Raw genomic sequence first — 288358 nt, 5'->3', positions numbered from 1 at the left:
GGTATTTGTTAGATGTGCTTGCCATTCAAATTAGCAGACTTTGAACAAAGTCGATGACCCTCTGTAATGTGGGTGGGCTTCATCCAATCAGTTGAAGACAGAGAAAAGACTGAGGTTCCTGGAAGAAGAGAAAATTCTGCCTCCAGATGCTTTTGCACTCAAGCCACAGTATCGACTCTTTCTTGGGTCTCCAGCCTGCCTGCTTTGCTTTGGTCTTGTCAGCCTCCACAATCACATGAGCCAATTCATTAAAATAACTCTCTGCCTCCAGAGAGATAGACAGGTAGGCAGGTAGGGAAGTAGATAGATAAAGCCAGAAAAATAAATAGGCAGAAAACTAGAGTGAATAGATAGACAGCTAGATAGAAATAGATAGATGAATGGATGAATATATACACACACAGACACACACACAAAGCTTATTAGTTGTTCCTCTAGAGAACCATGACTAAGATAGGAACTCAGGAACTCATACTCTAGTGGCAAGTATACTATATTACTTCCTTTCATTATACTAAATTCACACTTGAGGTGAAGGCACAAGGAAATGAGGGAAAGGGCAATTTTTCCCCCAGACTTGTAAGCAAGAATTTGTGTATCTGTGCTATGTGCATTAAAATAGAGAAAATGATAAATAAATCATAAATCAGAGAAAAATGTCAAAGAATTTTGGAACCCCTCCCCAGAACTCAAGGATCACTAAGTTTCCAGTCTGATCTTCTGAAATTCAGTGGGATATAAAGCATCTCTGTGGTCTGTTTTTGTTCTATTAACCAGGGACCTAGAAGGTTTCCAATGCTGATTCCAAAGAAACCACTGAGGAATAATAGAAAGTGTCTTAAATCCAGCATCTGACGTTTGTGAATCCAACCCCCATCTCTGTTGTTTATTATCTCCATGATCTAGGACATGTCACTTAAACTCCCTGAGCCTCAGTTTCCTCATCTGTTAAGTGGAAATAACACCATCCCACAGAGTCACTGTGAGTCTTAAAGGAGGAGGCAAACGTGACTGAGCAGTGCAGGGCCTCACTCACCGAGACTGCTCAGAAAACGTCCATTTATTAATAATTCACACAGTTAAACTCAGAGCCTGAGAAACCACCGTCCTCAGCTTGCAGGCCTTCAGTGTAAGTCGGCCAAGGTCAAGTTGCTTTCCTTTCAGTCACAGACACACTTGCCCGCTGACTGGGTTTGAACCCAAACCATAAGGAACAGCGTACATGATGCGCCTGCTCCTTTGAATCCAAACTCCCAAGATGGGACACATACTTTTGTCGTGTGGAGGCAGCTTCGCTTTTCTCAGCTGCCAATCAGGGATAATTATACCTCCCTCAAAAAACTGTCACAATGCCAGGACGTGAGCACTTTACAAATGCCTGTCTCTCATTCCTCAAACCCAGCAGAAGAGTGGAAGCCTGGAGCCTTGGGTTTGAGAATCCAGCCTTGCAGTTCTATTTGATGACATCCTGGTCATAAGGCTTTGGTTGACTCCAGTATCAAGTAGGATTGATAAAATGTGGTATCTCATAGTTTACCAGGATTTAATGAGATAAGTTATACAAGGCTTGAGCTTCCTGTCTAGTAGGAACCAGAAGAAAATCCTATTATTATTATTATCCTAATTTTTTTTTGGCCATGCCAGGCAGCATGGGATCTTGGTTCCCTGATCAGGGATAGAACCCACATCCCCAGCATTGGAAATGCAAAGTCCTAACCACTAGCCGGCCAGGGAAGTCCCAATTATTACCCTAACTTTTGCAGGGAAAGGTTCTCACTGCTGATACCAAGTTCTTGCTGTAAATTTTCCCTGTACCTAACCTCTTTTGTTTTGGGGTTTTCTTGTTCTGTTTTCATTTGTTTGCTTTTAAGTATCTATTTTCTTTGGCTGCTTTGGGTCTCTGTCGCGGCACGTGGGATCTCTGACCTCAGTTGTAGTATGCGGGATCTTTTATTTGCGGCATCTGAACTCTTAGTTGCCAAATGTGGGATCTAGTCCCCTGACCAGGAATCAAACCTGGGCCCCCTGCACTGGGAAAGCAGAATCCCAGCCACTGGACCACCAGGGAAGTCCCTGCCTAGACCTTTTCAAATGGGCATTCTATCACCTGCCAGCCGAGGAGCCCAGGCAAAACGCGTTTTGGGAAGGTACTCTCACTTTACATGTTGGATCACTGAGCTGGGCGGGCAATGACTTCTTATCCCCCTTTCCAGATGGGCCATCTGAGGTCTGAAAGATGAAGCCACTTGCCCAGTGGGCCGTGGTCAGGGAGCAGTGGAAGAGTTTTATTCACCCCCGATGTTTCTGCCTCATCCTGCTGACTGCATGGGGGTCAGAAGGTTGATAGAGCAGCCAAGAAATTTGGCAAGAACTTCTCAGTCAGGGGGTCACAGAGCAGGAGAAAGCATGGAATTTTGCCCCTAATTACGTCCTGTTTAACTTGGCTTTCCCGGTAGCCGACAAAGCCAGACTGTCAGCTGAGGTCTTGTCCTTGGGTAGCCATCAGGAACTCTGGCTTCTAATTTGGGCTGATCACTCTGGACAAGTTGTCCAGCCTTCCTATTCTCATCTTCCCATTTATAAGTCTGGGATAATAATAGCTTCTTCTCTTTGGGGAACGTTTCAATGGCTTTTTTTTTTTTTTTCCTGAACAGGGTTACATCATTTGTTCTCCTTAATTTGCTTTGTTTGGGTAGGCAGGAAATTATTTTCAGCCAGCAGCCAGTAATTACTAATCACACTGACAATTTGTTAAAAAAAAAAAAAATGAGCCACCAAATATATTTCAAGACTAGATCTCTATTTGCTAATGAAATAGTCCCCTGGGGGTGGATTTTAGATGATGTTCAGCCACTACTTGGCTGTGATTCCAGGCTGGACCGGACTAGAAAGAGCACTGGACTGAGTGTTAGGGAGCCCCAGCTGAGGCTGGGAGACCCTGGTGAAGTTACTCTTCCTGTCTGAATCTCTGATTGATTCTTCAACCATAAAAGGAGGGCATAGGACTAAAAGATCCTTAGGGTCCTCTTCCACAAAACTGCTCTGATTCCATCAACAATAATCATGTAATAAAAGTAGCTCTCAGTCACCCTGGTCCCTCCCAACCTGCTACCACTCTCTTGACAGCTACCAGCATTAATCTAATCATGCCATTTCCTGTTCAAAATTGCTCTGATAGCAGAGGCACGGACATGAAGATCATGGCATGTCCATGCAAATGTATCATAAGCAGTCACTGAAACTAAAACATAAAGAGGAGCTTGTGGGACTTCCCTGGTGGTCCAGTGGTTAAGAATGACTTCTCTTTCCAGTGCAGTGTGTGCAGGTTTGATCCCTGGTCAGGGAACTAAGATCCCACGTGCCTCTGGGCAAAAAAAAAAAAAAAAACCAGAACATAAAAAAGAAGCAATATTGTAACAAATTCAATAAAGATTTAAAAAATGGTCCACATCAAAAAAAAAAATCTTAAAAAAAAAAAGAGCTTTCAGTAAAATGGAGACACGAAGAGCTTAATTTAGGTGAGAAAGGCAGGATGCAAAATTATGCAATAATATCTCAGTAATGAAAAATGCATAAGACAAAGATTAGAAGGAAGTATCACAAGACGTGAACAGCGGCTAACTGACTCAGCCTACTAAGTGCCAGAGCTGGGACTTGAACCCACATCTCTGAGTGGGGATCACGTGCAAAGTTGTTAGAGAAATGGCATAAACAGTAAATATCCAGTACTTCGAAGACTTCAAAGACAAGAGTACTGGAACTGTGTCATGGACCGAGAGACCTTATTTAGAGAAGTCATCACTGTTTTCTACCATGGACATTACCATGGATTATAATCAAAGCTAGTTAATGCATTTCCCCACCAGATCATTCACTTTATTCCTTTCCTTCAGCAAAATTTCTGCACACATTAAGAAGCCATATTTTGTTCACTCTTGAGACCATCCTCTAAATATCTGTGGAAGCTGAGCAACAATTCTTTTGGCAACTTAAGCAGTGGATCTTTATTAGTTTCATTAGATCATTATGGTGTGTGTTAGTCGCCCAGTCGTGTCTGACTCTTTCTGAAACCGTGGACTGTAACTCGACAGGCTTCTCCATCCATGGGATTCTCCAGGCAAGAATTCTGGACTGGTTTGCCACTAGTACTGAACACAAAAATGTCTGATGTCTTGTCTTACATATTTTTGCTGTTTGAGAGATTTGCCCCATCAAAACAAACGAAAACTACCCTGTCTCTAAGATGAGGTACAAGATAGAAGGCCACTGTCACTAGAAAAACAATTTCACCTAAATGATCAAGAAGGGAATAGTCATTCAAGTTAAGCAGTATTCGATGGGGCAAATCTCTCGAAACAGCGAAAACATGTGAGACGAGACATCAGGCATTTTTGTGTTCAGTCCTTGTGGCAACGCACTGCCATTTCCTCGCCTGCAGAATCCAACGGACAGAGGAGTCCATGGGGTCTCAAAGGCTTAGCGACTAAATGACAACAAAACTATACGATCCATGGTTGGCTGAATCCATGGATGCAGGACCATGGACATGGAGGGCTGGCATGGGACTTGAGCATCCTAAGATTTGGTACATATGGGGGCTCCTGGAACCACATCCCTGTGGATACCGATGGGGATGACCGGAGATACAGACATAGGCAGAGATAGAGATAAATGGAATATGATTCAGCCACAGGAAAGAAGGAAGTCCTACCTTTACAACATAGATGAAGTAGAGGGCATTATGCTAAGTCAGGCAGAGAAAGACAAAGTTGTACGATATCACTTTTCTGTGGATTCTATAAAAACTGTACTCACAGAAACAGAAAGTGGAGTGGTGGTTACCAGGCACTAGAGATTCGGGGCGGGGGTGGATGTTGGTCAGAGCAGTCCAAACTTGTAGTTATAAGATGAATAAGTTCTGGGGAACTAATGTACAGTAATGTACAGTATGGTGCGTACAGTTAATAATACTATAGTATACACCTGAAAGTTGCTCAGAGAGCGATCTTAAATGTTCTCATCACAAAAAGGAAACAGTAATTACTTGCTGTGATGGAGGTGCTAACTAACGCTAGGGGAATAATCATTTTCAACATATAAGAGTGTCAAATCAACACACCGAGGACTTTAAACTTATACAATCTTATATGTCAATTACATTTCAATAAAGGTAAAAAATTTTTAAGAATTTAAAAATTCTCTTTAAAGAATATAATAAATGGATAAGTTTACCCCCTGTGCTTTTCTAGACACCTACTAACTTTGACTAGGCTCATTTTTCCATCACCCTTTGGAAATGGTCCCACCCTGCCTCCACTCCATTCTTCTCCCGTTACAGGGACTGTGGTGTGTTATGACTTCAACTCAAGAAGCATGTATGAATCCACTCTGTCTTAGGCAGCAAAAGCTTCCATAATAAAATATCGTAGACTGAGTGGTAACAACAACAGCCATTCGTCTTCTCCCAGTTCTGAAGACTCAGGAGTCCGGGTTTCTGGTGAGAGCTGTTTTCCTGGCTTTTAGAGTCACTTTCCTGGCAATGGCACCCCACTCCAGTACTCTTGCCTGGAAAACCCCATGGACGGAGGGCCTGGTGGGCTGTAGTCCATGGGGTCGCTAAGAGTCGGACACGACTGAGCGACTTCACTTTTCACAGAGTCACTTTCCTGCAGTGACTTCACATGAAGACAAAAAGAGAGAAGGGGTGGAGTAGGGGCTGGGAAGGTGGAGTCAGTGTCCTGGGGACTCTTCTTAAAAGGATATTAATCCTATTGGGTCAGGGACCCATCCTTATGACCTCAAGTAACCTTTTCTACTTCCTTACAGTCCCCATGTTCAAATACAGCCACACTGGATGTTAGGGCTTCTATGAATTTAAGAAGAGACACAAACATTCAGTGTACAACAAGCTCCACATGAATGTCTGAAGATGGAAACGATGAAAAACAATATCAAAAAGAAAAAAACAAAACAATTGAAAAATGGGAGACTTCCCTGGTGGTCCAGTGGCTAAGACTCTGAGCTGCCAACGCAGGGGGCCTGGGTTCAATCACGGATTAAGGAGCTAGATCTCACATGCCGCAACGAAAGACTCTACATGCCACTGCTTAAAAAAAAAAAAAAAAAAAAAAAACCCATATACCACAGGGCTGCCCAGGTGGTGCTGATGGTAAAGAACCCACCTGACAATGCAGGAGACATAAGAGATGCAGGTTCAATCCCTGGAGGAGGGCACAGCAACCCACTTCGGTCTCTTGCCTGGAGAATCTCATGGATAGAGGAGCATGGTGGGCTGCAGTCGATAGGGTTGCAGAGTCAGACATGACTGGACCAACTTAGCATGCACCCATGTATGCCACAACTGAGACCCAGAAAAACCTAATAAATAAATAAATTTAAAAAAGAAAGAAAGAAAGGAAAACAAGCCAACAAGTAAATAAGATAATCTCAGGAAGTGAGAACGCTATGTGAAAATACAGCAATATAACATGCTAAAGGGAGCCTGGGAGAAGGATTCCATATGTACGCGTTAATATACGATATTTGACACCTCTGATGGGTGTCTATGGACATCCTCTGAGCAAGCTATGTCTGAGTTGAGACTTGAGGGGCAAGGGGCCAACCTTGAAGAACGTGAAGATCTGGGGAAAGAACATTCTAGGGAGAGGAAACAGCAAGGGCAAAGGCCCTGAGCGGGAATGAGCTTGGCTTATTTAAGGGAAGGAGCATATGCCAGCATCACTGAGCAGAGAGAGCGCAGAGAATAGTGCGCAGCACGAGGTTGGAGGCCCATGTTTCCTCTGTTCCCTCTCTTACATTTTGGTGCCCAGTTTCTCCATCTGTACAATGGAGTTGGTGACCATCGACAGCTTTTACCTCCTAGGATCTCTGCAAGAAGTCTGTGCCAAAGTCAGGTATTAACATTCTCCACTTGATGGGTGAGGGAACTGAGATTTGAAAAATGACTTTTTCCGAAATCACACACTTTGATTCAACAGAATCAGGACTCAAATTCAGCTCTCCTGATTGCTATCGCAAGGCCCTCCCCACTCTGTTATAACCTCCTCCATCTCACATGCGCATCTCAATAACAGTCACCACAAATCCTGAGGTGGGGCTTCATAACCTCCAGTTCTTTTCAGAGACGTTTAGCCCCAGTGTTGTAAGAATAGATAAATCGAATTCTTCAGCCTGGAGCACGGAGCCACCCGTGGGTTCATGAGTTTTATTTTCAATGTACTTTTGCTATTTACATGTTTATATCTCCCACTAAAGTATGACAGGTCAACATGCTGGAATGATCCATGTGGTAGAACTTGGGCAGGCAGAAAAGTTGGGGATGGAAGATATGGTGAGGGGCACAGCGTCCGGGATACACAATCAAAGTCACTCAGCTTTTAAATTGTGAGACCAGGGCTTGAGCTGATATCTATCCAAATGGAAGCTCTTCTATTTACAATAGCTAGGACATGGAAGCAAACTAGATGTCCATTGGCAGATAAATGGATAAGAAAGTTGTGGTACATATACGCAATGGAATATTACTCAGCTATAAAAAGGAACAAATTTGAGTCAGTTTTAATGAGGTAGATGAACCTAGAGCCTATTAAACAGAGTGAAGTCAGAAAGAGAAAGACAAATATTATATATTAATGCATAAGGTCTGATGTTGTAAAGAGCAATATTTCATAGGAACCTGGAATATCAGGTCCATGAATCAAGGCAAATTGGAAGTGGTCAACAGGAGATGACAAGAGTGAACGTTGACATTCTAGGAATCAGCAAACTAAAATGCACTGGAATGGGTGAATTTAACTCAGATGACCATTATATCTACTACTCTGGGCAGGAATCGCTTAGAAGAAATGGAGTGGCCATCATGGTCAACAAAAGAGTCCCAAATGCAGTACTTGGATGCAATCTCAAAAACGACAGAATGATCTCTGTTCGTTTCCAAGGCAAACCATTCAATATTATGCTAATCCAAGCCTATGCCCCTACCAGTAATACTGAAGAAGCTGAAGTTGAACAGTTCTATGAAGACCTACAAGACTTTTTAGAACTAACACCCCAAAAAGATGTCCTTTTCATTATAGGGGACTGGAATGCAAAAGTAGGAAGTCAAGAAACACCTGGAGTAACAGGCAAATTTGGCCTTGGAATATGGAATGAAGCAGGGCAAAGGCTAATAGAGTTTTGCCAAGAGAATGCACTGGTCATAGCAAACACCCTCTTCCAACAACACAAGAGAAGACTCTACACATGGACATCACCAGATGGTCAACACCAAAATCAGACTGATTATATTCTTTGCAGCCAAAGATGGAGAAGCTCTATACAGTCAGCAAAAACAAGACTGGGAGCTGACTGTGGCTCAAGACCATGAACTCCTTATTGCCAAATTCACACTTAAATTGAAGAAAGTAGGGAAAACCACTAGACCATTCGGGTATGACCTAAATCAAATCCCTTACAATTATACAGTGGAAGTGAGAAATAGATTTAAGGGACTAGATCTTATAGACAGAGTGCCTGATGAACTATGGAATGAGGTTCGTGACATTATACAGGAGACAGGGATCAAGACCATCTCCATGGAAAAGAAATGAAAAAAAGCAAAATGGCTGTCTGAGGAGGCCTTACAAATAGCTGTGAAAAGAAGAGAAGCAAAAAGCAAAGGAGAAAAGGAAAGATATACTCATCTGAATGCAGAGTTCCAAAAAATAGAAAGGAGAGATAAGAAAGCCTCTCTCAGCGATCAATGCAAAGAAATAGAGGAAGACAATAGAATGGGAAAGACTAGAGATCTCTTCAAGAAAATTAGAGATACTAAGGGAACATTTCATGCAAAGATGGGCTCAATAAAGGACAGAAATGGTATGGACCTAACAGAAGCAGAAGATATTAAGAAGAGGTGGCAGGAATACACAGAAGAACTGTACAAAAAAGAGCTTCACGACCCAGGTAATCACGATGGTGTGATCACTGACCTAGAGCCAGACATCCTGGAATGTGAAGTCAAGGGGGCCTTAGAAAGCATCACTACAAACAAAGCTAGTGGAGGCGATGGAATTCCAGTTGAGCTATTCCAAATCCTAAAAGGTGATGCTGTGAAAGTGCTACACTCAATATGCCAGCAAATTTGGAAAACTCAGTAGTGGCCACAGGACTGGAAAAGGTCAGTTTTCATTCCAATCCCAAAGAAAGGCAATGCCAAAGAATGTTCAAACTACCACACAATTGCACTCATCTCACACACTAGTAAAGTAATGCTCAAAATTCTCCAAGCCAGGCTTCAGCAGTTCATGAACCATGAACTTCCAGATGTTCAAGCTGGATTTAGAAAAGGCAGAGGAACCAGAGATCAAATTGCCAACATCAGCAGGATCATGGAAAAAGCAAGAGAGTTCCAGAAAAACATCTATTTCTGCTTTATTGACTATGCCAAAGCCTTTGACTGTGTGGATCACAATAAACTGTAGAACATTCTGAAAGAGATGGGAATACCAGACCACCTGACCTGCCTCTTGAGAAACCCGTATGCAGGTCAGGAAGCAACAGTTAGAATTGGACATGGAAAAACAGACTGGTTCCAAATAGGAAAAGGAGTACGTCAAGGCTGTATATTGTCACCCTGCTTATTTAACTTATATGCAGAGTGCATCATGAGAAACACCGGGCTGAAAGAAGCACAAGCTGGAATCAAGATTGCCGGGAGATATACCAATAACCTCAGATATGCAGATGATACCACCCTTATGGCAGAAAGTGAAAAACTAAAGAGCCTCTTGATGAAAGTGAAAGAGGAGAGTGAACAAGTTAGCTTAAAGCTCAACATTCAGAAAACTAAGATCATGGCATCTGGTCCCATCATTTCATGGCAGATAGATGGGTAAATAGTGGAAACAGTATCAGACTTTACTTTGTTGGGCTCCAAAATCACTGCAGATGGTGATTGCAGCCATAAAATTAAAAGACGCTTACTCCTTGGAAGGAAATTTTTGACCAACCTAGATAGCATATTGAAAAGCAGAGACATTACTTTGCCAACAAAGGTCTGTCTAGTCAAGGCTATGGTTTTTCCAGTGGTCATGTATGTATGGATGTGAGAGCTGGACTGTGAAGAAAGCTGAGCTCCGAAGAATTGATGGTTTTGAACTGTGGTGTTGGAGAAGACTCTTGAGAGTCCCTTGGACTGCAAGGAGATCCAACCAGTCCATTCTGAAGGAGATCAGCCTTGGGATTTCTTTGGAAGGACTGATGCTAAAGCTGAAACTCAAATACTTTGGCCACCTCATGCAAAGAGTTGACTCATTGGAAAAGACTCTGATGCTGGGAGGGATTGGGGGCAGGAGGAGAAGGGGACGACAGAGGATGAGATGGCTGGATGGCATCACCGACTCAATGCACATGAGTCTGAGTGAACTCTGGGAGTTGGTGATGGACAGGGAGGCCTGGTGTGCTGCGATTCATGGGGTCGCAAAAAGTTGGAGACAACTGAGCGACTGAACTGAACTGAACTGAACTGGACTGATGTGAAATCTAGAAGGACGGTACTGACAACCTTATTTGCATGGCTGCAAAGGAGACACACATAAAGAAGAGACTTTTGGACTCAGTGGGAGAAGGAGAGGGTGGGATGATTTAAGACAATAGCACTGAAACGCATACATGAGTGTATGTACAGTAGACAACCAGCAGGAGTTTGATGTGTGACACAAACCCAGGGCCAGTGCTCTATGAATACCCAGAGGGATGTGGTGGGGAGGCCGGTGGGAGGGGGTACAAGATGGAGGGGACACATGTATGCCTTGGCCCATTCATAGTGATATGGCAAAAACCACCACAATATTGTAAAGTAATTATCCTCCAACTAAACTAAAGCTTTAAAAAAAAAATGTGGAAATAAAGTGGGTGCTCTTTATAATAACTGGGATGATGCTGTGTGCAAAGGACCAGGCAGAGAGCCTGACATGGTAACAGCTCACTCAACTGCAGCGGCTGTTAGTGTATTGCAGTGTCTTCTTCGAAGGGTCTCTCCCTAGTCGGCCTTCATCCGGCCTAAAGACAGCAAAGCCTCCACCCGGAGATGCTCCGGACTTGAAAGATCGCCTTGTGAGGATTCCAGATGATTCCAAGGGCTGTGAATCCTCCCTCCATAATTCACACAAAAGCCTGACAGTCTCGCTTCATTTCTCAGAACAGAATCTGCTGGGGACTGAAAGATTAATCAGACTTCATTAATTCTGCAAAATAAACCGTGGCATGTTTACCCGCGCACTCAGAGGCATTATCATAAATCACTAAAATTAAAGCTCACCTGCCTTTGGCCTGCACTGGGGCCCTGTGAGCAGAAGGTCACGGCATCAGTGGTTTTTCCCAGTGGCTTCATTTCTTCCTGAGCTTCCGTGTGACCAGCGAGACCAGCTGCACGTTGCTCCAGTTTGATCATTAACAGAATCCTGGCCGCTTGTCCAGCGGTGAAGGGGCTCTAAAGCGTGTGTGTTTTTGCTTGGAATAAGTAAAGAGACTAAGCTACATTGAGAGGAGATTAGAAGTTTGAGAGGCAGTGACTTGTTTTTTCAAGCCATAGCTTCTTAAGCCCAAAGCCTGAAAAGGTTTCAGAGATCCGGAAAGGATTAGCAGTGTGTCCAAGGTCACACAAACCATTAACAGCAGATCTGGACCCAGAACTCAGGACTCCTGGTTCTCAGTTTAGTGCTCGTTCCACACCAATGCATCTGCCTACGGGCTTGGGGGAGATTAAAATGCATTCCAAAATATTTACTCCCTTGTGGGACAAGTCGACCACTTACCTTGGTCTTGGTCACACGACTTTCTTTGGCCTTCGAATAGGAGCTGACCCACTGCAAGCAGGGGTTGGAATGTGCTTGAGAGGTTGGTCACAAGACCTTCACAATCTCATGGGCCCAAGCGTTACTGAAAGCTTGGCCTCTCTGTACACCTGTGCCGAAGCAAATCCCAGAGATAGAGTAGAAAAGGAGAGCTTTAAAGAAGGCTGAGTGCTGAAGAATTGATGTTTTCAAACTGTGGTGCTGGAGAAGACTCTTGAGAGTCCCTTGGACTGCGAGAAGATCAAACAGGTCAATCCTAAAGAAAATCAACCCTGAATATTCATTGGAAGGACTGATGCTGAAGCTGAAGCTCCAATACTTTGGCCACCTGATATGAAGAGCTGGACTCATTGGAAAAGTTACTGACGCTAGGAAAGATTGAGGGCAGGAGGAAAAGGGGACGACAGAGGGTGAGATGGTTGGATGTTGTCACCAACTCAATGCACATGATTTTGAGCAAACTCTGAGAAATAGTGAAGGACAGGGAAGCCTGGCATGCTGCAATCCATGGGGTCGCAAAGAGTTGGACACAGTTTAGTGACTGAACAACAATTGTTTTGCAAAGAAAAAGGGGACACAGTGGGCTCCTGCCTTAAAAAAAAAACTACGTGTCCCAACTCAGGAGGATTCGGTGAGGAGTTTTATAGCAGTACTTCCAGGGTGAGATATTGGACAAATTAGGGTGTGTGCAGGGCCTCAGTCTCCTAATCTCCATGAGTTTCTCAGGTCCCTTTAATCTTGCCTTGTGGTTTTTTTTGCTCCTCCTCCTTTGATTAGCAGCTGTTTGGAACTCAGGGAAGGACATGGAGGCTGCAGTCTTGCCTACAAGAAACAGGAGACAAAAAAAAGCTTTCGTGCCCAGGAGCCCACAGCTAACTCCACGCCCGGTTTAACTAGTGTGATTTGGCTAAATGACCAAGTTCTTCTCAAGAAAGATATAAGTGGAAATGCCATGGACTTCTGGAACACATCCTTAAAAAGATTGGACTCACCACCTTCGTCATTCCTACTGACTTGAAAGTGGACACAATGGCTGGAGCTCAAGCAACCATTTTGGAATAGGTAACTGCATGCCATGTACAGCAGAAAGGAGACTGAAGGAGTCTAGGCTCTGACACCACAGTACCAGCCCTGAATCAGCTGCCTATGAATTTCTTTAACATAAGAGAAAATAAATCATTAACTTGATTAAGCCACGAAAATAAACCATTAACTTGATTAACAACTTGTTGTTGTTCAGTCGCTAAGTTATGTCCAGATCTTTGTGACCTCATGGGACTGCAGCATGCCAGGCTTCCCTGTCTTTCACTCTTTCCTGGAGTTTGTTCAAATTCATGTCCATTGAGTAGGTGATACTGTCTAACCATCTCATCCTCTGCCACTCCCCACCCCTTTTGCCTTCAATCTTTCCCAGCATCAGAGTCTTTTCCAATGAGTCAGCTCTTTGCATCATTTGGCCAAAGTATTAGAGCTTCAGCTTCGGTATCACTATTTAGGACAGCCCTATTCTGCACTATCTCTACACAGATTCTCAGTCACCAGTACAGAGCTGCTCTGGGGCCCGGGAATCTGTGTTTTGAGAAGCTCTCCAGGTAATTCGTATACTCAATAAAGCTTGAGAGGCACTGATTTAGAGTTTCCCACCACATACACCTAACCTGATAACTGATAAAGTAGTCCTAAATTGCAAGTTTTGTCAAGGGCTTGGTGAAAGCTTAAAAGGCAGGTGATGTAAAGCCAGGAAAGACGGCAAAGGCAATAACTGACAATGTCAAGATTTAAAACGATTTTGACAGAGTGGAACGCTGGACCAAAGCCAAGCAGATGAATGCAATAGGGATATTAAAAAAAAGCAAATCTAGATGTTCTTTTTTTCTTGAAGCAAATATAAAATGTTCTATCTTTGACTTCGTAAATTAAAAAGAAGAAATGTAAAATTACTTATTTTGAAAGACCGCAAATAATTCTATAAATCAATGCCAATTACAGCTAGTGCAAGGGACAAAAGAAGGAAAGGCGATCTGGAAAGGGAATGAGAACAAAACCCAATGTCATGAAGAGATGTAGAGTCAAGAACAGAAAGGAAGAGAATGGGGGCCCCAGTTCAGCATCACTCTGTGGATCCTTAGACGGTCTTTGCATCTGGAGGTGATCATGATAAAGCATCAGATTATATTAAAACTCACTGTGCACCAGGCACTGTGTGTTATGCAAATGTATCCTCTCAGGAACTCTATGAGATAAGATCTATTATTATCATTGCTTCTCAGATGCAGAAACTGAAGCAGAGAGAAGCTGAGTCATTTTCTAACAGCCACACAGCTAGCACAAGGTAGATGCAAGCTCAGAACCCAAGTGGCTAGACTTCTGGTCTGTGACCCTCAGCACCCCTGGCGTGGACTCTACCCTTTGGTGCTGCTGCATACTCCTCATTGATCAGTTTCTACTGACTAATAGCCTGGCATAAAAATAAGGAAGTCCATTACCTTCTGTAACTGTAAAGCCAGAAGTTGAACGGGAATCTAGATGCAGTCTGATTGCAAGCACAAAGACAGCGTCACAGACACACTTAGTTTCCATTCCCATGTGCTGCTGTCCTCAGCGTCTGGACTCAGCCTGAGGCTGGTGTCCCGCACAGTTCCAAGACAGCAGGCAACCGTCCTGAAACTTCATGCTGTCTTCTTCATGGCCAGCGAGGGAGAGATGTCTTCAGCCCAAACATGGAATACACTGGAATATATACTCCCTAATTCAGTTTATTGTACCGACATAGGCAAGTGACCATCCTTAGACAACAGAGGTCACCCGTGGGAATACTACGAGTTGAGTAGGATAGGTTACTCCTTGTGGCCAGAGATGGTCTCGCCAAGTCAGGGCTTGGTACTACTCAGGACAGATGGGTGTCACTATTAGTTGTGATTCTTTCTCCTTCTAAAGCAAATTAAGTTTCTTTCTGTGTTCAAATTCTGGCAAAAGAACAAGTACTGAGAAAATCATACACTATTCATTAGAAAGTACCTTGGGTAGAAATCAATAAACCCCTCTTACCAACTCAGTGCTGGTAGCAGGTGATTTAGGAGGAGAGAGGTGCCCAATATGTACTAGACACCAAGAATGATGCCTCATGCTTTATTATTTCTTTTAATCATTACAAGGAAATCATATTATCCCCATTATGTAGATGAAACAACCAAGGCCCAGAATTTGTTTGCATGTGAATTGCTCAATGCCATTCAGCTTGTCAAGTGGCAGAGGTTCAAACTCAACGCTATAGGATTCTACAACCCAAGTTCTTTCCATCCTACTTACTAACCCAGTACAGGGTCATTTCCATTTCTGAAATTATTAAAATTGAATCTCTTGTTTCTTTTTCATTTTTGACTGCACACTGCAGCAATGTGGGGCCTTAGTTCCCTGACCAGGGACTGAATCCACGCCCTTTGGCATTGGAAGGCAGAGTCTTAACCACTGGACTGCCAGGGAAATCCCAGCATTGAATCTTTTAACTGAGATTTCTTGCTATTTCTTATTTGCTTTCTGGCCCATTTTTCCAAAGAACTACTCCACTTTGCTAAATGCTTTATGTGTACAATCTCAGTTTATCCTGCCAATAACCCTATAATGCAGTTTATTATAGAGAATGCTTTTAGTTGCAAATGATAAAATCCCAAATCAAACATTATGTGCCAATGGCCACATCCTCAGTTCTTTTCTAGTTATGATTCTCTCTAGACTTAATTGCAAGTATTTTGAGTTTATTTTTCTTCGGTGGCAGAACCACACTTATAATCTCTTTTACTGGAGTCATTTTGTCCAGTTGAGAAGATTTAATGGGTGCCACCTTCATCCATTGAGAGGTTTTCATAGAGGGACCGTGCCTTCTATTGGTCCTTGGTACAAGACTGAATTTTAATCAACCTTTGTCACTTAATCAAACTGGTCAATCCTAAAGGAAATCAACCCCAAATATTCATTGGAAAGACTAATTCTGAAGCTAAAGCTCCAATTCTTTGGCCACCTGATGCGAAGAGCTGACTCACTGGAAAAGATCCTAATGCTGGAAAAGATCGAGGACAGATTAACAATGCTGTGATGGTTTCAGGTGAACGGCAAAGGGACTCAGTCATACACGTCTCCATTCTCCCCAGAACTCCTTCCCCAGCCACAGTGCCATGTAACACTGGGCAGAGTTCCCTGTGCTATACAGCAGGTCCTTGTTGGTTATCCATTTTAAATACAGCAGTTTATACATGCAACCATCAGTTCATTCTCTAAGTTGACAGCAGATATTTTTGAGCAAATGATACAATCTACCCAGTAGTGTTCTGGTGAATGTTTAACAGCTACCTCTTGGGCAATAAAAGTTCTGATTTATAGCATTTGCCAATTTACATAAGGTAAATACTCCTGCAATGGCTGATTTCAAAATACCAATGAGATGTCACTAAATGCAGAATTAGGAAGCGTTGTGTGCAGTTAGCTTTGTGAACAAGTATGAGCAGGCTGTAGCATGGCTATGAACTTGCCCCATTTTAATTAAATCAATTACCATCGACCTCCAGACCTCCTTAGCCGCAGATTCTGAATCGGAGATTAAACCAACCATATGTTGAAAATATTTTGAAAAAAAAAAACATTTCAGAAAGCTCCAAAAGGCTAAAGTTGAATCTGCCGTGCACTGCACTATTTACATAACATTTACATTGTATTTGCAACTATTTACATAGCATTTACATGGTATTAGATATTACAAGCAATCTAGAGATGATTTAAAGTATGTGTGTAGGTCAAATGCAAATGATATGCCATTTCATATATGGGACTCGTGCATTCGTGGATTTTGGTGTCTGTGGAAGTCCTAGTCCCCTGGGATCCTGAAGGACTATTAAGTGTGTTGTGCTTAGTCGATCAGTCGTGTCTGACTCTTTGCAACCCCATGGACTATAGCCCACCAGGCCCCTCTGTCCATGGGATTTTCCCAGCAAGAATACGTAGTGGGTTGTCATTTCTTCCTCCAGGGGATCTTCCCAGCCCAGGGATTAAATCTTTGTCTCCAGAGTCTCCTGCATTCACAGGCAGATTCTTTGCCACTGAGCCACCTGGGAAGCCCTAAGGACTACTATACTAAACGTAAATTATCAATACTTGTTCCACAGCTTGACTATGAAATCCTGCTGTGGACTAGAGCTATTATATGGCAGCATATACCTGCATAAACCTGCCTTAAGCCTAAATTAAGGATTTCCAGTAGGGCAAGTAGGACCTAGACAACTCAGACTTCATCTCCACATCATTTGCTATTCCTGCGTTAACTGGCAAATTCAAGAGGAGAGTAAGACTGTGAGGTTGAAATAAAAATAACCCTTTGCCTCTATAAATAAGATTCATCCCCAGGTTCCTCCTCTTTTGCAGACATGCTTATTAAGAACTTGGCTCTTCTCTAAGGAAACTAAGGTAGAGATCATTTGAAAACCCTTTCATTCCAAATTACTCATGATAGGAGTTGCTTAATGAAGCTACCTCTTGATTTTTAATCTTTACCATCATAACTTTTTTTCCAATAAAAACTTTGTTTAAAATGTCCCTGAGCTTGTAATTAACTTTTACAAACAGAAGTTTTCCCTGGTTTTTTTATTATTATTTATTTATTTATTTTTGGCCATGCTGGATCTTCACTGCTGCACAGACTTTCTCTAGTTGCAGTGAGCAGGGACTACTCTGCACTGAGGTGCGGAGACTTCTCACTGTGGTGGCGCCTCTTGTTGTGGAACATAGGTTCTAGGTGCATGGGTTTCAGTAGTTATGGTTCATGGGCTCCAGAGCACGGGCTCAGTTGTTGTGGTGTCCAGGCTTAGCTGCCCACCGCATGAAGGATCTTTGCAGATAAGGGATCAAACCTGTGCCCCTGCATTGGCAGGCAGATTCTTATCCACTGTATCACCAGGCAAGTCCCATGGAGAAGTCCTGAGGTTTTTTTTTTCCAAAGAATATACTTTAATCAAATTGATATCACCACTGCAGTTACACTGAGCAAGTTGCTTATGTGCCCTGAATTTCCCTTTCCCCATCTATCAGATGGGATAACAATTCTTATTTCTGGCTACTCCTTATAACCTTGCAAGGTTGTTATGAGACAAGTATCCCGGCACACCTAAAGCACTTACAAGAGAACGTTGCATGTGGTAGTCAATCAATAAATAATCATTACCATGCATTACGGAGGATACTGATAAGAATTTTCATGATTACTGTTCAGGCATGGTACTAGAGGGTTGGAGCTACCATTTAAATAGTACGGGGCTTTATTCAGTAGCTCAGAGCATTTGGCAGGAGTAATTTGGCTGTTGATTTTGAGTACATCTGACGGGAATGACTTTTGCAGCTTCCCTGGAAGCGTGGATGTTATTGTAATTTAACAACACTCACCTTCCTAGTTTTTAGTCCATTATGGCTGTTGGTCCCTAGCTTCCCTCAAATTGCCAGTCCAACAGAAAGACTGAGCAGCCTGTCTCAGGACAAAATTGTGGCCTGGGTAGGGGTGGGGGATGGGTGGGGAGTATGGGGGGCGGAACCCTGAGCCCCATCCCCGGGAGAATGAACAGTTCACTCAGCTCTCCTGCAGTCTTTCATCACGACGCACACACAAAATCTCAGGAGCGAACCCTGCCTCCAGCTAGCTCCACAGTAGTCCTGGAGGAGCTGGAGGGCCATTCACACACAGAAGCCTGGTCCAGTGCTGCATGCCACCTGAGGTCACAAGACAATCAGTGCAGAGAGACTGAGATGACAATCCATGAAAAGGCTACCCCCCTCCCTTCCTGGGGTCACCTCATTCATTCTTCCTGAGTTGCTGTGAATAGTTAAGATTATTGTTTCAGACTTCTTTAAACCTCTTGACTTAAAAAAATAATGATAAGGGACTTCCCTAGTGGCGCAGTGGATGAGAATCCGCCTGTCAATGCAGGAGACACAGGTTCGAGCCCTGGTCCGGGAAGATTCCACATGTGGCAAAGCAACTAAGTCCGTGCACCTGGGCTTGAGCCTGTGCTCTCAAGCCCAGGAGCCACAGCTACTCAGCCCTCGTGCCCAAACTACTGAAGCCCCTTCGCCCTAGAGCCCATGCTCTGCAACAAGAGAAACCACTGCCGTGAGAAGCCCGCGCACCGCAACTAGAGAGCGGCCCCAGCTCTCTGCAACTAGAGGAGAGCCTTTGCAGCAGGGAAGACCCAGCATAGCCAAAAACAAATAAGTACATAATTTTTAAAGATAGCTCTAAAAAAGCAGTGCTGATGTGGATAATGACAATAGTTAAAACGGTAAAAGTTACCTGAAAGTCCACATAGTACTGTGTGTGTGTCTGTGTGTGTGACACTATGTATGTATGTGTGTGTCTACTGGTTTCTCCTGAGTGGCCTAATTATCAGCTTCTGGAATTGAACATAATGATTTTTTCCTAGCAGTGACAGTCACACATAGTTAGGCCATCAAAAACTTGGAAGCAAGGATACAGAGCCATTCTTAACTGGGTCCTGGAGAATGTAATGTTACTTGTATGAGCAGCTCAATAAATTTGGGGTGTGAATATGGCCACATGGTCTTTTCCAATGAAGCCATAGAATAAAGCTCACTGTTAAACAACCACCCCCCCCCCAACATTTTCATTTATTTCTTGCCCATCTAACAGTCCAAAATGTCTGTAGTTGAAGATCAGCATTCTTCCACAGAGTGATTCAGAAATTCAAGTCTGATTATACCCTCTTTTCTGGACAATGTAGTCACGAACTTATTCTACAAAAGGTGGCTTCTCCAGTACTCCCAGGAGATGTTTAAAGAAGCCAACTAACCTTTCCGGCCCTTCTCCTGATAGAGCTAGGAGGGGGGAAAAAAGTATGTTAAAGCTTTACATTCACTGGGGCATCCTCGTATATCGGATTCTTTGAAATGCAAGAGTTAGATGTCATTTCAAGGTTTTAGTAGATGAGCGTCTTTATCTACTAAAGAGAAATAAGAATTTGGAGACTATCTTCATAGGTACAGGGGCATAAAGAAATTGAAAAATGCATACGTTTTTATTTAGTTATTTATTTAATTATTTAGCTTTGCCAGGTCTTAGTTTCAGCCCTCGGGATCTCTAGTTGCAGAATGTGAGATCTAGTTCTCTGATCAGGGATCAAACTCTGCACATTGGGAGCTCAGAGCCTTAGCCACTGGACCACCAGGGATCACCAGGGAAACCCCTATAAACTCTTTATTTTTGAAGGACTCAGTTAATATTTATAGTTTTTTATAAGACCTATAGTTACTGTTCAGAGAAGGCAATGGCACCCCACTCCAGTACTCTTGCCTGGAAAATCCCATGGATGGAAGAGCCTGGAAGGCTGCAGTCCATGGGGTTGCTGAGGGTCAGACACGACTGAGCGACTTCACTTTCATTTTTCACTTTCATGCATTGGAGAAGGAAATGGCAACCCACTCCAGAGTTCTTGCCTGGAGAATCCCAGGGACGGGGGATCCTGGTGGGCTGCCGTCTATGGGGTCGCACAGAGTTGGACACGACTGAAGCGACTTAACAGCAACAGCAACAGCATAGTTACTGTTCAACACATTTGTTGAATCCAACCTCTTGAATCATGCCTGAAACTTGGCTGCTCAATTGTTGCTTATTAGAATTAATAAATGAATGGTAATGCTAATAGTCTAATACGTACTTCAAAATATGTACAGATCCTTAGAAATAACTCTATATAATAAAAGTCATTTAAGTTTTTGAGATGAAAACTGGTGGGCATTCGATAAATATTTATCTATTTGTATTATCAAAAGTATACTTGGGATCCTTTAAATTGCCAAAGTAGACAGAGATGTGCCTTGTATATATCACAATCAGGACGGCTACATGTTGAGTACGGTACAGAGGAAGTCATTCGTAGAGACACCCATGGAAACAGCTTCCCCTAGGGTTGTGCAGTGTGCATTACCCACACAGTAACTTCAGTCTATCAATCTGAACAGGTTATGAAGGTGCAACAGCGGGCTCCCCTTGTTCACCACCAGGACCGATTGAGCTTCTCGGCTGAGTAGTCACAGCCTCTCACTTCCCGCTTCTTTCTCATTCACCATCTTTCCTTACAAGTCTATGTTCTCGAGAGTCAAAGATGCTGACTCTCCCAGAGAGAGGGGAGTGTCCTGCAGTAGAGAGTGTGCTTGCAACTCTGCGGGAGCCCCACTCCACCTCCATGCTAATGCTAAGTCACGTCAGTCATGTCCGACTCTGTGCGACCCCATAGATGGCAGCCCACCAGGCTCCTCCGTCCCTGGAATTCTCCAGGCAAGAACTCTGGAGTGGGTTGCCATTTCCTTCTCCAATGCATGAAAGTGGAAAGTGAAAGGGAAGTCGCTCAGTTGTGTCCGACTCCTAGCGACCCCATGGACTGCAGCCTACCAGGCTCCTCCGTCCATGGGATTTTCCAGGCAAGAGTACTGGAGTGGGGTGCCATTGCCTTCTCCGCACTCCATCTCCAGGGGCCTCTAAAGCCTGGAGCAAGAGATCCCTCCAAATAGGAACTGAACGTTCTCCTCACTTTCTAATGAGGTACTTACCCAACGTCTTTTTTCCTAACCCAACATTTTTTTAAAATGTGGTTATTTATTTATTTGGCTGCACAGGGTCTTAGCTGTGGCACAAGGGATTTTTGATCTTCACTGTGGCATGCAGGATCTTTAGTTGCACGGCATGTGGAATCTAACTCCCTTACCAGAGGTTGAACCTGGGCTGCCTGCATTGAGAGCTGGGAGTCTTAGCTACTGGACCACCAGGGAAGTCTCCCTGGTAGGTGTTAGAGTTACAAACAGGAATGAAATATACCAAAACCCCTGCCCTCAAGTAGCTCACAGTCTAGTGAAGATAAGACATGTGAACATATAAGGTACACTCGTAACACTGAATAAGAGCCATGCCAGAGGGATGAAGCATGGCTGTCCTCACAGACATAGCAAGCACAAATGCAATTAACTTGGTGGAGAGGGTGTGGACAGAGAATCCTAGGCAGGTGAACCTTCGTATGCACAGAACAAGGTAAGTATGAGAAACTACAAGTATTTAACATTACTGGAGCAAAAGAGTTCTTGCAAAAGTAGTGGGAGACCTGGCTGAAGAAACTGGCTGAGGATGAAGCATTAAAAAAAAAAAACAAAAAAAAACATGGATGAAGTTTTATCGTTTTTCCTAAAGAGGAACAAAGGAGCCGTGGAAGATTTTTAAGCTGTTTGATGACATGGTCAATTCTCTGCCTTTCAGAAAAGTCTCTCTGGACTCTAGAGTACAGTCAAAGTTGGGCTGGACCAGTTAAGATGAGGTGAAGACACCAATTAAGGAGGGTTTGTCCAGATGAGGGATCCTGTGAAGGCTGAGGTCATGGGGAGCAGTTCATGGCTATCCCCGTCATTGGAAAGGATGACTTTATGGGATTCAGAGACTAACAGGATGGAGGTGGGGATAAACAGAATGACTTGTGCTGCTGGATGCTTTCCAGGTGGTGCTCGTGGTAAAGAACCCGCCTGCCAATGCAGGAGACATAAGAGATGTGGGTTCATGCCCTGGGGAAAGATCACCTGGAAGAGGACATGGCAACCCACTCCAATTTTCTTGCCTGGAGAAGCCCCATGGACAGTGGATTCCCTGGCGGGTTACGATCTCTAAGGTCACAAAGAGATGCTACGGAAGCAATTTGGCATGCACTGGGTGTTTGGGCTTCCCTGGAGGCTCAGACGGTAATGCAGGAGACCCAGGTTTGATCCCAGGGTCGGGAAGATCCCCCGGAGAATGAAATAGCAACCCAATCCAGTATTCTTGCGTGGAGAATTCCACGGACAGAGGAGCCTGGCGGGCTACAGTCCATGGAGTCACAAAGAGTCAGACACGACTGAGCAACTAACTCTGGCAGTGCCATTCACGTGAGGAATAAGAGGAGTAGGCTTGGTAGGGATCCACTCACACACACACATAGGGAGTTAAACAATACAGCAAAGGGAGACCAGGACTACACACAGCAACACCACCAGGCTTTGATTAGGCAAAGGAACAAACGCTACCAGTACAGAGTAGCAAACACTGCTTGATCTCTTTTTCAAGACTCCTCTTTGCATAACTCTTCTCCTTTATGGGAGCAGTATTACTTGGAGGAATCTGCCTGTTATCCTTAACAACATTTGAAAATCTTTCTAGGTCTGCAGCAGCAGTTAGTAAGAAATCACGACCTCTTCTTTTCTGGATTTGCTACTTCTTCTTTGGAGGTTTTATTTTTTAGTTATTTTAGCTGCGTGCAGGCTTTCTTTAGTTGCGATGAGCAGCGGCTACTCTCTAGTTCTGACGCTCAGGCTTCTTCTTGTCGTGGCTTCTCTTGTTTCACAGCACAAGCTCTAGAGGGTGCAGGCTTCAGTAGCTGTGGTTCGTGGGCTCAGTAGTTGTGGTGCATGGGCCTAGCAGCCCTGCAGTATGTGAAATTCTCCCATACCAGGGATCGAACCCGTGTCCTCCAGACTGGCAGGCAAATTCTTAATCACTGGACCACTAGGGAAGTCTGTGAACTTCCTACTTCTTGCTCTGCTCAGTATCTTCTGCTACTGCCAAAGCCTTTCTTCATTGCATGAGTGTGACCATGTAATTTCTGGTGCATTTTAGAGTAGTCAAAGATTTATAACTTCCCAGAAAATATTTGGTTCTGAGATATAAACACAAAGTAAAGGCTGCCCCTAAGAACTTTATGAAGTAGGCAAGGAGCCATTCAGCCATTCAACAGCTAGTCATTCTGTAGTTATGGTTCTGAGGTTAATGCTGGAAATGCAAAGTGGAACTAAAAACCTTTCTTGCCGTTAGAGTTTTACATTTGATGGAGAAGGTGAATAAATCAAACCTTAAAGGAATGGGTAAGGCATGATTTATTACAACATAAGATGCTATCTAAGAGCAAGGAATAGGAAGAGCCAACTCATATGTGGATATCCAGAGAAGTTTTCAATAGGTGAAGGACACAAATCACAGAACACAATGTCTACCAGGAACAATGTCCCAAGCAAGGAATGCACCAAGTGCTCAGAAAAAGGCACTATTTCATTCTAAGTAGATCCAGCAAAACTTTTTGGACCAGAAGTACATTTTAGTTGAAATTTGAAAGGGTCCAGTGAATTGAGTTCCAGAAAGTAGGGAGTATAAGAGCATGTTTGAGAAGCTGATGATGTCCTTTACCCAGATCAGACTTAGGTATTTTGGAGGGACTCTAAGACAGGGAGGGAGACAAATACTTTTAAACATTTAACAGCAAATCTAGAGTTAAATAGTATTATAGCATTCAAGAAATACCACGAGGCAGTTAGTGATTAAGAGCAAAGTCAGAGAAAGGACTAGAAGCACATGGAAGGATGAGGTCACCAGTGTGTCTGAATCATAGGGTACCCGCACAGATCTGAGGTCACAGGTCTTTTGTGGGCTGGAAAGGCATTCTCGCCTACTCAGTGGATGCAGGGTAAATGTTGGTTAACTGAGTTAATCTTCCCTCTGGTAGCCAGAAATTGTGGAGGACCTTGCTACTGTGTTTACATTTTAACCATAACTTTAGGAAAAACTAAGGCTCCCCAAGGAAACTGAGGAAAGTGCCATTCTGGTGCTTATTTGGGCAAATTCATAGCCAGAAAGCTGCCCTCCAAAAACTGCACCAAGGCTGTCCAGCCCTTTTTTCTAAAGTTCTAAACTTTAGCTGGGCGGGGCGGGGGGAGATGAGAAGGGCATTGGTGTGGATTAAAAAGAGATGCACAGAGAGCAAAGGAAGTTCTTCACTTGCTTTTCTTAGTGGTCCACCTCCCCTCGACCCCCACCCTGCCTCCTTGAGGGAAAGCCATGTAGGCAAGAGTACTGAACTTGAAGCCTGGGTCTCTGCCACTACCTGACAATGAACAGGTCACTTAATCTCTTCATCTCCGAGTCCTCTGTCCTCATTCATGGTTGTGGGCTCCATACTATTTAGGGTCTACGATATGACAGGTGAGGCGTTTTCCACGCTCTCTTTTAATCCTCACAACCACTAAGGTAGATTTCAGTAACCCCATTTGACTCAAGACATTCAGTTCAGAGTGTGTGAGTTACACGCCCAAGGTCACACAGCAACAGTGGCGGGGGCCAGATGGCAATCAAGGGTTGCTTAGTCTCTCACTGCGCAGTCCCAGCTTGGCATCAGTTGAGCAGCCCTATACTGGTTCCCTGGGTCGCCCTCTCCTGGACTACCGGACTGCTTCCCCTCCTCCCACCTAAACCCCCAGGCTAAGCGCCCCTTTCACCACCGGGCATGCTCAGTCGCTCAGGAAGAGTTTTCGCTCTGCCTTGGGAAATTTTTCACGCCGCTCGGGCAGCCGAAGCCGCCCCGCCCACGGCTTCTCCTCACCGGATTGGTCGAACTCAGGAAAGCTACAAGGAGGCCCCGGTGACCTCCCAACTACCACTCCCAACGATCTGGGCGCGCGCGTTCCGAGCGTGCGTGCGTGCGTGCGTGCGTGAGTGAGCACGTGAGGCCCCGGAACGTGCACTGGGGGAGGGGGGCGGGACTGGAAAAACCGGAGGCAAGGGGCGGGGCTGCCGTTGCCATAGCAGTGACGTCAGGCGTCGCGGAGCGAACCCGGCCCCTTCCCCACGCGCGCGCGCGCGCGCGCGCACTCACACAGAGAGACAGGCACACACGCGCGCGCACCGCCGCTCTCCGTCAGACACACTGGAGGGAAAGGTCAAACTAAAGGCGAGGGAGCCGGGAGGCCGGAGGGAGCCGCCGCCGCACGCCATGACGGACTCGGCCGAGGCGGGTTTCTCGCCGCCGACGCCGCCGAGCCGCTGCTCCCGCCGCGCCCCCGACCCCCCCTTAGCGCCCCGCGCCCCCTCCCCCGGGGCTCGCGCGTCCCCGCGCCCTCTCCTCCCCGCTGCGCTCCGGGCGCGCGTCGGGCCCCGGGCGCGCGCCGGCTGGAGCGGGCGCGGGCGGGTGGGAGGCCCCGCGGCCTCCGCGCCAAGACCCCCCCGACCCCCTCGGCTGGTCCCTCGGCCGGAGCCCGCCAGGTGAGTGCGGTGGGGGGCGGGCGGCGGGGAGAGCGGGTGTCAGGAGCCGCCCGGGCAGCCGGCGGGCTCAGCCCGCTGCCTGACCCCTTCCGGGGGTACTGACAGGCGCGCGGTCCCCGGCCTCTGGGGGGCGTCGCAGGGTCGGCGTCTCTCTCACGGGGTTGGGGGGCTGCGGGGGGGAGCCCGTTTGGCGTCCCTGCCCTTCGGAGTCGGCCGCGGAGCGCCGGGCGCTCGGGGCTGGGGGAGTGCAGCCGCCGGGCGGGAGTCGGTCGGGCGACCCGGCCGTGGGGACCGGCGGCGGGAGGGCAGGTGGGCCCCTCTCGGGGGGTGAAGTGTGGGAAGGGGGCGAGGGGCCGGGCCAGGTGCGCGCGGGGCGGGGGGTCCGCTGAGCTCTCAGGAAATGTTTGTCGGGCAGTTGGGAGAAACTCCGTCCTGGGGACTAGGCGCCTTGCTTTTTGCCCCCGGGGCAGCGAAAGTGGAAGATCTTTACAGCAAAACTCGGGCGAAGCCTGGCTGGACCGGACTAAAGGGAGAGGGGGACCCCCCCCCCCCCCCCCCCCCCCCCCCCCCCCGCCACCACCCCTGCATAGGGACCGGAGACGAACAGACCTGCTGCCTGTGGGTAGCATTAGGGTATGAGGCGTGGACGTTGCCATGCCAGTGTTGGATGTTTGTTGCTGATGGTTATTTTAGGACTAAATGTTAAAAAAAAAAAAAAAGAAGTTTCTTGGGAGAGAGGGAACTGCTTGAATGGTCAGGAGTTCTTCCCTGTGTGTGTATGTGCAGGAAATGGGTTAATCTTTCACACCATCACCACCACCCAACTGAATCGATGCCCAGTGGACTTTAAAAATAATAAATATGAAACCCTAAAGCCCTGAAACGACATGGTGTTTGTCTGATGAGTTTCAGGTGTCAGGCTCCGGGTTCTGCGAGAAAAACAGAGAGGCAGGACACCGAAGTACTTGATATGCTCCAGCAGCCGTCTTTTTTTTTTTTTTGGTAATAAGCTTTGGAGCCCATCAAAGTGGAGTTTAGTTATAACTGCCAGGGTTAAGTAATCACATTGACCCCGTGCCACCCACCAATCAGGAGCTTCCCTGAAAGGAACTTGGAAGCGAGCTATCAGTGCAGTCCTCTGCTGATTGCGAATAACCACTGCTTCTGCTCATTTCTTTTTCCCTCTTTAATTTTCCGCTGTTGTAATGCATGCAGCCTATTTACCAGACGTTGGAACGAATCATCCATAGTTGAGTTGCTCTCCACACACTTTTCGAAAGATCAGGTGCTAGCTGTAACATAATTTCTTTTCATGTTGGAAAGTTGTTTGGAAATTTCCATTATAGTAATTTCACATGATAAAGACTTTTTTGAGTGGAAGTCTAGCTTAAACAGATGATTACCAAGTGGGTAATTGGGAAGATTTTAGAGTTTAAATCTCATCCAAGAAAACTTCTGGTTTGTGAAAGGTGCAGGATTGTGACCGTTGAGGAAATGTCTTTGGTAAAGAATCAGGAACGCCCGGACACCTGGTGAATTTCATGTTAATTGGCAGGCTCCGCATATGTTATACAAACTTTCTCCTTACCTAAGCATTTCTAATACGTGGGTGCTGCTTTGGTTGTTTATGGATGTTTAGTTATTCATCATTTTCAAAAAGTTCTATGAAAAGAGAACTCTCACTTTGAAATTAAGTCCTGGTAGCCGTAGCCAGGATACCAAAGGTTTTCAGTACAAGATGTGAGGGAGGATTTTTCAGTGTACCATCTTAATTCTTTCTCTGCAGCTATTTTTGTACCTGGTTCTGTGCTCTGATGCCCCTTTTAGGCCTTATTCCTATGGCAGTTGCTGACATATGTCTGTATACAGTCCTGTAATGGGGTACTTAAATGTTACGATTTAGAACATCATTTCCTGTACTATATAAATAAATTTTTGTTTGTCTCCCTCCCTTCTCTGTGTCTAAAGGGAGCTGTAGAACTGGGCAAATCAGTACTTAATCAGCATATCCCCCCTCCTGTAAGTCTCGTTGACCTTGGTGCCATCGTGGAGGTCATGTGTTCATAGAGATAAACAGTTCTTGAATAGTTTCCTCCAGGTGACAAAGGCACATGGGAAAGTGATTTGAGATACGAGTTTCTTGATTTTTCAAAAAAATTTCATTTTAATCAGGCATTTATTGTGATCATTGCCAAAATAGTTCATTGACTTGTCTTTGGGAGTCCATACATTTTTATTTCACATTTTAAAGAATCACTTAATTTCTTTTTTGACTTTTCTAGTGTTGTATATTCTACTACAGATGAACAGCTGGTTTTTTAGGTGACATTTTTAAAACTTGGGAAAGAGAGAGAAGCGCAGTAACGCTGGGAAGAATTTAAGCAGTTGTGCTCAACTTTAAGAAATTTGGTATTTACAAGTGTAAGATTACAAAACAAGTAGTGGTTACTTATGTTATATGAAAATTCTAAATTTTACAAAAAGGATTCCCTAAAGGGTGCCTTCAAATAATTATCCCTTTTATATGTTATTTACCAAATGTGATTTGATTTTTGAAAAGTCAGTTGTCATACAATTTAAGAACAGATTTTTGACATAATGTTAAGATTTATCAGTGTGTTCCTTGAATTGTCCTTTTCCCTAAAGTGTTTTGGGGCAAAGTTAATATTTATGGGTTTCCTGAATTCAAAGTTGTGCCACTTATATGCTGCTTATTAAGTAAGGTTTTAACTGAATGGAAAAATTGCCATCTGATTTGTGCTGTACTGTTTACAGAGTACATTGAAACCTAATTAAAATGCCAAAATTTTATGGTCGAGTTTGTCTGGAACCCTACCCAAGGTTGTTCAGTTACTAAGGTATCAAAGCAGCTTGTTGTAAGATACTCTCACTAGGACGGTGGTCCCGCAGCAAAGGCCAACAAGTGGTTATACCCAGACTTCAGCAAAATCCAAATAAATAGATTTGGTCTAAAGTCCACATGCAGTGAAAACCATTACCTGGGATTTTTCTCTAGGTGCAAATTATTCTTCAGAATTAAAGGTTTGATTTTCCTAAGCTGTAATTCTATTTGGGTCACTTGTGAAAAATCTATTTTGATAAAAGAACAACTGCATACTCTTGGAACTTTCAAGGGAGCTTTTTTTTCCTCTCTCTCTTTTTGTTAGTGCAGTTGGGTTTTATTTGGAATCCCAGGAGATATTGAATGAAGTCCTTGGGGAGTTTTCATTCCAAAATCTTTTGGCTTTGATGACATTTAAAAAAAAAAAAAAAAGGAATGTGAGTTAATATGAGTAGAACTTGCTTATGGGTTAGCTCAGACTTTATGTTGGGATAAAGGGGAAAGGGAGGAACTGGACACAAACTTAATTAAGGATAATTAATCAAATTTGTTTTATGCTGTTCATGCCTGGCTGTGTAAGAGTCTCACCCTTCCTCCCCAGCTTTAGAGAAATCTTATTCCTAGAGAAGGGATTTGAAGGTTAAGAGCTAAGCACTGAGTATATAAGTGTTGTTGGAGTATCTTTTGAGCATTTTAATAGTTTTTTGTCTTGTTCTTGTGCATTAGACAGAAAGCAGGAAACTATTTTCATGCTGAATATAGATTGAGAGCCCAACTTTGGGATAATGGGCACAGTTTTATTGCTCTTAGCATAATTGAATATTATAAAAATTAAGGGAACAGCTTGAATGATGCCATTAATTTTTTAGTATAGGCTCTTAGTTCCTCTCCTGAACAAATGAATAAAAATGAAGATTGAAATTGTGATGTTAAAATAAATGTTTTCAAGTTTTGTTTTGCTTTTTTAATATCAAAGGACTGTCTCAAGGATTGCTAATTTAGAACATAGGTAAAAATTTCATTACTTGGGTTTATCATAATTGAGGGCATGTAATTAAAAAAAAATTTAAGTACATGCAAAAAAATAAGTAGACTACTTCATTTTAAAAATATTTGTGCCAAGATCTATGAGAATAGGGGTAATGATCAGAAATTTTAATTGAGACTTAAGGCTGATTTATGTTATTAGTGTCATTATTTAACCCAATGTCACTTTTAAAATGTCATTTAATTTTTCTTTTCTGTAAAAATGCAATCAGTGGAACATATTTTACATAAAACTGGGTTCTTAAATATTTGGTAGACTTAAGTATAAAATATTACCAGGCAAGAGTACTGGAGTGGGGTGCCATTGCCTTCTCCATAATAAAGATGTTTAAGTCTATAGGAGTTTTAAAAGTTTTTAGACCTTGTAATCTGCAGAAATTTGGAGAAAAAATTTTAAAAATAAGAAAGGCTGAGTTCAGATTTATAGTCATAGATGATCCCATAAATTGCATTTTACTCATTCTCCTTAAAGGGTTTTACTGTTCCGTGTTTATATTTTGCATACTTCCGTTACACTGGGTTTTTTATTTTGATTTTTTGTTCGAACACCACGTGGCATGTGGAATCTCAGTTCCCTAGCCTGGGATTGAACCTGTGCCCCCCGCAGTGACAGCTGGGAGTCCTAATCACCGGGGAAGCCTCTGGTCACACAGGTTTTAGTGTTGGATCATCTTATCTTTAGCATCAATGTTCTTTTGTAAAAACTGTCCTCTATTTTCTCCCAGCTCCTCCATCTGGAAGATTGTTTGAATCTGTTATTGAATGTTGTTTAATCAGAAGTTAGTCTATATAGACGGGTTTTTGCAGTTTTCACAAACTTGGGAAAAATACAGATTTATCTTAAGATAATTTATGAACTGCTTTGTATTAATACAAGAACAATTAAACGCTGTATATAATTTAATATTCCTAACTATTAGCATCTATTCTAAGTTTATTTGATGTATTGTTGAAATCAACGTAGTAGTTGTACAGTTTCTAAAAAAATATCTATTTTGTCTGTGGGATAGTTTTCAAAACACTTCCCTTAAGTGGGAAAGAGATGGAAATTTTACTCTGAAACTTTCTACTTGAATATATAGTTAAATGTTTGAGATAAGGTGTTTGAGATTGGGTGTTGTTTTGATTGTTAGTTACATGTGAGGATTTTTTGTACCTTTTTGTAGGATTACTTTCAGGTATGTTTTCATTTGTAAAAAGCTATTGTTTTTTTTTTTTTTTTTAAGTTATTTTGTTCTTAATGATTGCAAATTCTCCGGCTTTTATATTTGAAAGACATATAAGTGAGTAATTTATTAAACTGTTTCCCTAAAGTGCATGCGGTAACATTTATTTTACTATAACAAAGAGAATTATCTTCATCCCAAACAAATTTATAGCAGAATAGTTGGCTATTTTTGCAAATTTAGGGAGTGTTGAGTGTGCCCAGAAATGGCGCATTGAATGCTAGATTTTGGACTGAGTTTATCATATGGAGAGGGTGTTTATCTTATAAAGACGTTTATATTTCTGTTTAAGGACTATATCTTACGTATGCTCGAAGTGACTGTGCTGTACATGTTGGTCGAATGATTTATGGAAGAGTTAATTGGTATCCTGAACTTCCGTCCCCTCTTCCTCCTTTTACTAATTGTCACTGGTTGGCTTTGAGCCAGGTGCTAGGAGGGAACTTTTAATGCTCGATAGATAGATAGAGGATGGTTGTTGGTTTCTTCCCAGTGTCATATCCTATAGAGAAAAGTGAGGTGATTCTTTAACTTTCTTTTAACATGTGTTAAATGTTGTTTTGAACATTTGTTTTTAATCACTCTATTTATAAAGGGGATGATACCTTAAAAATTCTCGAGACTGTTTAAGTGGTTATGTTCCCCACAGCGGGGAAGGAGAGGGTAGAGAGGATTGTAGGGATTTGATTAAATTGTGTAAAGCGAATATAATTATTTTGATATAAAACATGTTAAATTAATCACTATATACCTTTTCTGTAGGATGGTAATCTTGCTTTTCTAATGAGCATATCGCACTGTGAAGAATCAGGAGTACTGAATTGCTAGGAGAGGCATATACATATCATTAGTCAGTTTTACATGTTATTGCTGGGGACATTTTTAGATGGCCATGAGAAAGATAAGCAGTTTCACTGAAGATCATTTTCAGAGATCTCACTTGGAGCTCCACATTTTAAAAGGTGGGAGAACAGATTCTCAAGTGATGGATGGGGAAGCATTTTCAGATACAAAGTCACTACTAAGAAAACAAGTGTACCAGTCTTTAAAAAATTACATTATACCAATTACAATCATATATCCTATATTTTCCAAAACTGTACCAGTTTTCAATATCCTGTGGCCATAAATACACTAGTATTTGTCCACCCATAAGTTCTAACTTTGAGGTTAAAAAGGATAGTCACTTACATTATAGTTTAACTCATAAATGAAAAAGCTGATCATTTTTATCTTCCTTTTCCTATATTATAACTTTGCCATTGACTTTTGAAGGCCTAATGTTGTTGTTCAGTTGCTCAGTAGTGTCCTACTCTTCGCGACCCCAGCATGGCGGTCGCAGCATGCCAGTTTGCCCAAACTCATGTCCGTTGAGTTGGTGATGCCATCCAACCATCTCGTTGTGTATCATCCCCTTCTCCTGCCTTTAGTCTTTCCCAGCATCAGGGTCTTTGCTAATGAGTCAACTTGTCACATCAGGTATCCATAAGTGTTGGAGCCTCAGCTTCAGCATCAGTCTTTCCAATGAATATTCAGGGTTGATTTCCTTTAGGATTGACTGCTTTGATCTTCTTGCTGTCCAAAGGACTCTCAAGAGTCTTCTCTAGCACCACAGTTTGAAGGCATCAATTCTTTTTTGATGTCAGCCTTTTTTACTGTCTAGCTCTCACATCCATACATGACTACGGGAAAAACCATAGCTTTGACTATATGGATGATGGTCAGCAAAGTAATGTCTCTGCTTTTTAATATGCTGTCTAGGTTGGTCATAGCTTTTTTCCCCAAGCGTTTTCTAATTTCATGGCTGTAGTCACTGTCTGCAGTGATTTTGGAGCCCAAGAAAATAAAGTGTGTCACTGTTTCCATTGTTTCTCATCTATTTGCCGTGGTGATGGTACCGGATGCCATGATTTTTGTGTTTTGAATGTTGAATTTTAAGCTAGCTTTTTTACTCTCCTCTTTCACCTTCATCAAGAGGCTCTTTAGTTCCTCATCACTTTCTGCCATTAGGGTGGTGTCATATGCATATCTGAGGCTATGTAACCTCAGATTCTATGATTGAAGAGAAACTCTAAGAATGAATCCTGGCACCTGAGACGTTAGATTCACATTGGGAAAGAGAGGCATGAAGTAAATAAAACACATCTGTGTGGCTATTTAATTCTTCTGAAAAGCAGTGGTTTTGAAGCTATATTCTATAAAGGGTTCATTCTAAGCATATTCATTCCAGTTTCAATCAGCGCAGTTTTATGTTGCTCAGTTTTAAATGTGGACGTTTGCATAAGATTTCATGAAATTGGGGTACCATTGTTTAAAATAGAAAGTGTGATAGCCACTTTTGTTAGCATGTTTGGTCTTATCAGTGTCCTGCTTAAACCCTTGGAATGCTTGAGTCTTTATTATGACTTACACAACTTATTTATCTAGCTCCAGCTTCATCCTTCATCTCTTATCACTGTTTCCCTTGCTTTCCTTGGAAACCTTGCATTGTAGTGCTACTTAAATTGCTTGATATTCCCTAAGAAGGCAATGCTCTTTTCCATCTCCATGCCTTAACACGTGGAGCCATCCTCATTCTCGTCATGCTGAGGAACTCTCTTTCCTTGGAGCCTTGGTCATTGCTCCACCAAAGCACTTGTTTCATTATTTTGTAACTGTGGCTTTCCTCAAGATCAGAAACCATCTAATTTATCTTCATATCCATACTGCTTGGTGTTCATTAAGTATTCTAATGTCTGTTGAATAATTGCATTCAGGACTTGAGAAGTAGAAGAATTACTTTAATGCGTACTCATGTGAGTAACATCACAGATCTAGTCTGTGCAAGAGTACTCTTAGTGACATTTTGTCGGGCACAATGCTAAGTGTGTAAGAAGTACCCAGATGCACTTACCAGGAAGTATAACAAAGCCAAAAGATACATTAAATGGAAAGTTAGATTAGATTAGGTACCAGTGATTTAAATGAAGTAATGTATTCGCTTCAGTCATCTAATCCTGCAAGCTGGTTGTGGAAGCATTTTAATAATTCCGTACAGTCTTGAAAAAGTTTCTTTCTATGTGACTAATGCTAATAGATTCAAAAAGACCTTCAGATGTCAAAATTTAACATAGTGTTGTGCATGTGTGTGCGCGCTCAGTCACTGAGTCGTGTCCGACTCTTTGTGACCCCATGGATGTAGCCCACCAGGTTCCTCTGTCCATGGAATTTCTCAGGAAAGAATACTGGTGTGGGTTGCCATTTCCTTCAGGGGATCTTTCTGGCCCAGTAATCAAACCTGCTTCTCCTCCATTGGCAGGTGGGTTCTTACCACTACTTGGGAAGCCCCTAACATACTGAAACCTATCAGTAAGAGTGAGCCTGGAGCTGTCCTGCCTGAATCTCAGTCCCTTTCCTAGCTTTGTGATCTTGTGCAAGCTGTCTAATCTGTGGCTCCTTTTTCTAATCTGTAAAATGAGGATTTCAGTCATACTGCCTTATATGGCTGTGATGAAGGGTGAACACAAGTTAATGTATATCGAGCAGTTAGAAGAATGCCCAATACACAGAAAACATTCAACACATAATTTCTAGCAGCTTCTTAAGCAGTTTTTTAAATTGTACATATTTCCATCATTTAAAGACAATTTCTTTAATACATGAGTATCTAAAATAAAAATAGCACTTTTAGTTAGTTGCTGTTCTATCTCCTTATGGCCTTCCCTTGTGGCTCAGCTGGTAAAGAATCTGCCTGCAATGCCGGAGACCTGGGTTCGATCCCTGGGTTGAGAAGATCCCCTGGAGAAGGAAAAGGCTACCACCACTCCAGTATTCTGGCCTAGAGAATTCCATGGACTGTATAGTCCATGGGCTCACAAAGAGTCAGACAAGACTGAGCGACTTTCACTATCTCCTTCCTGCCTCATTCTCCTGTTTCCCAGTGGAGTATAGGCTGTTTCTGTCCTCTGGTTGACGTGAGATATGAAACTGTTCTTCTGATTTCTGCAGCAGAGCATTTTGTTCCCATGACCTGTGTGGTTCCTGACGGTGCTGACAAGAGAGGAGGGGGAGGAGCATCAAGTGTAGGAAATCCAGTGACAGGTTCCTAAACCAGCCTTAACCTGTACCAAGTAAGTCCTAAACTTTCATCCTTCTTGGTAGAGGATAGGTATGCAACTTTTTTCCTTTACACTTTCCCTGACTTTTTTGTCTTGGAAGAATAGATTTTTAAAAAATCCGACTTTATATATGCATACTGGTGTTAGTTGCTCAGTTGTGTCTGACTCTTTGTGACCCCCTTGGCTGTAGCCTGTTCCTCTGTCCATGGAATTCTCCAGGCAGGAATATTGCATAGGATAGCCATTCCCTTCTCCAGGCGATCTCCTGACCCAGGAATCAAACCCAGGTCTCATGCGTAGCAGGCAGATTCATTTACCATCTGAGCCACCAGGGAAGCCTGTGGACAGAGGAGCCTGGTGGGCTACAGTCCATGGGGTCGCAGAGAGTAGAACACCACTGAGCAACTAACACATATATTCCAGAAAGGCACATACAAATTTAATAAGTCAGTGAACCTGTTTTTTAAGTTCAGTGTTCACACATGTACCTGTAGTGAGGACAGGAAATGGGATGTTAGTAACTTGTGTCAATACCCTGAAAATCCTGTGTGCCTCGAAATCCTGTCCAGTGTGCCCTTTTATGATACAAAGAACACTTCCAAGGAAAGAGAGCTCTGTTTCCAAGATACTCAGTAAAGAGTGGTTATTCACTTCTCACTGTAACAAGAATATAATATCCAGTGTATCCTTACAGCCTAGTGTGACTGCGTTTCTTGTGTAACAATTAAAATATAATGAAAAGCTCATTAGTTTTTTTTTTTTAATATTTCATTAAAAAGAAAGAAATTTAACAAATAATTTTGAGCTGACTGTGAGTGATTTGAAGGTGAGGGGCCAAGATATAAAGATACGTTGAGCACTTATCTTTACTACTTATGACCTATTAGAGAGACCAGAGTACTTGAAAGTTGAAAGCTGGGAATGAGATTGTACAAGTGCTGGGTTTTGAACAGATTAAGGAAACAAAATAAGACATTAATGAGGGACCATTTTAAATGCCAGTGGCATCCTGTGTGATTGTTCGCCTTGGGAAGTTTGAATCCTTATACAAATACAAATCAGTCGGTAACACTAGTTAAGCATTAGCAAATTTTTGTTCAAGGGCCTTTGTAGGAACTGTCGAATCCTTTGCACCTTTGTGCAATTGATGAGTTAGGTCATACAAGAAAAACCAACTTCTAGAACAAATACAGTTTTGACTAAACATATTTCTTCCGTGCAGACCTAGACTCTGTGTCCATGTTTAAATGTTATCTAGCCTTGAAATTTCATTTCCTTCAACAGCATGCCTTTCTGTATTTGTCAGGCCAAAGAACTTCTTGTTTTACTTCTTATCTCAGTTTTTGTTCTTTGTTGTTGGTAGTTTTGATAGTATTATTTAATCAGGAAGGAGAAATACTGTTTGGACGTTTTCAAATGCCTCAAAACTGTTAGGTTACCTAGTGGAATGAGTAAGATTTGTGCGACTTCCGCCCAGTTGGATCACCTCAAGAACATCTCTGTGCTGTCATCCACCCTTCCTTGTTTTAGGGTTCTGAGTGTTAGAAATAACTTCTTATTGAACTTGATTTGTTTCCCCTCTTAAGTTTCACTTACTTGTCTTTGGCTGTCTAGGTTACTATATACATGAAACTTAACTCTTCTTACACACAGTAACTCTTAAAATGATTGAAAATGACTGTTAAATCCTGCTTGAGTGTTTCTGCCACAATAAGGGGGGAAAAAAGCCCTAATTCTCAAACCATATGCACATGACATGGTTTACAGACCTTTCTCCGTGCACATTGCTAAACTCATGACAAAGTCTTTTTGTCAATAACCTCTCAAAATACAGTGGCCAAAACTGAGTGACGGCCTCAGATGTGGACTGCCCATTGCTGAAGACAATGAAGCTATTATCTGGGTACTGTGCTTCTGTTAATACAGCCTGAAATTTGTATCACATTTTTTGGCGGCAGCATTATCCTTTGATCATATTTAGCTTATGGTCAACTAAAACGTTGTCTCTTTTTCATGTGGACTGCTTGAAGTCTAGTTTTTCTCATTCTTTACTTGCAAGTTGATGCTTTGAAAATAAATGCAGGATATGATTAATTACATTACCCTGAACGTTTAAGTGAATTTTTTAAAATCAAATTTTATCTTAATTTGACTATCTAGAGATACAGCATTTGTATAAAAAAGCACAATTTTCATGGTGCTCTCTCATATATTTTTATTTAATCTTTACAGCAACCATCCCAGAATCAGAAGAGGAAAGTGGCTTTCTGCTAGGTCAGTTATTGGCAGGTGTAGTACTTGGTCACAGGGGTTTTGGTTCCAGATCCCCTGTTCATCTTAACCACTGTTCACTTAGCATTTAGCGCTCCGCGTGGGGCTGGTGCGTTTGTGAGCGAGACAGCCTCTGCCCTGTGGTGTTTGTGGCTTGCGTGTAAATAGTTGCTGCCAGCTCCTGCGCACCTTCTCATTCAGAGGGCGCTGTGGTGGACTGTGGGATCGTCCACAGTATGTGTTGCCTCTCTCCTAGAGTCCTCTCTGTCAGAGGATTGTATTTCCCACTCTATTGACATCAGGTTTGGACACTTGGCTTTCCTAGACTGATAAAACGTTAAAGTAGATGGCATGTCCCATGTTTGAGCAGATGTGGTAGGTTCTGCTTTGCAGTTCTGCCAGTGGCTCTCTTCCTTCTGTCATGGAACCAGCCTGCCTTAGTTGGGGCTGGTCCCAGAACGATGGAGCTTCAGACAGAATTCCTGAATGGTGGAGCAGAGCTGAAGCCAGTTCACGGTTGACATGGAATGTAACTGAGAAGTGAGCCCTTGTGTTGGAGGCACCGTGATCTTGGAGCTGTTTGTTGGCATAGCATCATGACTGTGGTACTGACATCCGAGGTGCTGGCTGATGATAAAGAAGACAAGCCTTGTTCTCAAGGAATGTGCAGTCTTGGCGGGTGCAGTAAATTTCCATCAGTTACTGTAGTTGAGGAAGAGGAGAGTACGTGAATGGAAAGGGCTTTGAAGCTGAGGATCTTTCCTGACTGCTTCATCTCTAGGCTGAATCAGTCAATATGTTTTAAATTCAGAGTCTAAGGTCCAGCTACTCACGGTCACAACTTCTATCCAAAATTTGATAAGCATGCTTTCTCTGTTTTGGTTCAAATCACCTTTTTAAAAACAAATGTTCAAGAGGATGGGCTTTGATAGAATAATCACTAGAAATTTCCTTCCTAAGTCTTACTAGTTAGCATTCACTAGGTAACCTAAGAACCTGCCTAGTTGAACTATTTCCCCAACATACCCATGAAAGTATCATGAGATCCTTGGTCCTGTTGGAATTCTATTTGTCAGCATTCAGATTTTCCATTGCCACAGCCTCCTGTACCTGGTTTTGCATGGGTTTTCATTTAAAAATGAAGCCCAGGCTGGGATTCTGTGAGGAATTTCCTTACCTGAGAAGCTGACGGATGCATGGCCAGGATTCAGGGGAGCTCTTGAAACCTTTGAAAAAATTACATGGAAAATTTTCTGTAAATATACCTTGTTCTGAGCTGTAGTTTTCACCAGATTATCAAAGAGAATTAATGATTCCCCTTAGAAGGTTGCAGCCGCTGTTGTGGCGTGAGAGGAGAAGTGCAACGAGGATTGAGAGGGCGTGAGTGTGTAAGGGACGGGTCGAGAGGGCACGAGTGTGTAAGGGACGGGGGGCCAGAACCCAGGAGGAGGGCCGAGAAGGGAGAGGGAGCAAGGGCTGAGGACCGTGAACACACCATGTTTCAGAAGCCAGTTCCTTATTAGTCAGGTTGTTACAAATCGTTCTAGGATTTTGCATGGATTCTACTTCCATTCTCATGGCACTTATTTGTGATTCCTTGGAAATTACCCAATTTTCAGATATATTTAATGTTTTATGGTGTAATTTTTCTCAATCTATAAATATGAATTTAAAGCAGTTCCTTCTTCTGTTCCCATCTCCTTCCTATCTTCAGCTTTGATTTTTTTCTTTCATTCTTTTTTTACCCTGCCCCCCACCCTTAATCCTTATTTACCTTTCTCAGATTAAAGATCATTCTTATTTAAGAAGGCTGACTCAAGATAGAAACTGTTCCTTAGGTTATCTGTTGATAATTGGCCCCAAGTCAGGAGATAGCCTTTGTTGTTCTTTCTTGTTGGGAAGGCTTCCCCCACCTCACCCCACCTCAGGATCTTAGATCCCCAGCCAGGGATCAAACCCTGGGCCACAGGACTGAAAGCACAAAGTCCTAACACCTGGACTGCCAGGGACTTCCCAAGGAAGGCATTTTTAAGTTTAAAAATTTTTAACACTTATGACAAATACCTTAAAAAAAAACAAAACTGTATTGAGATATAATTGTTATACAGTTAACTGCATATATCCAAAGTGTATAATTTGATAAGCTTTGACATAGTGCTTACCCATAAAACCATACCTGTAGTCAAGACACTGAGCGTATTTGTCACCCCTCAGTGTTTTTAGTCCCCCTTGGTAACCTCCCTGCCTTTATTACCCAGGCAACTACTGTTTATTTTCTTTTTCTTTAGTTTAGTCAGCATGTCCTAGAATACAGGATGCACTCTTTTTTAATTTAACTTCTTTCACTCAGCATGATTATTTTGAGATGTATCCATTTTGTAGTGTATATTAATAGTTTATTCCTTTTTCAGCTAAGAAATATTCTATTGGATGGATACATACTATTATCTGTGTATCCGTTCACGTCTTGATGAGCGGGGTGGTGATTCTAGTTTTTGACTTTTACAAATAAAGCTGCTGTGAACATCCATGAACATACCTTTGTATGGACATATGTCCTCATTTCTCTTGGGTAAATTCCTAAGAGTGAAGTGGCTGAATAATATGGGGGGAGGGGGGAGACAGGGAAGAAGAGGTTGAGAAAGCAAGAGAGGTTTATTGTAAGAAATTGGCTCACAGGGTTGCGGGGGCTGGCAAGTCCAAAATCCATGGGATGGGCCCGCAGGCTGCAGCTGGCGGGGGAGTTGCTGTTGCCGTCCTGAGTCCAGCATCTATAGGACGGGCCCGGAGTCTGGGAGTTCAGGCAAGATTTCTGTCCCTGTCTTGACACAGAATCCCTTCTTCCCCAGGAAGCAGCAGTGTTTTGCTTTGAAGACCTTCAACTGATTAGATGTGGCCCACCCACATTGTGGAAGGCAATCTCCTTTACATATAACATCAGCTAGTTGTACATGGTAATCACGTCTGTGGAATACTTTCACAGCAACCCCTAAACTAGTGTTTGACCAAACACCTGGGCACGAAGCCTAGCTTCGTGTCAGCCAGGCTGACACAAAATTTAACCACTACAGTCCCTAAATATTTCATATTTTTAATGCTGTTATAAATTTTTTATTCATATTTTTTTAAATTCAATTTCCGGTTGTTGCTAGCTCACTAGCATGCTGTTGGTGTTTTCTTTTTTGTTTTTTGTTTTTTTTTAATTTTTTTAAATTTATTTTTTGACCGTGCCACACCACCTGTGGAATCTTAGATCCTCGACCAGGAATTGAACCTGAGCCTCTGCAGTGAAAGCGCAGAGAACTGGACTGCCTGAGAGTTCCCTGTTGTTTTTTTTAACTGGCCACCTTTATACTACTCTTAAACAGATAAGTGTCAGTTTTTTCATTCTAGTTTAGGATTACCTTCCATCTTTTTAGACATATCCTTTAAAAATAGGAATTATTTTAGACACTTCATAATGTCATTACTTCTCACTTCTCTTGTTTATTGGAATCATCTTGACAGGAATGGCAAGTTCATTTTAATAATCTTGTCTTACCTTATTTGAGTCATCCTTTTTATTTTTTTTAATCATAGGACTATAACACTTCTTAAATATTTTAAAGATTAAAAATGTAGGTGGATTTAGAGTCTAGAACCTAGAAAATTTCAGAGCAGAGGCACTGATACCCAGAAAGGAAACAAAATTTGGGAGAGAAGATTCAAGCTCATATTTTAGTCATCACCTTTATGCCATTCTCTTTGTGATTCACTTTTTGAGCTTCAGGTCCTCATCTGTAAAATGGAATAATAACATCGATTTTCATCAAGCCATTGTGAAGTTAAGTGAGCAGTTTTGTGTGAAGAGGCTGGAATCGTGCTTTTAAACATAATAGCTCCCATTACTATTAGCATTTTATTCAGCAAATGTTTGATACTTCTATTTGCATTTTTTAGAATGAATTTTGCCAGAAGTTTATCAGATTCTCCACCAAAAGCTTGCAGACACTGTTCCATGCTCTAGAACTATAGGAGTTAAAAGGATGAGCAAGGTTCCTGCTCTCATAAAGGTTCAACCTGGCAGGCTCTGACAGGACAGGCGGACAATAAGCAAGTAAAGGAACGAGCCGAGGATATCATTTCAAGTCGTGATAAGAACTGTGAAGAGCAGCGGGGCAGATGCAGTGACGTGGGCCGGGGAGGGGGGCAGCCCCGTCAAAGTGGTCAGGCCGGGAAGACCTCTCTGCGGAGATGATGTTGGAGTCAAGACCCCGTCTGAGGAGGGTGTGAAGGAACCAGGCATGTGAAGGGCCGTATAACAACTGGTGTGGCAGAGAGTGCAAAGCCTCTGCAGTGGGAAGGATTGGCAGATGGGAGCAAGAGAGAGGAGCCCCAAGAGCTGGTACAGGGGAGCGAGGGAGTCAGAGAGGAGACGCGCGTTCCACACCAAGCACAGGGGGAGGCCTTGGACGGGTTCTAGGAAGGGAAGTGACCTGATCAGGGGGCATCGTTGCCCTGGGCCTGTGGGGACATGAGCCCAGCCCTGAGGCACCAGCTTGCTGCATATTTCATTGTGACTTGGATTTCCAGTTGCCTCAGAAACATTAAACTACATGTTTTCCCCAATATAAAGATCCCAGCCAGACCCTGTCAAAGCCAAGTGTGTATTGTCTAAAGCAAATTCTGTTTTATATCTCCCCAATTTTACTAAGATTTATTATATACTTGCATGTATTTTCAAAAATAGTGTTTTGGGGATTTTTTTTCCCTTTCAAGCTCATGTGGCAATTGACTGGCATCGCAGTCAAAGCTCAACCTTGGTGTCAGATATCAGCATAATTATTGACCACATGGAAGCATTTGGCAAATATTAATATCAACAAATCTTTATTACTAGAATATGATTCCCTCATAGAATCATGGAACCAGTGAACTTAAGAATTTGTTGGTCTCGATTCCTTCCTTTTATAGAAGAGACAGCTTGCATCCAAAGAGGTTAAATGGTTCGCGTTACATAAACATAAAAAAAATAAAATAAGCCTGGTTTATGTTATCCTCCCCTGATCTAAGGTGAGAGATTCTTGAGGCAAAATATGGAGCCAGTAAAGACGCAGACATCAGTTTTCTTTATGTTTGCTGCCGCCTTCTCTGTGGCTCGTTTATTTTATACCTATGCTATTTTACACTTATCCCTGGACTATGGATACTGGAATGAATCAGACAGCCATTCCGTAGTGGGGAAGTAGGGAAACAGACAAGTAAATAAGCAGTTGCCATACAAGTCACACGGCACAATGAAGGCAAACTTAGCCTGTGGGAGCGTAGCCTGTTATGATGGCCTCGTCTGTGAAGTGTGACCCCAGGTTCAGACTCTGTTCACCTGCAGAGCTGGAAGTGCTTCGGCCCACCTTTTAATACAGTGTGCATTATATTGCCTTAGCTGTTTGACCTTCTGGTTTCTTGCCTCCCATCCATAGCCCTGGGCTAAATGTAGTGAGTTCCGAGGTCAGGCTGTGTCTGACCAGTCCATATCTGACCAGTAAGACTTGTCTTGATACAGCCCTCCTCTGCCCCTGCCACTTGAGAAGCCTGAGGCCTCAATATGGACCCACAGCCAGTGGTAAGTGACAGCTTGTCTTATTTTAAATAGAAACCCATTTAGAGACTAATTTAAGAATAGTTGAACTTGATGTAGTTCCTCTCTCAAGTGATGCAGATTTTGTTCTTTATTTTTGAAAAATTCTTAAACAGAAACAATGACTTTCTTTTTTTTGGTTTACTCTGGCTCGTTTGCCTTTTTGCTGTGTTTTATGTGGGGAGAGTAGCCATTCCTAAGAAAACTAGCACATGAGTTCATTGTCATCTTACACCATGTTCTCTATCTTAAAATAAGGCTCCAGAAATGCACTCAGAGAACAGGTAGAGAAAGCAGCACTTCTCTGATTGTGAAGAAACAGTAGTTTCCTGTTAAGCCTTTCTCATTCAAGAGCTTATAATTTTCTGTAAAAGCTAAACATTGTCCCTTGGGCGGGTATGTTTTATTCTTGGCTCTGATTCTGTGTTAGAAAGTTTGATTTAAAAGGGAAGATATTAGCTTTTTGTCTCCCACACAAAGAAGGTTCTTATTTGTCTTTATTTTTGGTAAGATTCAGTTTCATTCTCCTGAGCCAGGACTTCCTTGGCAGTCCAGTGGTTGAGACTCTGTGCTTCCACTGCAGCGGGGCGCAGGTTTGATCCCTGGTCAGGGAACTAGGATCCCATATGCCACACAGCTTGGACAAAAAAACTGAAAACAAAAAAATACCCCTGAGCCTGCCTTAGTGTGAAGAGTAGTATCAATATCTTTTATCTACAAAAAGTATCTTTGCCATCATACGTGTGTATTTGTGTGTGTGTGTGTGTGTGTGTGTGTGTGTATATAAAATCAAAACCTGCAAATATGGTATATGTTGTCGAGGGTATTAATCAACTCCTGATGACTATGTTGTATTTGCACCGGCTGTTAGATGACAGCCATTTTTGACAGTCCAATGTAGTAGGTGATACGGCATTTTCCATATGGGGATAAAATGATCCATCTCTATTATCCATCTCCTCCATTATGGTCCTAGTCCCCTAGATGGGAACTAGAATTTTAGATGTGTGCACTGAGAAAAATGGAACTCGAGTTGGGTAGCTCAGATGGTTAAGAATCTGCCTGCAGTGAAGGAGACCCGAGTTCGATCCCTTGATTGGGAAGATCCCCTGGAGACGGAAATGGCAACCCCCTCTAGTATTCTTGCCTGGAAAATCCCATGGACAGAGGAGCCTGATGGGCTGTAGTCCATGGGGTCACAAGAGTCAGATGTGACTTAGTGATTAAACCACTGTAGCAGCCTAAAAAACCATTAAACCAAATTGTGAATGAATAGTAGTTTGTCCTCCTTTATTTTGTGCACATTGAGAAACGGAGCTATAGGGCTATTTTTAATGACTGGAATAAGCTGTTCGTAGTGAACGATTTTAGCTTGTACAGAAAAAAAAGTCTCCAGGTACAGCAGCTCTAATGCTGTCAGCTCTGAAGGCCTCTGCAGTGATGACTCGTCCTCGGGTGACAGCGGCAGCACGTAGTGCAGGGGAGAGCCGCCTCGGGAGCCGGGCTTCGGGGTCCAAAGCCCAGTCCCCGAGCTCCTGTGTTGCTCTGGGCAGACTGCTTTCTGTCTCCCACTCCTTCTTTCCAAAACGGGGATCATACTAGTACTTCCCTCACAGGGTGCTAGGAGAATTAAATGAGTTAATATATGTGAAGCACTTAGAACATGAGTAAGATTTTTTACCATCAATAATAGTTGATGCTTTTCTGCCATACATTTTAAGTGGCCAGTTTTCCTAGAGAGTTTGGCATTTGAACCGGGCCTGAAAGAATAAATAAGATTTCCAAAAATGAAATGTAAAGGATTTAAAATGGGAAAAGCTGTGTGTTGAGAGGAGGAAAAGAACGCTAAGTGGAGGTAAAAAAATATTTTCCCCTCCATTTTGTCTCCCGTTTATTGCTTACTAATTTTACACCTGCCGCAGAGCTCAGCATTGATGAATGTTACGTAAGCTTATTCAGCCCTTATGAAAACCCTTGCCAGCTAGGTGTTTTAAAATCTAATTTTACAGATGGGAGAGTAGCCATAGACAAGTCAAGTCACCAGGTTAAATGCTTGGCCTACTTCTGACTGTAAAGCTCAGGCTCTTAATTATCATCTAGTCCTTCCTTCCTAAGAGCAGGCTATTAGAAGACGACTCCAGAAAATATTTATAAAACGATGAGTGCTCTGTGGTTGGAGTTGTAGACGTTCAGAGTGGTGCTGTCAGGGGCGCACGTGATCCCTTTGTCCCAGCGAGAGACGGAGACTGTGTGTGCGATCGTCGCAGAAGATGGACGAGAGGCTCGCGTGCCCGCGCGTGCTGTCTGCGTCGCCGTGCCCGTCATTCCGGCAGCGTGGAGGTGCTTGTGTGCTCCCAGCTGAGAATGGCAGCATTGGGTTGTTGAGGTCTTTATTATTTTTCTCATGAGAAATTGCACACGTTTCCCCCGCGACATCCCGATTGACCCCCTTGGACTCGAGTGCTCTTCACTTCCTTTTGTTGCCTCAGATTGACGGCTGTTTGAACACCCTTTTCAGTTCCCTACCTACATCTGCTTCCCAGCCTGGAGCACTTTTTGGTTTCATGCCCGTAAGGTCTGTTGGGAATACAGTGAGGACGATGGTAATTCTGTTGCTGTTATTCCTTCCGTCCCCTGACTGTACTTTGTCACACTGTCTTCCTTTTGAACCTTTAATGGAATCTGTCATTTCATCCTCAGACTTTCATCTCAAATAGCTCACTGGCCTTGACTTGAATTTTAAGTTGTTCTGTCCCCATGTACTACTTCCTTCCATTAATTAGATAATGGCTGTTTTTTTCCCTCTTTAATGTTCATGCCTTTTTTTTTTTTTAAACTGTCAAACTCCTCTTTCCAGAAGACACAACCAACAACTCAGTACTAGGCTTTATAAAACTAGAATCAGACCAAAATGAACTAGAATCTTGGTAGCTAGTATCTTTCCCTGGAATTTATATCTTTCTCTGCTTTTAAGGGAGAGGAAAAAACAAAAGAACATTTTCTGAAAACAAATACCAGAGATTCAGCCAAAAATTTCAAAAGAAAAAGCAAAAACATTCAAGATTTATCAGTGAACCAATTAACATCTGTTACATAGCCTCCAAGAGACAATGAAGGTTTTTACTTACAAGTCAATCTCATGTCTATACCTTTTACTTATTTCTTTTCATCATCATGAAACAGGCCTTCATGACTTGTCTGGACTGTGGCAGCAGTCTTAACAGCTGGTTCCTTATCCTTCCCACTTCCCCAGGTCATCATCCCTATCAGCAGCAGTCTGATGGTTCTTAAACAGTGATCTAATCTCATGTCTTAAAAGTCTCCTTTGGCCCCTCCTTGCTTGCGCTCATATTTAAATGCCTAACATGCTTCATGCAGCCTTGTAGCCTGCTTCAGAGGTGGTGCTCCATGGAAATAGGTACTTTATTCACTGCTCCCCCCACACCTAGATCAGTGCCTGAAGCAGCCTCTCATGCCCTGAGCTCACTAGGCCGGGGCTTCCCCAGAACAGGTCCTACGTTTGCCTCTCACAGGTCACGGGTGTGTTGAGAGGTGCTGGTCAGGGCCCTCCACCTTTGGGATGGCCAGGACTCCACTGAGTAATGGGACTCTCAAGTCTGCGCGCGGGCGAGGAGGTGCCCTGCCACCTGCACAGCTACGATAGCAGCCCGCTGCAGAGCGTCTCGCCGTGGGTGAGGGTCCCAGGGCTGCTGGTGGGTTTATGATCCAGGGGCCTGAGCAGCTCAGCCAGAGGTGCTGCTACTCAGAAGCAGAGGTGGGCTCACAGAAAGCCAGTCAGGGGCGTCGCCTCTGTCTTCACTCCCACAGGATACATTTCGGTGCTTCTGTGGGTGCTGTTCCCATTTAGTAGCATTCAGGTTAGCCACGGGCTGACCAGTCCAGTAGACATGAAAAATATAATTAAAATCAGGCTTCTCTTTTATACCTTTAGGAAGTCTTTCCTAACCTAAAAGTGAAAACTTAGGGTATTGTTTATAGTATTATTGTCCTTATGATGGCTGATGGATGGGCCCAGTTAGCCTGTTTGGTGTGAAAAAGAGGCCACTGTTGTTGGTGCTCTTTTGTTTTTATTTTTTGCCCAGGCCAGTGAATGTCACATCAAAGAGAATTCTGTAGAACCCTGTTGTGTTCCCACAGACCATGAGCCTCATGGTTGTCCTGTCTTTCCGATGCATACTCGGGAGGAAGGTTTGCAAGAAAATGTAGGTGCAAACCTGAGACTGCAGTCAGCATCTGTACAGTGCTTTATTATTTCAGATATGCTTTTATACTCACATAATTTTGTTTAAACTTCACAACCATTCTGTGAGAGTTTTTTGTTTTTTGTTTTTTAATTTCACATAGTATTTTCTAGTTTTGCAGATTGAAAAACTGGTTCTGAGTAAAGAAACTTAAAGTCACACAGCCAGTACATCAGTGGAAGTGCAAAGATTTGACTGAGCAGGTGAGTAGGGACACAATGTAAGCAGACTGTATGGAAGATAATGACTGGGAGAGTCATTCATACCTCTTGTTCTTAGAAGAGGATTCTTTTTCTCAAATAGAGCTTTAAGTAGATTTATTATTAGAAAAGTTTGAAAAATTGAAAACAGTATTTAAAACTCGATAGATGTACATGGATCATCTCTGAAGATTGAAACAGCTTTGACATTAAGACATGCACAGTGAGACGTATGACATCCACTTGTGTTTCGCGTGTAGCGATATGTCTGGTACATAAGTGTGTGGATATTTACTCTGTGTGACTAAGGTTCACAGTTAGGGTCTTAGATCCTTATTTGCTGAAATCTCCTTTTGCTTGTAAGTTGAGGCCCAAGTTGGCAATTTTCCTTCCAAGTGTGGATTTTGAAAATAAAGTCGACTTGTTGAAATGTGACCTGCCTCATCATGATGCATTCATATCCAGGATTATGGGAAATTTTCAGTGTCGTAGTTTGGCTGATGGTATCCATGAACCATGGAAAGCACTCTCTAAGTGAGTTAAGTGGACTAAGTGAGTTATTAGTTTTGTTTTGGGTGCAGTTCATGGTGTTTAAGTCTATAAAGCAGAGTTTGGAGCCTTTTGCATCCTGTTGGCTGAAGAGACTCTGCCTTTCAGCACTTACCCAAGCGCTGTGGAACCACGGACCTGCTCAGCTTATCCTGATTCAAGTGGTCTAAATGCTCAGGGTCGGCGCTGTGATGACTGATTTTGCCCCGTTTATGACCTGGGACCTTCGGTGGATGGTATTTTGAGAATCTAAAAAGATCCTTAAAAATCATGAGACTCTAAAAAGCTGGCTGCCATCATCAGCTCACTGTCAGTGGTCAGCGAATTTTATTTTTAAAAAATACAGGGAATTCCCTGGTAGTCCAGCGGTCAGGAATTTGAGCGCCCGCTGCGGGAGGAACGGATCTGATCCTTGGCCAGGGAACTGGGATCCTACATGCCGTGTGGTGCAGCCAGAAAATTTTGAAAACTTTTTAAAAATTAAAAAACTACAAACTTGTGACTGCCCTATAGTTTAATACAGTGATCGTTTTGTCCGAAACACTGCCCTCCCTGCCTCCCCCTGGTAGTTTTTTGTTTGTGGTGTTTGCCTGTGCTTCACGGCGTGTGGAACCTCGTTCCCTGACCAGGGAGCCAGCGTGCACCGCCTGCGTTGCATGTGCAGAGTCTTAACCACTGGACCTCCAGGTCTCTCCCCTCCGGGTTTGAGGCATTCCTGGGCACGCTTTTTTTTTTCGAGTAAGTACATAACAACTCAGTGGTTATATGTAGATATATGGCACCCCCCTCGTGGAAAGCTTTCTTTGTTCACAACAATAGTGGAGAAAATGCATAATTACCCTGAAATGGTGAACTAAATTAGCCATTAACACTTCCTGGGATTTCAATGTAACCTTCTTTCTCCACCCAAAAGACAACATGCGTTCAGTCCATAATATCACTGATCCATTTTTTTCCCCTCCCCCCCTTTTTTCCATTTTTTATGTGAATAGTTTTTGGGGCTTTGATCTGTAATGGCGATTAGGGTAACAGATTAGTCCTTGCCTGCCCAGGACTGTCTGGGTATTAAAACTGATAGTCCCTTTCAGTTCCAGACGAGCCCTAACACAGGGCTGTGTTGTCAATGGGCTTTGGCCATGTTATTGGAACTGTGATACCACCTGGATCAGTGGTTAGGAGAATTTAGTGTGCCTCAGAACAACTTGGAAGGCTTGTAAAACACTGATTTCTGCGTCTGATTCCCCCTAATTCCTGATCCAGTGGGGTTGGGGTAGAAGCCTGAGAACTACTTTTCTTACAGTGTCATGGGTAGTACTGATGCTGCTGGTTTGGGGTTGAGCCATGTATATACCGTGTGAGTATATGATGATGTTTTATTAAGCTTTGTGGAGAAAGGAACTGGCTCTCTGCCTTGCAAGCCTAAGCACTGCCTACCCCAAACGGTGTTTGTGTGTCTGAGCAGTGATCATGCAGTGGCAAAAAACAACCCATCCTGTTAAAAGTGACAGAAATGGGGGAAAAGTTAAAAAAAAAAAAAGATTAAAACCGGTCATTTTTACACAAACATGTATCTGTATATACACACACATACATATTTTATAGTAAGTTTTCTAGGTAAACTTTCATTTGATAATCCATTTGAATCTCATAAAGTATCTGACATGGGTAGTTGCTTCCAGAGAACATGTAATTCATTATTATAGCAGAACCGATGTAAGCTGAGTGGAGTAGAGATGATGATACCCACCCTGCCTGCCCCTCGGAGCTCACCATGAAAACCCACAGGGAGGTGTGAGCACGCCATGCAGACGTCAGATGTCACGGTGACGATTTCCATGCTTTTCAATGCTCTGCTCTTCACCGTCTCACTGGTTGTCTGGTGTTCAGTTTGCCAGGCTGGTCTTTCCTCACAGGTGGTCACCTTGTAGATGGTTCCTTGAGAGAGGCTCACAGTCAGACCACCTGTCCAGTTTGTACCGTCTTCCTCACCTGTAGACACCTGCTGTACTAACCTCAGGACTCTAGTTATACGGCTAACTTGAGAAATCATATGAAAGCACGTTCAAGCCTCTGTTCCCAACAGCAGTTGGCAATAATGAGTAAGTCATAAATAAGCCTCATAGAACAAGAAGCATATTGTTTTGTACTAATGCCAGGAGTAAGAACGGTTGCTCTCAAATATGAAATAGATTTGTGTCAAGTATGGAAGTCGTTATGCACACCAAAACGTGTTCATCTTTAGCCTCAGCTGTACCTTCATTAGATTCAACCTGCTTACTCTGTTTTTAATGATGAATACAAGAGCGAAAAGAACATTTGTGAAATACAGGTTACATATTGTAATTGCAATTTGTGTCTAGATACTTTATTAGAATATTCATAATTGATTTTATTAAAACATACTTAATTATTCAACTTCCATACATTTAGTTTTCAACTGTCTTCAAGAACACATCATAAACAAATTACAGCATTTGACAAAATCCCTAACAACACTGAAGAAAAGATTTTATATATTATATGTGAGAATTAAATATAGTAGCTCTGATAAAGATGTCAGTGTTTTGATCAACCTTTAAAAAAGAAAAACAGGGAAATTGTTTGAAGGAGAGACTTGCAATCGCTGGTTCATTGCAACTCAGTATGCAGCATCCTAATTAGTCAAGTATTGTGTGCCTACCTGGGCATGAAATAACTTTTTTTTCCTAATTTAAATCTGGAAATTTTCAATTGTAGAACAGCTTGAATACCCTTTGTTGGAAATAGCCACTGGGTTCTTTTAAGTATTTGTCTTCAGAAACAATGAAGGTCGTCTTGTATCCATAGAGACCACATGCACTTTCCTCATTATTTCTAGCATTGTTTCTGTAATGGGTAGTTATTTATGACATTTAAAGCAAAAAAAAAAAAAAATGCAGAAAGCAACATTAAATATTACCACAGTAAATATCAGTGACCGAAATCACTTACTCCATAGTTTCTCAAAGAAATTAGAAATTAGAAAATCAGTAGCCTTTCAAAATTGTGTGTATTGATGTGTTCAGTAGGGTGTCTGTCTGTGTATGTGTGTTCATTTCTTGGAAATCACTGAAACTTAATTGTATACTCTAATTGTTTTAACTGGGTTTTTTTTTTTTTTTAAAGAAACAGTAACTTCACGTACTTTAGATGAAAGCAACTCTTGGTTTTGGTGGCATGCCGATTTTTTTATATGTCACCTAATCTTCCTTCTGTCTTTCAGGAAAGTAGTGTGGTAACAAAACGATTTTAGCCTATCACTGCTTTATAAACAAAGCCAAGGTCAGGAGTTCATTTGCTTATTACCTACCTTGCTTTGTTATCTCCATGGACTGTATGTGCATCTCTAACCTAACTCAGCTGGGGACGGGCAAAGAAAGTATTAGAGTCTTAGTACAGATCCACTGCCAGTGAAACCCACTGTATTAGTGACCTAGATTAGGATGCTTTTGTTAATGGAAGAGTCACGTTTAATGATAGCATCAGGGCAGCAGGCATACCTTCAGACTGTTTCAGGCAAATGTATGGTCTCTCTGATTATTCGGATTGTCATTCTGGTGTGTTTATTATTAATTCTGAAACTCTGGGTTACGGGAGAGAAAACTTCATTTTTTGCACATATCAAATAGAAAGTGTATCTTCGTATAGAATAACTGGGTCTTTAATGTTACTTTAATGTTTTTAATGTATCTTTAATGTTACTAATTTGCCAAGATAACTTTACAATGCATATTGTCTTTTGTAATAATTAGGAAAAATTGCTGTTGATAAACCACTTATCTCTTGCTAATGAATTTCATTAATCATATCATTTTTTTGTCCCAAAATGTCACAGATAGCGTTCAGGACTAAAAGGCCTAACAAGCATTTAGAGATGGTGACCAGCAATACTTGTGTCGATGCCCTCTGTTAACTTGTGCAGAAAGTCTGTTGTTGTAAACATCCCCGACTGGAAGCTGTACCACACAGCTAAGCTTTCAGTCAGATGTTTGCTGCTACCGGCTATTCACAGACGTCATTTCAGTGAAGTTACATCTTAAGAGGTAGAATTGTGGCGGGGGGGAACGTGCCTGTAAAGTGTGTGGATGAACACCAGGAATCTTTGGGGTTCTGCCTTCACTGCGCTCTGTGTGAATGCATGTTTCATGCCGAGTAGTGTGGGATGCTCTCTTCAAAACAGGATATCCTGGAGCGGATGCCAGCCGAGCTTCCAGACTTAAAGATGCTGCTGCTGCTGGGCCTTAGAGAATTCTGTTAAAAAAAATTTTTTTTTTTCCACTATGGATTCTTATTTCTGATTTTTACCCTGTCAGTGAACTCACATTCTTTATTGCCTTTCCAAGTAGGCTAGAGTTTGACTTCCCAGCAGTTCAGAAGACCGATTTCCTCCTTTAGAAATTCTGTAGACGTTCTTGAGAGTAAATTTATCACCACCGCCCCACCCTACCGCCCAGCAGTATATAACCTAGAAATTTTCAGTTTTCTCTGTAGTGAAGAAATGTGTGTATAAACTTTGTCTCTCGCCTCTCAACAACCCCCCACCCCAGCTTCCTGTTCTCCACCCTGAGTGATGTCACAGCTCCTAGTCAGAACTGTCCTCTAAAAACTTTTGCAGGACCTCAAACTTCTGAGCCTTTTTACAGCATTCACCGTTGGTTATATTTGTCTCAGTTTATTGAGTATGTTTTCCTGCGTATTCTCAGGTCATCACTTGGCTTTTCTCTTTCTTATTCGCATGTTGATGCCTTGTGAGCAGATGCACTGAGTCTATTTTTTTGGGTTTCCCCACAGAGCTGAAGAATACAGGGCTTTTCTCACAGCCGGCATTCAATGCAGACTGTTGGTAATGTATAATTTTACAACAGCTCTTTCTCCACGTTTTGAAAATTTGCTTTCTTACCTCTATTTGTCTTGTAGACACTGGAAAACATTTCTGTTTTGTTGAAACCTTTCTCTTCAGTAAAGCTTTAGTATTTTTATCATGTATTAATATTAAACTGCTGAACATATTACTGTATAGGGCTCAGGGCATAATTAAACCAAAAGGTAAAGCCCTTGGTAACTTTTTACGTGCACATCTTTCTGAGGGGAGGACATCATATCCTTATGATTATCCGTTTTCCTGGCCATCAGCACCAAGTAGGGCACCTTGCGTGCACAGGGCTGCACCAGCGGTTTTGTTTTGCTGCAGGGGCTACTGTGTCCTTTCTGCAGAGGAGCAGGTGACAGTTTGGGGCATCTTGTAGCTGCCCAGATGTGTTCCTGCAGCAGCCCCACTTCTTAAACACTCCTTCGCCAGAGTGCTAGTTTACAAGCCTGATGTGGCCAGCGTGGAGGAGGGGGAGGAGGGTGCTGAGCTGCTTCAGACACAGGTGGCTCTGCAACTTGAAGTATAATTTTCAAGCTTGAGGATTCACTTGCAGCAAGTGTCCCTTCCTGCTGAACTCTTAGTAAAGCAGGTTTCTTATGTACTCCTTGACCCTCTGATGTAGGCCTCAGAGTCCAGATAGCAGCAAACAGATGGGGCCATTTGGGCTCTGAGAGCCCGAGGCATGTCCCCTCAAAGGGTAGAACAAGTCCTCTGCTAACAGGGTTCTGTTAGACAAGGTGACAGTGTTTCCTATGAAAAGTTGTGTTACACAGCCTTGAGATTCAGTAAGATGGATAGAAACTGCCCAGTTTAATAATTTGCCTGGCTGGATTTGAGAGGCTTGTTAAAATGATAGTCCAGATCTGTGCTAAAAGGAGGATGCGTGTCTTGCACAAAGCTGTCACGCTCTGCCCAGCCCAGCCCCTCACCCCTGGCTGCAGGATTAATGTACAATCTGTGTTACATAACATTTGTTCCATGTTATTCTGCCCTGATGAGGTGAATCAGAGGCCATGTCAGCTTTAATTCTGGATGCCCTTGCCTCAGTGTACTGGAATACCACCTTATGAAAGTCATCTGCAGATGACTTCTTTATGTTTTAATTTGGAAGAACCACAGACTTCCCAAATGACCTGCCAATGTAGCAATTGACTGTATAGGATGCTTTAAAATGTTTGAGCATTAGTTTTTGCTAATAAACCTATAACAGCTTGTCTCCCCACATTTTAACTTAGTATTGAGGAAGAAGTGTGTGGTCTTTATTGACAGGTCCCAGAAAGCTCAGAAATTCTTTCCTAAGAAGGTATTTTGATTGAAAGTAAAACATTTTTAGTTGCTGAGTAGTATTCTGAAAATGACAGGCTTTTTTTCCTTAGCATTTGCTTTGAGATTTCTAAGGGATTACTTTTTAAAAGCAAAACTGCAAAATTGTGTCTGCAGGTTCATTTCCAGTTAGACACATTTGTGTGCAGATGTTCCCTGTTGAAGGTACGCTGTTCGACAGGTCCTCATTGGTCTTGGTGCCGGAATCCCTTTTACTCTGACTGGCTCCCTCCATTCCTCTGGATAAAGCTTTATTCATTGAGTGAATGTACCTCTATTTGCGGTGGGTATTCAGGGGAAAAAAAGTTTCAAGTGTGAGTCCGAACTTAATCACTTTTCAAAACTATTCTGTTTTAGGTTGTCTCTGCCAGTTTCCGGCCTGGTTCCTTATGGGTGGACAGTGTGGTGGGTGTTTTGATGTTGGGTGGGGGTTTTTTTCTTCATTCTGTAGCATATTACAAACTTCCTGACAATTTGATGTTCACTGCTCTTTGCTCTGGCTCTCCAGCATGTTTGGTAACACCGTTATTAATGCGTTGGTTTTCAAATAATAGCAGGTATCAGAATTACTTGGGAGAGATTGTTAATTAAAATACTGATCGCTGGGCCTTGCGAGACTTTCTCATTCTCTAGGTCTGCGGTGATGCTTGCTTTTCCTAAATGCCCACGTGCTGCCGATGCTGCTGTCCTAAGTCTAGGCTTCAGAACCATGGAGCTCATCTTCCGTTCATCTCCCGGGTCAGTGGTGGTGGTTGTTCAGTCGTGTCCGGCTCTTTGTGACCCCATGGACTATAGCCCACCAGGCTCCTTTCTGTCCATGGGACTTCCCAGGCAAGAAGACTGGAGTTGATTACCCTTTCCTTCACCAAGGGATCTTCCCGACCCAGGGATCGAACTCATGTCTCTTGTGTCTCCTGCATTGACAGGTGGTTCTTTACTACTGAGCCACCTGGGAACCCCTCCCTGTTCAGTATCCATGCCCAATTAGCAACTGAAGAGAAATGTGCATACAATCCCTAACTTAAAAACATATAGTAATCCAAAAATTTGTTTTGAAAAAGATTTGTTGGAAATCTGGGACCCAGACCCACTTTTCTCCCAGAGAAAGCATCATATTCATTGTCTAGCCCACAAAACCTGTTTGAATATATTTGCAAAGAAAAGCAGAAGGAAAAGTAATAGTGTTGCTGTGGAATACTTGAAGCAAAAAAACAGTATATTTAGAGGAAAAAAAATGTGTATGTTTAATCTTGAGAACTTGAGAATTTAATCAGAACTCCTGATTTAATCTTGAATCAGGAAAAGTGGCCTGAAGAGACAGGAGGCCAGGTAGAGACAGGAGGTTCCCAAAGGTCCTGGAAGGCCTGCGAAATTCCAGAGATTACTTTCGAGTTTGCTGGCAATCGTTCTGTTATTTAATTTTACTTCCAAGTTTGAGGATTTTTCTCTTCTTCGAGGCAAGTGTATTGATCGGGCTGCTTTAAGTGCTTTGTAGAGGTATCAGTGGTAGTATTTTCTTAATCAGAGGAATCCAGAGAGACAACGGATTCCTGGGAAGCAACTTAGCAACACTTGGGCAGGAGGAGGAGGCCCTGGGTCAGAGTGTGGGAGACGTGTTCCTGAGGTGAACGTCCTGAGGCAGGAGCGTGGGGAGGAGATGGGGAGAGGCTGGGGGCAAGGAGGCTGCCGCGGGGCCCTGAGCTCCTCACAGGTGTGCTGCTAACTTTGTCTTCGACTCGAAACAGGAAGCTCTTTCCTGAGGAAGAATGGGTTCCCAATGTGCCATCCCGGCCATCAGGCAGGTTCCTGTAAAGGCAGGCTGGCTTGTTTGGAAGGGAAGGCTGTAAACCCAGCCACATGTAGGTCTGGAACATTCATGAGACGTCTGCTATATCACCACCAGTTATGAGAAGAACATCATTTGTGCCTTCTCCCCTGGATTCTAAACCTTGTCTCAGAAATACCTCTTGACTGGACTTTTACCTCATTCATGTCAATCTTTGTACCTCCTGTTCTTTTTTCAACAGATTCTACAAAGTTATCTTTTTAAAAAAATCATATAAATTATTTATCATATATCCCTTAATTTAAATTTGAGTCTCAAGGAAAGCACCGGTGCAAATACGGTAAAGGATTGTGTAAGTCCTGCTTTAAACCAAGTTTTCAGTTCATGTAAACATCCTACACTCAGCTGTAACACACGAGTCGGCTGGGAGGTGGATGTTTACTTCAGCTGACTTGGACACTCAACCATTAACACGGATAGAGGATATGGCAAAAATAGTACATAGAGGCTTGATTTTTTTTTTCTTTTAATGTAATTACTGTAAACTTTCATTACTGTCATATCTTTGCAGTTGTATTGTATCTCTAACATGACGTGAGACTCGGGGGTTGGGCAAAGGAATGCCTCACTGGGGTGGTGGCGTGCCGGCCGTGTGGCGCTCGCGCTGTGCTCCGACAAGCAGGGGCTCTGACAACAGCCCCTGGAGCCGCCTGGGCTGTGCCGGACAGTTTGCTGTGTGATAGGGAGGAGGGAAAGGCGCTGCTTCACACCTCAGTGCTTTTCTCATCTGCAAAATAGGTATGGTATCCACTTCACAGGATCGTTGTAAGGACCGACCTCTGTGATGAGTGCATAGTGGTTCATTAGTCAGTGCCTGTCACGTTAAGTCCTGGTAAATGCTAACGCGCTAGCTGTTGTTCTGCCAGCTAGAATGCCTAATAATAGTACATAGCCTATTTTAAGTGTTCAGTGGATAATTGCTGTTCTGTTTAAAGTAGATCAGACTCATTTTTATTTTAGCAATAAAGACGATACCAGCTTTCCAATTTAATGGAAATGGTTTGAAATCACTGTGATTTAGTGGTAGGGTTTTGAAGCCCAGCTTCTTGAACTCATATCCTGGTACTACCGCATACTAGGTGTGTTACTTTGGGAAAATTATTTCTCCATTTCCTCAATCTGCTAAATTGGGATTCTAATAGTACCTCCCTAATAGGATTGTTATGAGATTAAATGAGTTAACGTAATAAATAAGTTAATAGCAGTCAAGTGTTGTAATAATTCCTGGTACACACTAAGCTCCTGATAAATGGTAGCTGTTATTATTGTTATTTCAAAAACATGTTTGTCATCCTTTTTTTTCGGAGCATAGTTGTGCCAAACATTTATAGATAATTTAAAGATAAGCTAACACCTGATAATTAGTCCTAGATATATATTGTTTGATTTAAATGATACTCTCATATTTCATGCTCTTATTGAAAACACTCTACTTAAAATTAACTTTCTATAACTTTGTTTTTCAGCCCCGTGAAATCACCTCTGCTTTTCATTTTTTGATGATACATTCATATTCTATATAGGTGAAAAACAAAGCAAACAACAGCCACAAAGTCAAAAGTACTGAAGGACATATTGTTTTAACAGCTTGGCAAGTATCCATAAATTTATCTATGCCTACATTCAGAATTAGAGTTCACATTTGATGCCCGTACTCAGGAAGATGTCTATGTTTATGAAAAAGTCACGGTTAAATAAAAATGTGAAGTCCAGACAGGGAGACTTGTTCTTGAACAGGTGAGTGCTGTCTTTCTAATTGTATTCTATTTGTTCAGTAAACTAAAATTTTGTTTGTGTTTTTTAAGTTTCTTTTTATGAAGTGGGTGTTATTCTGTTATGTACTTGGATATAAAACATATTTCAGTGAGTTTCACATTTTCATTTGAAACTTGTGAAATGCTTAAGTTATTTAATAATTTATAATACTTCAAGAGAAGTATCAGTGCATTATGGAAGCATCATATAACCTAAGGGTAGTTTTATGAAAAGTGTTTCTCATGTTTTCAGATTAAGCATATTTGGAGGTTCCCCATCAATTTACCTTTGAACCTCAGTGAATAAAATATAAAATTTTTCTTTCATATTCTCCAATATGAAAAAGCATTCATTTAGCATATCATTGTGGTTTAGGCTTCCAAACGCCTTATAGGTTAAATTCCTAATTCATAGTTTTTTAATTTATTGCTTTTTTCTCTTGTTTAATAGTCCTGTGTTCGTTATCTTTCTATTACACACTTTTCTGATTATAGTATCATTTGGGCTATCAGCTTTGTCTCACTTCAGCACTTAGAAAAAGCTCTATGTGAAAGTTGAGTTGTAGTTGAGTCAAAAAAATTTTTTTCACTTTATCTTGTTTTAGTTAGTACTATAAAGCACTCTGTAATACTGAGCTGTCTCCCACATTTTAGATAATACATGCCTTGATTTCTTGAAAAACTGTACATTTATTAGAATTTTTTCTGATGAACATGTGCTTATAAGTTTTAAATGCTACAGAACCTGGATAAATGTTAAAATGTTCCCATTTTCCCCCATTATTTTCCAGTTGTCATTTTTCATTTCATTGATTGATAGAGAACATAATATAGTTGGATTTTTATAATATTTGACATGTTCTGAAATTAAACTCCAGCTATTTTCTATCAAGTTTGAAGATTTGTTCTCTCTCCTCATGATTATTTGCTATGCATTTGGCTTAAATTACTTAGCTTCTTCCTGTTTCATTACATCTTTCTCATCCCATCAGTTCCCAATAGTAGGATTTCATGCTTCCAAACAGATGTCTCCTATAGACTTCAGTAGTTGAAAACTGTCACTTATCATAGGGAATCTGATACACATGAGTTTGCCTTTTAGTTTATTCGTTTCAGTTTTTTTAAAAAAGCAGTTTTACCTTTTGATAAAGGTAAGGTGTTATGCAGTGGAAAATATTATGCACAATTATAATTAATTAAATGATCTCTTTTTGTTGCTAATGGCTTGTGATATTAAGGTTTGTTTGTTTTTAAACTAAAGAGATGATAGTATCAAATTCTGGCTTTTTCTGGCTTTCAATGAAAAGTGGGATTTAGTTTGTTTTGTTTTTAACTTTTAAGTTACCAGTGCATTATGAAACCAATAGCAGTTTCACTTTTAGGATTTTTATATTTATATAAATTAGGATTATTTATTAATATTAGCTTTAACTTCCTTTAACTTTATGGAAGAGAACCTGTCCTGAGGATGTTTGTATAATTTTATGCATAATATTCCTGTGAGGCTGAGTAAAACTCTTCCATCTTAGCAGTAGAACCTGTTCATCTGCTTAGCTGTCTTTCTTGGGATTAACCAGATGCAATTATAACTGGCTTTTAAGTGTTCCAACCTTTTCCTTGCTTATTTCAAAGTGATTCTTTAGAACTGTTAAGCTATATGATCAGTATTTGTCCTGCTGTCTAAAGCTACTTAAATATAGGATTGGGGCTGTTGGTTTTTTAAAAGTAGTTTGAAAAAATTTTTTTGCTACTTGTTCTTCATGCAACTTTTATAGGAGTTCAAATTCCCTGGAAAAATAAGGGTTTTGTAAGATTTCTTTGACTGAAGAAGTATAAAGGTTGCTAAAGGTATATAGTTGTCTTAATATTGACATAAATTTTCCTTATTCTGTAGGTATCTCTGAAAATTATTGTTTTAGGTATTCTATGTATGTATAATAATCATTGTTTAAAATTTTGTAGTAACATAGTCAGTAGCACAAAAAGATACCATATTAACCAGAATACTGGGTTATTTCAAGTAAAGATATGACTTTGAATGAGAAACAGTTTGGGAAATAGGTACTGGGAAATCCTGCATTCTGAGATAACTTTCTAAATATGTGGTCATTCTGTATTATTTAGACTAGATGTGAAGAGTATATAAAAATATTCTCTTCACAGTCACATACCACTGGCCGCCTTTTTCTTACACTCTGCAGTATTAATAATGGTGATCCTTCCAAGCTCTAGTGTTTTTACACAATCATACGTTGGTGATATATGTGGGATTTATTATACCATGAAATCATACCATATCTTGTACTTTTTTCCATGCTTTGGAAAACTTTCCGTATCTGTGTCTCACGTATTTTTTTTTAGTTCCGTATATAAATACACCAGATTCCCTGTTGGTGGATGCAAAGGTTGCTCCAGTGCTTCTCTGTTGTAGGCTGTCCTGCAAAATACAGAGTATTTTGATGCATATTTTGTGTGATGATTTCTGCAAGACCATTTGTAAAGGTATAATCGCTGTGTCAGGGAACATATCTATTTGAAATCCTTACAGGAGCTGCGGAATTGCTCTCCCAGGGGTCTGTGCCAGGTTAGCCTTCGGCTGGCAGTCTAGTGCTTGTTCCCTTGCACGCTTGCCCCCTCACACGCTTGCCCCCAGGGCAGTACCGTTCTTGTTTGTTTTTTGCTAATCTGATGGCTGCAAAAACGTATCTCTTTATTTTCATTCCCTTGTCTAAGAGCAGAGTTAATATCTTTTCACATTTCTGTTGGTTTTCTTTCTTTCATTTTTATTTGTTTGATTGTTCATCCCCTTAAGCCCATATTTCTTTTGATTTGTTTATTTGTTCTCATTGTTTTCTAGGAACGCTATATATTTTGGATTGGGTTACTATATGTGTTGCAAGTACTTCCTCCTAATCGGTCATGTGTTTTTTAAAACTTTATTTTAAACCATTACATAATCTTTGGTAACTTCTGGGTTTTGTTGTCTTAGGAAGGCCCGTTGCACCCTCAGTATTATAAATGCAGTATTATTATGCTGAATACATTATCCTTTAATCTTTTGAAACTGTATTTCATCAAAGCTAAGAAATACCGTTGTTGATTTCATGACCCAGTATTTTATATACTGAGATAGAGGGGACCAAATCTTGAGGAATGCACGGAGTATTTTCTAATCGTTTCAAATTTTATTTATAGTTATGTAAAGATTTCTTCTAAGACATTTATTCTGATCAATTTTTTTAAAACTCTCATAAAAAGGAATGTCTGTTCTGTCAGTTCTTTATCTTTGCATCAGCAATCCTCAGACCTTGGGTGTTCCCCTCAATTTGTCCCTCATTTTAAGACAGCTTTCATTATTACTGAGCATTCATCAGGCAGTAATAATGTATATGGAACAGTATTTTACTAAATACTTGCATAATGTTCTCATCTAAGCCTTGCAGCAGCCCTTTAAGTGTTATTAGTGTACTTTACAGTTGAGGAAACTGGGACTCAGAAAAGTTAAGTTGCTTTGTAATTACAAACAGTTAAAGTGATGGAGATTCCTGAGCTCAGAGCAAGCACCCTGGGTACCGTACATAAGTGGTTCAGAGATGCAGGCTGTGGGTCTGAGACATTTGTAGAGATTGGAAAACTAAATACATGGGCGAGATTGGCCCTCAGGTATACAGTCAGTCTAGAATGGAGCACGTAAAGTATGTGATTAAATGTGAGATTCTAATTTTCATACCTTTCAGAACCAGTGTATGCCGTGCCTCCAGCTAAATGTTTACTTTTGCCCTTATTGATAAGCTTGCTGATACTCCGGCTCTTGTCAGTTTTCATATTGTTATAGTTCTCGAATCAGTAGGATTTATAACTGGATCTTCCCTTTAATGTGGGAAGTAAATGCAGTGGTACCAGAAATGTTGCATAACCACTCTCTCCATCTGTATGTTAACCTAAACCAGAACAGGAGATGAGAATTGTACACTAGCATGAGCAAAGTCATTGCGTTTGAATCACAGTCAGTCTCAATAGTCATCCTCCTTGAACCTTTAAAGTATATTTTTAAAACTGCATACAGAGTTTTATTATAACCCTAAGGAAGTTATTTAAGCTTTTTATTTCCACACAAGCATTTAAAGTTTTTGTTTCAAACTGAACAAACAGAATGAACAGTCCGTACTGTTTGCTTGTGTATAAAAAATGATTGACCAGATCCCAGGCATCTCGGACAGGGCAGGTAGAAGAGTCCCAGGGCTCGTGTTAGGAGCACTAACTCAAGTGCCTAGAAAACTTGCTGTCGCCGCGCCATACAGGGATTTGTGGCTGTAAGGGCTGGAGGCAGAGCTCTGGGTAGACAGAGTGCAAGTCTCTTCTCCAGTCCTGTGGCTATCTGGGGTTTAATCCATGCCTTGCAGTTACTTCTGTGTGTAACAGGTTGAGTGTGTGAGAAGCAGTGTTCTTAAAAGTTGGCAAACCTGTTTTACTTGTTTTTCAACCTTTGCAGATCATTGCTTATGAAACACTGGTATTTACAGTAAATATCTTATTTTAGATGTAGGCCAGCCCCATCCAACCGTTTGTCCTTCAACAACTTTGCCCTTTGGTAAGTTGGCACGTGGTTTGAGGTGGCCTTTGGTGATGGAGTGTCTTAAGGGAAAAGCTAAAGGGAAGGAGCTAAAGGGAAAGGCAAGAAGAGAGTAACATTTCCAGGAGAACGTGATCATACCGGGGATGGACGAGCCCTTGAGAGGAGAAAGGATTATCTCTGTCTGTCTTATGTGACCTTTGGCTAACTCCTGCAGCATCCTGACTTCATAGCCTTTTGTGTAAATGAGAACATTTGGATGTTATACACCCCTTTATCCCTGTGACTCCATCTGGTGATCTCTTTTACTGTGCGTTTGTGTATGTCAGTAGCTCACAGTGTTAATATTTAGCAGGTTGAGTCCTAGATTAAACCACCTGAATTCATCTGTAAAACTTGGTTACCTGTCTCCTAAATTGTAGCCGTAATTTAATTAGATAATCCAGATAGTCCCTTAGTATGGTATCTGGCCCATACTAAGCCCTCAGGAAATAACTCGCTGTTCAAAACTCTGTTCAGATGTCCTAATGTTAGCTGTGTCTTGGGCCTCCCAGGTGAAAGGAGGGAGAGTTCCTCTCGTTGTGCCATACACACGTCTTCCGCTGTCCTCTCATTTAGCACCGTGCTATGGGTGCTAGCAGCGCTGTTGAGCGCTGGTACGAAAATCGTCACCAGTTTATCTGCGTGTAGTGCTCCACTTAGATTATGAGCCCCTTGAGGACAGAAATGAGCTTATTTGTCTTCATAAATTCAGTGTCTGGCATGATAAATTTTGTTGGAGGAAAAAAAGTTTATTCCTGTTTAAATAAGGTCCCCTCCTCTCTCAGAAGAAGATAATGTTGGAACAAAGGTGTTGAGTAGAAATATTCTCAAAAATCCTGGGCATGGGGACTTCCTTGGTGGTCCAAGGGTTAAGACTCTGTGCTTCCAGTGCAGGGGGCTTGGGTTCGATCCCTGCTCAGGGAATTAAAGAGTTTCCATGCCGTGACTGAAGTTCTCACATGCTGCTACTAAGACCCAGTGCAGCAAAATTTAAAAAAAAAAAAAAAAGTTGGGCGTATTCTCCAAACACCTTTCTTTCTTATTTTTTTTTTTAAGTTATTTACCACTGTACTCCCAAGGATTCAATCAGTTTTTTTACTTTGCTTCTTCACAGTGTTTTCTTTACAAAAAAACTGAAGTAAGAAAATGACTGTCTGGTGGAGAATAAAGCATCACAATGGCAGCACAAAAGAGTTGCTCCTGGAATCAAGGCCCTGGGGTCATGTTACAGCATCTGCTACTTTCTCACCACATGACAGTTGATTGAATTATTGTATATGTCTGACTCTACAAAGTGGGCATGCTTCAGTGACTTGTAATGGTAGAAATACAGACTCCGGGATGTGAAGGGCTAGAGTCCTCTGGTGGTGCTCTGGTCTCTCAAGTCTTCTCTAAGTTCTTATAACTTAATCGGAGGTGATACTCATACAGTGCCAGCACTGGACCTGCTTACTAGAACACACTCAATTACCTCATGAGTGGAGTTAGTTCAGTTCATACCATACCCTTGGGGTGGGGGGGGGGGGAAGCCTATTTATTTTACCTCATACACAATTTTTTATTGTTAAAGGTGTTTAAATTAATTGTACCCTTTGTTCCATGTTGAAAAACAGAACTAAGATGTAAGTGGTGATCAAGTAATTATAATTCCATCATGCCGGTGTTGTAGGGAAGAATGAACAGCAAAGAGCCTACCTGAGGATTAAGTTGTACGATAAAAGGTTAATATTTTCTCAACACAAACATACGGGTCTCTCCTTCATCCTGTAACTCTTACAGTTAATTTTGGTAACTTGAGACACACACAAAGCATTAAAGCCAACTAGGTCTTCATTGATTGCATGTCCCTTAGAAAAGATGGAAGTGTAGGGAAAATTATTCTTGGTACTACTGATACAAATAAAACCATTAGGTGCCTTTCAGTGTAGTGCATATGGTATCTGAACCTTTGTCACCTATGAAATTTTTGTCCAAATCACTTCGCAGTTGCCGTGTTTTAAAGGAACCCCTCAAAATCCCCCACTGGTAAGTTCTCCTTTCCCTGTTTTACTGGTTTTGAACCTCATACCGTTTTACTAAATAAACATTTTCTCCCAACTCTTCAGTTTCTGTTTTCTTCATTTGTTCTGCTTTTCAGAGTGCATCAGTGAGTGAGTGAATTTTACTGCAGTGTAATAGAGAACTGCCGAACTGTGGCTTAAGATGGTGGTTTCTGTCCTACCCCCTTACGTGGTTTGTTTCCAGGAATCTCGATGGAAGGGCCGACCGAACTAAGATAACCATCCCATGGCTCCAGACTCAGATGTCAAATAAAGCATAAGCTGTGCACAGCCAACAGCAAAAGGAAGTCCCAGCTGCCGGAAGTGAAGAGAAAACAGAGCAGTGCACGGAGGGACTGGGAGAGACACTGGCCTTCAGGGTCGTCATCTTGGCTGAGAACCTCGCCATTGAACTGTGGGCTTTTACAGCAAGACAGAGCCTGACAGTTCCGGGAAGGGGGCCTGGGACCCCCGCTGGCGCTTCAGCCTCCAGGAGCGGGGTGCAGAGCTCTGCACAGCAGCCAGTGAACCTGAGACTGGGTGGAGGGAAAGGAATGGTCCCATGAGAAGAGCTGAAATGTCCGGTGCAGTCCTGCTCTCCCAGCATCCAAGCGCAGCTCAGGAATTACTGTGCACACCTCCGTAATGTGCGGGGGCAGTGGGCTGCTGGTGGTGAAGCACCGAAGCAAACAAATGTCTGCCCTCCTGGGGGCCTCTCTTCCTATGCCACTGGGAAGAAATGTACTCTTGTACAGATCAGACACACTTGACAGTCTATGAAGTGGCAGGAATAAGATAGAATAAGCATAAAAGAGATGGGGGGAAATGATTCACACAAGGAAGATTCAGTACACACATATATTTTAGGGGTTTTAAGCAGGAGAAAATAGGTGTGGCAGTTGTGAGCTGACCTAAACCTATGTATTCATGTACCACCCTTGGTAGATAATAGCACCCGCTGAAAGCCCACTCACCCCACACACACACTCTCCTGCCCTCCCATCAGCCCCTAACAGGTCATAAGGAAGACAGTTTCTTAGCGACTTATGTCACCAACACAGATGAAACCGTTGCTACTGCCTTGCCTAAAAACCCCCTTCAAGAAGCAGAGTTCTGTTACCCTTAGCAAAGCCTTGTTCGTGGCTGGACAGAGCACCTTCTGGGGGCCTGTGTTAGGACATCTTCCCAAAGGGTGAGGGTTCAGACCAAGCTGGGCTCTTTGACCTGTTCTTGCAGGGTGGATGTGCAACTCCACTCTTGGCCAGTCCATGTAATCTTACAAGCCACTAATTTCACCAAAACTTCTGACATTTAGTATGTAAGTTAGCAAAGCATTATATGTTGGCCAGGAGAAACACAACAGTACTTAGGAAAGTTTCTTAAAGATTTGACAGGCCACAAACATGGGGAGAAGGTTTGAAGCTAACCAAATCCCGTGGACAAAGAAGGCTGGCAGACTGCTGTCCATGGGGACACAGAAGAGTTGGACACGACTTGTAGACTAAACCGCAGTGGTGACGGTCAGGATGGAGGTTATACTGGCAACTTTTCAATAAAACCAGTTGATAGCATAAAAGAAGATATGAAGAAGGATATAGTTAAGGTTGTTACATGGATAAGGGCTTCCCTGGTGGCTCAGCTGTTAATTTGCCTGCAAAGCAGGAGATGTGGGTTTGATCCCTGGGTTGGGAAGATCTGGAGGCAGGCATGACAACCCACTCCAATATTCTTGCCTGGAGAATCCCATGGGCTGAGTAGCTTGGCGGGCTACAGTCGGCAGTCACTAAGAGACAGGACCACAGTGACTGAGCATGCACGCACGTAGTTAAGGTGTTTTGTTTTTTTTTTTCTTTTAATGGCAAAGCTATTGTGAATATTTGTAGATAAATTTGAAGTTTTAGATATTTTTAAAAATGTGGATCATGGTAAAATAACACTGAATCTGTTTTTTAAAGTCTCCCAAGTAATCCACCAGAACTGGATGGTTTATGATGTGATCTGTCAAACATTCAAGAAACCACCTTTATAAATACTGTAGTAGAAAATTTTTTTAAAAGGAGGGGGAAGCTCAGCTGTGACGCTGAAGTTAAATGGGATATGTGAAGGGAAAGTAATATAGTTCAGTCTCTCATGAACATGGTTAAACTAATCTAAATTGTAGAATTTCACTTTCACCAATTACAATACACTCATTGTGGCAAAGTAAAATTGATTGCCAAAATGGAAGAATGATATACACTGGAAAAATCTTTCCATGTAACATGCCACATTGATAAAGAGAAAAATATCATCTCAATGCAAAAGAGGAAACGACGCAGCACTCATTTTAAAAATCAACAAAATGTGGGCCTCCCTGGCATTCCCGTGGCTGAGTGCTTCCACTGCAGGGGCACACGTTGGATCCTTGATTGGGGAACTAAGATCCCGGATGCCACTTGACGTGACCAAAATAGAGGGGGAAACAATCAGTCAAACGAAGCATTCTCTTGATGGATTATGAATAGACAGAAGCTTCCTTAATATGGTTTTGATAGGGGCTTCCCTCATGGCCCAGCTGGTAAAGAATCCTCCTGCAATGCGGGAGACCTGGATTCGATCCCTGGGTTGGGAAGATCCCCTGGAGAAGGGAAAGGCTACCCACTCCAGTATTCTGGCCTGGAGAATTCCATGGACTGTATATAGTCTGTGGGGTTGCGAAGAGTCGGACACAACAACTTTCCCTTTACTTAATATGGTAAATGGTAACTGGCTCAGTGGGCAAAGAATCCGCCTGCGATGCAGGAGATGAAGGAGACAAGGGTTCAGTCCCTGGGTTGGGAAAATCCCCTGGAGAGGGAAATGGCAACCCACTCCAGGTTCAGTCCATGGAGTCACAAAGAGTTGGACACAACTTAAGTGAGTTAATAACACACATGTACACTAAAAACATATGGTTTGGGCCTTCCCTGGTGGTCCAGTGGTAAAGACGGCAGCATTACCAAAGCAGGGGGCCTGGGTCCAATCCCTGGTCAGGGAACTTGATCCTGCATACCACAATAACATGATGAGTTAATGGTATAACTAGTAACTAGATCGTCAGCTGTAGGACAGGGATGACTATTGTGCATCTTGTTCCACATTGTGCTGAAAGCCTGGCCACAGTAAGATTAGAAGAAGAAATAGACATAAGGATTGTAAAGTAAGAAACAATTATTATTAGCGGGCAATATAATTGTTTATTTGAAAGTCCTAGGGAAATTGCAAAGTATTGTAACTAATAAGAAAGCTGAGGGTTTGGGGCTAGAATATGCAATATACAAGAATCAGTATTTCTCTATTTAAAAGTGTAATATTTAAAAGAGTTTCATTCACAATAAAACTATAAGACAGTAAAATGCCTAGTAAAAAATGTGCAAGAATTATATAAAAGCAGAACCAAAATAAATGAAGCAATATTCCATGTTTCATGATGGGAAAAGCTAATATATTAAAGTGTCAGTTCTTGCCAAAGTCATCTAGAAATTCACTGAAGTTCCAACAAATTCTCAACAAAATTTTTCATGGAATACAATAAACCTACCTAACTTAATATGGAAAGACAGAGAGCCAAGACAGTTTTTTTTTTTTTTTTTTTTTTTTTTTTAAGAGAATCATAAAAGGGGAGGGGCACCTATATCTTAGGCAAGACAACAGGACTTAAAAAGTTGTGATTAAACAGCCCTAGTGGTGCAAGTTTGGGATGTAGAGATCTATCGTGTAGAATAAAAGTCCAGATGTGTGAGAACTTGATATGGCAGAAAGTGGGGAAATAAAAGTTCTTTGGGCTTTATTTGCTGGGTTTTCCCTACTGCACATGAGTTTTCTCTAGTTACTGTGAGTGGGGGCTACTCTCTAAGGGGAGTGGGCTTCTCACGGCAGTGGCTTCTCTTGTTAGAGAGAGCACTAGGCGTGCAGACTAGTTTTCGATAAAGGGCATTAGGACAATTGCATGTCCGTGTGGGAAAAAATTAATGTACCTTTCTCACATCATATACAAAAAAATTTGGTAGATTGAGAACATTTTAAACATACTTTGGAAAGACATACAGAAAAGAAAAAAATTTCATGACCTAGTGCAAAGAAATAGTTGAATGTGACACAAAGTGATCCATAAAAAGATAAATGCATCTGTTTGTATTAAACGTAGAAACTTAAATCGTGCAAAAGACACTAAATATGAAAAGGCAATCCACAAACTTGCAGTGAACTTGCAATGTATCTACCAGTAACTGACAAAGGAAGCGTCCAGAAAGGATGAATTAAGGGGAAAAAAATAATACATGAAAGACCCAAAAGGTCAATTAACACAAAAATATTTTAGATTTCTAAATATAAGACCAGAAACTATAACACTCTTAGAGGAAAAGATTGGTAGAACGCTCGATGACAAATCAAAGCAAGATCCTCTATGACCCACCTCCTAGCATAATGGAAATAAAAACAAAAGTAAACAAGAGGGACCTAATTAAACTTAAAAGCTTTTGCACAGCAAAGGAAACTATAAACAAGGTGAAAAGACAACCCTCAGAATGGGAGAAAATAATAGCAAATGAAACAACTGACAAACGATTAATTTCCAAAATGTACAAAGAGCTCATACAACTCAACACCAGAAAAACAACCCAATCAGAAAGTGGGGAAAAGACCTAAACAGACATTTCTCCAAAGAAGGCATACAGATGGCTAACAAACACATGGAAAGATGCTCAGCATCGCTCATTATGAGACAAATGCAAATCAAAACCACAATGAGGTGCCACCACAAACCGGTCAGAATGACCGTCATCAAAAAGTCTACAAACAGTAAATGCTGGAGAGGGTGTGGAGTAAAGAGAACCCTCTTGCACTGTTGGTGGGAATGTAAATTGGTACTGCCAATTGATACAGCCACCATCCATGGAAGATGGTATTGAGATTCCTTAAAAAACTAAGGAGAAAAAAAAAATCTAGGAATAAAACCATATGACCCAGAAATCCCACATGAGTTCAATCCCCCAGTTGGAGAAATAAGATTCCACCTGCTTTGTGAAAACAGCCCTCATGTTGCACCTATGCAGCCCAATAATTAAATAATTTTTAAAAAGAAAGAAAATAGATGTCATAAAATAACAAAACAGTTCATACATCCACATAAAAATACAACAGAGCAACTTGTTGCTTATGATAAAATACATAGACTCAAACTTAATATCTCTTTGAGACCTTTGCATTAATCTCTTGGTATTTAACATTTTATATTTAGTTCACTAGTTGTAAAATCACTTTCCTTATTAAGAAAGGCTGAGATTTTATAGTCCTACGTATAAATACATAATTTTTAAATCCTAGTGATTAGCATAGATTGATTTCTAAAGAGAGTCACATATTTCTAACTTCATATTTTTATTTCTGGAAGAAGTTACTTATGTCATTGTTCCCACAATATATTGTGTGTTTATTTGGGCTTCCCTGGTGGCTCCGACTGTAAAGAATCACCTACCAATGCAGGAGACCCAGGTTTGATTAATCCCTGGGTGGGAAAAATCCCCTGGGGAAAGGAATGGCTACCCACTCCAGTATTCTTGCCTGGAGAATCCCATGGACAGGAGCCTGGCAGGCTACAGTCCACGAGATTGCAAACAGTAGGACATGACTGAGTGACTAACACTTTCCCTTCTTTTTTTTTTTTTCATTCTTTAAGATATCTACAGGGATGTTTCTTACAGCAATTACTGAAGTAACAGGGGCAAAAATAGGTGACTTACATTCTAGCACTAGAGCCTCTGGTCAGATCCAGTCTATAGCCCTAAACTAAGAATGGTTTTACAGGTATGCAATGAAGGGCTTAGTGAGTCTGGCTTACTCAATCCTGCGCATTCCAAAGGTAAGTCTGACCCTTGGCCAGCTTCCCTGGGAGATAACCTTTAAGCTCTTGGAATAACCCGCCTTCCCTGAGTGCCTGTGTCTACCTGGGGCCTGAATCACATCAGACAGTTTATCCTAACAGTGGTTTCTGGCAGGAGGGGCCTGTGAATGGCAGGATCAGTTTGCTCTCCAGAGGATTTAGGAGCTGAGTGACTTAAGGTCAGCCATGTGGGTGCTCCATGCCTGGGAGAACTGACCCTCAATGACAGCCCTGGACATGAAGTCTTAGGTTTCCCTGGTTGACAAGTCTATATGTGTGCCTGCCCCACATCACTTTGGGGAGAATTAAATGCTGTCCATGCGACTTTTCTAGAGAGGACGCCTGGAAGCGTGTACCTGGTTTTCTGAACTCTTCCCTATGTGCCTTTTACATTCACTGATTTTAAACTGTCTTTTTGCTATAGATTGTAGCTGTCAACCACTTTTCTGAGTTTTATGACACTGAACTAGAGGGTAATCTTGGGGACCCTGACACAACATATTTAAAGAAAAAAAATTTTTTTTAAGAAAAGTAGAGACCATATGTGTCCTGTGAAGCTTAAAATATTTTCTGTCTGGCCCTATACAGAAAACTTTTGTGAATTCATGCAGAAATGTAGCAAATAAATAACTGATGTTATTTTCATACATTGAAATCAGATCAGTTTAAATGGATTAATAGAGATATACATAAAGCTCCAACTGTTTTAAGTGAAAAAAGTAACAAGAATAAAACAGTATGATACTATTGGTGTAACTTAAGCTATCAAGACTTCCTTATAACTCAGATGGTAAAGAATCGTCCTGCAATGCAGGAGACCCGAGTTCCATCCCTGGGTCAGGGAGATCCCCTGGAGAAGGAAATGGAAATTAACACACACATGAGTAAATGCACAGCTTGTTTTTTCGCTATGTCGTGTCCCACTCTTGCGACTCCACGGACTATAGCCCATCAAGCTCCTCTGACCATGGGGATTCTCCAGGCAAGAATACTGGAATGGGTTGCCATTTCGTCCTCCAGGGGATCTTCCCAACCCAGGGAATGGAACCCATGTCACCTGCATTGGCAAGCAGATTCTTTACTACTGAGCCACCTGGGAAGCCCAACAGTACAGGTAAAACCTGAAAGATTACTACGGAGGGTATTTCGAACTTTAGGATTGTGGTGAGCTCTGGGGAACAAATGGAATGGAAGGTAAGGTTCATTTGTCAGATTTTCATCCTTAAAAGGAGAGATTCAAGGTGTGGGGGGAGATCGGTGTCTCCCATCCAAGTGCTAGCTTCCCAGATCAGGTAGGATCAGGCGCATTCATGGTGGCATGGTACAGACTAAGACTGAGTCTCGTAAAACAAATGAAAAGGTTTTATTTTATTGATACTAATATATATATATTAGTGTGTGTGTGTATATATATATATATATATTTCACCAAATCTGTTTATCTTGGAATTTTAGAATCATTATTCTAAAGATCTCAACTGCTTCAAATTCCTCAAGTCCTCAGTTAAGAAACAGGCCTTGGTAGGTGAATTGCCCAGGGTCGCGCTGAATTCTTGTTTAACAGGCCCTCTGTGGGGAGTATGGTCATGCTGGTAGGGTCAGTTATTTTGAACTGTGGAAACTTGAAAACTGATTCTCATAAAGATATGAGGGCTGTGGTATACATTCCAGAGACATACCAAGTTCTCTTTCAATTTTGTCAGTCTATAAATTAAAGAACATTGAGAGATTAGATGAGTAAGGAGAGAGAGGAGCATACATTCTGAGAATTCATAAAACCAGCTCTTTTACAAATAGTAAGCCATGTCCTTCTCAGGGGTTACTTTCCTTTATGCCGGGAGCAGGATTCTGAACCCATTCAGGTTTACAGTTGAAACAGTGTACATAATTTGTGTTTTCTTTTAAAAAAATTTTGTTCTTTGAAGCAGTTATAGAGATCATGCCAAGTTTATTGTCTGCTGATACCTAGAAGATTTTAAAGGTATTAAAAGTTAAATACTAGTAGGATCTTAAATACTCATCAAATAAGCAAATGGTTTTTAAAATGCTTTGTAAACTGTAAATTAGGGTAAAGTGGTACTAATGTGAACCATACTGAATTCAGACTTACAGTGTACAAAATTTAATGATGCCGTCCCTACTTACCTTAAGGGCTCCCCTAGTGGCTCAGATGGTAAAGCGTCTGTCTGCAATGCAGGAGACCCCGATTAGATCCCTGGGTTGGGAAGATCCCCTGGAGGAGGAAATGGCAGCCCACTCCAGTATTCTTGCCTGGAAAATCCCACGGACCGCGGAGCCTGGTAGGCTACCGTCCATGGGGTCGCAAAGAGTCGGACACGACTGAGCGACTTCACTTTCACTTCCCTACCTACATTCAGGGAGTTACTGGGAGAATCAAATGAGATAATAAACATTTTAAAAGGAAAAAAAAAGAAGAAATCTTTTATAAATGTTAAAATACTGTGTAAATGAGTCATAATAAAGTATTACCATCATTACTGGGATGACGCTCGGGGCTAATTTTAATTGTGAAGCAAAAAGAAGGGACACATGCTTTCTTGGTTCCTGAGACCAGAGGTGAGCTGTGAGCTATGAATAAGGAAAAGTAATAAACACTCAGTTAGCTTTTCCTTTGTCCACACGAGGTCACACGAGGGATGAAAGAAGAGTACAACACAGCTCATGCCATTTTCTCAACATTTACTGAACATCCACTGCGTGTTAGGTGTGGGGGTCAGACGGCTGAGAACTTACTGTATTAATCATCCTCAGATTTGTCTAATGAGGTATTCTCCTTGTTTCTCACATGGAAACTGAAGCCCAGGGAAGTGAAGTAACTTAAAATCGGATGGATCCAGAGCTAGCCTTCAAACCCGTTGTTTCTGGCTTCAAAACACATGCTTCCAAAAATCACCTACAATACAATGAAAGCTAGGATCCAAACAAGTAGTCTGGTGAAGGGAAGCAACAATAGAGGAGGTACGTGAAAAAAGACACTGGTGTAGGGGGCGGGGGAGCAGTTCAGGGAGGCTTCTGGAACCAGGCAGGATGTTTAGGAGGCCCTGGAGGACAGCTGGAATTAAGAAGATGAAGAAGGATGAACGTTATCAGCAAGGGAAGGTGGTAACTATGGTTACCATTTACCAGGCTCCCTACCAGGTGGAGCCCAGCAGTGTGTCCTGGGGATGGGAACACGCACCAGGCGTGCTGCCTCTGTGGTCAGTTGATCCCAGGACAAGAAACGGGCATGGAAGATGGGGAAGATGCTGAGGAAGCAGGAAGCAAAGGATTCTTCTCGTTTCCCCAAGGCCTGTACTGTAACACTCATTTGGTCAACATACCACGTTGGAGAACCATGGGGATGACAACCAACTTGTGTGTTTGCTTAAGTCTGTCATTTTGTTTTTATTTAATATTTTCTTCCAGTTTTATTGAGATATAATTGACATTTGTTGCTGTTCAGTCGCCAAGTCGTGGCCAATTCTTACGACCCCATGTCGTTCACCAGGCTCTTCTGTTCGTGGGATTCTCCAGGCAAGAATACTGGACTGGGTTGCCATTTCCTTCTCCGGGGGATCTTCCCAGCTCAGGGGTCAACCTGTGACTCTTGCATCCCCTGCATTGCAGGCAGATTCTTTACTACTGAACCACTAGGGAAGCCCAGTGTATGGCATCGTGACTAACATATACTGTGAAATGATAACCACAATCAGTTTCTTTAATATCTATGGTATCATATAGATGCAACAAATATTTTTTCCTTGTGATGAGAACTTTTAGCATCTACGGTCTTAGCAACTTTCAAATATACCATACAGCAGTGTTAGCTATAGTCTGCACGCTGTACATTACGTCCTCAATATTTGTTCACCTTATAACAGGAAGCTTGTACCTTTTGAAAAATCCTTTATAAGGTAGCTGTTGATGTAAGGTGGAGAGGGGTTGGGGTTTTGAAACACGGAGGTAGAATTCAATAGACCTGGGTGCAGTGTAGAATTCAGGAAATCTCTTCCCTTCACACAATGCACTGTATATGCACTTATGCATTTTTATTATTTTTGAAATTTTCTTTTTATTTTTGGCTGTGCTGAGTCTTTGTTGTTGCTCTCTAGTTGCAGCAGGCGGGAGCTACTCTTTGTTGGGGTGCACAGGCTTCTCACTGCGGTGGCTTCTCTTGTTGCAGAGCACAGGCTCTAGGCATACAGGCTTCATTAGCTGCCACACACAGGCCCAGCCGTTGTGGCATTCAGGCTCTAGAGCATGGGTCGGTATTTGTGGCACACAGGCTTGGTTGCCCTGCAGCACGTGGGACTTCCTGGACCAGGTTTCAAACCCATGTCCCCTGATTCTTAACCACCGGACCGCCAGAGAAGTCCACCTATGCATTCTTAAATTGTACGAGTGTATTGAACCTCAGTTACATCTGTCCTACCTTTGGGGTTATGAGTATGAAATAACCAATGTGAGAATACTTTGAAAAATGTGGACTGATGCAGATGAAAACAGGAAGTTTATCACAACATGTGCTCTAATACGGTTTTAAAGGCTTCCCGCCCCCCCCACCAAAGTTTATAAGACTTGTAAAATAGATGTCTGTATATTTCTCATTTCTTTCAGCAATGGTTTTTAAAGAGAACTAAACCATGTTCTGGTAGCCCAACTTTCCAAATAAAAGTGGTACTCGGAGCCAAGGGAAACCTCATTCTGGACATAAGGCACTGTGAGTGTTGTAACTGCTCAGTTTTCATGTTTTTCCTAAGACTAATGAAAGTACAGATGGTAAATTCCCCTGTGCTGCGCATTCTCTGCTGGTCACCAGAGTCAGGAGGGTTCGTGGGCTACCAAGCAGGCGGATTCCTGCACCGGCCGTGTGTGCTGGGCTGCGCCCACCTGTCCAGAGTGCTTTGTAACACTGTAACTTGTATTCTACCAGCCAGTTTTCTTTGCGTGTTTGATTTGTTGTTGTTTGTTTGCTTGCTTTTTCTACCAGCCAGTTTTGTCAGATTTCAATTCTTGTAGTGTGTATTGTTAGGAGAAGGCAGTGGCACCCCACTCCAGTACTCCTGCTGGAAAATCCCACGGATGGAGGAGCCTGGTGGGCTGCAGTCCATGGGGTCGCTGGGAGTCGGACATAGCTGAGCGACTTCACTTTCACTTCTCACTTTCATGCATTGGAGAGGGAAATGGCAACCCACTCCAGTGTTCTTGCCTGGAGAATCCCAGGGATGGGGGAGCCTGGTGGGCTGCCATCTATGGGGTCACACAGAGTCGGACACAACTGAAGCAACTTAGCAGCAGCAGCAGCAGCAGTAGCAGTGTGTATTGTTAAAACAGCCCACAGTTTTTTCCTGATCTAAACATCTGTTGAGACCCACTCCTCCTGTTGAGAGTCACTGTCCTGTAGAAAATGAGGCAGAAATGAGACAGTCTTCATCACCCAACCTTCTGAACACTGGCATGCCCCTCGACTTAGCACATGATGCTTCCTTATCTAGGCTGGTGGTTTTCAAACATTTCTTATAAGGGAACATATCCTTTAAAAAAAATCTTGTAACATTGAAACATATACATTACCATATGTAAAACAGATAGCCAGTGGGAATTTGCTGTATGCACTTGGAGCTCAAACCCAGTGCCCAGAGGCGAGAGGGAGGTTCAAGAGGGAGGGGACATAAAGTATGCTTGTGGCTGATTCATGTTGATGTATGGCAGAAACCAGCACAATATTATAAAGCAATTATCCTTCAATTAAAAATAAACAGACAAACAAAGAAAGGAAACTTTCGGTGACTTCCCTGGCGGTCCAGTGGTTACGTTTCCACACTCCCACTGCCCTGGTGTGTGTTCTACACTCGGTCAGGGAGTTAAGATCCTGCATGCCACATGGCCAAAAAATAAATAAAATAGAAATCTTTCATCAAAACCCAACATAAGTCACACGGCTGTGAGCCCAATTGCTAGGCTACTCCCCGAATCTAATCCCTGGAAGCATGGGAGGAGCCTGACTTGACTGCCACTAACATAAGGCCGCCTTCCTTACCCTCCTCATCTTTGGCCACTGGCCTCAATGAACTCTCCAGTCTAGCCATTCCTACCTAACCTTGTCTGCTTCTGCAGAGTCCTTCTGTGTTGCAGTTCTGTGCCTCTGCATACGTTATTCTACTGGGAATCTCCCCCACGTTCCAGAGTTTTTATTTTGATGACATTTAATTATCCTTGATCTGAACTTTTTCTAGAACCCTTCCCTGACATCCTTGTCTGGGCCTCCGGGCCATTCATTTGGCTCCTCTACCAGAGAAGTGACCTCAGGATAATGGTTCACCTATTTGTCCGACTCACCCACGTGGCAGGTATGTTCTTTTTGAGGGCAGAAACACATTGTTATTTGATATTCTGCTTCCTGTGTTAGGCAGGTGGTTGGTAAAGTGATGAATAATGTCTACTGGATGGGTGGATGGGCAGGAAGATGGACAGATAAAAGAAGGAATTTACCAACAGACCCGGTGAATGAAGTGTCCCAAGACCTCGAACCCAGCAGGGGAGCAGACGGAACAAAGAAGAGAATCCTCTTCAGAGGGCCGGCTGCCTTGGAACGTGCCTGTAGGTTAGGAGTGGACCTGCCACCACTTCCCAGAATACAGTCATCACCGGGGTGGCCCTGGGGAACAGTCCAGCATGAGTCATATGCCCTCTCTCCCATATCTGATGCCGTGTATTTATAGCTAATGCTGGTGGTTTGTCACTTGTTAAACAGCACAAGAAAAATGATTGCATGAAGGCCAAGCAAAAGACTAATGGAAATGGTTTTAATAATTAATTTTTAAAAGGCTTACGAATGACAATTCAGCTGGGAAGCTATCAAAACATTTAAGCTGAAATTTCAGCTGAAGGATGCTGCTCTTTGGATAGTTCTTCTGGGGTTAAATGGGGGTAATTTGAAGCTGGCAGAAAGAAGGCCAGTGACACATCATTTTGCTTGCCTTTTTTTTTTTTCCTCTTAAACAGCAAACCATATCCATGAAAGGAAGAATGTTTTACATTCGAGCGCTCAAGGATGAAGAGAGACTGTGAAACAAACTGGAAGCTGTGTTCAAAACAGTTTTCAAAATTACTCAGATAATATTTAAGCTTCACTGTCCTCTTAGCCTAATTGGCACATTACTTCCCCCAGCTAATTATCAGAGAGCAAAAAGTCCTGGAGAGATTTTCTCCTTAAGTTTTCCCTTTCCATATGGAATTCCTTAATGAACCCTCGATAAAAGGTTAACAAAATTAAATTCATAAGTGTAGCAATTCCTTTCTTGGAAAGAAAGAATGGAACTTGCATTTATTGAGCATCTACAATATCCAAAATGCTCTTAACTTTTTCATGAGGTGTCTCAGGAAATCTTCACTATCACCCCAAAAAGAAGTACCGCTTAGGCAGTTTTCTCTCTCTGCGCCTGTGGCACAGATAGAGCTGGACCAGGCCCGTGCATGCATGCTAAGTCACTCAGTCGTGTCTGATTCTTTGCGACCCCATGACTGTAGCCCCTCAGGCTCTTCTGTCCATGGGATTCTCCAGGCAAGAATCCTGGAGTGCCCTCCTCCAGGGGATCTTCCCAACCCAGGGATGGAACCCAAGTCTCTTGTGTCTCCTGCACTGGCATGCAGTCTTTACCACGGCACCACCTGGTAAACCTATTAGAGGGAGCGAAAGAAGTGCCCGAAACTGTTAATTTCCTCTCTCTACCTCTTCTTTCCTTCCTTTGAAGATGAGCAAAGCTGCACCCCTGATTACGCTCCCCCGCCTCCCGCCCCCCATCACTAATCTATTCAGTATCTAGATTGATGTTATAAAAAGCTGATAATTTACATTTGAATAGTATTCCAGGAATTTACAAAGAATCTGCAACATCTCATTTCATCCTCATTGTGCAACAGAGAAAATTAAATTCCAAATAAGTTTGCGACTTTCCTAAAGTCACATAGCTAATTAATAGCAGAGGACTTTAACTCAATCCAGAATTCCTGATGCCAGATACTCTTTCCCCCACCTCCTTGAATGAGAACGTGTGTGAGTTTTTTTTCTAAGGATGAAGATTGCACTCTCCAGAGCGCCACTTGTTCCTTCTTATCTGAAGAAAAACTTATCTTTCTAAGACATGAAATGTATTAGCCACATAAGAAACCTCACTGACAAACCGCTCCATATCCTGCTGTCATTATCTGGATGTGCAGACACTAACTCTCTGTCAAAAAATGTCAAAACATTCCAAAAATGGGCGTAGCAGAGAACATGCAAATGGTTAAACCATCATTATTTATTCCAAACGATATGAGGGCGGCCTCGTCAGAGAAGGCTCAGATTAGAAATCCGCCCACTGAAAGAGAGTCCAGCCCACGCCTCTGCCTGCGCCTTCTTACGTAACTGCTACAAAATCCACCAGCTAAACAAGCCCAGAAGATGTCAGAATAAAAGGGGGGCGGTAGTGGTGGTATGGTCTCACCTTCACATTTTCCTTTAAAGATTTCTTCTTTTTTTTTTTTGCCATGGGCCATTTTTGAGGTCTTTATTGAAGTTGTTACAATGTTGCTTCCGTTTTTGTTTTAGGAGGCATGTGGGAGGCATGTGGGACCTTAGTGCCCTGGCCAGGGTCAAACTCAGCCCTCTGCACTGGAAGCTGAAGTCCTAACCAGTAGACTCTAGAGAAGTCCCTTCATATTTGACTTTAAGAAAAGGAGGAGGAGGGATGGCCTTGGGCTGATTCACCCACAGTGAACAGGTGAAATGACAGGGTGGGAAGATCCCTAGATTTGGATCCAGGAGCTGGAGTGAGAGCAGTCTGCTTCTTTACGCCTCACTTTCCGTGTCTATAAAATGAGTATATAAAGCCCCACAATGCTGTTGAGTGTCTAAAGTCAGATGACATGTGCAATAGAGGAATTTGTGTTTATACATAAGAAGACTTAGGGGTAACAATTTGAAAAAATAGCTGGTAAGAGCATGTATATAAATACTATCAGGAAGTGTGATTTTGACCTATCTATAGCAAAGAAGGGGGGTACTGTTAACAAAGCCTAGGGGGTGATTTAGGGATTGCCATTTTTATTGGAAAGTATTTGTTAGTTATTTGGAATATTGGACTTGGAAGTAAACACGAGAAAATATTTGTTAACCATAACGCTTTATTCACATCACAGCTTTTGCAGTTTTATTATGACGATAAAGAAGGCAAAATGAGGGGAATCTAAAATCTCCCTTTCACTTCTCTTTGTTACTCTCAACATTGAAGATGCATGTTTTGATGTATTACTAGAATAGAGAAAAACAGTTCTTTATCCTGTCAAAGAGCTTTAACCATCATGGGCTCTGGGAGGAAGTAATGATAACAGAGGGATTTTCTTCTTCTGGTAATGGAATATTTAATGCTGCTGCTGCTGCTACTAAGTCGCTTCAGTCGTGTCCAACTCTGTGCAACCCCATAGACAGCAGCCCACCAAGGCTCCCTCGTCCCTGGGATTCTCCAGGCAAGAACACTGGAGTGGGTTGCCATTTCCTTCTCCAATGCATGAGAGTGAAAAGTGAAAGTGAAGTTGCTCAATCGTGTCTGACTCCTAGCGACCCCATGGACTGCAGCCCACCAGGCTCCTCCATCCATGGGCTTTTCCAGGCAAGAGTACTGGAGTGGGGTGCCATTGCCCTCTCTGAGAATATTCAATAATTTATACCAATCCTCCAACAGAAGACAACCAAAAAGCCTGGACCAAATAATCTTTTAAGTCAAAGAAGAACTACTAATATAGTGAAGAATTGCCAGCAGCATCCACAACCAATTTCTTGGTTTTTTGGCCACGCCTTGCCACATGGCCTGCAGGATCTTAGGGAACCTGTACCCCTTGCAGTGCAGGCGCAGTGTCCTGACCACTAGACTGCCCAGGAATTCCCCACCAACATTTCTGTCTCAAGAGAATTTGCCAAACTAGGAAGGAAGCCAAGAGTCACAGCTGCACATTCATGGCATTTGGGCTACAGGAACAAAGTCAATGTTTAGGACTTACCGAGGTGGGAACCTTCCTATAAATCACCATTTGGGTCTGGAACCCGAAAGGTTAATATCCCGGGAACCAGAGGGTACCAGAATTAAGCCAGTCATCAATCTATTTAACCAGGATTCATGTCACATGGGTCATTGAGAACATGGAAAACCTTGAAATCTGTAAGCACCACTCCCCCCCCACCAGGTGTCTACAAGAAGCAAACAAAAATCCTCTTAGGCTTCAAATTATTTCTATAAATAAATTTTCAATTACAACACACTGCATACAATCGGAAACACAAAACAGAGCCACAGAGGTTTCAAATATTAGTATCCCCAAACATGAGAAAACAAATGAACTCTGCTCTAAGTAAAATTCTAGGATTCACTGGGAGGATTTAGCCCCAGATGAGACAGTAAAAGACACAGTTAAAGAGAGCTCGTGAATGAGAAAATACATTAGAAAGAATCATACAGAATGAGGACTGGAAAGACATACAGCTGGGAGTGGGGAATAAACAGAAGAGAGTAAGTGTCTTGAAGAATACAGTGAGAAGACCTACCCCTTGTTTACTTGGAGTCCCCGAAGGACAGGAGAGAATAGGGAGGAGTCAGTTTTGTGTGGGATGATACCTGAGAATTTTCTAGAAACAGAGAAAAGCTTTAGTCCACAGATTCAACAGACCATACAAATGTCAAGCAAGATAAAGACATGGACATCCACAATGTAATGAAACTGTAGAAAACGAAAGACAATGAGAAAAATCTTAAGGGCAGGCCAAAAAAGTGGGGGAGGGCACTTACCTTTAAAAAAGTGAGAAATAAACTCAGGAGCAAAAGGAAACACCAAAGACAGGGAAGTGTGCTAAAGGAAGGTCAGAGTCGGAGTTCAGTGCTTAGGCTTTCACTGCCAGGGCCCAGGTTCTGTCCCTGGTCGGGGAACTAAGATCCTGAATGCTGAGCAGTATAGCCAAATAAATAAAGACATTGTCAGATGATAAAATCACACTTTATCACCAATAAACCTGCACAAAAGAAATTCTAAGGGTAATCCTCGAGCTGATCAAAGCTCAATGAGGCAGGAATGATTAAAGAGTAAAGAAAGTGATACATGTGGAGCTAGAAATATTTGGACAGAACTAGAATACGCTCTCACACTAACATACAGATCACGAAGCAGGTAAATCCCGCTCAGGTGTGCCAAAGTGCTCGCGACGCCTGGGAAGAGAGGAAAGGCATTGGTTCACGGTAGACTCTGGTAAGTCAGCCGTGGATGTTTTGCTTTTGTTGTTTAAGCTAAGTCATAGCCAGCTCTTTCAACCCCATGGACTGTAGCTCTCTAGGCTCCTTTGTCCATGGGATTGTCCAGGCAAGAAGACTGGAATGGTTTGCCATTTCCTTCTCCAGGGGATCTTCCCAACCCAGGGATCAAACCCATGTCTCTGGCTTGGCAGGCAGGTTCTTTACCACCGAGCCACCAGGGAAGCCCATGTTTTGCTTTGTGAGACCACTAAAAGAATCAAAATGTATTACTTTCACTAATAGTGAATCCAAAATAGAATGACTGAAAAAGACAGAGCTCTAGAGGGTGGTGGGACAGAGGCAGGATAGGCAGTAAGCACAGTGAGAGTGGATTTAAATCTAAATATGTCATTAAGATTACATGTAAATGGAGTAAATGCTCCAATTAAAATACAAGAATTGCGAAACTAAAAAGTCCAACTGCATGCTATTTACAAGAGACACATGTCAACATATGAATACTAATAGATTGAAATAATGGAATTAAGTTACACCATGGTAGCTATTATTACATAAAATAGAATTTAAGGCAAAAAGCATCACTAAGAAGGTCATTTATAGTGGTAAAAGTTCACATCACCAGCAAAATACACTAATTCTAGCTTCTATTTAATATGACTTCAAAACACATGAAGCAAAAGAGGAGGAAAACAAGGAGGAATATATAAATCCACAATCATCATGAGAGATTTTAACACAGTAAGCTCGCAGGGAGCAACCTTACCTACTAGGGGATGAGAAACGGTGGAAAAACACTCGTCAAGTCACCCTCAGGTGACTGATTCTACATGAATCCTCAGTGCCCAGAAAAAGCGCCAGTTCCTCTCAGCAGTGATCGACTCAGTAAAGCACCCTTTGAATTGGATTGTCCTCCTTCCTTTGTCTTATTCTCCCCAGATCCCATTCTTTTTCCTTGAAATCATATTCCAAAATAAACTCTTGATTGCAAGTACTTTTCTCAACCTCGTTTCTTTGGGAACCCAGTTTAAAATACTTGGTACCACAAGCAGCTCTATAAACAGACATTCCAGGTGGATTCTAGAATTGGACCAATTGAACAGTGATAAGGATCCCATCTTTGTTGATAAGTGGGGTGATCTTAACCCCTGGTATGCCGCAGCATCACAGTTACTGAGCTTTTCACCAGCAGTGAACTGGAATTATGAAGATGGAAGATGAAGCATCTTTTATGAATTAAAACTCATTAAAAATAAATACATGGTCAGTGTTCGTGACCAGGAATGTAGAACTGGCTGACTTTGGTTGCTGGTCTTTAGAAGACTTGTAAAAGGAAAGGAAACTGGCAGGCTTGGTTAGGCAACTATCAACCTCAAGGAATGCTGTGAAACTGGGAATGCTTCCCCGGCAGCTCAGAGATGGTCCCCTTCCTGCCCACAGCCGCAGGAAGATGGCTGAAATTCAGTCCCGGGGGTTAATTGTGAGCACAACACAGTTACCACGGAGAACAAACACAGCCTTAGCAATCTCTGGTGTCAGTGTCAGGACCCAGATAAGGAAACAGTAGACCTTCAGACACGGTATGGAGGTATTTGAATGGACAAACCTGAGAACCTTTAACCCCAGAAGCAGCGCTCTCCCTCTTCATAGAGGACAGTGGTCTTTCTTGCCTGCAGAACTTGCAATGACACCACCAAACGCAGGAGCCACGCGAGATGGTGTTTGTCCTTAGATCTGCTTCTGTCGCCCTTCTTTCCTCCAGATCAGCAGAATCGGGTCACGCACAGCTCGAGAAAGGTGACCCAACTCCTTCTCTAGGAAGAAATACAGTATAGACCCAAAGAACTGCAAGCTTTGGTTAATATACACTCATGTGAGCTGGGAGACCTCATGAATCGAGAAACTTCATGTTGGAATTGGTCTTAATGAAATGCTGAGAAGTAGGACCTCTTTATATTTCAGTTTCTTCATCTGTCACATCTGCTTAATAGTGCCTGTCCAACCTACTTCATAGGATTATTACAGTAAATGAAGATATTAATATCTGTAGTGAACTCTGCCAGGCACTGTATTAGACACATTACATACAGCATTTCATTAGGATATAATTGGATAAGTGTAAACACTTTGGGGGCTTCTCAAGTGGTGTTCGTGGTAAAGAACCCACCTGCCAGTGTAGGAGACATAAGAAACATGAGTTCGATCTCTGGGTTGGGAAGATCCTTTGGAGGAAGGCATGGCAACCCACTCTAGTATTCGTGACTGGAGAATCCCATGGATAGAGGAGCCTGGTGGGCAATAGTCCACCTGGTCACAAAGAGGCAGATACAACTTAAGTGACTCAGCACTCATGCAAAACACTTTTTAAATTCATAATCTTGTTTAGAAAACTTTTAAAGTTTTATTTGAATTGCATGCCCTAGGAGAAACTCAATTCTAAGATTCATGAAACCTTAATGGGTAATAGTTAAAAGGAAAGAAGAAAAGGAAGCTGATATTTCAAAAGTACAAATATATTAGAACATGGCTTTGGTAAGTTATTTTGTTTGGGGGAAGTTGGACCACCCAAAGAGTCTTTTTTTTTTTTTTCCTTTTTGGCCATCCCCCAAGGCATATAGGATCTTAGTGCTCAGACCAGGGATTGAACCCATGCCCCTGCATTAGAAACATGGAGTCTTACAACTGGACCTCCAGAGAGGTCCCCTGAAAGTCTTTTGAGGATGGCTTTATTCATTGATCTTGGGAAAAGCAGGGCGGGAACAGTTTTAATGCACAAGCTCTGGATAAGCAGTTCAGTGTCCAGTGGAGCAATGAAAATTCCTGTGTGATACTCGGTGGTATCTGGGCAAAGACATGGCCTCCAAAGCCAGACTGCCTGCATTTGAAACCCAGCTCTTGTGCTTAACCCACTGGAGAATGTATTTTAGTTCTTTCATCTGCAAAATGATAGTATCTGTTGCATAGGATTGTTGGAAGATTAAATGGCTTAACTTACGAGATGAATGGTGGATTGCCATTCAGGAGAACTGGAAAGCCTGCTTGCTTTGATGGAATTATGTACGTAGTACACCGTATCTAGAATAGAGGAGATGCTTAAGATAAGGTACATATAAACTGGATAAATGAAATGCCCAGATATCATGGCGGGAGGTACAATGCATGAAACACGATTGGCTGTGAGTTGAAAATGGTTAAGGCTTAGCAGTAGGTACACAGGGATTTGTTATACTGTTTTCTGTACTTTAGCATACCTTCAAAATTTTCTTTACGAAAAATGCTTTTAAAAAATAGCCTATTGTTTTTGTTTTCTGTCATCTTTGTATTTAACCATTTAGTGGTCTGGGAGGTTGAGAACTCCCAGATGTAATGGTAAAAAATGTAATGTGATGTAATGGTGAAAAAAAAAAAAGTACTGTTCATCTCATATTCACATTTTAGAGAACATGTGATGATTAAAAATGTTGAGCTGAGTCATGTTAGAAATAGTTTGCTCGCCTTTCTGTTCTCAAGTTGTGGCTGAGTGCCAGCACCCCTCAAAGTCCTTTCTTTCCTTCTTCTTGGGCCTGGAGCACCCAGAGTCTCCCGTGAAGCCAGGTATGCCATGTAACCAATGGAATGGAGGCAGAAAGGGTGTGTGCACTTCTCCGTATAGCCTGAGCACGGACACGCCTGCAACTCTTCTTCAAACACACAAACGAGGCAACACTCTCAGGAACATCAGAACAGCATATGGAGACACCTACGTCTCTGAGTGACCTCACAGAGCAGTTACCCTGCTAACTGATTGGCCAGACTGTTACTGGAGAGAGAAATAAATCTCCCTTTTTTTGTAGCTACTGGATCTTTGTTATAACAACCTAGCCCTCACTCTAACTAATTCGCGAGATAAGAGTTTGAGGCTCAGGTATTAATAGGAGGAATTTCTTCCCATTCAGGGTCACAGAAAGGAAGAAACCGAGTCAGAACTTGAGCCACTCTCTTCTGATATCCTCTGCACTGTATGCCTTCCCTTGCTTGGTTGATAAATATACAGTATAACCCCTGCCAGAGTAATCTCACTCAAGTGGAATGTGTCTACACTTGTTTCTTTGGTGCAGGGCCCAGTTACTATTTCTTTGGCCACTGAGACCCAGTACTATCTTGATGTTCCATTTATACTATAAAATTAGTAATTCTAGGGTCTGAATGTTTGTGCTCTCCTCCCCAAAATCTTATGTTGAAATCCTAACTGCCAAGGTGATGGTAACTGGAAGTGGGGCTTTGGAGAGTTGATTAGGATGCGAGAGCAGAGCCTCACAAATGGAATCGATGCCCTTAATAAAAGAGGCCAGGTGGTCAAGTGAGTAAGACTCCACACTTCTAATACAGGTGGCATGGGTTCAATCCCTGGTCAGGGAACTAAGATCCCACATGCCACGTGGCATGGCAAAGAACACCAACAAAAAAATTGCCAAAGAGGGACTTTTCTGGCAGTCCAGTGGTTAGGACTCTGCACTTTTATTGCTGAGGGCCCAGGTTCAATCCCGGGTCAAGGAAGTAAGATACCGCAAGCTGCACAGTGCAGACAAAAAATTAAAAAATAAACAAGAAACATAAATGCACTGGTGGTGGTAAGGTAAGAATTGTTAAGTCTAAATGATGTAATTCACTTCTAATTTTTATCCAAGTACAAGATCTGAGACAGACCTAGATCTGAATCTAACTTCTCCTACTTAAAAGTTGTGTGACTGAGGGCAAGTTTCACAACCTGTCTGAGCCTCATTTTCCTCATTTGGGAAGGAGAGATAACTCCAGTCTCCAGTGAACTGGTGAATGGGTAACAACTGGTTCTCGGGGCAGAAAACAAAAAAATCCTGAGCTTAACGTTTGCTAATTTTCATGGTATAATTATTCCCACGATGGCTTATTTCAAGCTGCCAGTGTGATGCCCCTGAACACAGAGAGGGAAATAGATGGCCTGCGGAGTACAGTATTACATAGTATTCCCACCACACGGTAAGATGTCGTCACCTCTAGGCTTAGACGATGAACAGATTTCTCCCTGGTATCTGTCGCAGGATGTATGACTGGCCTGTGACCCAGCATTCTGGCAGGCTGTTCTCCAGAAGGGCCATCGCAGCTTACCCGCCTTCCCCTCGGTAGCCTGAGGGCTTCCAAGTTCCCCTCACAAGGTAGGTCAGTGAGGGATGAGTAAACTCAGGGCGGACCCTGCAACATCACACAACAATCGAAACATCTGTCTTGGAACATGGAACCGTTGTATAAGCAGAGTGCTTAGTGATAAAAGGTAAAAGCAGGAGATCCGTAAAACAATACTATTTATTTGAAAGTGAAAGTGTTTATAGCTCAGTTGTGTCCAACTCTTTGCAACCCCATGGACTGTAGCCCGCCAGGCTCCTCTGTCCATGGAATTTTCTTTGCAAGAATACTGGAGCGGGTTGCCATTTCCTACTCCACAGATCTTCCCGACCTGAGCTCAGTCTTCCCGATTGAGCCCTGGTCTCCTGCATTGCTCACAGATTCTTTACCATCTGAGCCACCAAGGAAGCCCAAAGCATACAAAACAACAGACTTTCAAGAATATACAAATAAAGTGCATATAAAGGACTTCCCTGATGATCCAGTGGCTAAGACTCCATGCTCCCAATGCAGGGGGCCTCTGGTTCAATCCCTGATCGGGGAGCTAAGATCTAGCACAGTCAAATAAACAGCTTTGTTTTTTTTTTTAGGGCATTACATGGGATCACATATCTATAGGCGTCTGGCATGGTACTTGCCACTTCATCTCTTCCCTCACCCTGGTCATAGCGAAAGCCATGCTGACTTTATGAGCCACGTTCAAGGCTATATTCTTATTGCCTTTAATGAGCTGTGTAAAGTTGTACCTTGAAATGATTCTTTGCCAGAAAAATACACAGATCCTGTGTTTACTACATCTCCACAGTACACCAATATTTTCTTAAAAAAAAAAAATTGTGCTTTATTTGTTTGGCCGCACAGGGTCTTAGTTGTGGCTCCCAGGGTCTTCGATCTTCGTCGTGGCAGGTGGGATCCAGTTCCATGACCAGGGGTCTAACGGAAGCCGTGCTTGCCGCTCAATAGCCCGGAATCTTAGCCACTGCATCACCAGGGAAGCTCCGGCAACAGTTTCGGTCCAGGAACGACACACGACAGTCGTCAAAGCGTACAGCATCATGGCCCGTTTGTCTGTCTGTGGCCGGTTTTCATTGTAACCGTTGCTGAGCCACAATCAATTTCAACCCTGTCTTATGTATTACCCCACTTAACCTTCCCAGAAAGATTTGAAGCTTAGAGAAGGCACATGTTTTGCCCAAGAAGTGAGAACTAGCAAGAGCAAGGGCCATAGCCATCTGGCAAACCCAGGAGTGACTGGGTCCTCTGCCAGGAGGAGCAAGAGAGGCGCAGGTGGACTTTGGAGGTGAGGGTGGGACTGCTAACGGCACACCCACATTTGAAGACTGTCCCTTGCATCCTCTGTTCCAAGGCAGGAAGCAAAGATGGCAACAAAGATCAACTTGTAAGTGTGAATTATTTGATAAATGAAGATAAATCTGGTAAAGACTTGGGAGGTTAAAAACAAAAACAAAACAACAAAAATCTTGCATTTAGAATAACAGGGTTTAGAAATTTTAGCTTTTCTAATTTGCCCAAGATCACACAAAACTGTCCATAGAGCCAGGACAGGAAGCCTGATTTCGTAACTCTTAGACTGGGTGTGGTTTGACAGAATCAGATAGACGGGAACTCCAGGAAATCTGCCGGGTGATTGATTAGCTAGCTATAAAGCATAGACAAGCTGCTGAACATTCCCAAGGCACTGTTCCCTCCGTCATAAAAGGGGCAGTACCTCATACACGCACATGATTCATACGGCTGTTGAAAGATCATTCATCCATCTTTGTATTCCTTCTGCAAGAGGCACCTTCTCTGCGCCAGGCACAAAGATGCACCTGTGAGTAAATCAAAACTCCTGCATTTGTGGAGCTTACATCCTAGTAAATGTATATTTGAGTAGCTAAATAAACGGATATATCAATCAATGAGCACCATAAAAAAAAATACAAGAGCAAGGAGAATGGTGAAGAAGGTTAAGGAGGTCAAATATAAGATATAAGCAGAGAACTATGTGAAATGAAGGAGCAAGCCATTCCAGTGTCTGGAGGAAGAACATTCTAAGGACAAAGATCAGCAAGAAAAAAGCTCCAAGACAGCAATAAACTTGGCTTGTTCCCAGCCTCCTGTACGCCCAAGGGTGACCTTGTAACCCGATCCTGACCAATGAGACCTGAAAACACATTCACTGAAGGGTACCTGGAGCAAAGCTGCCTCTAGGTTAAATAAGGGCCCTCTTTTCCACTCCATCTCTTTCGTCTTCCTGTCTTGAACATGGTTATGTGAGGACTCAACGGGCAGAGCTGTGAAAAGCCATCTTGCAAACATGAGGCAGCAAGCAGCTTCTCTACTCTCCACCGAACAGAACCAAAAATTGGCTCCAGGAGCCTGAGGTGCTTAGAGCTCACTCCTAAACCAAGCACAGAGAGGGCAAGTAACTTCCCCAACATCACACAGCTAGTATGATGTAGAGCAGGGACTTGAATCCAGGTTATTTTATTCCCAATTGGCTGCTTTTATTTTTTTCCACTGCCTCCTTTTCCTTACCTAGAGTCCTCCTCTCAACTCTACTCTTCCTACACTCTTCCTAGGCAGTCATATCCAGGACCATGCTGTCAACCATCTCTTCCAGGAGGGAATTCAAAATCTACATTGTTAGTCCCAGGCCCTCCAATAAGAGCCAGTCCTTCATCTGCAGATTTCTGGTCCATGGTCCCGTGAATGGGACCATGGATGGTCCTGTCTTACTCCTCCAGCTGACCACATTTCCTCCTCCAGCTCCCTCCAACTACGTGTCCTTCCCCTGACACGGTTCATTTTAGGTCCTGAAAGCTCAGTCTTCCCAGTCACCATGTGGGTGTTGAGACAGAACATGGGTTTTGAAATCAGACAGACTTGGGTTGGACTTGACCAGCATTTGGCTGCAGAATCCTTTGGAGGGCTGGAGACATAACTCTGGCTTTAGCTTCCAGGAGCAATAACCAAAGTTACCACTTTGCTGACCTGTCCTGCCCAGGGGACTGCCGGCTCCAGAGCCCCCCGTGCTGCTTTCCTGAGGAAGGCGGAAGTAGCACAACCAGGGAGCAGCCACGGCAGCTCCAACCCCACAGCCTGTCTGCTGAAATTCACTCTGCACAGCAGGGGCCTTCCCCTTCTCTCATCCTGAGCCCGTCTTCTCTTTCCATCAGATCAGTGGTGCTCTGCAATAGCCATTGGTTCCACTCTTTCTAGCTACCATTTTCCTCACGCTTCTCTAGTGCCAGGAATATTACACCAAGAGGCTGTCCCCCATCACTGGTACCGCATCCCAATTCACAACCAGCGACAGTTTTCCCAGCTTCTCCCTCCCTCCTTTCCTTACACATGTGTCTCCTGAAAACACTTAACGACTTTCAGCGCTTAACTCCCCATCTCTGAGTCAGTCTAAGGCAGTTCGTACTAGAAGTGACCCTGGGAAGTCAAGTCTGAAATGGATTTTAATTACTCAGCCATAGAAAAGAATTAAATAATGCCATTTACAGCAACGGAGGTGGACATAGGGATGATCAGACTAAGTGAAGCGAGTCAGAGAAAGACAAATATCATACACTATCACTCATATGAGGAATCTAAAATAGTGATACCAAAGAACTTATTACAAAACAGAAATAGAGTCTATGGCCATACCACCCTGAATGCGCCCGATCTCTGATCTCAGAAGAAATAGACTCACAAACATGGAAGACAAAGGGGTTATGGTTACCAAAGGGGAGACGTGGGTGTGGAAGGGAGGGATAAGTTAGGAGTTTGGGATTAGCAGATATAAACCACTATGTGTAAAACAGGGCTTCCCAGGTGGCTCAGTGGTAAAGACTCTGCCTGCCAGTACAGGAGACTCGGGAGATGATGGTTCAATCCCTGGGTCAGGAAGATGCCCTGGAGGAGAAAATGGCAACCTACTCCAGTCTTCTTGCTGGAAAGTCCTATGGAAAGGGACATTTGGCAGGCTACAGCCCATGGGGTCACAAAGAGTTGAACACGACTGAGTGAATGAGCATGAACATATGTAAAATAGATAAACAACAAGGACCTACTATATAGCACAGGAAACTTTTCAATATCTTGTAGTAAACTATGATGGGAAAGAATCTGAAAAAATGTGTACATAACTGAATCACTTGGCTGTACAATAGAAATGAACACAACATTGTTCATTTGAAGTACAGTAAATCAACTGTACTTCAATTAAAAATAGAAAGGGATTTTAGACATGGACCACTCACTGACCAGCTGGCAGTGAAGACCCTTCACTGGTGGTCGGGGGAGGATGACAGCCCTGGGCATATCGCAGTGGAGTCGTGGTATGAGGGAACCCATGACTGAGACATAGCTAGAAAGTAAAGCTTCCAGGGTTTGCAACTTGGTCCCTGTGACTCTGAAGTGAAGTGAAGTGAAAGTCGCTCAGTCGTGTCCGACTCTTTGTGAGCCCATGGACTATACAGTCCATGGAATTCTCCTGGCCAGAATACTAGAGTGGGTAGCCGTTCCCTTCTCCAGGGGATCTTTCCAACCCTGGATCAAACCCAGGTCTCCTGCATTGCAGGTGGATTCCTCTGAAGGCTGCTTCTGTTCCAATGCCATATTCCAACTCTGTGACCTCGGCTTAATCACCCAACCCCTTTCCTCGCTCTGAGATTCTACAACTCTACGTTTGTTGTTGCTTAATCGTTAAGTCATGGCTGACTCTCTGCGACCCCATGGACTGTAGCCTCCCAGGCTCCTCTGTCCATGGGATTCTCCAGGCAAGAATACTGAAGTGGCTTGCTATTTCCTTCTCCAAGGGATCTCCTTAACCCAGGGATCGAACCTGCGTCTCATATCTCCTGCATTGCCAGGCAGGTTCTTTACCACTAGCACCACCTGGGAAGCCAATGACCATATCATTGAATCTATTTCTCCATGATCCCAGTCATTCAGGAGATAAAGTCTGAACTGACTTTTGCCTGTCTCTCTCATTTCTCACACTCCTCAATTTTCCATTTCTCTCACTTTCACCCAAACAAAATATAGATAGATTTTTAGGTGCAGAATACCTTATTTTGCCTCTTTTTTTTCTGTACCATGCGGCATGTGAGATCTTAGTTCCCCATCCAGAGAGGGAACCCGTGCCCACTGCAGTGGGAGCACAGTCTTAACCACTGGGCTGCCAGATAGTATCCATATAAGGAAAGAAACAAGAACTCTCCCCGCTATCCCTGTGTCATGTGAGGACACAGGAGGAACATGGCCATGAGTAGATTATAGAGGGGACTCTTGGAGTGCAGACATGGCTGCTTCTTGGTCCAAAAGTGACTGCATGGGTGTTCACTTTACAATAATTTATTCAACTCTATATGGACATTTCATGCTTTGTCTACACAATATGCTTTAAATTTTAAACTGCTTTTTTTAAAAAACTAGCCCCAAACCTCAGATATTTCTAAGATGAAATGAAATACGATATTATAGTAAATATGGACAAACTTAACTAACCCACACTAGGTACATTCATTATCAGAAATAAGCTTTGACAATTGTTATCCATCTTTCATTAATTCTTCATCAAGACAGTAGCCCAAGCAGCTTTCAGCCAGCGTCAGAGACCAGGGATGCTTCAGGCTAATTCATGTCTCCTTTGGTCTACTAAAAGCCCCTGGTGGCTCAGAGGTTAAAGTGTCAGCCTGCAATGCAGCAGACCTAAGTTCAATCCCTGGGTCTGGAAGATCCACTGGAGAAGGAAATGGCAACCCACTCCAGTATTCTTACCTGGAGAATCCCATGGACGGAGGAGCCTGGTGGGCTACAGTCCATGGGGTCGCAAAGAGTCAGACATGACTGAGTGACTTCACTTTCACTTTGGTCTACTAAGAACTTAATATAATGATGATGCCTTCATTATGATTAAAAAACAGAATTAGAAACAGAAAATTCGAGGTCCCCAGAGTCAGGAAAAGATTAAACTCAAAATAAGAAGAAATACAAGTGGCCTAGATTCCATCCCTGCCAACTGGAGACTGAATTACCTGTTTGGTTCTTCACAGTTACAAGTTCCATAAATTTATTTCAAAAGCATGGTGTGTGTGTGTGTGTGTGTGTGTGTGTGTGTGTGTATAAAAGCACACATATATATAAAAGCATGATATATTTAGCTGTCTTTTGGAGGTATGTGAGTTATAAATAATAGCAGTCGGAAAACTTTATAAAGACTTTGCCAATTTGGTGTTTTGGAGAGAAGTGTTGAATTTTTTAGAAAGTCTATTAGGAAAAAATATTCATATATACCAATCATTTAAACAAATGAAATTTCAGAAAATGAGCTTAAACAAGTTTCCAATCAGTCTAATGATGTTTAGAAAAGTGAAGAAGGTATACTCCAGGGCCAAATTATAATAGCACGGATTTCCCAAAAGCAGTCGACTATGAATGTTAGCAAATGGGCTGTGATCATTAGTAATGTTTAAGAATCAGCACAGTTTTTTTAGGGACAGTTTTTCTCATTAATCTTACTTCATTTTTAAGAGCGTTACTAGATTCATGGATAAAGAGAGTGTCACTGACATACCTCATCTCAATGTTCACAAGGCATCGATGATGGTTCAGTTAAGAAGTTAAAGTTTTTTTAAGGCTGTCAGATTAATAAAATCGTCATGTCAACCTCTAAGAACTCAGTTCTTCAGCCTGTCCCTTATAAAACTTGATTAGCATCTGGATTGAGAGGAATAAATGTACTTATCAACTGTACAGGTGACCTAGAACTGGAAGAAGAGTTTACACCTTGCATTGCAGACTCACACGTAGAAGGGTTTAAACATGTTTCAAAAGAGGGCTCAAACTACTGAAAAACAGTAGAAAAAGTTCAGCCACACAAGGTCAGGTTTGAGATGATCCCACTTGACGTCAGTGTAGTTGGGAAAGACCCAGGGTTTTAGCCAAGTGTACTCTACAGTTGGAGGAGGGCATGGCAACCCACTCCAGAATTCTTGCCTGGAGAATCCCTATGGATAGAGGAGCCTGGTGGGTTACAGTCCATGGGGTCGCAGAGAGTTGGACATGACTGAGTGACCAAGCACAGCACAGCACTTTATACATTTGAGCCAACAATATGATGAGGCCACTTGAAAAGCTAATATGATTTTAGGATATATTGGGTTGGCTGAAAAGTTCATACAGGTTTTTCCCATGATGTTATCGAAAAACCCAACTGCACATTTTGGCCAGCCCTATATTAACGCAAGCATAGTGTCCACATCCAAGTGGGCAATGATCTCACAGTGTTCTAGACTCACTAGATAGAGAAGAAATGCTCTTCAATTTGGAGCACCTCATTTTGAGAGGGAGATGATGAACCAAGCAGTGACCAGAGGACAGGTGGGATTAGGGATATTATAGAAATCAAGCCATGTGAGAAGACCTGGGGAGATTTCATCTTAGAGAGAACATGGAAGCGGTGACTGAGGTGAGAAAGAGACAACACCTCACAACTGGTAACCAGCAAGGGCTTTGGAGTCAGATAGACTTGCTATCAGTCATATCTTTCCATGCTTAATAGCTCTGCAACTTTGAGCAAGTTACTTAACCTCTCTGAGCTTTGGCTTCCTTATTTATAAAATGGGAAGAATAATGGAAATATAACCATCTTACAGAACATTTTTAACAATTAAATAAAACAATGCTTTTATTGATAACCCTTGAGGAATTTCCTTCAGTGGAATGTTAGATCTCAGACCTGCAAGACAGAAAAATTTTTATCACCTGATAAAATCTCCTTTGCCTAGAAAACACGTTTGCCTATGATGAATTTTTCTATAAAAATTGTGAGTACATGGCACACTCATTATCCATATTAGGCAAAAGAAAGTTGTGATTTCAAGTTATCATCTGCCCCCATTTTTGCCATTTCTGTCATGGAGACAGTAGTAAGGTTCACAGCCTTCTTTCACACTTATCTCAACCCTCTCCCTGCTGGAATATTTGTTCAGCTGTAGACTCGAGGCAGAATCTTTCTGCATCCATCTTCATGGCCAGGCAAGCTTGAGACTGTATAAACCCCTGCAGCAGAGTACAAGAGCAACACGCATGACATTGGGTATGGCTTGGCATTGCATGGCGTGAGGAATTCAAACAGGGAGATGTGCTGGGCAGAATTTCAAGGTGGCTCTAGACTCTTGACCCCTGCTGTATATTCTTGCACAATCCACTTCCCTGGAGTGTGGGGTGGACCATGAATATGATAGATTTGATTCTGGTAGTTGAGTAAAATAAGGAAGAGGTTTTGTAGATAGAGTGAAGGTCCCAAATCAGTTGACTCTGAGTTACTCCAAAGGATGTTTATCCTGAATGAGTCTGACAACATCAGGTGAACCCTTTAAAGACACCTGGGTCTTTCATAAAGAAGAGATTTAAAGCACTAAAGATTCTCCTGCTGGCTTTAAAATAATTTTTTGTCTTTGGCTGTGCTGGGTCTTAGCTGTGATATGCAGGGCCATCAGCTCTGGCATGCAAACTCTTAGTTACAGCCTGTGGGATCTGGTTCCCTGACAAGGGATGGAACCTGGCCCCCCTGCATTGGGAGTGCAGAGTCTTAGACACTGGACCACCAGGGAAGTCCCTCTCCTGCAGGTTTTGAAGAAGTAACCTGCCATATGGGCCAGCCTAGAGAGGGAGCAATGTAGCAAGGAACTGTAGGCCTTGAGAGTAAAGTGAAATGAAAGTCGCTCAGTCGTGTCCAACTCTTTGCAACCCCATGGACTGTAGCCCACCAGGCTCCTCTGTTCATGGGATTCTCCAGGCAAAAATTCTGGAGTGGGTTGCCATTTCCTTCTCCAGGGGATCTTCCCAACCTAGGGATCGAACCCAGGTCTTCTGCATTGGAGGTAGAGTCTACTGTCTGAGTCACCAGGGCCTCAGCCAATAGCCAGCAAGAAAAAGGGAATCTCAGCCAAACAGTCATGAGTAAAAAATTCTGCCAACACCAGTGAGCTTATCATAAGACCCCGAAGTCTCGGATGGGACCCTAATGAGATGACACCTTGATTGTAGCCTGGTGAAACCCTGAGCTGAGAACCCACTGAACCCATGTCCAGACTTCTGACCCATGGAAGGTGTGAAATAACAGATGTGTACAGCTTTAATTTTGTCTAAACTTGTGGTAATATATTTTGCAATAACTACATGCAATAGAAAATGTGTGCAAGAGTGAGAAACCCATTTGGCCCATCCCTGTCATTTTATCTTTAGAGCCTGCATTCTCTGTGGCAACACAATAAAAAACCAATACCCTTCTTTTTTAAATTATTTTGGGCTGCGCTGGGTCTTCACTGCTGCTCAGGCTTTCTCGAGTTGCAGTGTGCTGGCTTCTCATTTCAGTGGCTCCTCTTGTAGCAGAGCGCGGGTTCTAGGCTCATGGGTTTCAGGAGTTGTGGCATGCAGACTCGGTAGTGGCAGCTTGTGAGCTCCAGAGCTCAGCCTCAGTAGCTGTGGTGCATAGGCCCATTTGCTCTGTGGCATGTGGGATCTTCCTGAACCAGGGATTGAACCCATGGCTCAGGTGGATTCGTCACTACTGAGCTGCCAGGGAAGCACCCCTGCCACCGCCCCCACCAACCCCAAAACCAATGTCCTTCTCAGCTCAGAAGAGAAAGTCTGAATTCTGGCAGGCCCAGGTGGAGATGTATCTCCCCAGGTGCCTGATGAGTAGAAAAAAGCTGGTTGTAAGTTCTACTGTCTTCACCATCCTGGGGAGGCCAAGAAGGAGAAGCAGGCTCTGAGGTCCAGTCCCACATCCCTGCCTACGAGTCTAGATCTGAAATCTTCTGGGCCTTATGCTAAGAAGAGCAATCCAGGCTGGATATGGCTTTAGAAAGCATCTGCCTAGGGATGGTAACCAGATTCCAGTAAATGTTTCCATCACTAGGAAGAGTGTGAATGGAGAGAAAAGAAGATGTGGGCAAGAATCTTGGAAAACACCTCCATTTAAGAAGCAGACAGAAAAGAGCAGACTGGCAAAGTTGACTGCGGTGGAGCCGTACGCCCGAGATGGGGAGGGTGTGATGTCACAAAGCCAAGGAACAGAGGAGAGGGAAGAACAGAGTCACCAACCACAGCGGAGAGGCAAGGTCGATGCAGATCTGGGAAGGGCTTATTCACTTTCAGGTCGATGAGGTTGCTGGAGCTCTTGACCAGAGCAGTTGCCGAGGAGCCCTGGGGCAGGGGCCAGAAGGAGGTGATTTGAGGGGTATACTGGTGGTAGAGTGGATGGGAGTCCAGCCGCCAGTGTAGGGGACATGAGTTCAATCCCTGGTCCGGGAAGATCCCCCATGCCTCAGAGTCACTAAGCCACTAAGCCCAGGCATCACGACGATTGAAGCCTGTGCTCCTAGAGCCCCCGCTCTGCAACAAGAGAAGCCAGCACAGCGAGAAGCCAGCACACGGCTGGAGAAGAGCAGTCCCCACTCTCCGCAACGAGAGAAGGCCTGCTCGTAACTACAAAGACCCAGCACAACCAAACAAAAAAATTTTTCCAATTAAAAAAATTTTTAAATAGGTAAATAAATAAAGCTTAAATTAGGGACTTCCCTGGTAGTCCAGTGGTTAAGAATTCACCTTCCAATGCCGAGGACACAGGTTTGATACCCGGTCAGGGAACTAAGATCCCACATGTAATTAATTAAGCCCAGTGAGACTGCAAGCAGCTGAGAGAAGCCTGAGAGTGTCACAACTGATACTAGATGCAACTAAATCATAGCTAAAACTTAAAAATATGAAAAAAGCTGAAATTACATTTAAAGAAAATGCAATTTGGGGGACTTCCCTGGTGGTGCAGTGGCTCAGACTCCATGTTCCCGAGGCAGGGGGCCCATGTTCCATCCCTGGGCAGGGAACTAGATCCCACAGGCCGCAACTAAGACCTGGTGTAGCCAAATAAATTAATTAAAAAAAAAAGAAATTTAAAAATACAATTCGGAGTAAAGATAGAGGATCGTTCTTTCAAGAACTTTGTGTGGTGTGGGGAGAGACAGAAGTAGGAGGATGGTGAGAGGTTGTGTGTCGAGGGGAAAGAACTTGGTTTGAATTCTTTGGGGAAGGAGTTGATATGGATGGAGGAGACCTTCCACCATGAAGGACTTTTGTTCCCTAAGCCCAGGTCTTCTACAATATCTGCAAGCTTTTTGAGATGATAGGGGAGAATTTGGGATTGGTAAAGAAATAGGTAGGCTTTCCATTGTTTCTAGAGAGCCACATTTCTGTTCTTGTAAAGACTTGATTTGTAAGACAGTAGAGTTGCTTTTAATTCCTCAGAAAAAAAAAAAAATACCTGGGTGGCAACCTGAATGAAATCAAGGTGCTTACCCACTCATCCAACTACATTATGTGAAATCTGCTTCTTCGTATCAGAGAGAAGGTCTTCAACTAAGAGGGAAATCAAAGGGAAAAAATCAGAACGTATTTTTCTCTTATGTTTTTAGAAACTTCCTCGAGCACCTACCATATGTACAGCCCTGACTCTGTTGGTAGATGTGGTGAGGGCACGGCAGAGAAAGGCTGTGCATCCAGTTTGATAATTTTCCAGCCTGTTCTTAGAAACATCTTCAAAGCTGTGCTCACCGTTGGTCCTGGGAGATTAGGTGCCATCAGCCCTTGCCTCTGATGTCTGGTACTCAGTCTTCTAGACATTATGGGCTTCCCACATGGCTCAGTGGTAAAGAATCGCCTGTCAATGCAGGAGACACAGATTCAACCCCTGGGTCAGGAAGATCCCCTGGAGGAGGAAATGGCAACCCACTCCAGTATTTTGCCTGGAAAATCCCATGGACAGGGGAGTCTGGCGGGCTACAGTCCACGGGGTCGCAGTCGGACATGACCGAGCATGCACGCACACACACACTTCTAGACATTGTTCCACTAATTGGCTTCTCCTGGAGCTGCTTGCTTGGCTGTGCCAAGGGTGATTACCAGGCTCGGCTGATGTGGCTCCCAGCCCTCCTGAGGGGCAGCATGTGAGCTGGAGCCCTTGGAAACCTGGGGGCCAGAGAGGGGTCCTTCCAAAGGCCAGAGCACCCCATGGTTCCAGAAGCCTGAGGCTAAATTCCGTGTGAGGAGCCTTTGTGCTTTATTTCTTCTCTGGGTTGACCTATCCTGGGAAAGACTTGGGACAAAGCACCGTTGTTAGCTTGTGGACACAAGAAACAGAAACACCATGGTTAAGAAAGGAACTGGGCATTCTAAACTTGGGCTTCTCGATGAGCTGTAATAAAGGTTCATTTTGTTCAATTTCTTGATGTAGACTAAGGCTTACTCTCACTTCCTGTCATTGGACCCATAACACATTGTTTGTGGACCTGCCCTGGATCAAAGACCAGGCTTTGGTCAATTTTTTCTTTTAATAAAGATGCTGAATCGGATGCCTTACTTGTGTCTGGAGGTTAGGGGTGGTCAACTAGGCTTCCCTTCAGAGACCCAAGAGCTCAGGTCAGAGGTTTCATTCCAGAGACTCTGTCTCCCCCTTCTTCCAGGTGGGTTTCCCAAGAAACAGGTTCCCAGACAAGGATTTGAGTGCTGGAGAACTATTGGTAAGTGACCGTAGAAAGTATTGTTAGGTTATTGGACAGTGAGGGGCTTCCCTGGTGGTCCAATGGTTAAGACTCTGCCTACTAATGTAGGGGACACGGGTTTGATCCCTGGTCCGGGAGGATCCCACATGCCATGAGGCAGCTAAGTCGGAGCATCAGAATTACTGAACCTGTGTTCTAGAGACTGTGCTCCTTAGCAAGAAACACCACTGCAATGAGAAGCCGTGCACAGCAAGGAAGAGTAGCCCTCATAGCTCCTCGCAATTAGAGAAAACCCTCAAGCAGCAACGAAGACCCACATATTTATTGTTATTATACACTTATTAATTATAATAAATCAATAATTTATTAATTTATAAATAAACTATAAAATAACAAATAAATAAAAGAAAAATATTTTAAAAAAGGATATGTTGAAAAAGAGAGAGATTGGGAAAGTGAAATGATGCAAGGAAGGAGTCACTAACAGGCGACGTGATAAACAAGTCATCATGAAGGCTTGTTCTGGGGAAAGTTCTGAAATCCGGGGACACTCACCTCAAAGTTGGCCTGCTCAGGGCACAAGGTTTGGTGCTGATGCAACACTGCCATGCATAGGTTGAGAGCTGCTGGGGAAGGTGGTTATCCCTCCTCACTTCCTGCCTGCAGGCTCCAGTGGGCGGAGAGAGCCTCCAGGCATGGATATGTGGGAGCTGTGGCTGGAACAGCGGGACAAGGGCAGGGAGTCAGCAGCCTCTGCTACATGTGCAGGCTCTGTCCTCAGTCCCATCACACCTGCATCTTTCTTTTGCTCAGTGCCCATCACATTGTATGTAGTTACCTATTTCCTTGTTTCTTTCTTAACATCTAGGACCTAAACTATGAGCTCCCTTAAGGCAGAGGCTGTTGCCTGATCTCTGAACCTCACTGTAGAGTGTGGTCTCTAGTACCCAGAAGATGAAGAATGCGTGACTCTGACCCTCAAGAACTCCAGGGTGGGAATGCTCTTATCCCCGTTTTACAACTGAAGAAACCCAGGCTCCGAGGGCTATCACCTGCACTAGATTATGTAGGTAACCAGTAGTGGACTCCAATCTCCCAGTTCCAAAATCAGGCTCTTCTCCTCTAATTACAGCTATCTAGAAATTTTCGTCTCCATTCCGTACCCCAACACTGCACACACCGTTGACTTCCAACTGTACATACTTGATACCTTTTTTGAAACTAGGCACGGCTTTCTTAACAGAAGAGAAGCTATTTTTGACCTAAGCCTTTTTGTGATGTAAGCCTGTCCACAGGGCTTGTGCTGGAATGGGTCTCAGTAATTAATGATCTGAAGGGAACAACAGAATGCAGGAACTAACCATTGTCACCAGGCCAGAGAAGTAACAATAGCAAAGATAAAGTATCAGTTGTGAAGACTCTCAGTCTGTCTCAGTAGTAAAGATCAGCCAGAAGCGCTCAACCACCAGATCAACTGGAACCTAAGAGATGCTGATGTTGACTTTTTCTGACCCTCAAGAGTCCGGTCAACTAAAGCTCTGACTGTCAACCGCCCAAGTCCCTTTGTGAACATGCAGATACCCTTAGCTTAAAACTCCCCCGATTCAGCTGTTTTGAGCTGCTGAATCGGGGGAGTTTTAAAGTCCCCTGTATTTTAAGTTCCCCTGTATTGTCCTTACTCGCTGCAAGTAGTAAACCATTCCTTATGCTACACTTGGGCTTGGCTGTGTCTTTTAGCTCGACACCCAACAAGAAGTGAACCCAGTTTTGGGGTAACAAGAATATTCTTTTCTAAATTTTTTGAAGTATTTATTTATTGTTGGCTGCTCTGGGTCTTTGTTGCTGCACACGGGGTTTCTCTAGTTGCAGAGAGCGGAGGATGCTCTCTGGTTGCAGAGCTCGAGCTCTAGGCACATGGGCTTAGTTGCCCCGTGGCATGTGGCATCTGGAGCAGGAGTCTAAGCCGTGTCCCCTGCACTGCAAGGGGGACTCTTAACCACTGGATCACCAGGGAAGCCCAATGAGAGTATTCTTTGTTTTTCTTTTCTTTCTTGTTTTATTCTGGAAGTTTTATTATGTGTTGCAAAACAATGACAATAAATATTTTATAAGATAATCAACATATTAATAAATCATCTTGTGACTCCTAAATTTTCCTATGTGAGCCCATGTATCTTTTTTTGGTGGGGGGAGGCCTGAGGTTTTATACTTTTTTGAACTTTTTCTTCTGTATTGGGGTATAAACCATTAACAATACTGTGATAGTTTCAGGTGAGCAGTGAAGGGACTAAGCCATATATGTATATGTATAGCCATCAAGAATATTCTGATAGATATTTACAAGTTGCAAACCTGACTGGATCTATGGAATTGTCCATCCTGAGGCTGTGCAGAATGGCCCTCAATGGACTTCACAATCTACAGGAAAGGGTAGAGCCTTCAGTTGTGACCCCCTCAAGCCCACCGAGAACTATCACCAGGGTCATACCCACCCTGTGACTCCTGAAGGGGTTGCTGGTTTCAGCGACTCTTAGCAGGCTCAGCTGTGCCTGTCCCCTTGGCTGTTTTCCTAGAAGGGCTTCTGAGTCTTGCTTCTGAGCTTAGGCCCTGTGCCTGGTCCTACCACTATGTCCATCCCTCTGCTCTCCTGCTGTTGCCAAGTTCAAGACTGCTCTGCTCACTGTGCGACAAGCCAGGTAAGTCAGGAGACAAGGTGTTGAGGCAAAGAATGATGACTTTATCTGGAAAGCCGGCAGACTGAAAAGATGGCAGACTAATGTCTCAAAATAACCATCTTATCAGGGTCTGGATGCCAGTTTCTTTTATAGAACGAAGGTGGAGGAGGTGGTGAGGAAGTCTATCAGTCTTTCAAGTTTCTCCTTGCAAGACTTAACTCCATAACTCTGCCCTGGGTTGGGGGCGGGGAGTGTTTCTTCTTTCTTGAAGCCATTCCCAGATGGACAGGGTCTGGATGTTTCCCTGAACAGAGGCACTTTGGTTTAACATTCAAGCAGAGGGTCAGGGTTCCCCCAGGCAGGCCATTCTGTATAGACAGTATCCTTTTAGTGAATACAAGCAACAGGAAGCAAGCATTAAAGTAAAAGGAACAGAGCCAACATGGGGTCAGCTCTTGTTCTTCCCTGGAACCCTGCCACACTGGGCTTCTGCGAATTCCTCAACCAGTGTCTCAATGTCCCCACCCAGGGCCTTTGCACATGCTGTATCCTCTGTCTGGAATGCAAGCCCCTTGAAAGTGAAAGTGTTTGCTGCTCAGTGGAGTCTAACTCTGCGACCCCATGGACTGTAGCCTTCCAGGTGCCTCTGTCCATGGAGTGGATCGTATTTCATTTCCTTCTCCAGGGGATCTTCCTGACCCAGGGATCAAACCTGGGTCTCCTGCTTTGCGGGCAGTTTCTGTCCTGTTGCTTCTGCCTAATTCCTTCCCCTTTTTCCTTGTCTTCCTCTCCCTTCTCCCCCTCACTCATCAGCTCAGGTGTCTTCCTGAGGGAAGAACTCTTGCTCAGCCTCCCTGTCTCCCCCACCCCAAACACCCAAATGAGCTCCCGTACCCCTGCCTGGAAATATTAATATATTACTTGCCTCTTAGACATTATTCCAGGGTAAAAGCAGACACTCTAGGGCTTCCTTAGTGGTTTAGCGGTAAAGAGTCTGCTTTACACAGATTCCATCTCTGGTCTGGGATGATCTCACGGGCTGTGGAGCAACTAAGCCCAGGCACCACAAATACTGAAGCCTGTGTGCCTAGAGCCCAGGCTCTGCAAGAGAAGCCACAGCAATGAGAGGCCTGAGCACCGCAACTAGAGAGCAGTCCCCGCTCACTGAGACTAGAGAAAAAGCCTGCGCAGCAACAAAGACCCTGCACAGCCATAAATAATTTTTTTTCTAAAATGGACCCCATTTATTGGCATCATTTGTGGGCAGGACAACTTCCCCTTTTAGGGTCTAAATTCCCTGAGAAGAAGGAACAGTGTCTGGGTTTCACTCAGCACTTCATCTCCAGCAGAGCTGGTGCTCAGATATTTGAAATGCATGAATGGATTAATGATCAAATTAAAAGCTAATCCTCACCAGATCCTCCCAAGATAACTATTATTAATCTCATTTTATAGATAAGGAGACAGAAACTCAGAAGGCTTGGGTTTGTCCAAGTCCAAATAGCTTTTCAGCATGACTGCTCAGCATTTGGATTGACAACTGCCTGGTTTCAACACCTTGGGGACCTTGGGGAAGGAGGCTCGGTGGAGTCATCTAGGGAAATATGAGTTCTACCTGTTTATTTTCTTTGCCGACGCTCCTGAAATGATCTTATCTCTGTGTTGATAGGAAACTGAGATACAAGCAGCACGAGACACGAGAAATGGAGATGTGACAAACTGATGCTCAGCCTTGGACTGTCATGGGAATGAATGAAGTGGGGTGCCAGGCGCTTATGCTAACAGTTCTCCCAAGAGACCTGAAGAGCTACTCAATGCAGAGTGATTTCCTTGCACAAAAATTGGTGAAAGTTTGGAGACTTCCCTGGAGGTCCAGTGGTTAAGCCTTCGCCTTCCAGTACAGGAGGTGCTGGTCCCTGCATCCACCACCCATCACCTTTGGTGTATCAGCTGCCCCCTTCCCAGACCCATTCTGACTGGAAACTAAAATGAACTAAATAGCCCCAGCCCTTCACTATCCCGCTCAGGTTTATCCCCACCTCCACCCCTGCCCGAGCTGGGCAGTCCCAACTTGCATACGGAAAAATATGCCTGAAGGTAAGGGCTAAAAACCACCTGCCAGAAATGAGACTGTTTCCTTAACGATTTGTTACTTTGTAGACAAGATCTCTGACACTGCTTTGTCCCCAGAGTTTGTATCTGCTTAACTTTGTTTATCCCCAAGGACAGAACAGAAAGAGCCCCAGCTTGAGTCTGAAGACTTGTCTCTATTTGTCTGCTTTTTTTTTAAGTACTTATTTAATTGATTTATTTGACTGCACCAGGTCTTCGTTGCAGAACGTGGGACCTAGTTCCCTGATCAGGGATCGAACCTGGGCTCTCTGTATCAGGAGCATGGAGTCTTGGCCATTCAACCACCAGGGAAGTCCCAACAAAATGCCGCTTTTGACCCACTTACTATGAGTGTCACTGCTTTCAGTGCCACATTCCACTGATCTTCATGGAATAAAAATTACAGAAAGATCAATAGAACTATTGATCAAATAGTTCTAAAGATCAATAGAACTATTTTTAAATTAACAAAAAAGTTCTAACAGCAAATTTTTTTTTGTCTTTTAAGTGATACCTTTTATTTAGTTGAGCTTCCCTCATAGCTCAGTTGGTAAAGAATCCGTCTACAATGCAGGAGACCACGGTTAGATTCCCGGGCCGGGAAGATCCACTAGAGAAAGGATAGGCTACCCACTCTAGTATTCTTGGGCTTCCCTTGTGGCTCAGCTGGTAAAGAATCTGCTTGCAATGTGGGAGACCTGGGTTCGATCCCTGGGTTGGGAAGACCCCTTGGAGAAGGGAAAGGCTACCCACTCCAGTATTCTGGCCTGGAGAAGTCCATGGACTGTAAAGTTCATGGGATCACAAAGAGTCAGACATGACTGAGCGACTTTCACTGATAGTTAATTATTTTTTATTTTGTGGCCTTACTCCCCAGCATATGGGATCTTAGTTCCTTGACCAAGGGTCAAACCCAAGAGCCGTGCATTAGAAGCACAGAGTCTTAACCTCTGAACCATCAGGGAAGTCCCACAAGTGTTGTCTTACAGGGGTACTCTTTGTGGGTACAACAGCTTGTGTTGGACGTTTCAAGGGACCTGGAGGCCAGCGAGGGCCAATCCAGCTCTAAGAGGGGTGGCAACGCCATCACTCTCAAATAATCACTTGAGTCTACCTGCAGCAAATTTCGTAGAACAAAGACGTCTACTCTGTTGAAATCGAGTTCAGATGGCAGACAGGGCACCCTTGTCCTGCCCTGAAATGTTTATACACAGTCCTTAAAACTTCTGATGTGTGAACGTGTCTGCTTTTGCACAAGAACAGCGGTCATGAGGGTGATATATAACTCATGAGAAAGGACCCATTAGTGCTGGAAAAAACATACAAGCAAAGGCACCTGCAGTAGGTGGCCAGGGTGTGGTCATTTTAAATTCTCAACCCACACCCCTCTTCTCTCCTTACCTGACCGGTTCCCATTTATTATGATTACTTTAAATTTGCTTGGCTATGCCACATGGCATGTGGATCCTGGTTCCCCCACCAGGTATTGAAACCACGCCCCTTGCATTGCAAGTGGAGTCTTTACCACTGGATTGCTAGGGAAGTCCTCTGTTCCCACTTTAACAACTGGGGCTCTGTGGGCATGGTCTTCTCTCAGCCCCATGACCCTGTTAATGAGCTTCAGTTCTAACATCTGGGGTCAACAGAGCCCTGGTCCTGGCTCCCCGGTCTGTGTCTCAACTGCCTGAGACTCCAACTTCCAACTAAAACCGGAGGCTGGACCTTATCCATCTCTGCCCACCACCTTGGAGCCAGTGCCCCACCTCCTGAATAAAGTGCATGAATCAGGGACAGACTTAGAGTTGGCACTCAATATCATTTGCCATTTTTTTACTTTTTAAAAATTCTGACTCATGTTCTATTTTGCATGACCCTGAAACCAGTGAAAAACATGTTTCACCCTCTTGGGATCATGAGGTCAGCTTTAACGGTAATGGCATGACATGTCATAGTCATTCATATGCATTTAATCTCTATTTCAGGCCTCATGAGGGGTTTATTGATCTTATTTTAGAGCAAATGAACAAAGCCCCACACTCTCAGGTTGCTGTGATCCCTCAGTATTTCATGTGCAGATTAGGGCACCTGAAGAAACCCCTTAATAGGTAAAAAGATAATAAAATATGAACACAAAATATAAAACACAAAAAAGTCCATGAAAACTCCTGTGATAATGGTTACACTAAATAGTCAAGCGTTGTCAAAGATCACAACTTTGGGACTTGCCTGGCGGCCGAGTGGTTAAGATTTTCCCTTCCAATGCAGTGGGGTACAAGTTTGATCACTGGCTGGGGAGCTAAGATTCCACATGCCTTGGGCCCAGAAAATCAAAAACATAAAGCAGAAGCAATATTGTAAAAATTCAAAAAGACTTTAAAAATGGTCCATATCAGGGCTTCCCTGCTGGCTCAGGGGTTAAGAATCCACCTGCCAATGCAGGAGATGTGGGTTTGATCCCTGGGTCAGGAAGATCCCATGTACTGCAGAGCAACTAAGCCCGTGTGACCCAACTATTGAGCTGGTGCTCTAAAGCCTGGGAGCCACAACTGCTGAAGCCCACCTGTGCCCTAAAGCCCGTGCTCTGCCAGAGAAGCCGGAGAACCACGACTAAAGAGGAGCCCCCAGTCGCCTCAGCTGGAGAAAAGCCTGTGCTCACAGTTAAGACCCTGCACAGCCAAAAACAAACAAATAAATAAATAAAAACGTGATATATTAAATAAATGGCCCACATTAAAAAATCCTTTTAAAAAATGAAAAAAGATCACAATATTTGCTTAATTTTGAATTTTAGTAACTTAAGTATTTTAGTAAATTAAGTGTTTTTGTCTTCCCTGTAGTCCGAACAGTAAAGAATCTACCTGCAATGCAGGAGACCCGGGTTCGATCCCTGGGTTGGGAAGATACTCTGGAGAAGGAAATGGAAACCAACCCCAGTATTCTTGCCTGGAGAATCCGAGGGACAGAGGAGCCTGGGGGCTACAGTCCATCGGGTCGCAAAGAGTCAGACAGGACTGAGCGACTAACACTACTACTACCTATTTACTGGATTGGATATAGGATCAGCTACACCCTCTGTCCATTCAGTGCTCATCTCAAAGCTGCTTCTCCCTCTGCTTATGCTCTTGGGAGAAAGCATAGGTTTTTTGGTTGTCCCTCTGGCTTAAGGGGTCTCAGAAACACTTTAAAGCTCGGATAAAAGCCGGGGAGCCTTTCCCTAGGAAAAGGAATGCCCCTACTGATGGAATCTTGTGTATAATTTCAGGGACAAAGACTGCTCTGAAATCTTTCTAGCACCAACATTGGAAGATGACAATGAAGTTGATATATGGAGAAGCACAAATTGGAGAGCTGACCCTCATAAATCATAGAAGAGGAACAGGTGACAAGCACGCATGTACCACGTGGCTTCACTTCTACCAGCCCGTGCCAGCACGGGACAAGCGGCAGGTGTGGCTCACCCGCCCCCTGGCGAGCTGCTGACACGGTGGGAAGGACAAGGCTACAGCCTACAGCCGGGGAGGCAGGACCAGGCTGAGCTGATCTGATAAGAGGATTAAGTTTCGGCACCCCTCCCACCAGCCCTAATGCCCTCAGACTAAGCAGCTGCCCCAGCTCGGCTCTTTCTCGGATGGAAAATGTCTCTCTGCTGGGGCAGTTGCTGTGTGCCCACTTCCAGAGCCACCAGCCATTCCCGAACACACGGTGTTCTGTACATTTTTGCCCAGGCTGTGCCCTCTGTGGGTGATGCCCCACCCTCTCATCAAGTACAGGCTTGCTCTTCGAGGCCAGCTCAGGTTTCACCTCTGAGCAGTTGCCCTGGTTCCAGCTAAGGGCTCAGCAGCTCCGTCCTGAACTCTCCTGGCCCCACGCCCACCCCGATCTCCCTGCGCTCACTACCCTGTCCATGTGCAACTCCTCCTGCAGTTATTCTTTCATATGATCATCTTCCTGATCAAGAGGATGAGTATCCTGAGGACCAGGACCAGCTTCCTACACAGCCACTGGCACCGAATAGTTACTTATAAACATGTCTGGCTGGGACTTCCCTGGTGGTCCAGGGGTTAGGACTCTGAGCTTCCAGTCCTGAGTGCCGGGGTTCGATCCCTCATCGAGGAGCTGAGATCCTGCAAGCCCGGCTGTGTGGCCAAAAAAAATTCTTAAAAGTTTCTGGGATACTACCACTGATAAATAAATGGCCAACTTATGAAAAGAAAGTGACCAGGGGCTTCCCTGGTGACTCAGCAGTAAAGAATTTGCCTGCCAATGCAGGAGACCTGCATTTGATCCCTGATCTGGGAAGATCCCACATGCTTCAGAGCAACTAAACCTGTGTGCCACAATAAGAGAAGCCCCTGCAATGAGAAGCTTGCACACCACAGCTAGAGGGTAGCCCCTCTTCTCTGCAACCAGAGAAAAAGCCTGGGCAGCAACAAAGACCCAGCACAGCCAAAAGTAAAACTATGTATACAAAAAGAAAACAACCAACATGATACAGGATACATGCAGGAGACAGACACCCTGGAGAAGCACCAAGTTCCTGAAAGCTTCTTTCCTAAAAGTAAAGACTACTAATCACAAAGGTGTATAAGAGCAGCCTGAAGCAGAAGGAGTCGAGTGATACATGAGCAGCTCAAAGCGGACACAGGCAGTGCAGCTGGCAGGCCAGAGGCTCAGAGCCTGGAGCCTGGGGCCTGGACCCTTCCAGCATCTTTTCAGAAACCCTAAAGGGCTTCCTGGAGTAAGAAGACCTTCTCCGCACTCTGCGCCCTGTGAAAGTTTTCGTGCAGGGATCTCGTTTTCCTAGTGCATCTCACAGACTTTCTGTGTATCAGGCCTACAAGCTTTTATTTACTTTTAAGTAAATCCCTAGACCTTAACACTGAACTGAAAGGGTCTGGGAGGAGTGGTGTGGTAGGAGGACAAAGCTGGTCCAGCACATGAGCAGACCTGAATAGATGGGAAGGGATGCTCCATCAGCAGGAAACAGTCCTCAGAACAAGTCACATCAGAAACGGGTGATGCCAAGATGAACCACCAGTGATGAGACACACAAGGAAACAGAGGGGTCTGATGGCGGGGTACTTCAGAGGGACAATCAAGAGCTGGAGCGCCAGGCTTCCCTGGTGGTCCAGTGGATGAGAATTTGTCTACCAATGCAGGGGACGTGGGTTTGATCCCTGGTCCTGGAAGATTCCACATGCCTCAGAGCAACTAAGCCCCTGCGCCACAACCACTGAGCCTGGGCGTCTCAACTACTGAAGCCGCTGCAGTAAGAAGCCAGCGCACCACAACCAGAGCGTCATCGCTGCTCACCGCAACTGGAGAAAATCCCTCATAGCAACAAAGACCCAGTGCAGCCACAAACAAATAAGAGAGACCTAGCCCCACCTCCGCCTCTGAGCAATCCCCTCCAGCCCTTCCGACACTGCCCTCTGCAGACTCAGTTCCCCTGGTCATTGGGCTAGTCCAGCGTCTGCACATATATTTACCTACAGACCACTCTCTTAGAGTGCATCGTATACAGTTAAGCCCAACAGGTCCAGCAGATAAAGGAGAAGCAGCAGTGAGGGGCGCAGAGCCCTATCCCTCGCCTCCACCTTGTCTCCTCCCCAGACCCGATACCCCTGGAGGCAGGAAGGTCTGTGAGCAACCCAGTTTGAAACCCCTTGCACTAAATTATGGTCTTATTCCAGGCATCCCAAACTCCAAAGACCCCAAGGTCCAGATGGAAAACAAAAAAGTGACATTGGTTTGCTTTGACTGTGGCAAAATCGGGGTGTCCTACCGGTTCAGTTCAGTTCAGTCACTCAGGCATGTATGACTCTTTGCGACCCCATGGACTGTAGCACTCCAGGCTTCCCTGTCCATTACCAGCTCCCGGAGCTTGCTCAGACTCATGTCCATTGAGTCTGTGGTGCCATCCAACCATCTCATGTCCTAGTAGCTGCTGCTGCTGCTGCTAAGTCGCTTCAGTCGTGTCCAACTCTGTGACCCCAGAGACGGCAGCCCATCAGGCTCCCCCATCCCTGGGATTCTCCAGGCAAGAATACTGGAGTGGGTTGCCATTGCCTTCTCCTATCCTAGTAGAGGGAGCCCCAAAGGAGAAGCTGTGCCTCTTCCATGGGATTGATTGTTGCTGGAGTCTGGCAGACCTAGGAATGCAGCAGGCTCTGTGTTCACAGACCAGGTTTTCCCAGGGAATCAGAAATCCAGACTTTTCCATGAATTCATCAAAGTTTTTTTTTTTTTTTAATTAATAGACTATTTTCTAGAGCAGCTTTAGATTACAAGAAAAAAGCATGGAAAGTACAGGGAGTTCGCATATACTCTCTTCCTGACCCTCACTCCAGTTTCTCCACTTATTAACATCTTGCATTAGTGTGGTACATTGGTTGCGACTGATGAATCAATATTGATGCATTAAGTGTTATACATTTTATGAATCTAAAAACTTTTTTATTTATTTATTTTTGGATGCCCTGAGTCTTCCTTGATTTTTTTTTTTTGCATGGACTTTCTCAGGTTTTCTTTAGTTTCAGCAAGCAGGGACTACTCTCTAGCTGTGATGCCTGGACTTCTCATTGTGGTGGCTTCTCTTGTTGCAGAGCGCGGACTCAGTAGTTGTGGGACACAGCCCCAGTTGCCCCGTGGTATGTGGGATCTTCCCGGACCAGGGATGGAAGCCGACTCCCCTGCCTGCAGGCAGATTCTTATCCACTGCACCACAAGGGAAGTCCCAATTCTATGGGTTTTGACAAACATACAGTGACATGTATCTGCCCACACAGCATCAGAGTTTCTTCACCGCCCTCAAGCAGTGTTGGAGGCAGGGGACTGGGGAGACGGGGCGAGTCATCTCAGAAGTGGAAGCCACGAGAGAGAAATGGCTCCTGAAGGAAGGATGGCTTCCAGTTGGCAGTTTGGTTTCTGGTTTCAGGTTCAAGCTCCCTCAGCTTGGGAGGAGCCCCTCCAAGGTCAGCGTGCCTGCCTCCTCCAGTATCCACCTTGTTCTCATGCCTTCCTCTTTCTCCCTCACTCCCACGCACTCTGCTTGCTTCCAGAGAGAAGGTGAAAATGCCGGGGGAGATCTGGTCTATGTACTCCCTCCCGGCTGTGACTGTGGCCAGGGTTTGCCCAGAAGCAGCCAGCATAACCATCCCCTAGTAGGCCTGGCTGCCCACAGTCAAAGCCAGTGGTAACTGGATAATATTTCTTAACATGGGGCTTACAGTTTACTTTTATGCTCATACAATGCTTGTATAAGGAGAACCATGTTTGCGTTTAAACCCGAGGAGCAGTTGAAGAACAGGGGGTCGGAAATCAGACAGTCCAGGGCTCAGATGACATTTCTGGTGCCTCTAACTAGCTAAATAAAAACCCTCTCTGGGCCCCAGTGTTCTCCACTTCAAAAATGAGCCCAATAATTCCTTCTCTGAGAGTTATTAGGAAGATTGAATGTTATAGGTGGCTTGCACACAGAAGTGTTCAATCCTTGTCTGCTTTTTACTGGGAGCTGGAGACCTGGATTTCAGTTCCAGCTTTGTTATCATCCAACTTTGTGACCAGGGATTAGTCATAAATCAGACATACAAGCCAACAGTTGCCCTGCTCCTATTTATTTTTAAACTTTTTATTGAAAACCTTCTTTTTTTAAAATTAAAAATTGAAGTACAGTTGCTGTATATTATGTATTATGGGTGTACAATATAGTGAGTCACAATTTTTAAAGCTTATACTCAATTTATAGTTAATTGTGAAATATTGGCTATATTCCCTGTGTTGTACAATATATCCTTGTGTGTGCTCAGTTGCTCAGTCGTGTCCAATTCTTTTCGATCCCACGGACAGAAGCCCATGATGCTCCTCTGTCCATGGAATTTTCCAAGCAAGAATTCTAGAGTGGGTTGCCATTTCCTCCTCCGGGGTATCTTCCTGACCGAAGGATTGAACCTGTGTCTCTAGTGTCTCCTGCATTCGCAGGTAGTTTCTTTACCACTGTGCCACATGGGAATCCTTGTGGCTCAGTTTATACCTAATAGTTTGTATCTCTTACTTCCCTACTTCTATTTTGCCCTTCTCTCTCCCCAGTGGTAACCACTAGTTTGTTCTCTATTTCTGTGAGTTTGCTTATTTGTTATATTCACTAGTTTGTTGCATTTTTTAGATTCCACATGTAAGTGATATCATAAAGTATTTGTCTTTCTCTGACATATTTCACTTAGCATAATGCCCTCCAACTCAATCTACATTGCTGCAAATGGCAAAACTTCATTTCTTTTTATGACTGAGTAGTATTCCATTGTATTTGTATGTGTGTATACATATATACATATATATATATGTGTGTGTGTGTGTGTATACACACACACACAGATATATAAGTTCAGTTCAGTCACTCAGTCGTGTCTGACTCTTTGCAATCCCATGGACTGCAGCACACCAGGCTTCCCTATCCATCACCAACTCCCAGAGCTTGCTTAAACTCATGTCCACTGAGTTGGTGATGCCATCCAACTATCTCATCCTCTGTCATCCCCCTTTCCTCCTGCCTTCAATCTTTCCAAGCATCAGGGTCTTTTCTAATGAGTCAGTTCTTCACATCAGGTGGCTAAAGTACTGGAGTTTCAGCTCAGTATCAGTCCTTCCAATGAACATATGTATGTATGTATGTATGTATGTATATATACCATCTGAGCCATCAGGGATAGTTAAATATACATATACCACATCTTTATTCATTCGTCTGTTGGTGGACACTTAGGTTGCTTCCATATCTTGGGTATTGTAAATAATGCTGCTATAACAATTGTGAGGCATGCATCTTTTCTAGTCAGGGAGAAATCTTTTTTTTTTAATTTGAAAATATTTTTATTTACATGTAGAGAGTACACATATCAGGGAGTTCCCTGGTGGTCTAGTGGTTGGGATTCAGCACTTTCACTGCCATGGGCCAGGTTTAATCCCTGGTTGGGGAACTGAGATCCCACGAGCCTCCCCAGCATAGCCAAAAATAAAGAAAGTACATGAACATTGCGCATAACTCTGCACATTGATGAATTTTGAAAAGCTGAAGACTACGTATTCAGAGCCCAGATGGGAAAAAGCATCCTGAGAGCCTCCTCATCCCCCCTTCCATAGGCTCTACCTGTAAGGGCACAGCTACTATCCTGACCTCCAACACCCTCCACAGTAGCTCTGCCTGTGCTTGGACCTCATAAAACTGGCATCACGAAGAACGTGCTCTTGGGTTGGACCTATCTTGCCCAACACGATGTTTGTGAGATTCATCCATATTGTTGGATATGGCTGTGAATTGTCCATTTTTACTACTGTTTTGTAACGTTGGCATTCTAGGGCTGGCAGCCCAAATTCAGCCTTCCATCTGGTTTCATAAAGTTTTTTTTAAAAAGCACAGCCATGCCGGTTCAGTTCTGTACATGCCTAGGGCTGCATTCTACACTGTACTACAGCAACAAGAGCTGAGAAGACCATATGGTCCACAAAGCTGGAGATGCTATCTGCCTCTTTACAAAAAGGTTTTTGACTTCTATATAGTATTCCATCATGTGAATATACTGAAATTCATTTGCTCATTTTACTGTTAATGGGCAGTTTTGTAGTTTCCAAGTTGGGGCTCTTAAGAGTGATGTGCAAAGAACTTGTATGTCTTGGTGAAACAAGCAGGTGCATTTCTATTGTGTCTGTTCCTGGGGGTGAACTTGTTAGATTACAGGGAAGATGTAAGTTTATCCTTGTCAAAAGCCATCAACCAGTTTTCCAAAGTGGTTGTGCCATGACTTGTCCCATGAGCAGTATTTGAGAGCTCCAGCTGCTGCTCCATGTCCTGTCCCACTGGTATTCTCTGTCTTTAGCATTTTCTCCACCCCTGTTTTGATTCTTCTCTTTATAAGTTATTTCTCAGTTTCATGGCTGGGCATTTACAGGGTTAAGAGCATTCACCACGTCTAGTGGCGACTGTTTCATCTTTGGACACTTTATTCTCTTTCTCCTTACTTTCTTGTTTTTGGCCATGCCATGCAGCATGCAGAATCTTAGTTCCCCGACCAGAAATTGAACTCATGCAACCACTGAATCACCAGGGAAGCCCCTACACTTTGTTTTCTTAAGAAACTCTTCTTCATAGAGTCTCCTTTTGGATATTTAAAGATCAACACTCATGTCCCCACTGAATGTAGTCTTCTCCAGAAAGGAACACTAAACATCTCCAGCTTCTTAAAAGTGGCAAGTAACACATGGTTTGCATGCTTTCACAATCCTGGTTGCCTGGTGAACAATAGGCTTAGCATCTCTGGGCCTCAGTTTATCCATCTGAAAATAAGGAGGTTTGATGTAAAGATCTTTAAAGTCATTTTAACCCCAACATTCTGTGTTAAGTTGGGAGCCCTCACAGAGATGCCTACATGCGTGTCTGAACACAGAATTCCCGTCCCCAGATATTCCTGTTAATGTTTATCTGCTGACAGTAGAAAGTGGAGACATTTATTCATTCCATTTCTCTTCCTTCTGACAAATAGACGATAGTTTCTGAGAGCCAAGGATGTCCCAGGTGAGGCAGAAGGTGCTCAGGAAGGTAAGACTGATCTAGGTTTCTCCTGGTAGATACACAGCTTCAGCAGGAGGGTGAGGTGGACTATGGACCTGGGGGACCCAGTATGGTCCATGGAATGCATTTTAAGACAGTAAGATGGTGGATTCATTTTGATATATGGCAAAACCAATACAATATTGTAAAGTTAAAAAAAAAAAGACAGTAAGAGTCCTGGGAAATGTCGGCTCTGATGAACGTCACTCGAGGCTGGAAGGTGACTGGGGGGAAGGAGGCGCTGATGGTTATCTGAGTCTGCTCCCTGGAGGAGGTGACCTGAGGCATTGCTCCCTCTAGAGACCGGGAAATGCTGGTTTCACCCTCACTCTTCTCAGGATTCATTTTGTTTGCAGCAAATGACTCCCAGGCCAGACTGCTCTTTGCTTCCTCCCTGACATCAGCATCAGTGGTGGGTAAGGACCAAAGAACCAGTCAGCAAGCCTGGGTGGCAGGCCCCTCTGATATTCGAATTTTGCAGAGACCAGCATAATTTAACTGACCCAAACACTGCCAAAATGTGAAGGCAGGGTGGAGAAAATGAAAATACGAATTAGGTTTTTGAGATATCAAATTCCATAGTCTCACAGGATCACTGCTTTGAAATTTTAAAAGAAAACCTAGCTGGTGTGTGTAAATTCATTTAAGCCTCACAATTTAAGCCCATGCAGTGGAGATAATCAGCCTTGTTTTCTGAATGGGGAAACTGAGACACTGTTTTAGAACTTGCCCATGGCACCAGATTGTAAGGGTGAAGCCTAGTTGTCTTGCCTTACAGACATTGCTCTTTATAACGATCCTTTAACAAGCATAGCGGCAGGGCTTCATGCTTGCAAGGAAACCTTCACTAGCATGTTGGGACTAGAGGCTTGGCAGCTTGGCTAACTGGTGTTGGAGTGGTTAGTTGATGAAATCCCACTTAATCTAACTCTCCCCAGTTTTACTGATGGGCCCATGAATGGGAGTCTCAGGGTCACAGAGCTCAGTAGTGTCAATTATACCATCAATAATAGCGACATAAAAAAAAACCACCAGGGCAAGGAAGTTCCTGGAGGGAAGCTGGGTGCTGTCCTGGGAGAAGGCGGACCAGGAGAATGAATATTCACCCCGGACTGAGGGTAACTCACCCAAGGCCACACAGGGAACAAATGGCAGAATCAACCCCGAACTCAAATCCATCTTATATCGAAACTCAAGGTTAAAAATACATCCCTTGTTTATACCAAATCCTGAATGACCAAATCTTTTCTTCTATTCAGCCAAGCACATGGTCGGCAGGTTCTTTAGAAAATAAATTACTGGGTACCCTTCTTTAAAAAGTAATTAATTTGCTTTTCTGGTCTTAGCATGTGGATTGTGGGATCTTATTTCCCCAACCAGGTATGAAACCCTGGACCCCTGGCATTGGAAGAACAGAGTTCTAACCACTAGACTTCCAGGGAATTCCCCTGAGTACACATTTATGACTTTTTCCCTGTGGGTTCATGATGGAATGAGTGGTTGTTGTTATTGTTGAGTCCCTTAGTCCTGTCGGAGGACTCTGTGACCCCACAGTCAGAGGAGCCTGACAGGGAAAATCCATGGGATTTTCCACAAAGAATATTGGAGTGGGTTGTCATTTCCTTCTCCAGGAAGGAGTGGTAGATTATATTAATGGTTCTGTCTCTTCACTCTACCCTAAGGAGACACTCTTTGTACTGGGAATTTCTCTTCTCTTACCAAAAAGGTGAGTACATTTTTCTTCTTGTTGATTCTGAGTTTGGTCATGTAACTTGCACTGGTCAGTGTGCTGGTAGAAGAGACTTGAAAAACCACTTGACATTTCTACTTGCCCTTTTTGGTTCCTGCCATCCCATGAGCAGGGCATCCCTAGGCTACCTTACTGTCCCAGAAGGAAGCTGGAAGCCACAGGAAGCAGAGCCGCTGCAGTCTTGAGGTCAGCAGACTTCCCAGCCAACTTGCACACACAGGTTCTCCCCAGTGTTCATCCCTTGATCCATCCTCCATCCCTCCAACCCTCTCCCTTCCTTCAATAACTGTTTACTGGGCCTCCGTGTTGGGTCTGGCCCTCTTGTAGTGTCTGGCTGCTGCTGCTGCTGCTGCTAAGTCGTGTCAGTCATGTCCGACTCTGTGCAACCCCACAGATGGCAGCCCACCAGGCTCCTTTGTCCCTGGGATTCTCCAGGCAAGAACACTGGAGTGGGTTGCCATTGCCTTCTCTAGTCTCTGGCAGCCCTCCTGTTTTACCCTCCTTGCTGCTGGGATCCAAGGCCACTCCTCCCTTTTTAAAATTTAATTTTTTTTTACATTGCCCAGTTACTACCCCTTGTGGTTGCTTTACAGAATATTTATTACAGTTATAAATCTATTAACTTTTCCTCGGTAAACTATTTAAACACAGCTGATAAATTTAAAACTTTTTGAATCAAATTTCCTTAAACATTTATCCACTGAGTCAAATTGCCCTGTTTCACTATGAGTCTAACATAACTTCTCCTGAATGTTTCAACCACCTTAACAACACAAAAGTTTTTACTGTACCCATACTTAAACTTATTTGTAAAAATCAGAACTATTGATTGACCAATGTGTTAGCTTACAGAAGATACATTTTGTAGTTCTCCAGGACTGCAAGATCAGATACAAGATAGAAAGATTATCTCCTTCCCAGGAACATGGAAATCACAGCCTCTGGGTCAATGATTGATGGATTCTTAGTGGGAACATTGAATCCTTCCAGGTGACTCATGTAGCAGCAGGTATTTGCCGGTTGGGATGCCCTCCGACCAGGTTCAACTGCTAAGTCAACAGGACTCACAAGTAAGTTTTTGCAATCTCCATGTCCATTGAATTTTGAGTACATGATGTTTTGCCTCAGTTTACAATTAACTTGATTATGCCTCATTAGCATTCATTATAATCAGCAGGACCATAGCGCAGCTTAATCCATCAACCATTCTGCAAGGACATCTGGCTAATTCATTAACTCACAGCACCAATTATGAACACTCCTTCTACCCGTTATTTTGGAGGCTGCTGGTCTTGACCTGCCCTTCCTGGTTTTGGTATAGTTCTTACTCTTTCTGGAAATCTTTGACTTAAAGTTATCTGTTCTTCTCAACTTACATAAATACACTGTTTCCCAAACAGATATACTGAACTTCAAGTAAGAAACAAGAGTCCCATATATGCCAAACTTACCTACTTACTAAAATGCTGTTTCTATACTTTGAGTTATAACTAGCTTTGTTATTACATATAATATTAACTTTTCCTTTTTGATCGCTAAGGACTCATGGCTTTTCACAGACTCAACTTGTTCTTGTAAATCAGCAACTGTAGACATAGTTACTCTTTGTTGTATCTAAGTTGTTACAACCTGACCTGGGGACCCTGTTTCCTTTTCACCTGATTCCTTTGTCCTTTCAGCAATAGCTCAGCACTTTTGGCAGCAGCCTGGTTTTCTGGCAATAGTAAGATGTCTCAGGCCATGGCAATTTCTTTTTGCTCTCAGACGTGAACTTGGGTTCTCTGAAGGAGCCCTGGCTACTGCTAACGAAAAATGCTATTGAGATCACTACGTGTGTGCTGAGGGTACATGATGTGTGTGCTGGTGATGAGACGGCACCCTACGGCCGCTGAAAAGAAAGAACGAGAAAAGATGTTGCTTCCTAAGGTCATAATTATGTTCTCAAATTGCTCAAATCATTTGAATATTACAACATCTTTTTTATATACAATTTTAAATGAATTCTTCCCTACAACGTGTCTATTCAGATTTTTAACACTTCACTCAGACTGTGATTACCCCAATCTCTGATTTTTAGCACTGTGCCTCCAGGTCCATTATTTTGCGGCCCCTCTTACATATCCTTTATCAAAATCTGCTTTCAAGAAAACATAAAATTATGTATACAAATTATTCTGGCTTCATGTAAATGCATGTTTGCCATATAGCTATTAGATATAATTATAAAACTATTGACACAAATGTATTAAATTATGTTAATTTATTATTGCATAATGAAATATCATTTCATGTAATACATTTCTGGCACAAATTCACTCCTGTGCCTGTCTTGAGAGGCTGAAAAGGTCACCAGAGGGCAAGCTGGGAGGCTCACGCCCTCTAGGAACTGTCACTGAAGCAGGATGCTATTATTTAGACAATTTAGAGCAATTTATATTTACTTCTATTAATGTGCCTTCACTAATTGAAGGCATTCTGGGACAGTATGCAAATGGAGAGTATAAAGATGCTTGCTGACTGAATACGTGCCAATCACTCAGCAGGGCTGTGGGCGGACTCATCTCTCCATTTGCAAATCTGGTCCCGTAGAAAGGGACTGTCTCTTGGTCATTTCTGTATGACTGTGGCCAGTAATGATAGGGGCTTAGTGATTCTTCTTTGAACAGAGAAGAAGGAAAATACCATGAGAATAACAGAGAAAATCATAGCCGTCCAAATCATTAATTCAGGAATATCATTTACAATCCACTATTTTTTTTAAAATTTGACTTTATTAATATTCTGAGGCAACTGGGTTTTGAGACAAATTTTAAATTGCTTCATTTCCAAAATTCATTTTGGTCACAACATCCAGGAGTAACCCATCGGTTAATCAATAACATTTAAATGCTGTTGTTAGAAAGGCAACCCAGCACAAAACCAATACTGTCAGCAACTCAGAACAACTCTAATTTCCTGAAGGAAATCGATTCACAGCAAAATAGTGGTTATTGCAAATATTTATCCGTCTGAAAGGGAACCCTCATCCTTGCAGCTTTTTGAGCAGTTCATTTGCAAATCAAAGACTGTGATGAGTTCCACTCAGTCATCTATCTTGAGACTTGGGAAGCACTGTGGCAGGCGGTGGGCGTGTAGCAATAACCCTAGGATTGCCTTGAAGTGGCCCTTTTGGGGATGGGTGGGTAGTGTGGATATATCCCACAAGCGATGTGGGGCAAGTATTGGGCATGGAGACCAGGTCTACACCTGGGATGTCACTGACCTGCTGTGTGAGCTCAGAAAGCCACCTAACCTCTCTGCACAAAATCTCTTCTTGAAAAGAAGGATATTCTTATTTGTCCAATTTAGCCCTCCTATTGTTGTGAAAAGGAAGGGGTGGGGGGAGGGATACCTCTTAAGTTATATTTAATGGACTGGGTAAATTTAGGGTCTTAAAATCTTGAGTCTCTATTTCCCAAGAACAGGGTTAAGGAGCAAGACAAGGTTCCCGATAAATCCAAGCATCGTCCTCCAGCTCAATGCTCTGTGCTGCTGTTCAGTCGCCATGTCGCGGCCAATTCTTTGCAACCCCATGGACTGTGGCACGCCAGGGAACTGTCCCTCACCATCTCCCAGAGTTGTTTGAGTTTTACTAACTGTAAAACAAGTGCCAATGAGAACAAATGTGTTCACTGAGTAACACTGCAGTAGGAGCTGGAAACAAAGATAAAAAATCTGTGTGGCCTCTGTGCCCAAGAAGTTCATAGTCTAGATGTGTTGGGAGGGGGCTGTGCAAACAGATAAATGCAGTGGGCTTGGGATGGTGCAGGCCCGAAGTGTGAGCAGGAGTGTGGGAACAGTCATGAGCTGAAAGAGAATTCCTTAAACTGAGCCGCAAAAGAGGGGAGGTTATTTCAGGAAAAGGCTTACAACAGGCAGAGATTAGCATTTCAGGAGAACCAAAAAACAAATCAGTATTTCCCAAATTTCTCACTTCAAGTTCACTTTCACATTTATTTTACCTTATCTCTGTTACCACATAAAACCATTTTAAGTCGACTAATTTTAGAAAATGTAAACAAGTTGGATTTAAAAAGAAAACTTTACACGATTACTACCATAAATTACATTATTTGCTATAAACAGAAGCAAACCTTTAAAATAAAAGCAACAGGAACTCATTAATTTAATAAATCACTGTCAGGCTGTTCCTAGTTTTGGTGGCCAAAGGGGTGACCAGGACGAAATCAGGATAAATTAATGTCAGACAGTAATAAATCCTATGGAGAAAACAGAGTGACTTAGGAAGGTTCCTTTGGATGGGGTGGCCCGGCAGGGCCCGCTACAGTATGTCATTTGAGCAGATATCTGAAGAAAGTGGTAGACCGAAAAGGAAAAGGAGGTCATTACAACTCAAGCAGATGCTGCGGCTTGCAGAAAGAAGGCTGCGAGCCAGATTCACGGAGAGGGGTAAGTGATGGGGTGGCGGGCTCACAGCCAGCCGACACTTTCTGCAAGATAGTCTGGAGCGCGGAGAGGCAGGCGCTCGGTCGAGGGGGTTCCAGCTGCTGAATTCTGTCTATAAGACTAAATCTAAGCTGAAGCTCCAATCCTTTGGCTACCTGATGCGAAGAACTGACTCACTGGAAAGAATGCTGGGAACGACTGAAGGCAGGAGGAGAAGGGGACAACAGAGGATGAGATGGTTTGGATGGCATCACCGACTCGATGGACAGGAGTTTGCGTAAACTCCGGGAGTTGGTGATGGACAGGAGGCCTGACGCGCTGCAGTGCAGAGTCGGACACGACTGAGCGACTGAAGTGAACTGAACTGATTCCTAGCGGAAAGCATCTGCAAACAGTGCAACCTTGGAAAGAGAGAGTGAGCGAGGCCGGCTGTGACCGCCCCGACTGACAAATTAGTAAATAAATGAAAGCCAAGAAAAGTCAAGTCGCTGAGAACTGGGACAAGAAAGCTCAAACTCTCCTTCTTCGTCCAGCCCCGTGCGGTCCAAGGATGGGGCTGGCAGGCAGACGCCGGCTCCGGACAGAGCAGGGTAGACTCGCGCTTCTGCAATCCTCACTCCCGGCCTCCCGTGAGCCCCCTTCCGGGAGAGGCTCAAAACGCGGAGCCGGCAAATCCACGGAACCGGATGGCTAAGCCGGGATACGGAGTCGGCGCACGCGCAGTGGCCCAGCCCAGCCTGGCCGCTCTCCCCGCTGGGGGGGAGGGTCATCCGAGCCTGACGTCCGCGACGCCGACGTCAGCGCCCCGGGAAGAGGAGGGCGAAGACTCCATCCGCCATGTTGGATGCCGCAGATTCGCCATAACCGCGCCGGCTCTTTTTTTAAAAAATAAAAATAAAAAGCGAAGAATCAGTGGGGCGCCCCGCCTTCTCGGTCGGCGCGGGAGGGGGCCCGGAAGAGCCCGACCCTTTTTTTTCCCTCCGCGGCGGGGGCGTTGCCATGGAGACGCGGGCGGCAGGTGAGCCGGGCTGGGGGTTGGGGTGGGGATGGGGTGGGGGTGGGGCGCAGCGCGGCGCGCGGGAAGCCGTTGCGAGCTCGAAGTCGGGAAGGAGCGCGCTGGCCGCTGGGCGGCGGAGGGATCCACGGCCCCGGGCGGAGAGCGGACGTAGCGGCGTCCTTCGACAGCACGTTCGGTCCCTGGCAGTATCCCGCCGCCTCGGGTTTTTATTGAGAAAAAAAGTAACGAGGATGCTAGCGGAAGAACGAGCGAGGGAAGGCAGTGCGCGCGCGCGTGCGCGGAGCCGTTTCCAGGGCAACGGGTGGGGCTGGGGCGCGCGCCAGCGACCGAGCGCAGGCGTGCCGGCGGGCGGGATGTTCGAATCCCCGCGCCGCCGACTCTTTGGCGGCTCTGCCTCCTTCTTGCCTGCCCTCAGTTTCCTCCTCCGTGAATTGGGTAGCTTCTTCAGACTCACGTTCCTTGGGCAGGATGTGTTGAAGGGACAAGGTTCCACCGAGCTGCTGAAGGAAAGTTTCCTTGTGTCCTGAAGAGGGAACCATAAACGCCAGAGATTATTAGCGTTCTGGCTGCCGGTAACCCTGTAACATGCTGTGATAAACTAATTTATCCTCTACCTGCCGCCTAGCCCTGCGGGCCCCTTGGTCCTCACCCGTTAAAGTTAAGCTGAAATGCCACCTCCTCCAGGCAGCCGTCCGTCTCTGGCTTCCGGGCGGGGGGGGAAGCAGCCTTTCTGCCCCTGGACACAAGAGCAGGATGGATCTTCTGAACACCTGGCCCGAGCCCCTTGACGCTGAGCTTGGGGCTCCTTCCTGCGTGATCAACAAGAAGCGTCTGCACTGGGGCACTGACCTCGCGCTTCCTGCCTCTGTTTCTACCAACAGTTCTGATTTGTATGTCGTTTACTGACGAGGAACAAAAGTTCAGAGAGGTCAACTTCATACAGTTTGGAAATGGCAGAACTGAGGCTTTAAAAATCAACTTCCTCCAGCTTGGGATGAAATCCAGACTTCGGGGTGCCTGCCCGAAGGCGCTTGTACTTCTGGCTCCTGGAAGCTCAAGTGCCTGGCCTCCAGTGGGTGCTGTAGGGTACCTTTATCGAAGGGAAGAGTGAATGTCTGGCTGCACTGATCACCTCCTGCCCCTTCCAGCCTGGTTCCCTGGCAGAGCCCAGTGACTTAAGGAATAATTGATATAAGTTTGGTGTCATAAGATGACTCGGACTGGAAAGAATCTGCCTACAGTGCGGGAGACCCGGGTTCGATCCCTGAGTTGGGAAGATCCCCTGGAGAAGGGAATGGCAACCCACTCCAGTATTCTTGCCTGGAAAATCCCATGGATGGAGGAGCCTGGTGGGCTACAGTCTGTGGGGTCCCTAATAGTTGGACATGACTAAGCAATTAACACTGAGTGTCATAGGGCATACCATCAACAATGGCCCCTCCAGCATCAACTTCTGAGTCTATAACCATGTTGAAGCAGTTATACTGAGTGTCTCCCATACTGAGGGTTGCAGAAGGCATTTGAGCTTATGTATGGTATTTGGTGCCCAGACACCAGGGGCACGTTTCATGGATTCTTCAGTTGAAGCATCTCTATATGCCAGGCAGGGATGAGTAAAGAGCCCTTGGACCCTTGGTTCTGCCCTCATACCATTGTGTCAGATTCCGACAAGGAGGGCCAGTACAGTAAAGTGTGTGTGTGTGTGTGTGTGTGTGTCTGTATGTGATGATGGAGCAGACCCAGATCCCCAGGAACTGTGAACTATGCCTGGCATGCTTTCTGACACTAATGATGTTACCGAATCCAAAACCCATACTGCTTGCCACACGATGGGTCAGTAAATCGAGAGATGAATCACTGGGGCAAGGAACAGTGAGTTTATTTGGAAAGCCAGCAGCTGGAGAAGATGATGGACCAGTGCCCCAAAGCACAGTTGTACCTGAGTTGGAATTCAGGCTTCTTTTATAATAAAAGGGGAGAGGGGGAGTGGTTGGTTGGTACAAACTTCTTGGTGTCTGAATCCTTAGTTCTTGCACCTGTGCTCCTAGGTCTGGTTACAATGTTCCTATAAACCTCCAAGACAAACATTATTCTCTGTTCTGCAAGTTTTTATCTGTATGAATGGAAAAGTGTTGTACTTTAAAGGTCAGAGCCTTGAGAAGGGGCCATTCTGTATATTTCAGGCTGTAGGCAAGGGTTTCTTGACTGGTAGCAAAAACAATAGAATACAAGGGTTAAAGTAGAAGAAACAGATCAGATGTGGAGTCAGACTTGATCTTCCCTACTGAACTGTCTTTGTTTGGTGCTTCCCTTCTCCCAAGTATAGATACATGGCATGCACTGCCCACTTCTCTTCTGGAGTTTACCTAACAGTTTCTAAAAACAATCCTGGACATTGTTGTAGTTGCCTTGAATTTTCAGCTATAAGTGACACAGATCATGTTTTAGAATATATTGCTGTTAACTTGCCATCTCTAATTCCTGAAGAGAGTCTCCTGTTTTGCTTGGTTGTTGGGTTATGGCAGGAGAGTCAGTACAATAAGTGATAAGGTGGAGTCGCGTTTGGCCTCTAAGGTGCAGCTTCTAGGTGGTGAGCCCGTGGTGATGGTCACCGCCTTGAACTGGATCTGCCTGCTACCACACTGCTCCCTTCTCAGTTCATTTACCTTGTAGAACAGTGATTGCTGTGTTACCTTACAATTTACCCAACAACTTGTCAAAGACAGCTATCCTTCAGTAGAATTAAGTGTCTGCCTAAGGCAAGGGCAGTCAGGAATTAGATATATTAAAAAGACTCTCCCATAATTGCATTTCCTTTTATAGACAGTTTCATGCAGGCTGCTTCTGCAAACCTCTCCAGCGAGAGGAGCCGATTTAATTATGTAGAAGGGATTTAGCCTGGAGTTAAGTTTTCTTTTTGTTCTCAACTGTTTATCCTGTTAAACTTTCACTGTCTTGGCAATTTCTCAAGGGCAGGTGTCAACTTTAAGGGCAGGAATGGCCTGGAGGGGCCTGGGATCTGCTCTCACCAGATTTCTGACCTGAGGGGAGTCCTGTAACTCTTGGGACCTGAGTTATGTCTGCAGGAGATGCCCTGGGCTGGTGCCCTGGAGGCAGGTGGTCCTGTTCCTTTCACCCAGACCCAGTCTGTCTGCCCTGCAGCCTAATGCTTTGTCACCTGCTTGCTTCTTGAAAACATTTGTGGTTGGAAAAGTGTGACAGATGTTGACTGATTTTTTTTTTTTAATAAAAAAAAATCTGAGAGTGAAGCAAATAGTCATATTAAAAACTTACTACAGGTTTGAAGTTACAGTCTTTTTTTTTTTTAAGTGGAGTCACCTTAAAAAAATTTATTTTCCTTTGTTTGACTGTGTTGGGTCTTAGTTGTGGCATGCACGATTTTCGACCTTCCCTGTGGCACGTGGGCTCTTAGTTGTGGCATGTGAGATCTAGTTCCCTGACCAGAGCTCCGACCTGGGCCTCTGCTGGGAGCACAGCTTATAAGCAGATTATAGCAGCTTCCCCGATAGCTCAGTTGGTAAAGAATCCACGTGCAATGCAGGAGACCCCTGTTTGATTCCTGGGTTGGCAAGATCCGCTGGAGAACGGATAGGCTACTCACTCCAGTATTCTTGGGCTTCCATTGTGGCTCAGCTGGTAAAGAATCCGCCTGTAGTGCGCGAGACCTGGGTTCGATCCCTGGGATGGGAAGATCCCCTGGAGAAGGGAAAGGCTACCCACTCCAGTATCCTGATCTGGAGAATTCCGTGGACTGGGTCACAAAGAGTTGGAGACGACTGAGTGACTTTCACAAGCAGATCATGCTTGGCATATTAATAGAAAAAAAAAATGGGGTTACAGACTTTTCTGCTTCTAAATCATGTAACAAATGGAGCTGCAAATTGCTTAACTCTGGAATCCGGCACCTTTGTGCCCCCGCTGGGTCAGGACCAAGGCAGGATGGAACGGTGGGCACCAGTTTCAGAGGCAGCTGCTGGTCTTGTTGGGGTGTAGGGGGTTGAGGGGACCAGATCAGTTATGGCACCTGGAGCCAAGGAGCAGGGGGTTTTGGGAGTAGCATTCTGGAAAATGGGCGTCTTGGATGTCCTGGCAACTTGGAAGCCTTGGTAAGTCAGCCCCAGGACTCCCTGTAGGGCCCTGGCTGGCTTCCTTCTTCTGTTGAATGTTTTCTTCCCATCTCTGCCAGCAGGACTCTTCTTCAGGGGCCACCACCACTGCCTTGCCCTGTAGGGTCCACCCTCCCTCCCTCTCTCCTTCCCTCCCTTCTTTCTTCTAAGCAGCTTCCCTGGTTCACCCAGATGTTTGTGTGAAACTTTGTGCTGGGAAGCGAGAATGCAGAGTCAGATGTGACTCACCGACTCCTCTTGAGAGTCTCATGCAGTCCCAGCAGTGGAAGACGGATCCTTTGGGAGATGGTGCCAGACGTCATGATGGAACTAAGCCCCAAGAATTGAGGGTTTGAGGGGTGGGGAGCAGCTCCCCCTAGCCCAGCCACTTAGTCAACCTTGGTCCTTTTGTTGAAAAAATATGTGGGTCCATTTCTGAGTTCTTAGGTCTATTCCATTGATCCTCCATCCTCCATCCGCATCGCACTGTCTGAATTACTGTAGTTTTCTAGTCATTTTTGAGCTTATAAAGAATAAACAGGAGGGCGTTCTTCGGAGGGGCAGAAATGCAGGCAGGAGCGAGACCCGGTGTCAGGCACTGTCGTGGTGCAGCGGCGGCCGTGGGAATGGAGGTTGGGGCAGGTTTAGAGACGTGAGGCAGAGGAAAGCCCCGTGGAACTGGGCTGATCGGGCTTTAACGTCGAGACCAGCCAGTCTTCGTCTGTGTTTGTTTTTAGGGGAAAGAGCAGTGATGAACCGAACCAGCGCGGGGACATGAAACTTCACAGGCTCCGTACACATGGCCAGGGTCCATAATTTCCAGGAGGGCCACACGGCCACACTTCCCCTCACTGGGCAGGAGTCAGGCTCGCACACATGGCTAGGGCCCATCATTTCCAGGAGGGCCACACGGCCACACTTCCCCTCACTGGGCAAGAGTCAGGCTCGCACACACGGCCAGGGTCCATCATTTCTAGGAGGGTCACATGGCCACACTTCCCGTCACTGGGCAGGAGTCAGAGGACCAGTGAAGTTGCGGGTTTGGGGGTCTGGGTTGGCTGGTGGCTGGCCCACTCTGAGCCGCCCCTTCTCCCCCAGCCCTGGATCTTGGATGTTTCTCTAGGAAGCAGGAGCTGAGCCTTGGTTAACGATCTTCTCAGGGGTTCTAAGGTGAACATTCTGGAAATGTTCTAGTCCTTCTGACAAAGGAAATGCAGCATTTCTGTTTACAAATAAATATGTTTGTTAGCCTCATTGATCTCTTTAGGCTTTTTTTTTTCTCTTTAAGCTTTTAACTGATTTTGAATTAAGTGATATTGATGGTTTTGGAGTTTATAATCTTTTAGAGGAGACAGAGGTTAAACACACCACCAAATACATGATTACAAATTGGGGAAATTGCTTCGAAGTGGAGGGTGGTGGGGGAGTGGGCAAGAGAAAGTAATGGAGACCTAATTTGTATTGAAGGGGGTTTCAGAAAAGTCTCTCTGAGAAACTGAGGTTAAAGCTAAACCTAGGTTCTGGATTTTTTTTTTTTTTTTTTTAAAGTTTGGTGATCAGAAAGCAGCCCTCTCCACTTTGCAGAATTTTTTTATGATTGAAAAATTTTTTTATATTGGACTATAGTTGATTTACAATGTTGTGTTAGTTTTAGGTATACAGCAAAGTGATTTAGTTGTACATATATCTATTCTCTTTTAAATTCTTTTTCCACTTAGGTTATTACAGAATACTGAGCAGAGTTCCCTGTGCTATACAGTAGGTCCTTGTTTGGTTATCTGTTTTAAACATAGTGGTGTGTACATGTCAATCCCAAACTCCCAATGTATTCCCTTTTCCCTCACCTTTCCCTTTAGTAACCATAAGGCGGTTCTCTAGTCTCTAAGTCTGTTTTGTAAATGAGTTCATGTGTATTCCCCCCCCCCCCACTGCATCGCTATCATATGATATTTGTCTTTTTCTGTCTGACTTACCTCACTTAGTGTGATCATCTTCAGAATTTCAGGCAGCTCAGAACTAGCTCACAGCCCAAGTTCTCCTTTGCCCTCTGTCGCCGCCTAGGGGTCATGTGTGGGAAAGGCCCTGCTGCAGGAGCTCAGGAGACACCTTTGTCTACCCAGGTGGCAGCTGCCAATGCGGATGTCAGGCACGACTGAGGGACTGGGGTGCTGGGCCTACAGGGGAGGAGAACCAGGGGCCACTGGGTAGCCTGATCAGATGCAGAGGGAGGGACTGGTCTTGCCAGGGTCACCCCGAGGCTGCACTAGCTAGAGCCGGATCAGGGAGAAGGACGGGCTGCCTGACCTTCTAAAGTTCCCTGCCTCGTAAACAGAGTGGTTGTAGTTGTTCAGTCACTCAGTCGTGTCCGACTCTTTGCGACCCCATGGACTGCAGCACGCCAGGCTTCCTGATCCTTCACCAACTCCTGGAGTTTACTCAAACTCATGTCCATTGAGTCAGTGATACCATCCAACCATCTCATCCTCTCTCGTCCCCTTCTCCTCCTGCCCTCAGTCTTTCCCAGCATCAGGGTCTTTTCCAATGAGTCAGTTCTTCCCATCAGGTGGCCACAATATTGGAGCTTCAGCTTCGGCATCAGTCCTTCCAATGAATATTCAGGGTTGATTTCCTTTAGGATAGACTGGTTGGATCTTGCTGTCCAAGGGACTCTCAAGAGTCTTCTCCAGCACCACAGTTCAAAAGCATCAATTCTTTGGTGCTCAGCTTTCTTTACTGTCCAGCTCTTACATCCGTACATGACTACTGGAAAAACCATGGCTTTGACTAGATGGACCTTTGTTGGCAAAGTAATGTCTCTGCTTTTTAATATGCTTTTTGGTCATTGCTTTTCTTCTGAGGAGCAAGTGTCTTTTAATTTCATGGCTGCAGCCACCACATGCAGTGATTTTGGAGCCCAAGAAAATAAAGCCTGTCACTGTTTCCATTGTGTCCCCATCTTTTTGCCGTGAAGTGATGGGACAGGAGACAGTGAGGTAGCTGCTCAACTAATAAGGGGAGTGTAGGGCACTGGCGGGAAGACTGGACTCTACCTCTTCTAAAGCAGGAGTCTATGAATTTGGGCCACAAACAAAACCACAGTCACTTTAAATTGTTTTCATGAACAAAATAGAATTATTTACTTATGTTTCTGGAGTTTGTATCTTACTCATTTGAAAATGTGCTTAACATACATAGTATGTGGTACATCTTAGGCATTCATTAAATGTTGAATTGTGTGACTAAGTTGAAAATTTCTTTTTTCCCCAGTATAAAACTGAATAACCCAGGGATGTGGAGAGTACACCTGATGCTTACTTCCTGTGTTAGTTACCAGGAAGGAGGGACCAGATGATTCTGGTGGCCTGGAGCTGGGTGGCTGGTGGGGTTTGGAAAATTCATTTCCTTGTGGCTCTTGCTTAAATTTAAAGGTCTGCTCTGGAATTTGAACAGACTTTAGACACATCTGAGTATTAGAGGGCAGTTCTTTCTTCTGGAATTAATTGTTGAGTTCAAAATGCTTTTTAACTGAGATCAATCACAGGCTTTCATGATAAGTAGAGCAGGTATTTCAAATTTGCCATTGAATTTGTGTGTTTCCCACAGTTCCTGTCGGGCTGTAATTTTATCTCCTTTGGTTATGACCTCAGGAGCTCAGAGCAGACAGCCAGCTTCTAGATGATAATAAATGAAAAGGTCCCCGTCCTCAGCCTCTGTTTTTTTTTCACTGGAGGCTGGTTGCTTTACAATGTTGCTGGTTTCTGCTGTGCAGCAGCAGGACTCGGGCGTAAGTGTACCTGCCCATGCTGCCGCTCCAGGCCGCCCCAGAGCGCCGGTCCAGCTCCTGTGCCCTGCAGCAGCTCCCACCCGCTGGCGGTTCCACTCCTGCTGGGGTCTTTGTGTCAGTGCTCCTTGCTCAGTTCATCCTGCCTCTCCTTCCCCTGCCGCGTCCGTAACTGCCTGTTTCTTAACAGCGTGGACAGGAGTTCTGGTCGACATGGTCTAAGCTTCCTAATTCCTTGTCTCCATTTTCCTAAGTCTGTGGGTCCCCAAAGATTTTGGGGTGCTGGAGGCCCTCTCCCGTCCCACTGGCTGCCAGGGAGTGGGCGCTGCAAACCACATTTCTCTAATCTGCAGCGAAAAAGCTGCCGGTGTCCTGGAGAGAATGTGAGACTAGATTTGTGTTCTAGTCCAGACTGTCACATGCTTGTAAGTGGAAAATACACACCAGATTGTGAATATTTAGTACAGCAACCGCAATAAAAAAAGAATGTTGAACTCTCTCATCCGTTTCTAATCTCATGGATTACAAGGGAAAGAATACTATTTGGATATACTGGGGTAACAAAGCATAGTATTAGAATTAATTTTCCTTGTTTCATTTTAATGCGGCTGCTTGAAAAACTTGAAAGCACACCAGTGGCCCTGTTTCTGTGGGCGGCGCTGGCCTGGCCGGGGGCGTTGGGCCTCTTGAGCCCTGGTGGTGTAAGTGGCAGCCCTCGCAGAGCGTGCCGCACGTGTGTGTGTTTCTGCACGAGAGGCAGTGTCCATGGGCAGGAGCCCATGCCGGCCATCTGCACGTTGGGGAACGGTGTGTGTGCTGGGCCACGTCCACCTACCGGGTGGGCTTTGTGTGCAAGCCCGTCTCCCCTGCCCATCCCAGTTCTGGGCACCTGGGCCACGTGGAGCAGCCCTTTGCCCGGTATTCCCTCCGTGCGATTGACCCCTGCCCCCCACCATCCTCATGAGGTCAGCAGGGCGGCTGCAGTGGTCTCCGTGGGTTTCCAGCCACGGACGTGTGGGTTCGTCAAGGGAGAGGCCCCTCTAGCCACGCAGAAGTAGCCACGGTGGGGTCTGAGCCCGAAGCCTCCATCCTGAGGCCCAGTGCTGAAGCCGGCGCCAGGCGGCCCATCACCTTCCCAAGTTAAGACTGACGGTGCCCCTCCCACCACACACACAAAGGAACCCAAATAAACTAAAACAACAAAACCCCCGGACCAGAAACTCAGAGGCTTGGTGGCGGCGGCCATGGGCATTGCGGAGCCCACAGAAACGCTAAAACAGGAGAGCACTTTGCACATCTTGTTTATCCCGTGGAAATGACCCCGGAGATGTGGTGGTCAGCCTGGGAGTTCCGGGGCCACCTCAGTGACTTGCATAAGGGAAGTGGTGATGTCAGGGGTCCCTGTGGGGGCTCCCACCTCCTTGGAGCCTCCCCTACATCTGCTGGGGCGGGCACAGCGCTGCCACTTAGAGAATTGGGTGATGGGGATGCGGTTCCTGTTTACATCAAATTATTTGTGGTGCTTTCCCACAGAAAGGGCCCCAGGGCTGCTCTTCAGCTGTGATTATGGTAAATGTGAGTAGACTCTATTGCCCAGGGCTCTCACTTTAAGAGTGCTTAAAAATAACTTAAAAAAAATTATGCCAAGTTTCAACGTGGAAGAAATGCGTATGCATAAAATTATAATGCCACTGTTTGGCCCAGGCTTAATTATAGCTGATACTGAGCATTTCTCATTTTATTTCGTTAATCCAGTTTCAACAAAGGAACACCCAGGGGCTTTCTCCTTTGCATCTAATAGAAATGTTAACTTTGTGGGGCTATGGAAGTTGGCGTGCTCATCAGCATTTCATGAGCTGCATGGTAATAATACCACAAATGAGGGCATGCATTTATTGGAACTTCTGCCCACTGAGTCTCAGAGCTGGGGGGCGGGCATCTTGGGGGTGGAGGTGGCAGGCGGGAGGGCAGGTGCCTTTTGGGCTCCTCCGGGCGTGGGAGCAGCGGGCGCTGGCTGGGGCTGCTGGCACACCCTGGGTTCCGTCCAGGCAGCTCTGTCCATCTGTCTGTAAATTAGTCTCTGGGTGAGGCTCGGAGAGCAGGTTCCGTTCTAAGCCATTCGAAGGCCACTTCTCACTGGGGCCTCGAGAGGCTCACAGACTTAGGCAGACTCCCCTGCCACCGTGGAGGCGGGGTGCGGGGGACCCAGGTCCTGACTCGGGTGGGTGCCCTTCTTGCTGTTTCATTTGCGGCGGTGCCTTGGAGGGGTCGGTCAGCGTGCTGGGAGCGCCCTGCCGCTCCAGCAGACGCCCAGCAGGTGTGGGCATGGAGGCCCAGGAGGCCGGGTCCGCATGCCGGGGTGCAGGGCTGTGGGGCGGGTTCACGGCCAGATCTGGGCTTCTCAGCCCACTGTGTGCTCACTGCTGTTGGTGACCTCGGCGTCCCCTCGGAGTGGGGAGAGCCGCCCCTCCCTTACTGGGTTAATGTGAAAATGAAGTGAGTGGTGGACCAAGGATGGCATCTGGTGGAGTTAGGACTCAGGGAATGTTCGCTGTATTTTCATGAGGGTCTGTCTGCCTCGTCTTGGGAGTGGCTTCATCCCAGGAATGGGGGGGTGTAGTGCTCAGACTGGTCACCAGAGGGTGCTGCTGGCGCGTGTATGATGTGCACTCTGGCCTGAAGGCCTGGGTTTACTCTGTGTGCTGGTAACCTTTTTTTTGCCAAGGAAAGCTGGTCTGCTGTATGTGGTGGTTCTCTGTTCCCTGCTTCAGACCTGCTGCCAAGCTGTGTGGAGGCATGTTTATTAAATGTGTGTTCTGGTGGGTTGGTGGCCCTGCATCTTGCATTCTCATTTCCCAGCTTACTGCTCCCTAAAGGGAGTTGCTGTTGTAAATTGCACAAAATAAACACACAGAGAGTTCACACAGAGAGTTAAGTTCCCTTTTTGGTGTAGCTCTTCTTAGTTGTGATTAATTGTTAGAAATGTCTCTGTAGCCACGAAGCTGGGTATAGGGTGGAGCCCAAGGCTTCTTGTGTCCTTCACAGGGTCCCACTGGCCCCGACCTGTGTTTCTACCTGATTTTTTTAAGTTCCTTATACGTGGACCGAGTAGTTTTGAAAACATATAGGCCTGAACTTGATCTGCCGGGGCAGGTTACAGCTGCTTCATCTGTAACATGGGAGAGTAATACCTTTGTGGCCAGCTCGTTAGGGCCGCCGTGTACAGCTGTGCAGGTTGCACACTGCACAAGAGCAGCCTGTCTAAGGGCATCATCTCACGCCGTGGATTCGTGTATTCACTATGACAGTTTTCTGCAAGTGGTAGTAAAGTATCTTGTTCTCACAAAATCAATATGTTATGACCACTTTCTGACAGGGGGAGCTAATGTCTTTAGGAAATGGCACCCTTTTTCCTTTCTCACAGAGGTGACTTGTGGGCTGGCAGCCACCCTGCTCGTCAGGGTGAGAGGTGACAAGGGAGTGTGGCCCTCAGGGAAGGTTTGCCGCTTCCCTTGAAAGCAGAGTTTGAAGTGCTGCCGTGGAGGTGAGCCCAGAGGCAGGGCCCCCAGGCAAGTGTGTGTGTTGGGGGTGCCAAGTAGGAATACGGGGCCTTCCAGGGGAAGAGCAGGGGTTGTTGGGAGTCCAGCCTGCCAGGCCCTTAGCCCATGCTGCGTCTCCATCAGAACCTGGGAATGTCTCTGCATTTCACTATTGAAAGACTCACATTTTAACATCTCTAACTATCTGGAGGTGTCTTACAGTTGATGTGATAAGACTCCGGCATGCCTTAATTTATTTGGTAGCATTTTAATCTTCTTTTAGTTGTATTGTAAAGTATCCATGCATCTGAAGATAGATGCTGTCTTAGATTTGAGGAAATAGGATAATGAAACCCATTTCACGGGAGTGTCGTGCAGATTAGACACGCCTGGCCTGAGCCTTGCGTGCTGCCAGCTCATGGTGGGGGTGTGATTGATTTAAACTTCCGACTCTTCTCCTGCTTCCTCTTTGAATTCCTTTATTTTGGTTACAGCGAGTTCTCAGAAAGTGCGATGGTGATGATGATGTTATATTAAGCATATCCACAGCTCGTTAAAAGTTGTGCAAAACAGACTAAATGGAAGGAAAGTATTTTGATCAAGCCCGGGCCCCCTTTCCTGAAGATAAAGGGAAAAAGTATTTTCGATTGCAGTAAGCTGCACGGTGTGAGGGTTTACTCCCTGCCTTGGGTGTGACCGCAGTCTGGCTGCGTGTTACTAAAGGGTTTCCACTCCTGTTGGGATGCTGCCAGCCTGGAAGAGTTTAATAACTTAAGGGCAAGTGAACAACAGGAAGACAAAACCTAACTCCAAAGGAATCTGCCATCCGACTTTTTTCATGAGGTTGGCAGTTTAATAGGATCTTAGCTTAGTCTGTTGAACTCTATTTAAAGTTGATCAATCCAAGTAAAAGACGGTTAAAAAGCAGAGGATGGCATACTAATCGAGGAGAGGAAGGAAGAGAGCTTTGTTTTTACACTATAGCTTTTAAAGAGAGAAATCTCATAGTCTGGTAATGAGCATTTTGTCTTCTTATGGTCATCAATAAGTATTTGGGCTATTTGTAGTCATCAGCTCACCTGACATTTATCGAGCGCCTACTGTGTTCCTAGTGGCAGCCAGGCTGAGAGGAGGATGGCTGATGTTGGGTCTGGTGGGGCTCCGGTGGCAGGTGGTGTGGGGGGTGGTGTGGGGGGTCCTGGGGCTGATCCCCATCTCCTCCCGGAGGTGGGCAGGGGCCTGGATTGAGCCCTGCTGCCCCCCGGGAGTTGCCTCACTCCAGCCCTGCAGGATGCAGAGACCTCTCAGACACGGGGCTGCTGCTAACGCCGCTTCTGTTAGACAACATCCTTTGAGTTTATGCTTGGGGTCCCTGTCTGTGACACGCGATGTCCCCTCTAACTCCTCTGTGGGGAGCCCAGCACTGGGGGGTGGAGGGAGGGAAGAGGCCTCAGGGTGCTGGGAGCCCTGGGGGGACTTTGGGGGCGTGTAAGTGGGGTGCCCCTGCCTCTTTCTCTCCCAGACTCACAGCAAAAGCTCTGTGCTCCGGGATGCTCTCCTTCCCAGGGGATGGTCAGCTGTTGTCTCTACCCCACATGCTTCTGTGTTATCCGACTGTTCGACAGCTTCACCCTGTGACTCCTGTAATAATTGATAACAGTGATTTTAAACGGGGGTGCTGAGGGCCGGGAGACCTGGAACACCTGCATCCTGCTCTGCTCTTCCCATCCCTACAGGAGATGCCCTTACATAGGACAACAGCAAAATTCTCCTTGACCGTGGGCTGGGCTGGATGTGCTGGGAGCTGGCCAGAGCCCGAAACTTCAGCTCAAGGCTGGACTAACCTCCTTTGCCGGTTTCCTCGGGGGCCCGAGATGTGGGGAGGGGTTCCTCAGGAGCAAGCCAGCTCCAGCCGCCTGATTCCAAAGGGGCTGCCTGATTGCAAAGGCGGGGGCGGGGGGCCCGGCCAGCCCACACCTGTGACCCATCAGCGCCCAGGGGCGCTCCCCAGGGTCCCAACCACCCTCCCCGGACTGCAGGCCCATCCAGGTCATGGCCTTCCTCTGGGAGGAGTGGACAGAGGCCCTCACTTACTTATCTCTGGTCCCCCAGGCAGGGTGAGCAGGTAGGGGTCAGAGATCACAGGCAGGACCCGGCTTTTCCTGGCTGGGAGTGTTTGCAAATCAGGGTTCAGAAGCGAGGACTTTTTGACGTGGTTATTTTAAGATTTTCCATTTTAACAGTACAGAGTAGCTGGTTACAAACTGGCAAAAAAAAATCACAGAAATTGAGTGCTCAAGCTCCAGACTTCTGTGACTTGCCTTGTGCTGAACACATCATTTCCCCTCCCGAGTCCTTTTGATAAGGATGAGTGCACAGTAATTGAACCTAAAAATGCAGCCAAATTATAGCATCTTCATCAGAACTAGATGACAACATAATTATGCTTGTATTTCAGGATATAAGATCTTTTTTTTTTCCCTCTATGCGTCTACTATGAAAAAATGAGAAGAGCAGCTTTGTTGTTATTTGGGTAGATGAACAGTTCTTCACGTCTGGGGGCTGCAGCCCGACGTGCCCGTTCCCCGTGTTTCCGCGTCTTGTTGTCTGTGCTGTGGTTCGAGCATGTCCCTGCAGGGCGCACGGCCTCCTTCCGAGTCAGAGGCCTGGGGCCTCTGTTACGGACGCCATTCCAGCCCGGACACTGAGGACGGGGCGGCACTCGTGATGGCAGAGACGAGCTCATCCACCTGCACGGCTCTGGGGGCCGTGTGGTCCGGCCGGCTGTTGTGTAGCCGTGCTCCCATCAGTGCTGACCTGGGAGGCCGAGTGCTCCCATCAGTGCTGACCCGGGAGGCCGAGTGCTCCCATCAGTGCTGACCCGGGAGGCCGTGTGCTCCCATCAGTGCTGACCTGGGAGGCCGAGTGGTCCCATCAGTGCTCACCCGGGAGGCCGTGTGGTCCCATCAGTGCTGACCCGGGAGGCCGTGTGGTCCGGCCGGCTGTTGTGTAGCCGTGCTCCCATCAGTGCTGACCTGGGAGGCCGAGTGCTCCCATCAGTGCTCACCCGGGAGGCCGTGTGGTCCCGCTGGCTGTTGTATAGCCGTGTTCCCATCAGTGCTGACCCTGGGAGGCCATGTGGTACATTGTAGAGCTTGGGGCTGCTGCTGCTGCTGCTGCTAAGTCGCTTCAGTCATGTCCAACTCGGTATGACCTCATAGATGGCAGCCCACCAGGCTCCGCTGTCCCTGGGATTCTCTAGGCAAGAACACTGGAGTGGGTTGCCATTTCCTTCTCCAATGCATGAAAGTGAAAAGTGAAAGTGGAGTCCCTCAGTCGTGTCCGACTCTTTGCGACCCCATGGACTGCAGCCTACCAGGCTCCTCCATCCATGGATTTTTCAGGCAAGAGTGCTGGAGTGGGGTGCCATCGCCTTTTCTAGGTCAAGCTGGGTGCCCCCTGAGGCCAGCCTCTCTGAGACCCAGGCCTGCAACTGTAGCTGAGAGCTCAGGGAGCACGCAAGGTCATGTTGTGGGCGGGTCCTGGAGCCAGTCTGGTGCCCTTGGGCGCCCAAGGGCCCTTCCCAGGTCCGCTTTCGAGATCCTTTCAGTGCCTCCTCCGGGAAGCCTTCCTAGCACTTTAGCCCAGGATCTCTGCCTTCCCTCTGCCCAGCGTGTCTGCTGTTTGCAGCAGTCTGAGAAGGCTCAGACGTTCCTTGAACAGCTACCCCGGGCAGGCTGGAGGAGGCAGCCTTGGACAGGAGGCTGCCCTGCCTGAGCCATTCAGTGCTCATCACTTGCCACAACCTGAATGCTGTGTATACCTGTCACCTCGCTTCTCAACCTTCCTGATTTTTAAACTCATGTAAACAGGAGATTCAAGAGACTTCGATTCTGTCCCTGGGTCGGGAAGATCCCCTGGAGGAGGAGATGGCAACCCACTCCAGTATTGTTGCCTGGAGAATCCCACGGACAGAGGAGCCTGGTGGGCTGTAGTCCATGGGGACCGCAAACAGCTGGACATGACTGGGAATGCACGCATAGACTCATTGTAGGAAATCCAGAGGTGACTATAAGAAAAGAGTCCGGCGGGCAGGATCCTTTCTGCCTGGCCTTCTGTTCTTCTGTCCATCACCCGTAAATCTGTCTCTCCCTTAGGAACAAAGTCACGCACCTGTCGAGCTGTGGTGCGTCCCACTCTGTAGAAGTGAACGTTCATCAGTGAGCATTTTATGTATCGTCCAGGGTTCTTCCCCCTTTGGTTCTCAGCGGCTTGTGGGACTGCTCTGGGGGACGTGTCCTGGCGTGCCTGCTGTGGAGCATGCAGGTGGTTTCTGGGACTTGTCATCCTGAATGACCTCCGTGTTGAGCATCTCTGTGCAGAGTCCTTGTTTACATTTTGGACGATTATAAAGCCAGATCTCAAGAAGTAGGACCACTGCTCAGAAGTCATGAGCGAGCGTCTTCGGGGCTCTTGGCCCCTTGGTTGGTGGCAGGCGTGTCTCCGTCAGCATTCAGGGCCTGGGTCCTGCAGGGGGGGTGCCAGGCTGGCCTCCCGACGCTGCGGCTTCCCTGGCCTCGGCGCAGGTGTGGGCTGCCTCCCCGCCTCTGTCTCCATTCCATGCTGCAGCCTCTCCTCTGTGACAGTCGTCCTGGGTCGGGTATGCTTGTCTCTGCCAGCACCCTGGGGACTCCAGACCCAGCACTGGACCCACGGGGGGCATTTGGGAAGTGTGCCAAATGACACAGATGGCCATGGCCAGGAGGCATCCCGGGCCGCCCAGGCCTTCGGGCTGTGGGGGACCCTGGGCAGTAGGTTAGTTACAGGCGGTGCCATCGCTTGGTCACGTGCAGACACACAAGTAGTCTTATCTGTGTGGTCTCCAGACAGTGCTTGGCGTGCCTGGGGGCTAAGGGACCCTCACAGGAGCCCTGTGGTCCCCCAAAGTGCTGCTCTGTTACCTGTCTCAGAATTCCCTTTTCTCCTGAAAGCATAGCAGGAATCAAGAGTAAGTCCAGGCTACTTGGGTAATAGTTGCAGTGAAAACTCTACGATGCTGTTGTTCTGGGCGGGTCTGTCTCCCCAGTGGGCTGGTGGCTCGTCTGTGGAGGACCCCACGCCCAGTTCATCTCTGAGTTCCGGACGCCTGACGTGGGGGCCACCCCGTGGCTGCTGCTCCACAGACGCTGAAATGACCAGGAAAGTACTTGGTATGTGGTTTGGGGATTATGTTCCTCTCTGGAGTGATTTTCATTTCAGACTCGGTTGACTACAGGGAAAAGCGTTTTAGCTTTAACTTGGAGGCAGCTCAGCTCACTGTCTGCAGCCAAACAGAGTTCATGTCAGCAGGCGGCAGAGTCCAGGCTTTGACCTGGGCAGGTTGCTTCTTCTCACAGCCTCAGTGTCCTCGGCTGTGGAATAGGGATGACAGCCCCCCCTTTGCCTAAATCGTAGGGGTCATTGTGGGGTCAGCAAGACACTCAGTGAAAATGACATGGCCTCTTATGAGGAAAGACATCTATCACTGTCATCTCTTCTTGTTTTGGAAGCATTTTGGGTTCCTTAGGAATGAAGCATTTCTTGGAAAAAATAAAATATCGATTGGTGGTATTCATGAGAGACTTTCATTGATGAAGCAATGTTCTGCTTTGTTAAATTTCCATTTCGTGTGTTATTTGGTAAAGAATTCTCATAGGTCATTACCCTGCCTGCTTATTGGTGGAGAAGCCCTTTCTTTGAAGGCAAGAGAGGGACTTGGTTTCTGGGACCTGGGTGCCTCCTGGGCACCACCCTCACTGTGGCAGCGCCGTGTCAGCCCACTGCCTCGTGAAATTCTGAAGAAAGAATTTTCTGGCAGCCGGGGCCACATAAAGCAAGAAGTGAGCTGCCTGGCCAGACGCAGCCTGTGGGAGGCTGGCCATCGCTCAGATGAGCAGCCTTCAGTATTTTTTCTTTGGCAGTTGGATGCAACCAATGTTTTTTGTGAAGATGAAATGACATATTTTGCTTTTGTTTTTGTTTCTTTTCCTTACAGAAAACCCAGCCATCTTCATGTGTAAATGTTGTAACCTTTTCTCACCAAGTCAGTCGGAACTCCTCTCCCACGTTTCTGAGAAGCACGCAGAGGAAGGGGTTAATGCGGATGAAATCATCATTCCCCTCAGGCCTCTGAGTACCCCTGAGCCCACCAACCCAGGCAAACCCGGAGATGGTAAGGGGGCTGGGGTGCTGGACGAGGGTGCCTGTGGACGGCGATACTGCTCATTTGCTTTCAAATACTTTGCTTCGAGGGCTTCCCTGGTGGACTAGTGATAAAGAACCCGCCTGCCAATGCAGGAGACGAGGGTTTGATCCCTGGGTCGGGAAGATCCCCTGGAGAAGGAAATGGCAACCCACTCCAGTAGTCTTGCCTGGACAATGCCATGGACAGAGGAGCCTGGTGGGCTACAGTCCATGGGGTCGCAAAAGAGTTGTGCACGCTGGAGTGACAACAGGAACAAGAACAACAGCTTTGATGCTGTTTCTGTCTGGCAGGTGTAGGGCCTCAGAGGAATCCAAGTTTCCAACCAGAAGCCACAATAATTTCCATTTGTAGATCTTCTCAAATAGGATTGTGTCTCTGAATTCCCTGTACTCAGTCTTTATAGGTCTGTATATGGAGTCAGTATATGGTCAGTCTGGTCGGTATATGGAGGGATGAATGAATGACTGAATGAAAGGAGTCAACAACATCCCAACAGGGCAAAAAGCACAAGCTTGTTGTCAGAGAAGTGTGGGTTTAACGCAGTTCCAGCACCGGCTCCTGTATTACCTGAAACAGGTGATTTCTCTGAGCCTCACCCTGCTCACCTGAAAAATGAAAACAGACCAGCCTATTGCAAGGGGGGGCTGTGAGGATGAGGTCAGAGATAGGGTGATAGCACCACGGATGATGCCTGGTACAGGGAGGACAAAAGGGAAGCCATTACGATAACATACGTCATGAGTGAATAAGTATAGATAATCTTAGAAACATATGGATGGCCCGTGTGTACCTGGAGCAAGGATTCCCGTCGCAGAATCCTTCAGGTTCATAGTCCATATCGGATGTGAAATACACTGGTTTGCAGTGTCCAGACACCTCCCACTGAACGGCGTCAGAGGCAGCAGGTGGCTGGGTTGGAAGAACCGTCCAGGCGCTGTAATTAGGTCCCTGAAGACAAAGAAAATGTATAGTCTGGGAGGAACAGCTGCAGGCCAGAGTCAGAAAAAGCCCCCACAAAACTCTTTTTCCGTGATGAGAGAGGATGGCCAGTCCCCTGTGCCTAAGCTCAGTCTGTGGCAGTAGACTTCTCGTCGCAGGATTCATTAGTTACAGTAATAATCCAATTGCTCTTTCCTGGGAATATTCAGGCTGGCATCTCGGAACAGGCTGGCTTATTGATCATCCGTCTGACACCGTTAACAAGGAGAGACTCTAGACACAAAGTGTTTTGGTTAACGAGTCCCTCTGGCCATTCCCAGGGTGCTCAGAGAAGCTTGCCTGACAGAGGATTGAGTTGTTGGGAAGTTAAGAGAAGTTCTATTTAACTCTTAGTGGCATGAGGAGAAACTGAGAGAAGCCAGCGTCTGAAGCTCCTAATGGCAAGTGAGGAGGGCCAGGAGGTGTCTGCGTCGCCGTCACTGATCCGGGTGGTATGTCCGGGGCGTTCCTCCTCCCCTCCCGCCAACCCAGGAGACAGGGCTGACCTCTACCCGCCAGAGGAAGCTGGAGTGAGGGGGCGGGTTACACATGATTGCTTTGGGGAGGAAGAGCATGGGGGTGGGGGAAGGTCTGTGGCAGACACTGAGCATCTGCCCCGTGACCTAATGAAAGGATGGGCAGACAACCTGAGTAGACCTAATGGCCATTGGGTATGTAAAAAAGTGCTCAACATCACTAATCACCGGGGAAATGCGAGTCAACACCACCGTGAGCTGCCACCCACCTCCCAGTTGTGAGAATGGCTGTCATGAAAATGAAAAGAGGTAGCAAGTGTCGATGAGGGTGTGGAGAACAGGGACCCCTCCTGCCCTATTGGTGGGAGTGGGAATAGGCGCAGTCATTGTGGAAAGCAGTAGGGCAGGTCCTTAAACAATTAAAAATAGCACCACCATGTGATCCGGCGATCCCACTGCTGGGCCTGTGTTCAAAGGAAACGAAGTCAGGATCCTAAAGAGATACCCCCGTCCCATGCCCACTGCAGTGTTAAATCTCCGCTTATCTGTGGTTTCACTTCCCATGCCTTCTCTTATGCTTGGTCAACCGTAGTCTAGAAATCGTAAATGGGAAAATTCCAGAAATAAAAATCACATCAGTTTTAAATTGCACGCTCTTCTGAGTAGCGTGATGGGCTCTTTCCTTCCCGAGGCCCCCACCCACCAACATGACATCATCCTGAGTTCCCCACCCACTGACATGACATCATCCTGAGGTCCCCACCCACTGACATGACATCATCCTGAGGTCCCCACCCACTGACATGACATCATCCTGAGGTCCCCACCCACTGACATGACATCATCATGAGGTCCCTACCCACTGACATGACATCATCACAAGGTCCCTACCCACTGACATGACATCATTTGAGGGTCCCACCCACCAACATGACATCATCCTGAGGTCCCCACCCACCAAAATGATGTCATCCTGAGGTCCCTACCCACTGATACGGCATCATCATGAGGCCCCACCTACCGACATGACATCATCTGATCCTGACATCCACCCAGGATCACTTGGAGCAGGTGACCGTCCCTCTGACATGTGGTCAGAAGGTTATAGCAGCCTCACACTCCATCACAGTGCCTACACCATTCACTTAGGCATTTCTCATCTCACATCATCATAAGAAGAAGGGTGAAGTGGGACTCCTAAGGCAGTCCAGTGGTTAAGACACCATGCTTCCACTTTTGGGGGCGCAGGTTCAATCTCTGGCTGGGGAACTAAGATCGTGTATCCTGCAAGCCAGGCGGTGTAGCCAAAAAGAAAAAAAAAGGAAGGGTGAACATAGTAAGATGATGGCAAGAGTGAATGTTGACATTCTAGGAATCAGTGAACTCAAATGGACTGGAATGGCTGAATTTAACTCAGATGACCGTTATATCTACTACTGTGGGCAGGAATCCCTCAGAAGAAATGGAGTAGCCATCATGGTCAACAAAAGAGTCTGAAATGCAGTACTTGGATGCAGTCTCAAAAACAACAGAATGATCTCTGTTCGTTTGCAAGGCAAACCATTCAGTATCACAGTAATCCAAGTCTATGCCCCAACCAGTAACGCTGAAGAAGCTGAAGTTGAGCGGTTCTATGAAGACCTACAAGACCTTTTAGAACTAACACCCAAAAAAGATGTCCTTTTCATTATAGGGGACTGGAATGCAAAAGTAGGAAGTCAAGAAACACCTGGAGTAACAGGCAAATTTGGCCTTGGAATACGGAATGAAGCAGGGCAAAGACTAATAGAGTTTTGCCAAGAAAATGCACTGGTCATAGCAACTCTTCCAACAACACAAGAGAAGACTCTACACATGGACATCACCAGATAGTCAACACCCAAATCAGATTGATTAAATTCTTTGCAGCCAAAGATGGAGAAGCTCTGTACAGTCAACAAAAATAAGACCGGGAGCTGACTGTGGCTCAGATCATGAACTCCTTATTACCAAATTCAGACTTAAATTGAAGAAAGTAGGGAAAACCACTAGACCATTCAGGTATGACCTAAATCAAATCCCTTATGATTAAACAGTGGAAGTGAGAAATAGATTTAAGGGCCTAGATCTGATAGATAGAGTGCCTGAAGAACTATGGCATGAGGTTTGTGACATTGTACAGGAGACAGGGATCAAGACCATCCCTATGGAAAAGAAATGCAAAAAAGCAAAATGGCTGTCTGGGGAGGCCTTACAAATAGCTGTGAAAAGAAGAGAAGTGAAAAGCAAAGGAGCAAAGGAAAGATATAAGCATCTGAATGCAGAGTTCCAAACAATAGCAAGAAGAGAAAAGAGAGCCTTCCTCAGCGATCAGTGCAAAGAAATAGAGGAAAACAACAGAATGGGAAAGACTAGAGATCTCTATAAGAAAATTAGAGATACTAAGGGAACATTTCATGCAAAGATGGGCTCGATAAAGGACAGAAATGGTATGGACCTAACAGAAGCAGAAGATATTAAGAAGAGATGGCAAGAATACACAGAAGAACTGTACAAAAAGATCTTCACAACCCAGATAATCACGATGATGTGATCACTGATCTAGAGCCAGACGTCCTGGAATGTGAAGTCAAGTGGGCCTTAGAAAGCATCACTATGAACAAAGCTAGTGGAGGTGATGGAATTCCAGTTGAGCTATTTCAAATCCTGAAAGATGATGCTGTGAAAGTGCTGCACTCAATATGCCAGCAAATTTGGAAAACTCAGCAGTGGCCACAGGACTGGAAAAGGTCAGTTTTCATTCCAATCCCAAAGAAAGGCAATGCCAAAGAATGCTCAAACTACCGCACAATTGCACTCATCTTACATGCTAGTAAAGTCATGCTCAAAATTCTCCAAGCCAGGCTTCAGCAATATGTGAACCGTGAACTTCCAGATGTTCAAGCTGGTTTTAGAAAAGGCAGAGGAACCAGAGATCAAATTGCCAACATCTGCTGGATCATGGAAAAAGCAATAGAGTTGAAGAAAAACATCTATTTCTGCTTTATTGACTATGCCAAAGCCTTTGACTGTGTGGATCACAATAAACTGTGGAACATTCTGAAAGAGATGGGAATACCAGACCACCTGACCTGCCTCTTGAGAAATCTGTATGCAGGTCAGGAAGCAACAGTTAGAACTGGACATGGAATAACAGACTGGTTCCAAATAGGAAAAGGAGTACATCAAGGCTGTATATGGTCACCCTGCTTATTTAACTTATATGCAGAGTACATCATGAGAAATGCTGGACTGGAAGAAGCACAAGCTGGAATCAAGATTGCCGGGAGAAATATCAATAAGTTCAGATATGCAGATGACACCACCCTTACGGCAGAAAGTGAAGAGGAACTCAAAAGCCTCTTGATGAAAGTGAAAGTGGAGAGTGAAAAAGTTGGCTTAAAGCTCAACATTCAGAAAATGAGGATCATGGCATCTGGTCCCACCACTTCATGGGAAATAGATGGGGAAACAGTGGAAACAGTGTCAGACTTTATTTTTCTGGGCTCCAAAATCACTGCAGATGGTGACTGCAGCCATGAAATTAAAAGACGCTTACTCCTTGGAAAGAAAGTTATGACCAACCTAGATAGCATATTGAAAAGCAGAGACATTACTTTGCCAGCAAAGGTCCATCTAGTCAAGGCTATGGTTTTTCCTGTGGTCATGTATGGATGTGAGAGTCGGACTGTGAAGAAGGCTGAGCGCCGAAGAATTGATGCTTTTGAACTGTGGTGTTGGAGAAGACTCTTAAGAGCGCCTTGGACTGCAAGGAGATCCAACCAGTCCATTCTGAAGTAGATCAGCCCTGGGATTTCTTTGGAAGGACTGATGCTAAAGCTGAAACTCCAGTACTTTGGCCACCTCATGCGAAGAGTTGACTCATTGGAAAAGACTCTGATGCTGGGAGGGATTGGGGGCAGGAGGAGAAGGGGACGACAGAGGATGAGATGGCTGGATGGCATCACTGACTCGATGGACTTGAGTCTGAGTGAACTCTGGAAGTTGATGATGGACAGGGAGGCCTGGCATGCTGTGATTCATGGGGTCGCAAAGAGTTGGACATGACTGAGCGACTGAACTGAACTGAACTGAACTGAAGATGTTTTGAGAGAGAGAGACTACATTTACATTTATTATATTATTATAATTGCTCATCACCCTCAAGATGATGTCATGTCAGTGGGTGGGGACCTCAGGATGATGTCATGTTGGTGGGTGGGGGCCTCAGGAAGGAATTTTATTATTAGTTGTTATTAATCTCTCACTGTCTGGTAAATTTAACTTTTTGTTTGATATGTGTGTATAGGCAGAAACATAGTACGTACAGGGTTCAGCACATTATAGGGTGCTTACAGGGTTCAAACCACAGTTTGTGGTTTCAGGCACCCGCTGGGGATCTTGGAAAGTGTCCCCTGTGGATAAGGAGAGACCTCTGTGTTCATAGTAGGTGAGGTACGAAAACAGCCTCAGTGTTCATCGGCAGATGACTGGATGCGGAAAATAAGATGCACGCGTGCACGGGCACACGCAGCCAGGACGATTATGCAGCTATGGGAAAGGACGCCTTGCCATTTGCTGTGTGGATGAAAGTGGGGGACGGTGTGCTAAGTGAAACAAGCCAGGCACGGACAGCTCCTTTGTGGCCTCACTGATCCGTGGAGTCGACAGCAGCCGCATCCGTGGACCAGGCAGCAGCGTGGTGGTTGCCTGGGAGTGGGGGAGATGGGGGGAGATGGGGGGCTGCTGGTCAAAGTGCATGAACTTTCCTGTTGGATCTAGGGATCTGACAGCCTGCCCGGCGGGTCTAGCTGACAGCACTGAATTGTGCACTTGAGGTTTGCTGAGAGAGCAGATCTTAACTGTTCTCGCCCGCACGTACAGAACGGTTCTCTGGAAGGTGGTAGTTGTGTGCATGGGCTTGATGTGGTAAGCACATCACAGTGTATACGAATATTAAACCATCTTGTACACCTTAAAAACCCACACTGTACAACCTAAATATATACAGTTTTTGTTTGACAGTGATGCCTCAATAAATCTGGGGGGTGGGGGGAAAAATTTGCTTGATATCATGGCTCAAAGCTCAGCCCCCCGCCCTGTGCCCCCAGGTCTGGGAGTGAGCAAGGCTCCCTCATCCTGACCCGTCAGGAGCCCTGCCTTCCCCACGGCCACCTCCCTGCTGAGCGGTTGAGGGGCCTCAGCTTCCCAAAGAGTGTAGCTTCACAGGCAGATGGAACCATGGCTTTAGTCAAGGACTTCCAAATGTGTGTGTCCCCGCCTCAACATCTATAAACTCAGAAAAACAGATAATCTCTTTTTGTAAAATTCCTGTGGCAGATGGTTGTCATACAGATTAACATGCAAAGAACTCAGAAAGGCTGTTAACAAAGCTCTTCATTCTATTTTTATTCAGCTTTGCTTATTAAGAGTTCTCCTCCTCCTAGGGACTTCCCTGGCCGTCCAGTGGTTAAGATTCCTTGCTCCCAACACGGGGGACCCGGGTTCAGTCTTTGGTCAGGGAACTAAGATCCCACATGCTGTGCATCCACATTAAAAGGTTTTTCCTCCTCCTGAAATGAAATGTGAGTAAGAGATATATTAATTTGAATTTTTCATTTCATTTCTAAACAATAAAGGAATAAGTCATAATAAAGCGGGTGGGTTGCAGTCCATGGGGTCGCTAAGAGTCGGAGACGACTGAGGGACTTCACTTTCACTTTTCACTTTCATGCATTGGAGAAGGAAATGGCAACCCACTCCAGTGTTCTTGCCTGGAGAATCCCAGGGACGGGGGAGCCTGGTGGGCTGCCATCTATGGGGTCGCACAGAGTCGGACACGACTGAAGCAACTTAGCAGCAGCAGCAGAATCCACATGGATATATGCATGTCAGTGTTGGAAGGTAACACGTGTTCTGACTTTTACCCCTTCCCTCCTCACCGATGTTTGTGAGAGGCATCCCTATGGGCCGGGCAGCCGTCCTGAATGCCTCCCTCCTCCTGGGAATGCGTGCTCTGGCCCAGGTGGGGTGGGAGGCCCTCCTCGGGGCTCCTACGGCCCCCCGGCCCCCCCACGCCTCAGTCTGTCTTTCCTGTCCTGTGCTTGCGGGGCGCATCGGAGAGGGGCTTTGGGCTGTCCTGGGTCCTGCTCAGGCCCTGACACAGGGCACTGATGGAAAGAAACAGTCACCTGTGTTGTTGGTTATTTTCCTCCCAACAGCCTTGCTGCTCCTCTGTCTCATGGAGTGTGTGTTCCATTGCGCCTGTCACCCCTCATTCAGGAAGCTCTAGTAGCTAGCCTTCATCCAAACCTCTCCGACCTGGAAACCCTTCTGACCGGCACGAGGCCCCTTACCTTCTCTGCGGCGTTGCGGGTGGTGTGAGGGCCGCGTTGGGGCCCGTTCCTCCTCCTCCTCTGGTACTTCAGGCCCCCAAGAGCCGCGCAGATTCTCTAGACCCCAGACCTTTCTCCTTAGAGCCGCACAGGAACCCATTCCCATAAAGCTGCCCTGCACTCCTGCAGGCACACCCCGGGGCTTTTCCTGGGCCCTGCACCCACCGTGTGGGTAAAGCTGTCAAAGCAATCACGCCGTTATACTTTTATTTTCAATTAAAAAAGTAATAACACTTTGCTGGAAAAATGTTAAAACAATATACAGTGAAGAAGGTACATCTCCTTAACCATCCCTCCGAGATCCTAGAAATACTAAAACTGAATCCAGCCTCTTAATCCCGACACTGAACTAAGTCTCAGGGACAGAGTTTTGGGTGGAGTAGGAAAGAACAGCTTTATTGCATTGCCAGGCAAAGGGGACACAGCAGGCTAGTGCACTGAGCATTCAGTGTCTTGACCTTAAAGGGGTATTGAGTTCTGTAGCAGTGGTTCAAAAAGGACGTCAGCAGCTCGGGGACGTTCTTTTGATTGGTTGGTGGATGGCATCCATGTCATCACGCTTATGACTCCAGCCCACCTGGGGTCCGCAGTGCTTGTGGGCAGCGTGCCCTTGCTCCTCTCACCTGGTAGGAATGTTAGTGTCTGCACAACAGCTCAGAGATGCTGTTGTGACGCTGTGCATCCCTTGAAGGGGAACCAGGACCCTGCAGGAAGGCGGCACTATCGTTTCTTTTGCTCGTTCCTCCCTGGTCTGTGCACCTCCTTCCTTCCCTGATCAGCAGCTAGCTGTCTGAACCTGCCTAATGGAACTCAGGGAAGGTCATGGAACGAAGCCCGTTTCCTACAATGAAGAAGAGAGGAAGACAGAAAGACGTGTGTGCCCAGAAGCCCCACAGGTCCTGCTCAGTTTCAGTATCACTGCTAACAATTAAGTGTGTTCCTAGACATTTCTATATGCGTATGTAAGCATATAAACTCTGTTGTCTTGTTATTTAGCAACAGAACTGTCAGCACCGTATGAATAGCCTGCCACTTCACTACCAACACGTCTCCAAATTCTTTTTATTGTCTGTGTTTCATTCTATGGGTAATTCTTAATTTACATAACCTTTTTTTTTCCTGATGATATATATCTTCTCCCCAGCTTTGTGTCATTATAAACAAGGTCACAGATAAGGTTTACATAAAATCCATCATTTTAAAGTATATAATTCAGTGGTTATTAGTATGTTTACACTGTAATGCAACCATCACAGCCACCCAGGAAACCCTGTGCCCATTAAGAAGTCGCTCCCATGGTTTGCCATTTCCTTCTCCAGGGGATCTTCCTGACCCAGAGATCAGACCCACATCTCCCGCTTTGACGGGTATATGCTGTACCACGGAGCCACCTAGGAAGCCCCACCAGGGGCGGGGGAGGGGCCAGTGGAGAATGACCATTAGTAAATACGGGTTTTCTTTGGTGGATGATGAAAATACTCTAAAACCAGACGGTGGTGGTAGTTGGACAAGTCTGCAAATGTATAAAAATCACTGAATTGAACACTTTTAAATTTAAGGATGAATTTTATGGTAGGTGGTACCTACCAAATTTTATGGTATGAATTTTACATCTCTGTAAAGGTACTATTAAAATATATTTTACATATAATAAAGAGTTTATATGCTTACATATAAAATAGTAAGCATATACATTACAAAAAAAAATCACTCTCAGTTTTCCTTTCTTCTATACTTTGGCAACCATTAATGAACTTTTTTTTCTCTTTGGGTCTGCCTTTTTTGTAAATTTTATATGAATGGAATCATATCATATGTAGTCATTTGTGCCTGGCTTCTTTCATTGAGCATGTTTCCAGGTTGTAGTCTGTATCAGTACTTCATTTTTTTTTTTTTTTAAATGGCTGAATAACCTTTCATTGTATGGATTGGCCACATTTTGTCAGCTCATTGATTTGTTGACAAACACTTGGGTTATTTCTTCTTTCTGACTATCATGAGTCATGCTTCTGTAAACACTTTGTAGGAGCATTTGTATAGACATAGAAGTATTTGTGTAGAAGCCTTTGTATAGATACAGATTTTTATTAAGTCTGTACCTCAGAGTGAAATTGTTGGATCATAGGCTAGTTCTGTGTTTCACTTTTCGAGAAGAGGACTGCAAAACTGCTTTCCAACCAGATGAAGCCCTGGACCCATTCCTGTTAACGTCTGTTCCTGTTAATATACGAGGGGTTCGATTTCTCCGCAGTGTCCCCAGCACTCATTAGTTTTCCTGTGTTTGATGCTAGCCATCCTTGTGGGTCTGGGCTAGTATCACATGGTGGTTCTGATTTGCATTTTCTTGATAATTAATGATAGTGAGCACTTAGGTCTTTGGGGTATATGTTTCATTTCTGTATTCTATTTCATTGTCTCACTCCCGTCTTTATAATTTCTGTTCTCCACTTGCGTTGCATCTACTTTGCTTCTAGTTTTTCAGTTGGCGGAGTAGGCTACTGATCTCCTTTCTTCTTTATTTAACATTTACAGCTTTAAATTGGCCTCTAAGCACTGCTTTTGCTGCATCTCATTAGTTTTGGTCTGTTGCGTTTTTCTGCTTTTCCATCTCAATGAATTTTCTAATTTCCCTTATGATTTCTTTTTTGACTCATTATTTATTTAGGAGTGCCATTTAATTTCCATTTACTTCTGAATTTCCCAAATTTCGTTTTGCTCTTTATTTCTTTTTCTTTTTTTAAAAAAATTATTTATTTATTTAGGGCTGCCCTGGGTCTTCACTGCTGCACGCAGGGGCTGCTCCCTAGCTGAGGTACTCGGGCTTCTCAGTGTGGTGGCTTCTCTTATTGCAGAGCGCAGGCTCTAGGGTGCACGGCCTTCAGTGGTTCCAGTGCATGGGCTTAGTTGTCCTGCGACATGTAGAATCTTCCCGGACCAGGGATCAAACCTGTGTCTCCTGCACTGGCAGGCAGACTCCCAACCACTGGACCACCAGGGAAGTCTTTTTCTGTATTTCTAATTTCAGTCCTTATAAACTTATTGAGAATTGACTTATGGCCAATCATTGTGGTCTAACCTGGAGAATGTTCCTTGTGCACTTGAGAAGAATTTGTATCCTGTTCTTGATGGGTAGGCATGTCGTATACGTATGTGTTAGGTTTTGTTGGTTTATAGTATTGTCATGTCTTCTATTTCCTTGCTGGTGCCCAGATTTTATAATTGAGGAACATGTGTTTCAGAGAGTAGAGGAGTTAAAACAGCATACTCAAGGTCATCTGGTTCAAGGGTCCCCAACCTCAGAGTCTGATGCCTGATGATCTGAGGTGACGCTGATGTAATAGCAATAGAAATAAAGTGCATGATAAATGTAATGAGCTTGAATCATCCCCAAACCATTCCTCCTCTCCCCTCTGGACCCTGGTTCGTGGAAAAATTGTCTTCTGCGAAACCACTCCCTTGTGCCAAAAAGGTTGGGAACCGCTGCTCTAGTAAGTCGGAGAGTGAGATCTGGGTATGCACGCTTGCACGTTTGCTGGGTTGCACTGCACAAACCTATAAGCCCTGTACTCGCCCACCTTCCAGATCCAAGAAAGAGCCTAGAGTCAGCAATAGAGGCATTGGTGGTTTAATGGATGGGGGTTTACACGTCTGAAGCAGGGCCCTGGAGCGACACGTCCCTGTGTGTGGCGGACAGCGGGCAGGACTTGGGGGCAGTCTTCACTTCTGAGGGGAAGGGAGATGTCCAGTAGTAGGGCAGTTGATGTCGGTGGACTCATTAGTTACTGGGGAAACTGGTAGAGGGGCATGCCCCTCACCGCTCCACTAAAAAGCTCTCATTAGCTGGGGTGGGTATAGATGAGGGTCACTCATGTCAGGAGGGCATAGATGAAGCCGCCCGGTCGGGCAGGGGATGGACAGAGAGCAAGGGAGCAGCCACCGGGAGAGGCCTGGCCACGCACTGCCTCGCTCCGCACCCCGAGCGACCCTCACAGTCCTGGCAGTCCGTCTTCTGTGATATTCCCGGGGTCAGGTGTGCTGGAGGCACTGCACCCGGACACCACAAACCTAGTGCAGACAGCAGCAGCCAGGGCGTCGAGAGGAAGGCGTCTAGTAGGTTAAGGACAGCCCTTTGTCATGGTGTGGGCAGATTCTGGAGCCGGGTGCTTACGAGGTCAATGGCTGCCACGCCCTGGCCGTTATAGGGAAAGTCCAGCCACCCCTGGTTGTCTCACACACCCAGAGCCACCCCCTCGGGGAGGGGAGGCCCAGTTTTAATGGAAGCATTCTGGTGGCCTCGCCAGGAGTCAGCAGTCAGAAGACAGGCTGCCAGCCCGTGTTGTGTTGGGTGCCATTAGAGGTGACCCCTTAGGTCTTTCCAAAGAGAAAACAGTTAATCCCATTTCACTTCAGACAGCCCAGCCCGGGGAACTCATAGGCGGTCAGTCATATGGTGACCCTTACCGATGGGGTCCTTCTGACGTACTGGCCCGTGGGACAGGAAGGTGGAGGGACTTTCCGCACCATGGCCATAGTCTCCACGTTGGCACAGTAGCTGGTTGACTTTTCATGGGAGCCCAGAGGAGGCGGATGGTTGTGTCTCACTGGAGACGCAGCAGTTAGACTCATTTCACAGGGAGGTGGGTTGCTGCTCTGTCCTTAGACTTCCTCTCTTAGACGAGGGACTAAATGTAAGACACCTGATAAGTACAGCACAGGGGAGAGCGTGACCATTAAGCCAACACAAGCAGTGACCCCAGCTGAGACAATACCACCTGCCAACACAGGAGACCTAAGAGACACAGGTTTGATCCCTGGGTTGGGAAGATCCCTTGGAGAGGGAAGTGGTTACCCACTCTAGTATTCTTGACTGGAGAACCCCATGGACAGAGGAGCCTGGTGGGTTATGGTCCATAGTGCTGCAAAGAGTTGAATATGACTGAAGCGACTTAGCACATAGCTTGCAGTATAGTTCAGAAAACCCTGCAGTAATATAAGAACACGTCTAAAACCCCATATACAACGGCCACCAATTTTTACCTTGGATGTCTGAACTGTGCTGCTTCATTTTGGCTTTCAAATGCATTTCCCTTCCTCAGTGGTCAAAGTGAGTGTGCAGTATGTGTCTGAAAGGCCACAAAGCAGGCTGCACTGGTCCATGAAGGCAAAGATAAACCGTGTATACACCAGAATGACTTCCTCATGCCTCAGTACATGCAGATTTTCCATTGTTTCCCCTTTTGATCGTAGATCTTCCAGTAGAAAGCACTGATGATCAAAAATATTTGTCCTGTGATGCTGGGGTGCTAGCTCCCACCCCTGGTTCAGATCGGGTCTCCCGGGTCTAGGCCTCCTTTATATTCACCTGGTCATTCATGCTGGGGAAAAGCTAACCAGGTCTCGCAAACAGGCTCAGAGGTTTGTTATTGGGGAGACACTTCTTTATAGGCTCTACGTCGTATCCCTTATACCCAGCTGTCACTGTGCGTGTGCCTTTAGCAGCAGACTTGAAGCAGCAGTGTTACACGTCATGAGCAGTCATACCCTGTGACAATTTCACTAGATAATTTTCTCTCCATCCCCAGGTGGCTCAGCGGTAAAGAATCCGCCTGCCAATGCAGGAGACGTGGCTTCGATCCCTGGGTCGGGAAGATCCCCTGGAGTAGGAAATGTCAGCCCACTCCAGCACTTCTGCCTGGGGAGTCCCATGGACAGAGGAGCCTGGGGGACTACAGTCCAGGGGGTCACAAAGAGTCGGACATGACTGAGCAACTAAACAAAACAGCATCATGGCAAAAGCACGGCTAATGCAGTAACTTTCACAAATACAGACCTCAGCTAGCAAAATTAGAATTCAGTGTCCACTGAAATATAACACTGTTCTGTCTAAAATGATCCTCGTCTCCACCAAGCACAGCCAATTAAAACCAATCCATTTGCAAAATAAATCTGGTCAGTTGCCCACATAGGCTCCTCCAAACTGGTTGAGGGGGGAATGAAATCTCAAGAGTTCTTATTCCCAAGACATGGTTATTGCTAGAGTTTATCTAAAAGCTCTTTTTTTCTCCTTTACTTTTAGAGATCACAAAAGGCCAACATTCCAGAGAGTCCAGGTAGATAATTTTCATTTCGAAGGCACAATACCAGTCCCTCCTAGAAAGCTGCCTTGGGTGCTGTGTGCTCAGTCCATTTCCTCCTAGAAAGCTGCCTTGGGTGCTGTGTGCTCAGTCACATCAGCCCCTTTGTGACCAGGGATCAGGAAGAGAACCCACATCTCCTGCATTGGCAGGCAGATTCTTTACCACTGGGCCACCTGGGAAGCCCAGAATGCTGTTGATAGCTTAACCAACAACAAAAGGCTCACTGTGATACAATAGCAGAACTGTGAAGAGGCCACTGTTCTCCAGAGCACTTGGCAGCCCCCATTCAGCAAGATCAACCTCCCTGGGATTTCCCTGTAACTTCGGAGTGCCGTGCCCCCCCTCCCTACCCCCCACCATGTTAACGGACAGGCCCCCAGGCTTTCCATATCCCATCCTGTATTTCCTGACATCTTGACATCTTAGTGCTCACAGGAGTCTCCTCGGTCTCCTGGCCACTCTGCTGATTGTTGGGCTGCACCTGCTTGACCCAAGCACAAGCGCAAGACCCAAGGAAGAGCCTGGTGTCAGCAACAGAGACATCGGTGGTTTAACGGATGGGGGGCTCACACACGGAAGCCGAGTCCTGGAGCAACACCCCACCACGTGCAGTGGACGGCGGGCTGCGCATGGGGGCGGCCTGTGCTCCCCAGGGGCAGGGGGTGTTGTCAGTAGCAGGGGAATCAGTGTCAGGTGGGCTCATTAATTACCAGGGAAACCAGTTAGAGGCGCGCCCGTCACCACCCCTTGGATGAGCTATCATTAGCTGAGGCCTGGGGCAAGTACTGGGCTGGCCCAGAAGTTCACTGTTACGGAAAAGCCCGGATGAACTTTTTGGCCAGCCCAATACAAACGAGGGTCACTCCTGTTGGGAGGGTGTAGACACAGCAGCCTGGTTGGGCAGGGGATGGACAGGGAGCAGGGGAACAGCCATCCTGAGAGGCCTGACCGCGGTGGTCCTGTGGCGCTCGGGGCATAATCAGGTTCTTACCACTAAACTTCTTTTAGAAGTTATTTTCCTTCATTTACTAATTTACTTTTGACTTAAATTTTTCTTGCATACATTTTCTGTGTGTGTGTGTGTATGAGAGAGAGTATATACTGAAAAGTTAGTTGCCTGTTTAATTTAAAAAAGTATTTCTTAAGATTCTAATTAGATTTAGACTATTAATATGAGAACATTTCTTCAAAAGTCTTTCATTAAGAGCCCCGAGTCCTTCCTTTCCTCTTTGTCCAAGCCCATAAAATTTGAGACTTCCAGAATCTCAGTTTCCTCTCTAATGATTTTCATTCAGGTTTAACCTTCACAATTCATTTTAAGTTGAAAGATGCTGGAAACGGTTTAATTAAACCTCTAACTGTGTAGTAATTGATTTATTATTTTGGCCTCCCTTTATAACATGAAGCTTCCTAAGTCCTCTGGTTTATTTTATAGCCTTTTAATCTCTTTTGCTCATGTTGGAAGTGGTCTGCAAAAGAACTTTTCATTTTTTTCTCCCTTCTTCCTAATAAAATCTCTGGCTCTGCTCCAAGAAAAAAATTCCCTAATGGACCAAGTTTATTCTTCCTCTTCTGTGTTTGTATGAGTATATAAAAGAATGTGTGCGTGTGAATGTGTGGTTGTATCTGTGAGTGTGTGTGGCGGTGAGTGTGTGTCTGATGGGTGTGTGTGTGATGGGTTGAGTGTGTATGTGTGATGGTTGACTATGTGTGTGATGGGCTGCATGTGTATGTGATGAGTATGTGTGTATGTGATGGGTGAGTGTGGGTCTGATGGGAGTGTGTGTGTGTCATGGGTGAGTGTGTGTGATGAGGTGTATGTATATGATGGATGGGTGTGTGTGATAGGTGAGTGTGGGTCTGATTGAAGTGTGTGAATGTGGGTCTGATGAGAGTGTATGTGTGATGGGTAGGTGTGTGTGAATTTGTGTGTGTGTGTGTGTGTGTGTGTGAGATGGGTGTGTGTGATGGGTGAGTGTGTGTGATGGGTGAGTACAGGCCTTTGGGAGTGCTGTGAGATGGGTGAGTGTGTGTGATGGGTGAGTGTGTATGTGATGGGTGGGTGCAGGTCTGAAGGGAGTGTGTGTGTAATGGGTGAGTATGTGTGTGTGTGAGATGGGTGAGTGTGTGTGATGGGTGAGTGTGTATGTGATGGGTAGGTGCAGGTCTGATGGGAGTGTGTGTGTAATGGGTGAGTATGTGTGTGTGTGAGATGGGTGAGTGTGTGTGATGGGTGAGTGTGTGTGATGGGTGAGTGTGTATGTGATGGTGGGAGCAGGTCTGATGGGAGTGTGTGTGTGATGGGAGTCTGTGTGTGTGATGGGTGAGTACAGATCTAATGGGAGTGTTGTGAGATGAATGAGTGTGTGTGATGGGTGGGTGCAGGTCTGATGGGAGTGTGTGTAATGGGTGAGTGTATGTGATGAGTGTGTGTGTGTGTGAGATGGGTGAGTGTGTATGTGATGGGTAGGTGCAAGTCTGATGGGAGTGTGTGTGTAATGAGTGTGTGTGTGTGAGAGAGGTGGGTGAGTGTGTGTGATGGGTCAGTGTGTATGTGATGGGTGGGAGCAGGTCTGATGGGAGTGTGTGTGTGATGGGAGTGTGTGTGTGTGATGGGTGAGTACAGGTCTGATGGGAGTGTGTGTATGATGGGTGAGTGTGTGTGATGGGTGAGTACAGGTCTGATGTGAGTGTTGTGAGATGGGTGAGTGTTGTGAGATGGGTGAGTGTGTGTGATGGGTGAGTGTGTATGTGATGGTGGGAGCAGGTCTGATGGGAGTGTGTGTGTGTGAGATGGATGAGTGTGTGTGATGGGTCAGTGTGTATGTGATGGATTGGAGCAGGTCTGATGGGAGTGTGTGTGTGATGGGTGAGTACAGGTCTGATGGGAGTGTGTGTGTTATGAGTGAGTGTGTGTGATGGGTGAGTACAGGTCTGATGCGAGTGTTGTGAGATGGGTGAGTGTGTGAGATGGGTGAGTGTGTATGTGATGGGTGGGAGCAGGTCTGATGGGAGTGTGTGTGTAATGGGTGAGTGTGTGTGATGAGAGTGTGTGTATGTGAGTGTGTGAGATGGGTGAGTGTGTGTGATGGGTGAGTGTGTATGTGATGGGTGGGAGCAGGTCTGATGGGAGTGTGTGTGACGGGTGAGTGTGTGTGATGGGTAAGTACAGGTCTGATGCGAGTGTTGTGAGATGGGTGAGTGTGTGTGTGCATGCTTGTTCATCCTGGTGGAGGTGGGGACGCTGAGCTTACCCTGGGAGGGATTTGCGTGGGTCTCCTGAGAGCCGGGTTCTGGTTCTTCCGTCGCTCCCCCTTTCGGATGTTTAACAGGACCTCGTCTTGCTTTCCTCTCTTCCTCCCCCTCCCCATTTCTTGATCTGTCCCATAACTGCCTCTGCTGTATCCCTGGGCACTGGCACCGTTCACTGTCTCTTTGCTGCTGCCTGGGCTCCTGGGGACTACGCGTCAGAGAGGCTGACTGTCAGGCGTGGCAGAGTTAATGCTCCACAATTTTCCTAAATTCTTGAACTGGTGTGACTATAGATGGAGCTGCAGAGCAGGAGCTGGAGGGCTGGCTTTATCCTTGTTTTTAGGCAGAGCGGAATTTGTACTCCCTAGTTCTGTACTGGCCTTTTCGGTGTGTGAGATGTTTTAAAATGAAGAAATCGAGGAGAAAGTGCCTTAATGAACAAGAATATGTGTACGTCGAGAAATCGCACGATCTCACAGTGGACAGGCTGGGAGGGTAATAGTGTCTTCAGAGATGGCCCAAGTCAGCATATTCATGACTGGAGCCAGAGTAAGGAACCCTTGCCGTTTATCCTTCACTTCTTAAGTGCTATGCTTGGCATTTTAATGGGCTGCTTTTTATTTAATAGTGACTTTTTATAAAATAGCGGTTTCGTGTTTATTTTTTGTGTTAGGCACTGAGTCTGGGGGGTCAGTTTCTTCCCTGGTGGTCTGGTGGCTAAGACTCCACACTCCCAATGCAGGGGGCCTTGGGTTCAATCCCTGGTCAGGGAACTAGATTCCGCATGCCGCAACTAAAGATTCCACGTGCTTCAGCTAAGACCTGGCACAGCCAAATAAATAAAATAAAGTCAAGTATTAAAATAAAAGGTATACAGTCTTTATTAAAAAGAGAGAGAAGCTGAGGCTGGTGGATTTGAACCAGGTTGGCTTAACTCCCGGCCACTGTTCTCAGCAGTGTGGGTCTTGGTTTCATTCCCGCATCCAGAATGGACCCAAGGACCACGTGGCTCAGCAGAAAAACCCGGGCCGGGAAGAAGGAACCCATGTCCCAGCCTTGCCCAGTTCAGTGGCAAGTTCTGGAAACCGTGCCAAGTTCCTCAAACCTTTGGGTCCTTGATTTCTTCTCCCATGAGGAGTTACATTTGCTGCATCTATCTCAAGATTTTTATGAAGATAAAATGAGATAATAGCTGGGAAAGTGCCTCACAGACTTGAGTGATGTACAAATAAAGGGCTTATGTTATTAGATTCTTGATAATGTCGAGATTTTTTTTCATAGTGCTCACGTTGTCTTTTGATTAAATTTAAACAATGCCAGCTGGTTCTTTCTGTCCCTTGCTAGTTCGGGCCTTGGATCTGCAAGGGTGATTTTCTGACCGTGAGGAAGTTATCCCCAGACTGGATCTGAGATGGACTCGAGGTGCACCATGGCTCACCTCTTCCTTTCTGGTGGAAAGTTGGGACGTAGGAAATGACTTGTTTTCTAACTGCTTCCTTTCCTGTTAGGAAATGACTTTGTTCAGTAGCTCAGTTGTATCCAACTCTTTTCAACCCCATGGACTGCAGCACACCAGGCTTCCCTGTCTGTTTCGGTCCTTTAATGGACTGGAACCTGGTGGTCTGGAGTTGACGATAAGAAAGTGAGAGAGAGAGAGAAAGAAAGACATGGGGACCCAAGCTCTGAGAGAGCAAGGGTGCTTTATTAGCAGAAGTGTAGACTTATATATCTTTAGTAAGATGATTACTCAGCTATTACACAGGATGAAATTTTATTGATAGCCACAATATGGATAGTCTAATACATACAAGGTCGCTGACGCTGAAAAGAGTCACTGCATGTCTCATCTTATGACCTCAGTCCTGAGAACTGTGTGCAGCTCTACTTGTTCTCGGAATAGGAACTGATAAGGAACAGAGAATCCTTGAGAGAGAGAAAACAGCACGCAGGAATCCTCCTGTTAAATGCTCCCTGACACCTGTCCTCACTATCTCCTGGAGTTTGCTGAAACTCACATCCATTGAGTTGATTGTGGTCCCTAACCATCTCATACTCTGCCTTCCCCTTCTCCTCCTGCCTTCAGTCTTTCCCAGCATCAGGGTCTTTTCCAGTGAGTCAGTTCTTCACATCAGGTGGGCAAAGTATTGGAGCTTCAACTTCAGCATCAGTCCTTCCAGTGAATATTCAGGGTTGATTTCCTTTAGAGTGGGACTCTCATCCAAGGGACTCTCAAGAGTCTTCTCCAACACCGCAGTTCAAAAGCATCAATTCTTCGGTGCTCAGCCTTCTTTATGGTCCCACGCTCACATCCGTACATGACTACTGGGAAAACCATCGTTTTGACAATGTGCATTTCTTGTATGGAGTGTGCACTGTGCCTCCAGCACTGCCCCAGACCCTGTGGGACTTGAAGCTGAAGGCAGCTCACACCTCAGGGTGTGTGATCGACGGTGGGGAAGGGAAGCACAGCCAGGAAACGGTGTGGGAGAGTTTGTACATGTGTGTGCCTCACACGGCAACTGGGGGATGAACCATCTCACAGAGGACATACTGGGATTTGAACGGGGCCTGAAGTGTTAGGGTTTGCAACAGGATTTGGATTCTGATCGGGATGCAAGAGGGGGAGCAGTACAGGTAAGTAAAAAGAGACAGGTGTCATCTCCACATATTTAGGGAGGCCTTGGACGTTGCCCCGAGTGAGTGGGTGGTGGGGGGAGAGAGGGAGCAAGCACAAAGCTGTGTATGTGTGTGTGTGTTTGCACACGCACTTGTGTGCACGTGCAGGGTTGAACTATGTGCTGAGGGGCCTGAAAAGCCAGGTCTGAGAGTCATGGGGCAAACTGCTCGAGGACCATGGGAAGTTCTAGCGCAAGGGGGCGGCAGTGAGACAAGGGATGGAGGCCAAGAGAGATCAGCGCGGAAGGCGGGCGGCTGAGATGGTGGGCGGGGGTCTGGGTGCACCGAGAGGGCGTTTACTGAGCAGACATCTTTAGGACAAAGTCCACAGAGTTCGGTGGCACCTGAGTACAGGGCTTCAGGGAGGAGGATGAGGAACTGACGCTTCGTCCGTTGAGATGCCGTCACAGCGTGTGCCGGTAGAGGTGCCAGGTTCTTCCTTGCCCACTTCCAGGATTCTCCGCTGGAGAATTTGTACCACGCGGGTAGCTGATGGCAGCAGCTCGTTTTCAGTGCTTAAATCTTCCAGGTTCACTTATGAAAATTTCATTTTTAGCTGCTAATTGGTCTTGAGGATCTGAATTATGGATGTGGTCAGATGTAAGATTCACTTCGTCACCATCATGTTAGAGGTTTCCCAAAGCTTTCGGGGTTGATTTTATGTTTACTCCTTGACAGCAGATTGCACCCTGCTAGTTGAGTTCATTCACCAAGATTTGCGGGGCGCCTGCTGGGTGGGACACCGGGTCAGTGCTGGGGGATGCAGACCACTCTTGGGTCTGGTCGGCCGGGCTGCGGTACCACTGCACTGGGAGGGGGTGGCACCCATGGGTGGTGCGGCTGCAATGTGCTCTGCATATCCCCATGGAGCGGACTCTGGGTACCCTGCAGCGATGAGTGCTGAACCTGAAGCTGAGATGGAGGGCACGGCTCCCACAAGGCTTCTACATCTGCTCAGGATTGCTGATGCCGGTGGTACAGTGGATAGGAATCCGTCTGCCATTGCAGGGGACACAGGTTCGATCCCTGGTCTGGGAAGATCCCACATGGCATGGAACAAGTAAAGCCCGTGAGCCACGAGCCCTGAGCCCGAGCTCTAGAGGTGTGAGCTGCAGCTCCTGAAGCCAGCGCGCCTAGAGCCTGTGCTCTGCAACAAGAGAAGCCACCGCCACGAGAGGCCTGTGCGGCCCAACGCTGGCCTCAACCAGAGAAAACTGCAGCAATGAAGACCCAGCACAACCAGGAAACAGGGTTGCAGGCACCTTGCAAATCTGGGGTTCCCAGGGCCTCCCACACTTTTTCAGTTAGGTGCAAATTTGGGGGACCCAAAGGACTCCCTCAGGTTCACTAGTCTTCTAGAATGACTCACAGAACTCAGGAAAGCTCTGTACTTGGAAGGCAGTTCTAAACAAAAAGGGTGCAGGTCAGAACAGGCCAAAGGCGGTGATGCCAGCGTGCGGTTGGGGGCCCAGGGGTTCCAGACACGGGGCCTTCGGTCCTCCTCCACCCCCCATGGTGTCCTGGACACCGCTGTCTTCTTGCAGCTACGTTATACAACAGGACTTAGGAGTGTTTCCAGCCAGGGACACTCACCCAAGTCCTTGGTGTCCAGAGTTTTTATGGAGTTTGACGATGCCCACCTGCGTGACTGGCCCCCAGTCTCCAGCTCCCCCAGGAGGTCAGACTGTGTTCAGAGGTCAGACCTGACCTCACCTGTCACAGAGCCCCAAAAACAAACCCCTGTGTAGACAGTCCCGCGGCCAAGCCCCCGGGTACACGGGCACTGCGGTCAGCCTGGGCCTTCCCGGGGCCTAGGGGCCACCCATGTGGCCAAGGGCAGAGGCCGGACCTCTGCACGGATGAAGCCCCCCTCCACTGCACAGCTGCATCCTCAGGACACGTCAGAGGAGGACCTCTGTCCGCAGGGCAGTAAACTGTCCTGTGACACATGTCCCGAGCTTGGCGGATGTGACATGCGGTGGGCGGTTTACAGCCTCTCCGCTCATTCTGCTCCTCCAGCTATTAACTGCTGCTCCAGTAAGCTGCTGTTGTAAAGAATAATCAGGAGGAGAGTTTTAATGGCTCTGAGGTGAGCGGTTTGTCCTTACTTTGCACGTTTCTCTCTTCACCTCCCTCCCCAGCCTCCTGTACACAGTGGCTGGGCCTCCTGTCCCCACAGCTGTCATTCTCCTGCTAAGATCTCGGGGCCGACAGGGGAGCCTGTTCCCCAACAAGCCCAGCGAGATGGAGGCAAGCAGTGATGGTGAATCAGTTGGCTGCCCCGGCCATGGAAGGCTCTGGCTTGGAGCTCTAGGTCAAGGAGCACCTGCCTTGGCCCTGCAGCTCAGTGGAAACCCTGCTCCTGCAAGAGCTCCCCTGTCTCAGTCCCCCTCTCTTGAGTTCCTGGGGACCCCACGTCCGAGCAGGCACCTCCATCAGAGCCCACATTGTCTCTCTGCACTTCCCCTGCAGAGCCTTCCTGCCCTCCTCTCCTGCCCCTGTGGCTTCTCTGTCTGATTTGGGAGCCCAGGTGACCCCCTTAAAGGGTCCTCACAGTGACAGCAGGGGGCACTGTGGGTGATGCTTTCTTGGGCACAACCACAGGGAGAGCAGGAGGGACCCCGAACACATCATAATTGCATAGATGACCATTCCCCCAAGATGGTGCTAGAACCTAGGACCCTTCCTCTGCCCTGATGTTCAGATGCAAAGACGGCTGGCTGCTGATATGCCATGCCTTAGCCAGACACATGGCTCTCCAGTGATGGCAGGGCAGTCAGGCTGTGCCGGCCAGGGCACCCCTCAAATTGCATCACCTAAGACAGCACTCCACCTGCCTACAACGGCAGGAGGCCCCCTCAGCCCACTCACCCGTCTTAATTCCCACCTTCCTTTGGAGATGAATGCCTTAAAAATGAATGCTAATTAAGAAGAGATAAGAGGTGAAAAATGATTTGAAACTTGCTCCAAAGCAGCTCTGATGATGACATTTAAATCCTCTGGCCTCCAGGAAACTTGAAAAATATTGTCTCTAGCCCTATAATCTTTGGCTTTAGATTGCAATTATTTTTGTCTCTTTTCCATCAGAACAATTTGGACCTAATAATCATGATGGCTTAAATAGTTGGAATAGTTGTATAACTCATTAAGAGCATGAAAAGCTAAGCAGCCTTTGAGAACCCTTTGCAGAGACAGTCCTTAGCAAGTTTCTGAGAACTAGTTTTCAGTGGAAATGGTGGTTTCTAAGGAGCCTGGTTTGTGAACTGGAGCTGACAGTCACAGCTTAAAACCTTCCCCACTTTATGGAAGAGGCACAGTGCATAGGTTCTGATAAATTAATATTCGTGAATCACATGATTACAGAATTGACTGTGTAATAGCACAGAGGTGCAGAGATGTTAGCACTAAGTGATTGTCTGCAGCTGCTCATTTCTGGAACTGCTTCAAGCTTTCCTTTTTTAAATAAAATGTGGGAAGCAAAAGTGTTAGTTGCTCAGTCCTGTCCGACTCTTGGCGACCCCATGGACTGTAGCTGGGCCAGGCATCCCCGTCCATGGAATTCTCCAGGCAAGAATGCTGGGGTGGTGGGTAGCCATCCCCTTCTCCAGGGGATTTTCCCACGTGGGGGTGGAACCTAGGCCTCCTGCACTGCAGGTGGATTCTGTACCATGTGAGCTCCCCGTGGAAACAGACGTATTTCCACGCTTGGAAACCGAGTGCATGGCCTACCCTGTTGCCTTCTGTGACCCCACGGTGCCCTCTGGTTTCCTCCGCAGAGTTTTCAGTCATGAAGAGGAAGAGAGGCAGGCCCAAGGGGTCCACGAAGAAGCCCAGCCCCGAGGAGGAGCTGGCGGAGCGCAGCACCCTGCCAGGCGCGGACGGCGTGCGGGCCCCCGAGGAAGGGAGCAGCCTGGAGTGCAGCAAGTGCTGCCGCAAGTTCTCCAACCCGCGCCAGCTCCGTAAGCACATCTGCATCATCGTGCTGAACCTGGGCGAGGCGGAGGGGGACGCAGGTAAGAGCGCACCCCGGCAGGGGGCGCCCACGGCTTGCACCCCCTCTTTTTAAACCAGCTGTCTCATTTGAACTTTTTTTTTAAAGATTTTAAAAATAATTTTATTTAATCCTTTATTTATGGCCGTGCTGGGTCTGCATTGCTGCGTGGGCTTTTCTCTAGCTGTGGAGAGCAGGGGCCACTCTCTAGTTGGGGTACAGGGGGTGCTTCTCATTGTGGTGGGGGGGGCTTCTCTTATTCCGGAGCCATGTTGTCGGGCCCAGTGAGCAGAAAGGCCGAGGTTAGGATGCTTGAGCCCCTTTGAGTGACCTTGACGGCCTCAACTATGGCCGGCGCTCTTGAAGAACATACAGGATACCAGGTGCTGCCTTCAGGTAAGAGCTTGGCAAGGCTTCGGCTCTGAAGCAGCTTCTAAGAGAGGCTGAAGAGAGTGTGTGCATGAGTGGGAAAGTCTCCCAGACACCTGTCTAGGAGGAGTGAAACAGCAAGGGCCTCTGCCGTGGGCTGTTGTCCTCGTTTGATTCTTGCAACCAGTTTCGAAGTTTTCAGAATATGTCTAAGAATGTAGAAAGTTCTTACTGTTTTGTGCCAGGCTAAGTACTTTACCCCTAGAGTAGGAAATGGCAACCCACTGCAGTATTCTTGCCTGGAGAATCTCATGGACAGAGGAGCCTGGCAGGCTACTGTCCATGGAGTCACAAAGAGTAGGACTCTCCTGAGTGACTGAGCACATGCGCACATCACCTGGGCTCTGGTTCAGGATGTGGGCTTTGGGCTTTGGCTGCCTGGATTTGAATCGCAGCTCCAGTACTTAGTAACTTTATTCTGCTTCATTTTCCTCCTCTGTAAAATGGGAATAAAAACAACACTAGCTAATTTGGTTGCTTGGAGGATTCAGTGAGACAGGACTTTCTGCAGTGCTTACAAGCGCACCTGCCGTTGCAAAGCTCCCCGCACGTGTTAACTGGCACTGTCCTTCACAGCCCTGTGGACGCGGTGCTGCTGCTGCCCTTCCTGTGTCACAGGCAAGAGCATTTAGACACTAAGAAGGGAAGCAGTTTATCCAGGGTCTTTTAATTAGAAAGGGATCCTCCTGGCCTTTGAACCCAGACTGTCTGACTCTGAACCCCAGTTCTTCAGTCCTAGAAACACCTCCCAACAGTGAAGCAAGGCCCTTGGTTTATAAAATCCTAGCACGTTAATGCTGGGAAAGATTGAAGGCGTGAGGAGAAGGGGACAACAGAGGATGAGATAGTTGGATGACATCACCAACTCGATGGACATGAGTTTGAGCAAGCTCCGGGAGTTGGTGATGGACAGGGAGGCCTGGTGTGCTGCAGTCCATGGGGTTGCAAAGAGTGAGCGACTGAACTGAACTGAACTGAGCACATTATTGAGGGAATGCACCACCTAATGGGCCCCCCAGGTGGCGCTAGGGGTAAAGAAGTCTGCCAAGGCAGGAGACTTGGGTTTGATCCCTGGGTCAGGAGGATCTCCTGGAGGAAGGCATGGCAACCCACTCCAGTATTCTTGCCTGGAGAATCCTGTGGATAGAGGAGCCTGGCGGGCTACAGTCCATGGGGTCGCAGAGAGTCGGAAACGACTGAAGCGACTTAGCATGCTCGCACTCACCACCTAAGATTCGTCGGACATCGAGTTGGTGGCCAAGACTCATTGCCAACACCTGTGCCAGTTGTAGAGCCCATAAAGTGCTCTTTCCTTTAAAGAACTGCTCTCAGGGTGACCACATGAACTCTTACTAGGCTGCAGGGGCTGTTGCAAATAACAGACAAGGATTCAGGCGAGATGAGGCAGCGAGCGCGGTGGCAGCCGTCCTAAGACAGAGTATGAGCGCCTGCCGTGTGGGAAGTGGAGGCGGGGAGCCCTGTGGTTTTTGGGGAAGCAGTGTCTTGCTTCAGAGCCTCAGGTGCTTTGGCAGACACACAGAAATCAGCAGTGGGATGGCCTGGGGAGAGAGGGGCAGGAGCTCACAGCACTGTACCTGAGGCGCCGGCCCCCAGCGCACTTGTTCCTACTGGACGTGGTTGTGGAGGAGCTCCCTGGCCTGTCACCTCACCGAGCTGCCCCCCGTGGCCCTCTGAGTGTGTCTCACGCTCACATACATGCACCCCGCCCCCGCGTTTCCTGCACTGACCCTTAGTGGTCGTCACGGCGTAGTCAGAGGGGCCAGCTCTAGCCCCTGTTGAGAATCTGTTCTGATTCAGTGCCTCCCTGTGGCTGGCTTGTCTGTCAGCCCCCTCTGGGAGACCCCTGGGCTTTCTGCACGGCCGTGGTTAGAGATCGGGGAATTTCCCTCTTTGGCGATGCCGGACATTCCGGCTGCCTCCTCCCAGGCCTAGGAGTAACTGAGAGGCTCAGTCCTGTCCACGGGGTTCCCCTCCCCCCTGCCCCCAGGCTGTGCTTCCCCGGGGTTTCTTCCTGAGACCCACTCTGGTGTCTCCCCCACACAGCAGAGTGCAGGCTCTTCACCTGGGTGTTCACAGGTTTTGCAGAGAGTGTCTTTCCTGGAGCTCTGTGGCATCATTTTTCCATGCGATATGGTAAGTTTCCCGTTGTTTGTGCCGACCGTGGTGCCTCTAATGAAAGTTAGGTTGTTCCCTTGTTTTTTTTTTTTGCTGTTATAAATATTACTTGAATAAATATTCCCTTATGTACATGTGTGCATTTGTATATGTGTATATATGTGTATGTTATTTTTATAGGGTAAATTCCTGAAAGTAGAACTACTGGGCCAGAAAGTGTATTACATTTTGCCAGTTTCCCTCCTAGAAAGCACAGGCTAGTTGAGGTTCCAAGTGTCCAAAAGTACCAATTGGGTGTTATCATTTGTTTTCCTTTTTTAATACCTGTAATGATATAAAAAATACTAGAAGAAAGTAAAAATAGTGCACAATTTCACTGCCTAGGTATAATTTCTATTACACTGTATATAAGAGTGAAGAGAGACCTACATTCTGTGTATGTTCACATACATTTTTCAGTAATTGGGGGTCATACATAATGTTCTGTGTTCTTTTTTCATGCAGTTAATGGAGCGGATAAATTTTTCATGTCATGTATTTTTTTCTTCAACACGCTGTTTGTAGCACTTTCTGTGTTGCAGACATTGTTCTCAGTACTTGTACACTCTTCGCTCATTCCTTCTCACAGCGGCACTGAGGACACTATTGTCACGCCCACTTTATAGACAGGAAACTGAGGCAGAGCCGTCGGGAGTCTGCCAACATCACACAGCCCGTAAGGGCCGGAGCTGTACTCTTAACTCACATAGTCTGGCTGCAGGGTCTGTGCTTTTGATTGCGATGCTCTGCTTTCTGATGAAAGAGTCAGTAAATGGAGATTTTCGTTATTTTTAAAGGCTGCACAGCATTTCACTGTGTGTGTGAGCCTTAAGTTTTCCTTCATCGGTCTCCAGTTGATCGACATTGAATACTGTTTAAAATTTTTCTCCCTGATTAAAAAACAGAAAACAAAAAAAATACACAGGTGTATAATCTTGAGCCTACAATTTGATTCTATTATTATTATATTTTGTACTTGTGCCTTTGTTATCTTAGGTAAATATCTAGTAATGTAATTCCCAGACTAATAGGGCATCTTTTAGGTCACATATCATATGATTCCATGTATATTTAGAGCAGATAAATCCATAGAGACAGAGGACAGTTGGTAATTACCAGGGGTTGGAGGAGAGGGGAGGATGGGGAGAAACTGTTTAATGAGTTTTATTTTAAATGATAGGAAAGGTTTTGTATCTAGATAAAGGTGGTGGTTTCATAACATTATGGATGCTGTAAATGCCACTGGGCTGTTCATTCTGAAATGGTTAATCTTATGTGCTGTGAATTTTATCTGCCTGGTCACTAGTGGGCGATGTCGTTGCAGATATTCAGGTTTTTGTCTTATGTGTAATTTGGGGCATTCCTTGCTCATGGTTTTTACTTACTACACTTTTGGATTGCCAGATATTCTGAAGATATTTTCCAGCTTTATCATTTGTCTTTTCATGTGCAGAATTGCTTTTTCTTTCCTTTTGCATTTTACTGAAGTTTTAAATATCAGCATTTGTCACTACTGTCAAATTTCATGCCCTTCTTATCGTAGCTTAGGACACTTATCTATATACCCCAAATGATAAAAAGCAACCTTCTATATATTCCTCTGTTATTTGTATGGTTTCATTCTTTATCTGTATTTTTGATCCCTCTGGAAATTGTATTTTTGTGAAAGTTGTGAAGTAAGGCAGTCATACATATTTGATCAGTAAATACGGGCAAAGGAATGTTCTTCATTAAGTGCAGTTTGCAGATAAACTATTTCAAATCATAGGGTCCACAGAGAATAAGGGTCTGATTCCAAGTCAACCCTTGAAAAAGTAAAAAACTTCATATTTTGAAAACAATTAGTGGGATAACAGGGAGTTGCAAAGATGGTACAGAGAGGTCTCGGACCGTTTACCCTGCTCTCCGCAGCGGTGATGTTTCTCGGAGCTGTAGTGCGGTGGTGTCAGGATCAGGAGCCCTGACGGTGAGATACTGTTTGCGTAGTTCATCCTCATCGCCGTTCATCACACGTGTAGGGCTGTGTGGCCACCACAGCAGTCAGGAGGCAGGACTGCCCGTCACCATGAGGGCTCCCCGTGATCCACTCCACAGTCAGCCCTCCCCACAGCCACTCATCTCCGACCCAGTGATTCTGTCATGTCGAGGTTACACCAGCCAAGTCACACTATGTGTGATCTTTTAAGATCGGCTTAGAAACCCCCCTTTTCAAACCTGTTTCATAACTTTATACTTGGGGAAGTTGACGTGCAGAGAGATGGTTCTCTGAGAGTCGCACAGCTCCCTGGAGGTGGGCTGGGCACCACCCGTGACTCCCTGCTGCTCCCCTGCAGACGGCCCAGCTCTACCATGTTGTGCCTTAAAACCAGCCTTCTTTCTTCTTTGTGGATGTTGATTTTGTTCGTTTCAGTGTACCACTCTCAGCTTTTTCTCTAACCTCATGTGAAAGGCAAGTTCTACCCTGTGCAGTCCCCACCTTTATTTTCTATTCTGTAATTAATTAGGCAGTCTCTTCAGCAGCAGCAGACAGGCATCGTCCTTCCTAGTACGATTATCAGCTTCCTCCAGTGCTAAGCTGCATAGACAGTGGCCTCGTAGTCCATTGATTTGAATGACCTAAGTGGACTCTAATTTAACAAATACCAAATGGAAAGGTGGAAGCTCCTGGTGTTTTTCCCTTTCTGGCCACTGCTGAAGCCTCTAAAATATGCAGAAATGACCTAACACCCGGCTGCCTAGCGGCTGACATACCCGTGATGATTGCTCCACGTTCCTCAGTTTGCCAAACACAATATTACAATTTGGAAATTTCTTGCATAATTGTTTTAATATATGCTTGGTAAAGAGCAGTTTAGTGACATTTCAAACAGTTGACCTTGACTCTTTGGCTTGTTAAAACAATTAGAAGAAAACAAAATAAGCTTTTTCCCTACACTGAACCATAGCAAGTTAAAATAACAATTTTGTTATGTATTCAACACTTATTTATTTCATTCTGCATCTGAATAGTAAAAGAAACCAGGCAAAGAAAAATTTTTTTTTTTTTGCTTAATGCCATTATGTGGAACAGCTGGTGTTTTTGAAAAATGTTTTACAGCCTATAGAAATCAATGTGTCAAGTTTATAAAAGTGACTTCTGAACCTTTCAAAGCTTGTTATTTCTGGGGTCATTTTATGCAAGGAGAGCTGCAAAAATTTGCTTTATACTTGTTAAATCCTCCCTAAAGAAGACAAGGCATTTATTCTAAGATCTTACCTAAGATGCACCTGCAATCTTTGTGAGGATTTCACACAACAGTGTTTCAGGTGTCTTCTACTATCTTTGTGTTAGCAAAAGTGCTGACTTGATCAGTAGCTGCGTAGGCTGAAAACTGCTTTGCAGGAGTCGGGTTTGGAAGTCTGCAGGTGGAAAGGCAGAGCGGTGTCAGTCCTCTGAGCGTGCCCTTTGCTCCATGGAAAGATGTGGAACGGGACGGTCTGTTTGCTCTCGCTGCTTTGCGAACCCTCGCTTCACCTCTGCTCATTGGGGAAATGCAGAAGTGCAGCGGCCTCCAGCTGTATGTGGTCCGAGGCATGCTTGGAAATGTGGGACTTGGGGACAGTTAGTATCACCTTTCTGTGACAGCCCCCGCCCCCCACCACCTCCACTTGCCCCACTTTGCTCCCATCTCTCCAGCTGCCCTGTGAGGTCGAGTTCTGCTGTTAAGCCCTTCAGTATGGCAGGTGCTGCTGGTGTGTTCCAGGTTACATCCTTCAACCAGCCTCCCCCATTGCAGTGGGCTCACAGATCCGGCTTTCCTTCTCATTCTGCTGCAGACCCCCAGGAGGCTCTGCTCACCCAGGGATCAGGCGGGGAGAATGGCCACTGCCCTGAGCATGTCTGGTCACTGGGTGGTGGGGAGGAGGGCCCGAGGCTTACAGTTGGCCCAGAAGTGGCCTCTGTCATTCCTGCCCGTGCAGTTCATTGGCCAGAACTGGCCTCACGGTCCCACCCAACTTCAAGGGGTCGTGGAGTGCGACCCTCTCTGTGCCTGGGGCGGGCCAGGACTGGACATGTTGGTGGCTGTCACTAGTGGCAGCCGTGTGACTCCTGCCATTTCCGTGGATTCGCCCACAGCTGTGGTCTGGGGACCGGCATGTGTCCTCCTTGCCCCAACCCTGTCCTGAGCTCAAAGTCTGTGTCTCGGTCTGGGGTCCCAGAGGCTCCTTATAAATGTCCTCCCCCACCCCCGCACACAGCCTCTGTCCTGGTGACTGGCCACCCCATCCAGGTGTCTCATCCAGAAGTTTCTCTCTCACCTGTCATGTCCAGCCACTTGCTGGACTTTGCCCGCTAAATGTTTCTTTGATTCTGCTCTGCATCTCTGCTGCCATTCTTGTGGGTTAGGTAACTGTCCCAGGCAGACCTCAGATACAGAATGGCAGCAGGAACCTGAGATGTGAGGACCAGGGTAGAAAGAAGAAAGAAGTGCCCACAGAGTCAGAAGCTGAGCGGGAGCCCGTGTAACGGCTGGACAGTCAGCAGCAACAAGCCTGGGGCCTCCACCATGTCACCTGACCTGCTCTGCTCACTTCCCTCCTTCGCTGGTGCTGTGCCATCCTTGGAGCTAGAATCTGAGTCCTCCTGGAGTCCTCCTCCTGCTCACCCCCAGCCTGCTGGCTGCCTCGGCCTGGTGCCCTGCTTCCCACGACTCTGGTGCCCACGGTCTCCTCTCTGGCCGTCCTCCCTGCCCCTTGTCTGGCCTTCTCATCTCTCCTGTGGACTCTCTGCACGGTGGACTGGCCACTCCACTTCTGGACTTGCTGCCCATAAGCCCGCCTTTCACAGAATGATGTCACACGCAATGGTGACATGCACATGCCTGCTGAACCTTCTCTCCCCCTTGTGGAGAGATCACCCCCTTATCGTGGGACACTGTCTGCTTTCTAACCCCTACTTGTCCCATGGAGCCATCTCTTCTCAAAAAAACTACCCTCCACCCTCTAAGGCAGCCCCCCAGCTCCTTCTCATCCTTGAGACTGGCATGGCTCCCCAGTGCAGGTAGCCTTGGTAAGCTTTCCCTGAAGAAAATCAACTGCACGTGACCATTATCTCTGTAATAGCTTCTGAGACTTGGAATAAAATTCAGATACGTGATACCGGGCTCTGTCGTCAGAGTTGCCTAGGGAAGGAATGGAGTGTGAGATCCACAGCCTTGAGCCCCGGGAGCCCCGACCAGGCCCTGCGTGAGCTGACTGGGTGTGGAGCAGGCTGCGAAGTCTGGCAGGCATTTGTTTACCTGCTTCCAGGATTCCAGAGGCGAGCGGGCCCAGAGCTTCCCGTAGGTCCGCGGAACCCCAGGCCCAGGTCCGCGGGCCGGAGGCGATGCCGCCTGGTCTTCCCCTGGGCGCACCAGTGTCAGCCTCATCGGGCGCTGAGTGTCCGCTCTCACCCCCTGCTGGGAGCCGGGGTGGGGCTGTCCCCTCGTTAGATGAAGAAGCAGGCTCTGCCAGATGGAGGCAGCTGCCTGAGGGCCAGCTCGTAATTACACGAACCCTGGTCCCTTTGATTTCCGAGCTCCAGTTTCTGTCACTGGCATCCAGCCATCTTCCAATGCGAGAGTCACCTGAATTAAACCCCAGGCCCTTTGGTCACTGAGTGTCCCGACGTGAGACCTGGGACACGGAGCTGGCCCTGTGCCTCCGTGCTGTCTGCTGCAGACTTGCATGACTCTTGGGGAAGCAGAGGGCACTCATGACCCTTTTTTCATGGAGGGGAGTGGGGACCAGGAGAGAAGAGGAACTACCTAAATCCCACCAAGCAGGACTTTCAGTTGGGAATTTTATTTAAAAATTTTTTTGGCCATGCCATGTGGGATCTCAGTTCCCCAACCAGGGATCAAACCCATGCCCCCTGCATTAGAAGCTGGGAATCTGAACCACTGGATCACCAGGGAAGTCCTATGCTGGGACTCTGAGAGGAGGCCCTTCCTGTCCAGCGTCTTGGAGGCCGGCCGGGGGCTGGGCAGAAGGCAGCCCCGTTGCATCGTGCTGTCAGCGGTTCCGGGGCTGCCTGCATCCCGCCTGGAGGGACGTGATGGGGTGGGGGGGTGGGGGGCTGGAGCCGGTGACACAGCGGGCCTTTGCTCCAAGTGACGGCTCTTCAGACGAGTGGCAGAGATGCGTTATGACCTCCGTCTTGAAAAGAAGTCTCTTTGACCATCACAGCCTGACTGCTGAGAAATGCTGCAGGGAAGGGCCTGCAGCCCAGGGCCCAGCAGCCTTTAAAGCTGGACTCGCTGCCACGCCTGGTGCTTCCCAGCTGCCGAGGAGCCGGCTGGAGCCGAGGGCTTGGGAGGTCCCCGCGGAGGCCAGCTCTCTCCTCTCTGTTTCCCCCTTACGGGGCCTGTGCTGTGGTGCCTGAGCCCTAAGCCAGACTTTGGGGATCAAAGCGAGTAAGACGAGTCTGTTCCCTGGAGCAGCTGAGCCTGGGGGGATGAGGACCAAATAGATACAGGATGATGCGGGGGCCAGCCCGGTGCAGGGGATGCACGGCGGGACCACACTGCAATGGGAACATCCTGGAGGGCTCCCTGGATACGGGGCTGTGAACACCGCGTCCAGGGCTGCCGTGGGGTCAGGGGCGGGACAGCATTTCCCTTGTGACGGTTCCTGCGAAAGCCTGCAGGTGCTGGGGGATCGGGTGAGGAAGGCGGGCTGGTTCACTGCGGTGGGTGTGTGGCGAGAACAGGGTCAGGAGGAGGCGGGCTGCCTGGTGCTCTGTGTGTGCTCACACGTCGTGGACCCCTCTGTGGGGACGTGGTGCTCAGAGCCGGTGCTCACCTGGCCTTCCCTTGGAGCCAGAGAGACAGGAAGACACGAGAAAGCCCGAGGGCAAGACGGAAGGCAAGAGGGATGCATATTCAGCAGATTTGATAGAATAATTGTGGGCTAATAAGTTCCTTAAACTGCTGCATTAGCAGCCTGGAATGAATCGGTGGCAGAGTCCCAGAGTATAATCCCTTATCAGTCAGCTGTTCTGACAACTGTTCTGGGCTTTTTTCTATTAATGTGGCTGATAACACTTGACTCTTTGGGGAGTTCTGAGATTTAATTAGTTCTGGGGCAATTTGGAATAGATACTTTAGAATATTAGCGCTGTTGTTAATTATAAATGAGCACGCATGAACTAATTTCTACAAATATATGACTGCCCCTACCGTTAACTCTTCATCAGCCCACTACCAGGTCAGCTTGCCTTGTCTGGATGCTATTAAATGTCGGGGACCCTGAGAGGTTCCCAGAAGGAGTTAGAAGGTGAACACAGACACAGATCATCCCCCACCCGCTGAGAGTGTGGGGTTTGGCAAGTGGAGTAACATCCCTCCGAAGGAAGCTCCTCTAGGACAGGAGGGGGTGCTGAGTGAGGAGCAGGGGGATTCTGAGATCAAAGGAGCTTAGTTGAGAGCTTTGTATCAGATAAGCTTCGTTTTCTCAGTAAAGTCAGACAGGCTCATCCAAGTTAAGGGAGGGTGTGTGTGTGTGTGTATGTGCTTCTGTTCCATCCCAGCCCCTCGTGATCACCCACTAGTGCCCTCACCCACAAAAGGCCCACCTGCAGACCCCCACCCAGGTGGATAACACCTCCTTGGAACCCTACACCCTACCAAACTCACTGTGTGACCAGAACTAAGTCATTCACTCTCCCCCAAACCTCCCTCCCTCCCAGCTGCTGGCGACTCCACTGGCCAAACCCCTGGGAAGCCAGGAGCGATGGAGCCCCGTGTGACCCACTACAGGTCAGCCTCCAGGAGCTGGTGGAGGAAGATGAGGGTCGGCCTGGAGGGACAAGCAGGAACTTTGTGGAACATGGGGACCCTGCTTATTACCCTTCGGATGGGGCCCATGCCCAGTCTCTGCTCCTGACGCTGTGCCGCCTCCATCTGAAATCTGGACACCTCCCTGCATGCGAGGACCCTGGGCACTGTCATAAGAGTGGGGTCTCTGCACCCCCCTGGGAACTTCTGCTTTCATGCTGCGGCGTCAGCGGTTTTTAAACGCCATCGTCTCAAAAGGAGATGAAATATAAAGAATTAGGTCACTGTGCTGGGGTTGAAGAGCAATGACGCACAGATGTCAAGAAATTAAACGTTGTCTTTCCCGAACATCAGCGACTCCATGGAACATGCTGGGCTGGGGGTGCAGCCCTCCCTGCACCTCTCCTGTTCACACAGACCCGATGGGACCTCCCGGAAGCTGTGGTCCCGGCCCAGCCCCGAGCCACACAAGCGTGTCTTCAGGCATGCCGTCACCACCCCAGACGTGCCGCCGGGGGAGCAACAGCATGACTCCCCACGTGACAGAGGGCTCTGCGACCTTCCCAGGCCTGAGCCTCACAACCGCTCACTTTGTGGATTCGGATCCTGGGTTCAGAGAGTTCCGAGCTGGTCCAGCCGGAAGGCAGAGGTTGGAGTGTAGCTCACACACCCCACAGCACTACGACGGCGGCTCAGAGCGGCGACTGCGCTGCAGGTGGCACAGACGCTGTCCCTCCTGCGTCCTCATCCGCGCCTTTTAAAGCTGTTTCCAGGGCTCTCGGAGGCACCTGTGGCTGAGGATTGGAGGGCTGGGAGTACCGGTGGTGCTTGGCAGGGTGGCTGGTTTGGACCCCACCCACTGTAACCAGAGAGAAGGGAAAGAAAGAAAGAAAGAAACGGAAGTTGCTCAGTCGTGTCCAACTCTTTGCAACCCCATGGACTGTAGCCCACCAGGCTCCTCCGTCCATGGGATTTTCCAGGCGAGAGTACTGGAGTGGGGTGCCATTTCCTTCTCCAGGGGATCTTCCCTACCCAGGGATGGAACCCGGGTCTCCTGCATCGTAGACAGACACTTTACCATCTGAGCCACCAGGGAAGACCCAATCTACTTTAACCAGAGAAGCCACGCCTTTTTATTAGGTATATTGAAATTGCTTAAAGAACTCACTCAAAATGTCCTGCTGCAAAAAAAAAAAAAAAAAAAAAGTTTGAAAAGCACATCCTGGTGCAGCGAGGGTCACGACTGGATTCAGTTGGTGACACGGTGCAATGTGAAGTTTGACAGATGAGGGTGCTTCACCCAAGCACCTTGTGTTCTGAAAAGCACCCTTGTTAGAGCCTTTTGACTGTGCTGGGTCTTCATTGCTGCAAGGGCTTTTCTCTAGTTGCAGCAAGTGGAGGCTACTCTCTAGTTGCAGCGCGTGGACTTTTCATCGCGGGGGCTTCTCTAGTGGCAGAGCACAGGCTCCAGAGCACAGGCTCAGTAGTTGTGGCGCATGAGTTTAGTTGCTGTGAGGCACGTGGGATCTTCGGGGATCAGGGATTGAACCCGTGTCTCCTGCCCTGGCAGGCGGATTCTTTACCACTGAGCCACCAGGGAGGCCCAAGCAGTTCTCTTTTAAAAAAAAAGAAATCAGACTTGTTTATCTTCCAAATGCTTGCGCTCTTTCACTGGGCACAGGTACATGAGAAATGTTTAAGTTACCTGCTGATACATTATGTAATTGACTTACTATGTTTTAGCTATATTGTCTGTCTTTTCCCACCAGCACATAAACTCCAGGAGGCAGGGGTCTCTGTCTTGTGCCCTGCACTGTCCCAAATGCTTAGAACAGGGCCTGGCATTCTGCACATATCTTTTGAATGACCTGTGGCCAGTAAAGAACAAATACATTCTGCAGTGCTGGGATAATTTCCAAGTAAATATTTCTTTCTTTTGTGTGGAAATGATGTTCTGTTTGAAGATGGACCTTGAGAAAAATTGGAAATAGGAGAACAAAGGGGAAAAAAAAGCTCGCAAAGAGAATGTTTTATTAAGTACGAGAGGATCATTGTTGAACTTGGTGATAGAGAAATTCTGTTTCAGAAGAGCCGTACTTGACATGAGTACTTCATCACATGGAGGAGAGGGTCATCACGAGCAAACAGGCAGAGGAACTGGAGAGGTGGGCATGGAGTCAGGCCCAGGGTGGACCTGGCCTTTCTGCGCCACACGCAGGAGGCGTCCTACAGATGCAAGTGAGCGTGTCCACAGAGCCTGCGGGGTTAACTTGTCTCGGGTTCCAGCAGGGTTGGGTCTCCCTGATCCTCCACCCTCTTTCTCCTGCAGCTCCACTGCCCTGTCGGAGGGGTCTCAGAATGGAGAGATGCAGGGCGTGTCTGATTGGACGCCCCACCCCGCCCGCGGCCATGTGGTTCAGTTTTTCCCAGGGCATCACGATTGCTGCGTGAAGCCCCTCGAAACCCTCCTGAGAAATGCGTCTCTAAAGCCACCCTTCCCTCGTTGGGACGGCTTGGCTTGTGTGCGTGCTCAGTCACTTCAGTCGTGTCCCACCCTTTGTGACCCCATGGACTGTAGCCCGCCAGGCTCCTCTGTCTGTGGGGATTCTCCAGGCAAGAATACTGGAGTGGGTTGCCATGCCCTCCTCCGGGGGATCTTCCCGATCCAGGGGTCGAACCCGGGTCTCCTGTGTCTGCTGCACCGTGGGTGGATTCTTTATCTACTGAGCCACCTGGGAGGCCTGGGTGGCTCTAACTGCTAGACGTTTCTTCCTCTGGCGAAGTCTGTTGCTGATCTCTACCCATCGGTCCATTGCTTCATGAGCAGAGCAGGTCTGTGTTGTAAAGTTAGGTCCTCAGGCTCAGTAAAAAGAAGACACAGCCCCAAGCTCCCAGAGGACACAGCATGGGTGAGGCTTTGCGACAGATGACTGCAGAGCAGCGTGGGGAGTCCCCCTGTTGATACGTTGATACCGTGGTGTGTGTGTGTGTGTCCTGTGATTCAGCCCTGACTGGGGCCGGGGCTGTGCTGTGTCCCCACCGTCCCCCCAGCCAGCCTCACTCACTCACGCTCCTGGGTGGTCTCCACCGGCATTGGAGTTCACCCCCCCACCCCGCTCATCAAGGGACGGCTCTCCGCGTCCTGTGGGCATTCGAGGCCCTGGATTTCACTCCCTCCCCTGGTTCTGTTCCTCCCTGCCGGCTTCTTCAAGTTCGCCCCACAGGGTACCCAGCTAAGCATTCTTCCTCATCTTCATGCCCCTTCCTTAGCACCGAGCCCACCACTGATCCCCACACCACCGTCTCCTGTGCCCTCCGCCCCCCACACCGCCACCGCTCCTGTTCCCTGCAGCCCCGACCACAGTTCCACAAATGCTTGCAGTTTACACTGGCTGAAGGGCTGCCTGCCCAGAGTGGCTTGTCTGACCCCTCGGGTAGAATCTTCTGTCCCTCCCCTCGGTCATCCGAGACCCCTTCTTGCTTCAGTGGGCGCACAGCGGACTGCCCCGTCCGTCTCTCCCACCAGACGGCAGGGCTTTCGAGGGTGGGCTCTGGGTCTGTGCCCCGTCAGCCTTGGTGTCCACCACGCCTGGCACACGAAGGCACCTAGAAACTGGATGCTGAGCACGTGAATGCCTTCTTCTTAGGCTGTCTAAAGAAGACCACCGTGTTTTCCCCGCAGTGTTGTTGGCTGATGACTCTGAGGTCCGGTGGGCTTCCTGAGAGCAAGGTGAGGGCCTGTGCCTGCTGTGTCCACAGCGGGCCCTCAGTGCCCATGTGGGGGCCTGTGCTGGGGGAACGGTGTTTACTGAGTCAAAGGCAAGACTGAGGAAGCGGAGGTGACCCCGAAGTGACACAGTGTCCACTTCGCTGGGATCAGTGTTTTTCTATAACTTGATTTCTTGGTTGCACTGGGCCTTTGTTGCTGTGTGCCCTTTCTCTAGTTGTGGAGCACGGGGGCCACTCTTCAGCCGCAGTGCATGGCTTCTCTCACAGGCTCTAGGTGTGCAGGCTCGGTTGTGGTGCGTGGGCCTGGTTGCTCCGAGGCCTGTGGAATCTTCCCCGGCCAGGGATGAACCTGTGCCTCCTGCACTGGGCAGGCAGATTCCTATCCACTGAACCCCCGGGAAGTCCAGGGACCAGTGTTTCTACCACACAGGTGTATCCCCTTTACTGTCAGCCCATAAAAAGGGTTCCACGCGCTCCCCGACTCCATCACTGGTATAAAAAGGGTATTTTATACATCCTGGTATTTGCCCCTTAGGTAACGAATCTGACCTTGAACTGGAGAAGAAGTATAAGGAAGACGATCGAGAAAAGGCCCCGAAGAGGCCGCGGGCGCAGAGAGCGGAGAAAATCCAGAAGGTCTGCTCGGGAAAGGAGGCCCCGCAGATGTCTGGGGCCAAGAAGCCCATTATCAGCGTGGTGTTAACCGCACACGAGGCGATTCCAGGTGCGCACGGCGGCTGGAGGGGGCGGCGGGAACGTCTGGCGGGGGTTGTGATCACTGGGGGGCTCTCCGTGGAGTTACCTGGTGACCTGGGGCTGTGGCTGATCATCCTCGGCCCTGGGCCGTGGTGGATCACCGTGTCCAGAGGTCAGGGTGCGAGGGCTGCTCCCATTGCCGCTGCCCACGGCCTGTGCGGCCGCAACCTGTGTTCGCATGTGAGCGGCTGCTAAAAGGAACAGTGGCCCTGGAGAGCAGTTCTTTCCTTGGGGCCCCCCAGACCCCTCAAGACCATCTCCAGGATGTCTTTGCTCCTTCTTCCTGCCCGGGCTGGAGTATAAGACTACTCACAGCAGAGGATGCCAAAACCCTCCCCTTAACTTCTTTGAAGTTCTTTTTTTTTTTTGCATTTTTTTAGTAGGTTCATTATTTATTTTATAATACTAGAGATTTCTATCTCCTTTTCTTTTCACATAAAATAGCCAGTGGATATATTACCCCCTTTTAAAAAGGCCTCTTCCAGGAAAAGATACCTTAGACAAAGAACAGTTTAGGATAGTAGATGCTAAAGTATAATAATGTTTTTTTCCCCCCCCCGTGCATTTGGGGTGACATCTGTCAGATAAAATTAAAAAAAATCAAGTTTAGGATTTTGAGGTCAGCTAGAGCCTGGCATCGGAGAAGGCAATGGCATCCCACTCCAGTACTCTTGCCTGGAAAATCCCATGGATGGAGGAGCCTGGTAGGCTGCAGTCCATGGGGTCGCTGAGGGTCGGACATGACTGAGCAAGTTCACTTTCACTTTTCACTTTCATGCATTGGAGAGGGAAATGGCAACCCACTCCAGTGTTCTTGCCTGGAGAATCCCAGGGATGGTGGTGAGCTGCCGTCTATGGGGTCACACAGAGTCGAACATGAATGAAATGACTTAGCAGCAGCAGCAGCAGCAGCAGGGCCTGGAGTGCTGCAGTCCATGGGGTCACAAAGAGTAGGCCACAACTGAGCAACTGAACTGAACTGAGAGCCTTTTAAAGCATCTGTTTTCAACGCTAATGGTAACTGACTATGCAAAATGAAAACGCTAAATAAATACCTCTTTATATTATATACATAAAATATTTATATTTTATATCCCGTAACGTGTCACAGAAAACCCCAAACGAGCTTTTTGGCCAACCCAGTACTTCACTGTAGGGTGAGGTGCTCAGTAGAGAAAAAAGCCATGTAAGATTATGCGGCATGAAGTGGTTTCACCGTCCTTTAGACAAGTGTTATTCTGGGAAATGAAAACCCCAGGAGAGAGGTTCCTGTGTTAGTCGTCTCGAGAGAAAGTTTCTATAATGATTTCTTAAAAAAGGGTGGTAGTGTTTGAGATTTCTGTAAGTGGAGGGTGAAAAGTATAATGAATTTCCTTTACTATTCATGTGCACACACACTTCTATGAACTGTCTTTGATGGTTTCACATCGTAGACTTGGACAAATAAAGGTGACCTCTGAGTTTTCCACTCCAGACCGTTCACTTCACAGGGTGGACGCAGGGGCCCGGAGGGTGGGAGGCTGATGTCCTGTTTGGGACCTGACCCCAGACAGCGGAGATTCCTGTTCACCGTTGAGTCCATTGCTCCTTTCTGTCTTGATGCTGTTTGACGTTTACTCAAAGTTTAACACGCGAGGAGCTATATGAAATCTTGCAGGGAGGCATATATGTATATGTGTATCTGTCTTGTGTTATGGTTTTTCAATAAAGAAAAAAGAAAGTCTCACAGTCGTGTCCAACTCTTTGTGATCCCATGGACTGTAGCCTGCCTGGTTCCTGTGTCCATGGGATTCTATAGACAAGAATACTGGAGTGGGTTGCCATTTCCTTCACCAGGAGATCTTCCCAACTCAGGGAGCGAACCCAGGTCTCCTGCACTGCAGGCAGATTCTTTACCAACTAAGCCACTAGGGAAGCCCTTTTAATAAAGAGATCAAGTGAACATGTATCTCACAAGAAGGTTTTGATAGATTATTGGATAACTCCCCCGAAACACACACACCACAGACACACACACCCCAACACACACACAAGTTAGATGTGTGAGCTGAAGGAGCACTAGCCCCTGCATGGGTGCCACACAGTGAAGAAACACGCTTCCCAGGCTGTGCTCCCTGCACTGGGGCAGGGGGTGCCTCTTTCTTTCTCACCGAGTTGTGCCTCCCTCTCAGGTGCTACCAAGATTGTTCCAGTGGAGGCCGGGCCCCCAGAAACAGGAGCTGCAGACCCAGAGGCCACAGCAGCTGACCTGGCGCCTCGGAGAGGGTACCAGGAGTACGCCATCCAGCAGACAGCCTACGAGCAGCCCATGAAGTCCAGCAGGTAAAGCATCTTCTGTTGTGTGTGACCCCAGCCACCACCTCAGAGGGTGGGAGAGTAGAATGTGCACTTACCAGGACTCTGCTGGCTAAGCTATAGGTAAGGTGTTCTGGTTTCTTGACTTGAACCTAAGAACCAGCCCCTCCTTGATGGCCTCGTGATGTGCTGGCTGAGCCCAAGCAGCCTCTGTGGGATGTGAGGCAGACCAGCTGGCTTGGGAAACTCAGTGCCAGTTGGCTTAATGAAGGTGGAGCATTTTACTCAAGGCGAATGTATGCTTCACCTGAATAAAAAGTGGTGTGAACAAGGCCTTACTTAGTAAGCCTGCTGGTTTTCATAGCTGCACAATTTATAATGAGAAAGATCTTTATTTCCCCCTTAGTTTTGTAAGTAACACAAGCGTCCTGTAGAAACTTCCAGAGTCTTTATAACGCACAGCTGCAGTAACCATCTCGCCTCTTCTGGTTGAGGTTACCTCTACAGACAGCTTGCTTCACAGGCCGCCATAATTTTTTCACGATGCTTCCCTGGTGGCTCAGAGGGTAAAGCATCTGCCTACAATGTGGGAGACCCGGGTTTGATCCCTGGGTTGGGAAGATCCCCTGGAGAAGGAAATGGCAACCCACTCCAGTACTCTTGCCTGGAAAATTCCATGGACTGAGAAACCTGGTAGGCTACAGTCCATGGGGTCTCAAAGAATCAGACATGACTGAACGACTTAACTTACTTACTTACTTAATTTTGTTACTTTTTTCCTAACACAAAACACCAAAGGCACTGTTATCAACCTATTTTTTTCTTAAACTTACCATGTTTAACTTTTTCCTTTTCAGAAAATAATGTTTTTTTTTTAATTAATTTTATTTTATTTTTAAACTTTACATAATTCTATTAGTTTTGCCAAACATCAAAATGAATCCGCCATAGGTATACATGTGTTCCCCACCTTGAACCCTCCTCCCTCCTCCCTCCGCATACCATCCCTCTGGGCCGTCCCAGTGCACTAGCCCCAAGCATCCAGTATCGTGCATTGAACCTGGACTGGCAACTCGTTTCATATATGATACAGAAAATAATGTTTTTAAAGTGCGTTTGCTGTTGTGCGGATTCTCTAGTTTACCAGAGTCAGTTTTTGCTTGGCAGGCAATGCTGTGCTCAAGGCTTTGGTCCCTCCTTCTTTCAGTACTTCAGGACTTCTTCTGGGATGAATTGCTAGAATTGACATTGCTGTCTTTTTTTGAAAAAGATATTTATTTGACTGCAGCTGGTCTTAGTTGCTACATGTGGGATCTAGTTACCTGACCAGGGATCAAACCCTGGCCCCCTGCATTCTAAGATAACCACCTGAAGTCTTAGCCAGTGGATCACTGGGAAGGTCCCTGAAATTGCTGTCTTAAAGGATATGAGTGTTAAGACTTTAATCTACGTTGAAAACTGCCCTCCAGACACACTGGGTGAACTGATGCCTGACCCCTACACCTTCCCTGTGGTCACAGTCTTGGCCATGGTACGTACCTGCTGACGTGGATCAGCAAACTCCCATCGCCCGAGCTCTGCACACACTTTCAAGGCTGAGAGGAAAGACAAAGAAGATGCCAGACAGGGGGTTCCCTGTTTCCTGAAAAGGGGAAAGAAGGCATTCTGGATGACAGTGTGAGACTTAGTGCCAGTCCTGGGTTGGTTCTAGACCCTTCTGCGCGTACTCAGTCACTTCAGTTGTGTTTGACTCTCTGTGACCCCATGGCCTGTAGCACTCCTCTGTCCATGGGATTCTTTAGGCAAGAGTACTGGTGAGGGTTGCCATGCGCTTCTCCAGGGGATTGTCCCAACTCAGGGATCAAACTGGCATCTCCTGCATTGGCAGGCAGATTCGTGACCACTGAGCCTCCTGGGAAGCCCCTAGATCCTTCTACTGCACTTCAGTTCAACAGCTCAGACACCTGCTATGTTCCAGGCACTGTGGGGGTGGGGCGGGGAGGAAGATTAGGACAGACGGGAGGCTTCTGCTCTGCTGGGACTGGACACAAGTGGTTTTGCCTCTGAGCCTCTCAGCACCACACATGAGACTGTCTAGTAGAACCTGACTCAGTTTAGTGGTGGGATTAACTGATCACATCTTTGGAAAGTGGTCTTGTTAAATTATAACGTTGTGTCACCTGGGGTGTCTCATTAATTTCTAGCCTCAGTCCTCTCTTCTCGCAAATGTGAGCAACTGAATGTATCAGTGAAGTTATAAAAATATGGACTCCTTTGGCAAAACTGAGATACAATTAATTTTGAAGACCACCCTTGTCTCAACACAGCTTGATTTGTAGACTCTTCATAATATTTCAAAGTCTGTTGGGGAGAGTTTCAAAACTCCATGCTTTTCTGGTTACAGGTAAATATACTCAATATTTAATCAGTAGATGGATGCTGTATTCCTGTTGTCAAGCATTCTATTAATATTTTATAATCTAAATTATAAAATAGTTATGAAAGAGGCTTTTTATATGACGAAAGTCAGGAAAACTGTAAGGAAAAAAAATCAGTCGTAACCTCACTCCCCTAAGATAACCACTGTTAATATTTTTAATATATTTCCTTTCAGCCTTTTTTCAGCCCATATATTTTATAAAACTGAGTTTATAATATTTTATATTCAATTTTGTATCCTGCTTTTAATACCACATTATACTTACTTTCCTTTGTTACTCAAATTATTCACAAACCATGCCTTGTAGTGACATGCGGTAATATCATGAGGCTATCTTGTGACCCTCTACTCAGCTCTCCACACTGTAGCCAGTGCGGTATAAAAATGCCCATTTGGTTGTAGCTTTTAAGGCTTCACATTGTTGTTAGGAGAACTAAGCCTATAAGGCCACGTCTCCCTCTGGTTCTCTGTGCTCCAGCATCTGCTCCAGCCATCTGGGTCCTTTTAAAAATTTTTTTATTTATTTTTGATTGAAGGATAATTGCTTTAGAATATTGCTTTGGTTTCTGCCATACATCCACATAGGACTTCCCTGTAGCTCAAACGGTAAAGAACTTGCTTGCAATGTAGGAGACCTGGTTCAGTCCCTGGGTCAGGAAGATCCTCTGGAGAAGGGAATGGCAACCCACTCCAGTATTCTTGCTTGGAGAATTACACAGACAGAGAAGACTGGAGGGCTACAGTTCGTGGGGTGGCAGAGTCGGACACGACTGAGCAACTAACACTTACTTACTTATACATCCACATGAATTAGTCATAGGTATACATATGTCCCCTCCCTCTTGCATCCCCCTCCCACCTCCCACACTTTCCCACCCCTCTAGGTTGTTACAGGGCCCTGGTTTGAGCTCCCTGAGTCATACGGCAAATTCTGCTGACTATCTGTTTTACATATAATAGTGGATACGTGTCCATGCCACTCTCTCTATTCATCTCACCCTCTCCTTCCTCCCCACCGCTCGAGTCTAAAAGTCTGTTCCTGGGTCTTTTTTGTTTGAAGCTGCATCATGTGGCATTTGAGATCTTAGTTTCCCAGCCAGTGATGGACCCTTGCCTCCTGCAGTGGAAGCCCGGAGTCTTAACCCCTGTACCCCCAGGATGCTTTGTTTCCCTGACCTCTCCCGACCTCTTCCTCTTTCTGGATGCCACCCTTCCCCCTCCCATACCCGGACTTGGTTACCTCCTGTTTATACTTCAGCTGCCTGCTCAAATGTCCCATCTCAGGGCGGCCTGCCCTGTCCCTTGGACAGCTCGGTCCTCCTTGACCTGGGCTCCCAGAGCATCCTGTCTTTTTCCACCACAGCAGGGAGCTGGTCCTGTTTGCGCATGTGCATGGTTATCAGACTGGCCCAGTGCTTCCTCTAGAAGGTGGGCTTCGAGAGAGCATGGAGTGTGTTTGTTTTTGTCCCCATTGTGTCCCCAGTGCCTGGGACACTTTTTCAAATGGATGAAAGAATGAGTGAAAAAAAAATGTGCAAATTAGTTCCCTATGTTGGAGCCTTCAAGCAGCTTTCCACTCCTAACTATTGTGAAAAATGGCACAGTGAGCACCTTCACTCAAATTTTGTATTCTTTCTTTTGATAGATTCCTAGCAGATAGAGTCCAGTGGATAACTGGATCAAGGGGTCTGATCTTTTAAAACTCTGCCTGAATGCTTGCAAGCAGTGCATGAGAGTGCCTCTTGAACTGAATAAGGGGACATTCGGGGTGAGATAACGTGATAGGAATCACACGACATCACAGCTCAGCGAGTCAGCCCACAGATGCAGGCTCACACCTGGGAGCCCAGCACGGGTGGCCCGGCCACTTCTCCCAACTTATCCCGCTTGGTGAGGGCCAGCACTGAGGGCTTGATCAGGCATCCGTGTAATAATACGAAAGAAATCAGAGCCAGAGATTCTCCTAAGACCATTTAGACCTTACATTTAGAGAAGGAAATGCCCGTGATTTGTTTATTTAATTAACACTATGAACCCAGAGTTTCTTCCACTAAGTAAAATGATCACCTTCTGGATATCTCTGTCATTTGAGAAATATCCAGATTTGTTTCCTTAAATTAGCCTTGGGTTTAGCATGCAGGCATAGTACCGACTTTCAGATCTGAATGTCTTAATTACAGCAGGAGACTTGTACCCTCTGGTGTTTACAGGCTGCAATCTGTTTAAATATTTTCCCTTTAAAACATAGAGGAACCTGTGTTGGTCAAACATAGTTGTATGGTTAGTTCCATAAATACACTTTACAGTTACAATGTGAGTTTTCTAAGTTGCTGCAGTCCTGTCCTACTCTTTGCGACCCTGTATGTAGCCTGCCAGGCTCCTCTGTCCATGGGATTCTACAGGCAAGAACACTGGAGGGGGTTGTCAGTGCCCTCCTCCAGGGGATCTTCCCAACCCAAGGATCGAACCTGTGTCGCCTGCACTGGCAGACAGGTTCTTTACCACTGAGCCACCAGGGAAGCCCTACAATTAACCGTGGGTACAGCTTAATGGTGTCTGATTAATGGGACTAAATGATCGTTGGTGTTTCTGAGGACCTGTCTGGAGAACCTGGGCAGAGTCCCGAGGCAGCAGTTTGGAGGAGAAAAAGCCTCACCCACCCCCTGTGCTCACCAGTCAACTCCTGTCCCTGGTACAAGGTGCAGCCTTTTGGTGACTATCATTTGTGGATTGCAGATCGTCCAATCTTGCTTGTTGATGAATGAATGCCTCCCCCATCCTCAGCCCCAGTGTCCGCTAGCTCACCTTTAAGCCTTGGGTGTTTTGGCACCTAGAAGGAAGGGGGGTGGGAGGCATGGGGAAGGTGCAGGGTCTCCACCCATAACTGTGCTGCCCTCTGTTCCCAGGCTCGGGCCCACCCAGCTCAAGATCTTCACCTGTGAGTACTGCAACAAGGTCTTCAAGTTCAAGCACTCGCTGCAGGCCCACCTGCGGATCCACACCAAGGAGAAGCCCTACAAGTGCTCTCAGTGCAGCTACGCCAGCGCCATCAAGGCCAACCTCAACGTGCACCTGCGCAAGCACACGGGCGAGAAGTTCGCGTGTGACTGCTGCTCCTTCACCTGCCTGAGCAAGGGCCACCTCAAGGTGCACGTGGAGCGCGTGCACAAGAAGATCAAGCAGCACTGCCGCTTCTGCAAGAAGAAGTACTCGGACGTCAAGAACCTCATCAAGCATATCCGCGACGCACACGACCCGCAGGACAAGCCGGTGCAGGAGGCCCTGGATGAGCTGTGCCTGATGACGAGGGAGGGCAAACGGCAGCTGCTGTACGACTGCCACATCTGTGAGCGCAAGTTCAAGAACGAGCTGGACCGCGACCGCCACATGCTGGTCCACGGTGATAAGTGGCCCTTCGCCTGCGAGCTCTGTGGCCATGGCGCCACCAAGTACCAGGCGCTGGAGCTGCATGTCCGGAAGCACCCGTTCGTGTACGTGTGCGCCCTGTGCCCCAAGAAGTTCGTCAGCTCCATCCGCCTGCGTGCACACATCAAGGAGGCTCACGGGGCCGCCCAGGAGACTCTGGTCTTCACCAGCTCCATCAACCAAAGCTTCTGCCTCCTGGAGCCCGGTGGGGACATCCAGCAGGAGGCCCTGGGTGGGCAGCTGCAACTGGCAGAAGAGGAGTTCGTGTTCCAAGGGGTGAACGTGCCCAAGGAGGCAGCCAGCCCCGGAGAGGCACGGCCCGCAGTGGAGCCCAGGGCCCCTGCGGAGGTGCCCGCCTCGCCAGTGCGCTCGGCCGCTGCCCAGCCCAATGGCACCGCCCCGGCCCCTCCACCCAGTGAGCTGGCAGCCTCCGCCATGTCCCCGGACCTCCGTCCGCACGCGGGGCTTTCCAGTGAGTTCTTGATGAAGAGCAATCCCCCCACAGCTGAGGCTCCCGCTGCTGCTCCCGAGAAGACCGGTGACACCCAGCAGGGAGGTGCCGCCCCGATTCAGGGCCAGGACATGGCACCTCTGCTGTCCAAGGCCAAAGGCATGGAAGCAAACTCCGAGGCTCCGGGCGCTAAGAGCCCCCCAGCCGAGGGGCAGAAAGTGGCAGCCTTCTCATGCGACGGCCCAGATCCCAGCAGAGGTCTCAGGTCCAACCCAGCTCAGGCCTCAGACCCTCCCCCGGGAGCTGGTGGGAGGGAGGTGGCCCTGTGCCAGCCTGCCTCTTGCACGCCCGCCCCCGAGCACCGGGCCGGTCTCACTGCCTTCATGAAGATCCTGGACAGTTTGCAGAAGAGGCGGATGAACACTGGCCTGTGTGAGAGGATCCGGAAGGTGTACGGGGACCTGGAGTGTGAATACTGTGGTAAGGGGTGGGGCCGGGCACGAGGCTGGGGGGCTCTCTTCCCCGCAGCCCAACCGGCCACCTGGCTGCGGGTCCACCTCCTGTTTGAGTTGAGCTCGTGTCTCTTTGCAAAGAACACCTTCTAAGTGAGCTCGCCGTCCTGGGTAGATAGCAATGGTGCCACCATGGTGCAGTAGCCTGTGAAGTCTGTGAAGGCAGCTAGGATGCTGGGACAGCCAAACCCGCTGGCTTGGCCAGGCCTGCAAGGCGGAGGTTTATCCTATGGCCCCCGCCTGAGATTTAGCCAAGAGGTACCTTTCTTCTGTCGCATGAGAAGTTTAAAAGTCCAGCTTTAGTAAGTTGTGGCTGTTGCCTAGGTGGGCAGAGAGATGTTAACGGGAGTGACTGCAGCTCTTTGTAGGGAGACACTGAGTGCATCCCTCGCAGCTCGCGGTGGAAGCGTGGCCTTGGGGTCTCCTGAGAGCGGGCAGGACCCATGGGAGATGGCCCAGGTGCCCGCGGAGCTTAGAGCCTGGTGATGTCACCCATGTGCATAAACATACGTGGCACCATAACTGGTCCTCGGTAAACGCTCCTTTACTCCTCCCAGCACTGATGTCATGCAGAAGGAGTAGCAGCACCCTTAATTTTTGCCACCTGCCACCTTTGAAAAGTCATTTCCAGACAGAGATGTGGTGCAAAGTGTGAAGGGTGACCCGGACAAGCACGAGAGGGAAAGGAAGATAGTTCTTAAAAAAATAAAATAATAATAATACTAATTAAAAAAAAGATCAACTTCAGGATAAAAGAAACTTCCTTGTTCTCATGTGAAAATATTTTTTTAGGCAAACTTTTTTGGTACCAAGTGCATTTTGACATGCATGTCCGCACCCACACCCGGGAACATCTGTATTATTGCTCCCAGTGTCACTATTCTTCCATCACCAAAAACTGCCTTAAACGCCATGTAATTCAGAAACACAGTAACATCTTGCTGAAGTGTCCCACTGACGGCTGTGACTACTCGACTCCAGATAAATATAAGCTGCAGGCACATCTTAAAGTCCACACTGAGCTGGTAAGTAGCCCGCCCTAGTGGCAGCCCCATCTCCCCTGGGTGCTCCCTGCTTGCTCTCGGCGATGTGCACGGAGGTGCCCCTGCTCCTTTGGGAGCCCGGTGTGTGAGCATCCACCCCGGAGAACGGAGAGGCCCTTCTCACGACACAGGCCCTTCATGCTAACAGAGGCCTTCCTTCACCCCAGGGCTCTTCTCACAGGGAGAGCCTCGCGTCTGTTGGGAAGATGATCCCATTGAAAACATTGGCTTCCTCTGCAGATTTTTCAGCATCAGAGAAAGCCTATAGAAGAAAGATCTACAGAACAGAAATAAAGCAAAGGTTTCTTAAATCAGGGGTCCCCACCCCCCCATCCCCGGCCCCCGGGCCATGGACCTGTAGCAGTCCGTGGCCTGTTAGGAACTGGGCTGCACAGCAGGAGGCGAGAGGCGGGCCAGGGAGCCAAGCTTCATCTGTGTTTCCAGTGCTCCCCCTCGCTCACATGGCCGCCTGAGCTCCACCTCCTGTCAGAGCAGCGGTGGCATAGTAAACATGATATGCTTGGATCATCCCGAGACCATCCCCTCCTCAGCTCCTGTCTGTGGAAACTTTGTTTTCCATGAAACCTGTCCCTGGTCCCCAAATGGTTGGGGAACCGCTCTCTTAAATGACAGTTTAAAGGACCGTTAATAACAGGGCCGATAATACTAATAGCCACCACTAAAAACTGTTGAGAGGTTAAGTTAGATGATGCCTGCCGAGCGTAGACACACTGTTTGAGTCATAGTAAGAGCGCAGTCAACATTGAAGATCACTGATGATATTATCGCGTTATTCCTTGGAGACCCTGCGAAAGAATGTCTGTAAAGCATTTTTTTAAAAGTGATATGTTAATTCAAGGTGCTGTTAAATAGTCTCATGGTGGTAAAAGTTGTCCGATTCTCCGGTGGGTGATCCTGTGACACAGTGAGTGAGTGTCTATTTTAGCGTATGCTCCTCTACCCTGGGGTGATTCGAGACGCTCCGAGTGGTAAAGGAAGCACACCTGGCCCGCACGCTCCTCTACCCTGGGGTGATTCGAGACGCTCCGAGTGGTAAAGGAAGCACACCTGGCCCGCACGCTCCTCTACCCTGGGGTGATTCGAGACGCTCCGAGTGGTAAAGGAGGCACACCTGGCCCGTACGCTCCTCTACCCTGGGGTGATTCGAGACGCTCCGAGTTGTGAAGGAGGCACACCTGGCCCAGGTGTGCTGCTCTGCCCGCGTTCCTTTCTCTGCGCAGAACAGGCTTCAGAAGCTTGATCTGACACCTCCGTTTCCTGGCCTGAAATCACTAACACTCGGGAACTGCATTGCCAAGGGAAAGTCAGGGTGTTTTGGGTTTAGTGGGTATAAAGAGCACGTGCTTTGGGGCTGGATAACTGGATTCAGATATTGTCTCCAGTAATCACACAGGCTGTATGACACTGGACAAATCGCTTGTCCTCTCTGAGACTCAGTAGCCTTCTGTGAAATATGTATTAAAAAGCATATTGGCTCTTTATACACACACATATATACATGTCTATGCACAGACATACCCATACATGCATTATGCACACCCACTCACGTGTGCACACATGTATCACACACACCCCTATATGCAAAATATACATGTACACATACGCATGTCTTTGCATCCGTACCTAGGTCTCTTGGATTATTGGGCCGTTAAATGGATCGCTCTGAATAAAGAGCGTGGCTCAGTGCTTGTACAGGCACTTCCCTGTAGCTGCTTCCCTCCATCTCCTCCCTCCCATCAGTGACCAGGCAGCGTGACTCAGAGTCAAGGATGTATTGCCATCAAGGAAACATGGGGACCTGGTCAAGGAAGTTAGTCAATGACATTTCTGAACCCATTTTTTTTTTTTAACAGCACTGGGCAAACGCTGTGAAAGGGAAACTTGAGAAAACCAAGTTTGGTTCTAGCATGTTAACGTTCAGACCCCATAGCCACCTCTGTGATCTTGGGCAAATTGCTTAGCGTCACTGACCCTCAGTATTCTCCTCTGTAAAATGGAGGTATGGTACTTTCTTTGACTTCTCAGGATAGTGAAGATTAAGCTAGAAAATAAATGTGGAACACCCAGGCCAGTGTTTTTCAGCCCCCAGGTCATGATCCATTAGAGGATTGTGAACTTAGTTCAGTGGATTACAACTCAGTTCAGATCAATCATATCCAACTCTTTGTGACCCCATGGACTGCAGCATGCCAGGCTTCTCTGTCCATCACCAACTCTGGAGCTTGTTCAAACTCATGTCCATTGTGTCGGTGATACCATCCAACCATCTCATCCTTTGTTGTCCCCTTCTCGTCCCGCCTTCAATCTTTCCCAGCATCACGTCTTTTCAAATGAGTCAGTTGTTCGCACCAGGTAGCCAAAGTATTGGAGCTTCACCTTCAGCATCAGTCCTTCCAATGAACGTTCAGGATTCATTTCCTTTAGGATGGACTGGTTTGATCTCCTTGCAGTCCAAGGGACTCTCTAGAGTCTTCTCCAACACCACAGTTCAAAAACATCAATTCTTTGATGCTCAGCTTTCTTTATAGTCTAACTTTTATACCCATACATGATCACTGGAAAAACCATAGCTTTGACTAGACAGATCTTTGTTGGCAAAGTAACGTCTCTGCTTTTTAATATGCTGTTTAGGTTGGTCATAGCTTTTCTTCCAAGGAGTAAGCGTCTTTTAATTTCATGGCTGCAGTCACCATCTGCAGTGATTTTGGAGCCCCCCAAAATGAAGTCTGTCACTGTTTCCATTGTTTCCCCATCTATTTGCCATGAAGTGATGGGACTGGATGCCACGATCTTAGTTTTTTGAATGTAGTATATCTTAAAAATGAAATAGAATGAAGTAGAATTTAATCAGCACTCTTTACCCATAACAAGGTAATAGGTATTGTTTTCTGAGACCTTTGGTTCCATGTTTCAGTGTGTTTATATGCCAGTGTGTGTGCACATATGTTCTAGGTGGTAATGTCAAAAGGGTGACCTCCTTTGTAGGTCCCATTAGATGAGTTTGCAAGTCATTGACCCCGATGATGTAATTTATGACATTCTGAATCAGCAATACTCAGGGGTAATTGTTATGAATGAGATTCCTGGCTCATACCTCCACCATAATTTGTGGGGGGGGGGACCTGGGAACTTATTTTTAAATCAGGTTCATCCCGACACAGATGTGTGAAGTAGCAGGAAGTCAAGCTTCCAGTGGATAGTCAGGATATATCAGTCTCTCCCCCTTTGTTCTTCCTGCCTTGTGTGCCTTCACAGGAGCCCTTGCAGGCACCCGATGCTCAGGGCACTGTGACTGTTACAAGCCCTTCACCTGGGAGGAGCAGACTCATTCTGGTCTTGCATCCTGACTCCTTCACTTGTAAGTGGTGTGGTCTCACTATCTAACGTCTCTGACCCCTTGTCTGTAAAAGTGGAGTGACAGTCCCGGCCTCCAGGGTTTCCGTGGGGACATTTGTGAGGGGCCCAGCACAAGTCCAGGCATGGGGGGAGGCAGTCTACACTAGCTCTTCCTCCTTGTTACTGGTGGTAGCAGGAGAAGCCACAGTAACAGTGGAGGTGGTAGTGCTTCCATCCAGGGCGTAGTGGCTTTTCAGCAAACATTTAAAATCAGTGCCTGTCTTGGAGAAGTGCCTAGTCTGTATTTGTCCTTATTTATTATTATTTTTTAATAGAAATTTATTTATTTTAATTGGAGGATAATTACTTTACAACATTGTATTGGTTTTGCCATACATTGACATGAATCCGCCATGGGTATACATGTGTTCCCCATCCTGACCCCCCCTCCCACCTCCCTCCCCATCCCATCCCTCTGGGCCATCCCAGTGCACCAGCCCCGAGCATCCTGTATCATGAATCGAACCTGGACTGGCGATTCATTCCACATATGATAATGTACATGTTTCAATGCCATTCTCCCAAATCATCCCACCCTCGCCCTTTCCCACAGAGTCCAAAAGACTGTTCTATACATCTGTGTCTCTTTCGCTGTCTTGCATACAGGGTTATCGTTACCACCTTTCTAAATTCCATATATATGCGTTATTATACTCTATTGGTATTTTTCTTTCTGACTTACTTCACTCTGTATAATAGGCTCCAGTTTCATCCACCTCATTAGAACTGATTCAAATGTATTCTTTTTAATAGCTGGGTAATACTCCATTGTGTATATGTACCACAGCTTTCTTATCCATTTGTATCCATTTGTCTGGTGATGGACATCTAGGTTGCTTCCATGTCCTGGCTATTATAAACAGTGCTGCAATGAACATTGGGGTACACGTGTCTTTGAATTCTGGTTTCCGCGGTGTGTATGCCGAGCAGGGGAATTGCTGGGTCATATGGCAGTTCTATTTCCAGTTTTTTAAGGAATCTCCACACTGTTTTCCATAGTGGCTGTACTAGTTTGCATTCCCACCAACAGTGTAAGAGGGTTCCCTTTTCTCCCTCTCCAGCATTTATTGCTTGCAGACTTTTGGTTAGCAGCCATTCTAACTGGTGTGAAATGGTACCTCATTGTGGTTTTGATTTGCATTTCTCTGGTAATGAGTGATGTTGAGCATCTTTTCATGTGTTTGTTAGCCATCTGTATGTCTTCTTTGGAGAAATGTCTGTTTAGTTCTTTGGCCCATTTTTGGATTGGGTCGTTTATTTTTCTGGAATTGAGCTGCAGGAGTTGCTTGTATATTTTTGAGATTAAGTCTTTGTCCATTGCTTCATTTGCTATTATTTTCTCCCATTCTGAAGGCTGTCTTTTCACCTTGCTTATAGTTTCCTTTGTTGTGCAGAAGCTTTTAATTTTAATTAGGTCCCATTTGTTTATTTTTGCTTTTATTTCTGATGTTCTGGGATGTGGGTCATAGAGGATCCTGCTGTGATGTATGTCGGAGAGTGTTTTGCCTATGTTCTCCTCTAGGAGTTTTATAGTTTCTGGTCTTACGTTTAGATCTTTAATCCATTTTGAGTTTATTTTTGTGTATGGTGTTAGAAAGTGTTCTAGTTTCATTCTTTTACAAATGGTTGACCAGTTTTCGCAGCACCACTTGTTAAAGAGATTGTCTTTTCTGCATTGTATATTCTTGCCTCCTTTGTCAAATATAAGGTGTCCATAGGTGCGTGGGTTTATCTCTGGGCTTTCTATTTTGTTCCATTGATCTATATTTCCGTCTTTGTGCCAGTACCATACTGTCTTGATGACTGTGGCTTTGTAGTAGAGCCTGAAGTCAGGTAGGTTGATTCCTCCAGTTCCGTTCTTCTTTCTCAAGATTGCTTTGGCTATTCGAGTTTTTTTGTATTTCCATACAAATTGTGAAATTATTTGTTCTAGGTCTGTGAAAAATACTGTTGGTAGCTTGATAGGGATTGCATTGAATCTATAGAATGCTTTGGGTAGTATATTCATTTTCACAATATTGATTCTTCCAATCCATGAACATGGTATATTTCTCCATCTGTTAGTGTCCTCTTTGATTTCTTTCACCACTGTTTTATAGTTTTCTATATATAGGTCTTTTGTTTCTTTAGGTGGATATATTCCAAGTTTTTTATTCTTTTCGTTGCAATGGTGAATGGAATTGTTTCCTTATTTTCTCATTATTATTGTATAGGAATGCAAGGGATTTCTGTGTGTTGATTTTATATCCTGCAACTTTACTATATTCATTGATTAGCTCTGGTAATTTTCTGGTGGAGTCTTTAGGGTTTTCTATGTAGAGGATCATGTCATCTGCAAATAGTGAGAATTTTACTTCTTTTCCAATTTGGAGTCCTTTTATTTCTTTTTCTGCTCTGATTGCTGTGGCCAAAATTTCCAAAACTATGTTGAATAGTAGTGGTGAGAGTGGGTACCCTTGTCTTGTTCCTGACTTTAGGGGACATGCTTTCAGTTTTTCACCATTGAGGATAATGTTTGCTGTGGGTTTGTCATGTATAGCTTTTATTATGTTGAGGTATGTTCCTTCTGTTCCTGCCTTCTGGAGAGTTTTTATCATAAATGGATGTTGAATTTTGTCAAAGGCTTTCTCTGCATCTATTGAGATAATCATATGGCTTTTATCTTTCAATTTGTTTATGTGCTGCGTTACATTGATTGACTTGTGGATATTGAAGAATCCTTGCATCCCTGGGATAAAGCCCATATGGTCATGGTGTATGGTCTTTTTAATGTGTTGTTGGATTCTGATTGCTAGAATTTTGTTAAAGATTTTTGCATCTATGTTCATCAGTGATATTGGGCTGTAGTTTTCTTTTTTTGTGGGATCTTTGTCAGGTTTTGGTATTAGGGTGATGGTGGCGTCATAGAATGAGTTTGGAAGTTTACCTTCCTCTGCAATTTTCTGGAAGAGTTTGAGTAGGATAGGTGTTAGCTCTTCTCTAAATTTTTGGTAGAATTCATCTGTGAAGCCGTCTGATCCTGGGCTTTTGTTTGCTGGAAGTTTTCTGATCACAGTTTCAATTTCTGTGCTTGTGATGGATCTGTTAAGATTTTCTGTTCTTTCTTGTTCAGTTTTGGAAAGTTGTACTTTTCTAAGAATTTGTCCATTTCTTCCAAATTGTCCGTTTTATTGGCATATAATTGCTCATAGTAGTCTCTTATGATCCTTTGTATTTCTGTGTTGTCTGTTGTGATCTCTCCATTTTCATTTCTAATTTTATTGATTTAATTTTTCTCCCTTTGTTTCTTGATGAGTCTGGCTAATGGTTTGTCAATTTTATTTATCTTCTCAAAGAACCAGCTTTTGGCTTTGTTGATTTTTGCTATGGTCTCTTTTGTTTCTTTTGCATTTATTTCTGCCCTAATTTTTAAGATTTCTTTCCTTCTACTAACCCTGGGGTTCTTCATTTCTTCCTTTTCTAGTTGCTTTAGGTGTAGAGTTAGGTTATGTATTTGACTTTTTTCTTGTTTCTTGAGGTATGCCTGTATTGCTATGAACTTTCCCCTTAGCACTGCTTTTACAGTATCCCACAGGTTTTGGGTTGTTGTGTTTTAATTTTCATTCGTTTCTATGCATATTTTGATTTCTTTTTTGATTTCTTCTGTGACTTGTTGGTTATTCAGCAGCGTGTTTTTCAGCCTCCGTATGTTGGAATTTTTAATAGTTTTTCTCCTGTAATTGAGAAAATCTTACTGCATTGTGGTCAGAGAAGATGCCTGGAATGATTTCAATTGTTTTGAATTTACCAAAGCTAGATTTATGGCCTAGGATGTGATCTATCCTGGAGAAGGTTCCGTGCGCGCTTGAGAAAAATGTGAAATGCATTGTTTTGGGGTGAAATGTCCTATAGATATCAATTAGGTCTAACTGGTCTATTGTATCGTTTAAAGTTTGTGTTTCCTTGTTAATTTTCTGTTTAGTTGATCTATCCATAGGTGTGAGTGGGGTATTAAAGTCTCCCACTATTATTGTGTTATTGTTAATTTCCCCTTTCATACTTGTTAGCATTTGTATTACATATTGCGGTGCTCCTATGTTGGGTGCATATATATTTATAATTGTTATATCTTCTTGGGTTGATCCTTTGATCATTATGTAGTGTCCTTCTTTGTCTCTTTTCACAGCCTTTGTTTTAAAGTCTATTTTATCTGATATGAGTATTGCTACTCCTGCTTTCTTTTGGTCTCTATTTGCATGGAATATCTTTTTCCAGCCCTTCACTTTCAGTCTGTATGTGTCCCTTGTTTCAGGGTGGGTCTCTTTTAGACAACATATGTAGGGGTCTAGTTTTTGTGTCCATTCAGCCAGTCTTTGTCTTTTGGTTGGGGCATTCAGCCCATTTACATTTAAGGTAATTATTGATAAGTATGGTCCATTGCCATTTACTTTATTGTTTTGGGTTCGAGTTTATACACTCTTTCTGTGTTTCCTGTCTAGAGAATATCCTTTAGCATTTATTGGAGAGCTGGTTTGGTGGTGCTGAATTCTCTCAGCTTTTGCTTGTCTATAAAGATTTTGATTTCTCCTTCATATTTGAATGAGATCCTTGCTAGGTACAGTAATCTGGGCTGTAGGTTATTTTCTTTGATCACTTTAAGTATGTCTTGCCATTCCCTTCTGGCCTGAAGACTTTCTATTGAAAAATCGGGTGTTTTCCTTATGGGAATCCCCTTGTGTGTTATTTGTTGCTTTTCCCTTGTTGCTTTTAATATTTTCTCTTTGTGTTTGATTTTTGTTAATTTGATTAATATGTGTCTTGGGATGTTTTGCCTTCGGTTTATCCTGTTTGGGACTCTCTGGGTTTCTTGGACTTGGGTGATTATTTCCTTCCCCATTTTAGGGAAGTTTTCAACTATTATCTCCTCAAGTATTTCCTCATGGTCTTTCTTTTTGTTTTCTTCTTCTGGGACTCCTATGATTCGAATGTTGGGGCATTTAATATTGTCCCAGAGGTCTCTGAGATTGTCCTCATTTCTCTTAATTCATTTTCTTTTTTCCTCTCTGTTTCATTTATTTCTACCATTCTATCTTCTACCTCACTTATCCTATCTTCTGCCTCCATTATTCTACTGTTGGTTCCCTCCAGAGTGTTTTTGATCTCATTTATTGTATTATTCATTATATATTGACTCTTTTTTATTTCTTTTAGGTCTTTGTTAAACCTTTCTTGCATCTTCTCAATCCTTGTCTCCAGGTTATTTATCTGTAACTCCATTTTTGTTTTCAAGATTTTGGATCATTTTCACTATCATTATTCAGAATTCTTTATCAGGTAGGTTCCCTGTTTCTTCCTCTTTTGTTTGGTTTGGTGGGCATTTATCCTGTTCCTTTACCTGCTGGGTATTCCTCTGTCTCTTCATCTTGTTTATATTGCTGTGTTTGGGGTGGCCTTTCCATATTCTGGCAGTTTGTGGAGTTCTCTTTATTGTGGAGTTTCCTCACTGTGGGTGGGGTTGTGTGAGTGGCTTGTCAAGGTTTCCTGCTTAGGGAAGCTTGCGTCCCTGTTCTGGTGGGTGGAGCTGGACTTCTCTCTGGAGTGCAATGAAGTGTCCTGTAATGAGTTATGAGATGTCAGTGGGTTTGGAGTGACTTTGGGAAGCCTGTATATTGAAGCTCAGGGCTGTGTTCCTGTGTTGCTGGAGAATTTGCATGGTATATCTTGCTCTGGAACTTGTTGGCCCTTGGGTGGTGCTTGGTTTCAGTGTAGGTATGGAGGCATTTGATGAGCTCCTGTCGATTAATGTTCCCTGGAGTCAGGAGTTCTCTGGTGTTCTCAGGATTTGGGCTTAAGCCTCCTGCCTCTGGTTTTCAGTCTTATTTTTAGAGTAGCCTCAAGACTTCTCTATCTGTACAGCACCGATGAGAAAACATCTAGTCTAAAGATGAAAAGCTTCTCCACAGTGAGGGACACCCAGAGAGGTTCACCAAGTTAGATGGAGAAGAGAATAAGGAGGAGGGAGATAGAGTTGGCCAGGGGAAGAAGAGGGGGCTCAAGGGGAGAGAGCAAGCTAGACAGTAATCAATTCCATATGTGCTCTCCACAGTCTGGACTGCTCCGAGATGTTCACGGAGTTACACAGAGAAGAGAAGAGGGAGGAAGGTGACAGAGGTGGCCAGGAGGATAAAAGGGGGAATGAAAAGGAGAGAGACAGATCCAGGCAGTAATCAGTTCCCTAAGTGTTCTCCACCGTCTGGAACACACAGAGATTCACAGAGTTGGGTAGAGAAGAGAAAGGGGAGGGAGGAGATGGAGGCAACCTGGTGGAGAAAAAGGATTGTCCAAAGGGGGAGAGAGCAATCAAGCCAGTAATCTCGCTCCCAAGTAAAAATGGGTACTGAAGATTGAGTTCTTAAAGGTACAAAATTGATAACAAATACCCAAAAGCAGAGATTAAAAATCTAGAGTAGAGGTTGGATTCTCAAAAATACAATATTAAAAAAACAAAGTCACAAAAATTATAAAATGTATATATATGAAGTTTGCTTTAAAAAATAGGGTCTTTTTTTTGCAAAGTAATAGTAAGTTATAAAAATGAAAATTAAAGGAGTAATAGAGGACTTAAAAATGTAAAAAAATTTTTTTTAATTTAAAAAATGATAATAGTAAAAATATATCTAGGACTTTCTCACGTGTTGTTGTGGACAGTGTGGGGTCAATTCATTTTTGGATAGTTCCTTGTTCTGACTTATATTTCTCAAGATCTATAGGCCTCTTCCTATGTAGTCAGTACTAACTACAGGGTTTTAATCTATTGCACCTGTCACTTCCAAGGCAGTTCCTTTGGTTTAGCTTCTTTTGTTTGCTGGTCTCGTCAGTGTCTAATTTCCGCCCTGACACAAGGGGGCGGTGGTGGACACTTTTTTAGGCTCACTTGTTCAGTCCTGCTGTGGGGAAGGAGGGACGCTGCAAACGAATAACATTGGTGTGTGCTTACAGTGTCTCAACCACACTGGGCCTGGCCCCGCTCACGGTGCGTGTGCCCTCCCTGCCCACACAGCTCAGGCTCTAGGTTGCTCTGCCGGGAATTGTCTGAGTCTGGCCCTGGGTTGTATGCACTTCCCAGGTCTAAGCCACTCAGGCTCAGGCACTTGGGTAGTCCTCAGAGGCGCAGACTCGGTTGGGCCTGCGTTTTGTGCCCTTCCCAGGTCCGAGCAGCTCAGGTGACCAGGTGCTTGCCAAGCGCAGTCGCTGCAACTTATCGCCTCCCCTGTCCCTGCCACTCGGTTTTCTGGGTGTACAGTGGGTGCACCTTCTCAGGTGTGCCGTGTGTCTCTCCTGGGGAGCTGATCTCTGGCTGCGACCCTCCCGGTGGATGTCGCCTGTCCAGAATCCCAAGAAGTCTTGGTTAGCCATGAAGCCTACTTGCAGTTTGGTAGATGATGCCTCTCTGGGGCCGTGATTACCCTCTTCTGGCTTTGGCAGCCCTTGCCCGCCTGTCTCCGGGGGGGATGGGCGGGTCCGAAGCCGGCTAGCTCTGGTCAGTCCTTTGTTCTGTGAGCGGGCCTGGAGGTGTCTTAGGTTAGGGCTTTTCATGGGGTAGTTTTCCCACAGTCTGGTTTGCTATCCCAAGTGAGTTCGCTCAGATTGCCCTCAGGGCATTCAGGCCCGGTCCTTACTCTAAGCAAAGCAGCCTGTGCCTCCCTGCCCAGCCCCGGCTTGCTGGTGGCGGATGCAGGCATCTTTGTTGCTTCTCTGCTGGAAGTTACCATTGGGCACTTAATCTGTGGGGGTTAATTATTTATTTTTCCTCCCGGTTATGTTGCCGTCTGAGGTTCCAAGGCTTGCCACGAACTCGCCAGTGAGAGTGTTTCCTGGTGTTTGGAATCTTCTGTCTTTTTTAAGACTCCCTTCCTGGGATGGAGCTCTGTCCCTACCTCTTTTGTCTCTCTTTTTATCTTTTATATTTTTTCCTACTTCCTTTCGAAGACAATGGGCTGCTTTTCTGGGTGCCTGATGTCCTCTGCCAGCATTCAGATGTTGTTTTGTGGAATTTACTCAGAGTTCAAATGTTCTTTTGATAAATTTGTGGGGGAGAAAGTGGTCTCCCTCTCCTATTCCTCTGCCATCTTAGGACCGCTCCCCCTGTACTTGTCTTTAAAGATATATATATAAAACTTCACCTGTTACTTTCTGGAAGTAGACTAAAATAATATATTGCCAACAATGCACAGAGAAGTAAAGGGAGCTACTTTTGTGTGTGTGTGAAGTAGAGTAAAATGTTATTGAACTAAAGCAATTGCACAAAAGTCTTTTTCCTTTCCAACGGCTGAGAGTGTATATGGTCTTTTAGTCTGTTATCACAGACCATCTGTTTCTGTGCCACCCTGTTTGGAGATTTGTCCACTGGGGACCTCAGACTGCAGAGTTTTCTGTGTTTAAAGCAACTGCCCATAAACAAGCCTGAGGACTGAAAGTGAGGGTCATGGCCTGACTAAGTGGACAGGAAGAACCTGGAAATTGAAATCCAGGCTGGAGCACGTTTCTGGCTCTTTCCTAACTTGTTAACTTAGCCACAATGTTGTGTCAGTTTTCTTGTCTTTGTCATACTTTCTCCATTTGTTTTTCAGTTGCTCAGTTGTGTCTGATTCTTGCAACCCCTTGAGCTATAGCACACCAGGCTTCCCTGTCCTTCAGTCTCTCCTGGAGTTTGCTCACACTCATGTCTGTTGAGTCAATGATGCCATCCAACCATCTTGTCCTCTGTTGCTCCTGCCCTCTGTCTTTCCCAGCATCAGGATCTTTTCCAGTGAGACCACTCTTTGCATCAGGTGGCCAAAGTATTAGAACTTCAGCTTCAGCATCAGTCCTGCCAATGAATATTCAGGGTTGATTTCCTTTAGGATTGACTGGTGTAATCTTCTTGCTGTCCAGGAGACTCTCAAGAGTCTTCTCCAGCACCACAGTTCAAAAGCATGAATTCTTCGGTGTTCATCCTTCTTTATGGTCCAACTTTCACATCCATCCATACATACATGACTACTGAACATGACTGTTTTCTCCTTGTCCCGTGATAGTTCGTGGCCTCTGTGTGCTGGCAGCTCCCATGAGCCCTGTGAGGGCAGGGTCAGAGTCTCCCAGCTCTGTGCCCAGCACCATGCCTGAGCCAACACGGGCCCCAGAAGGGTGGAGGAAAGGTTGAGTCCGTTGAGGTCAGCATCTGCTAAAACCATGGGCTTTTTATTCCTGAGAAATTGTTCAGAGTGGAATCTCCCACTTTATTTTTTTTTAATCTTGATGTCAGATACTTTATAGATGTGCTTATGTGATAGGTAATACACTCAGTGGCTGAGTGAAAGGCAGGTTTGATATTTTCCACCCACCACTAATTTCGGACTTGAGAATAGCCCATTTGCTTCAGGGGCCAAGGCGCAGGCCAGGGTGGGGTTCACTCATCGCTGTGAGCTGGGCTGGGAGCTTCACCCCCAGAGCTGCCCCCATAGCCCCTGTCCCCTGTCCCCACACCACACGGCTACTGCCTCCCTTCTTTCAAAGAGAAAGAGCCCTGTAGTGCTTTGAAGGCATTTCCATCAGAGCAAACAAACTCCGGGGGCTGGGCTCTCGTACCGTCATTACGGCATGGAGCCCTCACTCTCCTCTGCAAAGAACTCTTTTAACCACTCTTCTTTTCAAGTTTCCTGAGTCAGTTTGGGTTTTCATCTCCAGTTGGGAACTGAGGTTTTTGAAAAAGAAATAAATGAGTCCTTAGAGTGCACTCTTCTCCCAGCACCCTTTCCCACTGCCTGTGTCCTTCTGACAATCTTCAAAGGCATCAGGAAATGAGGGGCCCTGATAAGCTCTAAGATAAATTGCTTTCAGACTATCAGAGATTAAAAGGAAAAATCAAATAGCAAGGGCTCAGGAGAGATCACTGTAAACTCCTTCAAAGCCCTTCTGAATGCCTCCATCAGCTCTGACTATGCCCAAGCAGTAGTGGGTGGTGACAGCCCCCTGCAGAATGTGTGCGGCATGTGCCCAGGGTGTCTTTCAGAAGGGCATGTGAGCACGAGTTCGTCTGCAAGCGCTAGGAGTGATGGTGTGACCTAGAAGGTCAAGGGCATTGGAGGGCAGTGACAAGCCTGGACCCTGTGATGTAGCCTGGGCGGGAGTCCATGGCATTAGCTGAGCAGAAAGCTAAGACTGTTTGATGGGAGCTTCCTGGACCCCTTAGGCATCTGGGCATGGCAGGCCTTGATTGGAACCCACATGCTTGGTGGGAAGTGCATCCAGACTGGTTGTTCAGAAAGTCTTCCATTTCATTTTTGGTTTTGAATATCAAGTACATGTTTCTTGGGCTTCCCAGGTGGCACCTGCCAGTGCGGGAAATGCAGGTTCAATCCTGGGTTTGGGAAGATTGCCTGGCAACCCACTCCAGTATTCTAGCCTGGGAAATTACATGGACAGAGGAGCCTGGCGGGCTACAGTCCATGGGGTCGCAAAGAGTCGGACACGACTGAGCGACTGAGCAACTGAGCAAGAGAACAGCACACTTTTCCTAAGTGTGCTTCAGGAACCCCAGCCTCAGGAGACACTCTGCAGTAGTAGCAATCCATAAAGGAATTTAGGGGAATGGTCACTCAGAGGCCCCTTTGGGGATTCCCAGTGTGCCTTAGCCCATAAGAAGGTCTGTTAGCTGAGTCTGAGTTGCATTACCAGCAAAACTAAAACCACAGCAACAAAGTCTTTCAGATTTATTGGGCTCTCATTTTTACAGGCTAAGTTCTGTTCTCAGCACATAGTGTGTGTTTTCTTTTGATAAACCTTTTTAGAGCAGTTTGAAATGCATTGCAAAGCTAAACAGAAAGTAACAGAGATTTCCCCATATAGCCCCTGTCCCCCCACATGCACAGCTCCCCTCCTTTTGACATCCTGTATCTTAGTGCTGCCTTTACTACAGTTGATGAACCTTCATTGACTCATGGAGTAACACCCAGAGTCCATAGCTTACGTTAAGGCCTGGTCTGGGTGCTGCACATTTTTGGGGTTTGGACAAATGTGGAATGATGCATATACCTCATGAGAGTATCATGCAGGGAAGTTTCACACCCCTAAAACTCCTCCCTGCTCCTCCTCCTCATCCCTCTCTCCCTCTGCCCCCTGGCTACCACGGATCCCTTTACTGTCTCTATCATTCTACCATTTTCAGAATGTCCTCTAGTTGGAATCATATAATATGTAGCCTTTTCACATTGGCCTTTTTTTTTCCTCGTCATTATGCATTTAAGTTTCTTATACATCTTTTCAAGGCTTGATAGCTCATTTTTTCTTAGAGCTGAATAACAGTCCATTGTTGAGATGTACCACCATTTGTCCATTCACATACTGAAGAACATCTTGGTTGCTTCTAAGTTTTGGCAGTTATGAATAAAGCTACTCTATCCATGTGTAGGTTTTGTGTGGACGTGAGTTTTCAGCTCTTTAGGGTAAAAAGCAAGGAGTGCAATCATTGAATCTTATGGTAAGAGTGTTTTAGTTTTGAGAGAAACCGCCAAACTGTCTTCCAGAATGGCTGTCTCATTTTGCATCCCCATCCGGAACTAACGAGAGTTCCCACGGCTCCGCGTCCTTGCTGGCGCTCAGTGTTGTCAATGCTGTAGATATGAACCGTTCTGTAGGTGTGCAATGGTGTCTTGTTGTTTTGAGTTGGATTTCTCTGATGACACAGGATATGGAACGTCTTTGCACATGCTTACTTGGCGTTTGTATATCCTCTTGGTGGGGTGTCTGTTGAGGTCTTTGGCCTGTTTTACCAGATGTGTCTTTTGAAACAATTTTCTCTCAGTCTGTGTTCTTGTTCTTTCATTCTCTGGACAGTGTCTTTCCCTGTCTATCGATTCTTTTTCTTTTTTCACGGGTAATGCCTTCGGTGTTGGCTCTGAAGTCATTGCCACACTCCAGGCCATCCAGGGTTTCTTCTGTGTCTGCTGGGAGTTTTATAGTTTCGCATTTTGCTTCTAGATCTGTGATCCAATGTGAGTTAATATTTGTGAAAAGGTGTCAAGTTTTTGTCCAGGTTCACTTTCTTCTTTTTGCACATGGCTGTCCTGTTTCAGCATCATGCTGAGATAACTGTCTTTGATCCATTGTGTAGCATTTGCTCATGTGTCAAAGATCAATTGACTGTATTTAAGAGAGTTTATTTCTGGACTCTGTTCTGTACCATTTGATCTATTTGACTTTTATTTCACCAATATCACATGCTCTTCATCACTGCAGTTTTATAGTCTGTTTGGAAGTTGAGTAATGTCAGTCCTCCAACTTTGTTCTTCTCCTCTAGCATTTTGTGTAGGCCTCTGTATCTTTTGCATCTCCTTATAAACTTCATAATCAGTTTATCAATACCCAAAAATTAACTTGCTGAGATTTTGATTGAAATTACATTGAATCTACCCATCAAATTGGGAAGAACTGTTGCCCAGACAACATTGAATATTCCTATCCTTGAACATGGAATAGCTCTCCATTTATTTATTGCTTTGATTCCTTTCATCAGTTTTGAAGTTTTCCTCATATAGATCTTGTACATATTTTGTTAGATTTATTTATACCTATTCATTGTAAATAATGGTATTTATTTGTACCATTTCATTTTTTGTGTGCTAATGTAAATAGTTCTGTGTTTTTAATTTCGAATTTCACTTGTTGATTGCTAGCATATAGAAAAGCAACTGACTTGTATATTAGACTTATACCTATAATTTGCCATAACTGCTTATAAGCTCCAGGAGTATGTTTGTGTATTCCTTCAGAATTTCTTCTTAGATGATCATGTCATCTGCAGACAAAGACAGCTTTAATTTCTTCTTTCTCAGTCTCCATATCTTTTATTTCCTTTTCTTGTTTTACTGCATTAGCTAAGATTTCAGGTATGATGTTAAAAAGCAGTGGTGGGAGGGGACATCCTTGCTGTGTTTCTAATCTTAGTGGGGAAGTTTCTGGTTTCTCACCATTAAGTATAATGTTAGCTATAGGTTGTTTGTGGATTTTCTTTATTGACTTGAGGAAGTTCCTCTGTATTCCTGGCTTATTGAAATTGCTTATCATGAGTAGGTATTTGATTTTGCCAAATTAATTTTCTGCCTCTATTGATGTTATCATGTGACTTTTATTTTCTAACCTGTTGATGTGATGGATTATATTATTTAATTTTAGAATATTGAATCAAATGAGATAAATCCCACTTGGTTGTGATTTATAGTTCTTTTAAAACATTTTGGGTTTTATGTGCTAATATTTTGTTGAGGATATTTGCATCTGTGTTCTCAAGAGATACTGGTTTGTCATTTTCTTTTCTTGGGCTGGGCTTGGGTATTTTCTTTCTCCCATGAAGACATGGCATTCTCCCTCTTGCAGGTCTCTGTCCAAATTTCCCCTTCTCCTAAAAACACCAGTCATATTGGATAAGGGCCTGCAATCTCATCTTAACTAATTACATCTGTAATGACCACATTTCCAAATAAGGTCACATTGAGATTCTGCGGGTTAGGAGTTCAACATGTGAATTTGTAGGGGACAAAATTTAACACATAACATCCACTCTCTGAAAAGTTTTCACGTGAAATGGCATTAAAGTGACCATTAAAGGGAGAGGAAGCGTGGATGAGCTATACAGCGTGATTGTTCACCAAAGCTTCTCCCTAACTGAGGATGTGGCACCACGGGCAGGCGGGTTGGTGTCAGTGCAGAGTGAATGCCTTCCCTGCAGCCCACGGGACGTGGCCTGGGAGAGGTCAGGGCCTGCGGTGGGCGCCCGTACGCTCGAGTTCCAACACCTGCTCTTCCTCAGAGTCCTGGGGCTCGTCGCCCTTGGCCTTGGTTTCTTAATCTGTAACAAGTAATAATGCGTGTCCTTCAAGAGTGGTTGTGAGTCTCAATAAAATAACTCACACGCACAAGCGTCTTGAGCACTGGAGGGAGAAATGCACGTCGGGTCTTGGAGATCATTGTACAGCATGGTGTCTGTAACCGACAGTACGTATGGTACACCTAAAATCTGCTAGAGGGCAGACCTTATACTAAGTGTTCTTATCGCACACATGATAATCTTGATAAAGGAGGGAACTTTGGGAGATGGAAATGTTAACGACCTTGATGGTCTTAGACCCTGAGGCTGAGCTCTGCTCTCCGCTGGCCCAGCTGCATCCACAGGACTGTCGTTTCTAAGGCCAGTCCCTCCCTCCTGAAAGGGAGGCGAGGCCACTGCCCTGCTACCCTCGAGTCCCTGGGCCGTGCAGGGCCAGCCGTAGGCGCTGGGAAAAGTGTCCATCTGTCTTGCTTTGGTATTGGTGGTGGTATTTTTCCACAGACCCTGAGTTTAAATGAGACAGTCCATTGATTATGCTCTCTTTCTGTTAAGGACAAAAGGAGTTATTCTTGTCCTGTGTGTGAAAAGTCTTTTTCAGAAGATCGATTGATAAAGTCACATATCAAGACCAACCATCCCGGTAAGGTTATGCATCTCAGAGTGGGAGACCGATTTTAAAAATGCTTATGTTTATTTTAAGATACAGCGTTGTATAGCAGCTATGTTAAATGAAACTAAAAGAGGGATGAAGATATGAGTCCATTCAAGGGGAGAAGTTATCTTTACTTAAAACTCAGGTGTTTATATAACGATTTGCTTTATTTCATCATTTTACCTAGTTTTCAAAGGCGTCTGGCCCCAGTCTTGTGGCTCTCCTCCCCTTTTTAAAACTGTGCTGCCTTCCCAGGTGGTGCTAGTGGTAAAGAACCTGCCTGCCAATGCAGGAGACTTAAGAGACATAAGAGATATTCGATCCCTGGCTCAGGAAGATCCCCTGGAGAAGGAAATGGCAACCCACCCCAGTATTCTTGCCTGGAGAATCCCATGGACAGAGGAGCCTGGCGGGCAACAGTCCATCGGTTCACAAAAGAGTCGGACATGACTGAGCAACTCAACAACAGCAACAACCAGCTGACACAAGACTTTGTTTGTTGCAGTTGGGTTGTTTGAATGAAGTTGTCATGTCGCCTGAGTTCCTTGTGTTCTACAGGACACCCCCAACCCCAGGACACTGATTCACTGGGGAAGCCCAGTCTTTTCCCCATATTTCCCATATTCTGTTTTTGTCTGACTATTGCCTTGTCATACTGCTCTCCATCGCTCACATTTTGTGTCAACAGGAGTCTAGGTCTGAGAGACTTGCTTAGATTCTGGTATAAAAGAGCTTTTTAGGCAAAATTTCTCTCCCATGACCCCACAAGGCACAACTTAACTTGCTGCCTCAGAGCTGCCAGGATTGACTAGGGTGGGGGGTGTCCAGGCTGTGTCACAAGGCCCACTTACCTCTCACTGGAACCACAGTTCTTTGGCTGCTTCTGGTTGTCATCTGCTTTTCTTCTAGAGGTTTCCATGAACACCATCTCCGAGGTTCTCGGGAGGAGGGTCCAGCTGAAAGGGCTCATTGGCAAGAGAGCCATGAAGTGCCCATACTGTGATTTCTATTTCATGAAGAATGGCTCGGACCTTCAGCGTCACATCTGGGCTCATGAAGGTGCGTGTCCCTCCATCAGAACGGAGCTCATGTGTGGTTTTAGAGCTGCCTGTGGGAGTTCTTGGGGCTTCCCTGGTGGCTCAGTTGGTAAAGAATCTGCCTGCAGTGTGGGAGACCCGGGTTCGATCCTTGGGTTGGGAAGATTCCCCAGAGAAGGAAATGGTAATCCACTCCAATATTCTTGCCTGGGAAATCTCATAGACAGAGGAGCCTGGTGGGCTACAGTCCCATGGGGTCACAAAGAGTCGGACACCGTTGAGTAGTGACTAACACTTTCACTTGGGGTTCTTTAGGAGGAAGCCATGTCCACACCCCCTGCAGCTAGAGTTCCATTTACCTACTGCAAAAATGTGTCTGTCAGCCAGCTGAGACCAGTGATTTCAGCTGTGCATGGCTCAGTCGCAGTGAGCAGAGATGTGCAGCCTTCACAGCCTGCTGGGAGCTGTAGTTGAGCAAGTCACCACGATTCCTGTGCGGAAAGTGAGCTTCAGGAGAGCAGGGACCAATGCTCCAGCCCGGTCGTGGCGGTGACCCTGGCGGTCTCCCCGGTGCCCTGCGTGTGGGGGCGTTGAGGAGGTGCTGGGGTGCTGGACGAAGGAATGACCCGAGGACATCAGACCGTCTGATTCCCGTGGGCGGGGGAGAGCTGGGTGGGGACTGAGCAGGGGAGAAGGGAGGCAGCCCCTGCCTCAGGGCGCTCACCTGTGCAGAGAGGCGTGGGCCACGCACGGGCACTCGGGGCAGCTGATGGTCGGGGCGCCATCAGAGACAGTGGGGCTGTGCTTCTCCCCCTGGGAGGGCACGTGGCCTTCCCAGCGAAGAGGCTTGGAGCCCTGAGGCTGGGGGCCAGCCTTCCTGTGAGTTGGGAACCCACAGTGCTGCAGTCAGGAAAGCAGGACAGCTCCCCAGGGGGATGGATGAAGTCTTTTCTACAATCTGTGATCAAATGAACGGTTCAGTAAAGAGAGCAGGAACTGATGGACACGGCAGAAGGAGCTGAGACCAAAGCCAAGGTTGGGAGGTACTTTTTCGTGGGCCCTGGCCGATAGTTGGGGAATGGAGGAGGACTAGCCCAATGGTAAGGGTGCCTTGGCAGTGGAGCCGTCCGCCCTGCAGCAGCCACGAGCGTCGTAAAGCTCCGCTTGCCTTACGAGCTGAAACACGCTCTCACGTGTGGGCCTGCGCGCCCGGGCCTGGCGACTTTTGCCAAGGCCCTCGGTTAACGCTTGTCAGTGTAACTCAGTTCAGTGGGATGAACGGCCGCTGCTGCCCGTGCTTAGCGTCTGTGCCTTTGGAGATCACAGACCGTGGGGAGGGGCTGTAAGGGACTCACTGTCAAGTGTGGTGGACGGTACAGCAGTCATGACAGGGGATTCGGGGGCGCTGATTAGGAGGCGAGGAGGAATTCTGCTGCAGGCCGAGGTGGAAGGGCATCATGGTTGGAAGGAATAGCGTGGGTCGGAGAGAGGCCTGGGGGAGCGTGCGCTGTGTGCACTGCTTTATTCACCGTGGACAAGGGGATGTGTGTGTGTAGACATGTATGCGTATACATTCCTTCAGATACACACACACATGTATACATCTGTTTATCTCTGTTTTTTCTCTTCCAACAGGTGTGAAGCCCTTCAAGTGTTCCTTGTGTGAGTACGCAACTCGTAGCAAGAGCAACCTCAAGGCTCACATGAATCGTCACAGCACTGAGAAGACCCACCTGTGTGACATGTGTGGCAAGAAGTTCAAGTCCAAAGGGACGCTGAAAAGCCACAAGCTCCTTCACACTGCCGACGGTGAGTGACTTCACAGAGAGCTTTTCCCCCTAGGACTGTGGTTTGAAGCGGACCTCCCAAGTCCGCCTACACCGTGGTTGTGTGTGGAGCAGGGAGGAGCCAGGGTCTGGAATTTCTCTTCTGAAGGAGGGCAGAGTGACCTCGCCTGCTTCCTCAGTGCCCCGGGCTCTGTGCTGACCCCACCTGTGCTTGCTGGACACTTGCTGCACGTGTGTGTGTGTGTGTGTGAGCACGTGCATGCATTTGTGGGGGGTGGGCGTGGAGGGGACTCTGCCCCAGGGAATAAGGCATCCTCAGGAGACCTTGATCTGGAAGTTTCAGTCCTGTTCAACCCTCGCTCCGCACCCGAGCCTGCTGACCTTGAGGAGCTGCCCTGACTACCTGGTGTGTGTCCCAGTCACCAGGAAAGTCATCTGGCAAGGAGCCAGAGAGACAGAGAAAGGCAGAATTGCACAGTTGTTTTAGGAAGACATGCAGCTATACAGTAAAAGAGCTATCACATTTAAAATTCTCCTTTAAACCACACTCATTACATGGAATATTGAGGGTCTTCTCAATATTCCATGTAATGAGATTAATAAACTATACCAACGAAATGTTATTTTAACACAATTACATACAAAAATCGGAGTCTGCTGTAAAAACTGAAGTGGTTTCAACGGAGATTTTTATTTCAGTGCACAGAGGAGGATCCTGCTGGTCTGCTCGGCCTTTAATTTGAGGTGGTTCTGGGGTCTGTCGTGTGTGCTGCCAGTGAGCCCGAGGGGCTCAGGGAGAAGCTGAGGGCTTAGCCCGGGATCCGTTGGGACTTAGGTTCAGGTTTGCCTCGGGCTGCACCAAAGCCAGAGCCCTGCTGTTCATTCAGACTCAAGCAGTGTGCTGTAAATTAATAAATCTGTAATCAAAATAATTAAAAATACAATGACAGTAAAGCCGTTGTATCCTGAGTAATGGAAGCATTAAGTCGTGTAATTATTCATGAATTCTCACACCTCCACCAGCAATAAGCCTCTCTGATGTTTCTTGACAGGGTAAGCATATTATTCCCTGAAGTCCCCAGTGATGCCCCAGTTACGAGATGCAGCTTCCCCCAGAGCCAGGGAGGTCTGGAGTGTCCCTGGGCCACTGGGGTGGGGTCTGGAGGGCCGGGAGGGGCACCGTGGCCTCCGCCTGGCCCCGAGCTCCAGGCTTGGCCCTGAAGGGCATTGAGGCAATGGCACTCACATCTGATTGGGCACCATGGACAGGCCGTCGGGGTCTTGGGGGCATGACATCGGCGTGAGCAGCCATGTCCCAGCCAGCATCCTCGGGACACTCAGCCCGTCCCTCCTGTCTCCCCACCCGCTTCCCCAAGTTCATTGGCAAGGAGGAGAATTCAGATGGACAGAGATGTTTTTCTCATTTAGTTGTTGTTTCTTTGGGTAAGTTGCTGCTGCTGCTGCTAAGTCACTTCAGTCGTGTCCGACTCTGTGTGACCCCATAGACGGCAGCCCACCAGGCTCCCCTGTCCCTGGGATTCTCCAGGCAAGAACACTGGAGTGGGTTGCCATTTCCTTCTCCAAAGCATGAAAGTGAAAAGTGAAAGTGAAGTCGCTCAGTCGTGTCCCACCCTCAACGACCCCATGGACTGCAGCCTTCCAGGCTCCTCTATCCATGGGATTTTCCAGGCAGGAGTACTGGAGTGGGGTGCCATTGCCTTCTCCATTGGGTAAGCTAGGGAGCCTCATGAGCTGTTTGGCAACTTCTGAAACAGGCTTTGAATCCTTGGGGAAGTGTGCTCATATAGGGCCTGGCTACCTTGATGAGGCTCCCAGCCTGTAGCCGTAGGGTTCCTGCTTTACTCGGAGCCACACGTGCCTTTAGAGCTGGCCTGAAATGATTCAGTTTTCAGTGCAGTTGTAGAAGTGATAATTCCTTAGGTTGCTCCACAGAGAAGCTATGTTGGAACAGACAGCTGGTGCCCGCTTCCACCTGGTACAGTGACCTGGGTCTACTGACCTCTCTGCGCCTCGGTTTCCACCTAGGGAAGTGGGGATAGTTGTGCCTCCCTGTCTACTGGGTGTGAGGGTGAGCAGCAGGCGATGCCCCACTCCTTGCCCAGGCCTTCTTGTAGCCCCTGACTCAGTCTCCTTCCTGGTGCCTCCTCAGCCCCGAACTCCATGCTGAGGACTCTTCTGTCCGCAGCTGCCCCCTCAGCGGTCCTGTCTGCTACATGGCCTCACACACAATTTTCGCTGCGCTGCGTCTGTTCCTGTTCAAGCACTTTCTCTAATTGTACCGACTGGGAGCTACTCTCCAGTTGAAACTAACAGGCTCTCGAGCTGGGGCTCAAGGGTTGTGGAGCTCAGGCTTAGTTGCTCCTTGACAGTTGGGATCTTCCTGGACCAGGGATCAAACCCATGTCCCTTGCACTGGCAGGCGGGTTCTTATCCATTGTACCACCAGGGAAGTCTTGGGTCTCTTTTAATTAAGTAAAAAGGAACTGAGTAATTATCCTTTCCTTTACCTGCTTGTGGATCTTAATTTTTCACGTGTATTGGCTTCTTTAAACTGATCAAGCCTTATTTATTCATTCCTATTTCCCAAAGGAGCTCATTACTGTGCCTTAGAAGTGATAGGCTGGAATGGGTGACGGTTTTAGTTATAAAGATTTGCCAGTCGACATGTACAAAGAGAGATATTGATCTATAAAGGGCCCGATTAAACCCTTTGCATGTATGCCAACAGGTACAAGGATTTAATGCAGAAATCGTGCTGGTAACACATCTCCTCACTTTTGACTTTAAAGAGGGTCTAGACACATGTTACGTGGTCTAGAGGTTTGAACATGGTTCTGCCCACCCAGAACAGATGGGAAAGTTTCAGCGGTGTAGTGCCTTTGTGTTATGTAATCAAACAGGAATTCTCTAATCATGAAATGAAAAGCTCTTTGAAGTTCAGTGCTGATTCCTTTGGGTCCCCTTCTTCTCCCAATCCAACCTTCCCTCTTACACTGGAGATGAAGAAGTTTCCTGGTAAAATTTGCAAGGAGGAATTACCCAAGCTTCAAACACTCTTGTGTGTGTAGTAATTGGACAAGTGGAGAGTTGAATATGGAAATGAGGTCTGAGCGGAGGATGTACCACTTTTCCCCTTGCTTCTTCAATTTATAATAAGAGATCCCATGGCTCCACATCGAAATATTCTAGGAGATTTAAGTCCGGAGTTTTTTCAAGGTCCTGTTTGCTCTGAAAAACACAATCATTCTAGGGTAAAGTACCCCCACTTATCTGTGTCCTCTTTACTTCAAAGAACATGCATTCTAGAACCAAGAAGTTAAAAGAAGATGGTACTTGAGCAGCCATTTGGGTAATCTTAGCAAGTCCACTGACGAGGCTGCAGTGAGCCTGGTCTCTCCAAAGCATCCTTCTCCTGCTCTTCCTCTGACTTCCTGCTGGAGAGATGGTCAAGGGTCATGGGTGGGAGTGGGGCAAAAACATGAACACAGTGGGTTTTTTCTGTGACTTATCTTCATGGGCTGGGTCCTGGTGATGGGCAGGAGAGGGGAGGGCTGACTCCAGGATCCAGGACACCCACTTCTCTGGGCACCCTGCCCGGGGCCACCTGAAGCTCTTTTTCTGAGGTTTTTATGAACTATAAGAGTAACTGAACTCATACTCTAAAATGAACACAAAGGTTTAACTGTTGAGTTAGGCTTGGTTACCTACAGTCTCACCTGGTCAGAGGAGTCTCAGCTGCAAATACCTGGCACAGTGTCTCGAATTTAATCCAGGTCTGGTGCCACATTCTTCCCTGGTCTTTTATAGTGCTCTGCCTTATGTTTCTCTCCCTGTCTAATGCTGATCCATTCCTCCTGGTATCAGAACCGATGTACCAATTACAGAGAATCATCCGTCCCTCACTACGATTGCTTCAAGTTCAGCTGCTAAAGTGCAGAGACTTCTTAAACAGCCTTTTTATTGCTGTAGCTATTTCTGTTCTGAGTTGCCATTGCACAAATTACCACAGATGCCAGAACTGGGAAGATGCGTTTTGCTTTGCAAAATGCCTGCTGCACAATGCCTGCCTGCAGTGCTTCCCGCAGGGTGCATTTCTCACCGGAGGCAGCCGACCCGTGTGTGCCAGGCTGTGTGGAGAGGCAGTGCAGCAGAGTGGCTGAGACCTTGGGTCCCTGGGGCAGTCCTGGGTTGGAACCACTTCCTGCCTGAGTGCCCTTGAGCAGGTGCCTCGTCATCCCTGTTTGTAACTTGGTGTCGATGACGATTCCTACGCGTGCGGGTGCATTCATTTCCCGCGGCTGCCGTAACAGACCACCACACATGTAGTGGCTTCAAACAACAGGTTTACTATGTGACAGCTCTGGAGGTTGGAAGTCTTAAAATTGAGGGGTAAGCAGGACTGCCTTTCTTCTGGAGACCCCCAGGGAGAATCTGTTCCTTTAAGTTCTCTGGCCTCTAGAAGCTGCCTGCATCCTTTGGTTTGCGAGCCCCTCCTTCATCTCAGCCAGCACATAGCTCTCACTCCCTCTCTCCCTGTGCTTCTCTCTCCTTTCTGAGTCTGACTCCCCCCACCCCCCACCAAGAAGGACACTTGCAGTTTCATTGGTCCCACCTGTATAATCCAGGATCATCCCTAACTCAAGATTTTTAACTTGATCCCATCTACAAAATCCCTTCTGCGTATAAGGTGACGTTTACAGGCTCTGATCCACTTGCCAGCGCAGGAGACGCAGGTTTGATCCCTGGGTCGGGAAGATCCACTGGAGGAGGGCATGGCAACCCACTCCAGTATTCTTGCCTGGGAAATCCCATGGACAGAGGAGCCTGGCTGGCTACAGTCCACGGGGTCGCAAAAGTGTCAGACAGAACTTAGCAACTAAGCAGTACTTTTGGGGGGAGGGCACAATTGCCTTAGCACAGTGGGGTTGTGGGGAGGTTAACTGGGCCCCCACACACTGAGTGTCTGCTCATTCTCAGCGCTGGGCGTGTGTGCCTGCTCTCTTAGTGATCAGTATTCCCATGTACCCCGCCACCTCAGCACAGGGTGGGCTTCAGCACAGGGTGCACCTCGACACAGGGGGCACCTTGACACAGGTGCAAATAGATATTTGTGGTGATTAATCTGGATCACCTGTATCATTTAGGAAAGATCAAATTCCTTTCAAATATTCCTTCACTAGGAAGGGACAGTGAAATAGTTAATATTTGAAGAGTATCAGTTTTAAAAAGGGTAAATGCAGTTTTCTGAAAAATTTGCTTATGCAAAATACCACCTTTTTCAGTAAGACTGGATAAACAGTCATAGGAAAGCATTTTCGCTTTTATGCCTCCTGGTATTTTTACAGTTTATACAGATTTTTTTTTTTCTCTAAGTATTTTAGTGCTTCTTCAAGTTTAAGGTAAACACGAAGCTTGATTTGGCAGGAATTGTTTAGCTTAGCAGATATTTCAAACATGCTGCCTTAAAGCGTGTTTTCCATCTCTGCTTTGTGTTCTGATGGAATCCAAATGCCAGAAGACAAGGGGACAGTTTTATTTTCTTCTGACAGTTTAAGGTTTTTCTGCCATTCCATTCGTCCCTGGTTTTATATAGAGCTCTATTTAAAGTAACTAAACAGCTGGAGCCATCCTCAGGGAATCTCATCAAGCCAGATGAGGGTGTAGTAAGAAACAAAGGAAGACAGCAGGTGTGCGTTTCCTTTTTTTTTTAAAGAATTTTTTCCCGTTTTATTGAAATACAGTTCACATATAATGTTGTATTAGCTTAAGGTGTACAACATAATGGTTTGATACACACATATATTATGAAGTGACTGCCACAGTAAGTTTATTTAACATCCATCACCTAGTTATTTGGGGGCAGTGTATGGTTTTCTTTTTTCCCTCTCATTGTTACAACTGACATTGCCGGGAACTTTTTCTTGCATATAAACCTGTCCTTCTTTCGAATTAATTTCCTAGGACATATTTCCAGGAGCAGGAGGGCTGTTCCACTTTGGTTCTTTTAATCATGCACCGCACTTCCAGCTTACTTTTCAAAAAATTACATCAGAAACTTAGCAGTGTTCCCGCTGAACTCTTTCATTTTTAGCATCGCGTCTTATTAAACATCTTCAGTTTCTTAGTTCACATCAGATCAGATCAGTCGCTCAGTTGTGTCCGACTCTTTGCAACCCCATGAATCGCAGCACGCCAGGCCTCCCTGTCCATCACCAACTCCCGGAGTTCACTCAGACTCATGTCCATCAAGTCAGTGATGCCATCCAGCCATCTCATCCTCTGTCATCCCCTTCTCCTCCTGCCCCCAATCCCTCCCAGCATCAGAGTCTTTTCCAATGAGTCAACTCTTCGCATGAGGTGGCCAAAGTACTGGAGTTTCAGCTTTAGCATCATTCCTTCCAAAGAACACCCAGGGCTGATCTCCCCTAGAATGGACTGGTTGGATCTGCTTGCAGTCCAAGGGACTCTCAAGAGTCTTCTCCAACACCACAGTTCAAAAGCATCAATTCTTTGGCACTCAGCTTTCTTCACAGTCCAGCTCTCACATCCATACATGACCACAGGAAAAACCATAGCCTTGACTAGACGGACCTTTGTTGGCAAAGTAATATCTCTGCTTTTGAATATGCTATCTAGGTTGGTCATAACTTTTCTTCCAAGGAGTAAGTGTCTTTTAATTTCATGGCTGCAGTCACCATCTGTAGTGATTTTGGAGCCCCCCAAAATAAAGTCTGACACTGTTTCCACTGTTTCCCCATCTATTTCCCATGAAGTGGTGGGACCAGATGCCATGATCTTTGTTTTCTGAATGTTGAGCTTTAAGCCAACTTTTTCACTCGCCACTTTCACTTTCATCAAGAGGCTTTTGAGTTCCTCTTCACTTTCTGCCATAAGGGTGGTGTCATCTGCATATGTGAGGTTATTGATATTTCTCCCGGAAATCTTGATTCCAGCTTAGTTCAGTGGATATCAAATATTATCATTTCATTATACTTTTTAGTGTTTTGATGACTCATGATATCAATCAGGTGAATTAGAAGCAAGGTCCCCAACCCCTGGGCCGGGGACTGGTACCTCCTGTCAGATATTTAGATTAGCAATTAGGTTAGAAATAAAGTGCACGATGGATGTAGTGTGCTTGAATCATCCCAAAACCATCCCCCCATCCCCAATCTGTGGAAAATTTGCCTTCCACGGAATCAGTCCCTGGTGCCAAAAAGGTTGGGGACTGCTGAATCAGAGGATTTGATGGAGTAAATCAGTAACACGCGTGAGGAATTTGTAATGTTGACTGGTTCCTAGCACTGTGTGTAAACTTCTTTGTGGTCATTGAACTTCTTTTGATTAATTAAATTGGATTTGTTCCTCTCTTGAGTGCGTTGTTTTTTCATGCCCTTTCTTCCGTGTTTGCTTTGAGGAGTTTTGGTGTTTTTTATTCTTGCACTCATGGATTCATTCAACAGCTGTATTTACTGGGCCTCTTTTGGTTGCTGTTGACAGAAGCTCACTTGAGGTCACTGAAACAGAAAAGGGACATTTATTGTATCCTGCAGAGACTGTCTGTTGGACAGCAAGGAGATGAAACTAGTCCATCCTAAAGGAAATCAGTCCTGAATATTCATTGGAAGTACTGATGCTGAAGATGAAGCTCCAATAGTTTGGCCACCTGATGTGAAGAACTGACTCATAGAAAAGACCTTGATGCTGGAAAAGATTGAAGGCAGGAGGAGAAGGGGATGACAGAGGATGAGATGGTTTGATGGCATCACCGACTGGATGGACATGAGTTTGAGTAAACTCTGGGAGTTGGTGATGGAGAGGGAGGCCTGGTGTGCTGTAGTCCTGGGGTCACAGAGAGTTGGACATGACTGAGCAACTGAACTGAACTGTAGAGACTTAGACACTTGTGTGTGTGTGTGTTTTAAGATTTTTTTTTTTTGATGTGGGCCATTTCTAGTCTTTATTGAATTTATTACAGTACTGCTTCTCCTGATTTATGGTTTGGTTCTGGGGCACGTGGGGTCTTAGCTCCCTGGCTCGGGGTCAACCCCGCACCCCTGCATTGGAAGGCGAGGTCCTAGCTGCTGGCCCATGGGGAAGTCCTGGGGCCCTGGTGTTTGGGTTTCTCCTCCTCAGGACTGTTGTTGCCTCCTCTTCCTGTGTCTGGGCCCCGTCACCCTTCAGTCTTAGCTTGCCAGTCGCTTCCCCATGGAGGCCTTCCCTAACGGCCCAGCCCCACCCTGGCCCCCTCCTCCCCCACCCTGCCACGCTGTGCGCTCCCTCCGCCGCCCACTGTGACTGGTCGTGGTCCCTTATCTTCTGGTGCACGCAGGCTGTGAGCCCCAGTGGGGCGCGGGCTCCCGTCAGCTCCCGTCTGTGCTCCGGGCGCACGCCTGGCCTCGCACCGCGCCCCCTCCCCCCCGCCGTGGCCCCTCAGGGAGAGCTCCTGGGGTAGAGGTCTTCATCCCTCAACCTTCGCTTCTCTTGGCCTCCTTGTCCTGATGCTCTCTCTCTGTCTCCCTTTTCATTTGGTTTGTTCACTTGTTTCATCCACAGAATGGACGTCTAATGACCGACATCTCCTGAGTTAGTACTTCATATCCCCACAGTTCGGGTTCCTAGCTCCATCGGGTCACTGTCCACTGTGGTCCCATCATCTGCAGCTGCGAGCGGGGGGCACGGCGGGCGGGAGGAAGGGGGTGTGGGGATGGAGAGTGGGGGAGGGGCGGGGAGAAGGGGGGGTGGGGATGGAGACTGGGGGAAGGGGCGGGGGATGGCAGGCGGGGGGAGGGGGGCTGGGGTGGTTGGCAGGCAAGGGGAGGGGGGTGTGGGGATGGAGAGTGGGAGGAGGGGCGGGGGGTGGCGGGGGAGGGGCGGGGGGATGGCGGGCGGGGGGAGGGGGGCTGGGGTGGTGGCAGGCAAGGGGAGGGGGGTGTGGGGATGGAGAGTGGAGGGAGGGGCGGGGGGTGGTGGGGGAGGGGCGGGGGATGGCGGGCGGGGGGAGGGGGGCTGGGGTGGTGGCAGGCAAGGGGAGGGGGTGTGGGGATGGAGAGTGGGGGAGGGGCGGGGGATGGCGGGCGGGGGGAGGGGGGGCGAGTGGCTGAGCAGCCTCCTGCTGGGACGCTCCTGTCACCACCACTGCCAGCACAAGGGCTTAGGATGCAGCGTCCACTCTCCTGTCCCCAAAGTACAGCCGCCTTGCGAGGGCACCACAGGGACCAGGGACCAGCCAGAGAGGACTCCATGAGCCACCGCCCCACCCCCCAGGTAATTAGGCATTTTGGATACAGCAACAGGGAATGCCAGCAGCAACCAGAGAGAAAACACAGATTCCCCCACCGTCATGACGCTGAATGAGAAACAAGACAAATCAATAAGACGGGGGAGTATTTTACAGCTGAGTTATGAAGATACCTCAAATATTGAGAAATGCAAGTATGAATGTGAGATGGTTTAATTTCAATGTGAAAATGTCACAAAATGAGGGATGTCAAAAAAGAGGAATCTTTTCTTTTTCCTCTCCAATGTAGGTCACATTGTGTTCATTTCTTTTTTAACTTTTTATTTTACATTGGAGTATAAAGCCTTTGACAGTGTGGATCACAATAAACTGGAAAATTCTGAAAGAGATGGGAATACCAGACCACCTGACCCGCCTCTTGAGAAACCTATATACAGGTCAGGAAGCAACAGTTAGAACTGGACATGGAACAACAGACTGGTTCCAAATAGGAAAAGGAGTCCATCAAGGCCGTATATTGTCACCCTGCTTATTTAACTTATATGCAGAGTACATCATGAGAAACGCTGGGCTGGAAGAAGCACAAGCTGGAATCAAGATTGCCGGGAGAAATATCAATAAGTTCAGATATGCAGATGACACCACCCTTACGGCAGAAAGTGAAGAGGAACTCAAAAGCCTCTTGATGACAGAGGAGAGTGAAAAAGTTGGCTTAAAGCTCAACATTCAGAAAACGAAGATCATGGCATCCGGTCCCATCACTTTATGGGAAATAGATGGGGAAACAGTGGAAACAGTGTCAGACTTTATTTTTTGGGGCTCCAAAATCACTACAGATGGTGACTGCAGCCATGAAATTAAAAGACGCTTACTCCTTGGAAGGAAAGTTATGACCAACCTAGATAGCATATTCAAAAGCAGAGACATTACTTTGCCAACAAAGGTCTGTGTAGTCGAGGCTATGGTTTTTCCTGTGGTCATGTATGGATGTGAGAGTTGGACTGTGAAGAAAGCTGAGCGCCGAAGAATTGATGCTTTTGAACTGTGGTGTTGGAGAAGACTCTTGAGAGTCCCTTGGACTGCAAGCAGATCCAACCAGTCCATTCTAGGGGAGATCAGCCCTGGGTGTTCTTTGGAAGGAATGATGCTAAAGCTGAAACTCCAGTACTTTGGCCACCCCATGCGAAGAGTTGACTCATTGGAAAAGACTCTGATGCTGAGAGGGATTGGGGGCAGGAGGAGAAGGGGATGACAGAGGATGAGATGGCTGGATGGCATCACTGACTTGATGGACGTGAGTCTGAGTGAACTCCGGGAGTTGGTGATGGACAGGGAGGCCTGGCGTGCTGTGATTCATGGGGTCGCAAAGAGTTGGCCATGACTAAGCGACTGAACTGAACTGAACTGATAGCTGATTAACAATGTTATGTTAGTTTCCAGTGTACAGTAGAGTGACTCAGTTATACACGTATCTATCCTTTTTCAAATTCTTTCACCATTTAGGTTATTATATAACACTGAGCAGAGTTCCCTGTGCTATACAGTAGGTCCTTGTTGGTTATCCATTTTAAATATAGCCGTGTGTACGTGGATTCTTATGTGGCCGTGATCCAGGGCTTTGGGTGCACGTCCAGGCTCTACCACCAGCTACTTCACAACCTGACAAGTTGCTCAGCTTCTCGTTCCTGGTTCTTCTTGTGTAAGAGGGATGTCCTGCCTGTGTCCCGGGCTCTGAGGGCGCTGGTTGAGATCAGACAGATCAAGTCCTGGCACAGCTGTTGACAGCCAGCAGCTCAGTACTCAGAGCTTGCCAGGCATGTTGTGTGAAAAATGAATGAAGTTTTTTTTAAAAAAGCCCCACCTCCTTTTTCCTTTGTCATCGTTTCTTTCTCTTCCCGGGCTGCTCTGGGACTCACACTGACACAGCCATTTGCTGTGCATCGCCCAGCCCTTTGAGGTCACTCTAACCTCAAGTAAATTCTGTGTTTCTAGCCGGCTCTCCCTGTGATACCCAGGAGTATCTCAATGGAAAGCAATCTGATAGTCTCAAATCATTGTTTTTTTTGTGTTTAGTCATGTGTCTATATTGCATTATTTTAATTAGGCAGCCAAAGATTCTGTCCAGTGCTCTCCCAGGCCTGTTTGGTGGGGGCGTCAATGGTTGCTGGAAACATTTGTCATATTTATTGCCCAAGCTCTGTGCCTCGTAAGGGATGCTCTTAGGAGCTGCCTTCTCTCCTTGTCTCTTGCTGAGTCACAGGAATATATCCATAAAAGGCTGACTCTGGCTCTCCAACGAGGTGATTCCATTTATTCATTTCAGGCACTAATCATTTTTAGCACTTTATCTCTTACTCTTTGGTCCAGATGTATTAGTAATGAGTGAAAATATTTATCAATGTGGAGAGTGGTTTTATCAGCTTTCCTCCCCACGCTGTGCCGGTGGGGAACCCAGACACCATTCTGCTCAGGCTGCCTGGCACAATAATGATTTTCTGGGTGAGTCACACGCCAGCAGGGAAGTATGATTGTCTGAGTTTAGATAGGAGATGTACAGCAATAGATGGCCTTCTGTTGAAAAAAGATGATACTGTGTTCAAGAAAAGGTGTTAATTGCTCTCTTGTTGTTATTATTCAGTTGGTAAGTCATACCAACTCTTTGCCATTCCTTGGACTGCAGCATGCCAGGTTTTCTTGTCTTTTCACCATCTCCTGCAGTTTGCTCAAACTCATGTCTATAGAGGCAGTGATGCCATCCAACCGTCTCATCCTCTGTTGTCCCCTTCTCCTCATGCCTTCATTCTTTCCCAGCATCAGAGTCTTTTCCAGTGAGTCAGCTCTTCGCATCAGGTGGCCAAAGTATTGGAGCTTCAGCTTCCGCATCGGTCATTCCCGTGAATATTCAGGGGTGGTTCCCTTTAGGATTGGTGGACCTCTGTCAGCACAGTGTTATCTCTGCTTTTTAATATGCTGTCTAGGTTTGTCATAGCTTTTCTAGAATTCTAAGGAAATTGCTCTCCAATTATGACTGATTTGCCTTAAGCATGAAAAGGTTTTCCTCAAGCTTTGGACTTGCAGAATTAGTAGAATCTAGAGCTTGGGGGTCATTCACCTGGAATGACAGGTATAGTTGCCGTATTTCTGTTATTTCTATATTTCTGTATTTCTGTTAACTTTTTCTGTACTTCTGTTAACTTTTTCCCTTTTGCTACTCCTATTGAAAGTATTATTCATGTGAGTTGTCCAAAATTTCCTTTTTGTTTCTTGCCCAGCTCAGTTTGGTAAAATGCACAGGCTAGTTTCAGTGTGTGTCATGCATTCAGGCACTAGGAGTGCCAGAATGAGTGAGACACGGTTCCTGCCTGTAGATGGCTGATGGCAGGTGGCGACGATGCCACAGAACCGGGGCATCGACAGAGTGTGTGGAATGCTGGCTCCTCGCCTGCTTGTGCCAGAGGTGTTGATCAGCTTGAGTTTTGTGTTAAAGTGAAGAATGACCAGATGCCAAGAGACAGTGAGTGCATCCCAGGCATGGAAAGTGTTAGCAGAGGCTCAGGGGTCTTAGACGGCAAAGGCAAAACAGGAAGTCAGAGAGAGGAGTTAGGAGGGGAGAGTCAGTTCTGGTTCTGGGAACCTTCTGTGCCCCAGCCCTGGAACCTCAGCTTTGACCCATTGTTGGAGTCGTTGGGAGGGCTTGGCAGGAAGGTCTGTGGGCGTTTCTGTGTTAGATCAGAATGGAGGATGGGGCTTCAGGATGGATGGATGTATGGTGGAGGCGGGGAGAGGGTGGGTAATGGATGGGGGGTTACCTGAAGACAAGGAAACTGGTTCAGAAGGCTTTTACCACTGCCCAGAAAACAAATGATTGGGGTCTAAAACCAGTATAGAGGTTTTAGAAACAAAAAGAAATAGAAACATATTAGGAGTTGAAATCAGGTGCTAAAAAAATGAGGTGAGTGAAGCTGGGGTTGTGGCGATGTTGAGGCAGGCTGCCAGGTCTCTAACTTGGTTGATGAGGTGAGTGATCCCCTAGGAAGGTCGGAAGTGGAACCCATTTGATGGGTGAGACAGTGAGTCCGGATTAGAACAAGTGTGAGTGGAAGATTGATATCAAAGGTTTACAAAAGAAGGAGAACGGGAGTGTGGCTGGGGCACTCGGACTTCAGTGTGTAAAGGATGGAGTTGGAAGACAGTGTCTCCAGCACGCAGAGAGTGAACAGAGAGGCACGGAGGGACAGGAGGAGCATGGAGTCAGAGGCACAGAGGGCTCCCTAAGCACGGCCCATCGCAGAGCCACGTGCAGCGGAATCTGTGGAAAATAAGGGCTGAAATCTGCCTTCGGCTTGGTTGGTTGGCATCGTTGGTCACTGGTCACCTTGGTGAGACAGGTTTTAGGGTGAGCTGGTGCCATCTCCAGAGGGTAGGTTCAAGAGCGAGTAGGGAGTGTGGAGGCTGTGGGGGGACAGCTTTTTCAGCCAGCTTGTCACGAAAGGAGAGGTGGGCGCGTGGCCAGAAGGGGCTGGTGTTCCTATGGTGCCGTGTGCAGTGACCGTGGTGCTTGTCCCTGAGTAAAGCGCAGCAGCCGTTAGGAGTTCATGACGAGCGACGCTGCCACGAGAAGCAGGTCACCTTTACATGTGGTTGCATGCTACTGTTTTTGCAAGTTGTTTTATTTTTCCTCATCAGGAGGTAAAAATGTAGCCTGCCTCATGTATCCGTCGATTTAATACGTGTGCTTGTTTATCGCATTGCTGAATATTTACAAATTTCTGAAACGTTAATCCTCTGTAAAGGCTGGTATGTCACATTTCTCTGTCATTTTCTCTGTCTCGAAATCTGCCTTTTATCTCCCCCTCGAATCTGCCTTTTACCGGCATTGTTGCTTAGTCGCTCAGTTATGTCTGACTCTTTGCGACCCCCATGGAGTGTAGCCCACCAGGCTCCTCTGTCCATGGAATTTTCCCATCAAGAATCCTGGAGTGGGTTGCCGTTTCCTTCTCCAGGGGATCTGCCTGACCCAGGGATCGATCCTGCATTTCCTGTGTCTACTGCATGAGCAGGCAGATTCTTGACCACTGAGCCACCTGGGAAGCTCCCTGCTGGAGTTGGGAATTCCCAAACACAGATCTCTTCTCTGGCTGAAGGGCATTCTGCAGCTCCTCTCAGCTCTCGGGCTGGGGTCCCGGCTCCTAGGGAGACCCTGAGGCCCCTGGCGTCTGACCCCCGATTCTCCCCCGGCCAAGCCTGCTGCCTTGTGCCTCCCTGCCGGTTCCCCCTGAGGTCCTGGGCCCCCACCCGCCGATGGCCCGGGGTGTCCCAGGGCCTTCATTCCCGCCCCAGGCCTGAAACCGCTCACCTCCTTCTCCTTCTCTTCAGGCAAGCAGTTCAAGTGCACGGTGTGTGACTACACGGCCGCCCAGAAGCCACAGCTGCTACGGCACATGGAACAGCACGCCTCCTTCAAGGTAAGGGCGCCCGGCCGGCGGAGCGGACCTCCAGGTCGGAAGTGCGCCGCTTCTCAAAATGAAGACGGGAGAGCCTCCTTCCCCGCCCCTTCCGGGCTGAGCCAGTGCGTGGGCGGTCACAGGGCTGCAGGCCCGCTCCTCGTGCAAGTGTGGCACCTCTCTGTACTTGGGGAACCAAGTCCTGGAAGAGCATTGCGAGGATGCAGACTGGAGAAGAGGCTTACTCTTGCTGCAGTAAGATGTATAGAACAGGCTTTTGGACTTGTGGGATTAGGAGAGGGTGGTATGATTTGAGAGAATAGCATTGAAACTTAAACATTACCGTATGTAAAGTAGGTAGCCAGTGTGAGTTTGATGCATGATGCAGGGTGTCCAGAGCCAGCGCTCTGTGACAGCCTGGAGGGACCGTCACAATATTGGAATAAATAGATTTAAAAATGTGTGTATCTTAGAAAAACCTGGCGTGATTTAGAGCAAAGAGTGTTTTTTTAAGGACAAGTGTGTGCACTGTCAGATCCTGGATTGCCCTGATGTGGCAGGTGTGATGATGCTGGGCTGGCAGGCACCGGTGAGAGAGCTGGAGACATGCTCACACGCCTGGCACGGCACCAGCCTGCAACAGGGATTCTGGAGACCCTGGCTCTCCTGATCTCTCTTATTCTCTTAGTACCTCCAGTTGACGTTTCTTCCACGTAGATGGTAATTCCCCAGGACCACGGCTTACGGTGGTTACTAGCAGCAAGAGCTCTGGTCCCGTGAATTTATTTCATAAAAAATACTGCTCAGCACTTGGCAACTTGACCCTTAAAATCAATGCTGCTGTTGCTGGCATGCACATGTGGAGATGGGAACACGATGCTATGAGATGTTTGTTGAAATCATGTCCACCTCTAAGTCCCGGTAGAACATGAAAGGGACTGTGGACGGCCACACTTGGAGGTTGCATTTATTGAGCATCTCCTGTGTGCCCGTGTTGTGCCAGGAACTTCACCCACCTCACTCTGATTCCACACAGTAGACGTCATTGCCCAGATTTGACAATTGAACAGCCTGCATCTCTGACAAGTGACCCCCATGAGTCTTGACTCGACGCCCAGATCCACAGACTTCAGTCGCTGTTATAATCTCGGCCAGCCTGTGTCATCACCCCTTCCGAGGTGACACTCCTGTCGACAAGATCATCTGATGCTCAGAACAGCCTTGGAGTGAAGTCACAGGAAGCCCATGATCCCTCCTCTTGTCGTTAAGAAGCCAAGTGGCTTGGGGTGGGATGAGGGCTCTGGTGGTTTAACTGTCCAGGAGGTGAGAGAGCCGGAACTGGGGCTTGGCCTCAGGGTCCCAGGCCTGGGCGTCCCTCACCAGATCTCAGCCCTTCGCTGTTGGCAGAGAGGGGCCAGTTGGGGCATCTGAGGCTGCCGTGCCTGTCGATTCTGTAGCTGCTTTAGCGTCTGTATTGAACACAGGTTTCTTAGGTGGGACCCACGTGTCACCCAGCGGGAGTGTGAAACGTCTCAATCGGGATGTTCTGTGTTTGTGTACATTGTATGTAGTGAAAGTTCGGGCTTTATGTCCATTCCACATCTCTTAGACGTGTTTCTTTGAGGAGGGACTCCGGATTTCCCTAGACTGGTGCAGTGACAGGACTAGAGGATGCACGTCAGGGCGACTTTCACTTCACAGATGAGAGACGTGGACCCAGGGAGGCTGATTTCTGGCCTTGCTGTTCCAGAGTCAGAGCTAGACTTCTAATCTGTTCCTTGGTCTCAGTGTGGAGCATCTTCCCTTCCTAGCCAGACATAGCTGAAAGGTTCTCTGCCCTGAAATCCTTGTGGATTTGTTCCTCACAGTTTTACTTCTCTGGTTTGTGTGCAGAAGAAGTGCATTTGGGGATGGTTTAATTGCAGGTGTGTGTGGTTTCCATCACACAGCTGCACTGGGGGGCTATGGGAGCCCCATGCTGGACCCCAACTCATGGCCAGTTTCCCGTGGGCTCCCTCTGGATGTAGGCGTAACCACTGGCTGAGTGGTGCCCCTGCTGGGGATGAGGTTCAGTCTGAGTGAGAACCAGGGAGTCAGTCCTGGGCTCCTCCCTTCCTTCAGGTCTGGGTGCTCTTCTTGTAAACACGTGTGTAAATCATGCTTCTCAGTTGCCTGGGGCCAGCGAGCCAAAATGAAGCTGATGCCTGCCAGCTGCCCTCATCCCAACAGTAATTGTCCTTTTCCTTTCCTCTCGGTCCATTAGTTTTCCATTACGTTGTTACAGATTACCTCCACCTTCGTAACTTAAACAGCACAAGTTCTTTGTCTTAGGGTCTCATTGGTTCAGAATCCCAGCATGGGCCACCCCGGGCCAGTGTCCGCATGACGTGCTCTTCCTTCCTTGCTCTCTGGCTCCTGCAGGCTGTCCGAAGGCTCGTGGCCCCTTCGCCTGTCTTAGAGCCAGTGGCCATCCTCATCCTTGTCCTCCTCTGATTCTCTCCTGCCCCCTCTTCCAGCTCGTGTGGACCCTTGTGACTGCATCGCGTGCACTTAGATAACCCAGGACAGTATTATCTTAGAGTCAGACGATCAGCGACCTTAGTTCTACCTGGAGTCTTCATTCCTTTTTGCCTTATACATAAGGTTCCAGAGATTGGGACATGGTCATCTTTGTGCTTAGTCACTCAGTCATGTCCGACTCTTTGGGACCCCATGGACCATAGCTTGCCAGGCTCCTCTGTCCGTGGCATTCTCCAGGCAAGAATACTGGAGTGGGTAGCCATCCCCTTCTCCAGAGGATCTTCCCAACCCAGGGATGGAACCCAGGTGTCCTGCCTAGCAAGCAGTCATCTTCAGGGAGGGTGTTATTCTGCCCCTGAATTCCCCTCCTCTTTTTCCTTCCTCTCACATCTACTCTGTGGTAGAAAAATTTTCATGCATACCAATAAAACATAGCATGCATCTCCCGCTTTCCCTTTTCCTACCCTCAGTAAGCGTGATGAAGAAGTCAAGCCTTGGTGTTTTCCCATCCCAGGATGAGACTTCCAGTCTTGGGGCAGCATTGCTCATCTGTTGCAGTGGGCTTGCTAGAGGAAACCAGTTTGCTTCTCTAGACCTGGATGTGTGACTTTCAATATATAATTTCTATCAGGAAACACGGTAATAAGGGCAGACTCCTGGATCACCTTTTAAAATTACATGATATAATTTATGTATTTTTTAATGATGAAATTAAAATGTGTTCACTAAATAAGATTTGGAAAATGCTTTCTGCTCCTTTTCCCTGGAGGAATCTTTGGTGATATTTTTAGACACGATTGAGGTCACACCGTAAATGAGTATTTTATTTTTTTGATGGGGATTAGCGTGTCGGCTTTATCGGTGATAAAGCTCTATTGGAGAACGTGGCTTAGACAAGTGGCCAGATGGTTTGCTAAGAATACCCCACTCCTGAGTTTGAGTGATCTCAACAGCTAAAGGCTAGACTGGAGCACCTACATGCTTTAGGCATTGTACATATTGCCTTGCCTTTTTAATTAATTGGTTCTTGGTGGGCTTTCTCTAGTTGTGGTATGCGAGCTTCTCACTGGGGTAGCTTCTCTTGTTGTGGAGACAGGCTCGGTAGCTCGGGCTGCATAGTTGTGGTGCGTGGGCTTAGTTGCCCTGCAGGATATGGAGTCTTAATGGAGCATCAGGGATCGAACCCGTGTTCCCTTTATTGGCAGGTGGATTCCCAAGCACTGTACCATCGGTCCAGTATTGCCTTTTTTTTTTTTTAATTGTCATTTCACAGGCCTTTTCTCATTACATGAAAATTCATTTATTAACTACTTTTAATGGCTGCATAAGGATGGGACTCATAGTTTTAATTAACCATTCCCTTCATAACTGCACAGTTTGGTCATTCCCAGTTCTTGCTGTTGTAAGTAGCCCTATAGCGGTCATCATCCCGAAAGCATTTCCGGTTCAGTTCAGTCGCTCAGTTGTGTCCAACTCTTTGTGACCCTACGGACTGCAGCACGCCAGGCCTCCCTGTCCATCACCAACTCCCGGAGTTCACTCAAACTCATGCCCATTGAGTTGGTGATGCCATCCAACCATCTCATCCTCTGTCTTCCCCTTCTTCTCCTGCCTTCAATCTTTCCCAGCATCAAGGTCTTTTCCAGTGAGTCAGTTCTTTGCATCAGGTGGCTAAAGTATTGGAGTTTCAGCTTCAGCAACAATCCTTCCAATGAATATTCAGGACTGATTTCCTTTAGGATGGACTGGTTGGATCTCCTTACAGTCCAAGGGCCTCTCAAGAGTCTTCTCCAACACCACAGTTCAAAAGCATCAATTCTTTGGCACTCAGCTTTCTTTATAGTCCGACTCACATCCATACATGACTACTGGAAAAACCATAGCCTTGACTAGATGGACCTTTGTTGGCAAAGTAATGTCTCTGCTTTTCCATGTCACCCTAAATTGCATGGACTGTGAAACACCGGGCAAAGCCTGCCAGACCACTGAGGATTCACGTACAGTGAAGGTGTTGTGTGTGCTTCTTGAAGCTGTAAGTAAAGTGCACTCCCTAGGGTGGAGCTGACACCTAACCTTAAAGAGATGCCAGGGAAGATGCTCGGGCGAGGGGAACCAGTGCCAAGCGGGGAGTCTCTGAACAGACACAGGCTTGTTCTCGCGTCCCGGAAGCTCTCTGCTTCTTACACGTGAACAAGTCACACACTGTGCTGTAGGCAGCATGACCAACAGGCAGACTAGACTCACTTGTGGAGTTTTCTCCATTAGGCTCAGATGAACCCGTGACTCTGCTGATAGACATGTCCTCAGTCGTAGGGCTGGTGGACACCATGCCAGTCTCCCTGCACTTTAATAGTAAAGAGTAACTTTACTTAAAGACATTTTTAAATAATTTTAGTCTGATCATAGTTTCAACTTATGTTTGCAAATCACTCAAAGTATTTTCCGGGCGTTAGGTTTTCCTTGTATGTACTTTTAAGACGTTGGTGTTATTTTACTATTGTTGTTGTTTATGGCCTTGGAGTTAGGCAGACAAGGATCAAAATCTGGATGCCACTGCTTACTGACTAGGTTACCTTCTGGGATTCTGATCCTTCGCCTTTTTGGGCCACTGTCTCCTTATTTGGAAATTGTGAATGAACAATGATACCATTATTTCAAGGGCTGGTTTAAGAAGGAGGGGTTGATTTGAGGGAGCAGATTAGAAGGAAAGTGCCCCCAGAGCTTGGGGCAGACTCAGACCATTAGCCCTGTGCAGATCACCCTGAGGGAGGAGATGCTGGGAGGACCTCAGACTTGCTGTCTTAGTAACAAGATCGGGGGTGGAGCAGCTCTGGCCCTGGCCACCTTTCCCATCAGACTAGTTCTTCTCTTTCAGTAAGCCTGGAGGCCAGCCCAGCATCCTCAACTCCACCGCAGCCCCGTGTGCTTCTGATGCAGGCACTCCACAAGTCCAAGCTGCCGGCCACTGTGCTGGGTTTCGAGCAGTGAAGGAAAGGTCCTGTCTGGGTGTGCATATAAAGTGCACTCCTGTGATGGCATAGAGCTGGTCTTGTTAGTGCCTGTGTGTGTGTGTATATCCACATGCCTGTACACAGCCCTCTGACACTCACTGCTCTTTGATGGCAGTACTCAGTCCATTTGCATTTAATGTAAGTTTTGACGCGTCTCATTGGGGAGTTAACGTTGATGTTCTCCGTCATGTCCGTTCTTCGATCCTCTCGTCTTCTCTTCTGGCTTCTTTCAGGTGAATTAGGCATTTTCCAGTATTCCATTTTATCTCGTCTATTGACTTTTTCCTCTAAGAGTAGAAATTTTCTTTTTCAGGTAAATGTTTTAGGACAGATGTAGAATTACAGAAAAATTGTTACAGTAATACAAAGAGTTTCCATATTCCACATACCCAGTTTCTCCTATTGTTAGCATCTGACGTGTATATAGTACATTTGCTGCATGAGCTGCATGTCATTATTTGCTAAAGTCCATATTTTATTCAGATGTCCCTAGATTCTACCTGATGTCCTTTTTCTGTTCCAGGAGCCTATTAGGATACTATATTACATTTAGTCATGATGTCTAGGCTGCTTTTGGACAGGACAGTGTCTCAGACTTTCCCCAGTTTTTTGATGGCCTTGGCAGTTTTGAGGAGTACTAGTCGGACACGACTGAAGCGACTTAGCAGCAGCAGCAGCAGCAGTGAATAGTATTCAGTCGTGTCTGACTCTTTGCACTCCCATGGACTATACTGCCTGCCAAGTCGCTTCAGTCGTGTCCGACTCTGTGCAACCCCATGGACTGCAGCCTACCAGGCTTCTCCGTCCATGGGATTCTCCAGGCAAGAGCACTGGAGTGGGTTGCCATTTCCTTCTCCAAGGACTATACAGTCTGTGGAATTCTCCAGGCCAGAATACTGGAGTGGGTAGCCTTTCCCTTCTCCCAGGGATCTTCTCAACTCAGAGATCAAACCCAGGTCTCCCACATTGTAGGCAGATTCTTTACCAGCTGAGCCACAAGGGAAGCCCAAGAATACTGGAGGGTAGCCTATCCCTTCGCCAACAGATCTTCCCGACACAGGAATCGAACTGGGGTCTCCTGTATTGCAGGCGGATTCTTGACCAGTTGAGCTACCAGGGAAGCCCCTTAGAGTACTGATGAGGTATTTTATAGCATATTCCTCAGCTAGGATTTGTTTACTTTTTAGATATACCTTTTTTTTTAATTTAGTTTTTGTTGTTTTTTTCTTTTTTAGTCACTGCTGTAGACATTACACTATGCATATTCTAACATATTATTCTACACTATGTATTCTAACACATTCTAACTAACTGCAGATATGCTATTTCATAAACAATGGAAAAACTATGAATCATAATTCATATTACTCCCCTCCTACCCTTTGGGTTCTTATTGTCACATATATCATTTCCCTTTGTGTTCTAAATTCCTCAATGTAGTAGTATTTTTTTCTTTAAAGAGCATTTAAAAATACATATGAAAAATAATCTTAAAAATTTCTTTCTCGTTTACTTACTTAGCCTTTCTGGTGTTCTTTATCTTTTCCTGCAAGCCTAGCTTCCATGTGATAAATTCTCCGTCAATTTGGAGAACTTCTTTTAGCATTTGTTATATGCTGGTTTGCTGGAGTTTAATTATTTTAGCTTGTGTCTGTTTGGAAATTCTTTGTCTTCATTTCTAGAGGACTATGTTGATGACTGTAGATTTCTAGGGGGGCATCACTCTAAAGGTATTGTTCCATTACATTTTGTCTTTCATTATTTTTGAGCCTTCTCATTTCCTCTTATATGTAATGGCTTTTTCCCCCTCTGACCGATTTAAGATTTTTTTTCTCTTTGTTTTTTCATCGTATTAATGTCATTAAGCTTAGGTGTGGTTTCCTAGTGTTTACCTTCCTGACATTTTAAATCTGTTGGTTGATATCAGGTGTGAGGTTTTGGCTATTCTCAGCCGTGATCTCTTTAAATACTGCCTCTGCCTCATTTGTCTTCTCTTTTTTCCTTGTAGGACAGTAATACCTCTTGTATTGAACTGTTTGATATCTCATAGCATTCAGATGATTTCTCTCTTTCTCTCTCTAATTCTTCTTTCTTTTTGTGTTTCGGTTTATGTGATTGTATTAATCTTTAAGTTTACTTATTCTTTCTCTGATATGTCAGTTCTACTGTTTAGATGTTCAAATGAATTATTCATTTCCGGGTTTCTTTGATTTATAGCATTTACATTTAGTTCTTTTTCCTCTGCTAAAACGTACGTATCATTTGTTCACACATGTTTCCCATTAGAGTCTTGAACATTTTTATCATCATTATTTAAATATTTCTGTCTAGTAATTTCAATATCTGAGCAATCTGTGCCTTGGTTTCTATTGACTTTTTTCCTTGAATTGAGTTACATTTTCTTCTTTGTGCATCTCATAATGCGCAAATTTACTTGGATGCTTGATGTTACGTGTGGAAGAACAGTAGAGACTGATGGCTGTGGAAAAGTAGATCCCTCTCTGTATCAGGCCATCGCAGTGGGGACCACACAGAGGATAGCAGGCCTGATGCTGTCCTTTCAAAGGTGTGATTGTGAGCGTGGCCCTTGGTTGGTGCGTGGTTGCTGGGACGGTGCTGTGTCCCTGTGGCTTTCTGCGCCCTGGGCAGCTCTTTCCCATCTCTGTGCAGCCTCAGGAGAGCGTGCAGTGCACCTGCTGAAGGCCCCATGCATGGGATGCGGGTGGTGGGCTTCCTCTCCCCGTCCTGTGTCAGCCCTGGAGTCCTTGCTGCCTTTTCTGTGCACCCACCATGTGCCAGGGCAGGCGGTGTCGGGGTGAAGCCAGGCCTGCATCTGATGCCAGGCTCACGGGTCTGGGGAGAGCCATCTGTGTGTAAGAAGCAAGTACATTATCTGCTGTGAGACAGTTATGCACTAAGCTCTGTGGGAACCCAGGAGAGCAGCTAACTATTCCAACTCTGTCATTTTTTAGAAGCTATGTTGTAATTGAGTTAATAGAGTATTATGTTATCATGTAAAACCTATAGCTGTTGAAACCTATAGCAACCGAAAAGTTATAGTTGACCGATGTCCACAAATCAAAGGGAATTAGTGTAATCCCTTGTTGTATTTCTGACAATGAACTTGGTCCCAGAGGCGTTCGTTCACAATGTGTCCATGGGAGGCTGAGTCAAGGTATACATATAGAAGATGTCAGACAGCTGAGCTCATGGGATGGGTAAGGGGCTTAGATGCTAAACTGAGCAGAGGGGCTATTTGGACGAAGTCAGCCAGGGTGTGGTTGTGTAACTAAATCACTCCCAGCTTCCGGTCTAAACTTGGCAAACAAGGGAGTGCAAGTTCAGAAATGATCTCAAGGAAGCAGAGTGTTGAGAGCCTCACATTCGTAAACAATTCAAGTTAATCCTGTTTGAGATCCTCAGTATCCCCCAGCATGCTGAGTCACCTGGTGTTGCTTGCAGCAAGCATCGTGGCTTTATTTCTGCTATGACATCTGTTACCCAGGAGATGGTTTTGCGCTTCCACCAGAAACTTTGGCCACAGGGAAGTCGTGGCCCAGTGGCTCCCAATGCAGGTGGCCTGGGTTCGACCCCTGGTCAGGAAACTAGACTCCGCATGGTGCAACTAAGGCGCGGTGCCGCCAGATAAGTAAATATTAAAAAAATAAGCTTCCACCACAGTGTTGAATGTTTAAGTATCTTGTGTCAGAATAAAAAAGACAGCTGGACTGATCCCTTTTATAATAGCCATCTGCTGGGCATTACAACAGGTGTGTCAGTATTTACTTTATTTTGCCTTCAAAGATGCTATTTTGTAGATATTAATCTTCCCGTTTTACAGATGAGGAAACAGGCCCAGAGCCCTGTTAAGTAATATACTCAAATAACAGTTGGTGAGTAGTGGAGCTGGGATGTTGAGCTGTATCTTCGTAGACAAAGCTACCCTTGTCCCCCACCCTCCACTTTATTCACTCTCAAGCCAAGTGGGGGGGCATTTTGACCCCTTGACCTCTTTACCCTTCACTGCTTTGATTGTGTAAGCCTGCAGTTAGATGTTTATCCATCAAAACTCAAACAGAATCTTTATGTAAAATGCTGACTGAGTGTAAACTTAGCAGCTGTAGCACTTCCCAAGTTCAGTGGAAATTACTGAACCGTGGTACAAAGAGAGTAAGAAGTCAAGTGGAGGGCTGTTGTTAGTAGTGTTTATTTTGCTTTTCAGTTCTTAATTTCCACAAAAGCGAAGAATCTGAGATTGTTTCCCTTTTTTCCTTTAAGTGTGTGTGTATGTGTGTGGAGGAGGAAGGGTCATGGTGGGGAGCAGAGGGTCAGAGGGGGCCATTTATTTATTTTGAACTGAAACATCTCTGCTCAAAACCTGTTACACCATCTTCAGCTTCCTTGTATTTTAGATTTTTAAAAACACTTTGGGGGGGATAAAAAAGGGAAATTGGATTGTTTTATGTTAAAATCCTGTCCATCTAATAGTATGCAGTATATTCTCGGGAAATATTGCATTTTGACAGCATAAGTGATTACCAAAAAAAATCAATAATTGGAGAACGCTGAAGAGTCTTCTAAGCTCTTGCATGGAAAGCAATTAGTATGGATTGATTTACTGTTATTTATTGTGATGAGATAATTGCCTCAGTGTAAAGCCATTTTGGACCTTGTGGTACCCCATGGCTTTAAAACATTTATTCTTTTAAATTGTTTAATTTGTCTCAGGCCTGATTTTACAGCAGAGGTGGCTTTGTGCTTGGTGAATTATGTGAAGACCTGGCTTTTTTCTCTCTGGATCCTTGGTCCCAGGCTTAGTTTTGTTTCCCTGTAGTGGTTGGCCCAGGAATGAAGTCCCAGCCTTGTGCTCTCAGGCTCACAGTTCTCAAAAGACAGGGCCAAAAAAAAAAAAAAAAAAAATCACAGTTCTCTTCTCTTCTGCATAGATGGGCAGCTTTGACTGAGGGCTCAGGCTGCAGAGCATGGTGTGGCTGGTGGGACAAGGAGAAGGGGGTGGTGCTCTCGTTCATATCGGCAGCATCCCTTCAAAGGCTTTGGCACAAACCTCTTTTTTTTTTTTTTTAATGAAAAAATTTTTTTTGGCTGTAGCATATGGGATCTAGTTCCCCCACCAGGGATTGAACCCTCCTGCAGTGGAAGCACAGAGTCTTAACCGCTGCCGTGCGTGCATGCTAAGTTGCTTCAATCATGTCTGACTCTTTGCAACCCTATAGACTGTGGCCCACCAGGCTGCAGTCCTCTGTCCACGGCGTTCTCCAGGCAAGAAGACTGGAGTGGGTTGCTGTGCCCTCCTCCGGGGATCTTCCGACCCAGAGATCGAACCCACATCTCTTACGTCTCCTGCATTGGCAGGTGGGTTCTTTACCACTAGTGCCACCTGGGAAGCCCAGCCTCTGGACTGTCGGAATTTCTGGCACAAAGCTCTTTAAGGGTTGACCATCAGGAACATGAGTCCATGGATGTCTACTTGTCCCCAGACCTCCTTGGAATGCAGGTCCTTTCCTTTCTGGAGTGTATCTCTTTGCTTCGGCCTCTGTGTCCCTTTTCCCCTTGTCTGTCTTCTGTGCCGTCTGTGCATCCTTAGGCTCTTCGTGTGAGTGTCGGGTTGGGGATTAGTGTACCAGTCCCTGCGCTTGGTTCTGCATGTGTGTAGTTCACATCTGTCTCTGAACTCAGGCTGAGGAGGAGGCAAGGAAGCCAGGATTCTGGATACAAATGCTCTCTAGGAATGTCCCTTCTCAGCATCACCACACTTCTTACGATTTACAGTCTCGGTCCTTTTCCCCATGAATATGCATGCTTTTCTTTTTGAGTGGCTCACTCCCCAGACTGGTACAGACATACTCTTTGGCGATTGACCTGGCCAGCGTGTGTTTCTCTTGCTGGGTGAGGGGCCTGCACGTGGCTCTGCTGAAAGGGAGCAGGCTGTGGGGACGTGCTCAGAAAATTTGTGAAGCATTACAGTCTCCTAGCTCAGGACCTCATCCTGAACATCTGCCAAGGGCCCGGCTTTTAATTTTTTCCATGATGTCTGATGGTACCTGGCAGATGGTGTGGTTCCTTGTTTATGTTAGAATGTTTCGTCTGTAAGGCACTTTGTTCTAGATTTTGTTCTAGTCTTAGCACGGAGGCAACACTTAATTATTATTTGTGGAGTGAGCAAATGAGTAAATGAATTGATTCTATAGAACTGCCGTGACAAAGGCTGATCACGGAAGCCATCCAGGTGGAGGCGGGCTTCTGGGCTCCTAGCCGGGCTGTAGCCACAAGTAGGCACGGAGTTCAGCGGCTCGTCCCTGCTGGGCCCTGCCTGCTCTTCACTCTGCCCTCAGTTCCCTGCGTGGCCTTGAACCCTCAGTACTTCCTTGCCTCGTAGCAGTGAGGGGCAGTGAGGTTAAAGTGAGAAAAAGCGCATGTAACCAAGCATGCTCCCAAGGTCCCGGGGTCTCTAGATTGACCCAGCGCTGTTGACCCCCGGCCTTGAGCCAGACATGGCGTGAGTCAGGAGGCCTCACGTGGCCCAGCAGGAGCTGTTCTCAGCAAAGCGCAGATTTAATGTCTAGAAGCGTGGTGTTGTTTCACGGCAGGCACAGTAACCCCGCTTCATCGTTGTGTCTCTTTCAGAAGTGTCTCAGTGGAGATTCCCGTCAAAGGGAACGTGTGCAATCTTTTTCTGGTGCGTTCCTCGGAAACCGGTGGAAATGTAGGCATGGGGGACTTCAGTGTGGCTGTGTTGCCTACCGTCTGACCCTCAGTTTTGGAGGTGGCGGGGAGCTCCATGGGCCATGCAGATGGGGGGCTGTGCAGTGAAAGGTCCCCATGGTGGGGGGCGCGGGGATAGCGAGGCTAGGGAAGCAAAGTGAGCAGTTTGTTTTACCAGAACTTTCCAGGCTGGAAATACTCTATGAAAACAGCACTATCTTACTGGTTCTGTAACTAGAAACAGAAAGTCATTTGCAAAACTGAAGATACATAATAATAGGGAAAGCTGCAGAAATCATCTGTTTAATCCATCCCCCAGGGGAGATTGTTGCCAACGCGGGGCTTGTCTGCACGCCTTGCGGTCCACGAATGAGTGGCTGAGGGCCCCCAGCCCAGCCCAGCTTCGTGCTCCTCAGCCTGACTTGGTGCTGGCTTGCATTTTAGAAAATTGGTGTCCCCTTCAGACATTCATGAAAAAAAAATCTCATCTTCCTGCCGGGTTTCTTTGCTGCAGATTTACTGCTGTAAATCTTAAAGGTGTCCTACAACCCAAGCCCCAGGGCAGCGCTCGCATAATCCAGGACCTCTGTCCACCGCGTAGCTTGACTCAGGTTTGGTGATGCTACTGTGATGGTTCATATTTCCTCCGGGCCTGTCACCAGCTCTTTTAGAGGGAGCTCCCAACTGCAGTCTTCTTTTCGGACGTTTTCAGACGTGCCGAAGGGCGGCTGTGTGAGAACCTTGGTCTAGTGTCAGCCTGATTTCCATGACACTGGTGAAAGAAAATAAAGGTAAAAATTGCTTTATATGTCAGGGTATAAATGCCATTGCTGCTTTGCTGTTATTAATCATGCCGCTCATTGGGTGCTATGCCATTTAAGGCATTTTATCGAAGTTACGTGTAATCATCAAAACCCTTGTGAAGAGAGTTTTTTTGGCCATATATTATCCCATTTGATCACCCATTTCTTTTTTACTTCTCTTGTTGTGAGATAGAATGTATATCCAGAATGTCAGATATACATACGAGTATGTGAGGGCATGAATAATTGTGATGTGAACACTCATGTCCCACTGCCCAGAGATGGACCGTTGCCTGTCCTCAGACCTCCTTCATGGGCCCACCCCCTTCTCTACCCGAGGCGTGACTGTTAACCTGAAAATTACTTTCTGGTTTTCTTAGTGGTTCTACCATTGGCGTATACATCCCTACACAGACTAATGTAGCATCATTGTATGCTTTTGAACTTTATATTATCCATATATCTGGATATGGATATGTATCTATTTATGGATTTACATATATATGGATTTATATATATATAAGGGCTTCCCTGGTGGCTCAGACGGTAAAGAATCCACCTGCAATGCGGGAGACCAGGGTTCGATTCCTGGGTTGAGAGGATCCCCCGGAGGAGGGCACGGCAACCCATTCCGGTATTCTTGTCTGGAGAATCCATGGACAGAGGAGCCGGGTGGGCTACAGTCCATGGGATCGCAGAGTGGGACACGACTAAGTGACTGAGCACACACACATACGTATGTAAATCCTCATATCTAGATATATATCTATATCTAGATATATGGATTTATATGTGGAATTTATTTTATTCTTTGTTCTGAACTCGGCTTCTTTACTGAATGGTATGTTGGTGAGACTGCATGTCGTCCTCCTCCATCCATTTTTTTCTTTTTAAACTGATGGTTCTGTCATTTTTTTCTTCTTTTAAACATTAAGTATTTATTTATTTGGCTGCACTGGGGTCTTAGCTGTGGTATGCAGTATCTGACCAGGAATCACACCCAGGCTCCCTGCATTGGGGGCTCGGCACTTAGCCACTAGACCACCAGTGACGTCCCCGTCCATACTCCCCAGTGTGAAGTAGCGTGTGCTGTGCAGCACTCGTGGGCATGCTCATCAGCTTAGTTCATCACCGCAGCTCTGCAGCCCTCGCGGGCATGCTCACCCGCTCAGTTCATCCCCTCAGCTGTGCAGCCCTCGCGGGCATGCTCACCCGCTCAGTTCATCCCCTCAGCTGTGCAGCCCTCGCGGGCATGCTCACCCGCTCAGTTCATCCCCGCAACTGTGCAGCCCTCGAGGGCATGCTACCCGCTCAGTTCATCCCCTCAGCTGTGTAGCCCTCGCGGGCATGCTCACCCGCTCAGCTCATCCCCGCAGCTCTGCAGCCCTCGCGGGCATGCTCACCCGCTCAGCTCATCCCCGCAGCTCTGCAGCCCTCGCGGGCATGCTCACCTGCTCAGCTCATCCCCGCAGCTGTGCAGCCCTCGCGGGCATGCTCACCCGCTCAGCTCATCCCCGCAGCTGTGCAGCCCTCACGGGCATGCTCACCCGCTCAGTTCATCCCCTCAGTTGTGCAGCCCTTGCGGGCATGCTCACCCGCTCAGCTCATCCCCGCAGCTCTGCAGCCCTCGTGGGCATGCTCACCTGCTCAGCTCATCCCCGCAGCTCTGCAGCCCTCGCGGGCATGCTCACCCGCTCAGCTCATCCCCGCAGCTGTGCAGCCCTCGCGGGCATGCTCACCCGCTCAGCTCATCCCCGCAGCTCTGCAGCCCTCGCGGGCATGCTCACCCGCTCAGCTCATCCCCGCAGCTGTGGGGGCGGTGGGGCTCTCTCTGTTGTGTCATCGTCACCAGCTCTGCTGCTCTGCGCTGTCTGTGCACGTGTCCTGGTATGCCCGTCCACGAGAACCTCCGGGGTGGATGCCCCTGGCGGGCGCTTGGCAGGGCCATAGGCATGTCTTCAGCTTTACAAGGTGAAGCCCAACCGCTTTCCACGGTGGCTGTGCCAGGTTATGCCAGCAGCAGGGGTGCCCGGCCCAGATCCTCTGCTGCTCCGTGTCGGGGCGGTGGAACGTGCAGGATGGCCAGCCTGCTGGGCCTGCGCTGGCCTCTCCGTGTGGCTTTATTTTCATTTTCATGATGGTTAATGGAATTGGGCCCCTTTCCATAAATTTTTCTGGCCATTTGGATTTATTTATCTTTCCTTTTTTTTTTTTTAATACTGTTCAAATATTTCCCCATTTTTTATATTGAGTGGTTTTGCTTTCTTGTTTGTTTTCAGGAATCCTTCATGTATCTGGGGTGGGGATCACTTTTTGGGTTACATATTATAAATACAGTCTCTCATGCTGTGGCTTCCCCACCCCCACCCCACCACATAATGTCTTTTAAAGTTGATACATTTAATGACATTTTAAGAAACATTTCATCCAGAGTTTTAATTTTAGTTGTGGTTTTTCTGTTCCACTCTCTCATTTTAGGCCTCTAGATCTCATTTTCACCATGGCAGCAGCTGGATGTGTGGTTCTTTGCCTCCAGTCTTGTTCCTTTCAAATAATCTGCTCTCCATTCATTTCCAGAGTGAAAACTCTTCTGAAGTTGGCACGTCACCCCCTGCCTGCTACCCACCAGGAACCCCATCCTGAGTCAGTTTCCTAACCCAGCGCGTCCCCCTGTGACCTGGCTGCCTTCCACCCTCTTCCCAGCCCCACCCACCCCCACCTCATCGCAGCCCTCCAGGAATAGCCTGTATTCCTCCTGGCTTACCTTGGCAGTCCTTGTTTGTCCAAGTTGACAGTTAGACGTGGGCTGCCTTATGTCCGGGAAATGCACGCAAACTAACCATGCCCCTCCCAGGGAAGATAGGTGGGAAGTCAGATCATCTGTTTGCTGGCTGGACCAGGGGTCCAAAATCCAGTGCACACAAATGGTAGGGCAGGGAGATTGTGAAGCTTTGGGCAAATTCCCTAACCCTCTGCATTTCAGTATTTTTTATCTGTGAAATGGGAATAGCAGTTGTACCTACTGCAGGAGGTTGTTGTGAGATTTGCAGGAATTAATCCATGCAAGACTTAGAACTCTCTGGCATATGGTAGCTATCAGTAAAGGCGAGCTAAAATAGTCATAAATTCTGTTAGGTCACGCTACTTCACAAATGCAGTGTAACACCATGTTGTAGGCATGACAGCACCTTCCTGCCTTGTTTTTGATCCACTTTCTTTCCTGTCATTTAGTCTCACATGCACTACAGGGCTGCAGCCTGCATATATTTTCCTCATAACCCTTAGCTGGATGCTGGCCCGAAAGCTCTCAATAAATAACTTTCCTTTGAGATGTAGCGTCATTTGCTATCTGCAAGTATCTGACTTAGGAAACAAGTGTTGTGATTTAGTTTGCCTAGATAGCATTTAATCTTTGCAGTTGATATTTAAGTCCAAAGACTCGTGTGCATTCAGGGAATCAGAAGTCTCTCATTTGTCACCATGTCCCCAGGTGAGAACAAGGTCTGACTCATAGCAGGATGTCCGTAAATACAATATATGCTTCATAAATGGAGTCCCAAGAGGTGCCCTGTTCATGATGCGGTCAGACCCTATCCCTGGCAGTGGCTATGGGGCATTACTCAGGCTCTACTTTGCCTCTGTCTCCTGCCCCGCAGTGACTACCCCAGCAGAAGTCCTTGCTGAAATGTGGCAACATCCCACAAGTTCAAGCTTGTTCTGTGTGAAAAGCCCAGATGCGGCTCAGCCATAACATTTAGGGAGAGAGGGTCCCAAGAAGATGTTAGGTAGTGATTAAATTCCTGTAAAAGGTGATGATGGTACCAGGGAATGGAATAGATGGAAAGGTTTGTCCTCCTAAACCCCGGAGCCGTTCAGTAGTGCAGGGGGCCAGGAGGCTGACCTCCATGCCTGTAACAAAGGCTGAGATCACAGACATCAGAGACAAAAGAAGGCTGTCTCGTCACGGAGGGAGATTTGGTCACAGCCAGTCTTTGAAAGCGTCCCTTCTGGCTTTAAGAATTGAAGATTTTTCTAGAAATCAGTAGTTCAGAAACCTGAGTTCTCTTTTGGATTCATCTGTCCATTTTTGACCTATCTACTCAAACGATTTGGGAGTTCTTTTCATTAGCATTTCCACCAAGGAGCAGGCGTGGGGAAATACATGGAGTTGAAACTCTTATGAGGCAGTTTGTCTGCTTTACTCTAAGAAGGATGGAATTGACTCTTGAGCCTGAAGTTAGGTTCGTAGGACCATTTCTCATTTTAATTGCCCCTTCCTGCCTCTGTGCCCACTGACCACCCAGCACTGGCAGGAGAGCATTTTTTGGTTGTTCTTTTTGACTTCTGTGCAGAATCTAATGTTACAAAACTAATTTCATAGAACTTGCTTATATGGAGATAGGCAAGTACATCAGAATTAATGGTAAGGGGAGCTACTTGAATAGCATTCATTCACTTGAAAAAAAGAAAAAAGTGATAGCTTCCTGTGTTGGATTTTTTGTGATTTTCTTCTTGAACAAGAAATATAAACTCTGGGGTGAACAACAGAGAAAGATATGAAAGCAGCCTCGTTTAGCAGAGTCGCCTCCTGCTCTGGGGACTTCTGCCCAGTCACTCGGGGGGTTCCCTGCAGAGGCAGGACTCAGCCACCCCAGGTTTGTGTCTTTTCTTGGAGCATTTCCTGAGGGATGGTCTGCTCCTCGCAGGCCTTCCAGGAAGTGGATGCTCCAAGGATAGGGGAGTCGTGGAGGAGGAGTGGGGTATGTGTGTGGGGGGCCTCTTCCTTCCCGTGGAGGCTGATGACACGGGGCCTGGCCTGGCCCTTACCCTCCTCCTTGTCCCCCCAGCCTTTCCGCTGCGCCCACTGCCATTACTCATGCAACATCTCAGGCTCCCTGAAGCGGCACTACAACCGGAAGCACCCCAACGAGGAGTACAGCAACGTGGGCACCGGGGAGCTGGCGGCCGACGCACTCATCCAGCAAGGTAGGCGAGCGGCTGCGCCCCTGTGCCTGGCCAGGCCCCCCGGGGCCGCTCTGCGACCTCCCTCAGCACGACCGCACATTCCTGGCCATCACTGTTCGCTTCCTCCTCCTCCCTGTGAGTGTCAGTGTTACTTGCGGCCAGGACCGTATCACAGCACCCTTAATGGAAACCTTAGGGCTTCCCCAGCGGCTCAGGTGGTAAAGAATCTGCCTGCCTTGTGGGAGACCTGGTTTCAATCCCTGGGTCAGGAAGATACCCTGGAGAAGGGAATGGCAACCTACTCCAATATTCTTGCCTGGAGAATTCCATGGACAGAGGAGCCTGGCGGGCTATAGTCCAAGGGATCGCAGAGTCAGACACAACTGAGCAGCTAACACTTTCACTTTTGATGGAAATCTTAAAAAAAAAAGTGATCACTTGCCCACACATTTTAGCACCCTTCCCATAACGTTCATTTATCGGTACAGTCATCCCTCAGTATCGGCAGGGGATCAGTTCCAGGACCCTCATGGGTCCCATAGTCTGAGAATGCTCAAGTCACTTGTGTAAAATGGCAGAGAACAGTTGGTGTCTGCATTTTCAGCCCCACATAGGATGTGGAACCTGGGGGTTCAAAGGGTCAACTGTATGGCCATCTGTTCTTAGTCCATGCACACATTTTGAACAAATGAAAGTTCATGGCTAACTTTCTTTACTTAATGTTGATTAATACACACAGTTTGTTTTCCTTTGCTACACTGTCTTCCTACTTTAACTTCTAAGGGCCTTTGCAATACAGCATGAAGTGGGAGCACCCCACTTTATTTATTTTAAATATTTATTTACTTTGCCTTTTTGGCTGCGTTGCGTCTTAGTTGCAGCACACAGGCTCAGTAGTTGGGCACACGGGCTTAGCTGCCCCGAGTCATGTACGATCTTAGTCTCCGATCAGGGATGGAACCCCTGTCCTCTGCATTGGAAGGTAGATTCTTAACCACCAGACCACCAGGAAAGTCCCACCCTACTATATTTAACCATACTCCTGTTGTTGAACATTGTAGGGTTTCTAGATTTTTCTCTTATTACAATTATGAATAGCAGTATATTAAGCACATTTACGGGTGGGGTTCTTTATCCAAAAATATTTGAGTGCTCAAATTACATATTCCTCCTGAAAAGAAGAAACGATTTAGAACATTTAAACTAAAGAGAATGAGTGAAAACTCTAATATCTTTGAAAAGTTTTGGGGGTTTTTCAATACATGGGCACATTTCCATTTGTGAGGGTTTAGCTCACATGCTGTTGCTACATAGAAATGCTGTTGTATTTTCATCTGTGCTCCGGTAATTCAGCTGAAAAGTGATTGCAGAGCACAGTGTGTCAGTGGTTGCTCTTCCCTGGATCTTGTGACTCTTTGAAGCTGAAGACCATTTTAGAAACCTATCCCGTCCCCTCTCCGCGGGCCCTGGTGCGTGAAGCTCCACTTGCTGTAACCACCATGAATGGCGTCCTAATGTAGAACAAATGAATTGACTGTATCCTTCAGCACTTCCGGTGACAGGGCTGACGTCCGGAAATAGACGAGCAGCAGAAAACTCTCGGATAATTTTAAGTCTTCCATCTGGGATAATGGGAGCTTGTGCCTGGTGTTGGTATTAAAGGCAGTTTCTAGGAGTTGGAGGGCAGGCCAGTGCATTGCCATTCGGGCAGGTTACCCACCCTCCACCGGCGGCCCTGAACCTCACCTGGAGCTCACAGCCGCCATCACACAGGATTGCGGGAGGATGAAGCGAGAACACTTGAGTGTCTGGCACTCAGTACATTTGCATTCCTTTCTTTTGTATTTTTTTTTTTTTCCTGAAACTATGCTAAGGCTTCTATAGCTGGTGATTCATTTTTGAGGACCCCGCTGTCCAGGAATCACAGAGGAGAGGGTGGATTGCCTTCAGTTCAGTTGTCACTCAGTCGTGTCCGACTCTTTTTGACCCCATGGACTGCAGCACGCCAGGCTTCTCTGTCCATCACCAACTCCCAGAGCTTACTCAAACTCATGTCCATCAAGTCGGAGGTGCCATCCAATCATCTCATCCTCTGTCCTCCCCTTTTCCTGGGTTGCCTTCGAGTCACAATAAATAATTGGAGTACAGGGCTAGTGACTCATTTCAACATCCTTTACACTCTTAGGCTGGACTGGCGGGAAATAGACATTTACTTGGTCATGGGAACAGGTGTGGGGATCTGATTGATACTTCTGTCATAGTTCCCTGCTTCCAGACTTTCATCACTACCTTGCACAAAATGTGCTGAGGTCAAGTTGCTTCATGTCCTACATTTTCTTCATGCCCTAAGTTAACTTTCTAACTTGCTCTATAATCAGTTGGCATTCCCTGACAGGGTCTGGGTTTTCTAATTTTGAAGGGCTATTTTTGGCCTTCATGTGTGTGTTTATTTATTTTTGCTATGCCCCCATCAAGAGACTCACCTGGAAGGAAGCAACGGAATATGTTTTGGCTCATAGGAGACACCGTGCCTCTGTGTCTTGGCAGGAGAACTATCTCTGAAATCTGAGAGCTGGTTGAGGATTAGTGCAGCTCAGAGCCCTCAAGAGCACACAGCTCTTGCTGACCTTAGGTCTGAGGGAGAGAAGGAGAGAGGAAGAAGATGGGGCTGAATAAAAAGAATCATAATGCTGAGTTGTTTGGGATCACTCACTGGGACTTTTCTCATTTTCTTTTGATTAATTTCATGTAATTCTCCCCATCCTTGTTTGGTTTTATTTTCCTCTTCTACCAACCCCTTAAAAATTATCTTCTTGGGACTTTATAATTTCTTGTTTTGAGATAGAGGAATAGGTCTTAAAATGACATAATAAAAAAACCACATATATATCTATGACTAATTCATATTGATGTATGGAAGAAACATATCGTAAAGTAATTATCCTCTGAATAAATAAATTAAAAAGTATTTCTAAAATTAAAGAAAAAATCATAAATGTAGTTTTCTCAAAATGATGTTGCAGTCTCTTGAAACCAAGTGCAGGACTCCTTGTCCGTCCGCTGTGTTGAAACAGTGACACACGGGAGCCGTCGATGGCTGAGAAGGATGGTTCTGCCCCAGGCTCAGGGGTTTGGGGAGGGGGTCCGAGCACTTTTGTAGAGGAGGCTGGGAGAGGACCTAAAAGGCTGAGGTTTCTGCTCCCCGGCAGGTTTCTCAGGGAAGGGACTGTGGTGTTTTTCCTGCAGTTTGGGTCCTTTTCTGCGAACCCTGGAGTGGAGGCTGCTGGGGTGTCCGCCTGTCGTGTTCTGGAAATGTTCACCAGCTGGCTTTCCTGGGGCAGGGGACGGGACGCTGATATGTAGCCTTTTCCAGTTTCTGTACTGTGAATATTTCCACTGGGGCCAATTTCAAGCTTCCCATGTGACATCGCTGAGTTGGGCAGGGATGTGCCCAGCCAGCTACTGAGCTGGTTCCCTCTGGCTCCAGCACACATCTGGTCCTGGGGGCACAGGCTGCGTGCCAGCCGTGTGCCACCTACGTGCCAGCCATGTGCCAGCCGGGCCTCAGCCGGAGGCACTTGGACTCCAGTGCTTTTCTGGTAGTTAGACTTGTACTGAATGCTGTATAAATGCTTTATCCGCTGCTTGTGTTTTATCTACTTCTTATGTTTTGAAAGCCAATTATTTTGCCATTCTGAAGGTAAGGAGCCCAAGCTGGTCTTACTGGCTCAAGTCAGGTTTGCTGACAAGTCTGTATTCCTTCTGGAATCTCAAGACCAGGATGTTTTCTCTTTCCAGCTTCTGGAGGCTGTCTGCAGTCCTTGACTCTGCCCCCTCCTCCATCTCCAAAGCTGGCAGTCTTTCTTTGTTAGGTGATGGCACTGGGGTCTGCTGTCCTGCCCGCTCTTAGAAGGATCCTTGTGATAACATTAGGCCCGTCCAGATGGTGCAGGATAATAGCCCCATCTCCAGCCCCTTACCTGATCCTTTCTGCCACCTGAGGTTTTATTTTCACACGTTCCAGGGTTTAGGACATGAATATCTCTGGGGAGCCTGTTATTCTGCTGACCGCACACTGTCTTTTTTTTTTTTTTTTTTTTTCTGCTTTTTATTTTGTACTGGAGTATAGCAGATGACACCACCCTTATGGCAGAACATGAAGAGGAACTAAAAAGCCTCTTGATGAAAGTGAAAGTGGAGAGTGAAAAAGTTGGCTTAAAGCTCAACATTCAGAAAACAAAGATCATGGCATCTGGTCCCATCACTTCATGGGAAATAGATGGGGAAACAGTGGAAACAGTGTCAGACTTTATTTTTTTGGGCTCCAAAATCACTGCAGATGGTGACTGCAGCCATGAAATTAAAAGACGCTTACTCCTTGGAAGAAAAGTTATGACCAACCTAGATAGCATATTCAAAAGCAGAGACATTACTTTGCCAACAAAGGTCCGTCTAGTCAAGGCTATGGTTTTTCCTGTGGTCATGTATGGATGTGAGAGTTGGACTGTGAAGAAAGCTGAGCGCCAAAGAATTGATGCTTTTGAACTGTGGTGTTGGAGAAGACTCTTGAGAGTCCCTTGGAATGCAAGGAGATCCCACCAGTCCATTCTGAAGGAGATCAGCCCTGGGATTTCTTTGGAAGGAATGATGCTAAAGCTGAAACTCCAGTTCTTTGGCCACCTCATGCGAAGAGTTAACTCATTGGAAAAGACTCTGATGCTGGGAGGGATTGAGGGCAGGAGGAGAAGGGGATGACAGAGGATGAGATGGCTGGATGGCATTACTGACTCGATGGATGTGAGTCTGAGTGAACTCCGGGAGTTGGTGATGGACAGGGAGGCCTGGCGTGCTGCGATTCATGGGGTTGCAAAGAGTCGGACAGTGAGCTGATAGCTGATTAACAATGTTGTGGTAGTTTCACGTGAACAGCGAAGGGACTCGGCCATACATATATGTGTATCTATTCTCTCCTAATCTCCCCTCCCATCCAGGCTGCCACGTGACACTGAGCAGAGAGTTCCCTGTGCTATATAACAGGTCCCTATTGGTTATCCATTTTAAATACAGCAGTGTGTCCATGACCATGCCAGACTCCCTAGCGGTCCCTCCCCTTGGCGACCATAAGTTTGTTTTCTAAGTCTATGAGTCAGTTTCTGTTTTGTAAGTTCATTTGCATCATTTCCTTTTAGATTCCACATATCAGGGATGTCACAAGATATTTCTCCTCCTCTGACTTACTACACCACCTTTTATAAGGATATAAGCTTTAGCATTTTTGCCTTCATAGGAAAAACAAAAAACCAAGACCCAAGAATTCAAGGAAGTGGTTCTGAGTCATGTGAGCCAAGTGACAAATGCAGATCTCCTGACTGTCCAACCGAGTATCCATGCCATTCTGGGAGTTACATTATTGAAAATGAAATTGAATTTTCAATAACGTCAGCCACTGCAAAGGAGTGAAAATAGTTTACTTGAAATTCCTCTGAAATAGATTGAATTTAAAAAAGAACAAAAGATGCCATGATGGAGTTTCCGAATTGCTCCTGAAATTCTGTCCTTTGGCTTGGTTCGTCTTTCCTTATGAGGAAGATTGCAACTTGAGGGGAGGGGGGGTTGTGGTTTTTATGGGGTGCACTTAATATCAGGGCTGCAAGGAAACTCACTAGGTCTCCCCGTGACCTTTGCCAAGTGTCGCCTAAGCATTTAATGAATTGAAATGGAAATTAACTTTTCTCGGCTTTGATGTCAGTTACCTGGCACAGTTACACCTTCTGTCTAGATTACATATTTCCATTTGTTGTTCTTTAATTAAAGCCACCATGATAAAAGTGGGAGTTTTAATTAGTGTGGGGGCAGTCTTATATTAATTTTAATTTAAGCATAATATCAGGATGTTTTTTCTCCCTAAATTAGTTTCCATTAAAGAACAGCCCAGAAGGAATCCTTAATTTCATTTTAAAGCCTAAATTTAACCTTCGGTAGTTTGTTTGTGTTCATTGCCACAGATTAAGTCTTTACACAAGCAACGTCAGCTTAACCGAGAGACAAGGTAGTGGTTCTCATGCCTTGGAGGGTTTTAAAAGATGATTGTAAGAAAATGCATCATTTTAGATGATGAACAAGCAATAACAAAGAAGAACTAAGTTTAATTATCCTCCAGGCAAAAAAGTGCAGTGTGTTTGAGTTTCAGAAAAACAACCGTCTGAGCTGCCTTTTCTGTAGAATGTTCTAGAAGTTCGGGATTTGGTAACTGTTGCCAGTCTCTGTGGGCTTCCCAGGTGATGCTAGTGGTAAAGAACCCGCCTGCCAAGGCAGAAGACAAAAGAGACACAGGTTTGTTTTGACCCCTGGGTTTGGGAAGATCTCCTGGAGGAGGACATGGCAATATTCTTGCATGGAGGATCCCATGGACAGAGGAGCCTGGCAGGCTGTGGTCCATAGTGTCACAAAGAGTTGGACACAACGGAAGCGACTGAGCACTCACATGCATGCACTGTCTGTGCTGACTCTGCCCGCTGTCTCTGTTGTACCTGCTGTGCTCCTCTGTGCTCGCCCAGCATGGAAAGGCCAAGGTTCAAGGGACTGTGCCGTCAGCCACCTGGGTTAGCTTCCATTCCCGCTAATTCCTGTTCTGGCTGTGAAGGGAAGCCGGTGGAGGGGCTTACACCTATGTGAGATGTGATTTCAGCTGAGTTTTTAAGACCAGCCGTTGTGCCGGGTGGAGAGCAGACCCACTGTGGCTGTGGGAAACCAGTTAGAGGCCTGTGTTCCCATCTCACTGCCCGACCCCTCGGGTGCAGGCCTGATGCTGCTAGCACTTGGCCTGACTCTGGCCTGCTCCATGTCCCCTAGATTAGAGGCCTGATGCCGGGCTTCTCTGGTGGCTCAGATGATAAAGAACCCATGTGCCAATGCGGGAAATGTGGGTTCGATCCCTGCGTTGGGAAGATCCCCTGGAGGAGGAAATGGCAACCACTCCAGTATTCTTGCCTGGAGAATCCCGTGGATGGAGGAGCCTGATTGGCTACAGTCCATGGGGTTGCAAAGAGTTGGATGTACCTGAGCACAACAGGATGCACCTGAGCACAACAGGATGCACCTGAGCAACCTGCAGCCAGTGCAGCCTCGCTGCTGGGACTGCAGCTGTCCTCCCAGGGGACTAGTCTGCTTCTGAAAGCTCTCCTGTTCAGTCACTTCCCTGTGCTAACACTTAGGTTAAACTGACACAGCATTCATTGTAAACCCACTGTGCTTCAGATGAACAAATAAACAAATGATTTTTGTCCAGCTCCAAATTTAGTTACTGCTTCTGATAAAATTTTAGATAGTCTTTGTATGGCTCTCAGTTTTGTTTTTTTTTTTTTAAATTCTAGAGTTTTATATTCTCTTAATTAAAACATGCAGGTACTTCCTGGAACATTTGTCAAATTTAATCAGTTAAATAAATAGTGACATTTCAGGATGTGACCAGCTTTTTCATTTGTCCTTTACGGGGATATTCAAGTGGGGATTTATATCCCTGGCTTCACTTCTGACATGAAGGAGATGGAGCATCTGGCCCTCTGTCTTAGTGTTTTGGGACAAAAGAGATTGAGAAAAGCAACTGTTGTCCTTCAGTTATTTTTCGCTTTCTAAATTATTTGTTATTTTCAAATAAAAATATGAAAAAATGATTTAAGCCACTTTATCCACTCAGCCAAAGGAATATTACTCATCTTGACTCTGTCACCTAAAATATTAAATGTGTATTAGATTCTCTGCAAATTCTGATTCAATAAATGAAAAGAAATGCACTAAGTTTTAAAATCTCTGCCTGGAAAAACATATTGAACTGCTGCTATTCTGTTTACTAGTACAGTAAGCTTGGATTGAAAGTAGATACTGGAGACGAATGCATCTCTTAGGTTTGCGGCATGTGGACGGAAGTCTGTGAGCGCGCTCTTACCTGTGTCTGTGCTTCCAGGCGGTTTGAAGTGTCCAGTGTGCAGCTTCGTCTATGGCACCAAATGGGAGTTCAACAGGCACCTGAAGAACAAGCATGGCCTGAAGTTGGTGGAGAGCGAAGGAGACCCCAAGTGGGAGGTACTTTTGAAAGCTTGGTCTTGATCGTGACTTTCCTCAGCACAGACAACAAACCAGGCAAGCCCGGTGCCGTTCCTTGGAGCAATGGGTTTTCTGGTGGGAAACTTGGACATCTTTTTGAACCCTGTCTCCCGTCTGAGGGGGTATACTGGATGAGGTCCAGGCCATGCATGTGACTTCTTACGCTGTGTTGTGTTGCGACTGGTTTGTGAATGAATGTCTGCATTGGACTCATTGATACCTTTACTTCTGTTATCTGAATCCAGAGTTTCAGAAGCTGCATCTGAAAGAGCAATGCTTGACAGCATATATTGTTGGTCCCCGCCCCGAGAACAGAGAAGGGCCCCCGCCTGCTGATTTTAGGTCCTTGTCTCCCTCAGCTGAAGGCAGGCGCTCCTACCTGTCACCTTTGTTTTCCAGTTGGATGTTGGAGCCAGTTTCCTGGCTGGATTCTATAAAAGCCAGTAGCTGTATTTTGTAAGCCAGTAGCTATTTCTCTTTTCAGGTACCAGGGGTCACTGCCAAATTGCGGTTTACCTGAGGCAGAGTTTCTCAAACTCAGTGCTGCTGAGATTATGATCTGGACAGTTCTTTGTTGCAGAGGGCTACTCTCCGGAACTCAGTGCTGCTGAGATTATGATCTGGACAGTTCTTTGTTGCAGAGGGCTACTCTCCGCCATTTTAGAGCGTTTAGTAGCGTCGTTGACCTCTGCCCACGAGGATCCACCAGCACAGCCAGTTGTGAAAACCAGACAGAAAGCACAGACACTGCCAGGTTCCCCAGGAGTCACAATGGCCCTCAGTTGAGGACCACTTCCTGAGAAGTTTCTGTCATATCAGTGTATCCAGTGGGTTTACTCCAGTTAAGAGTAAGGGCTCAGAAACAAATCCAATGACAATGTGGGGGTTGTTCCAGAAAGCAAGGGAACGGTTGTCCAGTGGGAGGGAATGTGTTAATCTGTTAACATAACCCATCATAGTATCAGAACTAGGGAGAAAACTGAAAGGATCATCTTCATAGATGGAGAAAAGGCATTTGACAAAGTTCCACATCCACTGATTAAAAACAGTCAATAAAGCAGAATTTGATGCGTACATCTTTAAGACAAAAAACAAAATATATGTGTTTCAGATCAAGAGCCAACATCTTGAGTTTCTTATTAGATTTGGGAACAAGATGAGGATGCCCTAGGGGCTCTGGTCTTTTAACATCATGGGAGGCCTCAGCTGGCATGTTGGACAAGGTAGAGTAAATAGAGATGTAAGAACCAGAAAAGAAGAAATGAAGTATCTCTGTAGATACAGGATTATGTTTTTGAAAATCTAAGAATGAATGAAAATCTACTACACATGATAAGCAGCAGATTAAAACATCAATATACAATAATCAATGGCTTTTATAGAGAGAGAACCTAGAATAAAAGAACAGAGATTTAAATGTGAAAAAAGAGATATTTTACAAATACCAGAAGAAAATATAAATGAATCTATTTGTAAATTTAGAGTGTGGAGAACTTTCCTAACTATAACTCAAAATCCAGATTCAATTAGGAAAATGATTGAAAACAAATTAACCACATGAAGAACATTTTAAAAATCTTATGTAAAAGAACTCATAGAGGGGCAAATGACAAAAAAAAAAAAAAGCTATTTTCAGTCATATCATTGAACAAAGGTAAATATCTTAATGTTGTAAAAGGCTTCTAGCAATACTGGTGAAAAAGATCAACAGCCCAAAATGCAAGAGATAAGAAAGGTTCAAAGAAAAAGAAATGCAAATGACCTTGGCTATCTGAAAGCGTGATCAGCCTCACATGTAATAAATGTAATTAAAACTAGACAGAGATAGAATTTCTTACCTATTCGACTGGCAAGAATCCACCAGTTTGACATCATCTCTGCTGGAGAGGCTGAGTAAATAGGCATTCTCATACATTGCTGGTGGGAGTGTAAAACAGTGTGACCTTTATGAAGGGGAATCTAGCAATATCTACTGAAATTACATATGCGCTTCTTTTTCCATTAACTAAACAATCCCACCGTTAGAAAACTGTCCCAAGGTTATACTGACAAAAATGAGGGAAGGTGTCTACACAAGGCTGTTTATTACAACTCTGTTAATGTAGTATGTGAAGATAGACTGTGTGTATATACAGCAATAGATTGATGCAGAAATAATTCCAGATATATGTGTATACATGGTTAGTATACATGCATGTACACTTCCCTGGTGGCTCAGACGGTAAAGCTTCTGCCTATAATGTGGAAGACCTGGGTTTGATCCCTGGGTCAAGAAGATCCTCTGGAGAAGGAAATGGCAACCCACTCTAGTATTCTTGCCTGGAAAATCCCATGGCCAGAGGAGCCTGGTGGGCTATAGTCCATAGGGTTGCAAAGAGTCGGACACAACTGAGTGACTAAACTTTAAACTTTATACATGTGTGTATTTCTTAGCTTTTTGTGCTTAGAGGGCCTAGAAACAGTGACCCCAACTGTCAATGAGCACACCTAGTCTCTAGGTCTTGGTTTCTAACAGGATTCTCCAAGAAGAGGAACCGGGGTCCCTTGGAAAAAGTGGTTGACTTCAGGGCAGAGGCAGAAATTACGGAAGATGATCCTGGAGCATTTTGCAGTGCTGGAAAGTAACACCAATGTGTTCCACAAAAGTAAGAGAGAAGTGTGTCAAAATGGCACAGGAGACAACCCAGAGACTTCCTAGCTGTTCCCTTCTCCAGGGGTTCTTCCCAACCCAGGGATCAAACCCAGGTCTCCCGCCTTGCAGGCAGATTCTTTACCAGCTGAGCCACTAGGGAAGCCCAAGAATACTGGAGTGGGTAGCCTATCGCTTCTCCAGGGGATCTTCCTGACCCAGGAATTGAACTGGGGTCTGCTGCATTGCAGGCGGTTTCTTTACCAGCCGAGTGACCAGGGAATCCCCTAGAGAGTTCCTAATGGCCCCAAACTGGAACAATTTGAGTAACAAAGTAAATCATGATAGTATTGGACTAAAAAATCACTTAAAGCATAGAGTAAATATCTCTGCATCCATACTGATAAATGATTGAATAAATAGTAGAGAAGGAACAGTTCTTACTACAGAAGAATTCTGATCAATAGATCTAGAAAGTGAGGGAAATAGAAAATTACCATTAGAACACTGCAGCAATAATTACAGTAGCCAAGGTCCATTGATGAATGCCAGAATTAGTCAACAGAAGTTTTGAGGAGAAATAGAGTATTGATGTAACCTCAAAATATCTCCCCCTAAATAATCATGAATTTACAGGGAAAAGTAGTAACATCACAGACCAGACACCTGGCCAACACCACCTTAGCCACCCGACCGAGGTCAGAATCCTCGGTAGTGAGACAGAGTGACATCATGTACCTGCCCACCCCCCCACACCCCGCCAGCCCCCGGTGTGATGTGATCAGAAGGGCCCTCATCACACCATTTGGATTCATGTGATGGTTTCTTGTGATTAGGTAGGGGCCGAGGATTGTAGGAAGATTATTGATGGCCCTTCTGATTTTATATAACAATAAAAACAAAACTGAACTTTAAAAAAGCAAGCCCTGAAAATTAAGAGTAGAATGAAATCAAGGATCTAAACTGTATGTCAAAGCAATGGCAGAACTACATAGAGAAGAAATATTTTAAGAGATTTTAAGATAGAAATTGGATTGTTCCTCCCCAGTGGAATAGAACATAAGGGTGAAAGGAACTGGCAAAAAAAACATACTGTTCTTAGTTATTCCACCAGCAGCGGTTGATATTGTTACTCTAAAGCTGTTGTTAGTATTTGCAGAGTGGAGTGAAGCACATCAAATGTGTTTAAATCCATGAGTTTATAATAATCCTGGGAGAAAACTCCTTAGTTACCTGTGCAGAGTAATAGTAAATCAACTCTATTTTGATAAATAAAATTGTTACTTTGGTAAGGCTCAGAATCGAACAATTATTCCACCTCATCGAAACAAACCGTATCTCAGAATAACCGAATGTTGGAGGAGAGAGATTTCTTTGTGTAGAAGTATTCCAGCCAACAAGTGAAGGTTTTCATGACTTCTGTTTTACAACCCTCCACTGGCATCGTGGGTCTAGCGATGACCGTCAGTCTCCTGCCAACACAGCAAAAACAGGGACGCTCAGTCACAGAGTGTCTCCTGATGGAGGTACACGGTGTTACCGTGGGGTCCTCCTGCCTCCTGATCGCCTGATTAAGCGTCCACGTCTGACTGTCAGTGAATACACTCAGTGATTCCCTGGTGGTGCAGACAGCTGAATCCAGGCTGTTGGAAACTCTGACGGCAAGCGACCACTTTTCACAATGAAACCATAAGCAGAGGAGAAAGAGTGGAAGGAGAGCCTATAAATGCAAGTCTTATGAGACTTTTATCAGACGGTTCTAATATATGGATTTCAATAACTTAAGTACGACTTGTGGGATTAAGTTGTGAAAAATGAATTGGGGAAATTAGAACAGCGCTTAGGGATGTGAAGTCATTCAGGAATCACTGTTAAGTGTTCTGAGTGTGATGGCGGTGTTGTAGTTCTGGTTTGAAAGAGTTTTATCTTTCAGAGGTGCATTCTGAAATATTTACATTGATGTGACGTCTGCATTTGCTTCAAAATCAAAGGGCCGTTGTGTGGAGCGTGGTGGGGGCGTCGGCAAAAGCGGACTGGCCGTGAGGTGGCGACTGCTGAAGTGGGGCTGTGAGCATGCAGGCTCGCTTCTCCGTCTTGTGTATGTTTGACATTTTCTATAAGAAAATTTAAGGAATGTGGACTTCGAAAGACTTCCTTGCGATTTCCTGGCTCTTCCTGTAAACAGTTTGACCTTGAGCCATTGCTTGTCGAACCTCTGTGACCGCTGTGTTCTAATGTCTATGGTGAGGCTCCTGCCACTCAAGAGGTCAAAAGGATTGAGAGACAGGATGTATGAAATGCCAGGGTTACTGTCTAGTCCCCAGCAGGTCCGCGGTACGGCGGCGATGGTGTCAGCAACATCACCGTCGCGTGCCCATCTATGGAAATCCTCTGGTACTTTGAGTCCATACTTGCAGGGCTTTGCTCTCTGTTAACAAATAGACATGGAATGCTGGTTCCTGATGTAAACAGCATCTCTTCTGGCCAGCTGGTGCTTCTGTTCGTGCAGTCATGCCCCTCTCCTCTGAAGACCTGGCTTCTTACAGATCTCGACACCTTCAGCAGAGCTGTGACTCGACAAATACAGTTGACACAAAGTCACCCACTAGACTCCAGAAGTATGACAGTTGAGCAGCCAAGACGCTGGCCAGGGGTGGTCCCCGAGTGATGACAGGCTGCCTGTTCTAGCCATCACGCTGTTGCCAGGCTCCCTGGAGTGCCCGGCAAAGCACTGTCTTCCCACAGATGGTTATTACAGAGAGTACCCCAAAGAGGGGGAGTCATGCCACGCCCTTCCTGTTCATCACAGGCTGAGATCCAATTCGCATTGGCCACAATGTTGCCTAATGGTACTTATAAGGAAGCATGCTTCTTTTTGTTCATTTATGCGTTCATCAGATACTCATTGGGTGTCTACTAAATGTCAGGCTGGAAATGAACTAAATGAACTTGACCACTTGGCTGTAAAAGAATAATCACATTCTATTCTGAGCCTTTGTGAATAGCTGATAAGTGCTTACAGAGTATGATAACTTTGGCTCCTATAAATTGTGTATAAAATCTCCTTTTCGTTCTTCTTTATTGGTGACATTCATGCTTGCCTGCTTTCCAGTGCCAGGAAGAGGTGATTATGAATATCTAGTTCATGTGAAATGTCCACCTCTCCTCTCCTTATCGGTGTGAGATTTCTGTAAATGTCCCTTTAGCTTCTTCTCTCGTAGCGTCCTGATTCTGCACAGGTGTATCTTCTCTGGTCAGTTGCATTTGTCATACCCATCCTGTAAAAATAAAATGAGCCACAGACTGCACGAGTAGCTGAGATCTCCTGAGATCTTGCTGTGTGCCGGGACCCATGCTCTAAGCTGGCCAGAGGTTGTGGTGACTAGTCCTCTCCTCCCATCCACCGCCACCACGCTGTGTCTCCCTCTTGACCTCATAGCAGGAGGCCCCAGGCCCAGGGGATCAGAGCAGTGTTGGTGGCAATGGGAGGAGCAGAGCACACATGAGGGTCTCTCTGTGCGTGTCTCATCTCTCATTGTGAACAACATCCTCTATTCCCTGCGGCAAGAACGTGTCACCAGAGGCTTTCCTCCGAAGCTGGTTTTAAAGCCTCGGCACTTGGCACAGAGAAGTTTCCTCTTTGGGAGATGGGTTTTTATCGGAGCACTGGTTTCTCAGGGGTGCCAGGCAAATGAGCTGCTGCAGACGCATTGCTGGTGTGTGTTTGTTTTGTTTGAATCCGTTATCCCGGGGCTTCTGGGGACCTTCTAGGGGATCTTTTAGGCGGTCCCATCAGTGATTCTGTGTTTTCATTTAGCCAGCAACAGAAGCTCCCGAGGAGCCTTCCACCCAGTACCTGCACATCGCAGAAGCTGAAGAGGATGTTCAGGGCACACAGGCTGCCGTGGCCGCCCTCCAGGACCTGAGATACACCTCAGAGAGTGGTGAGAGCGCCCCCCGCCTCCCCGACACCTTAGAGCTGGTCTTTGGCAGGCTGAATGAATGAATGAACTTGTGAATGAGTGATGTCCGTCACTTGATCTCCTTCAGCTGCATTGTGCCCTCAGGAGCACTCTAGTTGTCAGGCTTGGAGGTAGAGATCTCTTTCAGAGTGTTCTAGAACAGAGCTGCAGGTGAAGTGGTGCCTCCAAACGGTGTTGCCGGATGTCCACGCGTATCATCACGTCTCTCCCTTCCAAGTGCTAACCAGGCCCAACCCTGCTTAGCTTCTGAGATCAGACGAGATTGGGCCCGTTCGTGGTGGTATGGCCGTAGACTCATCACGTCTCTGAGCAGCGTATGGGAAGACAGGTCTTACAGTCCTCACTTCACAAGAGGCAGGAGACTTCCTCCTTGTAAATGGTTGGCTGAGGCTTGGGTATTGGAGCTGGTCTTGGAATCTAGGTCTCCTAACTTCTTGTTGGAGTGCCATCCCTGCTCCAGGCTCCCTCAGAGTCATCTGTTCTGGGGGGCTTGTTCCAGGGTCTACAGGAGGCAGACGGGGGGCGTGGCTGAGACCGGGGGCCAGTCTGCTGGCCTTCCTAATGGCCCCTTATGGACCTGTGGGCCCAGGACTGTCTGCTGTCCAGTTCTTCTTAAAAGCCCCAAGTCAGGATCTTCATGTCAGATGTCATCATTGTCAAATGTTAGATCAGTTCAAAAAACAAACCACTGTGCCAGCCTAGTGGCAACTGGGGCATTGGGCTGAGAACACTTTTTCTTAATGCTCTTTAAAAAACAGGAACAGAAGACAAGTTAATATAAGGTGCCACAGTGCTCTGTGTATGGTGGGAGCAGAGGTCAGGCAGGCGGGATTAGAGGAAGCGTGCGGTGAAGTCAGACGGTGACAGGAGATGGGAACTCACCATTTCACCCAGCTCTTAGTCCCTAAGCCCCAGGTGGTAAGAAGGATGCACAGAACGTCCTGTGAGCCGCTGTCTTTGGGGAAGATCCGAGGCCGGCGCCGTGCACACTGCCCAGTGAGCTGGGGTGACCCGGGAGACACCACGCAGCCTGTGAGAGCGGCAGGCCCTGCAGATGGGGCGTCCAGGCCCCGCCGTCAGCGCAGTTCCTGGAGCTGACACCGTGCCTGCTCGTGTTTCCTTCCCTCACGTGCAGTGACTTCAGCTAGTGCTCACACCGGGCTGGGCCAGCTGGAGTCCCCCACGCACACACTCCCTCGCTCCCACGCTCCCTCTCTCCTTTGACAGGTTCTCTGTGTCCCCTCCTGGCTGTTAGGAAACGATGCAGCTCAGCAGCTGGGCCTCCGCTCTGGGTCCTGGCCTCCCTGCACTGCGTCTCCGGCCACCTCGGAGCTGTGCCCGCCTGGGCCAGACTCTGCACGTCTCAGCACGAGCTGAGTCTGCTCCCCCCGCCCAGCACTTTCCCTAGCAACGGCATCTTCATCCTCAGGGTTCAGGCTGTGTGTCACCTCCCGGGAGCCCGCCTGACCGTCCTGCAGAGCTCCCTAGTCGCCCCCTCGACATGAAACTGCCCAGGGGCTGGACACAGTGGCTTACCATCTGTCTCGGTCACCTGCGAGCCCCGGAAGGAGAAGGGGGGAGGCAGCATTAGGTCTTTGTCTGTGTTCCCACTGGGAACCATGTTGCTGGCTGACACTTGGGACTTGATAAATGGTCATTAACAAAGGAAATGGATGAAGAATTAAAATCTTACTTCCGTGCATTTTTTTAAGGGTCAATATTTTGTTTAGTGTTTGGCTGTTTAGAATGGTTGGCTGCAAGGCACGCCCTCCCCCCCTCCTCCAGGAGTGTGTGTGTGTGTGTGTCTGTTTGTGTGTGAGGTGTGTGCAGGAGACCCTAGGCCTGTGCATGGTGAGCAGGTGCCCATGTCATTGCTTCAGTCATAAGCCATGTCCTACCCTCCATGTAGAACACAATGAATGCCCTTCTCTCATCTCTTAATGATTCACGTTGGAACGAGGCCCGCAGAAAGCTGTCCAGGAGGATGTAGACATTGGAGGAGACTTCGTACTATTATGCTAACCTGGAGACCAGGCAATAATTTCCCTCCTGGTGAATTAACGATCAGGGTCAGAGTGGCGTGTTCAGGAGAGTCGCAGATGGTCAAGCATATGGCGAAAGCAGGCAGGGTGTGCTCAGTGGCTGTCCTGATGATGTCGATTCCAGGCTTCTGAGATGAGTAAAAGAAAACCCGGATTTAGAAGTCTAAAGACCACAAACTTGATGACTGGGACGTCCTCGCGTGTCCTGCCCATATCCTGTGTAGCTTACCTGGCTCGCGCTCACTGGCCACCTCCCACCGTGCTGGAGGGAAACCAGCTCTGCCGTTTGCTTCCCAGGAGTTCCGTTCTGAGAGGCAGCCCGGTGTCCACAAGTTTGCATTCAGAACATCCAGGCTTGAGCCCTGGCCTTGTGACGTAGCCGATCCGATGGCTCAAGGCAGGTCTCTTCGATTTTTTGTGGTGAAGTGATTAATTTATAAAGTGGGGATATACCACCACAGTGTCATCTCCTCACAGGTTGTGTGGAGTTTGGAGATGTTCTTACAGGGAGTGTGTTGTGAGCTGTGACGTACCACTCACTTTGTTTCTGTGGTCACAGTGAGTGCTTACCGAGAACGCGTGCATCCTTGGAGAAGGCACCACCCAACCATGGCCTGCTGGGCATACACACTGAGGAAACCAGAAGGGAAAGAGACATGTGTACCCCAGTGTTCATCGCAGCACTGTTTATAATAGCCAGGACATGGAAGCAACCTAGATGTCCATCAGCAGATGAATGGATAAGAAAGCTGTGGTACATATACACAATGGAGTATTACTCAGCCATTAAAAAGAATACATTTGAATCAGTCCTAATGAGGTGGATGAAACTGGAGCCTATTATACAAAGTGAAGTAAGCCAGAAAGAAAAACACCAATACAGTATACTAACGCATATATATGGAATTTAGAAAGATGGTAACAATAACCCTGTGTACGAGACAGCAGAAGAGACACTGATGTATAGAACAGTCTTATGGACTCTGAGAGAGAGGGAGAGGGTGGGAAGATTTGGGAGAATGGCATTGAAACATGTAAAATACCATGTATGAAACGAGTTGCCAGTCCAGGTTTGATGCACGATACTGGATGCTTGGGGCTGGTGCACTGGGACGACCCAGAGGGATGGAATGGGGAGGGAGGAGGGAGGAGGGTTCGGGATGGGGAACACATGTATACCTGTGGCGGATTCATTTTGATATTTGGCAAAACTAATACAATTATGTAAAGTTTAAAAAATAAAATAAAATTTAAAAAAAAAAAAAAAAAGAAGGGCTGCTTCTGCGTTCAGTGACCTTCACCGCCCTTGGACTTAACCATCTCCTGTTTGCTTCTTCCTGCTCAGGTGACCGACTTGACCCCGCGGCCGTCAACATCCTCCAGCAGATCATCGGGCTGGGCACCGAGGCCCATGACGCCACCGCTGTTGCCTCAGTGGTCGCCATGGCACCGGGGACCGTGACCGTCGTGAAGCAGGTAGGGCCCGCCCCTCGTCCTTAAATACCGTCTCCTCACACTGCCACACAGCCTCTGCCCCCTGCCCACTTTGGTTTTCAGACCTTTGACCTACCCGAGGGGGAATTTGGAGTGAAACTGACCTGGGTCTCATACATTCTCTTATTCTTTTTTTTTTTTTTAAGTTATTTATTCATTCGTTTTTGGTTGTGCTGGGTCTTCATTGTTGTGGCTGTGTTTTCTCTAGTTGCAGCGAATGGGAGCTACTCTCTCTAGTTTCGGGGTGAGGGCTTCTCACTGTGACGGATTCTCTTGTTGCGGAGCACGGGCTCTAGAGCCACAGGCTCAGTAGATGCAACTCGCGGGCTTAGTTGCCCTGCGGCACGTGGGATCTTCCTGGACCAGGGGTTGAACCCGTGTCCCCAGCACTGGCAAGCTGATCGTTAACCCCCGGACCACCAGGGAAGTCCCATTTTCTTCCTCTTATTATGGGGTTGATTGTATCTGCAAGAGCTCCATATGTTAGGGCCGAGATACTGAGGCAGGTGCATCACCCCTTCCAGAATGAAGTTCTGGAAACTTCATTCCTTTCCTTTCAATGAAAGGAATCCCCGAGTGACACGAATGTGATGTGGACCAGTCTGGACACATCTGTGGTCAAAAGCAGCCTCGGTGCCTAAGACACGATGTCAGTGGAACAGGGGGCCATGGGGACCGCCAGAGGAGCCAGGAGGGCTTCCAGGCCTGGCCTTTTAAATACTGAACATCACCTGATGCAGTCAGCACAGAGGATGGCTGAACTAAACGGATGGGAGCGGATGGCCACCTGTGAGTAAAGGTTACTCCACTTATTGATGGTTGTTACACTGTTTGGCTCATTTCCTCTCCTGCTAACCTCAGAGGAGACTTCACCATCTGTTAGGATGTGGTGTGCGTCATGATCAAGTCAGCCTGTTTGTCTTTCCTACCTCTCTCTCTGTACTGCCCCTGGCTTCACTGTACAAGACTTGTAAGCTGGCTTAGGCAAATGCTTAAGAAAACCAACACAGCAAGCACGTCGGAACCAGGGCAGACCCACGGTGTGTCGTTTAGAACCAAAGTTCAAATTCGTGGAGAAAGTTGAATGGCAGACTGTAGCATTTTACACGGTTATCCATTGTTTTAGCGATTCACTCAGGAAGTGTTTAGTAAGTGCCTACAGTGTTCTCATTGCTGGTTCTCCAGGAGAGAGCTGACATTTGCCATCAAAGTGGTTACTCCAGTGGGAAAAAGATCAATAAGACAGAGAGGTTGTCACACGGTGAACAAGGGCAGTGGAGAAAAGTAAAATCAGAAAGGGGGAGGGCCGGGGGCTGAGGGAGCGGGGGTGGGGGGGTGGCTGAGGGAGCCGGGGAGGGACAGGGGCTGAGGGAGTGGGGCTGGGGGCTGTTTCATGAAGGGTTGTTGGGACAGGGCTCTGACGTTTGCCCTGAGACCTGGGAGAGGTAGGCTTCACTAGAACAATCCAAGTTCTGCTGTACATGTGGTACCAAGTTTGATAATAACAAGAAGGAAGCATGAAGAGTTAACAGTAGAAGAAGTAAGGTTTTCTTGGCAAATAACAAATAATTTCTTAATGCAGCTCTCCTCTCCCTGAGCGATGTGTTGTTTGTGACTTGCCTTCGATGACTTGGTGGACTTCCCAGTGCTGCCCCCTTGACTGCCCACCCGCCCGCCTCCCCCCCACCCCGCACCCCCCTCGCTGCCCAGGGCCAGGCCACAACACAAACAGGGAGTTCAGGCTATGGAGCTCCCAGCGGAATTAGTGCATGTGGCTTCAGCTCTGGATTTCCGGCTCCTCAAACAAGACTTAGTGCGTCTAGATGGTCGTTTGAATACTCCACGTGTTCATACTCCTCCATTAGGATGCTGTCTCTCAGTGAAACCCCGGGCAGAGGTCAGACAGGACAGCAGGAGTCTGATGTTTCAGGCTGCAGGGGCTGCGTGTTCTGCATCGTTGGGAGCAGATTCATAACGCCTCTAGGCCAAATGCTCTCTCAGCTTTTCTTTGTATTTGTTAGATTGCAGTCCTCAGTATGTCTGGTAATCTCTTCTGAAACTCCTCGTCTGTATTGTGGCATGTGGCGTCCCTAGCTAGACCTGGCCACTTCGGGAAGGGCATCAGGGGACCTTTGGCTGTTGCGGGCATGCCAGATCCTTTGGAGAACTGCAGGGAGGCGCCACCACTGTGACTCACGACTTCCTTCTAGGAACAGGATGGATTTGCTGCTCCCTGGAGATATGATTTATTGCATGTCACAGGCGGAGTGGTGATACGCGAGGTTGCGGGTGGAGGAGATAGCTTAGCTGTGCTCCGAGGCATCAGGCTGACAGCATGACGAGGGATGAGGCCGATAAGCCTCCGCTGCATCCCTGTAAAGAGGGATGATGTGTTCGCAGTGCTGGAAAACAGGATGTGAGTCCTGTCTGCCTGGCTGGCACCTGGCACATCAAGGGTTAACTGGGGGTGTCCCTGGTGGCCCAGACGGTAAAGAATCTGCCTGCAATGCAGGAGACCTGGATTCACTCCCTGGGTGGGGAAGATCCCCTGGAGAAGGGAATGGCTACCCACTCCAGTATTGTGGCCTGGAGAATTCTGTAGACAGAGGAGCCTGGGGGGGGATGTGAGTCCTGTTCGCCTGGCTGGCACCTGGAGCTCTAAGGCTGTTGATAAATGATGGATGGGAGAATGGATGGATGGACAGATGGGCAGGGAGGCCTCAGACTGCCCCTGAAATGCCTATGGGGTTGCACTGTGTCAGGTTCCCCTAGCTAAAGGAATGACCTCTCTATTCAGTTATCTTATTTAAGCTTAAATATAGCTGTTTTTAAAAATTTATTTGGCCACGCCAGTTCCTTATTTGCATTAACACAGGATCTTTAGTTGCAGCTTGCAGGCAGGATCTAGTCTCTTGACCGGGGATCAAACCCGGGCCCCCTGCATTGGGTGTGTGGCGTCTTAGCCACTGGACCACTGGGGATGTCCCAATATAGCTGTTTTTATTACAAAAATCAGTTTCTTTTTCTTTTAACTAAATTCTGGTTTAGGATTTTCCAGTAGAGAAATCATATCTGTTTACCGAGAGTGCTTAGGCCACTCAGATGTGGACTCTGGGGCACCTACTGGGAATCAGTGATGTTCCCTTCACCCTGGATTTAGGACTGACTGATTTGATCTCCTTGCTGTCTAAGGTACTCTTAACAATGGTCCATATAGTCAAAGCTTTGCTTTTCCCAGAGTCATGTATAGGTGTGAGAGTTGGACCATAAAGAAGGCTGAGCACTGAAGAATTGATGCTTTCAAACTGTGGTGCTAGAGAAGACTCTTGAGAGTCCCTTGGACAGCAAGTCAATCCAAAAGGAAATCAACCCTGAATATTCATTGGAAGGACTGATGCTGAAGCTGAAGCTTTAATACTTTGGCCACCTGATGTGAAGTACCAACTCGCTGGGAAAAAACCCTGATGCTGGGAAAGATTGATGGCAGGAGGAGAAGGAGGTGACAGGAGAAGGAGGTTGGATGGCATCACCGACTCAATGGACATGCGTTTGAGCAAGCTCCAGGAGATAGTGAGGGATAGGGAAGCCTGGCGTGCTGCAGTCCATGGGGTCACAGTATCTTATGGCCTTGTGATAATCCAGTGTCTTTCTGAGATAATTCGAGTGCTGTCTGTTGTGGAGGTTACCCCTAAACAGTAGGCGGCAGAGCTGGGCACCCCTTAGCCCAATCGAGCTGACACACAGTATTAACCTTCACACGTGTTCACGTGGCACGTTTCAAAGTATGAGGACCTCTTTGTTAACCCAGGCTACTGCTTACTGAGATACTCCATTGTCATAGAGACGACTTTGAGTCACAGACTTCAGGGTGAGGTGGCAGCCTTGAGACACCCTTGTTTCTAATCACAGGTGACATTTCCCTCAAGGTTCCAGAACGAGAGCCACCTTGCAGGGCCTTGAAAGAGTCATGGTTGAGGAGGGGCCACCCTGAGGGGTCCTCCACTTTCATCCCCAGGTCAAGAGCGAGCAGGTGGCTCTCCTTGTTCCTCCCCTGTGGAGTGAGGGGCTCAGTAGCGACTGTGGTTTGCAGACTCTCTGTGGACAGGCCTGTGTCTCTGTCCCCGCTCCTGCGTCTCTGCAGCGCTTCCTAGAATTGCCACTCTCCTGCTTTTGTTTCCCACTACGTGCTGGAGGCTAAGACTGCCCCAGACCTGCAGGCACTCACCCATTTCCCCTTGTAGACCCTCAGCCTGGCACAGCCCAGAATGCTGCTGCCGCCATCCTGTTCAAAACCCCAAGTGTTCTTCCCACTTGATTTTACTTATGATGAAAAACATAGGCAAAAATCTAACCTCAAAGCAGAAGTTCCAGCTTTGTCAAAAGCACCCCACCTCTCAAGGGTGCTTTTCCGCACCCCCTGTCACATCCGGGTAGGTCCCCTGTGGTGGCTGGCGCTGGAGGCCGAGGTCAGTACGTGCCAGCCTGGAGGGGCGGAACCCGCCCAGCCTCCCTTGCGGGCTCAGCAGGCAGCCCGAGAGGCAGTTTCCGCAGCAGGTCTCGCTGGAAGGGGTACGTTGGTTGGCAGCCAACACTGGAACTGCTGTCTGTTATTTGTGGTTCATTGTTTCAGTGAGGAAGTGCTGTCTGCTCCAGTGGCCGGCCGTGTACATCAGTTGCCTGTTTTCAGGTAAAGTGGGGTCCAGCCTGTCCTGTTTTTCATGTAAGGCCCTGAGTCACATGGTCCCTGGAACCTCTTTCATGCTGTCTGTCAGTATGGGGGCATCTGGTGGGGAGAAGCCACTCTTCAGAGGGGACTCCTCAAGTGCGGCCTCTGAGTGGGGGGCCTCGCTGCTGTGGTCCGTCCTCCAGGGGAGCCCGGGATGGGCCTCCTGCCCCGCTGGAGGCAGATGTTGAGCATCCTCATAAGATTTGTGGCAAAATAATGGCGGGGAGGTACCTGGAAGGTCATTTGTGTGAGGGAACAAAAGCTATTTTCATTACTACTTAAAAACAGTCACTCCATCCCCTGAATTTGATCTCTTAACTCTCAGCGAGAGACCTGACAGAAGAATCACGTCTGCGCAAGATGCTCTTGTAAACTGTGGAAATCACAGGAGATACTGGCCGCCTGCATTGCCATAAAGGGAGACTGAGTTGAGGTCTCCCCCTCGTCCTGCCCGCAGACACGGCTGGGTGGAGACACCCTGTTCTCTTACCGCTTTAAGCTCCAATAATTTGGGAATTAATGAGTGTCCTTTCCTCGTTCCTGCAGAGGCTCTGTTGGACTCACACCATAAACAGACCTCTCCTCGACTCCCCCGCACGCATGGAAATAACAGCAGAGCCACCCCTTCTTTTCTCTCCATTCACATCTCTCCTCAGAACCTGCTCTGTCTTCAGATCACTTGCGCGTGAGCGCGGGAGACGTCATAATCGCAGATTTTTATTCTTTTCCTCATCGCCAAACCCTGGCACCTTCAGTTGACTATCTGTTCTATTTCCCCGATACAGTGGCTTTACCACCGCTGCGGTTCATGTAAGGATTCTGTCCTGGAAGAGGGAGACTGTACATAGTGTGGGAGGAGCTGAGGCAGCTGCAGCCTCGCCCCCTGGGAGTACTGCTCGTGCCTCTGTGTGTCCTCGCCGTGTGATGGGGATGCCCCACGCCCTCCCACGCACGCTGACTCTGCAGGGTGATGGCAGTCGCGATGGATTCGTGCCTTGGGAAGGCCCCTGTCGGGAAGCTGCCTGCCTTTTGTGGGCGGTCAGATTCGATGTAGACTGCAGGACTGAGGCATCAGCGTCCCCTGTGCTTGCTGACCCTTGGATGATCTCATTCTGGGTTCTCTGTTAGTGGTAGAAGCGATGCCTGCCATCCAAATAGACATCTACCTTTTATCTTCTGATTCCCAGTTCTTCTGATTGGTATATAAATGGGGACGTCTCACCGACTACTTTCTCTGTTTCTCCCTCTTCTCATGGCCCTTCCCATGAGAGTCAGTTTTCACCTGCATGTTTTGATTGGTGAGGTCTGGCTCCTACCTAAAGAACTTTGTGGCACAATTTATTTGATCCTGGGGCTCTGCCAACTTGAATTACATCAAGCGTCTAATTACACAGACAGGTAGCCTCTTCAAATATTTGCCCACTTCACATTCCTTGTGGAGTGCCTGCTGCTGAGCTGGGTGGTGACCTTCAGCATATAGATCCAGATGGTTCGCTCAGGGGCTTGGCTGTGGGTTACCCTCCCAGTCACGCCATGCCAGCTGCTGTCCTTGCTGAGCCTGCCTTAGTTCTCCCTCGGCCATTTCAATCTTTGTCTTTGTCTCAAATACAACTTTCCCTCAGTGATTTCTACTTCTGGTATGATGTCTGAGGCTGATATTCACAAGTGCTTCCTTTCACGGCTCTTTTGCGACTTGCTAAGCCCTCCTCTTCCATGGCAGTGACTGAAAATTCCATCTCTTTGTGAAATTTTAAAAGTAAAAGTAAGTTCCATTATATATCCATGATCATATGGGAAATTGTCTGAAAAAAACAGAATAAAAGGTTTTCTCTACTGCCGGGAGCCGGCATATTGCATATTGAGTGAGGATCTGTAATAGCTCAACTGGAATTCTATCACTGCCTGGAGCCAGCGTGAGGAACTCCGCCCATGACAAAGGTCATGAGGAAGGAGGCTCGGCATACGCAAAGGCGAGATCGAGCCTCAGGAGTCCCCCTGGAAATTCTTGAGCATCTACCCCCAAAACCAGAGTCTGCCTACTTTCTGCTTTGTGCTTTCACCTACACCTCTGACTTTACAGGGGGCTGTCCCCCACTACCTCTCTCTGGAAAAAGAGTTAGCTTACAGCTCCAGTTAATAATTCCTGGGTGTGACAGTGTTTAACCTACAAACTCCTTTGGAAATCCTCTAGCCTGCCTGAATAGGTTTTTCCGGCCACATGTGATTGTTCAGAGCCTCCCAACTGTGAGAGGCAGGAGATGTTCTAAACTGCCTAAACACAGATTCCTTTGAGTAGTTAAAAGATTGATTGGAAATTGTATTGGTGAAGGGTTTTTCACTTGTTGGGCCAATGTTTGCTGCTAAGTCTCCATACTCCTTACCTACTGTGTCCTTGGCAGTGTATTGATTGATATAATGGGCGTATAGAAATGTAAAATGCAGCTTTGTCCAATGCTTTTTTGGAGGCTGGTGCCTGACTTTGGAATAATCACCTTTAGAGAAAAATAAGTTTCTTAAAATGTTAACAGGCCTCTGGGCCAGAAGATGATGTCAATCACCTGAACTTTTGCATATGATAAGTTTGAAAGCCTGGCTTAGATTAGAACCAGGAACTGCTGTCCTTGCATGACTCCACCCCTTCCCCCATTATCCTCTATGCATACCTTAAGGTATAAAAACTACTTTGGAAAATAAAGTGCGGGCCTTGCTCACCAACGCTTGGTCTCCCCATGTCATTCTTCCCTTTAACTTCCAGCTGAGCGTCCATCTGGAGCGCGGATGTCCTCTGCGACCATTTATTTGCCTGGGCTTCTAAGACCCACTCGAGAAGGTGTCTAAGGTGGGGCACCTTCCGCTATTCGAGAGGGCGCCTGCGGCCTCCGTGGTCAGAGCTAACCTGGTGTCACGGGTTATATTGATTTTCCGCGTAAACCAAGCCACTCAGCTTCTTTTCTCCACTGAATTTTCCTACTGAGCTATCCTTATTTCAGCCGCTTTTCTCCACTGAATTTCCTCACTGAGCTATCCTTATACTATTACTCTTTGTATCCTTAATTAAAGTGTAATTAAGCAGTTGTTCCCTGACCCTCGCCTAGCCGTCTCTCCTTCGAATACCCTGGATCAGCCGGGGCTGGTCCCCGGCACTCTACTCCATCCTGACACTCTTTTTCACATAAGACGTTTGTTAGCTGACCTGAAGGTGTCCGTCATTGAACCTTGCTTCTTTTACCCTTTTCCCTAAGACCCGATTTCCCCTTGTGCCTCAGAAGCTGCAGCTCGGTTGGTGAAGTTTGCAGAATCCCACTTTATTTGAGTGTTAATACTCTTGTCTTTGAGGCTTCCCTGATGGCTCAGTGGTAACCCCCCTGATGATGCAGGAGATGCGGGTATGATCCCTGGGTCGGGAAGATCCCCTGGAGAAGAAAACGGTGACCCACTCCTGTATTCTTGCCTGGGAAATCCCATGGACAGAGGAGCGTGGTGAGCTATGGGCCGTGGGGTTGGGTCACAATGAGTCGGACATGACTTAGCAACTTAACAACAACCCAACTCTCGTGTTTATTAGTTTGCTCGGGTGCCCATTTCCTGATCCGTGTCCTTGGCCAGGATAGCTGGGTTTTAGCTGCCTCCTCCCGTCCCTGCAGCGTGCCCTTGCTGGCTGAGATCTCTAGGTCTGCTGCAGGTTTGGGGCAAAGGCAGGGCTCTGATGGGAGGAACCAGAGCTGCAGTCCCCATCCGAAGGGGGTCTGTTCCAGCCTCAGGCTCAGCCCAGGGCAGTGCAGCTGCAGGCTGGTTCTTGCTCGTCACTCCCACATGGGCAGGAGCGCCCATCTTAGCCCAGGAGCTCCCCCTGCCTCCTGTCCATCTAGTAAATGCAGCTCTCCACTCCTGCTCCTGGGAGTCTGTCTTCCCTCCTCGGCCTCTCTCACCCCCACATCTGATCCATCAGCAAGTCCTTCCCTGCTGTGGGCGCTCCCTTCATAAGGTACCTTGAATATTTCCTCTGTTCCCAGGCCGCTGCCCCCATCAAGCCCTGACTACGCAGAATGTGGTCCCAGGGCCAGCAGCATCAGCATCAGGGAGATTGTTAGAAATGCAGACTGTCTGGGCCCCTTCAGACCTGCCGAATCAGACTCCACATTGCACCGTCGTCCCCTCCCCGGGCGGCTCGTGAGTGTCGTGGAGCCCAGGGAGCTCCGCCCTCAGCTGTCAGCTTCCCTTCCTGGTCACAGACCTGGCTCTTCACCAGGCTGCGTACTTTCTCTTCTGTGGCTCTAAATTCAAGTTTTCAGACAGAGTGATCTTTTCAAAACGTGAATCAGAGCCCAGCATCCCTGGGGGACCAGACTCCGGACGCCGAGCTGGGTGGGCTGGGGTGCCTGTGCTGGGGCAGCCTGTGATTTCCAGGTGCTGTGGATGCCTTGCCCAGGGAGCCTCAAGCCCTGAAGACGGAGCCCGTCCCTGGATGAGCGGTGCACAGGGCACTCCTGAGAAGCCCGTTTTAGGGGTCATCCCAGGCCAGGTGACGGTGGGTGGAGGAGGACACAGCCAGTAATGCAGCAAGCAGCTGGAAGGGAGCCCGACTGGCTGCACTTGACCCTGAATAGCGTGTGGCCTGGGGCAAAGCCCTTCTCCTTTCGGAAATTCTGTTGTTTCGTCTGTAAAGTGGGAAAATAATAGAACCTACCCTGTGGGGCTGATGTGCGGGTTATGCATAATTACGCAAATGAAGCAGCTGGCAGGGTGCCTGGCTCTGGTTGAGTCTAATCTTAGCTCCTGTCATAGGAGTGACATAGCTCCTTAACTCCAGTCTGAGCTCCTAGAAGTCAGCCATAACTGTTTTTGCTTCCGGAAGCTTCTGTGCAGCAGGCAGGTTCCGATGCAGCCATCCAGGCCCTGTGCTCAGCAGTACGAGTCCCAGCATGGATGAAATGCCTCCTGCTATGTAGGAGAGTCTGTTGCCTGGTCCAGGTAGATGGTTGCATCATGTTCACGGCTGGAGACAATGTGACCCTGTCTGTCCCACGTGCCGTGGTTGTGACATTCAGGGTCACCCCGCTGGAGAGTGGAGAAGGGAATGGCAACCCACTCCAGTATTCTTGCCCGGAGAATCCCATGGATAGAGGAGCCTGGCAGGCTGCAGTCCATGGAGTCGCAAAGAGTCAGACACGATTGAGCGATGAACCCTCACACATCCCTGGAAAGGCCCTGGAGGAGGCTGATATGGAAAATCTGGTGCCAAGCAGCATCATGGGACCTCCTGCCCAAAGTAGCAGGGAGTTGGGTGGGGGGCTCTGAGCCAGAAGGGGCACCTGACTTCAGCACAGGGCAGGAGAGACGCCAGGTGGGCTATCTCCCTACTCAGAGAGAGAAGTACAGGAAGGAAAGGAGTTGTGGCCAGATGAGCAGGAGGCGGTGTCCACGTGGGATTCCCACCCAGGGTCTGGGGCTGCTCATGTCAGCGCACATGGTGGGCATCAACCTCGGAGTTGTACTGGCCTCAGAGTAAGACCCTCACAGTCCCTGACTCTTCTTAGACCTGCTTTGTTACCAACGAACCTACCTGGGTGAGTTTGAAGAGTGATTGAAGTGGTTTATGTTTTGTTATGATTAACCGTCTCTAAACAGGATACTCTGACAAACCTAGACATCATATTAGACCAGCAGAGGCATCACTTGCCGGCAGAGATTCATCTAGTCAAAGCTATGGTTTCTCCAGAAGCCATGTACAGATATGAGAGTTGGACCATAAAGAAGACCAAGTGCCAAACAGTTGATGGCTTTCTAATTGTGGTGCTAGAGGAGACATTTGAGAGTCCCTTGGATTGCAAGATGAAATCAGTTAATCCTAAAGAAAATCAACCCTTCATATTTATTGGAAGGACTGATGTTTAAGCGGAAGCTCAAATACTTTGGCTACCTGATGCCAAGAGCCAACTTACTGGAAAAGACCCTGATGCTGGGAAAGATTGAAGACAGGAGGAGAAGGGGTCGACACAGGATGACATGGTTGGATGGCATCACCCATACAATGGACATGAGTTTGAGCAAACTCTGGGAGATAGTGAAGGACGGGGAAGCCTGGTGTGCTGTAGTCCATGGGGTCTCAGAGTCAGACACGACTTAGCAACTGAACAACAACAAACAGAACTCGGATGTGCTCCGTCGCTGGGAGTTTAGTCTGACTCCCTTGGGCAGTCTGTCTTCCCTTGGCGGCTCTGAAGGTCCTGGGGGGAACAGGGTGTGTACTGCCAGCTCCATGTCCTTGTCCCCAGGGTCTCCTGGAGGCTGCCCGTCACCTGTGTAAAAGGACACGGAGAGAAACTTCTAGAGGAAATAGATTGTTGGCTCGCAGGGAGCAGAGTCTCCATTGATGAGGCGAGAAGCCAGTGCCACCTCCCCGTCCCAGCATGGAGAGGGGCCCTGGGGACGGCAGAGGGAGGGGAGGAGTCCATCGGGCCCAGGTCTCCATGGAGCGCCCACCCATCAGGTCCGGGGGCTGGTGAACATCAGGTGGGCAGAGGTCTTTTGTCCTGAGCCACACGCAGAGGGAAATACCCCCCAAATGCAGTGGAGGGGGCTTCAGTGAGCACAGTATTGGAACCCCTGACTGACCCAAGAGTGGTCCACCTTTGGACGGGCTTCCAGGCAGGGGGAGGGAGGCTTCCAGGAGAAGCACATTCCCCCCGCCACCCCCTCCACCCGAGGCCGGGTGCCTACCAGCGATGCGGAGCCCAGGCATGCGTGGCATTGAGTGGAAATTAACGTATGTGTGCTGACAAGTCGCCAAAGGGCAGGATCCTGCACAGCAAACTTGTCTAAATATCAGAAGATACTCAGAGGCGGTTAGAAGCCACCGCCTGCCCCCTCCTTCCCTGTCGCTGGGAAGATGCTCTGTTTGGGTTCCATTTAAAAACATCTCCTGCGGCAAACATTAGGCTCATTCACATCAGGCCTGCTGGAAGCTCCGTGCTGCGTGCACATTGTCCGGAGGAGGGTGTGTTAATCAAGACCCGGGGGGCGGGTGGGGGTGCCGGGGGAGGTGGCAGTGGTGGGGGCACTGCCCCGGAGGGGCCGACCTGCCAGCAATTGTGAGCACCTCATGCCGCTTCACTCTCCCTGTGCTAGGCACTGGGTCCCCGCTGTTTCTTAATTCTCGAGTGAGGCCATGCTGCCCTTCCCACTGGACCACTGTTCACAGCAGAAGGATTCTGATTTCCCGAGCCACCTGGTTTCCTGAGATCACACCAGTCTGCACTCAGACGCCTGAGAAACACAATGGGTCCTGGCCACGCACTCCCGCTTTTTGCTGCCCGGGCCCCTGCCTCTAACCCAGCTGCCTGCCCAGTCTGTCTGGCCAACGTGCAAGCCTTCCCACGCTCATCCTGTGACGAGCTCGAGGTCTCTCTTCCCGTTTCTGGGCAAAGAGACCCGCCCGTTCCCCTCAGGCCAGCCCCTACCCGGCCCCTGACCAAGGCCACTCTGTGCAGGGGGCTCCCCAGTGCCCTGGTGTCTCAGCACCGGGGGGCCCAGTGTTGCCAGATGGACCCCTCAGCGTCTCTGAGAGCAAGGACACACTCACGGGGACTGTTTTTATCGGGCAGTCAGTCTTTACAACCCGGACTTTGCACTGTTTATGGGGTGTGTATTTTCAGAAAAGAAGAAAGTATCTGCTGTCTCATTGCAGCCAAGAGCAAAATACGGTGGAGGGGAGGGATGTCTCATGAATGTGGGCATGCGTCACAGTCCTCCTCCCTTCCGGGGGGGATTCGTGCTCTTTTTTTAAAGGCTTTAAATTTTCTTTGATCTCTGGAATGGTTTCTCCCTGTCTGTGAATATCTTTTGCTATCTTGTGCTAATTTCTTGCACATAGTATTCACCTCCTCTTTTTTTTTTTTTGGTCCCCTGGATGTGTATATATTTTTAGAGTTGGGAATTTATGATGCTTTTTTATAAACCACATTTGTTTATACCTTTTCTTTCCTCTGTAAATTCAGGATCATATTTACCATTTCCCTTTGGTTCCAATTCAGGCAGCGCCACACCTGACCTAGGGTTGTTACAGTAAACATGCTTGCTTATTAACCTTGGAAAATGGGTCTGCAGTCTCCTGTTGAGAATGCTGGAGGAAGCTCTTGCTTGGTTATAATTTAAGCAGTGAGTGAAACCCTAATTGCTGCAAAAAATAAGACACCTTCCGTAGAGCTTCAACACACCCAGGGGAGCATTTCACCTAAAGGAACTGACCGCAAGGTTCTTTTTCATTGTTTTCCGGTTTGTTGTGTTTGGATTTTTGTCTGCAGCCCTCTAATTCTCACTGTACCCTGGAGTCTGAGAATTTCTGCAGTGCAAGGGACCTTAGAGGATGTTTGCATTCTTTCGATTCCTGGAAACCCTCCAGTGTTCAAGACGGGGGTCATCTCCTGCAGGAAACCACTGCTGACCACCGCCTGCTCCCCACCCACCCAGCTCCTCTGCACCCTAGGGGTCCAGGAGAAGTGTCCTCTCCAACCCCTCCACTGAACTGGCAACCCTTTTGTGTCTAGAACGTGGGGGACCCACGGTTCTGTCTCCAGCCTCTAGCAGAGTGTCTGACAATTAAGCGTTTGAAATACAGGGGGCTGCGTGTATGACAGACGAGAGCCAGACACTTGTCCAATGGCTTATTCAGTAAATGGTTCAGTATTCAGAGGTGTCCAGACAGAGCTCACTGCTCTGTCTTGCAGAGCAGGTGCTAATGTAACTCGTCCCTGTTCCAGCCAAGGCCGCACCTTTGCTGCCCTGCAGCCCATTGCAGGCACCCGCCCTTCAGATCTGCTCCTGATTTTAAAGCTTGTTTTCATCCCTCTTCTGGTTTCTCAGCCTCCCTGGGCCCGGGTAACCTTTGTCCGCCCACCCACTGGCCACCATCATCAGGCGATGCTCCGAGGGGCCTGAGTGCACGTGGGGACCCCGGCGAGCAGCGTTTTATGCTGCAAGGTCCCTTCAGAACCAGACCTCGTCTTCCTGAGGAAATCAGCCTCCACCCGGTAGCTGCATCCGCCTCCTGCAGGGTCCACTGCATTCACTCTGCACGGTGACTCCCATTCCTGCTGCTTCAGGGGACACATGGCCTTGGGACCTCTTTCATCTTCTCGGGGTGCAGGCTGAGGGGGCACGTGGCCTTGGGACCTCTTCTGTTGTTGTCTTCTCTTGGGGTGCAGGCCAAGTGCCTAATGGACTGCTCTGGAGAGGTCAGCTTTTCCACAGCTGTCCAGGTGACTGCCCTATGCCCAGCCCAGCGCTGATGACTGTCCTGTGCATCTGAGGGACAATGTTTTTTCAGCCAAGATACCTTGTGGCATTTGAAAGAAGCAATTCTGCATATTCCTTTTTCCTTTTTCCTTTTTCTTTTTCCTCTCTTACTTTTTGCTTCATTTCCCCCATTTATTAAAGGACTGTGTTATTTGAAAAAAAAAATTAGGTAACAGAACAAAGACAAGAAGGGCCCTTGGTTGCAAAGCACGTAAATGACCGTGGAGAATGCAGATCCCCCTCGAATGCAGTCATGGGGCCAGATGCTGACTGTTCATGAGGCCCTGGCCAGACCCTTCCTCATGCCAGGCCACGTAGTAGGTGCTGGAATCAAGTAGCCAAAACATGGCCTGGGTCCCTGGCTTCTAGAAGCTCCTGATGAAGAATAGATAGATGAGCAGGTGACATGGTCTCCGGGCGACAGTGCACTGAAGGAACAAGGGCAGGAGAGGCGGGGGTGTGTCTGAGGCCGCTGCTTCTGCTGGGGGTAGGAGTTGTCTGGGAAGCCCTGTTGGACACGGTGACACTGAGGAGCTCGAGTGAGAGAGGGGCTCCAAGCAGGGCAGTCACATTTCGGGGAGGGCCCAGGCGGCTGGCAGGGTACTGGGCGTGGGGCGGCGGCTCCGGGCACACAGGCTCCGGCTGGGCAGGGACACCCGTGGGGACACGCAGTATGGCACGTGGGGTTGCGTGCTGCCCTCTTTTCATTTATTTGCTCAAAAGCCCTTTTGTCACTTATGGCCGAGTTTGTATGGCAGGTGACGGGTGCTAAGCATCCGGGTCTTAGAGATGGGACCCCCTCCATATCTTTCGGAGGCAGGGCAGAGGTGTGGACTGGGGCACAGGCCAACCCCATTCATTTCCCAGATGCCCCTTAGCTGCTGTATCTCTGTGGAGAGGGTGGGGTCTTGGCGGAAAACTCCAGGAGAGAAGAGCCCTGTGGAGCCCTGGGCTCTGTTCGTGCTCTGCTGCAGACAGCGTTAGTGGTAAAGACCCCGCCTGCCAGTGCAGGAGGCGTAAGAGACCCTGGTTCCATCCCTGGGTCAGGAAGAGCCCCTGGAGGAGGGCAGGGCAAGCCACTCCAGTGTTCTTGCCTGGAGAATCCCATGGACAGAAGAGCCTGGTGGGCTACAGTCCATAGCGTTGCAAAGAGTCGGACACAACTGAAGCGACTTAGCATACACACACACAGGGAAGAAAACCAGATTCTGGAACACTTGAGGTGGGCAGAGCTACAGAACTCAGAGCCTGATTTAGTGAATAATTTGCACAGTCCTGTGGGTTAAGGTTTTCCATTAAGCTCTCTGTGCTGCTAATAATTTAGCTGGAAGATGTGTTAGATACAGCACTTGGGGAAAATGGAGTACCCATCTTGGGGGATAATGACACCGTGAAGGCAGATTATTTCTACCGTGGAGAACAATTGTAAGCCTGTGCTAATAGATTAAACTGCTAGAGCGATCGTTCTGAACAAAGAAAATGGTCGAGAGCTATACAGTCAGCCCTAAACTGATTAGGACGGGTGGAGACTCATAATTTAACCCTACTGATCTATGACGCATCATTTCCTTAGTCACTGCCACACAGCACCAGCCAGGGAAGGTCCCTGGACTTGAGGTCACCTGGATTAACGTCCAGATCTGAGCTACCTTCCAGCCCACAGACCTTACATGAGTCACTGGGCACTAGAGATTTCCCTGAGGTGCCCAGGCCACAGGACGCCGTGTGCAAGTGATGGGCCTGGGGTGAGGAGAGTGTCCACTGGGTGCCACGGGGGCAGAGAAGGAAGTCTGTGGTTGGCAGAAACATAAAACATAGAAGCAGAGTGTGAGTCCTGGCAGAGGTGGCGTGCCTGAGGGTGGGGGAGGGGCTCAGCACCCCCTCTGTGATGTAGCCCTCCATGCCCCCCAGTTCCCGTTTCCACAGCCTCACACGAAGCTGGGCATTTGCACACTCAAGCTCATGAGAACGTGAACTCGAGCCAGTACCAGCTGGCGACCGAACCCTGGGCATCATAGTTACTCTTTGAATGCCCCTCCGGTGACACGTGTGCCGGCCAGGAGGGTCACCCTTCACAGGATTTCCGTGGCTGCACGTTCACTTTCGTCTCCATCACTCTTCCTGGTGAAGTAAGCCTAGAGGATCGAATTTGGAAAGTTCATTTTGCTCTCAGAATTGGCAGTGCGTGAACCGAACTGGTGATCCTACCTGGAAGGTGGGGACCCTGCCCAGTGAGTTTGGTGACTGGCAGGGCGGTGAGCACACACCTGCTCTTCGCTGCCTCCCCTCTGCCCGCCATGCCTTCTCCCATCATCTGCAGACACCACCGGCTTCCACGAAGTGGCCCCAGCCCTCATGGGACAGAGTTATTTTCCCTTGTTTCAAGCCCGGAGGCCTCATCTTGGTCTCTGCCCTTCTTCCTGCACCTGGGTTATCCTGGGCCGGCTCCTGGGACCCCACCCTGCCACCCTGGGAGCAGGGACTGCAGGCTCTGTTCATCCGAGGCCTGGGCCCGGAGGGACCTCCTTGTCTGCGCAGCGGGGTCAGCCCTGATCAGCATTCAGGTGTTAGAGTTGTTCAGAAGGACAGTGAAGTCCTCGTCCTCGTTCCGAGCTTCACCTCCGACGGCAGTCACTGTATATGAATCGTGCTGTCGTGCCAGGAGTGCGTCTCAAAGCTCACGTATTGGTGGGTCTTGCCCATTTTATCATGATTGTTGGCATCTGTTTACCTGAAGTCGATGGGCTTGATTTGCCCACGTGAGGTCCTGGGACCCCAGCGTAAATCCCGTGTGCCCCCGACTCCTTACTTTCATGTGGAATTGACCGGCAGTTCAGAGAAAAGCATTTGTCCAGTATTCCCTCCTCCCTTGCCCACCCGTCTGTCAGGTTCCCTCTTTCAAAGTGAAGTAAATCAATATTTACTTCTAAAGTCTTGGTTCACAGTACATTTTCCCATTTCATGAAATTGAAACAAACAGTAAAAGAAAAGGGGATGAAAGGCCTCCATCTACTGTAGAAAGACAGCTCGGGCTAAATGTGCTAATACTTCCCACTCAGGGTATCTCTCTAGCTTCTGGAAAGTTCTGTGCAAATTGGAGGTTCCTTCCAATCAGTAACTGTGTGACGCCCACCCCAGACGGGCCTCCTCCATTTTCTTCTCTGAATTAAACCTGACCACGCTCCCCCCAACACAGCCCTTCCTGCTAGCAGGGAATGGCTCAGGCCCAGGGCAGAGGGAGGCCCCCGGAAGCCTGAACGTGGGTCCCAGAGATGGTGTGGGTCGTGTTTACAGGGGGCTGGGCAGGGAGGAAAGTGTAACCCAGGCTTCAGCCTCCGGGGAGTCAGAAAGTATTTCATGAGTGGGAGCTCTCAGACGGCACCTGAGCAAGCCCGCTGCTCCTGGTCTCTCCTGGGGGTCCTGGGAGTCCTTGCTCCTTCTGTCCCCACTCTGCCTGGAGCCCACCCCCGTTCCTCCCCTGGAGGCTGCCCTGACGCTCTGTCAGAGCACCGCCCTGTCCTGTGTCTGCCCCCCTGGTTTTCCCCCGTGTGCTCCCCGAGCATCCATCACTCACCTGCACCCAGCAGAGCACCCTTCCACAGATACTGGGTGCTTGCCCTGGGCCCACACCTGCCCCGCCCACCTGTATCTGGGGAGAGCTGTGCCATGGCAATGACAGCCTGGCCCTCAGAGAGCTCAGTCCACTGGGACCCTGATGAAACGAGGACGGTCTTGTTGAATGAATGAATGAATGAATGAGTAACTGACATGCCGCAGTACCATAGGGAAACATTGTTAGTACATGAATGAGGGCCTGGAAGGCGTGGCGATGTTATAAGCACCCACTCTACTTACAAAAGCGTCTTCAGTTCTCCGAGCCGTTCTCTGAAGTGGGCATTCTAATCTCTGTTTCACAGATGAGACAGCAAGGGTCATGGGGGAAAGTGGCCTTTCCAGGCTCACAGCCCACAGCGAGGGAGGTGCTGTGTGCACCCCACCAAGTGCGGGACAGAGAGGCTCTTCCTGCCTCGCCTTCACAGACCCCTGGGCAAGGCCAGTCACCCTGACGTCTGCTCTGTGTCCGAGGTGGTCATTCCCCAGCTTGGCAAGTCTGGGCCCGTCACATTCCTCCTCGGCTGGTTTTCTGTCAGTCACTTTTGCACCTCTTAGGGTCTCAACACTTTCTAATTTTTGCCTATGTTATCTGTATTATTTCTCTTCTCAAGATCAAAAGCAGTTGTAAAACAGACCAGAACAGAGTCAGGGCATTAGCACCAGCTGGAGTTTGGCCTTGTCTGGAATCGGCCTGCTCTGTAGCCAGTCGCTGGGATTGCTCTGGTCCCAGCTGGACTGGAAGCGGGGCCCGCCTTGTGACCTCTCTCTCGCCCTCCCGCAGGTCACGGATGAGGAGCCCAGCTCCAACCACACGGTCATGATCCAGGAGACCCTCCAGCAGGCCTCTGTCGAGCTGGCCGAGCAGCATCACCTGGTGGTGTCGTCCGACGACGTGGAGGGCATCGAGACGGTCACCGTCTACACTCAGGGCGGGGAGGCCTCAGAGTTCATCGTCTATGTGCAGGAGGCCGTGCAGCCCGTGGAGGAGCAGGCCTCGGGGCCGCCGGCCCCCGAGCTCTAGGGGCATGCCACAGAGCCATGAGGCTGGGCTGCGCCCGGGAAGGCCCCAGACCGGTGCTCTGCATGCACTCGCGTCTGCCCTCCTGGCTCCAGTGGCCACATGTGGCCCTCCTGGTCCTCCTCGGGGTGGGTAAGACCATCGGTTGGCATCACCAGCAATACGGGAGCCCCCCTTTCCCCTCCCTGCAGCACAGACACACACACATCCTCCCCCACTTCACCCGCTTCCAGGAGGACTTTAGCATCAACTTCCCCAAACAGGGCCCTCCCTGGGCAGCCCCTTTGTGTCAAGATTCAAACAGAGACCACCCCTCCCCACCCCAGTCCTCATCAGCACCTTCTCTGATTTATGGCCCCAACCCCTGTCCCCCTGACCCCATGTAGGTGCCCCGTCTTTATCTGGGACTGCCCTGCAGCCCGGTGACTGAAAGACAGCTGCCAGAGGAGGTGACCTTAGCATTTCTGAATCACTTAGCAGAGAAAAGAGGGGAGGGATGGGCCTGCAGAGTCCCGCCCTCCTGGAGCCTCCGAAGCACTTACTATCATGTGACATGAGCGTGATTTGATGACCCAGTCCCATCCCAGGTGGAGGGGTCTCAGCTTCCTCTCTTAGAATTCTTTTGCTTTTCCAATAAATGCACTTTTTCCTATTTGCCACCTGCTCTAAGGAGGTGGGGTGGATAGAATCAAAGCATTCCTCTACCTGAGTCCTTCTCCTCCTTTAGGTTGGCGGATTTATGTCTGCACCCCACCACCTCCCACCCCCTCTGAGACCCCGGGCCCCAGAACTCGATGGTGACGTCGTTCTCCCTCTAAAGCGTGAGCCTTGTTTCAGGGTCACTATGAGAGGCCAGTGGTCTTCCCTTCCACTTCCCGGCACCTCACTTTGGTTTGCTGCAGCCTAGAGGAGGCAGCAGCCGCTCCCCGCTTCAGGAGGGGCAGTAAACCCACCGTCAGGCCTTCCCGACGCTCCTAAGTCTGACCTTTTCATCCAGGGGCTCTTGGTAAAGCCCACACCTTTTGCGCCTCTGCTGTGTGACAGCTTTGTGGGGGTGTCAAGGCACGTACCGCCACCCCCCGTCCAGCCCTGGGGTCTCCTGATGGCGTCACTCACTGTCCAGCTCACTGAGGTCAAGATGTTTTTTTTATTAAATGAAATTTTATTTAATTTATAGTGATTCTAACCAATTATTTGAATAAACCATCCTTTTGAGGTGTAAATTGCCAAACTGTTGCTTCATGGTTTTAGACTTTCACATTTCTAAACAATGAAACAATGGAAATACGTGACATAGGAGGACTCACAAAACTGTTCACACGAAACAAAGTCCTTGACGCTATTTGGGTACTAAAAACAGCCAAAGATTTCCATTCAGTAACAAAGAAAAAAGCTTGAGAATTGTTTTTAATCCTACAACGGCTGGTTCTCTTTTGTGGCCAAGGACGACATTATTGACCCATTTTCAGTGAAGAATGGGGCCTCCGTGGGGGATCAGTGGTAAAGAATCCACCTACAAATGCAGGAGATGAAGGTTTGATCCCTGGATCGGGAAGATCCCTGGAAGAAGGAAACGGCAACCACTCCAGTATTCTTGCCTGGAAAATCCCGCAGTACGTGGAGTCGAGAGTTGGACAGGACTTAGCGGCTAAACACCACCACCACTAAAGAATGACCTTTGAGTCATTCTCTAGTAAGGATGGTGAGCTTTTACCAATCTTGGTAGAAGTGAATGGTACAACCAAATGATGGATTTTTCCCCTCAATGTTTAGAAGCCTGTGTGTGTGTTTGTTTCTTGCTATATGATTGCCCCACAACACTATGTTAGTTCTAGGTACATGGCTTAGTCATTGGATGTTTTTATACATTACAAAATGATCACCACAGTGAGTCTAGTATGCTAGACGCGTCATGCACGTGACGGTAAGACTCAGAGGCAGTGAGATTCACCGAGAGAATACATGAGGTGCTTGGCACAGTGTCGGGCAGAGAAATGCCCGGGAAGGAGGCTGTGACCTCCCAGTGTGGCCGTGGACGCGCAGCAGCATCGGTTGCTCTGAGTTTTGAGGGTTTTTTAAAAAATTATTTTATCTGGAGATTTCCTGTTATCTTATATTGTTGACCCCATGGACGATACAGTCCAAGGAATTCTCCAGGCCAGAATACCGGAGTGGATAGCCTTTCCCTTCTCCAGGGGATCTTCCCAACCCAGGGATCGAAGCCAGGTCTCTTGCATTGCAGGCGGATTCTTTACCAGCTGAGCCACCAGGGAAGCCCGAGTTTTGAGTTGTCTGAGGAGATGGTGACTTATTTTATAACTGTATCTACAGGGCCAATTTAGCAAATTAGTTTTTCTTATAGTAAGTATTTAAAATACATTATCTGTTGTCACCGATGATGTTCCCTGTATCCTTTGGTTCCATCCTTCAAGGCTGAAAAGACTGTTTGATTCCAACTCCATCACCCCACCTCACCCCTTTTAAAATTTCAAAATGAACTGTCCATCTCACCTACAGATGAAGTCCAGGTCCACGTCCATCTTCCCCCAGTGGTAACAGTTTTAGGTCGTAGCAGGAGGTCTTCGGGAATCAATTAGGTGGAGTATTACTTTGGAAGAGGAAAACTAACAAAAAACAAAAGCAGAAACGTGTTCTGAAGGGAGGACTTAATTTACCGTACATCACAAAATTTTCTAAGTAAATTACTTTCCAGTCACCTCGGCCCTTCCCTTAGCCGTGACGGGGACACGTTTGGGTTTGATTCTAAAAATTCTGATCTATCACTACTGTCACTATTCCTGCTGCAATTTAAGGCTTTGGTGGTTTGTGGTGGAGAACAGGTGTTACACTTCCTGCAGGCTAAGAAGGCAGTGTGACGGCTCGGTGTACTAAACTATCACGAAACAGACGAAGCAAGGCAGGTCGGTGTCGACAGAAAGCAGGTCAGGTCGGAGTCATCTGCGGCGTTTTCATACCGCCCCCTCCTTGCTCCTTCCATGTTGCACCTCTTTTAGGGCCACCCATCCCAGAACCAGACCAGAGGGTGATGGAGAGCAGCCCCGCCCTCGGTGGGGGGCCCTCGGGTGATGGTCCAGGAGAAACTGATGAGGGAACCACCAGTGGCAGAGCCACCTGTGGTGAGTTCTTAGGTCACATACATCCCTCCCAGGTACTTCGAAGGAAATGAGCCTTGAAAGAAGCTTCTGCCAGGCCTGGAGGGCGGGATGCTCACCGTGCCTCCTTGGTCACAACAGATTGACTGTAATCATCAGTAGACTCGGCCCAGGATGGGGGGTCTCTGCAAACCTATCACCTGGCACCCTGTGAAGTGTAGATACACCTTTAAACCTTTGCTATGTCTGAGGTCAGACTCCTGGGTTGAAGCTGGGGGTTCACCACTTACAAGCTGGTCCATCACACATTCTCTCTGAGCCTCAGTTTTTCCATCTCTAAAATGGAGATCACAAGAGCACCTTCCTCACTAAGTCATTGTGAGGCTTAGAAAAGGTGAGCCTGTTCATCTCCTAATGCAGCACAAGCTTCCGAGCTGGGTTAATTATTACCACCCCCACAATTATTGGAGCTTCCCTTGTGGTTCAGCTGGTAAAGAATCCGCCTACAATGTGGGAGACCTGGGTTTGATCCCTGGGTTGGGAAGATCCCCCAGAGAAGGGAAAGGCTACCCACTCCAATATTCTGGCCTGGAGAATTCCGTGGACCATACAGTCCATGGGGTCACAAAGAGTTGGACACGACTGAACAGCTTTCACTTTCCACGATTATTGTCATCGTCTTCTCTCATAACTGTGTTGAATGTGTGAATGAATGATCTAGTGGCTGGAGGGTGGGTTACCACCAGAGGAGCCCCAGAGCCTGGGAGAGGCCACAGCTGACTTCCTGGTTTATGATAATCAGAAAGGACAGAGCAGGGCTTCCCTGGTGGCTCAGTGCTAAAAGAATCAGCCTGCCAATGCAGGAGATACAGGCTTGATTCCTGGGTCAGAAAAATCCCTAGAGAAGGAGATGGCAATCCATTCCAGTCCTCTTGCCTGGAAAACCCCATGGGCAAAGGAGCCTGGTGGGCTACAGTCCATGGGGTCATAAAGAGACATGACTGAGCACGCACACACACACACACACACACACACACACACACACACACACACAGGAGCTTCATGGATACTAAGCTAAGAGCCTTGATCCAATTTAGCCTCCTTGGTTTTCAGAATAAAATATACAAGACACTGAAGTCAGGTCTGGCCAGCGTCACACAGTCAGGCGTCTGCATACCCAAAGTTTAGTAGGGCAGGAGGTCAGAAGATGCTCAACAAATACTTCTTGACTGTTACTTTTCTCCCCAGTAATTGTATGAGGGAAAAGAGGCCAGGAGGACGTTGCCCTGGCTGCTGGTGGCCCGTGGGGATTTGAACGCAGGCATGCCCAGCTCCAAAGCCCTTTGTCTCCAGCCCTCCTTCACCCTCGTGTAGTCTGCGTGCGTGTCACTTGGGCCAAAGCCTGTGGAATCTCTTTGTAACCTGCAAGCTCCAGGCAGGGGGGAGTGAAAACTGAGCCAGAGCAGGTTTTTAACTCAGAGAGGTGGGGCTGTGGGATCAACACCAGCAGGGGGAGCCAGGAGCTTCCTGGATGACAAGCCCCTGAGCCGGGCTGGGTGCTAGGCAGGTACACAGTGGGTTCAGAGGATCAGGACAGCCCCCAGAGAGCAGAAGGGGGTCATGACTTTCTCTGCTGCTGTCTCCAGTTCACCTGGAAGCCTGAGGCAGAGGGAAGAAACAGACTTGGGGCTTGCGGGAACCTGTGTCCATGCGTGGGCTCTGCTAGCTGGGTGCCCTGGGACACAGCCCTTTCTATTTCTGAGCCCCAGTATCTTCATCTGAAAAGCGGGATACTGAACTTGTGTTGGTCACTCTTCTGTGGCTGAACATTAGGTTTGGTACCTGCTTAGCGGGGCTTCCCACAGAGAAGGTGCTGGCACCCTACTCCAGTACTCTTGCCTGGAAAATCCCATGGACGGAGAAGCCTGGTAGGCTGCAGTCCATGGGGTCGCAAAGAGTCAGACACGACTGAGTGACTTCACTTTCACTTTTCACTTTCATGCATTGGAGAAGGAAATGGCAACCCACTCCAGTGTTCTTGCCTAGAGAGTCCCAGGGACGGGGGAGCCTGGTGGGCTGCTGTCTATGGGGTTGCACAGAGTCGGACACGACTGAAGCGACTTAGCAGCAGCAGCAGCAGTAACGGGGCTTCCCAGGTGGTGCTAGTGGTGAAGAACCATCTGCCAACGCAGGAGATGTAAGAACTCTGGCCCGGATTCAATGCCTGGGTCGGGAAGATCCCCTGGAGGAGGACACGGCAACCCACTCCATTATCCTTGCCTGGAGAGTCCCATGGACAGAGGAGCCTGGAGGGCTACAGTCCATGGGGTCACAAAGAGTCGGACACGACTGAAGCAACTTGGCATGCATGCCCTCACCTGCTCAGTGCCTCACCCGACTCGGAGCGGGTGCTGCGTCATTCCGGCCTCCACATCACCTTAGCCCAGTCCGACGGGATGCATGGATCTCTGCGTAGGGAGCCAGGAGCCCTGGGCTTTTCTCCATCTCTGAGCGGCCTCGGAGGTCTCTTCCACTGTCTGGGTGTCCATTCCCTACCACCGGGCACAGGGTTGGGGCTGGAGGACCACTGAGGACATCGCCCCATGTGGAGGAGCTGGTGCCAGGGGAATGTGGAGCAAGGCTCTGTCTTTGGCTCACAGCTCCGTGGTCTCTGGGGTCCCTCAGCCCCCCTGAGGTTCTGTGAGCTCCTCTGTGCATGGGGATGTTCTCACCCACGCATGGGGTCAGCGAGAGAGTTCCCCGTGGCAGCGTTCTAACAGCCAGCCTCTGGTTTCCTTGGCATGCAGCCTGCACCCTATGTACCATAGCTATTATTACTCTGATTTCTCAGGGAAGGTATTTTGACTCCTCCAGCCCTGGGAGGCTTCTTGATGAGATCACAGACTCTCACCTGGGGTTTAATATTTTAGGCCTTGTGGGCCACCTAGTCTCTCTAGCAAACTATTCACCTCTGCCCATGACACCTGAAAGCAGCTGTAGATGGTATGGTAACTGTGTACAAATGTGTGTGTTCCAATAAAACTTTATTGGCAAAAATAGGTGGCAGGCCAGATGGGGCCCACAGGCTGCTGTTAACTGACCCCTGTCCTAGGTGCCTGGGTCTACTAGGCCAGATTCTTAGGAACTGCAAAGGCATTTGTCTCAATGCTGATGTCCAGCAACCAAACACTTTTGCACTCGAATTTAACTTTGATGGGCACCATGCCATTTTAAAGAGGAATAAACTGGAGTCACTGGTTGAAGATTCCAGCCCTTCATGGAGTGGACGGAGGGGAGATGGAGGGGATGGGTTTGTCATGATCCAAGTCTGCCACTGGTTTTTGAGACGACCCCTCTTCTTCCTGGGCCTCGATTTCCTACTCTGGTTATCGGGTGGGGGGTGGGGGTGGAATGGGGAATGGGATGGGAGTGGGAGACAGGGTGTGGAGTTGGGGGATATCTGAGTCGTTGTGTTGGCTCCTTTCTGTTCTGATAGGGAAGCAACTCTAGAGACTCTGGATTCTTTTACTGCTTCTCCGAGGAAAATGAGACATTCTTGTAAAAGGGAAGATCCTTTAATTAAATTGCTGGGAAATTAGAAGGATTGAGTGATTGAGAACAGAGGGTGATGCGGAGGTCAAGGCGCTCTCTGCGGATTAATTAAGATGCTGCTCTGCTCCCTGCTGTCCAAGACAGCAGACCCTGGAGCCTGGACCCCAAGGAACACTGAGCAGACCCTTCACTGGGGGGACTCTTGCTCTACCCAGAGGACAGTCCCCCTTTGCACCCCATTCCCTCCTCCCACTCCCTGCTGTCTTCCTGCTACTAACAGGGATGGGCCCAGGGTGAGCCCATCTTAATTAAGTTGGATGATCTTCCTTGGGCTTACAAAAGCAATGAATGCTTTCTACCTCAGCCAGGGTTTTAGGTTCAGTTTGATCTGGCCGTGCCTCCCAGAGAAGCTGGGAAAATGTCCTCTCTAAATATAGGCTCTCTGTTGTTAATCCTGTGCTCCATTGGTCTGACCTGGTCCCCCAACTTCTAACTGATCCACCCCACCCCCAGCCCGTATCAGACAGGGATGTGAATTTTGACCCGGACTTCAGATTCCCATTGAACCATAAGTGTGTTCTTTGTTGGGCTTCCCTGGTGGCTTAGCGGTAAAGAATTCACCTGCCAGTGCAGGAGACGTGGGTTCAGTCCCTGGTCCGGGAAGATCCCCTGGAGGAGAGAATGACAACCCACTCCAGTATGTTGCCTCTAGAATCCCATAGACAGAGAAGCCTGGTGGGCTACAGTCCACGAAGTCACAAAGAGTCGGTAATGACTTAGTGACTAAACAACAAGCGTTCTTTGTGGCCCAGCGTTATCCCCACCCTCTGAGGCCTTTCTCATCCTGCTGGCTTTTCCTGCCTCTGGTCTCCTGACGGCGCCTGGCCCGCGTCACTGCCAGCACCCCGTCAGGTCAGCACGGAGAGCCTGCGTCTTTTCCTCCCTTGGACGTGCACTTGGCCTCTGCAGCCAAGACACACCGTCAGCTTCCCTGGCTGTGGAGGGAAATAGTCTGCTTAGTGTTTCCCCATGGAGTCGCACATGTGCACTCCAACTTTGTGTGTTTGTTTACTTTTGTGCAAGCCCTGGAGACCCACATTTGCACCACCACACCACACACAGAGAAAGAGACACACACACACACCCACCTCATATTGCATACATCACACAGACACACACACACACACCACCCCCACCCCCATCTCCGAAGCCCCCACCCACACGACACAGCAAGGGAAGCCCTGCTTCTTGCCCGAGGAACGTCTCCTCATATCGCTGACTTGTTAATTGACTCTGGCCGCAGGCCTGTCTGTCATCTCCCCTGTGCCTAGGCACCAAATGAAGACAGATTCCAGGAAGCTTTGAAAATGTCTGTGGTGCAGAAGCCTCGGATTCACAGGCTTTAAAGATTAGAACGAGCTTTAATTCTCCTGTCCCTACCCTGGCTCTTGAATTATTTTAAAAATATTTCTCTGAAAATGCTCTGCACCCTGTGATTTTACAGCAAGTCAAGGCCATCGTGAGACCTGTCACTCACTCAGCTTGGAGGGCTCACCGGAGAACCACCCGCAGTTCCCTGGCCCCACCTCACTGGTCCTGATAACAGCCCTAACACAGTGGCCGAGGTGTTCGTATGACCCCATTTTGGAGAAGAGAAAGAAGAGGCTGAGGATTGGCCGCAGATCAGAGGAGTCTGTGGGGCCAAGGATATGAATCCAGGCCTCCCGGTCCCAGACTCCATGTTCGTAAACCTGGTGCAATAATGCCTCTTATAAATGGCAGGGAATTTGGAAAAGTACAGAAAAGGACAGAGAAGAAAATACAAATTCTAGAGAACAAAACTGTTTACCTTTTATGGATTTATTTTCAATGTATCTATGTAAGCATAAACATATAGTTTGTTTTATAAAAAAGTTTATAGAATCTATATTATTCCTATAAAATCACTCCTTTTCAAAGACTTAAAACCAAGGGAAGACTCGGGGAAGGAACGGCAGAAGGTGTCTTTGTGAGTCAGTGAAAGAGTTGAGCCAGGAGAGGCTCACAGCCTTGTACCAGGACCAAGGGAGAGGAAACCAGAATTCTCTTAAGGGAGAAGAGAAGTGGCTCAGAGTTGTGTGGCCCAGGTGTGAGCCTCGCTGGCTGCCTGCCAGCTCTCGGGGCCAAGACCCTGCAGGGTTAACCCCACCCATGCTAGTTTGAGATGCCAAGACACCCATCTGTGAACTGGGGGACTCAGCAGAGGTCAGTCGTGAAGAATGGCCTAGGGTCCTCAGGGAAGGGCCTGGCCAAGCCATGCGCACAGTAGGCCCTTAGCACGGGAAGGCCCATTTGGTCATCTTGTCCACCTAGCCCTGGGGACAAGCAGAAGCAGCAACACCCAGGGCAGAGCTCGTCTGGTGCCCGGGGCCTCCCAGGAGTGAGCTGTGGGCAGCAGACAGCACCACCTCCAGGTGTAGTGGACGGCATAGGTTCTGTCGGGAGGAGAGGCGTCTATTTGCCCCACATCCAGCCCATCAGCCCACTCATCACTCTCCCTGTAGAAGTGTTGCTGAGTCAAGCTCGCTCTGGTTTAGAGAATGAACTTATGGTTGCAGAGGCGGCAGGAGCAGGGTGTGGGGAGTGGGTGGGAAGAGGGAAGGGATAGTT

At 46.7% G+C, this 288358-nt stretch overlaps 2 protein-coding genes across 7 annotated transcripts; both read left to right on the top strand.

Moving 5' to 3' along the window:
* Positions 1–25572: 25572 nt before the first annotated feature.
* LOC112579226 (alanine and proline-rich secreted protein Apa) lies at positions 25573–64588 on the top strand. Of its 5 annotated transcripts, none has more exons than XR_006545096.2 (3): positions 25573–25947; positions 47423–47512; positions 57582–64588. XR_006545096.2 is itself a non-coding variant. In XM_025265572.2 (2 exons), exons 1-2 carry the CDS (start codon positions 25679–25681, stop codon positions 35084–35086), a joined length of 306 nt encoding a protein of 101 aa, XP_025121357.1. In that variant the 5' UTR covers positions 25573–25678; the 3' UTR covers positions 35087–35377. The 5 variants fall into 5 exon arrangements, 1 of the variants encoding a protein (XP_025121357.1); XR_003103726.3 differs by lacking the exon at positions 25573–25947 and adding an exon at positions 32976–35171; XM_025265572.2 differs by lacking the exons at positions 47423–47512; positions 57582–64588 and adding an exon at positions 35050–35377.
* A 57094-nt stretch (positions 64589–121682) lies between these two features.
* Positions 121683–280214, top strand: ZFAT (zinc finger and AT-hook domain containing). Of its 2 annotated transcripts, XM_025265571.3 has the most exons (16): positions 121683–122010; positions 139492–139668; positions 163410–163646; positions 178289–178477; positions 180681–180831; positions 186151–187601; positions 188426–188658; positions 206489–206576; positions 207498–207647; positions 209261–209434; positions 224051–224139; positions 242023–242161; positions 250104–250222; positions 256690–256816; positions 260243–260373; positions 278808–280214. In XM_025265571.3, the coding sequence occupies exons 1-16, from the start codon at positions 121992–121994 to the stop codon at positions 279045–279047; spliced, it is 3714 nt and encodes a 1237-aa protein (XP_025121356.3). In that variant the 5' UTR covers positions 121683–121991; the 3' UTR covers positions 279048–280214. The 2 variants fall into 2 exon arrangements, with proteins under 2 accessions (XP_025121356.3, XP_044784798.2); XM_044928863.2 differs by lacking the exon at positions 163410–163646.
* The last annotated feature ends 8144 nt before the right edge of the window (positions 280215–288358 follow it).

Source organism: Bubalus bubalis, chromosome 15, assembly GCF_019923935.1.
Source record: "Bubalus bubalis isolate 160015118507 breed Murrah chromosome 15, NDDB_SH_1, whole genome shotgun sequence".
NCBI classification, from domain to species: Eukaryota; Metazoa; Chordata; class Mammalia; order Artiodactyla; family Bovidae; genus Bubalus; species Bubalus bubalis.
This window is presented reverse-complemented; position numbering and strand designations above follow the sequence as displayed.

Coding starts and splice junctions, on each gene's coding strand:
- LOC112579226 (XM_025265572.2), top strand. CDS start 25,679: ATGACGGACTCGGCCGAGGCGGGTTTCTCGCCGCCGACGCCGCCGAGC. Junction 25,948..35,049: donor CCTCGGCCGGAGCCCGCCAG/GTGAGTGCGGTG, acceptor TGATTTCTGCAG/CAGAGCATTTTGTTCCCATG.
- ZFAT (XM_025265571.3), top strand. Junction 207,648..209,260: donor TCACATCTGGGCTCATGAAG/GTGCGTGTCCCT, acceptor CTCTTCCAACAG/GTGTGAAGCCCTTCAAGTGT. Junction 224,140..242,022: donor AACAGCACGCCTCCTTCAAG/GTAAGGGCGCCC, acceptor TTGTCCCCCCAG/CCTTTCCGCTGCGCCCACTG.